This window comes from Thamnophis sirtalis, unplaced genomic scaffold (assembly GCF_051295495.1).
Source record: "Thamnophis sirtalis isolate CommonGarterSnake01/CBP01778 unplaced genomic scaffold, rThaSir2_p1.2 scaffold_3, whole genome shotgun sequence".
Taxonomy (NCBI): domain Eukaryota; kingdom Metazoa; phylum Chordata; class Lepidosauria; order Squamata; family Natricidae; genus Thamnophis; species Thamnophis sirtalis.
The window spans coordinates 131,910,902-132,199,259 of NW_028261383.1; the positions used below are offsets into that span (position 1 = coordinate 131,910,902).

Sequence of the window (288,358 nt, forward strand, 5' to 3'; positions counted from 1 at the left end):
CAGTCACTGAACTCAATGGCTATTAAGAATGCCTTAAATAAGTGGGATTTTTATATTACTATGCACAGTCAATTATTTCCATACTCTTAAGATAAAAATAATCAAACTGGTGTCCTCAAGGTGCTTCAGATGACAATACTCCTGAGTATTGAAACCTGGAGATGATAGGAGTTGTAATTTAACTCAAGAGGAAGACACAGTTTTGGGAAGCATTGCTGTAAGCTACAGCAGAACGCTATAGATATACAATTTGATGTCTGAGTAGAACTAACAATTTTTTAATTTCATCCAAATCTAAATAAATAACATATTTTTGATTTGGAACTGTTCCTGAGATGCATATTACTGTATCACTTGTTTAACAGTATATTTAATCTGTTAACATTAGAAGACTTTGCCATTCTATTTCTATTGATTTAAATATGGGGTTTATTATCCATAATATTTATTGTTGTGCTTGCCGTATTTCTATAAGAATTAAATTATAATTACTTCCTCCCCTTCCCAACCCTTAAGATAACTATCAGGACATTCTGATTTTAACATTTAATCAAACTAAACTCCATGCTCAGCTAAGAAGCAGAAAATGCATGTTGCAAATAAATTTACAGGAATGTGTGGCCATGGATTGCAACATGTTGTTTTCACGGAAGCATCCTACTCAAGAGATTTTGGCCATTGTGATCATTGTTAAATAGAAATCTCTGTGCTTACTATTCCATCCACAGATAAGGAAGCAGTGTCGATCTTTAGGTGTTGCTACAAGAACTGAGTCACCATGGCATTAATCTTTGAACTTTGGTTGTGTAATTATTTTTTCCTTCGGCTAAAACCAAGCAGCGAGGGGACTGGTTATCTCCCAATCTAAAGAGATCTTTGAATGTTACAATCAAGGTGTGTACATCTGCTGCACTTTTGGCTTGGCCCTGAGCCAAAGGGAAGAACTTGAATTGGATAAAGAAAATATCCCAGCCCGGCAGAACTAGCCCTCCCGAAAAACCAGTTTGTCAGCTGCTGCTCAAAAATCAGTTTCCCTCTAAGACATGCTGTGACAACATGCCCACAACAACGTTTAACTCTGTTGATCAACAGGAACAGGTAAGACGAGTGATGGGGGGGGGGGTCTCTTCTTTTGCTTTCAGCTTGTCCGGCCAGCGGGAAGGCTGGCCTGAAGGAGGAGGAAAGGGCTCCTAGGTCTTAAGTGAGAGGATTTGTAACTCGGTTGTTGGAAATTGAGCCCAAAGGCAAAGTGAGAATGAAGTAGCTTGTTCAAGGTTTAGAAGTACTGAGCTAGAACAGTGGTCTCCTCTGATTCCATTCAGATAACTGACCAGAAGCAAGACTTTAATAGGAGTGTCTAGAAAACCTGGGTTTTCGTTTGTACAATGTTGAATTAGGACTGAATGATCCTAGTTTAAATCTCTACTTATACAAAAGTTTATCTTTTTGGCTATCATACTTCACAGAGTTGCTGTAAGGATATCATTGGGAGAAGATTGTGTTTGTCTTCCTAACAGAATATAACTGCAATAAATACATTCATTGTACAAAGGAGGAGGCTTAAAATATTGTAACCTGCTAGATTTCACCACCTACAGTTTATCACTACTCTTGTTTTATCCAACTACAGGTAGCCCTTCACTTAGACCCATTTCTTTTTTTGAAAAGTTTTATTGTTTTAATTAAACAAACACACACAAAAAAAGAATCATCTTTCATTACATCTTGTAGAAAGCATGTCGATTGGTTACAAATCATTACATATACTTCATTCAAATTGAATTGTATATTTTAAATCAAAATTTTTAATGAATTTTACTATCACTGTATCACTATTCTCATTTAATTACAATTATTTAGATGTGCTTTTATCTAAAATCATTTGTATTTAAAGACACAACCACCTACTGGCATTCATTCACAATTCCAATAAACCTCCAATAACAGTACACCTATTATAACATATTCTGAAACAAAGTCAGTTCATAAAATATCTAAGCATTTCCCCCCTCTTCCCCACAACTCACAATTTAAAGCTTATATTCAATTTGCTTTTACTAATACAACATACACACACATATATATCATTAAACATTATCCATTAACATTTCCTTATTATTATTGTAGTTAACTAAAAATTATTTACTATTTATATCACCTTTCCTCTCATCAGGCCCAAAAGAAGTTTTACCTTTATAGCAAGCTCTAAACACGAATTTATTAATAAAATGTATAGGTCTTTTCCCTAAGTCCCAATTTACAATTTATATCCAAGTTATTTTTACCAATTAAGGTTATCATTTCATTATTATTATCATAGCTAATTATATGTTAACAAATGAACATTTAATAATAATCTAAAACAATCTACAAAATACTAACATTCCTACTTATTAATCACCAAAAATATCCATTAACATTTCCTTGTTATTATTGTGGTTAACAAAAAAAATATTTACTATTTATATCACCTCTCCTTTCTTCAGACCCAAAGTAATTATATCTTTGTAACAAGATCTAAACTAAAGTTTATTAATAACATTTATAGGTCTTTTCGCCAAGTCCCAATTTACAATTTATAACCATTATCATTTCATTATTGTTGTCATAATTAATTATACGTTAACGAATAAACATTCAATGATTACCATCATTATCATCATCACCATCTGTCATTGCCCTTGGGGTATTATCTTGGACAGCGCCCGCACAAGTCATCTCACTGAGGCACACTGGACTCTGGATGGGTGGAGGCACTTACAACGAGTGCTGAGGCCCCCAGACTTGCCAGTAACATCTACAGTCTGCTCCTTGGTCTGCTCCCTGGTATATTTGTCCAACGGAGGGAGCAACAGAAGATGGCAAAACTATAAGAGGGGATCTAATGCTCCTATTGCATCCCCCCCTCTTCCACGATCCACCACGGCCACCCCGGACTTTAGACTCTTTAGACTCTGGACCTTTTATCATACCTTTCCAAGAACAAGGTATACCATTTGCTTACCACCTGTATACCACCTGTATACCACTTTTGGTGCTCAGCCACCTCAAATTTTTAAGATCTATCTGCACAGCTATTAATCCATATGGGCACAGTGTTCCAAAATTTTTTTAGGAATGTGGTGTGAATGGTATGCCTGGCTGATGACTATACCCACTGTTTTAACTTTATTACTGTTGTATTTCTTGTGTTTTAATTGACCTATGTGGGGAATGCATGGATGAGCGGATGTATTTATGTGAGAGGATGATTGATTCGAAGGGTCTGTCGGAAAAAACGGGGCCTGTGGGGGTGGGTGGAGGGATCACGGCCACGGGAGTGGGCCGGAGCATTACGGTCTTAACAGGGAGGGGCAGATATGGCGGGGACTTTAGGGCAGGCCATTACCGGGGAAGGAGGGCTCGCTACGTCACAGAGATCCCTCCTTCCGGCCCTATGAGTCCCACTCCAAGGCCAGATGGTGTGAGTAATCAGGACCCTGGTCTCAGGCTGCTGTCGCTAAATGCCAGGTCTGTAGTTCATAAGGCTCCTCTCGTTCGGGACTTAATTTTAGACGAGAGGGCAGACCTGGCATGTATTACTGAAACCTGGCTGGGCCTGGAGGGAGGAGTCCCTCTCGTAGAGATGTGCCCAGAGGGCTTTCAGGTGCTTCATCAGCCGAGGGCTCAGAGAAGGGGTGGGGGTGTGGCCATTGTTATCCGAGAGTCTCTAGCACCTCGTAGGATCCCTGCTCCGGAGCTTGTCGGGTGTGAGTCCCTGCTGGTGATGTTGGACCTCAAGGGTCAAGTGGGTTTGCTGCTAACGTACCTGCCTCCCAACAGCATAGCAGCAGCCCTCCCCTCGCTCCTCGAGTCGGTAGCCGAGCTGGCAGTTGAGTTCCCCAGGCTTATGGTTCTGGGGAATTTCAATTTGCCTTCGCTCGGTGAACACTCTGATGGAGCGCAGGAGTTCATGGCTTCCATGACAACCATGGGCTTGACCCAAGTAATTCGGGGCCCAACCCACTTGGCGGGTCACATGCTCGACCTCGTATTTCTTTCGGAGCAGTGGAGTTGTGATCTTGGTCTGAGGGGTAGTGAGATCTTACCCCTGTCATGGTCGGACTACTACCTACTGAGGCTTGACTTTCGGAGACCAAACCCCCACTGTAGGGAGGAGGAACCGACCAGGTGGTTCCGCCCCAGGCGACTTATGGACCCCTTGGGGTTCCAGACGGAGCTTGGGGTTATTCCTGATACTCTCGCCCGCAGTCCGGCGGAGACTCTGGTTGCTGCTTGGAATTCGGCAGCGACGGAGTCTCTTAACCGGATTGCGCCTCTACGGCCGCTCCAAGGCAGTGGATCCAGGAGGGCCCCTTGGTTTACTGAGGAACTCCGGGAGATGAAGCGCCGAAAGAGACGCCTAAAGCACCAATGGAGATCCAGTAAATCCGAATCGAACCAAGCACTTTTAACATCTTGCATCAGAGAGTACATCCGGGCAATCAGGACGTCAAACAGAACTCACATTGCCTCTCTGATTGCTTCCGCTGAGTCGCACCCAGCCGCCCTGTTCAAGATAACCCGTTCCCTCCTAAATAGGAGGGATACGGGTGATCCTTTGCAGGGCAGGGCTGAGGATTACGTCCAATTACTTGCGGACAAAGTTGCTCGGTTTCGGGCGGACCTGGACTCCAATTCTGCAGAACCAGCCGAGGCACCAAGGGATAATCTGGTAGGTCATCGCTGGGTTGATTTTCAGGCTGTTACCCCTGAGGACGTGGACAAGGCCATGAGAGCTGTAGGTGCCTCCACATGCGTGCTGGACCCGTGCCCCTCCTGGCTGGTTGTCAACAGCAGGGAGGTGACACGGGGCTGGATCCAGGCGGTTGTTGCCGCCTCCTTACGGGAGGGGGTCTTTCCCCCCGCTTTAAAGGCGGCGGTGGTGAGACCCCTCCTGAAGAAACCATCTTTGGATCCAGCCGTTTTAAACAACTACCGTCCAGTCTCCAACCTCCCCTTTGTGGGGAAGGTTGTCGAGAAGGTGGTGGCCTTTCAGCTCCAGCGGTCCTTGGAGGAAGCCAGTTATCTTGATCCATTCCAGTCAGGCTTCAGGCCTGGCTACAGCACAGAAACCGCTTTGGTCGCATTGACCGATGATCTCTGGAGAGCCAGGGATAGAGGCCACGCCTCCATCCTGGTACTCCTTGACCTCTCTGCGGCTTTCGATACCATCGACCATGGTATCCTTCTGCGACGACTGCGGGAGGTGGGGGTGGGAGCACTGTTTTACGGTGGTTCTCCTCTTACCTCTCGGACAGGTCGCAGTCGGTGTTAGTCGGAGGGCAGAGATCGACCCCCAGGCCCCTAACATATGGGGTGCCGCAGGGTTCGGTCCTGTCCCCCCTTCTTTTTAATATCTACATGAAACCGCTGGGCGAGATCATTCGACGGCACGGGATAAAATACCACCAGTATGCGGATGATACACAGTTGTATCTGTCCGCCCCGTGCCAACTCAATGAAGCGATGGACGTGATGAGCCAGGGCCTTGAAGCTGTTAGAGACTGGATGGGGGTTAACAAGCTTGTACTCAATCCAGATAAGACCGAGTGGCTGTTGTGCTTCCCTCCCACTAATTGGCCAAGTGTTCCATCTCTCAGGCTGGGGGGTCAAATACTCCGCACTTTATTGCTTAAAAGATCTCTCAAATAGTCTCATTGCCCTTGAGTTGTTATTAACATTAGCTTGTCTTTGGTTGTCAAACTTATTTCTGAATAGATTTCTCTTCTTAACTCCATCATTATCACCCTTTTTTTTCTCCTGTATCTTGAAATCTGGGATAAAGCTCCAAATTGTCAAATTCACTTTTCCATCTTCCCTTCTTTCCTGTGGCGTATTGCATCTTAGGCAGACGTCTTAGCCATTAAGCCACAAGCCCTCCTCCTTATCAGCTGAAGCCAGGGAGGAAGGTATATATTTAGTGTCACAACCCCTGGTATGCCCCAATTATGGGAGGAAGCTAACTGCTTAATGTAATACACCACAGGTTCGAATCCCAGTAAGGGTATGGCTAGCTGATGAGAGCTAAATAGCTTGAAATAGATCTATACTAGTCTCCCTTTATTTATTTATCAGCACAAATATAACACAAATATAACAAAGGCAACAGTAAAATATTGGGTTTCTGTCGTGATGGACTCTTGTGACGAGCCGATTGACAGATAATGGAAGCAGTTAGCTTCCTCCCATAATTGGGGCATACCAGGGGTTGTGACACTAAATATATACCTTCCTCCCTGGCTTCAGCTGATAAGGAGGAGGGCCTGTGGCTTAATGGCTAAGAGTTCTGCCTCAGATGTAGTACACCACAGGTTCGAATCCCAGTAAGGGTATGGCTAGCTGATGAAAGCTAAATAGCTTGAAATAGATCTATACTAGTCTCCCTTTATTTATTTATCAGCACAAATATAACTAACACACACACACACACACACACACACACACATATATATATATAAGTTAACTTAAGCACAAGTTCTTTTGTTCTCTTCAAAGGAGAAGGATTCTATCTTTTTCCTCCCTTTTCCTTCTCTTGCCAAAATATTTTCCAAGAGCACCTACAAAAAAAAATTCGTGCCCTTGATTCTTTATTAGCTTTTGTAAGCAAGTTTCAAACCCTTCAGTTACAGTCAGTAAGATCAAATAGGAATGAACAAAGGATACATTGTTTCAAAGAAAAAACTTCAGACTCTGGCTTCCGAATGGCAGATTCCACTTTTTCATACTTTTTTCAATTTTATGGAAAACAAAAATCTTTAATTATCTTTGGAGGAATTTAATAACAAATAATAGGGAGAATTTGTTAAAATAAAAAAGAGAGTTTTAATTTAAGCCAAAAAATAAGGTGGTAAAAAATAAAGGAAAAAAAATCAATCCATTCACTTCAAGCAGAGAAACAGGAAACATTACGGTCACTTCAATCCACAAAATATCGTTAGAAGAAAAAACTAAAAACTTTCCAAGGCAGGCCAATAATAATTAAATTCGCCACGTTATTCTCTTACTTAAAGGACTAATTTATCTTTTTAAAAAAGTTTGTTTGGGCATTTTTTCTCAGAGTAAAAAAAACCTCACCCGATGGACTCACTTTCACTTCCTTCCTTCCGGAGCCGTCTCCGACTTCGTCAGCCTCAGGGCTACCTGTTTGCCGCCGGCTTGAAGCGCTTCCCTTGGGTCAATCAGGGACTTTGCGGTGTCCCTGAGACCAGCAAGGCTTTGTCTTCCTGATCACCATCTCTATGGGACGGTTTAGGTCCTGCCGGACCATCCAGTGGCAAAAGTGTCAACGGCGGTCTCAGACTCTCGAGATCGCACGATGTGTTGTTGTGATGTTGGCTCCTCCTCTGACTTAGACCCATTTCTTTAATGACTCTTCAAAATTACAACGGCACTGGAGAAAAGGGATTTACAACCATTTTTCATACTTATGACCTTTGCAGGATCCCAGTTCAAAATTCAGACACTTGGCAACTGACTCATATTTATGATGGTTGTAGTGTTTCTGGGTCATCTGATCACCTTTTGCAACCTTATGACAAGGACAGTCAATGGGGAAGCCACATTCATTTAATGACTATGTTACTACAGTGATTCACTTAATAACTGTGGCCAGAAAAGTTCTAAATGGGGCAAAACTCACTTAACAACTGCCTTGCTTAGCAACAGAAATTTTGGGCTCAATTGTTGCCCTTAGTCAAGGACTACAGGTCATTCTCAACTTACAACTATTCCTTTAGTGACCGTTCAAAGTTACAACGGTACTGAAAAAAGTGACTTGTGACTATTTTTCACACTTACGACAATTTTAGCAGCCCCATGATCATGTGATCAAAACTCAGATGCTTAGCGACTGATTCATACTTATGATGATTGCATTGCTCTGGGGGTCATGTGATCACTTTTTGCAACCTTCTGGCAAGCAAAGTCAATGGGGAAGCCAGGTTCACTTAGTAACCATATAACTAATTTAGCAATTACAATGATTCACTTAACAACTGAGACAAGGAAGGTCACAAAAGAGGGCAAAACACACTTAATGTCTTTTAAACCTGTTAAAACACTGAATAAATGTCTCACTTCGCAACATAAATGTTAGGCTCAATTATGGTCATAAATTGAGGCTTACCCGTATCTGTAATCTCACCTCTAAATTACTGAAGAGCTAGAATTCAAAGTTGAGGGATTGACTGAAGGCTTAATTCCCATGTTATAAACATGTTCAGTCATGTAGATCTGTAGCGAGACATTTGTCTGTCAGGGGTGCCAAACTCAAATTCATTGAGGGCCACATCAAGGTCGGGTTTGATCTCGGGGGAAGGGTGGGCATGGCCAGCTCAAATTCACTTGTGTCGGGTGTGCCTGTGGTGGACCGAGCACTCTGCCAGTGAAAACGGGCTCCCGAGCTCTGTTTTCAGCTGCAACGGCCTCTTGCCACCCTCTGCCAGTGAAAACAGAGCTTGGGAGGGCTGCCTCCCAAGCTCCATTTTCACTGGCAGAGGAACTGCGGGCTGATCCTTCACTGTTTTCAGAGCAGCTCCATGGGCCAGAACTTAGCACCTTGCGGGCCAGATCTGGCCTGTGGGCTTTGAGTTTGACACCCCTGGTCTATGTGATGTTCAGTCGAGGTCTTTAATCCTGGTTAAGCATTTTCTTCCTTAAGAGGTGTGTTTGGCCTTTCCAACCCTCTCTCATTAAAAACAAACTACTTATAGCATACATTGGAAGATCACCCGTTAAAGACTAATTAAAATATATTGACTTTTAAATAAAGGTATTTTTTTTATTTAATATTTTTAAATAAAATCTGGGAAAGGCAGCCAAGCCAAGTGCTGTCTGGAATAAAAGGGTTTCAATAGCCTTGGGAGAAGATAAATTGTGGAGTCTCAACTCATCAAACTATCCTATTCTGGCCATTTATGTTAACTGAACTCTTGACGCTGGAGACAAAGCATAAATAATTTTTGGAATATAGACTTTTGCACCAAGATTCATTTTGTTATTTTATTTTATTTATAGCTCTGACTATAGACTATGCTATTTTGAGTAATAAGTAACAGTAACATTTCAAACCGAGAGACCCCAATGTAGATCTCAACAGTTCATTTTTAGCCTTAAAGTGATCAATCAATTAAATTACTGATTAAAAGGTTTCTATAGGCATTGTATGATTATTTAAAAATAGAACAATACAATTTAAAACCAAAGCAATAGTAATACAATTCAATCTAATGTAGCAAAAATCAGTAATGACATTCAGACCAGATATAAAAAGGAGCTGAAATAATGTAATTTGGATAAAACAGCAAGATTATGGAATATTTGAATTTGAATTTTGAATTTAATAGAATTTGTATGCCGCCCACTCCCTAGGGACTCTGGGCGGCTCACAACAAATAAAAACATTTAAAATATTTAAAATACAAAATTAAAAACAATACAACATCCATTCCATCAAGTGGGGCTGGAAATTAATCAACAGCCCCAGGCCTGCCGGAACAGCCAGGTCTTGGTTGCTTTACGGAAGGACGGGAGAGTGGTGAGGGTCCGGATCTCTGGAGGAAGCTCGTTCCACAAGGCCGGTGCAGCTATAGAGAAGGCCCTCCCTCGGGGAGCCGCCAGCCGGCATTGTCCGGTCGACAGCACCTGAAGGAGGCCCAGCCTGTGTGATCTTATTGGTCGTTGGGAGGTAATATTTTCAAAGCTAAAGTGTTTTGCCATTTCCTCTAGGATTTAATTTCTGCCGTGCTTCATATCAGTGTAGAATTGGAGATAGTTTTTATGAAGTACAGTTACTCTTTCATTACTGGCTTCCAAAAACTATCAACATCTGTTATCCTTTTAGGTTTCCATTATGGGGGAGACAGGAGTAGATGATCCCAGCCTCGTTGATCAAGAACTTCGGGATATGGATGAAGATCGCTTATGGGAGATGGTGGAGGGCCATCGTTACAGAATTGTGAGGGGCGTCTCCCCCAGTCGTCTTACCCCCTACTTACGGCAGGCCAAGGTGCTGGGACAATTGGATGAGGAAGAAATCTTGCACAGCCCCCAGTTCACAAATAGAGCCATGAGAGTCGGTAAGCACCCAAGATACTATATTGGAACGTTTAAAGCAGTGTGGTGTATGGTACTGTAGCATGTGCAGAGCACAGGAAAGCTTTAGACAATGGAGAAACAGTTATAAAGACTTGTGATGTCCAGTGGGATTATATCTTGGCTCCAGCACTACTCTGTCAAAGGGCACCAAGAAGCTGATGCAAAGTAGCCAAAGCTAGCCAAATTATTTTGGGACGTGGATGGGGCAATAAATTCCTTGCCCTTGCTATTCTTCACAATATAAATATCACAAATTAAATGTTTTGCTGCTACCCAAAATCTGGTTACAGAAAGAGCCACCTCGTTCTATCCAAAGTAGCATTGGTTCTATCTGGGAGGGAGGGAGAGAGAGGGAGAAATTATTTCCTTGGATAGATATTGTTAGGTAAGCTCCCCGTTGGGAGAGCGAGTAGGTTTAGTGAAGCGTTGTGAGAGTTGTGTTGGAGAACACACAAACCAGCATACAGTGACACTGCAGTTTAAATAGGCTTTTACTTTCGTGGAAATAGAGGTATCAGAGTCCATCAAACAGTCCAAGCCATACACGGATAAGACAGTCAGTCATCAATGTTTTTCAGTTAAGGGATAATCCAAATAACATAGTCCAGTAACATATAATCAGTCCGGTACACAAAGTTTGCTAACAGTTGCAAAACTTACAATAGCTCACAGCACTTCCAGATCAGCCCAGCATCTAACAAACAGAGAGAGAGCTAACAGTCATTTTTGCTTCCTCTTATGGTCTATTGAGGAAAACAGCACCCAATCACATTTTACAATATGCTTTAAAGAAACAGGTACAACATTGTTACATGATTTATATATTGCCAACCCAACCGTTGGAATTATATTCCTAACAGGTATAATAGAACCCTATGGAATCTAGTCCATTCTATAAACTAGATTACACAACATACAAAATGTATAATGTTACAGCTCCATCACAGGTAAACGAAGAAGTGTTCCAGTTTAAGTGGCAGGCTGGTTCTTTATTTACAGGTTAAGACATACAGGGTAACACTGCATTTAAAAGATAGTGCTTTTAGTGAAACCAAAGGAGAGTTGCAAGTAAGGTTACTCAAATACTATTAAATTACAGTGTTATTTCTGGAGGAAGGGTGAACTGTATGGCACATGTCCTTCATGTTACTCTGCCTGGGTAACTATAGGTTATTGGACTTTTTAGTTCCCATCATTTTACATTACTGATCTTCCTGATCTCTTTTAGGCCATATGCTGGATCTCTTGAAATCTCGTGGGAAAAACGGGGCACTTGCTTTTCTGGAAAGCTTGAAACTTCACAACCCTGATATTTATGTGCTCATTACTGGTCTGGAGCCTTCCATAGACCACAACAATTTTAGCGGTGAGCTTTTTCCATCCTTCCTACCTCACCCATTCTTACCTGGATTGTTTTTCTAGGCAAAAGACATGACCACGGAGACATCTTCGGACAGTGCTGGCTCTTTGGCTTTTAAATGGAGATGAGCACTGCCCCCTAGAATTGGGAACAACTAACACATAAGTGCAAGGGGAACCTTTACCTTTACCTATGCACAATATATTCTTAGTGTGCAGTAAATAAAAATAATACATAGCTGAGCCTTTGATACCATTCTGCTGATTGAAGTAGAAGCTTTATGGTGTTCAGGTCTGGGTGTTGAGGGAACTCTAAGCATTTTGTCCCAAAGGTGCTTTTTCAAAAAGCAATTGGATTTTGCTTTTTCCTTGAATATGTTTTGCTGCTCATCCAAGGAGCTTCTTCAGTTCTGACTTTAGAACTGTCCTCAATTCTGAAGTCAGAACGAAAGAAGCTTCTTGGATGGAAAGCGAAATGTCTTCAAGGAAAAAAAAAACAAAGTCCATTTGCCTCTTGAAAAAGCACTTTTGGGGCAACCATAACTTGGAGGACCGAGAATCTCCATAGACCTGCCTAAGCTTTTTCTCCTTTTCTCTAGATCTGATTGAAAGTTCCCAGCTGACAGAATGCTTGGCCAAAGCAGTTAGCAGCCTGCAAGAGGAGCTAAACCAGGAGAAACGCCAGAAGGTGTCCCTGCTTCAACACTGCCGCAGACTCAAGGAAAACAATGCCCGACTGGAAGCTGAGGCCGAAAGCCTGCGGGGCATTGAAACTGAGTGTAACCGGATGAAGAGGGAACTCAGTGCTCACTTCCATGAGGCGCTCAAACTTAAAGATGAACTTTATGGGCTCTCTTTGCGCTACAGCAGTGCGCTTCAAGAGAAGGACCTGGCTATTACCCGCTGCCGGAGCATGCAGGAAGAGGTGTGAAAGAAGGGTGCATGAAGCTTTTTAGGGTTCATATTAGCAGGTCCTGGGTGCCATTGGTAGGGCGATTGCAGATGGTCTGACCTGCCGAACTTACCATGGCATTTTGCTGGTTAAGAAGAGGATAACTGTAGGCAAAATGCTTGCTAGAGCACCAGAATGGTTCTGCTTGTAACCTGCAGTCATCTGTAGCTCTCCACTTTTGTTTGGAAGTGCAATAGAATATGAGAAATGTTAGCTCACACGGACCATCTATCTCAGTATCCTGTTTCCATGGATACTGCTGCTGCTGCTGCTGAAGATGAACGATGCAGCCCAACCAACAAATGGAAAACCAACAGAGATAATCTAGCTTAATCTGAATGACAGGATTGCATGTCTAGCAGACCATAGTAGAATTGATGGACTTTTAGTTATATACCAATTGATATTGCATGATCCCAAACTATGCAGATTTAAGGTAGAAATCCTTCAAAACTGAAAAATAATACAGACTATTTTTTTAAAAAAACAATCAATCGGATGCCTGAAAATCAGAGTGGGGAGGGTTGTTCATTACAGCTGAGTCTTGGGGTATTATTGGTTGTGAGATAAGTTCAAGAAAATAGAAGAATAATTGGCTATTATGATTTCTCTAGCATTTGCTTTTTCTCCCCCTTTTCCTCTTGTGCTGCAATCAATCAGATCTTTAGTGCAATTTAACTGTGTTCGCGGGGCTATCCGTACCCTTGGGCTGTAGACAGCTTCCATTTAGCACTTAGTAATGGGATCTGCCACAAAACTGAGGATGTGGAAAACAGGAGGAAGTAGAATTATTAGGTATGTTTGCTGCTTTGAGTTACCTATAAAATAATAAAGCGGGATAAAAGCTAATAAATACATTCTTAAAGAAAGAAGCTCAGGACTGATGTGGCAGGAACTGCACAAATAATACAGGTAGTTCTCAATTTACAGCAGTTCATTTAGTGACTTCAAAGTTACGACGGCACAGAAAAAAAGTGACTTATGACCACTTTTTGCACTTATGACTGTTGTAGCATCCTCATAGTCACGTGATCAAAATTTGGATACTGGCAACTGGTTCATGTTTATGACGGTTACAGTGTCCTGGGGTCATATAATCACTTTTTACAACCTTCTGACAAGCAGAATCAATAGGAAAATCAGATTCACTTAATGACAGTGTTACTAACGTAACAACTACAGTGATTCACTTAACAACTGTGGCAAGAAAAGTGGTAAAATGGGACAAAAGTCATTTAACAAATATCTCACTTAGCAACAGAAATTTAGAGCTCAATTGCAGTTGTACGTTGAGGATTACCTGTTATTTTTTTCCAGTTCTGCTTACCTTGTTCACAGCTTCTTTCTTTCTTTCTGTGTACTTGTCCATGGCAGCTCTACCTGATGAAGCAAGAACTGCAGAGAGCCCAAGTGTCACCGTGCCATCAAAGGAAAAGTCCCTCAAGAACTTCTGGGGATACGCAGATGCAGACAGATGAGCTCTTAAAGCTGACAGAAGAGAACCAGCATCTCAAGTCACTCTTGGAGCTGGAAACCTTCAGTGTGGTAAAAGAAGCTGTCAGCTGTGCTCCTATTCATCCTTTCCTAATGATCCTAGGAATAATAGGGAGGATAAGAGATCCGTAACACATAATTATTAATAATTTCACCAGAATTCAATTTCAGGCTTCTTTGGGGCAAATGAGGGGAGGTACCTTGTGAAGAAAACCATATGAGTTTGCAGGAGGTAGCATGTCCAAAGCTTGCTTGGCCAAGGGCAGCTTCTTGCAAAGGAAGCCAAAGTCTTTTGCACAATGGGGTGAAGCCCGTTTAATCAAGATTTAGCATGCCTTTGTGTAAGTCTCCTACAAGTGCACAATGTTCTTTTTCAGGCTGCAGTTAGATGCAGTGGAGGGTTCCGTCAGTCACTACTGCTGGTTCGCTTGTGGGCGCTTTGTGCATGTGCTTGGTGGGCGTGGCATGCTAGTACAATAATAATTGTTCTGTGCATGCGCAGAAGAAAAAAACAAGATGGTGGCACCTACGGCACCACCTGGAAAACCAGTTCGGGGGCCTGGCAGGCCTGGGTCACTGTCGGTTCCAGCAAACCACTACTGGTTTGGCTGAACCAGTCTGAACTGGTAGGAACCCACCACTGGTTAGGTGGCAATAGCACAGCTTGAGACTCTCTTCCATAAGGGTACCCCTATCTGTCTCTAGGTGTGGCGTGGGACAGGGGTTGGGTTGAAAAATCTTCTCTAATGAGCCTGCCTTACCTCCCCAGGTGCAGAAAGATATTCTAGAGCAAAACTTGGATGATGCTCTGGAGGGCAAACAGGAATTGCTGAATCGACTTCACTCACTGAGAGAGCAAGCAGCACTTGCTGAGAATCAGCGAAAACAGGTGAGAATGCCATGCTACCTGAAGTTACCTGCTCCTATGCAAGAGGGAGGGAAAAAGTCTCTTTCTGTGCCTAGGAGAGGCACCTTTTATATACTTTCAGGAATTCCCACTCTCCTATGTGCCAATCCTACCCCACCGTGGATCAGGAAGTAGCTCGTGTCTTATGTATATGACAGCAGCCATGTGAAAATTAAAAGTATGGTATTTTTCGGAGTATAAGACGCACCGGAGTATAAGACGCATCAAGGTTTTGAAAAGGTAATTTTTTAAAAAAAGTAGGTAGGTAGATAGAAGGATAGAGAGGGAGAGAAAGAGAAAGAAATACAGTAGGGAGAGAGTGTGTGTGTTTAGGTAGGTAGGTAGAGGGATAGAGACAGAGAAATAGAAAGAGCTAGAGAGAAATACAATAGATAGGTAGGGAGAGAGAGAGAGAGAGTAGGTAGGTTGGTAGGTAGAGGGATAGAGAGAAAGAGAGACAGGGAGGGAGGGAGGGAGGGAGAGGAAGAGAGAAAGAGAAATACAGTAGATAGGTAGGGAGAGAGAGTAGGTAGGTAGGTAGATAGAGGGAGAGGGAGAGAGAGAGAGAAATACAGTAGGTAGGTAGGGACAGAGAGAGAGTATGTAAGTAGGCAGATGTTTCCAGGTGTATTTATCCATCTGCTGGAGAAAGAAATCGCTGACAATCTGCAGCACCTAAGACTTTGTTTGTGCTGGCACAGCACTTGATCAATGTAATTCTCATCAATCAGTTAAAGAACTTTCCAAAAGGAAAAAAAAGTGTTTGCACTTTGCAAACCTCCCAAAAACGGCCCGTTTTCCCCCAAAAAAGGCATGAATAGTTTTGGGGGGGCTTACAGAGTGCTCCAGGGGGGCAAAAATGAGCAAAAAATGGCCAATCTTTTGCAAAAACGGGCCCGTTTTTTGTCAAAAAAAATTGCATGCATAACCTTATGGAAGCTTATAGAGTGCTGCTGAGGCGGGGGAGGGGGCAAAAAACAGCTCATTTTTTGCTCATTTCTGCCCTCCCCAGCCCCTAGGAGCTCTCTAAAAGCCTCCATAAGGGTATGCACGCCCAATTTGGTGAAAGGATGGGGCTTCGGGAGGCAAAAATGCTGTATTCAGTGTATAAAACGCACCCAGATTTTCAGTCTCTTTTTAGAGGAAAAAAGGTGCGTCTTGTACTCCGAAAAATATGGTATATTAATTGCAGTAAGATCAGTCCCCCTTCAGTGCTCAAGGACAGCCTGTTTAAGAAAATGACTAAATTTGATCTGATCTAACAGGACTAAAGAAGAGTAGATATTTTGTAACGTTGGTTTTACATACAGAATTATATGCATTATAGACCTAATCAGTGATGGGATTCAAATAATTTAACAACTGGTTCTCTGCTCTAATGATTTCTTCCAACAACCAGTTCACCAAACTGCTCAGAAAGTTAACAACCGATTCCCGCGAAGTGATGCGAACTGGCTGAATCCCACCACTGACCCTAATACAGTAGCCAGTAATCTTGAGCTACTAATCCCAAAGTCTTCAACAGCGCTGTTGCCCTGTGCTTGCAAGGTGGTTATAGGCAAATTGCTTTTATTTATTTATTTATTAAATTTCTATGTCACCCATTTCCCCTGTAAGATGACTCTGGGTGGCTTACAAATTATACAAAGTTTTCATCTTGGTTTTCAGACAACAGTTCGTAATAGGAGGTTAAAGAGAATTTAGGCCACATTAGACTACTGATTTTGTAAGACTTTCCAATATTACATGTCATAAGAGCAATGGGGCCTAAATAGGAAAAAAAATGATACCGAGACTATATTCTTTCATCTTGCTGTATTTGTGTTCTTGTGCAGTGTTGGGAAGAAAAGGAAAATACTTTAATTGAATGTCAAAAGATGAAGGTGGACTGTGAGATCTACAAGGAGCAAATCAGTGCTCTTCAAGCTCAAATAGCTGATCTACAGAAAGAAAGAAATCAGGTATTAGAAAATGTGATTAGCATGGAATGAAGACTTTTCACTCAAAGTGACAAAAAGGTTGTCAAAAGATGAGAGACTGTCTTGCTGGCAGACTTCTTAACCTGATTGAACCTTGCAGTGATTGCCAAGTTAAATACCTTGATTCATGTAAAATCATGTAACTGTAAAATGATCACCACTGGTAGAACTCAGTACCTTTGGACCCCTAAAATAATTTTTTATTTGATTTTGTACTTTGCAATCTAGGCTTCATGCAGCTTTCCAGTTTTTCACTATGTCCAATGCTACCATCAATACAGGTAGTCTTTGGCTTAATGACCACAATTGGGCCCAAAAGTTCTGTTGCTAAGTGAAACATTTATTAAGTGAATTTTGTCCCATTTTATGATCATTCTTGCCACAGTTGTGAAGTGAATCATGGTAGTTGTTATTAATATGGTTGTTAAGTGAATCTGATTTTCCCATTGACTTTGCTTGTCAGAAGGTCGCAAAAGGTGATCACTCAGAACACTGCAACCGTCAAAAACATGAACCACTTGCCAAGCATCTGAATTTTGATCACATAACTATGGGGGGGAATGGTCATAAAGTGTGAAAAGTGTTCATAAGACACTTTTTTCAGTGCCATTGTAACTTTAAAATGATCACTAACCAAATTATAAGTCGAGGACTACCTGTGTTTTTAAAATTACTATAGTATTATTGGTTACTATAGTACTATAGTATGTCCCTTTCTTTGGATTGATTCTCAGCATTTCTAAGTTGATCACTAAAGCCGTTTTAATTGCTACATGAAATCTGCTTCTTGTTGCCTATAGTTTATTTCTGTCACTTTTTAAAATCTCAAAACGTTCATACTTAGTGGTCTCTATCCAGTGACGTGCGGTGAGGTTTATGGCTGGTGAGGCAGTCCTCTCCCCCGGCACCCCACTGATTAAAGTGCTTTCTTTCGCCCACAGCAGAGCTTTCAAGAGCTTTCAAGAGGCAAAAGCCGCCCTGCCGCTCCGGCGCTATGTCCGACATAGAGGCGTCCCACCTCTATGGTGGACACAGCGCTGGGGCAGCAAAAGCCCTGCTGCGATGTCCAAAAGCCCTGCCGCTATGTCCAAAAGCCCTGCCACGATGTCCAAAAGCCCTGCCGTTATGTCCAAAAGCCCTGCTGCTATGTCTGACATAAAAACAAAATGCCAGCCTGCACGCCAGCAGAGGCAGGTAGAACACACACACACACTGCTGCATATTGAGCCTTTGACCATCATGACCGGCCTTTCAGCTCTCGCTGCTGCTGCTACTACCCATGCTTACTTTGCCTTCCGACCGCCCCTGCCCCTGCCTTCGTCCTCAGGACCACCATTGTGCTGTGAGTTGGGATTTTTGGACCCACTTCCGGCCTCGCTGAGACCCAATCCTTGCAGTAAAAAGCAAGGGACGAAGAAGAAGACGTGGGCAGGGAGCCTACTCGGTGCCTCCCCCCAACTGATACTAATCTTTCAATTACTTCATACCTTTGGACCTTGCTCTCTTTACTGGACTTTGCAGAGGAGAAGACTAAGAACATTAAGACCTCCTCTCTCATATTAGTACAAGCCTTGTACGAACTTTGCACAGTTGTGCAATTTTTAACTTGTATGGTGAGTTTATGGGATATGCATGCGATTGAGTGAATGATCCCACTTTTTATTAACCTATTATCATTGTATTCTGTGTTTTTAATTACTACGTGGGGAGTGCTTGGGTGAACGAATGAGTGTGTTTGATTCGGAGGACCTGTCGAGGAACGCGGGGGCCATAGGGGTGGTTGGTGGAACTACAGACACGGGAGTGGGCCGGAGCATTACGGTCTTAACAGGGAGGGGCAGATATGGCGGGGACTTTAGGGCTGGCCATTACCAGGGAAGGAGGGCTCGCTACGTTACAGAGATCCCTCCTTCCGGCCCTATGAGTCCCACTCCAAGGCCAGATGGCACGAGTAATCAGGACCCTGGTCTCAGGCTGCTGTTGCTAAATGCCAGGTCTGTAGTTCATAAGGCTCCTCTCGTTCGGGACTTAATTTTAGACGAGAGGGCAGACCTGGCATGTATTACTGAAACCTGGCTGGGCCCGGAGGGAGGAGTCCCCCTCGTAGAGATGTGCCCAGAGGGCTTTCAGGCGCGAGCTCAGGGAAGGGGTGGGGGTGTGGCCATTGTTATCCCAGAGTCTCTAGTACCTCGTAGGATCCCTGCTCCGGAGCTTGTCGGGTGTGAGTCCCTGCTGGTGAAGTTGGACCTCAAGGGGCAAGTGGGCTTGCTGTTAACGTACCTGCCTCCCAACAGCGTTGCAGCAGCCCTCCCCTCGCTCCTCGAGTCGGTAGCCGAGCTGGCAATTGAGTTCCCCAGGCTTATGGTTCTGGGGGATTTCAATTTGCCTTCGCTCGGTGAATACTCTGATGGAGCGCAGGAGTTCATGGCTTCCATGACAGCCATGGGCTTGACTCAAGTGATCCGGGGCCCAACTCACTCAGCGGGTCACATGCTCGACCTCGTATTTCTCTCGGAGCAGTGGACTTGTGATCTTGGTCTGAGGGGTAGTGAGATCTTACCCCTGTCATGGTCAGACCACTACCTACTGAGGCTTGACTTTCGGAGACCAAACCCCCACTGTAGGGAGGAGGAACCGACCAGGTGGTTCCGCCCCAGGCAACTTATGGACCCGTCGGGTTTTCAGACGGAGCTTGGGGTCATTCCTGATACTCTCGCCCGCAGTCCGGCGGAGACTCTGGCTGCTGCTTGGAATTCAGCAGCGACAGAGGCTCTTAACTGGATTGTGCCTTTACGGCCGCTCCGAGGCAGTGGATCCAGGAGGGCCCCTTGGTTTACTGAGGAACTCCGGGAGATGAAGCGCCGAAAGAGACTCCTAGAGTACCGATGGAGATCCAGAAAATCCGAGTCGGACCGAGCACTTTTAACATCCAGCATCAGAGTCTACATCCGGGCAATTAGGACATCAAAAAGAACATACATTGCCTCTCTGATTGCTTCCGCTGAGTCGCGCCCAGCCGCCTTGTTCAGGATAACCCGTTCCCTCCTAAATAGGAGGGATACGAGCGATCCTTTGCAGGGCAGAGCTGAGGACTACGTCCAATTCCTCACGGATAAAGTTGCTCGGTTTCAGATGGACCTGGACTCCAATCCCGCAGAACCAGCTGAGGCACCAAGGGATAATCTGGTAGGACATCACTGGATTGAGTTTCAGGCTGTTACCCCTGAGGACGTGGACAAGGCCATGAGAGCTGTAAGTGCCTCCACATGTGTACTGGACCCGTGCCCCTCCTGGCTGGTTGTTAACAGCAGGGAGGTGACACGGGGCTGGATCCAGGCGGTTGTTGCTGCCTCCCTTCGGGAGGGGGTCTTTCCCCCTGCATTAAAGGCGGCGGTGGTGAGACCCCTCCTGAAGAAACCATCTTTGGATCCAGCAGTCCTAAACAACTATCGTCGAGTCTCCAACCTCCCCTTTGTGGGGAAGGTTGTTGAGAAGGTGGTGGCCTTTCAGCTCCAGCGGTCCTTGGAGGAAACTAGTTATCTGGATCCCTTCCAGTCTGGTTTCAGGCCTGGCTACAGCATGGAAACCGCTTTGGTCGCGTTGTTCGATGATCTTTGGAGAGCCAGGGATGGAGGTCATGCCTCCATCCTGGTACTCCTTGACCTCTCTGCGGCTTTCGATACCATCGACCATGGTATCCTTCTGCGACGACTGCGGGAGGTGGGGGTGGGAGGCACTGTCTTACGGTGGTTCTCCTCTTACCTCTCGCAGTCGGTGTTAGTTGGAGGGCAGAGATCGACCCCTAGGCCCCTATTGTATGGGGTGCCGCAGGGTTCGGTCCTGTCCCCCCTCCTTTTTAATATCTACATGAAACCGCTGGGTGAGATCATTCGACGGCACGGGATAAAATACCACCAGTATGCGGATGACACTCAGTTGTATCTGTCCGCCCCGTGCCAACTCAATGAAGCGATGGACGTGATGAGCCAGGGCCTCGAGGCTGTTAGGGACTGGATGGGGGTTAACAAGCTTGTACTCAATCCAGATAAGACCGAGTGGCTGTTGTGCTTCCCTCCTACTAATTGGCCAAGTGTTCCATCTCTCAGGCTGGGGGGTCAAATAGTACGCCCCTCAGATAGGGTTCGCAACTTGGGAGTCCTCCTGGACCCACAGCTGACTCTTGAACACCATTTGTCAGCTGTGACCAGGGGGGCATTTGCCCAGGTTCGCCTGGTGCACCAGTTGCGTCCCTACCTGAACCGGGAGGCTCTCACAACAGTCACTCATGCCCTTGTGACATCTAAGCTGGAGTACTGCAATGTGCTCTACATGGGGCTGCCCTTGAAGAGTATTCGGCGACTTCAGCTTGTCCAGAATGCAGCCGCGTGAGCGATCGTGGGTGTGCCTCGATTCACCCACGTAACACCTATCCTCCGCAAGCTGCACTGGGTGCCTGTTGGTCTCTGGATTCGCTTCAAGGTGCTAGTTGTCACCTACAAAGCCCTTCATGGTATTGGATCTGGATACTTGAGAGACCGCCTACTGCCAATTACCTCCACTAGACCAATAAGATCCCACAGACTAGGCCTCCTCCGAATTCCATCAGCCGCCCAATGTCGACTGGCGACTACCCGGAGGAGGGCCTTCTCTGTGGCTGCTCCAACCCTGTGGAACGAACTCCCTGTGGAGATTCGTACCCTCACCACCCTCCAGGCCTTCCGCATAGCCCTTAAGACCTGGCTGTTCCGTCAGGCCTGGGGCTAAAGACTTGCAGCCCCACTCCGAATGGTATGATTGTTGTGTTTTTTAACTGTGTATGTCTTTATATTTTGTAATTTTGTTGTTTTTCCCCTCCCTTGAATTGTGAGCCGCCCTGAGTCCCTTCAGGGAAAAGGGCGGCATACAAATAAAGTAAATTCAAATTCAAATTCAATTCACACACACACACATTCCTTACAATAATACAATTACTTACAAATTACATTAATTTTGAATTCCTCCCCCTCCCTCTGACCCACATACCTTTTCCAGCTGTTTCACAGAGGATTTCAACTCTGCTCTTGTCTGCCATGATGAAAATGTAAAAATGTAAAAGGAAAAAGGCAAGAGCTGCTGAGGTCAGGCTGGGTTAGCTGCTGCCAGAGTCCCCAATGGATGACTCTTCTTAACTGTTTAAAAAAGCCTCTAAAAAAATGCCCTCTACAGGAGGAGGCAAGAGAACCAAGTGCCTCATCTACATAAGGAATTTTTCGGCTTTTAACCCTTGCTTAACTCTGCTCGAGTGATCATAAAGATAGACTAAATGAGGCACGTGGTTCTCCCGCCTCCTCCTGTAGAGGGCGTTTTTTAGAGGCTTTTTAAACAGTTAAGCACTAAGCAGAGTCATCTCCTGTAACTCTGGCAGCAACTACCTCAGCCTTTTTCCTTTTAATTTTTCTTTTCTTTTCATGATGACAGTGGTGAGGCCCTGCCTCCCCTGACTGCACATCACTGTCTCTATCTAATTCTTGTAGGCCTACAATGCCAGGGACTCTGCTCAGTTGGAGATTTCCCAAAGCCTCCTGGAGAAAGATTCTCTTCGCCGTAAAGTCTTTGAGCTCACAAATGAAATTTGTGATGTCAGGAAAAAAGCCAGCATGGGAGATTCGGTGCTTACTGTAAGTTATGATTGTGGTTGGGCTTAGGGGAGAAAGGGATAAATCTGTGCTTTCCCAAAATGCCTCTTGCACTATCCTAATATTTAAAAGCTTGCTTCCTAAAATCCAAAATGCAGTTATTATAGAATAAATGGGATTTTATTTTGTGTTCTCAATTTCCCCATCTGATTTCTTTTTAAGTAGCTATTTCCTTCAAGACAAGGAAGACCACAAACTATAGGTACTAACATTACCTTTAGTCAGGGGTGAAATCCAGCAGGTTCCGAGAGGTTCTAGAGAACCAGTAGCGGAAATTTTGAGTAGTTCGAAGAACCGACAAATGCCATCTCTGGCTGGCCCCAGAGTAGGGAGGGAATGGGGATTTTGCGGTTTCCTTCCTCTGGAATGGGGTGGGAATGAAGATTTTGCAGTATCCTTCCCCTGCCATGCCCACTAATCCACACCCACAGAACCGGTAGTAAAAAAAAATGAATTTCACCACTGCCTTTAGTGCTAGATAACAGTAACAGAATCTTGCAAGTCTGAATGTATTTCTCCCCTCTTTTACTTCCCAGGAAACTAGGGAGAGTCCTTTCTGTTTCTGTGGGCAGCAATGTTCCCTCTAATTATTTTTCAGTGTGGGCGGAAAAGTATAGTATTTGAGCGGCACATTTTCATGCCTGAGCACCTGAATTTTTTTCACAGATGTCACCCAAGACAACAACGAAATAGGTGTTATATCAAATCAAATTAATAAAATTTAAAAATAAAATTAAATTGTAAACAAATAAATTTAGAAATATTTGTTCAAAAGCAAACTCACTACAATTATCTTTTCAAATTCATTTTGGATTAAATAAAAAAGAGCTTTGAAATGAATATATAAATGGCACTTAATACTGGTAATATTAAAATAGTAAATGTTTGATATACTTCATTTTAATGAATTTCACTTGATATACTTCATTTTAATGTATTATATGCAATTTGCTATTTTAAATGAGTAAAATGATTAAAATCCCAATGCATAAAGTCTCATTCACATCTAACAGTTTTCTTCCATCATTAATTTGTAAACTCAAGGATTTATTGCCTGTCTGTTCAACAATGCTTGCTGATTGTTTAAAAAATTGTGGCAATTTGTTCCTCCTATACAAGTGGTTTCAGTAACCTACTACTACTGAACTCTGGGAGACAATTCTGCATATAACTAGTGATAGTAACTAGTGACCCAAAATATCCAACAAAATTGCACAGCTAAACTGACAGATAGGCAGTTTAATTAGCATAAAAGCAAAACTATTCTCAATGACTTTGAAAATCTCAATGAGTTATCAAATATCATGTGAGGTCACTTGGCCGGCGGGAGACTCAAAGATAGCTGAGATTGCAGCCAGGAGAGGAAGAACAAGGAAGGCTTTCTTTGAAAGAGAGAGATGAGTGAGGAAACAGACCCTGCTTTTTGCATTTGGATTCTGTGGCACAGTCGCTCTAGGTGGGAGTTTAGGATCGCTGCCGCACCGCCCTGGATTTGCCAATGCGAGCCTCAGGTGAGTAGCCTCGAGAGAAATGGCAGCGTGGGTTGCTCTCTGCGGAGCAGCCCAAGCTCGGCTTAGTTAACTCGTTCTTGGTTCGCGACCAGCCCCCACCCCCACCCCTTGTGGGCTTTTATGTATTAATCAAGGCACGGATGATTGAGAGGAAGAGAAGCCAGCTGCTTTCACACAATACGTTTATCTCAGAGGCTGAATTAATCACGCAGGTCAGAAAGACATTCTTTCAGCGAGTTTTGGCCAATCACTCCCTCCCTCCCCACCCAATGAGACAAATTTAGCCCTCTTAAACTTGTGCGAAGGCAGCTGTGGGCAATGTTCCCTCTAAATAGTTGCTCCAGGAAGCCCGAGCCACCACAAGCCCTCAACCTAGTCACTTTGCTGCCCTGCTGCACCTCAAGACTCCTGTTTAGCTGGAGGGGGTTTCAATTGCGATTGTGCGGCCGTTCTGCAGACTGCAGTCCGTGTCCGGCAAACGACACCGGGCGGCAGTTGGAGACTGCTGCACGGTGTTTACTTTCCACGTGCGCGGCCGCACAGCCGCGCATCTTAGAGGGAACAGTGGTGGGCAGTAATATATCATTTGCATGATGGTTGTCTTACCTGCAGCTCTTCCTCTTCTCTCCTAAGATTATTCCCATCTCCACACTATTCTCCTTCTATCTTGGGTGACTCACTGAATTACACTTTTATCAGGCGGGATATTAATGCACTATTTGTATCTCCTAGTTGATTTGCAAGGTACACTGTCTTCAGGGGTGGGTTCCTGCCAGTTCTAAACTCTTCTATAGAAGAGGTTCCACAAATCTACAGTGCCATTTAGAACCAGTTCCAGCTCCCTCCCGCCACCCGACTGCACATCATCAAGATGAAGAGCAAGAGGAGGAATTCTGGGAGCTGAAGTTCACAAGTCTCAAAGCTGTCAAGTTTGAACACTCCTGGTTTTTTTTTCTAAAGGGTTAGGGGTGCAAGGGTCTTGTAACTTGACAGCTTTAAGACTTGCATGCTTTAAATGCCAGAGTTTCTGAGCCAACATTTTGGTTGCTAAGCAAGAGCGTTGTTAAGTGAATTTCACCACATTTTACAAGTTGGACACGCCCACCCAGTCACATGGCTGGTAAGCCACTCCCACTCAGTCACATGGTGGCAAGCCACTCCCACAAAGCAGGCCACACCTACAGAAGAGGTTCTAAAAATTTTTGAAATCCACCACTGACTGACTTGCAACATTTGGACTAGATTATATATTCTAACTAGGACAGAATAGCATGAACATGCTTGGGATGAAACTGGGCTTTGCACGCACCTGTGACATATTGCCCAATATGTGTTAAAACTGATACGATCTTTATTATTAGCAGGAAATACTTCATATGGCAAGGATCCACCTAAGGCCAGTGACTTAATCTACAGCAGTTTATTTAAAATTTTTAAAAAAGCTTTGCTTGAAACCCTCAGTTGATTGAAACTATTTTGAGAAGTGAAAACCAATATCTATGGGTCATCTGTTGGCAATCATGGATTATGAAAGATGGTGGTTTGGCACATTAGCTCCACAGACTCTTCACTGTCTTGTAAACCAAGATATTCTTCTATTTCCTTAGCAGGTACCAAGGAGTGGGCCTCCCATCATTGAATCCAAGAAAAAGCAGCCTCTAGTACGAATGCATGCCATCTGTCCTCGGGAGGACAGTCAGGACAGTTTGATGAGCACATCAGAGGTGTGAATTTCAATCCTCCACCTTTGTATCTTCTTTAAGTTCAAGATCTTGGGTAAGGAGGGATGGTCAGATATGGAATAGTAGGCCTGCCCTGTTCTTGAAGTTGGTCAAAGGTCTGCTATGCAAAGCTTCAGCAGAAAACTTGGGGATAGCTCTGAATGGGGACATTTGAGTTCAGTCACACTGGAAGATACTTATGGCCTGACTGTCCTTTTATTTTGTAGTCTTGGTCAAGTCACGAGCAAATGGACAGTTTCCGATCATGCAGCCCAATCCCACCTTGTAAACTTTCTCTACAGAGAAGAGCCATGCAAGACAGCTCACTTTCTTGGAGGTAACTATTTGGGGGTTTTGTGGGGAGATATCTCACATTTTGTGCTAGATTGAATTTGCAGCTGTGACAAAGAACACTTCTAGGTTTTTTTTCAAGTGCTGGGATCAAGGGTTTCACACAATGCGGAGAGGTAAAAACTGACTCCTTTAAGGTCTTTATGTTCCATTGGATTCTGTAAAATAAAATCTAGTCTCCAATAATGCAGATGTTTAGTTCTAGCAGAGTTAAATGGACCTGCTCTAATAGAAAGACCTCCTAGGTCCCTTCCAACTCCGTTATTCTGTTAACTGTTATTTATGACAGGTTAAGAACATGGTGGGTAACCTTGTACTTGTGCATGATGAATCCTACTTGTACGATTTCCAGTTTTGTTTCTGGAGGAGCCGTGGTGGAACAGTGGTTAGAATGCAGCATTGCAAGCTAGTTCTGCCCACAGCTAGGAGTTCAATCCTGACTGGCTCAAGGTTGACTCAGACATCCATCCTTCTGAGATCAGTAAAATGAGGACCCAGATTGCTGGGGGCAATATGCTGACTCTGTAAACCACGCAGAGTGTTGTAAAGCACTGTAGAGCAGGACATAAGTCTAAGTGCTATTATCATTGCTATTTTCCCCTCATCTTGGAAGGGTTTAACAGGTGAAAAATATCCTAAAGCTCATAAAATGATGCTATGTTACTTAACAGTCCATTTCACTGCAATGTAAACAAAGGTTTACATCACAGGCTTATGAAAGGTAAAAGTAAAGGTTCCCCTCACACATATGTGCTAGTTGTTCCCAACTCTAGGGGGTGGTGCTCATCTCTGTTTCAAAGCCGAAGAGCCAGCACTATCTGAAGACCTCTCCATGGTTATGTAGCTGGCATGACTAAACGGCAAAGGCGCATGGAACACTATTATCTTCCCACCCAAAGTGGTACCTATTTTTCTACTTGCAGTTTTACATGCTTTTGAACTGCTAGGTTGCAGAAGCTGGGACAAGTAACAGGAGCTCACTCCGTTACATGGTGCTAGGGATTCGAACTTCCGAACTGCCGACCATTCTGATCAACAAGCTCAGCGTCTTAGCCACTGAGCCACCATGTCCCTTTATGAGAGGTGGAGGGTCCCAAATATTGCATGCAGGACTTAAAATTTAGGATGCCCATAAATAAGAGAATGTTGAAAGTAATCATGCAAATTGAATTGCTATTTCTTACAAGCAATCTAAATAGAAACAATTATTTGACAGTCTGTTCCATTTGTAAAGCTTTTATTTATATAATACAAAATAATATGTAACATAAAATAATATATATTCAATCAAGTAAATGATACAGAGATTTGACTAAGAATTCCCCTGGCTCATGTCTGAAACAGCTATGATGATCTTTTGAACTTTAAAATATGTCTCAGGAGGCCAAACCACACCCTTTATCCTTTGAACTAGATCAGTGAGGAAAATCTCTTAGTCCTGGTATTTCAAAAATTCAGAGAATGCGTAACTTGACTCTGCTGGAGTGCCACCCACATACACATACACAAAAGAGAAACAATTCTTGACATATTCACTCATTTTTAAAAAAAACATACAGTCATGTATGGAGTTACATATTACATAAACAAATGTTCAATAATTACAAAACTGAACTACAAGTAAAACAAATTCAGACATATATATAATGATGATGATGATGATGATGATGATGATGATGATGATGATGATGATGATGAAAAAAACAGATTCATCACGTTTCTAGAAGTAATTGAGATAGGATATGGCTAGAAGGAAAGAAACAGCTGAAAGGGCCTGAATGCCTCTCCCATCATTCTACCTGATTTAGAGGAATGTCGGTCATTTAGCTATGGTGGACTTCACTTTCAATTCAACATTTTAAAAGACAATGCTTTGCTAAGAGCTTGGAAAAGGGGAAAGGAGAGCTGGTCCTTCTGAAGGTCCACACTTCTGAAGTATTCAATACAGGTAGTCCCCAACTTACAAGCATAAATGACTCCCAAATTTCTATAGCTAAGCAAGACAGTTGTTAAGTGATTTTTGCCCCATTTTATGATCTTTCTTGCCTCAGTTGTTAAATGAATCACTGCAGTTTTAAGTTAATAACATGCTTGTTAAGTGAACCTGGTTTCCCTATTGACTTCGCTGGTCAGAGGGTCGCAAAAAGTGATCACATGACCCTGGGACACTACAGCTGTCTAATGCATGCCAGTTGCCAGCATCCCAAGTTTGATCATGTGACCATAGGGATGCTGCAATGCTGTGAAAAACATTGATAAGTCACATTTTTCAGTGCCATTGTAATCATAACTTCAAACAGTCACTAAACTAATGGTTGTAAGTTGAGGACTACCTATACAATAGATTGTCAAATAAAAGGTTTTGCCGCAGGCCAGGTAACTCTCAGAATAAAATGCCCATCCAAGGCAGCTCCAAGTCACACCAGGCCTTCCCTCTGGAAGTAACTTCAGAAAATGCTCTTGAGTCTTGACTAGCCTTGCAACCTCCAAAAAGAACAGGAAAACTCTGGTGGCTTTTATTTTTTTCCCCCCATTCATATGTTGTACTTTCCCTCTCTTTTATGTCTCTTCTTGAAACAGTTCTCAGGAGTTCTTGGACGAGGAATTTTCTATCACCTCAGCTGAAGAGAAAGGGAAGGATCCCTCTTTTGAATACGACATAGGGAGAGATGGTAAGAGTTTCCCCCAGGGGAAACATTTTCTTCATATTTTCTAGCCGAGTGTCGAAAAGGGAACACTTCCCGTACTCATCTGGGCCGTGATCAGGAAGAGGAGCTGCCCAGGAGGCACGCACACCCAGATAATGTACTTCCGGTTTCCGGCATGTACATGTGCGCCAGCCAGCAAGTCTTCTGGTTACTGCCATGTATGCACACATGCCAATCAGCTGGCTGGTGGATGCCAGAAAACAGAAGACCAACTCTTCCGGTTTCCAACACTGCCGCATGCACAAAGGCCATTTGATCAGCGTGTGCGCATGCGCTCCAGAAACCCGGAAAAGGAATGGGCGATGCCGCTCATGCCAGGTGACATGGCTCCATGGGCCACTTCAGGCACACGTGCCATAGGTTTGCCATCACGGTTCTAGCTTGTGGAAGAGTAAGGAAAATATTCCCTCATTAATGTATTTGTGAACCTGCTTTTTTTTTTTTAGTTCAAGAATGATTCTAGCAGTGCCACTTGGAAAGATCTATTTGCTAAAGCCCATATAATAATGTTAAGGCAAATCCATAACATAAATAGTAGCAAGGCATTAAATTAATTTTAAGGATATTGTTACATTTTAAATCTGGATTAAAGGGGGAAAAAAAGGGAAGTTACAAATCAGCCTGGTTCTTTCCAGAGCTTCTGCATGTCTGGATACTTAGCCAAAATTAGAAATCTGGAAATAGCCTGGAAATCCTATACCTGTTTGCTTCCCTTTTTCTCCTATCATAATCCACTATAATAAGGAAAAGTTATTTCCAATTTTGCTCTTGAAAACCAATTTTCAATGTTCTTAAGGAGAAAAAAATAGGGAACTCATATCTAGTAAGGCAGGGAAAATTCAATGAGAATGTGTTAAAGGTTATTTACTAGGTATAAAGGCAATTTTGCTTGATTTCAGGGAGGCCCAGACTAGGAACCAACCACTGATTGCTTTGCTCTCATGTGTTCGAATCTATCTTTCTTACAGATGGCTCTTCCCTCTGGCTCCACGTAGACCCTTACATCTCTGAGAGGTAAATGCACAGTCCCCAGCGAAGTGGTTTTATTTTATAATGCTTTATGGCATTGACAAATCCAAAAACAAGGAACATAAAGTGAAATAATTTATAGTTATATTTTTATAGTATTTTATTTGTATTTATTTATATTGTATTCGGGATGTGGTGGCTCAGTGGCTAAGACGCTGAGCTGGTCGGTCAGAAAGGTCGGCAGTTGGTGGTTCGAATCCCTAGCGCCACGTAACAGAGTGAGCTCCAGTTACTTGTCCCAGCTTCTGCCAGCCTAGCAGTTCGAAAGCAAGTAGAAAAATAGGAACCACCTTTGTTGGGAAGGTAACAGCATTCCGTGCACCTTCAGTGTTTAGTCATGCCGGCCACATGACCATGGAGACGTCTTTGGGCAGCGCTGGCTCTTCGGCTTTGAAACGGAGATGAGCACTGTCCCCTAGAGTCGGGAACAACTGGCACATATGTGCAAGGGGAACCTTTACCTTTACCTATTTGGATTGTGGATAGGTTTTATATAGCTTTATCCATTTAATATCGTAAATAAAGGGATATTATTAATATTGTTAATAAAAGGATATAGTTTTATCCTTTTAATATTGTAAGCTGCCCAGAGTTACCTTGTGGTAAGATGGATGGTCAATACATTTAATAAATAAAAATAAATAAATAAATAATGGACAGAAGAGTTTACCTGCCAAAGTTCCCACTTGGCAATCTAGTTGGGAAAGAATCAAGAATCTAAGAGCTCTGATGAATAGAATTGACTGGAAAGATTCCAGTCAAAGATTCCAACAAGTATTATACAGTATTTTCAAATGAGACATCAATGTATAGGCAATTCAGAGAGGCAAAACTTGTGTCCCAAGTTTTTTTTCATATAGGAAGCCAGAAGCTTGCTTTTTTTCTTTTTAATCCCTTTAATAAAGGGAGGCAATCTGTATCTGTCACTGTTTTGATAACTATTACATCAGTGGTTGGATTCAAAAATTTTTTACTACTGCTTCTGTGGGCATGGCTTGGCGTGGCATGGCTTGGTGGGGGTGGCAGGGGAAGGATGCTGTAAAATCCCCATTTCCTCCCGATCAGCTGGGCCTCAGGAGGCAGAGAATAGATGTGGGTGGGGCCAATCAGAAGTGGTATTTGCTGGTTCTCCAAACTACTTAAAATTTCTGCTACTGGTTCTCCAGAACCTGCTGAATACCACCTCTGTATCACATCCATCAGTGTGAGGAGTAACTGGAGGACAAACTCTGATTGTTAGCCAAGGAATCTACAGAAAGCAAATATTAGAGAGGTATAAAATAAACTTTGATTCAGGCAAAAAAGAAAATATGTGATTCTATGGACATAATTACATGTATTTAAGAGTAATTCAGAATCATGGGTCTGCATACATATGTACAGGTAGTCCTCAACTTACAACCATTCATTTAGTGACCATTTTAATGCACTTAAAAAAAGTGACATGATCATTTTTCGCACTTACAATGGTTACAGCATCCCTGTGGCCATGTGATCAAAATTTAGACATTTGGTAACTGGTATCTCAGGGTCATGTGATCACTTTTTGCAGCCTTCCAACAAGCAAAGTCAACGGGGAAGCCAGATTCACTTAACAACCATGTTACTAACTTAATAACTGCAGTGATTCATTTAACAACTGTGGCATCACAAAAGAAACAAGAAAGAGAGGGATCTTGGAGTCCTAGTGGACAACCATTTAAATATGAGCCAGCAGTGTGCAGCAACTGCCAAAAAAGCCAACACAGTTCTAGGCTGCATAAACAGAGGGATAGAATCAAGATCACGTGAAGTGTTAATACCGCTTTATAATGCCTTGGTAAGGCCACACTTGAAATGCAGCATTCAGTTTTGGTCACCACGATGTAGAAAAGATGTGGAGACTCTAGAAAGAGCGCAGAGAAGAGCAACAAAGATGATTAGGGGACTGGAGACTAAAACATATGAAGAACGGTTGCAGGAACTGGGTATGTCTAGTTTAATGAAAAGAAGGACCAGGGGAGACATGATAGCAGTGTTCCAATATCTCAGGGGTTGCCACAAAGAAGAGGGAGTCAAACTATTCTCCAAAGCACCTGAGGGTAGAACAAGAAGCAATGGGTGGAAACTAACCAAGGAGAGAAACAACTTAGAACTGGGGAGAAATTTCCTGGCAGTGAGAATAATTAATCAGTGGAACAGCTTGCCTCAAGAAGTTGTGAATGCCCCAACACTGGAAGTCTTTAAGAAAATGTTGGATAACCATTTGCCTGAAATGGTATAGGGTTTCCTGCCTAGGCAGGGGGCTGGACTAGAAGACCTCCAAGGCCCCTTCCAACTCTGCTATTGTATTGTATTAAAGATTGCAAAATGGGACAAAATTCACTGAACAACTGTCTTGCTTAGCAACAGAAATTTTGGACTCAATTTTGGTTGTAAGTCTAGGATTACCTATATATATGCCCACAAAAGGTCTCTTTAAGGGGTAAAGTGTGAGGCCTTGGAAATGATTTTATATTCTGGTTATTTCCTCTGAGGCACCATTGCATTATTGGTGTCCTTTTATGCAGTAGTGGGATTCCAAATCTTTTCCTACCGGTCCTATGAGACAGTGCTTTGCACACGCACACACACACTTTGCGCATATGAGCAGCACTCAAAGACCGCCCTCAGTGTCAGCGCTGGTGAGTTGAGCTGTTTTTTTAGTTCAACTGAGATGCACCAATTCACTTTGCTGCGTGAATCAGCTGAGCTAAAAACCAAGGGAATATAGGACAGGGAACGACGGGGGCGGGAGGGAGGGCCCAACCAGAGGTGGTATTTGCAGGTTCTCCAAACTACTCAAAATTTCCGCTACCAGTTTATCCAAACCGGTCCGAATCTGCTGAATACATCTCTGCTTTTATATCTATTAATGTGTGGCAAATTTATTCCAAGTCTCCGGCATACCCTTTCCCATTGTGGCTACTTTCTGCAAATGAATAAGCCTGGTTTAAATAAAAGCCTGCCTGCAGGTCATTGCACTGCTCTCTTGACTGTTGCCTGTTCATGTCCAAGTAGAAATTAGAGGTGTGTTATTTGCTTTATTTATGTAGAACAGCTGCCAACAACTGCACTGTAACATTACTTAAAGCTAAAATGGGCAGCAAAATCTGGTAGCCACTAGATGGCAGGAAAATGTTTAAAGTTTTATATTTACAATTGCCAAAGCACCTTGCTTAGTTTCCCCCCCCCCTCTGCCCCATATTTTTAAAAGCTATTCAAATATTTTTAATAGGAAGATGACATCCTGCAGAATAGAGTGAAGCACTACTTTTAGCTTAAATATTGTCTCTGACCCTTTCAGCATTTTTTTTATTAAACAAATAAAAAGACAAAAGACAAATGCTGCAAATAGGCCCAGCAAAAAAGACAAGAATAAAATAGCAAGAATAAACTGGAGTGTTAGAGCCTACAGAGTAGAGAGCAACCATCTACCGCTTTGTCATAGGTAAATGGATATTTGTAATCGGCCATACTTACTATTTTATTATAGGCAACCCTCCCTATTACAGCCATTTCATGCAAATATCCATAACATATTATAAAAATTCAAATATATACATAAATCCTAAAATATTCTCTCCCACTGATTTCAAGCCCATAATGGCTTTGCTTGATCTAAATTTGTTTTAATCTTCACATTGAATAGCCACAGATAAGTGTTTCTGCTCAGTTAAGACCAGCATAGAAGCCAGTCTAAAGTTGGAGAGATGCATCAGTGGGTGGAGCCAGAACCTGTATGCACTTTATCTTGTCTGCTTTGTTCTCCTCTTAGTGTACCCATGCGCCGCCGACTTGCACAGCGCTTCCCAAGCCGTATCACAACTATTGCCTTCCAAGCCGATAACTTGTTGAAGCAGATCAGCATCATTGGGGGCAACCAGACTGGCATCTTCATTCATCGAGTCACTCCTGGATCCATTCCTGATGAGATGTCTTTGTCACCAGGCCAGCAGATTGTGCTGGTAAGATATTCCTACATCTTTGTTGCATGGCGTGTTCTACCTTCCTGCAAAATCTCTGAAGCAGCGTCCCCCAACCTTTGGGGCACCAGGGACTGGTGCCATGGAGAAAGGGTTTTCCATGGACCAGAGGGGGCATGGTTTTGTGTGTTGCCTGCATCCTGCGAATTGGGCTTTGCTTGTTTGCATGGCTCGGTTTCTGACATGGCCCAGCCCATGCTGGTCCACAGATCGGGGTTGGGGACCCCCTTTTCTAAAGGACAATAGACTCTACCAAATGATGCAGTGCTGGTACTAGAGCAACATGGCCAGCTGCTGATCACACCTGAACAGGGCTTTGCAGTTTGGGAGTATCTTGCCATTAGTGCAGTTACAACAGTTTAAATTTCAACATGTTGCTACCTTGTGCTTTAAGGAATAGTCTGGAGGGGATTTTTTTCACCCACATCACATCTTGTTGGCTTCCCTTATAGATTCTATCAAAGTTCAGAAAGGGGGTTCAAATCAGGGTGTATTTGATTTAAATCAAGACAATTTAAATCCTGATTTAAATCACTATTTAAAGCACGATTTAAATCCTGATTTAAAGCATGATTTAAATCCTGATTTAAAGCACGATTTAAATCCTGATTTAAAGCACGATTTAAATCCTGATTTAAATCACTAGTAAAAAAGGCTTGATTTAAATCAACTCGGTTTAAATCATAATTTTTAAAAAGCAACTGTTATCTCTGTCCCGCAGCAGCTCCTCCTCTGACCTGCTGTTGACTCGCTGACAATCCCAATATTGCAGAATATACAGCTTCATGCTACATAACTAAGCTCCATTTCATGCTGAATAAATGAAATTATTAATGTATCTTAAACAGAAAACTATCTTTAGATAGATTTTTACTCCAAAAGCATTTTATTAAAATAAAATTGATTTTTAAAAAAATCCAATTTAATTTTTTTTTAAAAATCTGATTTTTTTAAAGTCATCGATTTTTATCCACCCTGGTTCAAATGCAGAATTGCTAATAGGATAAGGATTAGAGGTCACAATAATGTAAGTTTGTTACTATAGTCACAGATAGTAAGTTTTTGAAGGTTTGTGATGATTTGGTTATATTTGCAATCTCCTTGTGTTTGTGCTGCTCCCCTTCAAATTACCCCTAGGATTTCCTCCAAACAATGGATAAACGTTCATTAGGAAAAGAAAAGTTCAGTATACATCAAGAAACACATGGAATTAGAAGAGGTTGCATGGCAATTATTTTATTTTCCAGTTGAGAAAAAAGGGAAAGGATTTGTTTAAGCTGTTACTTTAATGGAATTGAAGGAGGCAGGGACAAGGCATCCCATTATGGGACAGTGTGAAAGGGCAGCTAACAAACACTGATTGTGGTAGTTCTCTGTGCTCTGTTCTAAGTCAGAAAGGGACAGTGCTTACAGTGTTTGGTTGGCTGAAAAGATGTATGAATCACACTAACAGCCAGAAACAATCTCAAGTGTGTTTTAAACTAGATCAAGAAGAGTAGGGGAACAGAAAAGCTGCTCATCTGAAAAAAAAATGCTCCACAGTGTGTACATTTGTGTAAAAGATGAGATATTTCTCTCTGGATAAGTTTCTCATTCTAACGTCATCTCTGTCCCTCTCCCTGTTTAAAAGGAAATGCTCAAGATTTTATATTGACTGACATGCCATCAGTCTAGGGGTGGGATTCAGCTGGTTCGCATTGGTTCGGATGAACCGGATGTTAATTTTGCATCCGGTTCACTGAACCGGTTATTGCAAGGACCAGTTGGCCCCACCCACCTCACCCCACACTCCCAGGCAGTGGTGAAATTCAATTGTTTCAACTACCGGTTTGGTGGCCGTGGCTTGATAAACATGGCAGGGGAAGGATACTGCAAAATCCCCATTCCCACCTCACTCTGGGGCCAGCCAGAGGAGGTATTTGCTGGTTGTCTGAACTACCCAAAATTTCCGCTACCGGTTCTCCAGAACCTGTCGGAACCTGTTGAATTTCACCAGTGCTCTCAGGAGTCTCCACATGGCCTGTTCATCATGCCAGATTAGTGCAGGGCCTGCACAGAGGCTCCAGGAAGGTGAAAAACAGGACTCCTGGAAGTCTGAAAACAGAACTGTTTCCAGCCTCCGGAGGGTCTCCGGAGCCCAGGGGAGGTTGTTTTCACCCTCCCGGAGGCTCGAGAAAAGCCTCCGGAGTCTGGGGAAGGCAAAAATCCTCCCCCATGGTGTAGGAGGCCATGCCCATCCAGCAACCGGGCAGAGGTTGCTAACATTTTCCAATCCCACCCCTGCATCAGTCCATGAGAAAGAAAACAAAATAGGAAAATCAGGCATTCTAAGTGGTGCTGAAGGTACTTCCAGCAAGTCTGCAGCCTAAGCACCTAGAATGATCACGACTGCTATAAAAAATCCATAGTAGTTCTCCAGCGATTCATTAGCAGTTTTAGGGCTGGGAAAATGTGATCTATCTACTGGAAAGTCTTGTTGGTCTTTTCCAGACTGGATATCTTTCCGCTGCATAGACGTTAGTTCCCTGAATTCCCCTGCCAATCTGGCCATTTCTGAGGCAAGGAAAGATAATTTTGCTATCATTCATTGAACTACAATCACAGCGACTGAAAAGCTCAGAATCTACTCAGCCAGTCAGAGCAGTGATGGCGAAATGTTCAGGATGGCACAACACTGGAATACTTCAGGGTAAATTTTTTACAACTAGCTTGGAACCAATTAATTAATTTGAAAATAAAGTAAGCCAGAATAAGCCAGTTTATTATTAAACAGAAGCTTACTGCTTAACTGCTTTTGCATAGTTTTTTTTCCTACCATGTGAGTGGTTAAACAACCCAGGAAACCACCTCCCATAGTTTTAGTTTTTATATCTCAATGTACTCAATCAGAATAGAACTGGAAGGGACCTTGGAGGTCTTCTAGTCCAGCCCCCTGCTCAAGCAAGAGACCCTATACTATTTCAGGCAAGTGACTTTCCAGTCTTCTTAAAAACCTCCAGTGATAAAGTACCCACAACTTCTGAAAGCAAGCTGTTCCATTGGTTAATATCTGAAATGTAATGGTTGACTGTTACTTTTTTATTAAATCCAGGAGCACATAGGCCCCGAATCCCAGTTCAGATATCATACTAAGCAAACTAAAGGCAAAAAACCATAGTCTTGCTTTGCTATTTTTGCTTATATGATGATCACATGGGAATGATTGGGCAGGATACACCAGAGGTGGCTTTCTACCAGTTCGTACCAGTTCGGTAGAACCGTTCCGTCAAATCTACTGAACCGGTTAGAAGATGTTCCACCAGTGGACCCGGAAAGCAGGCCACACCTACAGATTTTTTACTAAATTTTTGAAACCCACCACACACACACACACACACAGAGAGAGAGAGAGAGAGAGAGAGAGAGACTCACACAGAGAGAGAAAGAGAAAGAGAAAGAAAGGAAGAAAGAAAAAAAGAAAAAAAGAAAGAAAAAGTGAGAAAGAGATGAAAGAAAAAAAGGAAAAAGGGACAGAGAGACAAAAGGAAGGAAAGAGAGAGAGAGAAAGAGAGAAAGAAAACACATGGATGGCAAGCCACTCCCACCAAGTCACATGGCTGGCAAGCCACTCCCACAAAGGAGGCCACACCCACAGAGTAGGTTCGGAAATTTTTTGAAACCCACCACTGGGATACACTAACATGTGCTAGAAGAAGAGAGCCAGTTTGGTGCAGTGGTGAAGGTGCTACAATTGAATTCTAGGCCTCCCTTAGGTAGGAAAGCTGGCTGGGTGGCTTTGGGCCAGTTACTCTCTCTCACCTCACAGGTTTGTTGTTTAGGGGAAAATAGAAGGCAGAAAGATTAGCTGTAGTAGCCTTGTACCATATAGTATCAACCTTGTTAATTCTCGTGTGTGTGTGTGTGTGTGTGTGTGTACAGCATATGTATACATGTAAGTGTGTATTGTGTATTTATATTTAATAAATAACATAATAGCTCACAAATTATGAAGGATTTAGATTTATTCACATTTCCAAACTGGTCTAATTTCAAGGCAGTAGTTAAACAATTACCAGAATAAGATTTTACTGAACAATGAATCATGTCCCATAATTTTGTGTCCCACGTCTCATTTTATGTCATATAAAATGACTGAAACTCCTCTCTAAGCTGCTCTGTTTCCCCCAAAACAAGACCTCCCCGGATAATAAGCCCAATTGGGATTTTGAGTCCATGCGCTAAAATAAGACCTTCCTTGAAATTAAGCCCTTCCTGAAAATATTGCAACACAGCAGCAGCCATGAGGTGACCATGCTCACCGCCTCCTGCACCTCAAAAATAATAAGACCTCCCCAAAAATAAGGCCAAGCGCTTATTTCAGGAGTCAAAAGAAAAACAAAACCCAGTCTTATTTTCGGGGAAACACAGTATGTAGTTCAGTGGCCAGTTTCATTATAACACCCCCTTCACTGTCAAGTTGCTACTATTTCTGTAAAAGTATCATTAATATGGGAAAGGTCTTTCCTGTCCCTGGAGCTGTGCTAGGTTGCAATTGTTTGACCTCCTCAAACAGTGTCTCTTTGATCAACATTTCAAGTTCTTTGAATGTACAGGTGGATTATGGAGTCATGGAACCAGGTTTCAAAGCTGTCCTAGAAGATGCAACTCTTGAAGAGGCTCTTTGGGTCCTGGAAAAAGTGAATGGATTTTGTTGCTTGTCTGTGAAGCACAACATGGAGGGTAAGGATATTTGCTTGTCTTGGAGATGGGCTACTGTCTGTCTCTCTAAAGGCTGCTGAGCTATGACTTCTATTAGACCTCATGATAAGCCAGACAGTTAATAGAAATTGGGCTTTGTTGACAACTCACATCATCTATCCCTGGTGTACATGATAGCTTCGAAGTGCAAAAGTCATAATGTAGGATCCAAGAATGCTGGTGATCAGCTATTTCTCCCTCTTAGTGGGATCCTACAATGAAGTAAGGCAAATAGTAGATTTGTGAGTACCCCTAAGAGTGGTATACTAGAAAACATGAAAGAAACTTTCCTGTATTATACCATTCGATTTAAGATTTAATCATAATTGGAATGGGGGAGTAGATTGTGTTCCATTGTAATTAGTATGAAGGAGGATCAACTTGGTGTTTCCATGCAGGAATTCCTTCCCAGCATTTATGTTTTTTTCAAAATCCTAAGAAAAATCAGTTGAGAAATCAAAAAAATGGGAAAAAGTATTACCCAGGGTAAGCACTGACAATGCTAGCCAGAAGGTGCCCTCTTCCATTCTGCTTGTGGCTTTTAGAAGGTGGGGTGGCTTTCTGATAGGTCTTAATAAATGAAGTTCTGAGAAGCCCTTTGCTTGGGGCTTCCAGCACCTACCGTAAGTGGGTACAACAGATGCCATTGACAGATCCAGTGTATGCAGGGAGTAACCAGAGCCAATTTAAGAGGTCCTCAGCTTTGGTAGCAATTGAATGGCTTTGAGAGTGCACAGTGCCTTCTGGTCACATATTATGAAAATTCCTGAAAATTCCTGGGATTTCCATTTTCCCATCCCTAAATGTGAATTGGAAATTGGACATACAGTGATTGGGCATCAAAATGTATCCCCCTGATTTAGGTATCTCACTGGACATGAATATGGAATGCAATGGATCTATAGCAATAGCAATAGCAATAGGCCTTTCAGGCCTCTCTAAGCGGTTTACAGAGAGTCAGCATATTGCCCCCAACAATCTGGGTCCTCATTTTACCCACCTCGGAAGGATGGAAGGCTGAGTCAACCCTGAGCCGGTGAGATTTGAACCGCTGAACTGCTGATCTAGCAGTAGCCTGCAGTGCTGCATTTAACCACTGTGCCACCTTGGATCTGTTTGGGAAGTACCGTAATTGTGCTCTCACATATTTATCTTCAGTCCCACTTGACCCATGCTATTGCTGTACTTTGATTCACAGTTTCCAACAAACTTCATCTTACTAGGTTACAAGAAACTATTGACTGACCTGAACTCCAAGCTGGTAACATCTGGTGACTCCTTCTATATCCGATCCAACCTATGCCTTGAGAAACAAAATCCTGGGGAACTCTCAGTTGGATGCCATAACATTCTCCATGTCACTGACACTGTCTATCAAGGCCAAACTCAGTGGAGTGCTTGCCAGGTGAATCCTTATACCATGAAAGACATGGATGCTGGTACCATCCCCAACTACTTTCAGTGAGTATGATCATCGCAATAGGTTGGAAGGGAGTACGTTCTTGTCTATCTAATGCAGAGATGCATATCTGTTTTCTTCTGCCTTACACATTTCTGTCCCCGTTTCTTTGATATAGGGCACAACAGCAACTCATTACCCACATTCAAGAATTGGCCCAAAAGAATATGGTTTCCCGGAAGGTAATGAGACAACCTTTCACTCTGCTTTAGGAAGTTAAATTTGCAAGTTGATTTAGACTGCAAACTAAATTACAAAAATGCATTTCCACCAAGCTGGATCAAGATGGACATAAGGAAGAGGAACTCCATGCCGCATTACAGTTATTTATTTATTTGTTTGTTTGTTTGTTTGTTTGTTTGTTTGTTTATATTTGTCAAACATGTAAAAGATAACGTATAAGTATAAATATAAATATGAACACAGTAAATGGGTATGAATAAATGGGGACAGTAGGACAGGGATGTTAGGCATGCTGGTGTGCTTATGCATGTCCCTTACAGACCTTTTAGGAATGGGGTGAGGTCGACAGTAGACAGTCTTAGATTAAAATTATGGGGGTTGGGGGATGTAACAACAGAGTCAGGTAGAGCATTCCAGGCGTTGACCACTCTGTTGCTGAAGTCGTATTTTCTGCAATAAAATTTGAAGTGGTTTACCTTGAGTTTGTATCTATTGTTTGCTCGTGTATTGTTGTGGTTGAAGCTGAAGTAGTCATTGACATAGGATATAGTAGCAGATAATTTTGTGTACTACACTTAGGTCAGACTGTAGGTGGCATAGTTCTGCTTACATCACTGATCTCCCTCCACACAACCTAGGAAATAGATGGGAATAGCAATTTTAAAATTATCAAAAAGTCCAAAAGAATTATTTGAATCAAGGCACTCCAACAAAGGGGCAATCAACAGATGTAGACTTAACCTTATAAAAGAAATGCAGTTAAAGACTTCACACAAATTAATTGGCACCCTGTGCAGTACTGTATTATGTCTAAATAGTAACTGACATAGTAGAAAGTTGTATACTGCACAACCTCACATCCCCCACATCTTCTGCACTGATGATATCACAGTAGTAATCGAAAATTGCAGCCCAGAGAACTCTTAACAATAGGCCAACCCCAGGTACCAGATATACTGCACTATCATAGGACTTGTTTTCCTACTAACGTGGGAGGCATCTGGGTGAGAACTGCTTGAGTCAAAGGCTTGGCATGAAAGTCCTTTGGGGACATTGTTCTAAGGCTGGGGTGTCAAACTCATGGCCCTCAGGCTGGATGCGTCACGTGCTGGCCACACCCACACCTGGCTTAGCGAAGGGGGAGAAAGTTGTGATATGTCATGTGATGACGTCATGACAATGTGAGTTTCAAACTCCTGTTCTAAGGCAACTTCCTCAAGGTGGTGATCCTAAGCTTAGCTCCTACTTAGCTAACTACTGCCATAACTCCTGGGCTGGTTCTATACCTTCTGGGTTTAATATAACGCCTTCTCCTTTGCCCGTAGAATTCCAGTTTTCAACACAAGTTGGTCCGTATTGTGAGTACAAGTAACAGGATCAATCCACTTTGGTCCACTATGCAAAATAGTTTATCAGATTCAAACAAGCCAAAAGGTAAGTTCAACTATTGGAATGTTGTTTATTGTTGCTGAAAGTTATGATTACAGCCTACAAATATTTAGGCAAATTTAAGCCTAGATGGAGCTTTTCTTTCTTTTTTTAAAAGCATACAGAACTGTTCCATAAAGCATCTACTTGGGATAACTAATTAATTTGCAAATTAAAAATGTCTCTGAGACTTTCTAGAAGTTTGGCTATTTTCTAGAAAAAACACCTTTCTGTAGTAACCAGATTATTTATCGTAGGCCCCACTGTAGCTATTATGTTTCTGGCTTTTTATATTTCTGACAGTAACTCTAAACTAAGAGTCTTTAATTGGGGCCATTTAATAAATGTCTTCAAATATACTTTCTTAAAACATAGCTAGGAATAAAAAAACAAACAGTGGCTGAAATCTACAAGCATTTATTTATCTGATTGCTTTCCTCTTTCCTTTCTAGTGAATCCCAGGAATTGTGTCAGCCTGATGCCGTACACTTTTGTCAGGCATTACAGACCTGCGCAGCCACGTCCAGTACTTGTGGTGCCAGCACTTTTGAGGAAAATCATGGCTGACAAGCTATGCCTTTCCAGGGAATTTGAAAAATGTCCATCAGGTATACAAGAGTCTTTTTGCAGGGAATTATTGTTTTAAGTCCTGGAAACTTCAGCATCTGAACTTGAGACAAAGTTAGGGAAATGTCTAGCTGAAGTAGAAGACAGCGCATTGCCTCACAGTAAACTTCACGAGTTCATGTCTGTGGAGATTCTCCGTCCAGGTCATGTTTGTCTCAAAGGTTATTTTTCAAAAGGCAATTGGATTAACATAGGCCAGCTGCCTTTTGAAAGAGCACCTTTGAGTTCACAATTCCTGTTCAAATGATTTTGTCTTGTTCCTAGAACACAGAATATTTCTTGGTACTGGATTTTCTCATTTCTCTCATGTATCCAAACATTACTTCTAACAAAACATAAGAAAAAGAGATTTAGTTTGGATTTAGAACTATGCCCTCTCATTTTTTTCCCTCCTTCCTGCTCCTGCAGATACTCAGAACACAGAATCCTTCCAAGAAAACAAAGAGTTGAATGGCAGCTCTTGTATTCCTCGATGGGATCTGGAACAGTTAAAGCAAAAGGTATTAGAGGCTGGAAGAACAGGTGTTGTACTTGGGTACAGATGCAGTTCTATTGGGTGAGGGGTTAGGGTGCATATTCCTTTAGGACTAGTACTGCAAATATTGTCCAGTGGTATCCATGCACTTATACATCTCACTGTCTCTAGGATGTGCATGCCTGGCTGGATCTGGGCCTGGAGAGTGTGCAAGAACTTCTGGCAATGGACATGTATCCCATCATTATTCTCATCACCATCAGTGAGAAAAATGCCAAGAAAATCAAGTGAGTACTGTCACTTTGATGACTTACAGTTCTCTCTGGCAGAATTGTTATCCAATTATTTTTAATCACCAAAGATGCACCGAAAATGAAAAGATTTAATGAAAAGAAGTTTCATGAAAAGAAGGACCAGGGGAGACATGATAGCAGTGTTCCAATGTCTCAGGGGTTGCCACAAAGAAGAGAGTCAAGCTATTCTCCAAAGCACCTGAGGGTAGGACAAGAAGCAATGGGTGGAAACTAATCAAGAAGAGAAGTAACCTAGAACTAAGGAGAAATTTCCTGACAGTTAGAACAATTAATCAGTGGAACAACTTGCCTCCAGAAGTTGTGAATGCTTCAACACTGGATGTTTTTAAGATGATGTTGGATAACCATTTGTCTGAAGTGCTGTAGTGTTTCCTGCTTAGGCAGGGAGTTGGACTAAAAGACCTCCAAGGTCCCTTCCAACTCTGTTATTCTATTCTATTCTAAATTCTATTCTATTCTATTCTAAAATCATTTCATCTAGCACACAATTTTGTGTTTATCTACTGTATCTTGATCTTGGCGATTCTTTCTTCTGTGGCCATCATTCTTCAGCCTTTCCTTCGCACCCACACAAACATACTTTGTGAGTAAGCTCCCAAATTCTGATTCCAATACCTAAATTGCTTGAATTTCAGGAAAGCTCTTCAGCGCCTTGGAGCAACTGAGGACCAACTTTTGGAGAGTGCCCGGAAAGATGAGGCCCAGCTGGAGACGGTGTCCTGCCTTTATCGCACCATTGCTCCCGATGCTTGGGGTGACCTTGATGCTCTCAACAGCTGTGTCCGTGTGGCTGTCGCTGATGAGCAGAAGAAGATAGTGTGGGTGGAACAAGTGCCTCACCGACCTCTTTAGATCAATAGACGGGTCTTAAGGCAATTGCTTCACCTGTGCCTAGGGAAAAATGTACTACTGTTTGTTCTAACAGGAAATAGAACATATTCCAAACCTATCAGCTGCATACTTACCATTTAGAGAGTTACCATTTCTTTTCTCATGGTCCCCATCCTTCCTCAGCCAACCTCTTTCAAACTGGTTTTATCTTCCCTCACCATCCCTTTGAATTCCTGGCAACAAATCATATGCTGGCTAAATGTGGAGAGTACCACAAACTGTTTTAGGTGGGATGTACAAGCAGAGGTTTGCTATAATGAATTTTTAAAACTCTTGGGTAGAGTTGGTACTCAAATCAGAAATGCACGGAGACTGGTCTGAACCATATGGAGCACACAGTTCCACATGAGCGCGAGCATACAGTATATGGAACGTTGAGCATGAAAATAATGGATGCATTTCATTTTTTTAAATAAAAGAATTTCTCACAGAAGACTACCCTTGCATTGTTTTTAAAAAGTTATCACACACATTATTTAGCAAACTGAGCATATTTTAAGCAAATTAACATTCCCTGCATTGTATTAGTGCACAGGTGTCAAACTCGATTGCCATGTTTTTTGCCTTTGTGGACCTGGGGTGGGGTGGGGGCCTGCACATAATGCATCTGGCCTGTGGGCTGCCAGTTTGACATCCGTGTATTAGTGTATTAAAATCCAAAATTGGACTAATAGAACTTTGCCCATGTTTCTGTCACACTGAAACTCCAAATTTAATTATGTCTGCCTTATTCCTTGACATGTAATACAGAGATTTAGCTAGCAGGCTTAGTATTAGATCAGGGTCAAATTCTCATTTGGCATTTAGTTCACTAGCTGACTTTGTGACTGTCATTTAGGGCTTTGTAAGTATAACATGGAGATGGGGAAGAAGCCAGATGTAGTCTAAAACAAGCCTACCCTTGTTTTAATGAAGGAATAAAAGCACTCACAAACAAAAAAGCTAGTTAAGAACATCATTTCATTTCTTTATTGTATAAAAGTAGGCTTTAGCCGTATAATGCATATTTTGGAGAACTAGTTTTAAATTGGAGCAACTGCTTTGCAGATCTATACCACCCCTGCAGGCAAACCAAAAGCTGTTTCTAGTCATCTCAGTATTCTGTGGTAGAATAATGAAATGTGCAGGCTACAGAATCTAAAGATAAATGTTCATCTCTACTCTTTCAACTGTTTTTAAACTTGGGCAGTTTCTATCCTTGCCCTATGTGTAACAACTGATATGGGACCAGCCCAACTGTATTTTTGTGATACCACAATTAGGGTGAGGACACTTATAGTAGTGATCAACTCATTTCTTAAACTGGGCTTCTCCAGTTATTTTAATCTGGACTACAACTCTCCATCATTTTCACAGTGTCTGGCCATTATCCATTCTTACAGGGAAGGATGGCAAGTGTGGCCTTCCATCTGGAAGATGCTTGTGGCGTTCTTATGGCAGCAAATGTTAAAAAAACTTCATTTCATTCTTGTGTGGAGGGCAAACACTTCCTTGCGTTTTACTCCAATTCTTCTCTCAGGTGCAACTTCAATATTATTTAATTCTGCAAAGTGCAATTGTTGCATCAGCACCAGCTTGAGTTGCAAATCTTTTCCTGTTGCAGACGGCTGAGTAACTGCCACCAAAACAGGAAGGCAACAAGAAAATCACAGCTCATTATGGAGTGGGCAACACCTGGGGACAGGCTTATCCTCCAAGACACCATCAGGAGCACATACCCAGGGGTCACTGGTCTCCCACTGCCACTTCAACAGCAGCCCCTGCAGCTCTTCAAGAGCGTGTGCATAGCGTGGATCAGAAGCCACATTGTGGCTTTCAGTAGGATCGGTGCTGTGATCGTACAGTTCCCAGCGATCCCGATAATAGTAGCTACGCAAGGTCTTATTCCAATGAGTAGGTTGCCCTGCTTGAGTTCTGTTCAGCAGGTCCTGGAATGTGGGTGAAACATAGAAATCCTGATCAATGGGAAAGGAGGTTCGGTTCTGTAGATTGTGAATGTAATGCAGGGAGCCATGCTGCACAGCTCGCATGGGATAGTGCATGGTCACCTCATGCAGGCTCTGACTGGCAAACACAGTTCTCCATTTTGGTTCCAGTGATAATGCCGGAAGCAGAGACTTCCCGGTGAGCTGCACTATCTGCTTCCCAAACAGGCTGTACCTGGGATATGGCACAGAAAACCAGTCCAGAATGGTGGGAGTGATATCTGCAAAGAGAGAAGGGAAAGCTGAAGCAGAAAACATGCTCTGAGGCATGCATCATGTGGCGCAGTGGTTAGAATGCAGTACTGCAGGCTACTTCTGCTGACTGCCGGCTGCCTGCAATTTGGCAGATTGAATCTCACCTGGCTCAAAAGTTGACTCAGCCTTCCATCCTTCCAAGGTGGGTAAATTGAGGACACAGATTGTTATGGGCAATAGGCTGACTCTGTAAAACCGCTTAAAGAGGGCTGTAAAAGCACTGTGAAGCGGTGTATAAGTCTAAGTGCTATTGCTATCTGATGCAGAGGGAAGAGACCAGAAGGAACTTTTGGCTGCAGGTATTATCTAGTATGGAACAATATTTCTAAGTCCTATTAAAAAAACAGCTATTTCTTCCTAAGATTTTCTAGGTTACATCAGTTAGCTCCAGTTCTATACTTTCTACAGGCATCTCCTCAATAGAATTTAGGTTCAGTAAAGATGGTAAGGTAGGAACCAATGGGTCAAACATCATATATATTCAGGAGTATATCTCTACTCAGGGGTAAATTCAACCCAACAGCAGAGGTTTCTCCAATATAATGGCTAAAGGAGTTGCTTTAATGCAGACAAGAAAGAAGTCATAACTAAGCAGCCCGCAGAAATTTCTCTCAAGGGTTTAAATCTTAAGCCTCTTTTTTCTCCCTTTTAAAGTCAGGAAACCTTTGGCTCTTCCTTGGTGATCCATGAGATTGAGAAGCGCTTGCCTAAGGTTTACGCAACCCTTCTGTCTGGTTTCAGCATTGTGGTTCCCTCCTTCAGCCCTTACACTATACTGGCTTCCCATTCTTCCACTTTGTTTCCCTTTTTTGGCCTTTGAATGAGGGAACAAGAAAAGGGAAATACGACCTAGGCTGCCTTCTGCCAACCACATGTGCATCCAATCACTTAGTAGGTGGGTTCCCATATTTGCCACGACTTATTTAACCACGGCTTGTTGAATAAACCCTATGTGGAAAGCCACCATATAAGAAATTTACAGGGTTTATTTATTCAAATCCTTTAAATAAGTATTAAATAAGTTCTGCATAACAGAACTGTTTGGAAGGGTTTGTAAAGCATAGATATTCCTGAAAATATACTTGGGAAAGAGCCGAGAAGGACATCCACTTAGATGAAACTGCCAGACACGTCAGCTGCAACCATAATTTCCTCCTCTCTCTCCAAAGAGGAAGATCTTCAGAAAAGGCTAATGCAAAGTGGAAAGTGTGTTATAGTTTCCTTTAGCACATCCCAGCCTCCTCCATGGGACAAATCCACCAGTTCATCTCTCAGCTGTTCTTACCCAGGAGGCTGATGTAGGCACTGCTGACTTGGCCCCAACGCGAAGGATGCTCAGGAGATGAGACCAGGAGGGGCTCAGCTGTGCCTGGCCAGTACAGGTTGGTTCTGCCACTGGGAAAGGGGATGCCGTTGTCTGAAGTATAGATCACAAGAGTGCTGTTGTGGAAGCCTGCATGGTGGAGTTCCTCCAGGACAAGACCAAGGCCTGCAGAAATAATATACAATAAATATTACACACACACACGTTACACTAATGGCCCCACCCAGAAATAGCCTTGACTGACATTAAGGCTCAGAGGAACACTCCTTTCTACCCTCCTCCTTGTTCAGACATAGCATATACATCGCCCAGATCTCAGGTTTCTCCAGGCACCACACAGCAGGTATTAAAAGATTATTCAGTGTTAATTGATCATCTCGCTCCCATTAAGTCCCACCCAGTTAACATAACTATGCATATTTTGCTAAGGATGGATGGATGGATGACTTTTGCTTTGCTTCCTCATCACTAAAACGTATTGCCACAAGACCAGTTCAGCATAGTGGTGAAGGTGAGGGCCGAGAAACTGGAAGACTGAATCCTAGGCCTCTCTCCAGCATGAAAGCTGGCCGGGAGACTTTGGCCGGTCATTCTTGCTCAGCCCAAATAACCTCATGGAGTTGTTGTTGTGGAGAACATAGGAAATGGGAGCATTAAGTATGCTACCTTCAGTTATATAAAAGATGCAAATAAAAGCTACTAGATAGTAGTATCAAAGCTACTATATATAAGAGCTAGAAAGAGTTCTTAGAAATACCTCTTAGAGTCCACACAGTGAAATGCACAGGTTTCTAAAAACTAGAGATGTATTCTTTTTTTAATAAACAGAAGATGGTTACCATCTGCTCTCTCAGAACTACAATAATATTTATGCCTTTATGTGCATAAAGCAAAATCAGACTGACTCTCGTATACAGAAATGCACCATCAATAGTTAATCATAAATTAAAGGTCTTGATCCCTTTCAGAAGTACCAAGCCTTTTGTCCCATTCCTGTAGGCAGAACTACCTGGTTCAGTAATCATGTACCTTGATCCATGCGCCCAATAGTTGTGTATTGAGCTGCCAAATCCTCACGAGCAGCTGGGGTGTCTTGTACAAAATAAGGGACCTGAAGGCCAAAAGGAGATACAGGACATGAAGCTAGAAGCTACCCTAGGAAAGACCTTTAGGTAACAAAGGTGAATTATTATGACAAATCCTGGAGGAAGTATTGCCACTTGCAGGTATTGCTGGAACCCAGGTGGAGAAGAAAATCCTAGACCTCACCTGCACTTGATCTGGATGGTAGAACTCAGGTTTCCAATCTGGGATCCAGCCCATTCCAGGCTCCCCATTGCCAAATTTCTCACAGAAGACTCCATACTGTGGCTGGGAATGACCACAACGATGGGGATCATGGAAAGCCACATAAAGGAAAAAAGGTCTACAGGTTGGGGGGGAAAAGGGCAAAAACACAGTTAAGGGTTCTTGATAATGCTGTAGCAGTGCTTCCTCTGCACTATTCAAAGCAAAACTTTGGATGCTTCTAGCTTTGCTAAGTTCCATTTTCACCTTCTCCATAACAACCCCCCCCCCCAGTTTGGATTCTCCTTGATTTTGATCCTTTATCTCGATATACAGAACCATTTTATTTCCCAAAACGTTCTCTTGGGGTCTCTGGTGGGTCTGCCAAATATGAGTGAAAGACGGGTCCAAAAGGCCTGGTCCTGGATATTCCATGGAGACTTAAGGAAGGGGGGGGGGGCACCTGGATCATTCCAGTACTGGATCTTACTTTTCATCCACACTCTGGAGGAATTTCCGAACAAGCAATTTGATTCGGGTGATGTTTCTGCCCACTTGCAGGACAGAACTGTTTTCCTCAGTGTAGGCAAAGTCAAAGGGATATACAGCCTCTGGCCCAACGTGCTTCTTGCCAATGATTCCTGAAAGAGACAAGGAGCCAGAGTCAGTCAAAAAAGGATAGTAATATTAACCTGTCAGTTAGGATAGTGCCCACATTACATGTACAAAATAGACACAACCTTGGTTATTTACAGGGGTAAAGAGGGATGGAAGGATTCTACGCTACTTACGTTCTTTCATAAAGCTTAACAGAATGATGGGTATGTAAAAAAAAATGACAATCTAGCTTCAGAAACTAAAGCGGTGCAATTTATAATGTGCTATGAAATTTATTTATTTGTATCCCACCTTTATTATTTTTACAAATAACTCAAGGTGACAAATATATCTACCATATTTTTCGGAGTATAAGTCGTGTCGTTTTTGCCCCCCCCCCCAGGAGCACTCTGCAAGCCGCCCCCCAAGGCTATTCATGCCCTTTAAAAAAAAAACAGGGCCGTTTTCGCAAAAAACGGGCCGTTTTGGGGAGGTTTGCAGAGTGCAAAAACTCCCCCCCCCTTTCGGAAAGCTGTTTAATTAGAGTGGTTGATGAGAATTACATTGATCAAGTGCTGTCCTAGCAGAAACAAAGTTTTAGGTGCTACAGGTTGTCAGCTATTTCCTTATCCAGCACATGGATAAATACATCTGGAAACATCTACCTACCTTCCTACTCCTCTCTCTCTCTCTCCCCCTACCTACCTATTGTATTTCTCTCTCTCCCCCCCTCTATTTACCTATATACCTACCTACCTACTCTCTCTCCCCCCCCATGTACTGTATTTCTCTCTCTTCATTTTCCTCTCTCTATCCCTCTACCTACCTACCTACTCTCTCTCTCTCCCTACCTATGTACTGTATTTCTCTCTCTTTATTTTTCTCTCTCTATCCCTCTACCTACCTACTCTCTCTCTCTCTCCCTACCTATGTACTGTATTTTTCTCTCTCTATCTCTCTCTATTTCTCTCTCTATATCCTTCTACTACCTATCTACACACACACACTCTCTCTCCGTCCTTCCCTCCCTACTGTATTTCTTTCTTTCTTTCTTTCTTTCTTTATCTATCTATCATCTATCTATCTATCTATCTATCTATCTATCTATCTATCTATCTATCTATCTATCTATCATCTATCTATCTATCTATCTATCATCTATCTATCTATCTATCTATCTATCTATCTATCTATCATCTATCTATCTCTATCTATCTATCTATCTATCTATCTATCTATCTATCTATCTATCTATCTAATCTATATCTATCTATCTAATCTCTATCTATCTATCTATCTATCTATATCTATATCTATATCTATATCTATATCTCTATCTATCTATCTATCTATCTATCTATCTATCTATCTATCTATCTATCTATCTATCTATCTATCTATTTAAAGTCACAACCCCTGGTATGCCCAAACATGGGAGGAAGTCCACTGCTTCCATTCTCTGTCCATCGGCTTGTCACAAGAGACCATCCAGACAGAAACCCAATATTTTTACTGTTGCCTTTGTTACATTTGTGTTGTATTTGTGCTGATAAATAAATAAAGGGAGAGTAGTATAGATCTATTTCAAGCTATTTAGCTCTCATCAGCTAGCCAATGGACAGAGAATACACACACACACACACACACATACACATCTACCTACCTACCTACCTACCTACTCTCCCTCCCGCCCTCCCTCCCTACTGTATTACTCTTTCTTTCTCTCCCTCTCTATCCCTCTATCTACCTGCCTACTTTTTTTAAAAAAAATTGCCTCTTCAAAACCTAGGTGCATCTTATACTCCGCTGCGTCTTATACTTCGAAAAATACGGTAATACTCCTTCCTCCTCCTATTTTTCTACTACAACAACCCTGTGAGGGGGGTTGGGCAGAGACAGAATGACTGGCCCAAGGTCACTCAGTTGATTTTCATGTCTAAGGTGCCCATGAAATTTGAACTCATAGTCTCCTAGTTTCTAGCCTGGTGCCTTAACTACTAGACCAAAGTGACTCTCAGAAATATTTTTCTCTGTTGCAGTTGGACTAAATGAGGCAAAAGCATAACTGAGGGAGGCAATTCAAAAGACAACCTTTTCCCCCCAAGTTTTTTTTTTTTTTTACAAATATATCAAATCTATGTGTGAACAATGTGGAACCTGTAGTGGGTGTCATACATTCTGATACAAGTAAAACTGATACAGTTAATCATAATTATTACATTCAATCAACTTATGTTTATCTAATAATAATTCACCTTTATATTAGGTTACAATCTATCGTTATTCAATTATTCCATGTTTTCTCTTGTTGTTACTTTTATTTTATTATGTAAAATGTATACACTAATATCCCCCCTTATTTCTATCACTTATTCTAGCTTTAGTCCTGTCACCCTTTATTATGACAACCTTTTTCTAATGGCCTTATCAGCACTGACAAAAAAAAATGGAAATAAAGCATTAAATAAATTGAGCAGTTAAATCAAGTGTCTATTCTGCTTTCCACAGCAACAACCAGCTGCCTCAGAATTAATATATGCAACATCTCTTTTTAAAATAACATTTATCATTGCTAGCATTTACATATTGGGCTGCAAAGGAGGGAGGGAGGGAGGGAGGGAGGGAGGGAGGGAGGGAGGGAGGGAGGGAGAGACTAAGTCTTTCTTAAACTTGCAGGCTGTCTCAACCAAGCCCCAAACAGAAAGAGTTCCAGCTGATCTGAGGAAGTGAAAGGAGGAGCTCTGCTCTCCTCTGCTTACCTGTCCGTATCCCAGCCTGGTTAAGCAATAAGGGGAGGCTCCGGACACTATCAAAAGAGTTGAAGTGGTGCACATCTTGATGCAATCCGTACATCCCATTCTGATGCTGCGGTTGGACAGAAATCATTTGCAATAAGGTAGGATCCACAATTTGGTGGCAATTGTAACTTTCAAAGGAAAGGGCAGAATCACGCCATGGCATGCCCTCTGCTTCCATCTGGGGTGTGTTACCTGAGGCAGGCCCGTCAAGAGGCTGGCCCTGCTGGGGGAGCAGCTGCTGACAGAAGTGAAGGCATTCTGGAAGATCAAGCTCCGCTGGGCCAAAGCATCTAGGTTTTGGGTCTTTATGACTGTATTGTTATACACACCACTCTCAAAACCACCATCGTCCGCTGCCACGGGAAGGAAGAGCACAAGTCAAGGGGTGAGATCTGTATTCTATTCCTGTTCCCTATTAACATTTGCTACAAACTTCTGGGATAGTGATCCACAAAATTATTGCATTTGTGGATGGAAAACATCTGGAGGTTGCTGGAACATTTAAAACCGTTGTCTTAGCTGGGGCAGTGAAGTTTTGTAACACAGACTTAAGGAGATTTCAGCCTCTGACATTCTAAAGTGTTGTGCTCCACAACAGACTCAAGTCATTTATCCAACCAATGCTATTTTGAACACAGAGCTTTTTTATCCCCCGTTAATGTTAACATCTAATGTTTAAAAAGCTTTTACCCACCATGGATACGATTGATGCAATATCTTTATGATTCCCGTGTGGATACATAAATTTGAGGGGTAACTGGCAACCACTGATTGAAAACCTTAACCCTGATCCATTGAGGGGGGGAGTGTAACTCTGTGAAAATAGAATATAACGTGTGCAAAACCCAGTGAACAGTGAGAAAAAAAGGAACAAGAGCCCTATATTGCATTTCAACCCAGGAAGTCTGCAATCACAGCTGAAAAGGGAGAATTTTGGATCCTGAGCCATGTTATGGTTCTGCAAACACAGAGGTCCCACTAATTTAGCTAAATGCACACAGCACAAGCTACAAAATTATGTGGAAATACACCACAGTCCTGTTCATTCTGTCACATCTTTTCAAAAGTCGCCTGAGACGGACTCTTATATTTCAACAATATTTGGTTCTTCATTCTTTCACAAGCAATAGTTGAGACCTGGCACCATAACCAAATTGTTCAATGCCCATTATTATGTCATTTAGGGTTCATATGTAAGCTGTTCTTATTTCTGGCAGAATTTGTGGCAGACTCCCCATCATAGCTCAAAAAGTCTGCACCTGTTGAATGTTTGCCTGTCCTACGGAAATTTACCAACCACAGGGAGCTCAGTGTGGAGAATATGTGGAAAACAAGAGTCCATATTTGGAACCTCTCTTCCTGCCAACCCAAACCAAGAGGGGTGTGACTGTGGCCCAGAAGACTGTATATTACTCTCCTGTAGAACAGAGAGGGGAACACTGGCCATCCCATCTTCTGAAAAAGTAGAGGTTCTCTATTCAGTTGAGTTTATCTCATCAACATAGTCGTGAAGCGGTCACACAACAATACTAGAACGCTTTGTCCATGCCTTCTTCTTCCCTTCTCCTTTTTCGACTTCCCTATAGCTCTGGGGTTTCCCGATTGCCTTCCATCCAAATATTCCATCCAAATATTCAAGCCCGACTTTTAACTTGCTTCAGAACCACCCGAAGATTGCTTAGGCCAGGGGTGTCCAAACTTCAACTCCACAAGTCTTAAAGTTCCCAAGTTTGGACCTCCCTAGCTTAGGTGATCCCACCTTCTTAAAGCTGCTCCCCACGAAAGCCAAAAGTGGGCCAAGCACATCGCGCCAGGGATCCCAACGCAGAAGGGTCTGAAGTGCCCCCCAGGATTGGTTTGCTCACCTACAATCAGCAGGACATTACGGGGCCTGGTGGGGCCCCCCTTCCTAGCGTTACAGAGCCCCAGAAGGAGGAGAGCCACCACGCACCTCTGTACGGGCGGCTGCATGGCAAACTCGCCTCGCCCGGGCCTGCGCCGGGCAGACGGTTCCCGAACCGAGCAACTCTCGCATTCACCGCAGCTGGAGACTAAGGAAGGAGATTAATCACTGCCTGGCTCCGCCTCCGCTTCCACGGAAAGGCCGGATCACGTGAGCCGAGAAGAGTCGGGACTCGGCCGCTCGGAATCTGGGGTTAATTTGAGTTTTGTTTGCCGGTCGATCAGCTTGAATTGAGGCATTCGAGGAATTAGACATCGACCGGCCAACATGCAGGCGCCCTCCGGAAGGGGCCGCTCGGTGTCTTTGGAGAGCTGATCAGATGGTGCCTGATAATATTCCACAATCACCTTTCATCGCGACCCAGGACCTCTTAATGTAAGTTTTCCCTGGTCTTGATGACTACTAACTCCTCCTCCCCCGCCTAGCCTTGCTCCTCCACTTGGGAGTCTCCTAAATTACTTTTGATCTCCTAATTTTAACTCGATTGCCCGATTTGAGCGGTCTTTGCCCTGTTTTTCATGCCAGCTCTGTCAAGTGCAGGAGTGCCCAACCATTAACGGTACAGCAACAGTTGGGTCGTAAATATCTAAATACAAAATATGCATAGGTCCATGTCCTCTACGGAAATTAGAAGATGATGTTGCAATTGTTTACTGTTAAGGGAGGGACAATATTATTTTAAGGCGGGATCCTCTGTTCCTATACAAAATGGAGAATTGGTAGTGTCGCCTAATTGCTATCCTATTCCTTTTCCAGGGATACCTATGGACGTGTACTGCTAGTTTGCTACCTACTCCATTTGCTATGACAGCTGTGTTTGCCTGTGACTTTGCCTGATAGTGCTTTGAGGAGGAGGAGTTTGAGATGGTGGATCCCAAGTGAATCCGTCTGAACCACAAAGCGTCCAGCCATGTCGGAAAGAAACCAGGAGCGTTGGGAGCAATGTTGCAGAGCAACTGCAAAGAGATTGCCGGTGCTAACTTGGCTTCCCAAGTATTCTCTGCAATGGCTACAGCTGGATCTTATGGCCGGGCTGACTGTGGGGATGACAGTCGTGCCACAAGCTCTTGCTTATGCTGTGGTGGCTGGTCTCCCCGTGCAGGTGAGGTTATTCATGCAGCAGTGGCTATACTTAACATAACCCCAGATTTTTACAACTCCAAAGTACACCTAAGTCAATATTCCCATTAGCAGTCGGACTGGCCTTATTGCAGAAAAGATGCCTCATCTAAGTGAAGAGGAAAAGGACTGAAACTGAGTTCAAACTCACTTCCTTTTTTTTAAAGGAACGCTTGGTCTGACAATACCATTTGATGGTTGCTTGAGGGAAGGAAAGATTAGACTATTTTTACTGCATGCCACCGAGGGTAAGGTCAGGTGGCTGAAGGAATGGATGTTTGTGAAAGAATGGCTATCTTTTGTGTTTTAAGCTTTAGCCTGGGAGCTGATCATTAATTAGATAGCGTCTTCATTTATTCATACAAGTGTATGATGCTTCATATTTGGTACTCTCAGAGATAAAGAAAATCCACATGTGTTATATCCAGATGCTTTTATTTTCTCACCTATCCTAGCCAAATGAGAAATTGCAAGTGGGCTGGAACAGGAACATGGCAAAAGGTGATAGTTGCTGTATAAAATATCAAAGTCAAAATATTATTCCAGATGTGGGCAATGTGCTGCACATTACCATCTGCCTGGTTATCCCATTTATTTTTTTTAAAAAAAGATTATAGGTAATTCTCGACATGACCACAATTGAGCCCAAAATTTCTGTTGCTAAGCAGAACATTCATTGTGAGTTTTGCCCCACTTTATGATCTTTTTGGCCAGAGTTTTTAAGTGAATCACTGCAGTTGTTAAGTTGGTAACATGGTTGTTAAATGAATCAGGCTTCCTCATTGATGTTGCTTGCCCGACGGTCACATAAGGTGATCACGTGACCCCAGGACACTGCAACTGTCATAAATATGAGTCATTGCCAAGCATCTGAATTTTGATCACATGACCACGGGGATGCTGCAATGGTCATAAGTATGAAAAATTGTCATAAGTCATTTTTCAGTGCTTTTGTAACTTCAAATGGTCACTAAATGAACTGTTGTAAGTCAAGGACTACCTGTATTTAAAAATATTAATTGAGAAGCTGGTACATTCCTTCTTTATTTTCTACAATGCCTTTATGCCCTTGTATATGTACAGTTGAGTTGAGTTTGAGTTTATTAGACTTGTATGCCGCCCTATTCCCAGAGGGACTCATGGTTGTTGTTTCTCTGGAAAGGCAGTGCTTACACAGAAAGATAAAGATAAACCTAAGCAGTAGTAGTAGATTTCTAGAGCTATAAAAGGAACAACTTCTATAGTTTTCCTTCCGGTAAATGAGTATTTTGTATCTGGCCAAGGCCATTGTGGCAGCCATTTTGTGGATGCCCACATTCCATGGGGAGTTATTTTGAGATAGTGACTTTTTCTCACAGACAAAACCCTACATACATCTACCAGCCTAAAAAAGATTGCTTGCCCTAGTTATCCTCTGGCAGATATTTGTTTTCTCTGTGTTCATTTTCTAAAGTGAAACTGCAACTATGTTTATAATTTGACTTCAGCTTTCTTTTGCTTTGCAAACCTGTGAAGGTAATAAATGTGTAGGTGTGTTATTAAATTGTTGACTGTTCCCTAAATAAGACAATTGCTATTTAAAAATAATTCAGCAAATTTTCTGTTAAATGCAATTTGTATTTTGTAGGCCTTTCATAACCTTTGTGGTCTTATTGGCTTACAGTTCTTCAAGTACCATGACTAGTCTCTGATGTTGCTTTCCCCTCTCCTTTGCAGTATGGCCTCTATTCTTCCTTCATGGGTTGTTTCATCTACTGCTTTTTGGGTACCTCCAAAGATGTAACACTTGGCCCAACAGCCATCATGTCCCTCTTGGTTTCTTCCTACGCATTTCATGATCCCTCCTTGGCCATTCTCCTCAGCTTTCTTTCAGGTTGCATCCAGTTAGCTATGGGACTCCTCCATCTTGGTAAGACTTGGTTGCTTTTATATTGGTTTTCTAAGTCCACTGCCCTGTTACTATTATTGGCCAAAGAAGATAATTGGGAGTCAAATGTGACCAAAAAGTAGAAATGAGTTCCCCTGTTTTTTGTATCCTTCACTTTCTATAAATTGCAGGACATTTTTCCAAATATCTGTGCAAAAGTACATCTCCTTGAGTTCATTGGGGTATCTGCCAGATAAGTTAGTACAGGATTACAGGCTCATTCAAACTCTTTTTATTAAGGTGATTTATGAATTATTCTTCACCTTCTGGTAGACTCTGATATTGTCTGCCTATATATATTTTGAACTGGCTGTCCATGTGTAATTATGAAGAGAGATTCACAGATGCTTCAATTAAATGCCAGGTGTACTCTATTTAAAGTACTTTGGGATGGCAATGCTTAATGAGATGAACTCCATGGTAAAAGAACAACTCCATAGATTATGAATTCATATCATCTTGTTCTTCCTAATCTAGTTTTGCATTTACAGATAAATGGACAGGTTTCCTCCTAAAATAGGACTTGATGCATACAAGACTCCTTATTTTAAGTAATAGCTGGAAATAATCTCTCTCTCTCTAGACCTCAGCTTTATCTAGCTAGTTGTCAGGTGGTTTTCTGCTTTATAAAGGAAGGCTAGAGATCCTACAAGGGAAAGAGAAGAGGACATGATGGGAAATGTCTGAGGAATGGATAAGAAATCCAGCTGGTTTAACTCCCAGGGTGAAATAAAAGACTAAGGGATTTTTTTTCTTCATTCCTGGCAGGTTTCATTTTGGACTTTATTTCGTATCCTGTCATTAAAGGGTTTACTTCAGCTGCTGCAGTCACCATTGGCTTCAACCAAGTTAAGGTAAGCTATCTCTGTCTGCCCTTGGCCATTACATTACAATTTTAGGTGAAGGAGCTTCTGTAGCAGTGGTGGTTTCCAGGCGGTACGCCCCGGTCCGGGTGTACCGGTGGCTGCTGGGAGCAGTGGCCACTGTACCAGAACGGTGTTTTGGAGGGCCTGCCAGCCTGCTCACGTTCCTTACCTGTATTTAAGCCAAACAGGCCATTTGTGCACGTGCGCGCAGCATATGGCCCTGCGAGACCTCCGCTAAGCAGCTGGAGCATTGCAGGGCAATGGGTGGGCCCTGTTGCAGTGTACTGGTTACGACAGGATCCGGAACCCACCACTGTTCTGTAGGAATAGGATGGAGGCCAGACCAGCCTATTAAGTAAAGGCGCTTGTGAGGGAATGTAGTGAGGAGGTAGATGTGTGTGTGCGCATACATGTGTTCGCGTGTTCCAGAGGAGTAAGACCAATTTGGTCCATATGTGTGAGAGAAAGAGGGTGAAAACAATCCCTCCCTAATAGTTCACAGAGTATATTGTAGATGGATATGGTAGAGTAGAATCTTGCTCAGTCTAGCAAGATTTTGTCTGTAGAGGTGAAACAATAAAGAAATCAGCTTGGAAGAATTGCCATATGTCATTCTTGGTTTGGGGCCTGACAGTCACACTGACCTCTGATAGTTGGAAAGTTTATAGAAGATTTTAATCATGAGAGAAAGAGAGAGAAGGGGTGTGTGTGTTACATTCCAACATTTCTTCAAACTACTTCTTTAAAACTATTGAAAACTGCCCTTAACTTTGTTCTGTTTTCATTTCCTACTTCTTAGTTTCAAAAGCAAAGAGCATGATTTCTTGAGCTTTCCAAAATTCTTAAATTTATATAATTGTAGAGCTCTACAGCTTCCTTTACCTCACACCCTTTTTCTCTAAGCGTTGCCGAAGATTGTGCACCATTGAATTCTAGGTCCCTTATAACATCAATATTTCCTCTGTGGTTGACCACAGTCAACTATTTGCAAGAGGCTGAGATGATAGCAATCACAGATACAGTTTTTGTGCTTGTGAGCATCCAAAAAGAAGCCTTTTTGTATAGAAGGTTTTGCTTCAGTTCACGAAAAACATTTTCTGGATTATTACATTACCAAAATATTGGTGGAAACTGTCTAGGCCGTCCCTTTAGATTCATCACGGTTATTAGACCCTAATACAGTTTTTAAGAATATCAAAAACAAAAAGTGGGGAATGAAAGAACCAATTAGAGCTGTATACTGTTTTAAAATTTACAGATAGGCTGTTATGACTATATATTATATTTTTATGCCAAAAAAGGATCAAACATTTCACATGTATAAAAATACCATCTTTGTACTTGCACAAACTTTAATATATATGCTAAAAATGGTTTGTAATTAAGTTGAAAGATTTACTAATGTGTACAGTACCACAAACCCGTGTTTCTTGAGAAGCTACCTAAGTTGTTCTCTGATACAGTATCAAAGACTAACTTGTTTCAAATGCCTTCTGGATTCATTTTATTCATGTAGTATACCCTCCATAATGTGTGTGTGTGTGTGTGTGTGCCTGTGTGTGTGTGCCTGTGTGTGTGTGCCTGTGTGTGTGTGTGTGTTTGTGTCTGTATATCTGTCTGTCTGTCTGTCTGTCTGTCTGTGTGTTTGTTTTACCTGTTCATTTCTTGTCTATGTTTAATTTTCCATAGACACTTCTGGGTCTGCAGCATATTCCAAAGCAATTCATCCTACAAGTGTATTATACCTTTTACAGAATAAGTGAGACAAGGTAAAAAAAAAGTGTTTATCTCTTTTTTTTACAAAAAAAAAGAATTTTTTTTTTTACAAAAAATGAAAATTAGTGTCTTCCTGTTTACAAAAAATGAAAATTAGTGTCTTCCTGTTTACAAAAAATGAAAATTAGTGCAAAAATAGTATGTAGAATTAGAATCTGGGAATTATAAACATTTTGGAGTGTTACATTTCAAGATCTTTAAGCATTCGTAAACCCGGAAATTGTGCAAGCTCAAATATTGCATGGGGAATCTTAGAATGAAGCTAAAACCTGGAATGCTGACGAGTTTGGGGCATATCTGTTTTTTTCATCACACCTTAGGGCCAAATATTTTTTTCAATGAGGTCAAAGAATACATGAACTTAAAACTGTAGAAATCGGAAAACAGCCTGACAAACACCCATCTGATCTTTTATGCTTAACTGGGTCATTTTTGAGTGGATCATGTTTACTTTGAGGTTAACATTATTGTTCTTATAAAAGTTAAACTATAATGCTTACAGGATATGTTGTATGAACGAATGAAATCTGAGCTTATGTTTGTCAGACTTTTAAATCTCACACTTCATATTTCCTTTAGTTTATTAAAAATCTAATTCACCAGCAGGAAAGCATGTATGTTACTTCATTATAAAAAAAAATACAGGTATCTTGCTGGCTGAATAGAGCGATGCACAAATTGGAGAAGGGTCCATGCTTTAAAAAGCAAATAGGATGGAGGTCTTTTATCTGTATAGAGTTGTTGCAGACCAATGTCATGATTATCTGCAGGGCTGGAGATGCCATCCTTGGGGTCTGCTGCCTAATAGTCCTTATGGTCCTGCAACAAATGAAAAAAAGCATCCCCAGGGCCCATCTGATGGAAACCTTACCTGTCAGAATCAGTCGGTATATAATTTGGACAACAGCTACAGGTTTGTCTGTCTTGTCCTCTAAGCAAGTGTTTAATTTTCTTCTTGGAAGTGTTTTTGTAAGATCGTGTCATGATTATGGAATCCATGCCTATGGTTTGACTATGCAGAACTTTATTTAAGACTCTTTTCCTTACAGCCCGTAATGCTTTTGTGGTTCTCTCGGCTGGTCTTGTGGCCTATTCTTTCCAAGTGACTGGCTCCCAGCCTTTCAGCCTGACAGGAACGATTCCCCAGGGACTCCCTCTGTTCCAGCCACCACCGTTCTCCATCATCACACCCAATCAGACTGTTGATTTTAAGGAAATGGTGGAGGTGCGTATTTCTTTTCTTTTTTTAATGTTTTTGTTCAGCATTTTCCAAACATTAAAATCACAATTACACTTTTTCAGCTTTCTGTTATCGGTATTTCTTTTTTCTAATTTCGGGTTTTCCATTTTACAAGATAACATTTTACAATGTTATCTTATGCGTATTCCTCTTTGTTTCATAATTTCTCATTTTTACAATATATACGTGTATATACAATATTTACATCTCTATTACTTTCTAAATATATACCATCTCCTTTTATTGTATTTTCTATGTGTTCATTATGCATTGATTTTGCATCTCTTTTCAAGCCAATTATACCACGTCTTGGTAGTACTCTGTTTCCTCTCTGTTAGCGTATTTCTTTTTTATTGGTTCAATGTCTGCCTCTCTATTTATTTCAGCCCTTCTAGATAGATCAGACTTAAGAAACCAGTGCCATGTAGTTCAGGACTACTTTTATTGTAACAGAATCTGAATGCACTCTCCCTACCTCTTTATCTCTGTGTAAACTAGGGAAGGTCTTGTTTGAGAAGTTTCCTCACTTTATTTTCTTAGCCTGGGCTTCAGGCCCCTTTTATCTGACCACTGCTTTGGAAGCAACGCTGCCTCCTGTCCTTCAAGGCCATTCCTTATGCATTCTATAGTTTGATCACAACTTCACAAATAAATACAGTTAAACTTACAGCAAATTTGGTTTTAGTCCCTCTCAAAAATGTAGCAGTAGAGTTTAAACTTATTCATCAATATTCATCAATACCTGTTACAAAGGTCTTTCCTTTTTTAAAAAAAATAGTTCTCATTAAATTGGTCTGATTTTTTTAAAATATATACTGAAATAAAGTGTTGTTTGCACTGTGAGCTCTAATCCACATAGAATTATTTTTCAGGTAAGTTTTTTTTTAGTAATCAGGTAGTTTAAACAGCCTTAAAAGCTTTGACACTTGCATCTTAGTGCTTTTGTACTGATGGAACTTGTTAGAATGGAGAATGTCATAATTTTACAGGAAAAGTAAGGTTTCTACTCTTCACTAGAACTCCAGACTTATATAAGGTATATTATGGAAGAATTTATTTGAAGGATGCATAGAAATATTTTCAATAAGGCACATATTTTCTGCTGTTTATGTGTATGTGATGTGCTACTTATGCTAGTTGGCTTAAAGCACAAATTATTGGTTAATCTGAGAGCCAGTTTGGTTTAGTGATAACGTTTCCAGAACACCAGCAGGGTAAGCTACTGTGTATAAAAAGAGAACAAGCCCCATACTTAATAGCATTGATGATATTACCTCATTGGGTTATGAAATGTCTGCAAGAAAACAATCAGAGAGCAGCAGGGACTCCACAATTCAACCCTGAACTTCATTTATTTTCTTCCATTGTATTTGTGTAATTTGATTAATGATAAGATACTGAAATGGATTTCTTCTTAGGGTTGTGGAAAGAACTGAGTTCAAAGCCCAAAATGTATCCAGGTTGTATGGGGACTGCCCAGATAGGACCTCTTAGGAGCACCTTAAAAACCACGTTTTCTCCTGATCTAGGGTGGTTGCCCTCCACATTTGATGCACCATATTGAAAAAAAACCACATTTGATTTAAGATATTCTTTCCCAGTCCCATAATGTCTTTTGAATCCATATCTCTGCACAGCTCTAAGATTTACTCTATCTCTCTGTTACATTTCCCCCCTTGGTATGGGACATTCCTTTTGTGGCAGTAGTTCCCTCTTCTTGATCAAAATTGCAGTGAAATACAGCTTCCCTCTTGCACCCCTGCAGGCCATTGGACCTGGCTTGGCGGTGGTGCCCCTCATGGGACTGCTGGAGACAGTTGCTATTGCCAAAGCATTTGGTAAGATCATTATCTTGTTTGCGCCCTGAAGTGTAGGGAGGGAGGGAAGGAAGGCAGGACTATATTTCCATGCACACCTGACACCTGAAATGAAGTTTTACTTCTATTTGAAGATAGTGGCCTCTGATCACAAATCACAGTAAGCCATAATCTGTTTCACAGTAGATTATTGAATAAGTCACATTAGCTGGAAATGGGATATGGTTGACGGGCCCTACCCATACTTGGTTATAAGATGGATGGCTACATAAATGTTTTAAATAATGTAAATAAATAAATAATGTGCACAATATAACAAAATCACAGCGATGTGTGTGTGTGTGTGTGTGTGTGTGTTGAAACTATAGTTAAGAGCAGAAATGGTGCATTTGTGGCTCTCCTTATATTGGGGAATCATAGCTTCCAATCCCTGCTAGCATAGTCAGAGATGACATAGCTTGGACGTGTCAGCAACATCAGAAGGAAGCAGACAATATACCCTTGGACTTAAACGTGAGAAATTTCTTAGACTAATAGTAATTCAGTGTAAGAGATAGCTGTTTTCTTGTCTCTTCCTGCTTTGAAGGGATAGAAACTGTCAGTGGAAGGATTAGGTAAAGAAACTGAATACCTGAAATTGTGAGTGATTTTTTTTTAGTCAGTATTACTCTGCAATGTAAATTTCAAAGTCCCTAACTAGCTTAGTTAGGATGATGGGTAGTTATATCAGTTATACTGCTTTAGGGAAGTACCATTTTCTAGGATCCTCTACTCCGCATTATGGTATTTATATTAGCTTCACTTATCCTTGCCTATAGTACCTTGCAAACTTCTTTTCTGTGGAAAATGCTGTAATAAATTATTCTCTGTCAGATCTGTATGTAACGTTGCCTCTTTTTTTTCTTACTAGCCTCTCAAAATAACTACCAGATTGATTCCAACCAGGAGCTGCTAGCCATGGGTAAGGATTTTGCACAAATGGCTTGGTTGCATTTGACTGGATGAGGAGAAGCTAAGCGGGGGGGGGGGGGGATTCTGGGAAATGTAGTTGTCAGGTGCAGTTATTAGGGGGTAAGCAGAAAGAATCCTTGGAACTTCATTGGTGAAACCACAGCTTTAGAATTTTGGGTTCACAGAGTTAGAAGGCATGTTGTGGACTAATCCATGCTCAATGTAGGAAATCTGGGGGAATTGGGGAGAGTGATCCTAAGGCCTCTAAGAGCCCAGGAGAGAAGACAGCGTCTTGCAATCTCCCTGATTCTGTTCCTGCTTTTCTTTCCTGATACACTCTAGGGTTTACCAACCTGCTGGGATCTTTTGTCTCATCCTATCCAGTCACAGGAAGTTTTGGCCGGTGAGGAAAACACTTCCTTTTCTCCCTCCTCCCTCCCCCCTTCCCTCCGTCTCTGCATGCAGAACTTTAGAAAGGTTGCATTTTATTATAAAGTTATTTTTTCCTTATTATTCAGATAGGCATAGCCATTCGAGGAACCCAGCTGAAGCTGGATATACATTTTAATGTTCAAAAATGGTTGTAAGTTAATTAACAAGGTGAGAAAAAGGTGATGCTTGAGGCCAATTTGGGAAGCTTCCTATAACTTTTTTTTTTTTTAGGAACAAGAGGAAGGATGATTTACCAGACAAAAAGTGTCTTGTCTTGGAGTTGCACTTTGGACTGAAAACATTTTTCCATAAGTGTTCACAGTCTGGGTGTGTGATCTAACTCTGTTTGGCAGATTATTGACACTGAGGAATTTTTTTTTTTGCCAAAAATCACAACCTTGAGTAATATAAAGGATAAATATATAAGTGAAGCAGTGGAGAAATGTGGCTGTGGACACAGCAAAATGAAAGCCACATTTTAATTAGAATCTCTTCATTTTTTATTTTTAAAAAGTTGCTTTTTTTTTCTTTAGCCTCTTCCAGTTAATTTAGTCTTAAATCATAACTTGCAAACTGATAATTGAAGAATGTGAGGAGAAAAATAAGGGAAACATAGCCAACCTTGTGGAAAGGGCAATAGGTTGCATGTCTTTGATACCTCTAGGCTTAAAATAAGGTTAATCCTTTTGCTTATAATGGCATTGTTCACATTGCAGGACGGCAGTGAATGCTCAGACTGGTGTATGTACTCCTGCTGGAGGACTAATCACAGGTAGGAAAAAGAATAATGCCTTTGTTGGAGGAGAATAAATTGGAAGCAGAAGATTATAAACGACAAATGTGCCAAGAGAAATGTTACTTCTGTAGCTCTCCTTTTTTTTAGTAAGCCTGTCCAAAGAGCCCCTGAAGACATGTAAATACTCCAGCTAAAATGCATCAAATGTTATGTCTATGGAGATTCTCAGTCACCCAGTCATGGTTGTCCCAAAGGTGCTTTTTCAAGAGGCAACTGGACTTTCTAGTTTTTCTTTGAATTTTCTTGGATGAGCAGCGAAAGATCTTCAAAGAAAAACCCAGACAGTCCAGTTGCCTCTTGAAAAAGCACCTTTGGAATATCAAATGTTATGTACAAATATAGATCCTTGAAACATCTTAAAGGCTAATATATTCATTAAGGCAAGATTTTCCTGGTTCATGGTTTGCTTCATTAGATGCCTGGAGGAAAAAGCAAACACACACACACAAACACACAAACAAACACACACACGGTTTTCAAGTGAGTGGATAATAATACAACAGAAAAAGAAATCTAAGTACAAGTAATTATGGTGATAATTACTCATTTATGCTGGATGTTCTTAACACATTCACACTGTTGTTGGGACTTAATAGATATAGTCTTGCATTGGTGAGCCCATGAACACATGTAGCTATTTTAGTTTATGGAACATAATGTCAAATCTCATAATGAGTTGCAAGCATTTGGGATTCACTGATTAAATTTATATGCCACTAAATGTTTCAAGATTCTCAGCAGTTTGCTAGTATAGAAAGCACACAGTAAGAATTCAAACACCTGCGGTAAGCCCCTAAGTAACCCACCCAAAACAGTAACAGCAGGCAAACTAAATTAAATAAACCAAGATTGTTAATAGGGCAGTGGTGTTCATCTCCCAAGTCACTTAGAATAGTATGGTTTTTCACCACTTTCTGGATGGCTGCCACAAGTTCATTTCTGACTCTTAGTTAGTTGTTCTTATCACTTCACTTCATGGAAAACCTGTAGCATATTAATGCGTCCAACCCTACTCTTCCACCCAATTTAGTTGGAGCTTATTGTAAACTTTCCATTTTATCTCATAATATGGATGTCTCTTTTCTTTTATAGGGGCCTTAGTACTCTTATCCCTAGCGTACCTTACGTCTCTTTTTTACTACATTCCCAAGGCAGCACTGGCAGCAGTCATCATCTGTGCTGTGGCTCCAATGTTCGATGCCAGGATCTTTCGCACATTATGGCAGGTTAAAAGTATGAGCATGGATATCTTTTGTTCTTCCCAAACATGGTCAGTTAGAAAATATTTAATACTTCCCTATAGACACTAAAGATGGTTAGAATTCAAACCTGAAGGATATTCCCAAAGTGATTTGGGAAAAGGAGTGGGAGAGGCAGAATGGAAAGTTCCTCCTTTTCTGTAGCTCTTCTTAGTGCTGACTTGGTATTGACTTTCTGAATTGGATTACTGTATTTTTCGGAGTATAAGACACACCGGAGTATAAGACGCACCAAGATTTTGAAGAGGTAAATTAAAAAAAAAAGTTTTTGCACTCTGCAGCCTCCCAAACCATCTGCACACATCATTTTCATCAAAAACGGGCTATGCATAGCTTTTAGGAGGCTTGTAGAGTGCTACTGGGGGGAAGGGGGGGAGAACGAGCAAAAAATGGCCCGTTTATTGCCAAAACACAGGGCATGCATAGCTTTTAGGAGGCTTGTAGAGTGCTCCTGGTGGCTGGGGGTGGTGGTGGTGCAAAAGCAAGCAAAAATAGCCCATTTTCCACTCATTTTTGCCCTCCCCAGCCCCCAGGAGTACTTTGCAGGCCTCCCAAATCCTCTGCACGTCCATTTTTGTGAAGGAGGCAGGATTTTGGGAGGCCAAAAATGCTATATTCAGTATATAAGATGCACCCAGATTTTCACCCTCTTTTTTGTGGGGAAAAAGGTGTGTCTTATAGTCCAAAAAATTAGGTAATCCACTATTTCTTTATGAGGAAAGAAGGAGTTGACTTAGGGCTTTGGTAAATGCAGATGCTTTTCATTGTTATACAGACTCTTAAACATTTTAGGATGCAGCCTGAGGCTATTGGAACTGCATCTTGGAAGCCCATGGAGTCCAGTCTTTTCTAAGAGCACATATATTGGATGGGGGTGAAAGATCTGCTGGGTCATAAGACCTTGCAGCTTTGTGTTATAGCCAGTGACCTAGAGTATTTAAGTTAGATCTAGAACTGGTTTGAATTGTAAACTTCTTGTTTGTCCTAATGCAAGGGACAGCACACTGTTTCTTAAAAACAGGAAAGCATGATATCCTTTAAAAAAAAAAACCTCCTTAACCTTTCCCCAGACCATTGCAAAGACAACATCAGATCATTTTTTGTCACTTTGTCAACATTAATTTCCTACCTCTGCCAGCAGTTGTGGGCTGTGCAGTCTTCTGCTAATCTACATTTCCTTGTCTAATGTTGAGCTTAGAAAAGGTAGAGTGGGAACCAGTGAGTTATGTACAAGTTGTCTTTTGAGCTTTAGTTAAAATCACTTTCTTGCACAACTTACGTCTACACTCTTAAAACATCGGTACATAAGCCTAGAGCTAGTTTTCTTTGGAATGGCATGCTTGTTTTGTCCACTTTTGCTGATGGAGTGGACATGTCCTTGATTTAATTCTCTGTTCTTTTTTCACAGGGCTAGATCTGGTGCCTCTTTGTGTTACGTTCTTTGTTTGTTTCTGGGAAGTGCAATATGGCATCATAGCAGGGGTGACAGTTTCTGGAATCCTCCTGCTCTACCCTCTCGCCAGGCCTCGGATAAAGGTTAATTTTTAATTCACTGAGTCACACAGAGTTTGGAGAAGGCTATTTCCTTGGGCCAAAAAACAATACATGGTAGCCATACATGGCTGATTGTAAACAAATTCTGTTTTGTTTCTATCTGCTCTGATTGATTGGGATCTACTTAGGGGGAAACAGATAATGATTCACTTAGGCAATGTTATTAGATAATAATGTCAGCATTTATATATAACATAGGAATATGTATAAATTTGAATCTCTTTATTCCTGTCCAATTTTCAATTCTACTGAGACTTTGTCTCTAAGAGATACTATTTAACCATTGAGACAATAAATGATTTCATAAGTACTGGTACATCAAGTAACATTGTGATGACTCTGAACTTACTCACCTCCCTTTGGATTCCTTCTCACGATATCTTCGTCCACCTTTTTCTCCAGATTGTGAGGGACAAGGCAATAGTCGTAAAGCCTGAGAATGGCCTTCAATTCCCTGCAATTGATTTCCTCCGGGATACTGTACACAAGCAAGCTCTATCAGGTAAATTGTGTGTGCAAACTTCCTGAAATGAAGTTGAGTGCTTCTTGAGTGCTTCTGGAAAAATAATTGCTCTATGAGGTTACCTCCATGTCTTTCAACAAAGAGTATATAAGATTTCAAGAATGTTTCAGTATATCGGTATGCCTTTTGAGGAAATGACCATAGTACGTAGATATTAGGACCAAATGAGAAGGGTTTCCAGTTAACAGTTCTTGAGCTGAACAGATGGAACCACAGAATAGATATTTAAACAAACAAACATAGCAGAATCAAGATTTTAATCTTAACAAAATGAACTATGTCCTTCATTGGTGAGAAAAGCACATAGCCTGGCCAGATTCTCTTGCAAAGACCTTGTATGTATGCTAGCTCTTTGACTGATCTCTTTCTTGTGTTCTTGTTTTCTGACTTCTTTTCTTTGAAGGACAGGGTGATGTGTTGGTGTTGGTGGTTCTGGGCAATGTGAGAAGGCTCATTTGCCCCACATTTACCAAGAGATGGAAGTGGCCTGAGGAAGAAAGTTGCAGCAACTTATTCCTGCCTCTTTCAATGGTCTTCCTAAATCTCCAAGTGCTAGAAAAAGTAGGATATGTGGCCTGCGAGGAATGCTGCGGGAGGATGTCCTCTTCCCCATCATGGCCTTTTATGAAACAGTCTGTCTTCTCCCAAACTGCACTCTGAAATGTCTTGGACCTCCCACAGGTCGTAGACAGTCAGTTCAACCAAGCATGCTGCCATTAAGGAGGATTATAGTTCCAAAGTGCCAGGAAAGGCGGGGAAAGCCATAATACATGTGATGGCAGCCTGATCCAGGAACCTATGTAGCTCCCCCAACTATCAACCTGACTACAAAAAGAGAAAACTGAATGATTTTGATATTTCTCCTCCCTCCTTTTCTATTTAGGAAGAGACCAGCACACTCTCTTGCAATTTTGTTTTATTATTTTTTCCGGAAACATACCAAATTCTGATGACGATAAATCAGGACCTCATGGTGATTTACAGAAGATCATCTTGATTTGTAAACTGTGTACAGTGTCCTGTTTATGTATGGATGTTATTGTGCTTTGCTCTTGGTTTTCAGTAGCTAATTGCGTTTGTCCCTTGGCACCCAGTTCTCCTCAAGGTTCTTGTCAAAAACACAACACAACAAACACGAAGCACAAAGACTGATATTTCTACAATAATATACAAGGTTCTTAGTCTTTTCCTCTGTCCAATTTTTCTTGGAACTGCAATGTGAGTAGATTAGACTAAGATGTGTGGCCTGCTCTATACCAGTGATGGCTGTGGAGGGAGTTGAATCTGTGTCTCTATACAGATCCAAATTATAAGTTTTCACAGCTTCATGCCCTCAAATAATCGAACTTCTACTTTTTGAATTGCTAATCAGCATTGATTGGTGGTATGACTCCTGAGAGTTGGAATCTAGCACATTGTGGAGGCAAAGATGAGCCTATGTAATTTTATAATTTAGTCCATATTGTTCAACTTACATTTCTATACATTTATTGATATTAGTTCAATAAATTATATTACTTGAGTCTCTGAAAGTATTTTTTTCTTCTCATTTCCAATTTTAATTGTTATAACTTCCTTCTATGGCATCAGGGATGCGGTGGCTCAGTGGCTAAGATGCTGAGCTTGTTGATCACAAAGGTGGGCAGTTAGGCGGTTCAAATCTCTAGCGCCGCATAACGGAGTGAACTCCGTTACTTGTCCCAGCTTCTGCCAACCTAGCAGTTCGAAAGCAAAATGCAAGTAGAAAAACTTGCCCACTTTGGTGGGAATGTAATAGCATTCCGTGTGCCTTCAGCATTTAGTCATGCCGGCAACATGACCACGGAGATGTCTTTGGACAATGCTGGCTCTTCGGCTTTGAAACAGAAATGAGCACCGCCCCCTAAAGTCGGGAACAACTAGCACATATGTGTGAGGGGATCCTTTACCTTTTACCTTCTATGTCAGATCAAGCTTATATTGGAAAAAACTCTGCTAAAGATAGCTAATTTTATATTAAATAATAAAAGCAGGATGATTTGAATTTTAAAAGGTTCTTTAATTTACATTAAAAATTATGTAATTCGGGGGAGATGGATGCAAAACTTCCAAAAGTTGTGAACCTAAAAGATTTATAAAATGTTCTTCCATTGTTTTATTTTTTCAAATCTGGACGATCAAAATATCAATCTGTTAATACAGCTAAGAGTCGGTCTGCATAAGGCTTTCATTCTTTCTGCACACATAATGTTATCTTCCTTCAGAGCCTCAGCAACGCAGTGTCATCCTGGACTGCAGCCACATCAACAACATTGACTATACTGTAGTATTGGGTCTGTCGGAACTTCTGCAGGAATTCCAGCTCCGGGAACTTTGCTTGATCTTCATTGGCTTGCAGGTGGGAGTGTGTCTGGGAGTTGGGGGTGGGAGCAAATGTAATTTGCAGCTGGATAATTTAACTTTAAAAAGGCTTAGAGCCTAACAATTTTTATTTTGTAAAAAGACAATATTGTTTAGTGACAAAGTATATACTTTTCATGTAGAAGATTTTAACCCTTGGGGATAAGGAGAATGAATACAGAATAGTCCTTGACTTACAACCACAATTGAGCCCCAAATTTCTGCTGCTAAATGAGATATTTTACAACCTTCCTTGCCACAGTTAAGTGAATCACTGCAATTAATAATTTATTAACACAGATGTTAAGTGAATCTAGCTTCCCTCTTGACTTTGCTTGTCAGAAGGCCGCATCATATGACCCTAGGACACTGCAACTGTCATAAATATGAGTCAGTTGCCAAACATCCGAATTTTGATCATGTGAACATGGGGATGCTGCCTTTTTTCTTAAGTGTGAAAAATGGTCATAACTCTTTTTTCAGTGCTATTGTAACTTCAAACAGTCACTAAATGAATTGTTGTAAATCGAGGACTGCTTGTATAACAAACTAAGCTCTTGAAGAAATGCTCTCAATTAGCATCCCCTCTAGCTTTTACTAAGTAACATCCTGCTGGCTAGGAATATTGATATGTGCAACCCTAATGTATCTACATAGTAGAATGATGGATTTAGTTGTAGTGTTGTTTCCTATATAGTCTGATATAAAATAGCCATATATATTCATAAACATACCAACAGTGAAGTTTCTGAAACACAAAATTCTCAGTGTCTCTCTAGAATATAGTCTGCATGTTCAAGTTATATAAGCTGTTTTGTAACTCAGCCCACTGAGTTAACTAGCACTGTATTATTTCCTTTGACCCAGAAATTTGTCTAATCCTATCTTTTAGCCAGAGAAACAAAGGGTGCAACTTGAAAATTTAGATAAGCAAGGGATCTGTTTTGCCCTTGAACCCTCCCTTCCTCTTCGAAAAGCTCTTATGAAAAAAAATAACTGATAATAATTCTCCCATTGTCCTTCATGCCCACAGGCTCATGTGCTTGAAATCTTCCAGGCTGCTGACTTGAAGGGTTTCCGTAATTTTTCCACCCTAAATGATGCAGGTAATTTGTTTAGATATTGATTATTCAGGATTGTGGTCCTTTGCCATATAATCTGACATTCTTATTTTCAGAAAAAAAATTATTTCCCAAACTGTACTCTTATCAATTGAAAAGCCAGTATAGATAGTCCTTGTTTAACAACTACAATTGGGACCAACAATTCTGTCATTAAGCCTTGTAGTTGTTGAGCAAGACATCAGGTGATGGCAACTTACAATTTTACCGCAGCTTCTCCATTGACTCAGCTTGTCGGAAGCTGGCTGGAAAGTGTGCAAATAGCATTTGTGATGACTAGGATTAGTTGAAAGTTATTTTTTCAGCATGGTCCTAATTTTGAATGATTGCTAAACAGGGTAGTTGTTAAATTGAAGACTATCTATATAAACTCTCGGAAGAAGATGCATACTGTGAGGTGTAGTCTAACCCTCAGTCTCAACAATGAAACAGAACAAAAAGAAACATGAGGGGAGCAGAATGCAGCCAGAAGTTGTAAATTATAAACAGATTGTTAATTGGGGCTGGCCTAGATTTACTGGTTTCTTGCTAGGCAGAAAGTGATTCAGCTACCTAGAGCCTCTTAAATGACTTGCTATGCCAGAGTCCAGCATTATTTTTTCCTTGCTTTTGCAGTTCTTAAGATAAAGGAAGATCAGAATAGAAGTATTTTCTTAAAGGAGAAGAAATAAGATCTACATTAAATGAAAGGATAACAATGTTTGAATTAACAGAGGCAATTAAGAGACAGAAAGATAAATGTGATGATCCCAAGAGGGAACTTGGAGTTTTGAGGAATTTCTTACTTACACTTAAGATAATTCAGATCCAAAAGCAACAAGAAGCTTGATTAAATGTCCTATATTATTGGTTGACTTTAATGGTTTTTAACTCATCTGATTTTAATTTTTGTGCATGTGGCTTGGACATAACAGATCTCTTATAAACACAGTACAAATGAATTCTATTTTTATATATTATTTATGTGTTCTCTTGGCTTTTAATCCTTAGATTGTCTAAAACGGGGTAGTCGACCTTTTTATACCTACCGCCCACTTTTGTATCTCTGTTAGTAGTAAAATTTTCTAACCCCCCACCGGTTCCACAGTAATGGTGATTTATAAAGTAGGGAAGTAACTTTACTTTATAAAATTTATAAAGCAGAGTTACAGCAAACCGCTACCGCCCAGCATGAAAGCTGGAACGCCCACTAGTGGGCGGTAGGGACCAGGTGGACTACCACTGGTCTAAAACAAGCAAGATTTGAGTTATGGAAATTACAGTGTATCAGATTCATAGCATAATGTATATTTTCTGTTGTAGAAAGAAGTCTTGGAGAATTGTACGTTGCCACTGAAGACATGCTAAGTGACAACAGCAGCACACTGACTACAACTGGGATCATCCAGTGAAGGAAATGAGCTCAATAAAGCCTGTGTGTGTCCAATAGGAGAACTTCAGACTGGAGGATGAAGCTTTGGTTCCATAGAATGGTTTAATAGACTCTTAGCAGAGTCTGCAGCCACTCTATGATTTATGGGCATAAATACACATCTCAGTCAGAATTCATGGGCACTTTGGAATTTTTTAAATAGGAAAAATGAGGAACTTCAACTCAACAAATAAAGATTCAAATAAAGAGTTAAAAATCATTTCAGGGATCTAGGAAAAACTTGTGAAATCAGTGTGGATTAAACACTTCTATGACTGTAGCTTATCACATGGGTGCTTTTAACATTTCTGAAATTAATGATATTATTAATGGAACACTATTCTTCAGAATTGCACTGTCCATGGCACGTGGTTTCCAGCTATATGCTGTAATCTCTAATATTCATTTCAGTAAAAACGGAAATGTTAGATGCCTTTCTTTTATGAAGTTTTTATTAAGCCAGGTTACCTGCCCATGTACAGATCGATCTAGGTTATCTGCTATATTTGAACCACTTTGCCACTTGCCATCCCATTTTTTTGTATAGTCGCTATATCGACTTGTGGCATTCTGATGTGTCTTGGTTATTTATCTGGCTGCTCAGTTGTCAAAAACCTTCATACACCAGCAAGGCATTGATTAGGTATCATTAAGTAAGTGTTTATTCTTGGTAATCCATGCAGACAAACTTTATCCAAGATTTGCCTTCAACCTGGCCTTTTATGTCTCCTAATGGTGCATTCATTGCTGCTATAATCGAGTCCATTCACCTTGCTGTTATTTGTCCTTTTTTCCTTTGTTGTCATTCCCCCCCCCCCCAAGCATCATGAACTTTTCAAGGGAGCTGATTCTTAGCATAAATCTATCCAAAATACTATCAGTTGACTCTGATCATTTGTACATTGAGTGAGAACCCTGGATTAATATTTGTTTTCTTGACTAGCCATCCATGGTATTCTTAGAAGTCCTTTTAAGCATCAAAAGCATAAATGTTCTATTTTGCTTTTTTAAAATCCAACCTTCATATCCGTAGAGTATCACATGGAAACTCAAGACTTGTACAGTTCAGATATAGACATAACAAGGCATTTAAGCATTTTTTCCAAGGCCTTAACTACCATCCTATTGGTATGAGACTTATTTCTTGACTGCTGGTTCGTTTACTGTTGATATTGTTAAAAGGCAGACACTATCCACTATTTCAGCACTGTCAGTCCTAAGATAGGTTATTGTATCTGTTGTCATTAGCTTTTCTTTATATTTAATTATCCCAATTTTTCTTCACTGTGCTCGATTTTCATTACTATAGCTTGCAGATCACTTGTATTTTTTTGCTATCAGGATAGTATCACCAGCATACCACAGATCACTGATGTTTGTTCCTCCAGCTTTAAAGCCATCCTCATCTAGCAGCCTGGCTTACCCCTATAGATAACAGATATATAATCAGCATATAGGTTGAATAAAAAAGTAGTATTATCTCAATTTGCTGAACTGGAACCAATCTGGTTCATAATGTTTCACCTTGCCTATGACTTCCTAATCTGTTACAGATTTAATATGAGGACAATGAGGTGTTCTGAGATTCCCTTTTCCTAAGGACATTTCACAACTTAACATGGTTAACATACTCAAAGGCCTTTCTAGAGTCAATGAAGCATATACTGACTTCTTTTTGCCTTTCTCAATTATCTAGTATGCATTGGCAATAATGTATTGTGTGCCTTGTTTTTTCTAGTCAGTTTGAACATCTGGCATCTTTTTTTCCATGTAGAGCTCCAATTTGCTTTGAATGATCCTAAGAACTATTTTAGTAGCATTTAATATTGAGAATATTGTGCAATAATTTGCACACTTGGTTAAGTCTCCTTTCTTTGATACTGATATGCAGAATGATCTCTTCCTATCTATTGTCCACTATAGCATGTTGATTCATTTAATCTTGTTGTGCTGAACTAATAGTAAGCCACAGGTGGAAAAGGTCATTGCTCCCATAAGCAAAGAAGTTGAGGGAGAGAAGACTACATAAAAGTGTAGTTTGTGAAAAAAAAATGATACAAGTTTATAGGAGAGACCATAGTTACTTGCAGGTTGCACAAAAAAACGGGGGGAGGGGGGGGTTGTGTTTCCAAAATGGTGTTGGGAGCCACGGTGCCATATTGGAGCTTTCACGCAAACCTCACTCCAATAAATTTAAGTTTTTAATTACAGCAACAAATTATCATTGTTTTCTAATAATTTGTTTCTATTCTTCATTTTTCACAAATATTGCAAAACTATTGGAGAAATGAAAGTAATTTGCTATACCAGTTTCTATTTCCCTTTTCAATGTACAGGACTGTTTCTCAGCCATGCTTCTTATTGCAATTTTTAAAAGTTGATCTTTTGTTCAATAAAATGGTGCTTCTTTATACCTCTGTGGCAGTCTAAAGGGAAAGTTACTGTGAGTGTTTTGGTTACTATTTGACCAGAGTCCATGCATGTGAGATCAGATATAAATCTGATCAGTATGCTTACCATGGAGGAAGTGGTATCTCAACACATAGGACCCAAATATCTATTCCCCCATACTCTAAATTCAAATTTATTTAGGAGGGGAAAGACATGTATTGTCCCCATTGTTAACAGCCAAGTCTTCAGCAACCTATTGTAAAAAACAGTGATACCTGTTTGCAGATATAAATCTAATATGCAAAAGAAAATAGTTGTATTTCATGTTCAGGAGCTTATTTCTGTGAACAAAATATTTCTGTGAACAAAAATGTATGTTGAATGTTTTTTATAGCAACCTCTGAACAATATTATTGTTGGTTAAATCTTTACATGTTTTTGTACAATTACTGCAGTGGATATTGTAAGGATGGTATACATCCAAGAAGACAATGAGGATAAAAATAGTTTTTTGATTTCCAGATCACATCCAGTAAACTGAACTCTTCTTTCTTCGTGTCCTCTGTTAGTGAATCAGGAAAAAAAAAAACAAGTCATCAACCATAAATGAAAGTGATACCAAGATTAGCATGTTACATTTTCTTAAAGCTGATTTCCTTGCTTTTATCTCCTCCTCCGAATTAGAAGTCCATCTATTATTTCACCCCTTGATAGAAACGGCTGTAGCTGCATTTTACTAAAGTTGAAACCATGCAGCTAACACCCATATTATTGTTGTGGGAAAACAACAACAGTTTAGATGAATGGGACCAATTAAATCAAGTTGATATATAGAGATAAAAGGCCATGTTATCTTAGAACCATCCCAAAGGTTTGTAAGGGGAGATGTTTTCCTTTTGGCATCAGGTATTCTTAAACTGCCTCCTCCTCTTGATTTATAGGGGGATGATTTACACACACACACACACACACACACACACACACACACACACACACACACACTCTGCTCTTATTTTTTTGCTTCATTGGTCTCTCTAGGTTTCTGAGAATAAGCAAGCAGCAGGAAATAACATAAGCTCTTATAGCCTATAAACCTAAAAATCATTACCTATGAATATGTATGTTTATGCCATGCATTGCTTATGAATTAGTTTCTGCCTCCTTCGTGAGATGTATATAAGTGCATCGCTTTGTGGAGTGAGGTCTCTCACTATTCTTTGGAGCGACTTCCATCAGCACATTTAATGCTTAATATGGTCTTTGACTTGTTACCACAATTTCTGCTGTTAAGCCAGGTGATTGTTCGGTGAGTCACCCCCACTTTTACAACCTTTTTTTTTTTTTGCCATGGTTAAGCGAATCAGTAAAGTTGCTAAGTAAATTATGTGATCAAGTATCTTATGATTCTTGATGAATGTATTCTATTTTATTTTTCTTTATGTACACTGAGAGTAGTAGGTTTTTTTTCAAAGCATGAGCGTGGGACACATGTTCTTGGAAAAGATTAAAAATTGAGCAGATCAGGGAGACTCGATGAGTGCTTTTAATTTTTTTGATGCAGAGGCAGCAGGAGGAGGATTCCTTCAGTGGCTCCCAAAAGGAAAGCTTTCAACCATGAAGGTCTAGCAGCCAGGACAAAACTTCTGGAAAGAAATTTACAGTATCCAATTTTCTATGCCAATTAATTTCAGATGTCACTTTCTGTGAGCTTGCAGGCAGGTTTCAAGCAAGCATAAGCCCCAAAATTCTTCACAGCCATGGTTTTGCCTTTAAATAACTACAGGCTGCCCATTTCCAAGAGATGGTTCTTGAACCATTGTGAGTCCAAATTTAGGTTAACCAGTTTGCAATCCAGGCTGCTTAATATTTTTAAAACACAATGAGCCCTGGAACTCATGAGACCCCCCAGTGCAACGTATTCTGCTTTACTGGGCAGAATCATTTGTGAGTCGCAATCATGGCTTGGGTTTTGGAGATCTTTTCTCCTAGCTCTTTCAAGTGGGGGAATTTCCTGAGGGGGATGCCCCTCCCCCTTGGAATTATCAGGGAGTAACCGCTTAGGCCTTAATGTACCACAGAGCACAAATCAACATAGGACAGTGATGGCAAATCTTTTTCACCTTGGGCGCCGAAAAAACGTGCATGTGTGCTATCTCACATACTCACATGCCCACCCCCATAATTTAATGCCCCCCGTGCCATATCACCTGCACATGCATGCATTACTGCTGCCCCTCGCATGTGCACATGGCTTCCTTGAAGACTGGGGATTGTGAAAATGGCCTCCCCCCCCCCCCCCGAGACTCTTTGGAGGCCAGAAACAGTCCATTTTCAGACTTCTGATGGGTCCGTTTTTCACCCTCCCTTGGCTGCAGAGGCTTCTAGGAGCTTGGGGAGGGTGAAAAATGGCCCAACATGCAAACTGGAAGTCCATTCTCTGAACTTCCAGTTTGCGCATTGGGCAGTTTTTCACCCTCTAAAGGCTTCAGCAGGCTTCCCTGAAGCCTCCGGACAGTGAAAAACAGCCCAACGCGCAAACTGGAAGTCCGTTCCCGAACCTCCGGTTTGCATGTTGTGCTGTTTTTCGCCCACCGGAGGTTTCAGGGAAACTTCTGGAGGGCAAAAAATGGCTGAAAATCAAGGCCGAAAATTAGCTGGCCAGCACGCACATGCGCACAGGAGCTGACAGGGCAATGCCTCACGTACCCTCAGAAATGCCTCCCGTTTACAATATAGATGTGTTGGAAGAAATGTCCTTCTGGGTTTGGCTCCAAGTGGGGAAAAAGACACTGGAGACATGGAGGCTGCTTGGAAAGATGGTTTTAATGGTGGACAGAACCACATGGCTTGAGTCCTGAACAGAAAAGGTGATCACATGCTTCAATGTTGGTGGAGAAGAGAAGAGAAGCTGAGTCCCTGGTTTTATGCCCTCTCTGGCCTTTGATCTTGAGCTTGTATTCTGATTGGTTGTCAGACTCCCATGGGCCCATGCAAGGGCAACTCTCTAGGCTGCGTTTTGAATCAAGGTTTGGTTGAGTTCTCAGATGCCATATGGCGGAGTTGGGTAAAGGGCCAATATTATCAAGCCTTAATCCCATCACTCTGGAGCTGAAGGAGAGTACTCTTTATTATGTGAAGTGGACTAGCTCAGGCTTTAGTGGCTCATTGACAAAGGAGGATGGGCAGGAAGCTGCAGGCAGCTATTCTGTCTTTTAAAACATGTTTCTTCCTTTTCACATCCAGAGAAATATTCTGCCTTTTCAATATTTCCTAGGATATTTCATTTTTTCTGGGAGAGGGCTGTGTGATAACTTCCTACATATGGGACAAGAAAGAAACCTTACAATGAATTTCTGTGAATGAAACAGTGGTGGGTTTCAAAAATTGTTCGAACCTACTCTGTGGGTGTGGCCTCCCTTGTGGGAGTGGCTTGCTGCCCATGTGACCGGATGGGAGTGGCTTGCCGCCCATGTGACCAGATATGGTCCACTGGTGGAATCTCTTCTAACCGGTTCAGTAGATTTGACGAACCGGTTCTACCGAATAGGTGCGAACTGGTAGGACCCACCTCTGGAATGAAACGAAAAAAGAAAACCTTACAATCCATTTCCAGCCTCCCCCATAGTCTTTACAGCTATCTTCTGGGGATTGAAAAGAGTCTTTTAGTCTTTACTTCTCCATCTCAGGGTCCTTTCTTTCATGTCTACCAGGTGCCATGCTTGGTGTTAAGGTTTGCCAGTCAGGCTTTGCAAGGTCTGCTCCGCTCTGGTTACTGTGATGACTTTCTAGTGGAGGCTGGATCCGAACCCAATGTCTAGCTCAATGTATGGTGTTTCCTCTGGAGGCAGCACCTGGATCCATGTGCTCTGCTTTCACAGGTTGGAGTCATCTGTGCAGGCCTGAAAGACATAAGAAAAAGGTCCCCTCCCCCCTTTGCTGGTAATTTCACCAGGAAGGGCATTGTTGGAGGATTAGAGAAGGGTGAGTGGGGGAGTAGATAGCTTGCAGGCAGAGTTTGTAAAGAAACAACACATCAGTATTACAGTTAAACAGATAAACTGGTAACAATATGGGGATGAGAAAAAGGGAGCTGGATTCACATGCTTTAGGAAAGAGATGAACAGGTAAAATTATTTAAACACACAGTAAATTTCAGGAATGATTTTTTTAATAAATGAACTTAAAACATTTCCTCACAAATTTGGGCTTTTTTTAAAAGCACAGAGAAGAAAGTTGAACTCTATTCTTCACCCCGTCTTAGTTGGCCAGACCAAACTGGCAAATACATTTTCTTTTCTTTTCAGTGCTTTTAATTCTTTTCTGACAATTTAAAATTTTAAAGAATCAGAGACACTCGACAGCTGTAATTACCTCAAGGGCACACAAAGACTTAGACACACACAGACACACACAAGGACAAAGAGGAGATAACAGAACTGAGATTTACACACACGCTAGTCATTCCTGCCATAAATCTCAGTTAAATTAGGGACGGCACTGATGAAATAAATGTCCTTCTGGGTTCGGCTCCAAGTGGGGAAAAGGACACTGGAGACATGGAGGCTGCTTGGAAAGATGGTTTATTGGTGGACAGGACCACGTGGCTTGAGCCCTGAACAGAAAAGGTGATCACATGCTTCAATGTTGGTGGACAAAAGAGAAGGAAGGGCTGAGATGCTGAGTCCCTGGTTTCTATGCCCTCTCTGGCCTTTGATCTTGTATTCTGATTGGTTGTCAGACTCCCATGGGGCCATGCAGGGGCAACTCTGTAGGCTGTCCTTTGAATTCAGGTTTGGTTGAGTTCTTAGATGCCATGTGGGGAGTTGGGTAAAGGGCCAATATTATCATGCCTTAATCCCATCTCCCTGGAGCTGAAGTGGAGAACTCTTTATTATGTAAAGGGACTAGCTTGGTCTTCTTAATGACCCATTGACAAAGTGGGGATGGGCAAAAAGCTACAAGCAGCTATTCTGTCTTTTAAAACATGTTTCTTTCTTTTCACATCCAGAGAAATATTCTGCCTTTTCAATATTTCCTAGGATATTTCATTTTTCTGGGAGAGGACTGGGTGATAACTTTCTACACTTGCAAGCACATACCGGTAGTCCTTGACTTATGACCAGTGGTTGCATAGAAGACAGAGAAAGAGACCAACAAAAACCCCAACATTTTCCCTTTTCTTTTAAGTACCTTTATTTGGCCAAATTGGTTTTCCTGTGTCATCCCTCAGCAAAGCCCATTTTTTACATATTCTTTTTGCTTTCTTCTCATTCATACATGCTAGGATAGGCATCTCCCTCTTGTCCTAAGCCTCAAGCAAGTCTCCTAAAGGGTTTTTTTAAAACCTCCCTTGAACTGTCACGTCCCATGTTTTTTCCCCTCTCCGATGTGGGGTTTAACACTTTGGTTCAGCCCGGTTAGTACCACATCAATTTTCAGACAAAAAGGTCTGGAGAGGACTTTGGCTCCCAACCTGAAGTATGTGTACCTCTTCTTTTAGGGAACTCTGCTTCCAGGTTTCAGACTCCTCTAAAAAACGAGACTCTGAGAGGACCTGCTGCCCCCAACACAGATGAGTATGAACATCTCTTACAACTTCATGTCTTGCTTAATGACCTAAAAAATCCTGGAGTTTGCTTTTGGGATTTTCACAGGACAGAAACAACAACAACAAAATTTCCTTTCCCATCCTTCAATCACAGCCTGCTTGGCTTTCCCTCTTATATACAGAAGATCCCACATTCTGATGGCCCCCCTTGCTTTCCCAAACCTGCTGGTCACTGCTCTTTCGAACTAACAGCAGGTTGAGGGGGCGGGGGTGGCTAGAGACCAGAGAAATAAAATCCAGCTGCTGCCCAAGGGTGAAACCACACACACACTTCCCAGGCTTTTCCATGCTTTAAAATTAAAATTTAGAGACACTCACCCTCTTTCCAAGCAGCCTTTGAGCTCAAAACCCCTTTAAAACCCTATTCCAAATGGCCAAGGTCCAAGAAAAACATACCAACAGACTCAATGGGTCTGTTGCTAACAAGGGAAGCTTACTTGGGCAAGGTCCATTGGTTAGGTTAGCTTGGAGTCCCATCTGGGATGCCACATTGTTGGAAGGAATGTCCTTCTGGGGTCAGTTCTAAGTGGGGGAAAAGACACTGGAAACATGGAGGTTGTTTGAAAAGATGGTTTTAATGGTGGACAGGACCGCATGGCTTGAAGTCCTAGGCAAAAAGGGGATCACATGCTTCAAAGATGTTGAGTGAAGAAAAAGAAGGAAAAAAAGAGTCTTGCTGAGAGTCCCTGAGTTTTTATACCCTCTGTTTGGCCCCATCCCAAAGCTTCCGGTTCCTGTGCAAGAAATGCATCCAGATTGGGTGTCAGGGGGGGGGGGGGGTCTTAGCTAACTTTGTAGGATGTCTGTCTTTTGAGTCCCAAGCTTGGTTGAATTCCCAGATGCCATGTGGTGAGTTACCGTTGCAGTTGGGTCTGCCTGAAGAAGGTAGATCTTTGTTATGTAGAATAGAGTAGCTCAGACCTTTAATGGTAACTGTGGTTTAAACTAGACAGGGCAGTGCTTTTTGTACTGCCCCTGTGTTCAGCATCACCTTCCTTTTCTTATCCTTCCTTCCTGTTTCTTCTTTCAAACTGTGACTTCTCCTACCACAGCTTTTTGTTTGAGACATAAGCTGGTAGCCTCTAGCCATAGTTAGTGGGGGTAAAACTAGACTCCAGTTCTTGCAAGGAGACAAATAAATTCATGGGAAAGCTGTACATAGAGCTGTAATCTGGAAAAGGCTCAGTAGTCCATCATCCGAGAGAAACTGAAGTCTCAACAAGACAGCTGCATGCCTGGATCTTCTACAAATGCATATGCAGGTTTGGGTAATGTTTTTTTTCAGATTCTCCAGCTGGGCCTGTGATGATAAGCCATTTATATCTGAGCATCATTTTGCAGCAAAAACTACTCTTGAATTGCTGAGACAGCAGAAAATGGGGAAATGAAAACAAAAGAGATATATTTCTAAATAGGCTGTGCTAGAAGAATTTACTTGGTCTGATTTTCTGAGGTGGGTCACATATAATATGCAATAAACACAAATGGATAGCTGCTAGAAATGAAGTTTATTCATTCAACCACTTACAAAGGTTGAAGGTAGGTTACCTCATTAGTGATTTACCAGTAGATATATAGCAAGCAGGCTTTGAGGTTTAAATATGCAGATTGAGGTGCTCCTGCCCTCAGCTTTAATCCTGAGATGAATTGCCCTGAGAATGTGTGAAATTCTGGAAGGTCGGTCCTCCCTAGATGTAGATTTTTATGAGGGGATCTGGCGTCTTCCCTTATTTTGAGGGGATTCTTTGATAGAGCTAGTGATGAGGTATTAGTCTAGTATTAGGATTGTATGTTTCTGGAAGTTCAAAGGACTGCTAAAAGGGGGGTCGGGGCAAATTAAAGACTTCCTATATTTAAGACAGAATTTCTGTCTTAAATTCTATTTTTCTATTTAAATTCTATTTTTCTATTTAAATTCTGTTTTTCTATTTAAATTCTATTTTTCTATTTAAATTCTATTCTAGTTTAAATTCTTACAACTGCAAGATGTTTCATTCCACACTATGCAACCTTATAGTTTCATTATTTCTTCAAGTAGGTCTTGTATCTCACTTGTTTTGAAAAGAAAAATAACACCTACAGTATTATTATCATCAGCGCTAATCCCATCAGGGATGAATATAACATAATGAGCACAGATACACTGGCATTTTTACAAGGCTATATACACGATTTATTGCTTTATTTTTGGTTTTTGTTACCTGATGTACAATTTTCACTTGTTACAACTGATTACTTGAATGGGCACAATGATTTTGAAATATTTTTATGTCTGTTCTTTTTGCAATATATCATGAACATTGTTAAAAAAAACAACTGACCAGTTGGATATGACCGCTGCTTGCATTCCACTTTGCTGAAGTGAGATAGGAATGAAGAAATACATAAACCAATGTGAGTGATTAACTGTACTTGCAAAGTTAGAATGCTGGGAGTAATAACAAGTTATAGTATTCATTGGGGTTAGGTGTCAAACTCGCATCTTCATGGCATTGTCATGTGAAAGATCACAACTTTCCCCCATTTGCTAAACCAGGCATGGCCAGCGCATGACACATCTGGGCTGCGGGGCCATGAGTTTGACAGCTCTGGGTAAGGTATTGGTGTGTTTTACAAGGTGAAGCTGTGGATTAAAAATTAGTATTACAAAGTGATATCACATATCACATTCTTTGATTTCTAACTCTGAAATGCCTATTTTTAAGGCTTAAGCTATAGTGGAGGGTGAGCTACTAAGTTAATGAACTAAAAAACTTTTATTTGCACAAAGTTGTTTCAACAGTCTGAAAATCAGACCAAAGGTATAAATTTAGATAAGATAGGATAAGGATGAGGGTAAGGAGCCTGGGAAGAAGAAATGAATAAAGAGAGAGGGGGAGGGAAGCAATAGAGAAAGAGAGAAATAAAAAGAAAGAAAGAATCTATGAATTTTATCATGTCATATTACATATTCCAAGGTATAATGACAACCTGAAATTCATCTGCTCTGAATAAAATTAATTTAAAAAATTAACTAAATAAAATTATTAAAAGAGGCAAATCACAACATCAGCACAGAGAGATGGATCCCAAAGGCAATATTTTTCCAAACATGCTACACTGATTTAGGAAAGGCAGAAAAATGTGCTCGAGAGAGGATTTTTTTTTTGCTTTGTTTAAACATCTCTCTTTCTGATGAACCTAGGAACGATAGGACACCTGTGGAGATTACAAAGAATATCATCCTCTTTTTTTCCCATCCCCTCTGGAAATGTTTTGTTAAACAGTCAGCTTTCAAGCCTGTTCAAGCATTGCAGGTGTTAAAAATAAACAGCATAAGTGGCCTGAGAAACTTACTTAAATAAAGCAAAACAGAAAATTATCAGTTCTGTCAAGGACAAAATTAGACAAGATTCTCATGAAATGAGTTTCTTAGTTCAGTCATACTCATGAAGTGAACAGAAGGAAAATGCAGAAGATGGAGGTTTTATTAACTCCTTTGTGACTCTTCCACAGAATAAATTGTGATCATACATTGGTAATATGATAGAATAGAGTAGAATAGAACAACAGAGTTGGAAGGGATCTTGGAGGTCTTCTAGTCCAACCCCCTACTTAGGCAGGAAACTCATTTCAGACAAATGGTTATCCAATCTCTTCTTAAAAACTTCCAGTGTTGAAGAATAACTTGCTTTGTCTTTGTATTTTAAATTTTTTAGTATTTTTAAATTGTTTTTATGTAAGCTGCCCAGAGTCCTTCAGGATTGGGCGGCATACAAATTCATTAAAACTTGAATCTTGAATTCATAATTTCTGGAGGAGGCAAGTTTTTCCACTGATTAATTGTTCTAGCTGTCATAAAGTTTCTCCTTAGTTCTGGGTTGCTTCTCTCCTTGATTAGTTTCCATCCATTGCTTCTTGTCCTACCCTCAGGTGCTTTGGAACATAAGCTTAACTCCCTCTTCCTTGTGGCAGCCCCTGAGATATTGGAACACTGCTATCATGTTACCCCTAGTCCTTATTTTCGTTAAATTACACATACCCAATTCAAGCAACCATTCTTTATGTGTTTTAGCCTCCAGTCCCCTAATCATCTTTGTTGCTCTTCTTTGCACTCTTTCTAGAGTTGCAACATCTTTTTTACATCATGGCAACCAAAACTGGACGCAGTATTCCAAGTATAATGCTTTCACGTGATCTTGATTCTATCCCTGTTTGCTGTACAGTTAAATTGCTGATTGCATTGACTGATAACAGATTAGAAATAATTGGGACACTTCACTTTTGCCTTAGCCACAAGCTAAGCAAGTGGATTCTGGAAGCTGCTTTGATGTGGGGGGAAAACTATTTACCCCCAAAATAAGATATCCCCTGATAATAAGCCCAATCGAGCTTTTGAGCACATGCACTAAAATAAGCCCTCCCTAGAAAATAGACACTCCCTGAAAATACTGCAACACAGCAGCAGTCATGAGGTGACCACGCTCACTGCCTCCTGCACCTCAAAAATTAGACCTCCCCGAAAATAAGGCCAAGTGCTTATTTTGGGGGTCAAAAGAAAATAAGACTCTGTCTTATTTTTGGGAAACACAGTACATTTGCTTGCAAACAGCGAGGTGGCACATCGGTTCAAGACAGAAGAATCTTATCAATGCCATAGAGTATAAGGCAAAGGCCAACAATGTGACTGACCTGCAGACCCCTCAGCCAATGGAAATTAATTCATGGGGCAAGAATCCTTTTCCATATTAACTTCAATCCTGAGCAGGACAGTGCAAATCAAACTGAGGACCCACTGGGCCTTCAACTCCAAAGTTCTATCTAACACCAAGGGCTTCCATCAAAGCATCTTTGTAGAAATTTATATAACTTGCATGAAAATACAGTAATAGAGGAACCTATTAGATGATACCCATTAGATGAAAGAGAGGTTTAACCACCTGAAAATTGAGAATGAAGTTCTTGACCTAAGTCCAACAGAGCAACAAACCAACCACATTGCTTTTGCTCCCTTAGATGAAGCATTTGCACTCAAATTGTAGAAATCAATTCTCTGGATTCAAATGAGCATCTTCTTCAAAGGAAAAGCAGAAGAAATGGCAGTGCTGGATGAGCAGGGGTGGAATCATCCCACTCAGAAAAAGCAAAAATGTGTTCTGGTGCCGCAGTGGTTAGAAAGCTAATTCTGCTGATTGCTGGCTGCCTGCAATTTGGCAGATTGAATCTCACCAGGTTCAAAGGTTGACTCAAACTTCCATCCTCCTGAGTGGGTAAAATGAGGACCCAGATTGTTGGGGCCAATATGCTGATTCTTAAACTGTTTAGAGCGGGCTGTAAAGCACTGTGAAGTGGTACGTAAGTCTAAGTGGTATTGCTATTGTTATTATTTTAGGCTGAAATATAATCATTTCTACTGCTACTTGTTTCCAATTCTTTGAAGTTTTAATAGCGCCTGCTATATGGAAGAGTGAAAAGCAAGATATTTAAAGTTTAGTAGAGAACAAGAACCAAAGAAATTAGGTAATATTGGAAGATTAGCCACTTATGAGATTATCCAGTCAAAGGTTTGGAGAAAACCATTATTGCTGAATTCACACAACATGGAAAACCAAAATAAAGTACAGTATATTACAATATAGTATGCTCTATGCTGTCTTGGATAAAACAAAAATCTGCTTTTCAGAAGAAAATTCATCTGAACTCTTCCAGCAGGCTGTAGAAACTGACTCTGCCTGCAACTATCTTTGATATGAGAAAGGGAGCAAAGTCACACTTTCAAGGTTCAGTTACTATAGCCTATATCAATAGAATTCCAATGTTTCTTGTGAAGTCTGACTAGTTTGGAAAATCATATTGATCCGTAGTATTCCACTAATGAGTTGTCATACAGCAATGATTCTGAGCCTTAACAGTTTTAAGATGTGTGGACTTGGCTGGGGAATTCTGGGACCTTAAAGTTGCTGAGGTTGAACAACACTATTAGACTGTAAACTGTATTTAATTTTTGATCAAGAAACCTGATATAATTGTTTTGTATACTGATGCTCTCTGTGTTGATTATGCCCACTAGGTACAAAGATCTAGGGAGGGTAAAACTGTTGTATATATTCATGCTCCCAAGACTGCAAAGAAGCAATAATCAAACAAAAGATATTCTCATTCAGTCTTATAATCTAATTTTAATTGTTCTTCCAATTAGTTCATTTCATTTTCATTATTTGTTCTACTGCCAAGAAGTATAAATCTGATCTCTAAGTGCTTTTCTCCATACAACAGTCTGACTTGTGATGAAAGAAAGTGGACAGGACCACATGGCTTGAGTCCTGAACAGAAAAGGTGATCACATGCTTCAATGTTGGTGGAGAAAAGAGAAGGAAAGGCTGAGATGCTGAGTCCCTGGTTTTATGCCCTCTCTGGCCTTTGATTTTGAGCTTGTATTCTGATTGGTTGTCAGACTCCCATGGGTAAGGTGACCAGATTTTAAAATTGGTAAAGCAGGACACCATTGATGGGGGGACGGGTGGTGGTGGTGTGTTCTTGATTAAAAAATTTGCCGCCTGGCGCTGCAGCTGAGGTGAAGCTGCCAAAGCTCCCGCTGGTGCCCTCGCCCGTGGCAGCGGTGGTGCTGCCTCCCCCTCCGCTTGGAGCACCTGAGCTGGGCACCACGTTACCCCTGCTGCCGCTGCCTCTTCCTCCGCCATGCTTTTGAGAAGCCATGGGGCCATTTGTTTCCTGCTCCCGCCCCCTCCACCGCCTTCCTACTGGCTCCCGCAGCCTCATGGTTCCTCAAAAGCACGGCGAAGGAGGAGGGGGCAGGGGTAATGCAGTGCCCAGCTCAGTTGCTCCGAGTGGAGGGGGAGTCGCCGCTGCCATGGGCAGGGGTGTCGGGGGGAGCTTGGCGGCTTCACCTTTCAATGTTTTTATTGCAGAGATCCTCTGAAATCCTCTGCATTGGGCTTTTCCATCCTCAGTTTCTGCGGAGACTCCAAGCCCTAACAGCGGAGACTCCTGCCTTTCTCCCACCGCTCCTCTGCAAGCCAGAGACACTTACAGAGTATGCCCGCAAAAGTTGACATCAGCTTGAGGAAAGGGTTCCTGTATTTGGTGGTCTTGCACCGGGGGCAACCTTGGTTATCCTCCAACTCATCTGTTAAATGCTTCCGCCTACTTCGCTTCGCTGGCATTCTGCATGCCTTAAAACGCCGGGAGGGAGGATGATGGGACCGATGACAGGGACCGGAGCAGACGGAGGGATCCGAGGAAAAGAAGGAATGTGAAACTCCACCAAAGAGGCGACAAACTGGAGAGCCAAAACTCTCAAACCTTTGAATCCTCTCAGACCCTCGTGCACCAGTCAAGGGGGAAGTGCCGTGGAAGGGAGGTCGGGGATATTGGGGGTCCGGGGCTCGTGGGAAGGAAGCCGCCTCGGAGTTTAGCAACCTCAGACTTCAACTCCTGGAATTCCCAGCCAGCAGGTGACACATCCCGGATCCTGGGACTTGCAGTCTGCAGCCATGGAAAGTGGTGGAGCTGCATAAAACCGAGCGACAGAACCGGATATCTGCAGACATGGAGAAATCCCTCCACAAAGCCCGCAGGGAAGGCGGGTCACAAAGGCTGCCAGGGAGGATTCCTGCCTTCTGATCGGGGCATGGGGAGAGCGGCACAGGGTCGCCAGGTGGCCCAGCGAAGGCAGCGGATCCCGGGGGGCCTCTGAGGCCGTCGTGCCGGTGAGGATGGCCCAGCTCGCCAGCATTCAGACCCAGGCAGCCCTGCAGTGACCCTCGCAGGCGGCTCCCGACGGGCTCCGCAAGCTGGGCTGCAACCGCTGCACTTCTGGCTGGGAAGCAGCGCCCTCCCACCTGTGGCTGAAGGGGATCCGGGGGTGGGGGTAGGGGGGAGTGCAGCACCTGTGGCCAGCCTGGTGGCACCTCCTGAGGGAGGTCGGGAGCCAAGGGGCGCCGGCGGAAGGCTCCCTTCCTGCAGGGCTGCAGTTGCCGTTCATGGCCGCCGCCGGGTGGAAGCCATGCCGAGAATCTTCCTACTAAATTTGCTGCTGGAGCTGCCATCACCCTCACTCCAGAAACACGGCGTCCGCCCTTTAAAAGCGTCCATCTGGCTCTCCGGTGAGGGGAAGGATCTTTCCGCTGTGCAACATGGAAAAACGCCCTGCGCCCTTTGCTAATTACTTTATGTGTGCTTTGAAAAGAGGAGAGCGGATGAAAAGCGGGACTTTTTTGAAACGCCGCAGGACACGGGACAAATTATTAATAATCGGGACTGTCCCACCAAAAGCGGGACATCTGGTCACCTTACCCATATGGCAATGCAGGGGCAACTCTCTAGGCAGTGTTTTGAATCCAGGTTTGGTTGAGTCCTCAGATGCCATGTGGTGAGTTGGGTAAAGTGCCAATATTATCATGCCTTAATCCCATCCCCCTGGAGCTGAAGGGGACAGCTCTTTATTATGTAAAGTAGACTAGCTTGGCCTTCCTAATGGCCCATTGACAAAGTGGGGATGGGCAGGAAGCTACAGGGAGCTATTCTGTTTTTTAAAACATGTTTCTTCCTTTTCACATCCAAAGAAATATTCTGCCTTTTCAATATTTCCTAAGATATTTCATTTTTCTGGGAGAGGGCTGGGTGATAACTTTCTACACTTGCAAGCACATACCGGTAGTCCTTGACTTATGACCACAATTGGGACTGGAATCTTGATCATTGAACAAAGCAGTCAATAAGTGATATGGCAAAGGTTAAACTCCAAGATGTTCAAATGGCTATTTAAAAGTTTCAGGGGGCTAATGATGGTAACTAAGTCTCTAATATGGAATGTTAAGCAATTGCATCAATTTAGCAGGAAATGGAGTGCTCAGTATTGAACGGTATGATTTGGTATATGGCTGCTTGTTTGCTGTATAATAAAGAGGTGGATGAGAACTTTAAAGGTCATGCTCTGGGGAATGCCTTGCTACGGGTTGGGAAAAAACATCAATATTAATTAAATGACATGGTAGATTTATAAAAAGGTTAAGGTATTCTGGATAAAAATATGATGGATTATGCAAAATGTTCTAAAAAAAAGGGATAAAGTTTACCTCCCACCTATTTTTTGTTATGTATAATTACTGACTGTACAGCAGTAGAGATTAACTTGACTTTGCATTTGATAACTGCAGCTAGATTGTTGGTGGCGCAATACTGGAAGAAGGAAGATTTGTTTACTATCTAGGAATGAACATTGAAAATCACAAACTTAGCAGAGATGGCTAAAATATTTGCATATCTCAAGGATAATTCAAACGAGAGATATAAACGAGACTGGGAAAAATGGATTGACTATATTCAAAATAAATATGGGTCTAGAAAATTTCAGATAGCTTATGATTAAGATCAGAAATGATACAAATTGTTTATAGTTAGCCTAGCAAGGAGGAGCTAAGCTCAATTCAAACATGTTATTAACTTTCTATGTTTTCTTAAAGTATATCTTAAACTGTTTTTGCTAAAAATTTATACCTTGTATTGGTTCTGGGAAGTCAGGGTGGGGGAAGGTTGGGGGGTTTGGGGGGGAGGGGGGGAGGGAGTGGAAAACATCAATATTATGATTGTACATGTATACTGCTATTTTTTCTTTTTTATGTATATTGAAATGGAATTATAAATATCATCAACACAAAAGGGAGTTTGCTCAGAAGCTGAAATACACCAAGTGAATTAGAGGAAGAGTGGGAAGCAAAGGAAAGAAGAAAGATAGGAAGAGAGGGATAGGAGAGAGGGTGAAGATGAGGTGTATAAGGAGGAGTGGTAAGGGGAGAGAGAAGAAGGAGAAAGGAAGGGGAATTAGTGTAGAAAATGATGGAGGGAAGGCAGGATGTAGAAGAGTGGGAAGCAGAGGAGAGAAAAAAGATAGGAAGAGAGGGAGAGGAGAGAGGGGGAAGGGGGAAGATGAGCTGCATAGGGAGGAGTGGTAAGGGGAGAGAGTAGAAGGAGAAAGGAAGGGGAAGTAGAGTAGAAAATGATGGAGGGAAGACAGAATGTAGAAAGGGGGAGGAGAGAAGGGGAAGAAAGTGTCGGATAAGGTATAAATATGGTGTATGGAGTGCAGAAGAGCCAATAACTGGGTTTTTCTTTCTTTCTTTTTTTCTTTGGTGGTTGATGGTAAGATGAATTGATGTAAGTACTTAATAATACAACTTGATATTGACTATGTAATAGTATACATGTGATTATATGCTATGAAAATGGAAAATAAAAACTTTTTATGACAAAAAAAATAAGACGACAAAAAAAAAAAAGAATATAAAATTAGGTACAAGAAGGTACATAAAGCACAACATTATTTATTGCTAGGGCTATCGACCAGAACTTCAATAGACATTCATGTGGCAACTGGCAGGTATAAGAGAGAATGTTACATTAAAATATTTGTTATCTAATAAGTGATATGCCCATATGCTCAATGTTGGCAATCCCAAATTGTGGTTGTTAAGCAATTTCCTATGTCATTAAGAGGGCAGAAGGAAAAAAAATCTGCCTGCCAGAACTGAGATCCACGTGAGAGGGGAAGGTCTCCACTCAGCTGCAGAAACAGAGCTTTGACCTCCAAGGTCTGAGGCCTATTTCTGCAGCCTGGCAGCTGGACGGAGTTTCTCTCCATGCACGGAAAATGCCTCTGCCGTGCTGCAGAAACAGAGTTCAGATCTCTGTGATCCAACTCTTTTTTCCTTCAGCACAGGAAGTTCAGTTCTTATCAGGCAACTTTATCAGTTCACGCCCTCTCCCCAGACAAGAGGGAAACTTCTCAGCAGGAGGGAGCATCTTGCAACCTTCAGGTCTGGCTTCCCCATTGGCCTTCTTGGGGAAGCTGGCAGAAAAGATTGCAAACAGTGATCACAGGGCAATCGATCGTAAGGCCAAACAAATATCCCAAATGTGGTCATGCGGTCCGCTGACCTTCTTTTGGACTCTAAGAGGGGTGAGACTGACCGGTTGCTACTTGTGAACACCAGACTTTCATGCCTTACCCTTTCCCATGTACGGCTGCCTTGTACACTATTGACTTTTGGCCTGGTAGCTGTGGACGTCTCTCCGGGACATAGAGGAGAGAGAGGAGCGGAGTAGTTCTCTCTCCACTTTTACATCATTGTTTGATGGCACACAATCACAGTGCTCCATGCATTTTAACATATGGTGAGTGCTTGAGGTGTGACTGTGATGTATGTATGTACCCACTTTTATTATATAGCTGTATTTGTGTTTTTAAAATTGTCATGGGGGAGTGTTTGTTTGGATGAGTGAGTATGTTTGAGAAGGCTGGGACTACAACCGGGTACCTCCTACACTGAGTGCTTTGCAGAAGTGTTAGGGGGGCCTGGTTTAACCCCCAGCCTTAGAATGTATGGTTCAAAGGGCTTGCCAGGGATGTCGATAGCCCTGGGGGAGGGTGGGGAGCCTATGGACACGGGAGTGGGCCGGAGCATTACGGTCTTAACTGGGAGGGGCAGATATGGCGGGGACTTTAGGGCAAGCCATTACCTGGGAAAGAGGGTTCGCTATGTTACAGAGATCCCTCTTTCTGGCCCTATTAGTCCCACTCCAAAGCCAGATGGTGCGAGTAGTCAGGGCCCTGGTCTCAGGCTGCTGTTGCTAAATGCCAGGTCTGTCGTTCACAAGGCTCCCCTCGTCCGGGACTTAATTTTAGACGAGGGGGCAGACCTGGCATGTATTACTGAAACCTGGCTGGGCCCGGAGGGAGGAGTCCCCCTCACCGAGATGTGCCCAGATAGTTTTCAGGTGCTTCACCAGCCACGACCCCAGCGAAGGGGTGGAGGAATGGCCGTTGTTATCCGAGAGTCATTAGTTCCTCGTAGGATCCCTGCTCCGGAGCTTGTCGAGTGTGAGTCCTTGCTGGTGAGGTTGGACCCTGGGGGTCAAGTGAGCTTGCTGCTAACGTACCTGCCTCCCACACCGTTGCAGCAGCTCTCCCCTCGCTCCTCGAGTCAGTAGCCGAGCTGGTAGTTGAGTTCCCCAGACTTATGGTGCTGGGGGACTTCAACTTGCCTTTGCTTGGCGAGCACTCTGATGGGGCACAGGAGTTCATGGCTTCCACGACAGCCATGGGCTTGACCCAGGTAATTCGGGATCCAACTCACTTGGCAGGTCACACACTTGACCTCATATTCCTCTCGGAGCAGTGGAGTTGTGATCTTGGTCTGAGGGGTATTGAGATCTTGCCCCTGTCGTGGTCAGACCACTGCCTACTGAGGCTTGACTTTCGGAGGCCGATCCCCCACTGTAGGGAGGAGGAACCGATTAGGTGGTTCCACCCCAGGCGCCTTATGGACCCTATGGGCTTTCAGACGGCGCTTGGTGTTATACCTGATACTCTCGCCCGCGATTCGGTTGGGACGCTGGTCGCTGCTTGGAACTCGGCGGTGGCAGGGGCCCTCAAACGGATTGCGCCTTTACGGCCGATCTGAAGCAGTGGATCCAGGAGGGCTCCTTGGTTTACTGAGGAACTCTGGGAGATGAAGCGCCAAAAGAGACGCCTAGAGCGCTGCTGGAGATCCAGTAAGTCTGAGTCAGACCGGGCACTGTTAAAATCCTGCATCAGAGCCTACCTCCGGACGTCAAAAAGAACTCACATTGCCGCTCTGATAGCTTCCGCTGAGTCACGCCCAGCCGCCTTGTTTAGGATAGCCCGTTCCCTCCTTAAAGGGAGGGATGTGGGCACTTCTTTACAAGGTAAGGCTGAGGAGTTCGTCTAATTTCTCGCGGATAAAGTGGCTCGGCTTCGGGCAAACCTGGACTCCAATTGCGCAGAGCCAGCCGAGGTACCGGGGGAGAGTCTTGAACGACACCGTTGGATTGATTTCGAGGCTGTTACTCCTGAGGAAGTGGACAAGGCCATCGGAGCAGTGAGTGCCTCCACATGTGTACTGGACCCGTGTCCCTCCTGGCTGGTCGCGAATAGCAGGGAGGTGACACGGGGCTGGATCCAGGTGATAGTGACCGCGTCTCTCCAGGAAGGGTCCTTTCCCCCCCTTTAAAGGAGGCGGTGGTGAGACCCCTACTGAAGAGACCGTCCTTGGATCCAGCCATTTTAAATAACTACCGTCCAGTCTCCAGCCTCCCCTTTGTTGGGAAGGTTGTTGAGAAAGTGGTGGCCTCCCAGCTCCGGTGGTCCTTGGAAGAAGCCGATTATCTAGACGCCTTCCAATCTGGTTTCAGGCCTGGCTACAGCACGGAAACTGCTTTGGTCACACTGACCGATGATCTCTGGAGAGCCAGAGACGGGGGCCAGGCCTCCGTTCTGGTGCTCCTGGACCTCTCAGCAGCCTTCGATACCATCGACCATGGTATCCTTCTGCGGCGGTTGCGAGAGCTGGGGGTGGAAGGCACCGTTTTTCAGTGGTTCTCCTCCTACCTCTCGGGCAGGTCGCAGTCGGTGTTGGTTGGAGGACAGAGATTGCCCCCTAGGCCCCTTAACTATGGGGTGCTGCAGGGGTCAGTCCTGTCCCCCCTCCTGTTTAACATTTACCTGAAGCCGCTGGGAGAGATCATCCGACGTGACCCGTCAAAAGCGCGGACGGCAAAAGCGCGATCGACAAAATCGCGCCTTTGACGTCATCACAGCGCGACGAAAAAGATCGAAAAATTCAAATAAAAATTAATAAAAATTAAATTAAAGCAAGCCGATTCACATAAAGGTAAGGGTTAGGGTTAGGGTTAGGGTTAGGGTTAGGGTTAGGTTAAGGGTTAGGGTTAGCTTTAGAGCGTTAGCGTTAGCGTTAGGGTTAGGATAAGGGTTAGCGTTACGTTTTTCGTTACTTTAACGGTTAGGTTTAGGGTTAGGTTTAGGGTTAGGTTAAGAGTTAGGTTTAGGGTTAGGTTTAGGGTTAGGTTTGGGGGGGTTAGGGGAAGGTTTTAGCTTTATTTTTACATTTTTTCGATCTTTTTCGTCGCGCTGTGATGACGTCACAGCGCGCTTTTGTCGAGTGCGATTTTGTCCTACGCGCTTTTGTGGTGGAACCATCATCCGATGGCATGGGATAAAATACCACCAGTATGCGGACGATACTCAATTGTATCTGTCCACCCTGTGCCAGGTCAGTGAAGCAGTTGACGTGATGTGTCAGTGCCTGGAGGATGTGAGGGTCTGGATGGGGGTTAACAAGCTTGTACTCAATCCGGATAAGACCGAGTGGCTTGTGTTCTTTCCTCCCACAAATTGGCAAGGTATTCCATCTCTCAGGCTGGGGGGTGAAATTATACGCCCCTCAGACAGGGTTCGCAATTTGGGAGTTCTCCTGGACACACAGCTGACCTTAGATCACCATTTGTCGGCTGTGACCAGGGGGGCATTTGCCCAGGTTCGCCTGGTGCACTAATTGCGTCCCTACCTGAACCGGGAGGATCTTACAACAGTTACTCATGCCCTTGTGACCTCAAGACTGGACTACTGCAATGCGCTCTACATGGGGCAGCCCTTGAAGAGTGTTCGGAGACTTCAGCTGGTCCAGAATGCAGCCGCACGAGCAATTGTGGGTGCGCCACGGTACACCCACGTTACATCTATCCTCCGCGAGCTGCACTGGCTGCCTATTGATCTCCGGACTCGCTTCAAGGTGCTAGTTATCACTTATAAAGCCCTACATGGTATTGGACCTGGGTACTTGAGAGACTGCCTCCTGCAAATTACCTCCCATAGACCCATTAGATCCCACAGATTAGGCCTCCTCCGAATTCCATCTGCCGGACCCTCGCCACCCTTCAAGCCTTCCGGACAGCCGTTAAGACCTGGCTGTCCCAGCAAGCCTGGGGTTGAGTTCCCCCCCTACTCGAATTTGCTGTGCTTGTTGTGTTTTTTAAATTGTTGTATCACTGTACTGTTTGTCTTACTTTCTGTATTTGTTCCCCTTCCCCTGGTTTTTGTTCAGCCGCCCAGAGTCCCTTCGGGGAATAGGGCGGCTTACAAATCGAATAAATACCAAATCCAATACCAAATGTGACTCCAGTGTGACATTTCACAAGGATCAGAAAGACTTTGTGGGCCCTTTCCAAGGTTATCCTAATTTCTGAACTGTCATTAAACAACCGGTCAAGGATTCTCTGTACAGCCTGAGGGATCTCTTCACGAAATGCAACAAAACCTGTACTGTAATCAGCTGCCCCGATCGATTCTTTGGCAGTGGAGGAGTTTCAGCTTCGACAGAGAGGCCAATCTTAACAGTTCACTAATCTTCTTTCCAAGTGCTTCTTCACATTCACCACCGGAGCAGCTCACCGCAAAAAGCGGCGGGGACATTTTTCAGCCGCCTGTCTTGGGGGAAGGGTAAGGGGGAGGGTAAGGGAGCAAATTCAGCCGGCTGAATCGAGTCCAGCTGGGTTGGCCTTCCCCGCTGTTAGCTCGGGCAACGCTCAAATCTCCTCCTCCTCGCAAGCGCTTTCTGGAATTCCCCGCCTACAAATCAGGCTCTGGTCCTACAGCAGCCTGCAAAGTAAACAGAGAGGTGGGACGCCAGTGTGACGTTTGGAAAGCGATACTTTGCGCGTTCCCTAATAAAAGGGGCAGGCAGCCGCGGAAAACGAAACTTTGCGGAGAAGAAGAGTTTTGAGGGGAAAGCGGTTCTTTCACTGCGCGGCACTGCTCTGGACTTGCTGCCTTCTTTTTTTTTATATATCTCGGCTGAGGTGAGTAACGCGCTCCGGAGATGCGTCCCTGCAGATAATTCCGCTCGCTTCACGGGTGGAGCCCCGTGAGCTCCTTTACAGCCGAGGAGCTCGGCTTAAACAAGGATGGAGTTACGACGACCATCTCTTCCGGTTGGGATGTGAAGGGATAATTTGGGCTAAATGGCGCTGGGGGTGCGGGGGGGGGGGAACCAGTCTGACTTTTTGTAACTCGTAGCGTCGCGGTAGATCGGGAATTTCGGTCCGTTGGTCGCTATGGGAAAATGGAGAGGCGGCTCTGCCTCTTGCACCGGAAAAAACCTAGGGACTGTGGCCCAAAGAGAAACACGGGGACCGCCCTCCTTGCAAGATCTTTTTCCTTATGGCTAATAACTTCCCAAGGTTGGGTGGTTTGTGCATTTGCAGCCCCTCGTGGGTGTGGCGCCGGTGATCCGAAGTGAAGGACGGTTGGGGAAGATGGCAGAGGGCTCGATCCGTCCATGGTTTCGTTTTTGGTGAAACGCTACTTATGCTATCCTCCCTCCCTCCCGCCCTCTTCTGGGATCTGGCACTGTTCTACATTACGCCCTAAGGAGTGTCAGACAAGGAGCGTAATACAGTAGTAGGTGCTTGCTTTTCAAAACCGAAAGTGATATTTTCACGCAACAAAATATATTTTGTTTTCGTGGTTGCGATCCTTTGGGGGGGAAATAGTGGCTTGGGATCCTTTAAGTGGGATGTAGTCCTAGGTGTTAAAAGAGTAACTTGAGCTTCTGCAGCTTTCCTTGTTGCCATTGGGGAGACTGGGCGCAGGTGACTGGAGAGGAAAACGAAAGTAATCTACCCTCAATTTGCATAGCGGGCGTTGATTGGACGCTGCCGCGGCGGCGGCAACAGCAGAGTTGCGCCTATCGTACAGTACCGAAAACGTTTCCTTTCTCTCGCTACTTTCTTTTTGCCGCGGCTGCACAGCTATCCGTCCTACTAGTATGAGTAACTCTCCTCCCGTTTGTTTTTCTGCTTCCGGACAGGCTGTAAAAAAAACCCTCACCCTGGGTCGCCGGTCACGCAAGAAGGGCATTAAATGCCCTAAATGTCACTACACTCAAGATGCATCCCACAAATTCTGTAGTAACTGTGGAAATCACTTGACTCCTCAGCCTGGCAGTGTGCAAAGTAAGTTTGTCGCAGTCTCAGCCATGAATCGGTCGATCAGATGCAACTGGTTTTTTTTTAAAGTAAGAACTGAAATAGTAATTAAAAAAATCAAAATATGGTCTGTAAAAAAAACGATAAATGGAATTTATATAGGCTGTCTTTGCTCTGTCATGTCCTGAATGTGGTAGAGCAGTGGTTCTCAACCTTTTCTTCACCACGGACCTCATTGAAATATGTTTTGTTGCCATGAACCATGGCCAAGGCCCCCAAAACTTAATTCAAGATTTAAATCACAACATTTCTATGAGTCTTCTTGGACCCCTTGGGATGACATGCGCCCCAACTGTCAGAGGACCACAGGTTGAGAACCACTGTGGTAGAGTGTCCTACCAAGATTGTTTATTGTAAATGTACTACTAATCTGACATTGAACTTTTTAAAAAAAGCTTTAAAATAATAAAATTATGTATGTTGCCTTTCTCTCTCCCCTAACCTTTCTCTCTTCCTTTTAAAAAAAAATCTCATTTCAGAATAAATGATGTTTTTTTAAAAGAACTGATTTCCTGTCACGAAGTACATTAACTTAGAGTAGGGTACCCAACATAGAGTAATTTAGTTTATGGAATTAGATTGATATTTAATTCAGCAAATCTTTTAAAGTAATGAAATTAATCTAAAAATCTTCCTTAAAATATGTACCAGTCCTATAGTAACAGTCCCATAAGACTCATTTTATATTTATAGATTTATAGACTCATGGATATATTACGTTGTGTCCCAATTAATATGTTCCCCTCCAATTGAATGAGTGCTGCTACCAGATAAAATAGATAGAATTTCAGATATACATCAGATGGCAAACCTATGGCATGTGTGCCAGAGGTGGCAGGCAGAGACCTCTCTGTGTTCCGGTACACACATGCGCTATCCTGCTGGTTTTTGTGGGCACCAGGACACCAGAAAATAGCCTAAAAACGCCCTGAAAAATGGCCCCCAAACCAGCCTGAAAACAGCCCCCCAAAAACCAGGAATGCATGTGCCGGCCAGCTGGTCTTTGGGTTTCTGGCATGCACAAAAACCAGCTGGCTGGTGCACATGTGTGTGCCGAAAACCCAAAGACCAGCTGGCCGGCATGCTCACAGCCAGCTGGTTTTTGGGTTTGCAGTGCTCTGGTGCGCGCACACGCACACATGTTCCAGTTTGGGCATTCTGTGCCAAAAAGGTTCGTCATTACTATCCTATGAGGTTATGTGCATAGTTGTTTTAAAATGGGAGAGTAGCTGCGTGCATTTCAATTTAAGCACCGAACGGTTGATGTTCCCTGTAGTGCATGCCTGGGAATGTAAATACACTTTGCAATAAAAAGGCCCTGTAGAAAACTGATAGTTTCAGTAGCTTAAGCAAATTGTTTTTCTTCCTTTGTCCCTGAGATTCGCATTGCAGCCTCTCAGTTGAGTTCAGATTGCTGTTTAATTGACTTTCAAAAAGCATCCTATTTTAGTTGCAGAGCAGAGGGATGCAGAAAAGACGTCAATGACAGAGATGGAATCTGAGGGAGAATGGAAGATGGAGAGCTCCCTTTCGTCAGGATCATTTGTGGATGAACAGCCCTCTAGTGAACAAACACATGGGGCATCTGAAGAGTCTCCATCAGGAAGCCTTGAGAAGGTCACCTCGGCCTCCCAAAAGCGAGTAAGTAGAATTAGTGTATTTGTATACAAGTTGTGCTCTTATCGAAAAGTTGTCGCTTTTTGCAATGAGAGAATTTTCAATTACTCCATCTTCCTAGTCTTCTGTTTTTTCGCTTTTGCTGCATTTACTTGTTTATTTGTTGATACATAACTACATTAAAAACTAACATTTATATTTTGCCCCCAAATAATAAGTTCTCTGAAAGCAAGGCTGTTTTTCAACAGGCAATAAAAACTATGAATGTTGATGACTGGAATATGTTGGATGAAAATGATAATCCTCCTTCCAGAAAAAAACGAAGGGAGAACCCATGTCTAAAGGAGGGCGGTAAACTATGCCCAATTTCTCAGCAGGTAGCTTTTCTAGTACGTGGTTGATCTTATTGTCATGAGTTGTCGGATTGCTTGGACGCAAGTCTAATTATTCTGAGATTTGGGACTTTGTTGTTCTGAATATGAATGTGTGATTTTGAAACAGAATTGAAAGGTCAAAGTGGTTCCCTCTAGGGGAGTCTATTGATACAAAAAGTTGAAAAGAAGGACATTCCTGGTGATGGAAATACGAATTTGATGCTGAAGGATGTCCCTCCCTCTCCTAAGCTCTAGTCCAACATATAGAAGTACTCAACTTGCGACCGTTTGTTCAGCAACCATACAAAAATTATGATGCTGAACAAGAGAGACTTACAACTGGTGCTTGATGTTAATGGCCACTGCAGTGCTCCTATGGCCACATGATTGCCACCTCGGCTCTTGGCAACCCATTTGCATTTATGATGGGTTGACCAGCCCTCCTTGATCACCATTTGCAGTCTTCCCTGCCAGCTTCTTTAGAAAGTAAATGGGGAAGCCAAGAGGGAAAGTTGCAGGCTCCTGTAGGACTCCCTCTGGTTCCTGGAGTCTGCCTGAAAAAGATCCGTCAGGATCCATTTTGGGAATGACTTTTTCAGCCAACCTCTTTAAGAGCAGAAGGGCTGCCTGCCAGGTTGACTTTGCCCCACATGCACGGCAGAGTCCCACCTCCAAGCAGCCCTCTCAAAGACGTTGGCTGGAAAAGTCCATGACAAAAGCCAAGTGGGATTTTATCCTGGGCTGCTGGTAGCCTGGATGGAGGGGGGCTTCAAGGGCTCCTGTGCTAAAATCCTCCTTAGCAGTTGCAGCGTCTTGGACTTTTTCAAGCAGCATTTTTGAGAATGATAGTCAAATGGATTTCGCCCTTCCGTGGGACAGTATTCCAAGCAACTCTGTTGCTCTTAAAGATTCTGGCTGAAAAAAAGCCTTTCTATTCTTCAGAAAGAGAAAAATTTTCTGGAGGTAAAAAAGACTTCTTCCAGCCCATCACTCTTTAGAACAGGGGTGTCAAACCCATGTCACAGCAGCGCCATGTGATGTATCAAGTTTTTTCCCCTTCACTAAACCGGGTGTGGCCAGCACGTGATGCATCTGACCTGTGGGCCGGGAGATTTTTTTTGACAGCCCTGCTTTAGAAAGTTCTTGTTTGCTGGCTTTTGAGAAAAACAGAAAGTTCAGGATTCATTTCTCCGGCCCAGCATATGCCAGTTGTCTTTCACAATTGGAAGGGAGGAAAATGCCTATGATGAGCCACAGGAACAAAGCTCTGATCTTTGGGATTCCAGGTTTGTTTTTCTGGTCCAATGCAGGAATTGCATTCGGTGCACAAGCAGCCGTTTCAGCAGGCAGCTCTTTCGTCTTTTCTTACTGAGCGCATCAAAGTGAAAGTTGTGAGTCTCCATGAGACGTTGTTACTTGGGCTAGATAATAAGTGTCTGTTTAAATAAATATTACTTTTGTAATATGTGTTTTTTTTAATGTTGTACGCCGCCCTGAGTCCTTTGGGAGTAGGGCGGCATATAAATCCAATAAACAAACAAACAAACATATTTTTGGGTGTGTTGCTATAAAATCCATTTGCATGAGCAGTTCAGCTTGAACTTTTGTATTATCTGCCGGTTCTATTTTTTTTTAAAAAAATCCCAAATCCCAGACTTTGCAGTATATTTAAAAAATATACAACACTTCTTTTAGTACTTATTTTTTTCTTGGCCTTTCTATTTCCAATAAGGAGTGGTTTTCATGTGATGTATCATACTAAAATAAGGGTATATTTTATTACGTGTGAAACGTTAATGCATTAACTTAAGTTTCTCTAACAATACAAGTCCTGGAGAAAATGGTTGTTTCTCTTTCTCCTTATTAATGTGGTATATTTTTTACAATATTTTCTTTAAGTATACAGGTAATTCGTGACTTGAAATAGTTCATTTAGTGACTGTTCAAATTTACAATGTCACCGAAAAAAATGATTTATTATTGTTTTTCACACATGGCGATTACAGGATCCCAAGGTCACAGCGTCAAAATTCAGGTGCTTCATTCAGACTGACTCACATTTATGAAGGTTGTAGTGTCCGGGGGGGGGGGGGTCATGTGATCAACTTTTGCAACCTTCTGACAAGCAAAGTCAGTGGGGAAGCCAGCTTCTCTTAACAACCATATCACTAATTTAACTGTAGTGAGTCAATAGAAGTCAATAGAATAACAGAGTTGGAAGGGACCTTGGCGGTCTTCTAGTCCAAACCCCTGCTCAGGCTGGAAACCCTAATACCATTTCAGATAAATGATTATCCAATCTTTTCTTAAAAGTTTCCAGTGTTGGAGCAGCTACAACTTCATTTAACAACGATGGCATAAAATGTGGAGAAACTCACTTGGCAACTGTGGTCATAAAACAAGGATTACCTGTATACTATTCTTCAATACTGAGAGTTGCATGCCAGATGGATTCCATGAAACACTCCAATTCACTATCAACTAGAAAACATTTTGGAGTTCTGCTTTTTCCCTTTTTTGTAAAAGCTGCTCAGCAGTTTCTGTTGTGTGGAGTCAGAGGCTTTTAATGGGCAACATGCACTAACCCTTGTGGAGGCTTAACGCATCTGTTTTGCTAGTCCATGTGAAATTGTTTTCCAGTGAAAATTTGTGATTTTGGGTGTGTTGGTTCTCCCCTGTCTTTATATTTAAGCAAGTCACCTTTGCTTACAGTGAAAATGAAAATGGATTCATTGGGTTGGGTCCATTGGGTTGCTGGAGAGAGAATCCAAACAGCAAGTCTAAGAAATGAGGAACATTTAAAGGGATTTCTTTACCCAAAATGAAATAAATTACAAGATGTAAAAATCCTATTTTACAGTTTACACTGCTTTTTTTCAGCAGCGTTGAGTGTATTCTTTAGGTTTCTATCCTTCTTTAAATATTATACAATACTTGATATTGTTGTGATTTTTTTTTTTGCTTAAAATAAAAAACGGCCCAGCACCACAAATGATGCAATTCATGGAGGAAAACCTAAAGAATTTAAAAAGAAAATATGTCCAATGTTCAAATTAAGAAGGTATTATTTAATCTCTTTCCATGGAAGACCTGCTGTTTTCATGGGAGGAAATCCAGACTGGTTTAAAATATGAATGAAAAGAATAATAATAATGAGAAAGCATTTATTGTCTTGTGCTTTCACAGTAAGGTAAAAAGAAATCGGGTTATAGTTTTTATAATTGTTTACAATATAATGAAGAAGGGATTGCTATTGGACATCTTGAGCATTTTAATCTAGAACAATGTCATTAAATTTCTCATTTTCCCTCATTTAACTGAGATATAGCTTCCATGAGGGCTCTAGTATTTCATTTATTTCAAATTATTATGAAGAAAGCATTAACTCTGGAGTCTGCTGCTGGTTGAATTCGGAATATAAGCAATCAAATTAGAACATTATTATAGGTAGTCCTCAACTTACAATCATTTGTTTAATGACTGTTTGAAGTTACAACAGCACTGAAAAAGTGACTTATGATGCTTGTCATAGTTATGACTGTTTCAGCATTTTTTTATAGCAATAGCAGTAGACTTATATACCGCTTCATAGGCCTTTCAGGCCTCTCTAAGCGGTTTACAGAGAGTCAGCATATTGCCCCCAACAATCTGGGTCCTCATTTTACCCACCTCGGAAGGATGGAAGGCTGAGTCAACCCTGAGCCGGTGAGATTTGAACCGCTGACCTGCTGATCTAGCAGTAGCCTGCAGTGCTGCATTTAACCACTGCGCCACCTTGGCGCCCATATTCATGTGATCAAAATGCTGATGCTTAGCAAATAGCATGTATTTATGATACTTGCACTGTCCTGGGGTCATGTGATCACTATTTGTAAACTTCCCACTGGTTTCCAACAAGCAAAGTCAACCAGGGAAGCCAACTTTGCTTAATGACCACATGATTCACTTAACACGTGTAGTGATTTGCTTGACAACTGTGGCAAAAGGCAGGAGGGTGGGGCTGCAGTGCCCTAACGGTTAAGATGCCGGATGGTTGGCAGTTTGATATCCAAGTACCGCATGATGGGGTGAGCTCCCGTTCTTGCTCCTGCCAAGCTAATAGTTTGAAAGCATGCAAATGCAAATAAATAAATAGGTACCACTTTGGTGAGAAGGTAACCGTGTACTGTGGACCTCGACATACAGTCATGCTGGCCTCATGACCATGGAAGCATATTTGGATAATGCTGGCTCCCTTGACTAGAAAATGGAGATGAACACCGCGCTCTAGAGTTGACATGAGTGGGCAGGGGAAACCTTTATGGCAAAAGAGGTCGTAAAATCAGGCAAAATTCAGCTAAACAAGTATATCACTTAGCAACAAAACCTTTTGGGCACAATTGTGGTCATAAGTTGAGGGCTACCTGTAACTGGTCTGTTGAGTCTTTTAATCAATATTTTCTTTTTCTGTGCTCCTGATTACATTTCTTCCATTTTTCCTCCCAGTTTGTTTGTCTTTGCTACTCTTTTATTGCATGGCTTGCTTGGAATAGAATGCGGTTAAATTTAGTTTGTAACAAACTGTTGTGGCCCAGCAGGATCTGCTGGATCTGCTGAGGGACTCAGATAGTGATGAGCCTTATGAGTCGGCTATGGAAGAGATGGAGGACCCTGGGCAGACTTCAGACTCAGAGCAGGTATCAGAGAGGCTGGTTGGCCACCAGGAGGTGCCTGAGGCATGGAGCAGTGGAGAAGAATTAATTTGTCCCTGACGCAAGATTACGACGGGCACAGATGCAACGGCAACAGCTGCGTCAGAGACAAACTCCTCAGAGATAATTAAGCCAGGTGGTTGTGGCTTGGCTCCTCCCAAGAGCTTATTTAAGGAGAGCTTTTGGGGAGGATACTTCTTGTAGGACACAACCGTTTAAAGTAATCTGGTCTGAACTGTTTGTGAAAAAACGCTGGAGAAGCTGTTATCTGTATCTGTCGGAGTCTGGGTTGCTGCCAAGGTTCTTTATCTGTTCGTTTGTGTTTGGGTTTTCAGCCACCAAGATTTATAGTCCTGCCAATAAAGTGTTGTGGCATTCCAGCTAAGCTTGTCTCGGCATTCGTTACTGGACAGAGGGGAGGAGGGGTCAGAACACAAACTAAGCAAACTAGCAAAGTTTGCAGTCATTTGAAGTATCACAGGAAGAGAGCAAGATTTGATAATCTAGTCTCTCTTTATTTTAATTTCAAAAGACCAACATAAAAATATAGCTAATAGTATGATGAAGTGCTGAAAATCTGGAAGTTTCTATTATATTTAATGAGGAAAGGATAACTTTAGTTATTTGAATTATCTGTAATGCATTAAAATACGAATTTCCATTTTAAGCACCCTCCTGTTTTTCTTTCCTCCTTGTAGAAGAACAGGAAAAGGAACAAGAAGAAGACTTCTCCAGATAGTGAATTGCATAGTTCCTTCTCAAGCTTAAGTTCAGCTCCACCCAGTCTTGATTGTTCACTTACCCCAGATGTGGCTGATGTGAAAACCCCAGTAGAAGAAAGTCAACACTCAGAAGCTAAGTCGACTGACTTAATGCCATCCACCAATGACAGTAGTGGCCAGATTAGAAATACCTCCTTCCATGCAGATCAGGACCAAGAATGTGTGAACAGAGCAGAAATCCAGAGTCAGTCAGAGCAAAATAAGAAAAATGATACAGAAAGTCAACCTGCTGTTACTGTTGTCACAGGAGAGAAGATGGAGGAGGATAGTTCCAGAAAAATTGATATAGTTGGTGAACAGAAAGATCCTAGCAAGAAACAATGTGCCACTAGTTCAATTGAGTCTGGTCAACTATCACAGAATACATCTAGTATATCAGATGGAAGTGTTATGCAACCTGTTTCTAAGGGAGACACAGATAGCAGATCTTCAGATCTCAGTGTTAATCTTACATCTACTGAGGAAAAAGGATCAAGATTGAGCACTGAACATCAAAACTCTGGAACAAAGAGGTGTTTCCCTGAATCTGAAGTGAAAAATAGCAATTCAAAAGTAGCAACAGAAGAGGCCAAGCAACAGAAGAGTTCTGATTCAAAAGTAAATTCCTCAATTTATTTGTGGTAGCATATATCTCAATCCCTTTTTTGTTAGTGTAATAATATGTGGGAATGACCAGGGAAGAGCCATGGCTAAGGGAATGGTTGGATAAGAGGCAGACGAGCCTGCAGAAGGAATGTGGGTATGGCAAATGTCTCAGAAGAGACCCTCCCTAGTTTCTTAGATTGTAAAAGTAACGGGGGGGAGGGAGGGAATTGACTTTCAGGCTTTTAATACTATTAATCTTATAATAAAGTGGAATTCATTCAACTGGGAGTGCTTCCTGTCTGGATTACCGTGCAAGATTGATAGTTGGCCACCTTGAATGGCCTTTATAGGAGGAAAGCCCCTGCATAAGCTAAATAATAAATCACATAGAAGGTTATTTTTTGTGAAGTAATAAATGTATCTTGTCCCGTAATTAAATATTTGCTGTATCTCTGGGATTCGAAGCATTTGTACATCCTTAGAGATAATTAGTTTTACATATGAAAAGTGTGACAACTTGAGGTGGGATTATCTGTCACCCCTGCAGAGCATCTGAGGATAAAATTTTTACTAGACTATCAATTTTTGAAGTATTTTTAAAAGTAATTTTGAAGCTTCAACAATTGATTTACCTGCTGCACCCTTGCAGACACCAGCATTTACTTTGGGAACCGTTGTTGTAGGGAATTCCATAGTTCTAGTATAAGGGAAAGGAACATAATATCTGAAAACTTAACAGATCTAGATTTCAAAGTCTATTGAAACCAACTGCTTTTGATTTTAAATGAATACAGCGTTTCATCTACACCCACAGTCTTAGCCAGCTAAATATTATGTTGGAAGGCTATGTAGGGTACTCCAGCAATTTTATCAGCATCTAGTTTGTGCTAGAGAGCTGACCTACAATCTTCTATAAAATATAATGAACCTTATAAACCTCATAGGAATAATTCTTCTGAATATTTCTTGTTTTCCATCATTAAAAAAGTTGTAAGAACAGAATTGTGAACTTGGGAAGACTTGACTACTGTTTGGATTTCTACCTGGCTTATTTGATGGCTGTCCAAAACAAGAAGACATGGTGTGGTTTGAGGAGAATATTGCAAAGAAGGAAAAAGCCACATGTTAATATGATGGTGCAATTTCCTGTTATTCTTAGCATATTCCTGCAATTTATCTTATCTTCACATGGTTTAATCGACATTTTACCCGAGACTTCTGAACCTTGAAGATAGGCAGTTGTTTATTGTTAACATAATTAATATCTGTGTACCTTGAGAAAGCCCAAACCTCAGTGCTGTGTGGTGAGAAATAGGAGCTATCAGTGACTGAGAATTAAACCTCCCAGGCTCATATAACTAAGGCTTATAGCAGTCTCCAGAAAGAGAATAATGAAAAATTTCTACCGGGACTTCACATGCTCCAAATTATTAACTTCATTTTCTTCTACTAGTTTAAATTGAACGAACTCGTGGACAAACACTTGCCAATGTTAACGTTCTTTGTTGCATAAGTTATATTTGGTGACCTCTTGATAGGGAAACTTTTGTGTAAAGCAAGAGCACCTTCCTGGCAACCAGATAGTAAACATCATACAAATGAGCAATTCCTTTTTTTTGTTTTGTTATCCTAATTGTGGCACAGCAGATTAGCAAAAACTCTTCTAGGCTATTCAAGGATTTATTTACATGGAGACTTTTTAACGCTTGCTTTTGTGTATCTGATACGCCTTTATTACAGAAAGCAAAGCTAAATGCGGCCAAGCAGAAGAATGTCTCTGAAAAGGGACATAAAATATGCACTCCAGTGGAAGAGTCTGGGCAGGAAAGGAGGGATTCTGCTGATGCTGGAAATCAGGGGCCACAGACAACAAACAAGAAGCCCAGTGCTGAAGAAAGCAACCATGAAATCCCTGCTGCCAAACCAAAGTATGGTGTGATATTTGCCACTGACATATTCTACATGCATACATATAGTACATAAGTTGACATTTAATATAATGGTCTAATAATTGTAACACAATTCCACAAAAGCCCATTTTCTTTTTTATCCTTATCCAAATGAATTGGAAGTTTCAGATTCAGTAGAACTGTAACCTTACAATCCTCCTTCCTTCATAGGCTTCTCTAATATGCAACAGTGGAAACTACACAGCTTCTAGCAGGCTTGATCAAAAGTATCCTCCTATTTGAAAATAATTCCAGTATGCTTAACATTTATTTGATTGCTTAATTTTTATTTAGTGTGTTTGTGTGTAAACTTAGTGCTTTTCTTTCTCCCCTTCCATTATAAGGATATCATGAATGCTGCTAAACATGCATGTCTACCTTTCTTTCTGATTTGAGCTCTTATTAAACACAGGTACGCTCTTGACAGTGTAGGTGAGGCTATTCTGTTGCAATTCTCCCAAGGGGAAATATCAGTCTTTCTTAACCTGGTGTCTTCCAGAGGAGTTGGGCTTCCAACCATGCCTGTCTGGTCTGGTGGCAGTCCAACATCTTGAAGACATGGAAGAATTCCAGTAGGTACAAGAGATCATTTGATTTTGCTTTCATTTAGAAACTCTGTTTGGGATAGCTTGCAAATGAAGTCTCGTTTTCTTTTCATCGACATTCTGCTTTTGAATGCTTTGATTTGTTTGAAATCGGAAGCCGAATCAAACAGTTGGGAATGGTACCATCTGATTATTGAAGAAAAATGCTTTATGCTGATAATTGAAATTTTAAAGTGCCATCGATTGCATTTGGCTTCAGACAGAACATTTTGACTCCTGATGATGGACTTGCATGAGTGCACTTTCTGCTGGCAGATACAGCAACCTCTCAACATTTCCCTTTTTTGATTAAAAAGCTTTCTGTGGAAATAATAGATTCTTCTCCTCACAACAACCAAGAGCTAAAGGTCCACATGGATCTCTGATTTCCATTCAGTGATGTACATGAGAGTAAAATGTCTTTTGAATGAAGCCAGCTTCTAGTGGTCATCGGGACAATCCATGAGGTTTTCTTTTGGCAAAACTATAAGAGTGACTCGCTGCTTCCATTGTCTGTATCAATTTTCAATTTTCTAGTATAACTTCTAGTCCTGGGATTGCCTTGTAGTCTCCCATTCAAATTCTAAGCAGGACTAAAGCTACTATGGGACAAGATACAATGGTCACTGATTTTTTTTAAAATGTCAGAAATGTTTGTTTGTACATTTTGAGTTGTTTATTATTCTCACTTTAACAGATGCAAATAAACAATTGAGACGAGCAAATTTTTGTTTTCCATTTATTGCATAATAATTCTGCACACTAATAGTTGCCCAATAATTATGCGCACAGTCTCCTAAGACAGACAAAACCTCATTTTTTTTCTTTCTTAAATATTCAGATTTGAGATTTATTAACTTTTTGGATTGACTTAGAGAACTGTAGTTCAATAAGAAAATTAATCCTGAAAAATACTACATGACTAACAATTGTGCCCACAGTGTAAATACTGTACCAATTTTATTACAAGCTAGGTGCATGCTAAAGATAATTTTATTAACTTCAGTGTTGGAGAGCTCACAATACTATCACTATCAAGCTACTGCTTTAATTTGTTACAGTATTTTGATAGTGTGTTTATTTTACTATATTTTTAGCAGTACTGAAAATTTGTGCACCCTTTGAAGAGGTATTCCATTTGAGGTAGTATATATATGTAATTTAAATCAATGTGTGTTATGTATCATAATTAAGTAGTATTAATATGGAAATCATCTTTCTTTTTATTCTGTCTTGCAGTCAGTCACCTATGGAGACTATTACGGTTTATTTCCATGCTATTCTGTCTAAGGACTTCAAGATAAATCTTGACAAGCATAAAGTGATAATTATGGCAGGGGGACTTTCTGGTTATGTTGACTGGGAAGATACTGTATGTGAGCTGACCTGTACCAAGTAAGTATATGTTGACATGATATAGCATATTCTTAGATTTATTTGCTATATCGTGTGATTTATGCTCTTGTCATTAGCACTTCATACATACAAGAGGAAACTTGCTCCTAATGCAGATAGTTCTTGACTTACGGCCACAATTGAATCTGGAATTTATGTTGCTAAGCAAGAAATTCATTAAGTGAGTTTTGTCCCATTTTAACACTTTTCATGCCACAGTTGTTAAGTAAATCACTGCGGTTATTAACCTGGTTGTTAAGTGAATCTGGCTTGCCGATTGATTTTGCTTGTCAGAAGTTTGCAAAAGGTAATCACATGACCCTGGGATTCTGCAACGGTCATAAATATGAATCAGTTGCCAAGCATCTGAATTTTAATCACGGGGATGCTGAAAAGGTTGTAAATGTGAACACGGTCATTAGTCACTTTTTTCAGTGCTGTTGTAACTTTGAACAGTCACTAAATGAACTGTTGTAAGTTGAGGACTACTTGTATTTCAGTAGGGAGAAATGGGCATTACATCTAATTTAATAATGAGCACAAGAAGATGCTGGATCCCAGAGGGCTGCACTTATGTGATTTGCAAAGAATGGCAATCGGTCCTAGTTTATTGTCATTTTTTAAAAATTGTGGCAGATCCACAGCCATTATTACACTTATTGATGGAGATTTATAAAGGCCTGTTTCTTTTGCAAGTGAAAAGGAAGATATAGTGCAGGTAGTCCTTGATTTATGGCCACAATTGAGATTAGAATTTTGGTTGTTGAGTGAGGTGGTTGTTAAGTGAGTCACACCCAATTTTATGCCCTTTTTGCCACGGTCAAGTGAATCACTGCAGCTGTTAAAAAAATCGTGGTCATTAAGTATACGTCTTTTCCCCTTGACTTTGTTTACCGGGAGTTGGCTGGGAAGGTTATAAATAGTGATCATATGACCTACTACATGCTGATTGCCAAGCACCCAAATTTTGTGACATGAATGTGGGAATGCTGTATTGGTTGTAAGTGCGAAGACCATTCATATGAATGATTGTAAGTCAAGGACTACCTGTATTGCATTTCACTTTTACTGCGAGTGTATATAATAAGAAATGTAAGACCGCTCCGGTTTCAGGAACTGGGCTTGGCTAGTCTAGTGAAGAGAAGGACCAGGGGAGACATGATAGCAGTGTTCCAATATTTGACGGGCTGCCACAGAGATGAGGGGGTCAAGCTATTTTCCAAAGCATCTGAAGGCCAGACAAGGAATAGTGGATGGAGTCTGACCAAGGAGAGATTCAACCTAGAAATAAGGAGAAATTTCATGATAGTGAGGGCAATCAACCAATGGAAAAGCTTGCCTTCAGAAGTTATGGGTGCTTCATCACTGGAGGCTTCAGAGATTCTGAAAAGCCACCTGTCAAAAATGGCATAGGGGTCTTCTACTAGTTGGATTCGACCTACAATATCCCTTCCAACTCTGTTGTTCTGCATTCTATTCTAAGATTTTAGAATAAAATCTAAAATTTTATTTCAACAAGAAATTGCTTCCTTGCCTTTGCTTTGTTGCTAAAATACAACTTTTTAAATTCTAGAGATCTTGGAAATCATGGACATCTGGTTGAAGGCTGCACCAAAATTTCTAAGGAAAACCTGGATAAAGCAATTTCTTATAAATACATTGTTAAAAGTGACAAATTGTCATATGAATTCATTTACAAACAAGTTAAAAATGGATCAAATCTAAATCGCTCCTTGTTTTTATCATCAGAATTGATAGATGGTACAGGTAAGAAACTGCTCCTTATGTTACCATCTTCCCAGTGTTATATTTCTCCATCAACTCAGGAGGTTTAGACTGCCCCAGGAGCTGTTGGTAACAGTTTTACAGGGGAATTATTGAGTCTGTCATTTGTACTTCTATAACTGTCTAGTTTGATACAGCAACCAAACAGGACAGGTACAGGTACAGACTCAATGAATAATTAAGATTGCAGAAAGAACAATTGCAATCAATCTGCTTTCCATGAAGACTTATATATTGTGTGGGACAGAATGGGCCCCGAGACGATCTATACAAACACCTCACATCCTGGACATAAAACTGTTTCAGTTCCTACCTTTCGGATGATACTACAGGGCATTGCATGCCTAAACAACAAGACACAGAGACAGACTTTTCCCCCCTCATGTCATCAAATGTGCTGAACACCGAATTCTAACAGTGCTGCCGAATGTCTGTGTATATTTACCCAGATACAGTGGGACCTCGGGTGCCAACCATAATCCATTCCAGGACTTTGTTTTTTTTATTAAAAATTTAAAAAGCTTTTACAAATATTTACCTCCCCCACTCAAACCCATCTCCCCCCTCCCAGCCTTCCCCTCCAATCTCCCAGAGCAAATACAGGGTATAAATCTTTAACAATCATATTCTAAAGTAAACTAACAGATTTTAGCATCATCCTTCACTTGTACTTTAACTCCTCTTTTGTTGAGCTAACTCTAAACAAATTATATCATTCCTTGCTTCATCAGTCATAGGCTATCTGGAGTTTCTTAGTCCCATATTTATTTTGAATATAATCAATCCATCTTCTCCACTCCAGCTTATATTTCTCGTCTGAATGATCCTTGAGATATGCTGATAATTTAGCCATCTCTGCTAAGTTTGTTACTTTTAATGTCCATTGAATAGTCAGCAAATCTTCCTTCTTCCAGTATTGCGCCACCAACAGTCTTGCTGCCGTTGTTAGGTTCAGAATCAAATTAGTCTCTATAACAGTACAATCAGTAGTTATACCTAACAAGAATAACTGAGGGTTAAACTTTATCATCTTTTAAAAAATATTTTGCATAATCCACCATATTTTTATCCAAAATGCTTTAACCTTTTTGAAGTCCACCATATATGATAATACGTAGCATCAGCACAATCGCATCTCCAGCATTTAGGTTCCAGGACTTTGGTCGGCACCTGATTTGGTCGTTACTAGAAGCAAGACTGACTACGCGCACACACAAAAATCATGCGGAAGGGAAAATTGTGTGGCTGTGTTTATTGGGCACCCAAGGATGTGTTTTTGACTGTGTGAAACATTAAGTGAATTTTTGGGTCGGTACCAGAATTGTTCATTCGTCTGGGCCGTTCGGGACCCGAGGTCCCACTGTAGTATGGCTGTAGTAGTATCACTTACCTTCTTATTACTTTCTTCACTCTGCCATTTTACTGGTATTGTTATTGTTGATCATTGCGGTCAGCCAGATGTTCAGACTGGGTTTGGCATTTTTGTCTACCTATTGAGTCCTTACCAAGTTCAGAATGGATTTCCGGTTTGCGCGTTGGATGGTTTTTCGCTCTCAGGAGGCACACGTGCCATAGGTTCGCCACCACAGGTCTATGGTGTTCAAGTGGTGCTCCAGTTGTTTTGGGATTGCACCCAAGAGGCCTATTACTATTGGCATTACCCTTGCTTGCCTTTGCCACAAGTCGTTCTATTTCTATTTCTATGTCTTGGTATTTTGTTATCTTCTGCAGCTCTTTCTCTTCTCTTCTGCAGTCTCCAGGCATTGCCACAATCCACTATCCACCCCCTTTTTTGTCTTTCTTATCGACAACAATGATATTTCTTGCAGATCTTCCAATGCACCATTGTTGTTATTTTGTCATGCTGCTGCTTCTAGTCAGTCTGCAATTTTCTTTTTTTTAAATAAATTTAATTTTTTAAAAATTTAAAACAAATACAACATCCTTGTTTACATGCTATAGAAAGTCTATCAGTTAGTTACAAAAAGACTTGTGCATCTCTTCCAAAGTCAACAAACATAATTCATATTAACTTAAGTATTTTAACTCAAATATTCATACTTGTCACCATCATATCTCCATTTTCATTTGACTATAATTGTTTAAGCGTCCATCATAAAATATACCAAAATTTAATACATAACCACATACTGGCCTTTCAATTACTATTTCTAAAATCCTCCACTAACACTAAATCCTTATGTCCTATTCTAGCTAAACATTCATAATATTTAATAACAAAGTTTTCTAATCCCCTTTCCAAATCACTATTTAAAGTTTACATCCAGTTTCCTTGTTATACCCATATCTATATATATGTTGTTATTCTTATCCCTCTTTTTTTGACTATATCCTATATCATAACATTTTCCCCCTAATAATCAAAACTTTAATTGTATCTAATTAGTTCTTCCTCCTCCTCCTCCTCCTCCTCCTCCTCCTCCTCCTCCTCTTCTTCTTCTTCTTCTTCTTCTTCTTCATTATTATTATCATTATCATTATCCTTTATGTATAATCCAAAGGGATTTCTAATCTTCCTTACATGGATACCATTCAATATTCATATCCAATTATACTCATCATAACACTACACGTATACATTAGTAACATTATCATTTATTTAAGCTATATCTATTGTCAATAAATTTCACTAAGTTTAACTAGTTTTAAATTATATCCTTCCATCTATCAACCTGTATCTTTCCAATAGCAAAACATCTCATATCTTCTGCCATATGTGGTGTCAGTCCTCTAATCATCTTCTTGATCAGCTTTGTATAGACTCCTCTTAACAACTCCTTGCTTATAACATCTCTCATATAATCTTGATGCCTTCTTTCTGTTTCCTTATTCAGCTTATCTTTGATTGTCATCAGTGTTATCAATGCTTTTGCTAATAAAATTTCTCTCTTTAAATCTATAGATTCTTTGGTTTTTTCTTTTTCTGTAACTTGCTGTCTGGAATAAATTTCCTCTCCATTTAATTCCTCTTTCAGTATTCCATTCTTTCCATTTTCAGAGACAAAGCAATCACCATAAATATCAGCAGATTTAATCTTTATAATCATTTGCCACTTTGATTTTTTGAGTTTTAACCACCCCATTTTGCATTTGATAAACTTCCTCAATTTTTTCATCATATTTTGTTGTTATATGCTCTAAATCTTCCAGATTTTTCTCTATCCTTTCATATGTATTTGATAATTTCTGTATTTCTGAAAGTATCTTTTGCAAACTTGAGATTTCTGTTTTCTTTTGAAATTGTACCATTCTAACAAACACAGCTGCTCTAGCTTGGAAGGTTAATAAAATTAAAACATAGATTCACAAAGAACATTTGTTTTCACTTTTCTCTGATTAAAAATATACTTCAAAGGGACATCTGTGTGCTTCCCTTCTTATCACTCTTTGTAGCCAAGCAGTGAAACCTTGTAGTGCCAAGTCAAAACAATCAGTGGAGAAAAAAAAGTGTTCCATTTTCAATACACAAACCCTTCCAGCTTCTGAGCAGCAGTAATACTGTTGCAAATCTAATTTCTTTTGTATCTTTTTTGTATCTCAAGTTAGAAAAAAGAGTCCAATCTTTAAATGAGTTAGAAAAATACCCACAGCAATGAAAGAGGAAAACTTTAGTCCATAGGTTACAGAGAACAATAAAAGAAAAAATAGAAGAAAACTTAATCCATCTGTTTCAAAAGGCTTGCATAAATTCCATCCATGAAGATAGCATTTAAAAAGTAAGATAACCACTGTCCAAAACCATTCCAAATTTAATTCCGCTGCTTGATTCTTTTGTTCTCCAATTTAGATTAATTTTAAGTTTTTATAGGCAGTCTCTTTTTAAAACACTAAAAGTTCCTCACCAGCTGGAAACATTTTCTCTTTCCATATCCTTCCGTTTTGGAGCAGCCCCGACTTCGTCAGCCTTGGCTGGATTTTTTGTCGCTGGCTGGAGAACTTCTCTTGCTTCTTTCAGGGACTTTGCGATGTCCCTGAGGTCAGTAAGACGTATTCTTCCTGTTCACCATCTCTTCGGGACGACGGTTTAGGTCCGATTGGACCACCCAGCGGCAAAAGTATTGGCTGCGGTCTCGGAGCATCGAGACCTGCACGTCCATATCGTTGCAACATTGGCTTCTCCTCTAGTAAGTCTGCGATTTTCTTGCAGCAGCTTACCAGGTGGTCCACTGTTTCTTCAGCTTCCTGCGTGGGTGGCACTTACTGTCTGTTGCTGCCTTCTCAATTCTGTCTTTCTATGCATTTGCCCTTAAGGCTTGGTCTTGTGCACCCAGAATTAGTCCCTTGGTCACTTTCTTTAACTTTCCTGCTCTTAGCCATTGCCAGGTCTCCTCCCCCTCCCCCTATTCCTTCATGTAATCATTTGTCCTCTGACAAGCAAAGATCAATGGGGAAAGCTAGATTTTCTTAACAACCCAATGATTCGCTTAACACATGCAATGATTTGCTTAACAAATATGGCAAAAATGTCATAAAATGGGATGTGACTCACTGAAAAAATGCCTTGTGTAGGAGCGGAAATGTTTGGCTTAGTTGTGGTTGTAAGTAAAGAACTACCTGTATTAAGAAGCTGATAGTCACTAAAGCTCTTCTTTGAATTAAGCAATTTAGTCCTTTAGTCCAGGTAGCCCTTAACCACAATTGAACCCAAAATGTATGTTGCTAAATGGAACATTTGTTTAGTGAGTTTGCCCCACTTTACGATTTTTCTTGCTAGAGTTGTTAAGAGAATGACTGCATTTGTTAAGTTAGTAAAATGTTTGTTAAATGAATCTGGATTACCCATTGACTTTGTAGAAAGTTGCAAAAGGGAGTCACATGCCCCCAGGACATCGCAATAGTTATAAGTATGAGCCAATTGCCAAGAGTCTGAATTTTGATCATGTGACTATGGGGATGCCACAATGGTCGTAAGTGTGAAAAATGGTCATAAGTGCCTTTTTTCAGTGCCGTTGTAACTTTGAACAGTCAATTAATGAATTGTTGTAAGTCAAGGACCACCTATGTTTGCTAAAGGTAGGAATTGCACATTTATTTCTCATTGTGTAGCACTATTTCATAACACATCCTAGCGTAAACAATATAAAATGAATAAGGATGGAATATAGCTCAAAAATACCTACAGAGATGGAAAGAAAATGACTGTTTCTGTGTGTCTGCATGGTTTGACTATGGAAGGAAACAATAACGAAGCAGGGTGTGCAAGAAAATTGAATTAAGTGGTTGCATTTAGCACGCAAAGCTAGTAGGGCTGTATCTTGCACTTCAGAACTTTAACAATATTTTATTTAACAGATTGGCATCAATATGATGATATAATATGCGTTAAACCCGAGGAGAATTGGTGGAAGAAAATGAAGAATCATTTTCCATTTTGGAAAGATAAGGAAAAGGATGTTGTGAATGGGAAACTGATAGCAGCAAGAATAATGCTGGACAGCCTCTTCAGTATACTTAAACCATGGAGTCAGATTAACATCAAAAGCTTTTTCCAGCAGTTCTACCAATTTTACTCTGTAAATAAAACGATAATGATACATGAAGGATGTCGGAAGGAATGGAAAGAGCTACAATTTAAAGAACAGCAGGTATTACATTCTCTTTATTATACATCCAAGAAGAACCTTGTAGCCAAATGTCTATAAGGTTTGTAGCATCTTGACTGTGCAGCGCAAAGTGCTAATTGTTACAATGTCCTTGGAATAAAATGATACAGCCAAGTTATTAAACTGGGCTGAATATTGAGTTCAAGATGCACAAAAAAGACAAAATATGGAGTTAAGTCACTGCAGAAATCTAGATCCATTGGACACTTGAGTCTGATAATTTTTTGATCCAGCACCTCTGTACAATCACTATTTGAGAAACAGCAGTTGTAGAACCTAACATATTTATAGTTTAACTTAAACCCATTTCTTAGCCTTCTAAAGTGTTATCTATAATGTGTATTCGTTGGTTTTGATTCAGAAAAATGTATGCACCTAGATGTTTTGTTTTTTAGCTATAGTTTATGCCTTAATATGATGTATGTTTAAACATGCAATTTTTTTTCTCTCCTCCCTCCCTCTCTTTTAAAGTTGCAAGATATGATTGTGGAATACTTGATGGAACAATCAAGTAACATCCTCAAACAGGACACTTCAATGTGGGATCAACTAGGCCTAGCATTGGTCACGTTTACATTAATAATAGATTACAATCTTTCACTGTCCAAAAAGGGAATGGAACAGTTATTCATGTTTCTTTGTCCGAAGAAATTACCAGCAGATGTAAATGAAATCAAGCACTTCAGAGAGACATTTTCAGAGTGTCCAGGGTATGTAATTTGACTTTGGGGCATATAGAATGTAGGGTTGAGTCAGGATACTGAAGGTTAAGGTAGAAAAATGGTGGGTTCGGTTGGGAGGAAGGGAATTGGGTGTATTAAACACGTTGGATGCTTGCTTTGCTGTTTTTGGTACTAATAGTTTTGAATGTGACAGATTTCTGAAAAGATCAGCATATATTTAGTGATTTGACATGAATTGCTACTAATAGTTACTTGTCTATAAATTTATCAGTTTTCCCTATGAAGTAGGTGATTGGAGAGATGGACTAGCCCAAAATCACCTAGAGAGCTTCCGTGGCTGAGGATCTGCTTGAACCTTGGTCTTCTTGGTGCTAATTGAGCATCTAAATCTCTGCACCATGCTAGCTGTCATGTGACAGATATAAATATTTGTTTCTGCTAATGTGACAGATATAAATATTCATATCTGCTAAAAGCCACACTTCAAAAACGGGAAGAGCCAGGCCAAAATGAAATATTAATTGAATTGGTAACTGCGAATTACATTTTTTTATAAAGCAAATTATGTGTGTAAAATTACCTTATTTTCATGCTCTCTCTTACAGATGAAAATACATGGAGGGAGGGAGAGAGGTGGGGGGAAATCTGTTCCCTTCTCTCAGAATGTTTGTCCTCAAGCACAAACACCATAGAAGGCAATAATTTTCTGGCTGGGGAATTCTGGGAGTTGAGGTCTGCCAGGCTTTAAGTTGCCAAGGTTGGAGACCCCTGCACTAGAATATTCATCACACTGTTGATTAAATGATCAGTACTGATCTAATGATCAGTATTCATTATGATCATTAGAAAAGGTTGCTTGTTGGGCAAGCCTTCAAAGTTATTACTTCTGATCAAAGATGGACACTCCGTAATTGACCAGGTCATTGGTTTCTGTATATCCAAAGCACAACGCATTCTGTATATTATTCCCGGAAGACATTCCCCTCCTTTCCACAGAAAAAGTAAGAATAAACAACAACAACAACAGGGTGTAGTTGGGAGGAAGAGAAAGTGCAGATTTACAGTGCATTCAAAAAGTATTCAGATCCCCTTCACTTTTGTCAATTTTTTTATGCTGCAGACTGATTCTACATTTAATCTACACTCAGTACCCCATAATGACGAAGTGAAATCAGAATTGTAGAAATATCCATAAATGTATTAAAAGGAAAAAAACTGAAATATCACATTGGTATAAGTAATTGTAAACCAATGTATGTTGAGCCTTCACTCAGTACTTTGTTGAAGCACTTTTGGCAGCAATTTTAGCTTTGAGTCTTTCTGAGTATGACACAACAAGCTTTGCACACATGGATTGAGGGATTTTTTGCCCCTTTTTCTTGCAAATCCTGTGAAGCCCATTCAGGTTGGATGGCGACTGTTGGTGGACAGCCATTTTCAGGTCCCTCCAGATATGTTCAATAGCATTTTAAGTCAGGGCTGTGGCTGGGCCACTCTAGGACAGTGTTTCCCAAAGTGTGGTACGCGTACCCCCAGGGGTACGGGAAGAGTTTGGTGGGGGTACGCGTTGCACTGGAGTTTGATGGGGATCACGTGGGAATATCACTGCACCGTGCTTAGCTGCGCCCACAGAACAAGGAAAGAAATAGGCGCGTATCACAGTTTTTACATGGGAACTGGAGCCATCATCGTATCGCAACTCATTATGGCGGGAACTTCTGCGCATCCTTCGCGCAGCTCGGGTTCGGCCATTTTTAAACTGTGGGAACATTAACAGTTGACGTTGAGCCGCGGAGCTGTTTAAACGCCGGAGAATTGCAGTGTTATCTAACGGTTAGACAGTCTTGTGAGGCGTGACACGGCGTGAATATACTGCACTTCGTTACAGAGACAACTTACTTCTTTAATAGTTAGTTCCGGGCGCCTGTTATCGTGCTTTAGTAAGTTCCACTGATTTTGATTATTTTTAATAGACACTTAATAGAACTTCAATGCTTTCTTAATGATAGATTTGAGTTGAGAAATTGTTTACAGGACTGGAAATGGCTTTGTAAACTAGCATACTTAGCAGATATATTCTCTGTTTTAAATTGCCTCAACTAATCGTTACAAGGCAAAGAAATTTCATTGTTTCACGTTCAAGATAAAGTGAACGCTACCATCGCAAAACTAAATTTATGGCAAAAGAGAGTTGGGAATGGAGAAGTAGACTCGTTTCCCTCTCTTCATGAGTTTATAACATGTTCGGCTACTAAAATTGAGGCTAATACTCTGAAATGCATAATACAGCATTTGGAGAGTTTGCAAGTTGGCTTGAAAAACTATTTCCCTGATTTAAACAAAAATATTGAATGGATAAGATATCCGTTCAACATTAACACAACATCCATGCCAGAAGGCTTGTCGCATGCGGAAGAAGAGCAATTGTTGGAGTTAGCTTCGGACGGATTCTTGAGAAATAAATATAAGGAGTGTACTTTAACATCATTCTGGTTACAAATGCAACATGTGTATCTGGTTTTAACAGAAAAAGTCCTGAAATACATCTTGCCTTTTCCAACTTCATATTTATGCGAAGTTGCTTTTTCTGCATTTGTAGACATTAAGTCGAAAAAAAGGAACAGACTATTGGACGTGGAACCGCATCTCAGATTAAAATTAACAACCAGGGAACCAAATTATGATGATCTATCATCTCAACATAAACAAATTCATCCTTCTCATTGAATCAAATAAATGTTCTTTATAATATAACTTTCGTTTATTTTGCGTATGTACAAAAAAAAGAATAAATATATTTTGATTTTTATTAAAGCATATGTTTTTATGAGGGGTACTCAGCATTACGAAAATTATAGAAGGGGTACACATATGTCAAAAGTTTGGGAAACACTGCTCTAGGACATTCACAGAATTGTCCTAAATCACTCCCATGTTATCTAGGCTGTGTGCTCAAGATTGTTGTCATGTTGGAAAGTAAACCTTTGGCCCAGTCTGAGGTCCTGAGCGCCGTTGAACAGGTTTTCATGGAGGAGATCCCTGTACTTTGCTCCATTCAGCTTTCCCTCAACTCTGGCCAGCTTCTCTGTCCCTGTTGCTGAATAGTATCTCCCACAGCCAGCACCATGCTTCACTGTTGGGATGATATTAGGCAGGTAGTGAGTGGTGCTTGGTTTGAGAAGAGGCTTCTGTCTAGCCACTCTGCCATAAAGCCCAGATTGGTGGAGGCTGCAGTGATGGTTGTCCTTCTGGAACTCTATCCCATCTCCACACAGGATCTCTGGAGTTTAGTCAGAATGATCATTGGGTTCTTCCTCTCTTACTAAGGCCCTTTTCCACGATTGCTCAATTTGACTGGGCGACCTGCTCTTGAAAGAGTCCTGGTTGTGCTTCCATTTGAGACTTATGGAGGCCACTGTGCTCTTAGGAACCTTCAGTGCAGCAGAAATTTGATTGCAGCCTTCCCCAGATCTGTGCCTTGCGATAATCCTGTTTCTGAACTCTGAACGCAGTTCCTGTGATCTCATGACTTTTGCTTTGCTACAGTATGCATTGTCAGCTTAGGCCTTCTATAGAGAGGTGTGTGCTTTTCCAAATCATGTCCAGTCCATTTAATTTACCACAGATCAAGTCCAAGGTATAGGAACATGTCACCAACAATCAAGAGAAATCGAGAGCAATGGATCTAAATTTCAAGTATTATTGCAAAGGGTCTGAATACTTATGCCCGTGTGATATTTCAGTTTTTTCTCTTTAATAAATTTACAGACATTTCTAAAATTCTGTTTTCATAAGTCCCAATTATGTGAATCCTCTCAAGTAAAGAACAACCAAGGATCGTTCACTATTTGAAGACAGATCCCATTTGCTATTGATAAAGGAGGTAGCTTGATCTCTAGATCAGGGATGGCAAACGTTTTTCTGCTCGGGTGCCAAAAGGGTGCGCACCCATACCCATAATGCAATGTCCTCCCCCCGGTGCATGCGCACACAACCTCCCCCCACAGGTTCAAAGGCCTCACTGAAGTCTCCGGACTTTCGGTAGGTCCATTGGGGCCATTTTCCACCCTCCCCAGGCTTCAGGAAAGCCTCCTGAAGCCTGGGGAAGGTAAAAATGGCCTTCCCCCGCCTTCCAAAAGGCTGAAAATCAGCTGGGCAATACATGCTGGAGCTGACATAGGGCAACACCTCGCGTGCCCTCAGATACGTCTCTGTGTGCCACAGGTAGCATGAGTGCCATAGATTCACCAACATGGCTCTAGATCATTAAAGACAATCTCAGTGGTTGTTCTTTCACAGCAGCTATTTTGCAAATGTGATTCCTCTTATCTTAAGGCAGGCATTTTCTCTAGCCTACACTATGTTCTCTATGTATTTATTAGTGTCAAAATGTTGGGGGGCAGTAGTACAGAATAGTGGAAAAAACAAAGTTATGTTATTTTGTTATAAATCTAAATGACTGTATTTTTGTTGGAAGTAAGAAAGGCAAGTTACTTTTACAGAGGTATTCTGATAAACATTATTTTAGTAGATCTTAATTTCTTCTATCTCTTTCAGTATGGTGGATAAGTTGATGATGTCCTATGATTACTGTATTGAAGAAGAGATTCCCCAGTGGTTGTGGACACTCCCAATTCTTTATCTATTTACTGCGAATGATTTTGAATATAAAACTAGGACTTGCCTTGAATCAGAAGAGAAATGGGCAAGGTTGGAAGGTATTCGGTATTTGGAATTCAGAAATAAAAACAGATACTTAAACAAGTAAGTTTTTCAGCCTAGTATTGTTATCCCTGAAATGATTTCTGATTTTTTAGAAGTTAATTTGAGCTAAGACATGGATTTTCACTATTTATACAGATAGTCCTCAATTTACAATTATTTATTTAGTGACTCTTTTAAATTATAACAGCACTGAAAAAATGACTTATGACTGTTTTCCCCATGTTTTTACAACCATTGCTGCATCCCACATGGTCACGTGATCAGAATTTGGCCGCTTGGCATCTGATTCATATTTATGACAGTTGCAGTGTCCCAGGGTCATGTGATCTTTGCCAACCTCCTGACAAGCAAAGTCAATGGAGAAGCCAAATTCACTTAACCATGTTACCAACTTAACAGCTGTGATGATTCACTTAACAACTGTGACTAGAAACTTTGTAAAAAGGAGCAAAACTCACTTCACCATTGTCTTGCTTGGCAACAGTAATTTTGGACTCCATTGTGGTTATAGGTTGAGGACTACCTTAGGCTGTAAAACTGTACTCCAAGAAATAGAAATAGTGGCATTTGGTGATGTGATCTTCCAAGATAGTAAGTGTTTGTGACCTTCACAAACGATACGGAAGTTAATAAAAATAATAAGTTATTGTTGCATGAATAATTAAACTTTCTCCACTGGTGCAGGTCTTTTTGCTTGATGAGTCCATAAAATGACTGAATAAATTATTCAGGTCTGTGCAAGAGTTTCAAGAAAGAATTCAGAATATTATGAAACAATAATATTGTGATATAAGAGACCAATATGCAACTTAGGAAGTACTTCTGAGGTGGTAACTAGAATTTAGGTTGGGTCATATTTTGGTACTTTATGTCAGGGTTCTAAATAGCATCCAAAATTAAATCAGAGTCTGAGGTAAATCACTCCTCAAAGTTCCAATTTATTAAGAGAGCACATTTGGGAAAACCTGAATCTGAAAACTTCCCAGTCCCCCCCCAGTTGAAAGTTCAAGATCTTACCCCCACACCCACAAGTCCATCACATGGTCCAATCTTCCACTGCCTTGTTGGCAGCTTCCACCCATCCAGTTCCAGGTAGGTGCCGAGGTGCAAAGACAAAGGATGACCTTGGCTTTCTAGAAAGAATTTTGTTATGGCTACATATCCATACAATCTCTCCTCCCATTTTCCCACAATAGAAAATGCATAGTAGAATAATAGAAAGTGTAGCAGGATAAAGATCCAAAAGAAAAGATGGCTGCAGGCCTGACACTTTATTCTGATGATCAATATTAAACAAGTAATATAACTGGACTATTGCAATATGCTGTACATGGGGCTACTCCTGAAAAGTATCCAGAAGCTTCATCTGGTGCAGAACACGGCCATCTGGGCAATTTTAGGGGCCCAAGAAGGCTGCATGTAACACCTTTGCTTTGTGAGCTGCATTGGGTATCAGTTTGCTGTACCATATTGCTCAATTGCTTTCAACCATGGCAGAGCTTCTAATGTACTTTAAAGTCTTTAAAATTCAGGGAGATATTACTTGCCTTTAAAGTAGCCCATATTGAAGTATATAACACAATCAATTATCAAGAGCTGACCACAGGAAGTATTTTATGAAATTTTGTATTATGTCATTGTTTTATGATAATTTTATGTTATTTGCATTGTCATTGCTTGCCCTCAGAGGTGAGGAAGGCCCCCAATCTCTTGGCCTTCTGCAAAGGGGTCAAAATTTGACTATGTAGTCTTGCGTGGGGGACACAGGAACCTACATAACCATGGGACTGGTTGAACCCATAAGAAATCCCCCTCCCAGCCTGTACCAATAGCTACTAATCTCCTATCTTGGCATTCTTCATCTTTTGAAATTTTATAAGGTCATGTTATCATTTTAACATTTTAATCCTAAATTATTCAGGATTTTTTTGAATTTTTATTTTATTTTAATTGAACAAAAGCACAAAAAAAGAATCATCCTTCATTACATCTTGTAAAAAGTGTGTCAATTGGTTACAGATAACTTTCATGCATTTCTTCCACAGTCATTACTTATAGTTCATATTAGATTTGACTTTAAGTCAAAAATCTTTGTATATCTTACTATCAATGTACCACAATTCTCATTTGACTACAATTATTTGAACATGCTTTTACCTCAAATCATTCATATTTAAAGACACAACCACATAATGGCATTCATTAGCTATTTCAAAAAATCCTCCAATAACATTACACCTTTATGACATCTTTTAAGTAAAAGTCAATTAATAAAGTTTTTAAGCCTTTCCCCCCCTTTTTTCCAACTCACTGATTAAAATTTATGTCCAAGTTACTTTTGCCAATACCATAGCATATATATATTGTTAAATAATGGCCATTAACATTTCCTTGTTATTCCTTGGCTAAAAATGGTTTACTATTTATGTCCCATCTCCTCTCATCAGAGTCCCCCCCAAAAGAAAAAACGGCACGCCTTTATAACAATATCTAAATAAAAAATTCTTAATAAAATTTTATAGGTCTTTTTCCCAAGTCACAATTTGCAATTTATATCCATTTTTTTGCTAGATAACCATACATGTATATATCATTAGGCTATATCCATTATCATTTCCTTATTGTTATTATAGTTAATTAATTGTTAGTGAATAAACATTTGATAACAATCTAAAACAATCCAAGAGTTACAGAATTCCTACTTATTAGTTACCAAAATCAACTGACTTTTTTATTATCAACTTTCATTATCAACATATATCTTTCCAGTAACAAAAAATCTTCTCTCTTTTGCCAATTGTGGTGTAAGTCTTCTTTTTATCTCCATTATAAGGTTTTTATAGACTTCTCTCCACACTTTAAACTCACTGTTTAGGATTTATATCCAAGTTACTCTTGCCAATACCATAGCATGTATATTTTGTTAAACAATATCCATTAACATTTCCTTGTTGTTATTATAATTGGCTAAAAATCATTTACTATTTATGCCCCATCTCCTCTCATCAGCCCCCCACCAAAAACCTTACACCTTTATAACAAGATCTAAATGAAAATTTGTTAATAAAATGTATAGGTCTTTTTCCCAAGTCACAATTTACAATTTATATCCAAATTTCTTTTACTAAATTGCCAATACATGTATATATCATTACGCTGTATCCATTATCATTTCATTATTATTATTTTGGTTAATTAATTGTTAGCGAGTAAACATTTAAAAACAATCTAAAACAATCTAAGAGTTACAAAATTCCTACTTATTAATCACCAATAATAAAAAACTAATTTTTTATTATCAACTTTCATTGTCAACAAAACCGTCTTATCTCTCTTGCCAATTGTGGAGTCAGTCTTCTTTTTATCTCCTTTATAGGGTTTTTATAGGCTTCTCTCCGCACTTTGTTGGTTGAAGGGTTTCTCAAATAATCTCGTTGCCCACCAGTTGCTACTAAAGTTAACTTGTCTTTGGTTGTCAATCTTGCTTCTGAAAAAAATTCTCTTCTTATGTCTATCATCATTAGTATTTTTTTTCTTTGTCCTGGAATCTGGGGTAGAGCTCCAATTCGTCGAATTCCCTTTTCCATATTCCCTTCTTTCCATTTTCACCCACATTTGCTCCATTAATAAATTCATCTGTTGTCTTAACTTTATCTTCTATATCTTCATTCTCCCCTTTAATTTTTGGGGCTCCAACCCCATCATCTTTTGCTGTGAGGAAGACTAGTCTTTCCAACTTCTTCTCAATTCTCTCATATCCTTCCAATAGATTTTGAATTCCAGCCAAGATATTTTGGAATTTTAAGGTTTCCTCATCTAAGTATTGATCCATGTTTCCAAAACAGAAGATAGAGAAGAAAAAAAACTAATAGCGACTGCCACTCTAGTCTTCCAGGCCTCTCTTACTTTTATTTTAAATTGACTTGAACACAAGTTCTTTTATACTCTTCAAAGGGGAAGGTTTCTGTTTTCCCCTTCCTTCCTTCCTTCCTTCCTTCCTTCCTTCCTTCCTTCCTTCCTTCCTTCCTTCCTTCCTTCCTTCTCTCTCTCTCTCTCTCTCTCCCTTCCTTCCTTCCTTCCTTCCTTCCTTCCTTCCTTCCTTCCTTTTTTTCCCTGTCAAAATAATTCTCAGAGGCACCTGTGAAAATAGTTCGTGCCCTTGGTTCTTTATCAGCTTCTGTAAACAAGTTGCAAACCCTTCAGCTGCAAAGTTAGTGAAGTCAAATAAGAAGAGAGATACGTTGTTTCAAAACCCCCAGCTGCTGATCTCTGAGTGGCAGTTAATTTTCACCTTCTATAGGAAACAAAGTTCTTTAGATTTCTTTTAGTGTGATTTAATAACAAGTAGTAGGAAGAATTGTTAAAATAAAAAGGAATGTTTTAATCTAGAAGTCAAAAAATAAAGCAACAAGAAGCAGAAGAAAAAAAATCAATCCATTCACTTTAAGAGGAGAGATGAAGAACATTATGAGCATTTCAATCCACAAAAAATAGTTACAAAGAAAAAAAACTTTCCACAGTGATAAGGATCTAATTTGGCTTTAAAGAAACATTTCTTTGGGCAGTCTTTAGCAAAATAAAAAAAATACCTCACCAGAAGGACTCACTTTCTCTTTTCACTTCCTTCCTTCCGGAGCGTCCTGATTTCATCAGCGTAGGGGCTGCCTGTTTACTGCTGGCTTGAAGCACTTCCTTTGGGTTGATCAGGGATTTTGCGATATCCCTGAGACCAGCAAGGCTTTGTCTTCCTGATCACCATCTCTATGGGATGGTTTAGGTCTCAATGGCCCTCCAGCGGCAAAAGTGTAAACGGCGGTCTCAGAGTATCGAGACTGCATGTTGTAACATCACAACGTGGCTCCTCCTTCCCCCTAAATTATTCAGTTTTTAATTGTTTAATTTTATTGATTAAATTGCACACTGCCCAGAGCAACTCTCTGAAGGAGATGGGCAGTTAAGAAGTATGAAATATAAATAGATAAATACCTTCGCAGTCAATAAACCCAGTTCTTTTAGATAACAGCAACTGCAATATGTAAACCAATTTGAAATTTCTTAATTTCTGGATTCACAGTTCCTCACATTCTGTATAATTTTGAAATTGAAGCTCTTACAAAACATACTCAGAGAATATACATTGTGCCCTGTTTTTATTCAAATTTCTATGTAACTGTCATGCTTTTTTTATGTTGAAAAGGAATATAGTAATGGAAAAGAAGCATTTGCTAAAAGGAAACCGAACATTATTCAGATCCTGGTTCAGCTTGTTACCACTATATCATCTGGTGGATTTTATCTCTGAACCTTATGCTGATCCATTCGACTGTCTTGTGGGAACCTTTCATAGACTGAACAGCTTGAGAATTGACCTTAAAAACTATCAGGTTTGTTCTGATTTCTAATTAACAGTTTTAATTATCTTTGTCTGATGATGGCAAGGGACAAATATCAGAGGCTCATCTTACATTCGGCCCATAAGTTTGTCATTACTCCTTATGTGAAGTATGCACCAGCAAGTATGAGAACTTGATTTGTCTAACCTATTCTAGTAAATTGGTCCATTAAGACCTGACTTAAAGATCTGGTGTCAATTTGACATACCAAATTGCTACTTTTGGCTTCAGGGTAGAATAACCAACCTCGATCAAAACATACAGTTTGCCTTTGATATCTTGGGCTCACAATACAGGTAGTCCTTGACTTACAACAATTCATTTAGTGACCATTCAAAGTTACAACAGAACTGAAAAAAGTGACTTACAACCATTTTTCACACCGTTGCAGCATCCTAATGGTCACCTGATCAAAATTCAGATGCTTATCATCTAATTCATATTTATGACCCTTGCAGTGTCCTGGGGGTCACGTGATCTCCTTTTGTGGCCGTCTGACAATCAATGGGGAAGCCAAATTCACTTAACAGCCATGTTATTAACTTCTGAATGATTCCCTTCACAACTGTGGCAAGAAGAGGCATAAAATGGGGCAAACTCACTTAACAAATGTTTTAACAATATAAATTTTGGGCTCAATTGTAGTTGTAACCTGAGGACTACCTGTATGCATCACTCACATCTGGAAGGGCCCCATATTAACAGTAGGTTGCAAGGGGCTTTATTCTTATCAGGGTAGTACTGCATGTCCTGGCATATGTCATAGAATTTCATTTATGTGGATCCTTCCTCCCCAGTGGAAGGAATAGTCATTCACTTGGGTAGTAATCAGTCAGATTTGGCAGTCGCAGGCAAAAGTAGGTAAGCATCATGAGCTGATAATAAGATACCCTGTACCCTTAAGGAGATACACAGCACAGAATTCTCTTTTTGAAACATGGTGGTTCCCAATATTTCTTGAGGGTTATTACCCCACTAGGCAGAACAGACGAAGCATTCAGCTCCAGGAAGGCTAAAACTACCTTAATTGGTATAAAAGCAGAATCTTGGAAGTTTGACTGTGCTGTACTTTTCCCCTCTGATGCTTCAATGAATTAAGGGGGTATCTGCCTGAGCCACTTCCAAATATTCATCCATCCATCCAATTTTTAGAAACCCCCCCATCTCAAACAAGTGACACTAGGCGGTGAATAACCCAGTAAGAGAAACTCTTTAAGTTTGCTGTTTTATCTGTCCTAGATACCAGTCAGTTGCCAAGTCTCTGAATTTTGATCACGGTGCTATGGGGCTGATGCTACAGTCATAAGTGTGAAAAATGATTAAAAGTCCCTTTCTTTCAGTGCCATTGTAACTTTGAACTGTCACAAAATGAATGGTTCGAAGCTGAAGACTACCTGTATCCACTTTCAAATAAACTTTCCAACCAAGAGAAAAGAAGGGGAAAAATCATATTTGTTGAGGTTCTCAATGGAAACATTTTGTTTCCATTGCTGCTTTCCCTAGTGCATGCTTGCAGAATGATGAGCAGAGTTGTGGTAGCTGGTCATCTGTGACTCTCTCAAGAGGGTTCCCTAAGTCTTTCCTCTATAATCCCAATTGTTGCAACCTCCATTGCCACCATTCTGTACAGAGAAATGCCCTCTCTACATCTTTCTCTCAGAAAGAGGTGGTATGTTAGGAGCACTAGTTTCTCCTCTTGCCCATTGGTAGATAATAGTGCGTTGTAAGCTCCATTCTCTGGCAAAATGAGTGCATGGGTTTCAGAAGGAAGATGCAAGTGGTTACATAGATTAAGTTTAGGTAGCTAATGGAGAATTACTCGCAGGTAAATGAGAGCAGAGGAAAGTCTCATTACTACATATACTTGCAGATAAGCCCTTCCACGGGTAAGCCAAATATTTTTTTTGTCGGTGTTTTACAACTAAAATTCTTGATTTATCCAACGTTTATAAATGTGCAGTATTTATGTTTAGATCCATTAATTGTCCAAGTCTTCTCTAGGACAGGATGTACTTCTTACAAATGGAGGTATTCAGATGCACGACAACACACACAAGCGCACAAAACCATACACACACACACCAACCAATCACTTTAGGCAATAAACTGTACAAAGTCGGTTGACTGGGAGATGTTTGTCTAAAATATTGATTCTTTTTAATTGGATCTTTTTTCTCTGTTTTAGGATGTAGAAAAGCTGTTAAAAAAATTGTTGCACATCCTGTCAGAAAAAAATATGTAAGTAAAATGTGCATGTACTTTTTTTTAAGCATTAATTTAGAACATGCCTCACTGAAGTAAACAATAGAAAAATTGTTAGTGAATCACTTATGTAGCTTTGTTTTGTCGAGCTGAAAATGGTAACCCATGATTTGGGGTCCTCAGGTATTTGAGGAGATACTTGATTTAATCGGGTATTGGAAAAGTAGCTGATGTTTGTGCAGTTTCTAGAGAGAGCATGCTCAGAAGCCACCATTTGCAAAGCTGACCTGCTGATCAATTGTGGCCTAGCCTTAGAAGGCAAAATGGCCTATGTGGCCCTTGCTGTCGGAAGGAAATATGATGCCTCTGTACACGATAAAGTGCTCCATCAGATGGATTGCTCATGATCCCCAAGCTAGTCATAAAAGATTACATGCTATTTTAATAATCATAAACATTAATGTATAAAAACACTTTAAGAGAAGTTAGAAAGATTAATTTGTTTTGTTTACTAATATTTGTAAGCCATTTTTGTGTGTGACAGTGCCATGATTAGCATTTCATGTTTGGGATATTTCTACTAGAAAAGGAGAATTGGAGACCATTAGAACAAAGTAGGAAGTGATTTTGAGGAAAGGAAAAAGGAAAAAAAATGACCTCACTCTTCCTTCCTATAGAGCAGGGCTATCAAACTCCCAGCCCATGGGCTGGATATGTTACGTGCTGGCTACGCCCAGTTTAGCGAAGGGGAAAAAAGTCCTGATACGTCACGCTGCTATTATGACATGAGTTTGACACCCCTGCTATAGAGGAATCCCACTATAGAGTATGATATTGCATGGACACCCCGCTCCCTGCCCCCATTTTTTGACATCTGCCTGCTGCCATTGCTGGCTCTCTATTGAGGAATATCGAGTCATTCAGGGAGGAGGAATCAGGCAGGGGATTAATCTTGAATTGTTGCACAACTGCAAGAGACCCAGACACCACCTCCCCCAAGTTCCATGGAACCATTCCTGTCTCTTCCCAAGGGAAGACAAGCAGTCTGGGGAAATTCCTGTACAGTAGGTAAAATGCAATACCAACTTGAACCTTTCACAGGTGGCTCTATTGCTTGAGCTTGACACCTTCCCCTGCTTTCCAGCGCCCATCCTTGCCAGCCCAACTGATACCCTTGCTGGCCCTCCATGCTGCCTTTGTCAGCTCCCCCACGGTCCTTGCCAGTCCTTCCATGCTTCCCAGCGCTTGCCCACAGCATCTCCCCAATTTGCTGCACTCCTTATCTGGGGCTCCTGCCTCTTTCTCCTTAATGACCCACCCAGTCCTAGGGTTATGCTGGCATACAGGACTACTGTCACTAAGTGATGCAATCACTTTATGCTATGCTTTACGTTTGTATCCCTTATCCATGGCAATTGCTTTTATTTCAATTATAATTGACCCAATTGCTGTAGTAATCCCAAGACTACCAGTATTTTGTTAGGGCTCCCCTTAACTTTGATAGTAGGCCACTGTTCCAGGTGAGGCACACCTTTGGAAAATTATGAATGAATGGTGTTCATATTCACAAAATGACTTCTATAGAAGACTTCCTAATTCAAAGAATCAACTATGGGGATGTGTATGACTGGTTATGAAGATGAAGAGATGTATTTTACCTTCCTGTAAGCTTAGTTTTCATTGCAATATCATTTTGAACTCTTGAATCTATTTTGTTACGCATACTTTTAATGTGCATTGGTGGTGTCTCTTGATTGCAAAAAATATATAAACTTTCTGCAATTCAGTACAATTCAGAAAGAAGATTGGAGATGCTCTGCTTCTGCCTGTCTAAAAGTTCATGGGATATGCAGCAATCAGATTCAAGAAATATCACAATACAAGTTATTAGCTACAGCAGTTGAGATTGTTTCAACAATTCTTGCACTCGTACCATCAGAGGTAAGCTTCTCCCTCTTGCCCTTTGATAATTCGTTAAGACAAGTGTGGAAAAGGCTTTCTTGATCCCCCTGAAACTGACTAGAAAAACAGAATAACAGAGTTGGAAGGGTTCTTGGAGGTCTTCTAGTCCCACCCCTGGTCAAGCAGTAGACCCTATCCATTCCACACCTAGGGGGAATTCATTGGAACAAATAGCTTCGGTGATGTAGTTATATGAAAACATCACTGTTTTTGAGTACTTCTGGCAGATAAAAGTCCTTGACTTACAACAGTTTGTTTAGTGACTTTTCAAAGTTAACAGCAGCACTGAAAACAGTGACTTATGATCAATTTTCACACTTAACCACCACTGCAGCATTTTCAGGGTCACGTGATCACAATTCAGACGCTTGGCCATTGAGTCATATTTATGACGTTTGCAGTGTCCTGGGGTCATGTGATCACCTTTTGTTATCTTCTGACAAGCAAAGTCAATGAAGAAACCAGATTCATTTAACAATGTGTTACTACCTTAACAACTGCAATGATTCACTTAACAACTATGGCAAGAGAAATTGGGCAAAATTCACTTAACCGCTATCTCATTTAGCAACAGAAATTTTTGGACTCAGTTGTGGTTGTAGGTTGATGACTTCCTGTAAAGTATTTTAAACTTCACAAAGTAATTTGGCTTGAAATTCACATCCCTAATGTGATGATAACAGTTGGACTATTATCAAACCTGGCATAGATTTGATACAGATTAGGGGTATACTGAATCTAACCTAACTTTCCCCCCCCCTTGTCTGTATTTCCCTCCCTTTGAATTGTGAGCCGCCCTGAGTCCCTCCGGGAATAGGGTGGCATATAAATGCAATAAGTTCAATTCAATTCATAATGTATTATTCCCCGCTTTGATGTTCAGAAGATACTGTATAACCATAGAGATTATGGTTTTCCTTTCCATGGTCAAATTTCACAGATCTCAGTAGGCTGCACAGTGGATCATTCTGTGATGCCTGAGATACCCTGCCAAGCATTTTAGGATTATAGCTGAAATAGTAGAGAGTCCCATTGGCAAGCTTAATCATAGGGGACCTAGGAAGTATGCCTTCTCCCTTGTGCCCCTATCCTATGGAACAGCATCCCCACCTGTGATAGAGGAACCTCTTTCCCCGGAAATTTCAAAAAGCTCTTCAAATCTAGGCTTTGATCCTAGGCTTAGTGTTAATGTGTTGGTTGGTGCCATTGTGCTGAATTGGGCTGCATTTTAAAGATTGTTTTGGTCCGAGTTATTTTATGCTTTTAATTATTTTAATTTAGTACTATATTTTGTAAGCCACCCAAAGTTAACTTGAATGGGTATCTATAAAAGTAATCCATGATTTATGGCTGTTCTGCAGCATCCCATGGTCACATAATCACATTTTATCATATTTTGCTGAAAATTGGCATTTACTGTAGGCGTTTGGCAAAACTGGTCCATAGTAAAAAATTGGTTTGCTTAGTATCTATGGTGTTCACTTAATGACTGAAGCAGTCAATTTATTGACTTTGATGTCTGCAAAAAAGTTTGTAAAAATCAGGTCAATCACATGAGTGACCCATTCTATGACCATAATGGGAAGGCTCCATTACAGTTGTAGTTTGAAGACTACCTATATTAAATCTACTTTTATTATTACAGTTCATCTCAAAGTCAGCCAGATACTTAGATTTGATTTGGCCTTTTAGGTGTCCATCAAGTCCTTCCCAAGGACCTGAGATAGACAAATGTGTTTGGTGTTGTTGCTATTAGTGGAGATGGGTAACTGCCTCTAAGTGGATTTTCCTCTCTTAAAATGTTACTTGTGCTCATTCAAGAAACGGGTTTCCCTTCTCATTCAACAAATTATATTTTCCTTTTCATATGACAGGTTTCTGAGTTTGCCACAGTATTCAACAGTGTTTATAAAACTACTAGCAATTGGTTTTATAATTCTCTTCCAAAATCTCTGCTGGAAAAAGGACGAATTGTGTTTTCTTCGAAAAAGGAACTTGAGGTTTGTGTTTTGGAATTGCACTATATCTACATTTTATATAGAACATTGTGATTTACAGCTTTCTTTTTATTTTAACAGTAGTTCTAATTTTCTTTTCCTAGTCATTTTTATATCAGCAATCCTTACTGAAAAGATGCATAATTAAACATGCATTTAATGCATGAATTTTTGCAGTGTACATTGTGAAGTGATTCAGCATCTCTGTTGAACATCTAGCGGCTAGATTCTAGCCTATCAGAGAGGCATCTGTCACCCACCAGTTGCAATACTTTTCTCTGTTCTTTACAAGTCTGCAGAGTGTTACCTCAGAAAAATTAGAGGGCACAGAAAAGACGAGACCAAAGTTGAAAACTAATCTAATTTATCCTAGAAATTATGAACATTGTTTTCATAATTACTTCCCTGAAGTCATAATAGGATCTCAAATTGTAGTTTCCTTCAGGTTTGAAGATGGAATTTAACCTAACATTACATCTTTAGGTTTAGGTTTCCAATTGTTTCTCCTTTTATTATAGCTAACTGATGATTCATACCTTAAAAAGCATGTATTCTTTTCTAATAGATGATGAAGTATTCTAGCATTAAACTTACATGTTTCCATTTGAGCGAAATAAATACTCTCATTCCTACTTCTGCTTTAAACATTTTTTCATTTGTGGCTTTAAAATGTAAAATAATGTTTTCTTTGTAGGCATGGGATCACTTTTTGAAAATAAAGTTTCCTAATAGCAGTACTTCGGAATATTGGAAAGAATCTTTGATTTCAATTTTGAAAATGAGAATTAAACAGGTATGTAGATATATAGTGTTATATGAACGAGATATTAATTTGCTTTTACTAATTAATTGAGATGTAGATGGGCATAACCTATTTGAAGTGTATGGAAAGCTTTTATATAATAGTTTTGTGACATGTGTCTTCATTTATTGTCATTAAACCAAGTTAGTCTGATCACTATCATATCTGGCAAAACCGCTTGGAGTTTCTAGCATCAACAAAATACGGTTTGGGACAAGAATGAATCACTACAGTAATATAAACTTACCATTTGTTTTGAGCTGATGTGTGGTTGTACAGGTTGTTGCTCAATCTGTTCAGCAATAAATGGTTAAAGTATGTCTTGGCACAACTACACAATTCAAATCAGTAGTTGGCTTTGCTTCTACAATCCATCTTTCTTAACCTGGTTTCCTCCAGATGTCTGATGACTATAATTCTCAGGCATTACTGGGCTCTTTAATAGTTAATATGTCTGTAAGAGTCTCTAAATTACCTCAACCAAATCTCTTATTACACTCTTTCTTGTCTAAGACGTGTTTTGGGAAGAAAATGCATTTTTGGTATGCTTTATTGAGATCTGATGAGAGTGCTGCATTCCTGGGTTTCAGGTTCTTCCCCAGCAGGATAAAGGATATCAAATCTTGGAGAGATTTTGCCTGTTGCTAAGGGCACTGTACCAGAGATAATGGGATATAAATACCTCTACGTAAAATTGGTTGAGGGGACAACTTGAGTATCTTTCTACTGCCATGATGATGAACCTCTGGCACATGTGCCACGGGTGGCATGCGGAGTCCTCTCTGCAGGCATGCAAGCCGTTGCCCAGCACACGGGCCTCCTGCTGACCAGCTGATTTTTGGGTTTCCCCTGCAGGCGAGAGAGGCACACGCATACCTTTCTCCTCACTTTCTGCAGCCTGTGCCTTCCCAGATCATGGGAAGTCTCCAATACCACTCTGAGAACAAATCAAGGAGTTCACAGAGGACATCTGTCATGATGGTTGATGCACTAGAACAGTGATGGCTAACCTTTCTTTCCTTGGGTGCTGAAAGCACACGCGCATAGGCGCTGTCACGCACAGTCGCGTGCCCACACCCGTAATGCAATGCTCCTCACACACGCCCCACCCCCTGCACATCCACCTGTGACAATCCCCACACACATGCTCCCTTTACCCCACACGCATGTGTGCGCAACCACCACCCCCACTCACCCTGCAGAATGGCCTGCAACATCCCCCCTTTTGGGGGGAACAGTGCAGCGGTGAGGGAAAGCCTCCCATCCCAAAACAGTACTGGGGAGGGGGAAAAAGCCTCCCATCCCAAAACAGTGGTGAGAGGGGGGAAAGCCTCCCCTTTCCTCCTCTCAGTGCTGTTTTGCAAAGGGAGGATTTTCCCCCTCCCCAGTGCTGTTCTGCAAAGGGAGACTTCTCAAAAAAATGCTGAGAGGGGGGGAAAAGCCTCCCTTCAACAGTGCTGAGAGGGGAAAATGCCTTGCAACTCAAAACAGTGCTGCGGGGAATCTCCGGAGTTTTAGCGACTTCAATCTCCATACTCTCTGGATTGGTTGAAATAGGCTCAGAAGTTCATGGTCTCTGTGGCAATCATGTACATGTCGCAAATAGCCTCTGGTACAACACATATAAGTGGCAAGTTTAGATCTCAGTTTCATATCTGAGCAGATAGTTGGTGACTTGTCTATGCAGAACATCTGGTTTCAGTTCGAATGAAGCAGCTGACATAAACAAGCATGGCATTTCTTCCAAACAACTACCGTATTTTTTGGAGTGTAAGACACACCCTTTTCCCTCAAAAAAGAGGGTGAAAATCTGGGTGCATCTTATACACTGAATACAGCATTTTTGGCCTCCCGAAACCCCACCCCCTTTGCAAAAATGGCCATGCATAGCTTTTAGGAGGCTTCCAGAGTGCTCCTGGGGGTTGGGGAGGGCAGAAATGAGTGAGAAATGGGCCGGCTTTTGTTCATTTGTGCCCCCCAGCCCCGAGGAGCACTCTATAAGCCTCCTAAAGGTTAGGCATGCCCCTTTTTGACCCCTTTTTTGTGTGAAAAACGGGCAGTTTTTGGGAGGCCTGCAGAGTGCAAAAACTTTCTAAAATTTGCCTCTTCAAAATCTTATACTATGCGTCTTATACTTATATGGTAATTTCCTCTCCCTTTCCATGAGCTTAGGCAATGGAGGTCTACAAATGTAGACAAATGCAAATGCAGCACCTCCTTGCCCCCTTGAAACCCAGTCAGTTCATACCTTCTATAGCAATAGCAATAGCAGCTAGACATATACCGCTTCATAGGGCTTTCAGCCCTCTCTAAGCGGTTTACAGAGTCAGCATATTGCCCCCAACAACAATCCGGGTCCTCATTTTACCCACCTCGGAAGGATGGAAGGCTGAGTCAACCCTGAGCCGGTGAGATTTGAACAGCCGAACTGCAGTCAGCTGAAGTAGCCTGCAGTGCTGCATTTAACCCCTGTGCCACCTCAGCTCTTCTAGGCTTTAAGGAATTATTAAACATTAAATTGTTAAGAGGATGAGATTTAAAGATGTTACCATCTATTTTATTTCTTTTAAAAAATAATTTTATTTGTGGCTTAATGTTTGAGAACTGCTTAATTATTGTATAATATTAATTGTATGATGGACATTTTGTGTGTGTATGTGATTGTAACCCTCTGAGATTCTCTCAAGTATGCCGTTTAAAAAATGAATATATTAAGTGACTATAAATGCCCAATTATTGTAGGAAGACTATTGCAAAAAATAATAGTACATGGTGCCCTATGTTCTATTTCCATCCTGAACAAGAACAACATTTTATATATTTTGAAAAAAAATATTTATTATGTTTAGGTCTTATTGCCATAATCACAAATTCTTCTTTTCTATGTCTCCACTTTGGAGACTATAAATATTTTGTAATACCAAATTATGCTTTGCTTTGATGTTTTCTAATTAGGAAGGACCAATCGAACAAATTAAAATCTACTGTAGTCACTATGAAGAAATTCAAAAATTCAATCCTGTGATTTTGCAAGTATTTGAAAGTTGTGCCCTTGAGGCTATTGATTCAGCATACCAGGTAATTTTTTTTGTAATACCAGGTAATTTATGTAATATCTGTCTAATCTTTCAGTAAGTAGCAATGGTTGTTATGCTTCAGTTAGTCACAGATTAAAGCAATGTAACTTCCAGACATATGCCATCCTCTCCTTCCAAGTCGGCTGATAAGTGCATTGTCTATACTAGTGATAGTGAACCTTTTTTGCCTCGGGTGCCAAAAGCATGCGTGCGTGCTATCACTTGTGTGCCCACCCCCATAATTTAATTCCCCCCATGCCATGACCCCCGCGCATGCACGTGTGACCCCTTGGCTGCCCCGTGCATGCATCCATTGCTTTTTTGGAGTCTGGGGAGAGTGAAAACACCCCCCACCCCCCCGGAGGCCCTCCAGAGGCTGGAAACAGCCTGTTTTCCGACTTCTGGTAGGCCTGGTAGGTTTTTGGCCATTCCTGGGCTCCAGAGGCTTTCTAGGAGCCTGGGGAGGGCGAAAAACGGCCCAACATGGAAACCGGAACTTCAGGAATGAACTTCTGGTTTGCGCATTGGGCAGTTTTTCGCCTTCAGGAGGCTTCCCTCAAGGGAGGGCAAAAAACAGCCCAATGTGCAAACCGGAAGTCCATTCCCGAACGTCTGGTTTGCTCATTGGGAGTTTTTTGCCCTCCGGAGGCTTCAGGGAAGCCGCCGGAGGGTGAAAAACGGCCAATAATCAAGGCCAAAAATCAGCTTGTCAGTGTGCACATGCATGCTTGAGTTGATAGGGCCATGCCTCGCATGCCCTCAGAAATGGCTCTGCATGTCACAGGTTAGACATCTATACATTTTAGCAGGCAGGACACAAAGAGCAGTATGTTGCCTTGCAAGAGCACCTCAAGATTGTAGCTGAGCGTTCCTCATACTTCTGCGTACAGCCCAAAATACATCAAAACCTTTATCCTTCTTTTTCCGTTCATTAAATTAGGTTTTTTTTTAGTATATATTACCTCTATTTATAGATAATATATACTAAACTGCTGATTTATTCTGCTGATTGAGTTTTTTAATATTTCCCGTTGAGCATGGATGGCCCTTGTCGCATACTGTTTTTTGTTCCAGAAGTTGATTCTCACTCTTATTACGAATAGGAACTTACATTCACATAATGTGTGTTCTCAGTCCATTTCTAACAGCTATTCAAGGTCATTCTGCTTTTATAAATGAAGATTGGTTAACTTGGAGTAACAGGAACAGTGTCTTTGCTTAGGTTTACCTAGGACTAAGGATTGCTGTTTAGTCTTTAGTTTATAGATACAGTATAGAAAAGTTAGATGAAATCCTGCCCATGAACCATGTTCCTGTGTACAAGTAGTTCTCAAATTACGACCACAATTGAGCCCAAAATTTATGTTGCTAAGCAAGACATTGTTAAGTGAATTTGTTAAGTGAAGACCCCATTGTACAACCTTTTTGCTACAATTGTTAAGTGAATCTTTGAAGTTGTTAAATTAGTAACATGGTTGTTAAGTGAATCTGGCTTCCCAATTGACTTTGCTTGCCAGAAAGTCGCAAAAGGTTAAGATCCTGGGATACCGGGCTTCATAAATATGAGTCAGTTGCCAAGCATCTGAATTTTGAACACATGACCATAGGGATGCTGCAACTGTCATAAGTGTGGAAAACGATCATGTCAGGTTTTTCTCAGTGCCTTTGTAACTTCAAATGGTCACTAAACAAAACATTGCAAATCAAGGACTAGCTGTATAAGCCTGCATTTCCATGGACTGGGAATTATCCCTATTGTAAGAGCAGTATCTATCTCAGCAAGTAGAAGAAAAAAATCATATGGAAGGAAAATACATTCCCCTGTGCTTGGAGAATCCAAGCATGGGTTAACTTTGTCCGTTTTCCCAGAGACTGAGGTAAAAAGGACCACGCCACCTCTGCTTGACAGAGCTCACTTTTTTAACTAAGTCCAGCCTTGAGAGCTGCAAATAATTTTTCTCCAGCTCAGTCTAAACAAATGTTATCCATAGCTTATATTCTCCAGTTTTTATTATTTTATATTAATTTGTTCTCAGTTCAAAACCTTTGGCTTCAGGTCTTTCAAATACTTTCCTTGGCTGCAGGTGAATGCACTAGTTTCCCCCGGCCCACCAGTTAGAACCGCCACCACCAAATAGATTTTAAAAGAAAGTTTTTAGTTTTTCTTTAGGGCCAAGGAACTCAGCAGCCCGGAGATAGTACCCGATCACCCGGGCTAGCTTCCCAAAGCCACATTTTTTTCTTTTCAGCGCTTGGAGAGCCGGTATACTGCTCTTGCACCATTTTTAGGCACTTCAAAAGTCGCAGCGGTTTATTTTGGGCACCAGGAGAGCCGGTACACTGCTCTCACACCATTTTAATCATTTGAAGCTTGTGCTTTCCTTTTTCGGCACCAGGAGAGCTGGTTCTCTGCTCTCGCATCATTTTGGATAATTTGAAAGTTACAATGGTTATTTTTGGTGCCAGGCGGGGCAGTACGCTGCTATCACACCAGTTTGGAGTTTGCTTAGCTGCAGTGAGGTTGGAAAGCCGGGAGTTCGTCGCCGGGGTGTTTGCAGTGCTCTGGTCACTCGATCATGTTTCAGGCCAGAATATTTGCTGTGGCTTCGGCTCCTTTGAGGTTTTTTGGATTTCTTGCAGCCCTGCCGGAAACACCTGCCCATTTGTGCCTTGCTGAGGGGCGCCATCGCAGTGAGTGCATGGACCTTCTGCACTTCAGAGGCCTGTTTCTTTACCCCTCGTTCTCAAGCCTACTTTGGGGTTTCTTACCCAATAGACAAGCAGGCTTCATTCTATCATTCTATCTCTGGCAGCAGCACTGGGACAGATCTCTCCCCCAGGCTACAACCACCCCTAGAGGCATCTAGTGCCAGGGTGAGCAGACCCACCATGAGGGGCATTTCTTGCAGATCTAGGGCCAACAGCTCCGTGGTTCAGTCCACATCTGCAGCTGCTGACAGAGATGCCAAGATGAGACAGAGGGCATTGGAGAAACCATTTTTCAAGGCTACCAGGAGTGCAGAGGCCAACAGATCCCCACCAGCATTGGCATTGGAGACTCTCTCCTCATTCACAGCCTGGTTCTCCTGCCATTCTAGAGGCGACCCAAACCTGGCCCATGACATTACCCTTCTGTAGGGCCTTTCAGCAAAGGAAGTTGGAATGGGGTCCACCCTCCCATCTTACTTATCAGTGGTAGGCCTAGCACCCGGCCCAGTGACCAGGTGCTCAGCATCATTCCGACAGCAGTGGGGCTTCGCCCTGAGGAGGGCCAACCTCTGAGTCTTCCTCTGGAGGTTTGTGCATTAATTTCTGCAGCTATCTCCCAATGGGCTGAATCGGAATTACAGTGAAGGGGTCAATCTTCTATGCCACTAGCCATGGCCAGGGCCTTTTCAGTACATATACAGTATCCTTCCCCACCATTTCCCTCCCTCCACAGCGAGGATTCACTTGCGGGAGAAGACAATCTAGGTGAACAGGAATTGTTGGAAGATCAGGGGCTCATGCCTGATAGACCTGTTTTCTCTGGACTCTTCTGGCCCACCTTGTTTAAGTCTTTTTTATACAAGGCCAAGACCGTGGCCAATATGGGAGGTCCCAGCTGAGACTTCATTGGGTTTGGATCTGACAGAATGCCTCTTTTCAGAACAAGTCCCTGAACAGGAGGTTATACCATTCCCAAAGCTGTTCCTGGACATCATCCAGAGATAGTGGACCCAGCCTGTTTCCATCCATCCCCCTAGCAATGGCTGACTGGAAACTTTACAGGTCCAGACCTGGAAGGACTCCTGCAGATACTGACTGTAGATCCTCAAGTAGCCTCCCTGGCTTCATCTGCTATTGTACCATCTGATGTATCGGAGGGGCTAAAGGCGGAAGACCACAAGACAGAGATGACACTCTGCAAGACACATCAGGCGGCCTTCTTGGCACTTAGAGTGGCTACAGTTGCGTCCTTTTTTAATAGGACTTCCCTGGTTTGGCTTAGACCAGTGATGGCGAACCTTTTTCTTATGGCATGCCAAAATTGTGTGTGCAGCAGAGACTGCAAATCAGTTGGCATGCACAGTGGAGCTGAGCTGAGCCTCATGGACACCGAGATCCAACATCTCTTGGACATTCTCACTATTGAGCCAGTTCCATCTGGGCAGGAGGGACTAGAATTTTATTCAATCCTCTCTCTGGTCCTGAAAAGCTCGGGGGTAGGGTGGGGTGGAGAGCCATTCTAGCTTTTAAAAAGCTCAACATCCATTTGGCATACAAGCACTTCAAAATGTAATCTATCCTGGGCTGCATCTGTCAAGGTGACCTGCTGAGATCGTGCATCAAAGAGGCTTACCTTCATGTACCCATCCATCCGTCTCACAGAAGATTCCTGAGATTTCACTTTACAGGGTGCCACTTCCAGTACATGGCTCTGCAAGTCAAGATCTTTACATCACAATACAAGTCCTTCAGCAACATGGATTTCCTGCAAAAGAGCCATTTGCAGCTCTCCACCAGTCTACTGCACCTGGGGGTGCAGGGCCTGCAATGTTTACTTCTCCCAGGAGCAATGCTACAGTGTCTGGTCATTGGTAAGTCAACTTCAATCCCTTGGTGGTCCTTTCCCAGCTCTTGGGGAAAATGACTTCCTGTTTAGACATTGTTCCCTGGGCTCGACTGCTCGCACGGACCCGCAATGGTTTCTCCTTCCATACCAGAGGGCCGGCAGCAGCAGCTCCAACACCAGAGTTTGGGTATCCAAAGGTGCTCCAATCATTGCTCTGGTGGAGATCTCCTGCTCTTCAAAAGGGATGTCTGTTCAGGGAGTCAGACCGCATCATAGTGACATCCGATGCCAGTCTCTTTGGGTGGGGCATCCATACCCAGAGTCAGGTGGCTCAGGGACACTGGAGCCCATAGGAGCTATTGAACAACATAAACTGGTTGGAGCTCCGGGCCACCCACTTAACCCTTTTGACATTTTCAGGAACTGGTGACTGGGTGCTACGTCTTGATCTTCACTGAAAATGTGGCCACAAAGGCTCATATCAACTGCCAGGGGGGCATCCACTCCAGGTCCCTCATGCTAGAGGCAGAACAACTAGGCAGAGTTGCACACCCTCTCCGTCAGGGCAAAGCACATCTCTGGAATTGCAAATGTGCAGGCAGGTTGATTGAGCAGAGCCACAGTGGACTATGTAGAGTGGCATCTCCACCCAGATCTGTTCCAGGAGCTGTCCCACAGGTTTGGATATCCGCCTGTAGACTTGTTCGCTCATCCGACCAACATTCATCTCCCAAGGTTCTTCACCAGGTTTCCGGTATTGGAGGCAGAAGGGGTCAATGGTCTCCGCAGCCCTTGGCCTCAGTGGCTGCTATACACCTTTCTGCCCCTTCCCCCTCATCCCGAGGGTCATCCGGAAGGTGGTTGTGGAGAGAACGAAAGTCCTGCTCATCGCTCCCCCTGGCCCAGACACCCCTGGTACACCGACCTGATCAACCTCTCAGTATCCAGGCCCTCGAGAATTCTGGATGACAAGATATCCCTCAGCTGGGGGGGGGGGGCTGCTCCGTTTGGAGCCCCAGTGGCTTCAATTAGCCATCTGGCACTTGAAAGGGATATCTTAACGTGTGACAACTTCTACAAGAGGGCCATCCAAACAATTCAGGCCTTTTACCGCACTTATATACAATGTCACCTGGACTACCTTTTGCAGATGGTGCCGCATTGGACTCTGCTTCCATGACTGCTTTGATTCCACAATGTTTGGACTTTCTGCAGAACGGGTTGGACAGGGGCCTGACTCCCAATGCCCTTTGTCGACAGGTGGCCACTTTATCAATGGTTCTTTCGGGCGGAGATGGCAATACCCTTGCTCATCATCATCCAAGGGTACATAGCTTCCTGAAAGGGGCATCGAACCTCAGGCCACCCGTGGTGCATTGCTACCCATTTGGGACCTATCCATCGTGCTGCAAGCTCTCACTTCCACCCCATTCGAGCCATTACGTACCATCAACCTTCGACTACTGACTCTTTACGTTGCCTTCCTTGTGGCCATTACCTCAGTCAGGAGGATCTCGGAGCTAGCAGCCCTCTCAGTCCATGGAGACCACTGCATTTTACATCCTGACAGAGTTGTGCTACGGTTAGACCCCTCTTTTTTACCTAAAGTTAACTCATGACTTCTTAGGGCCCAGGAGATTATTCTCCTGGATTTCTGTCCATGACCCACACATCATCTAGAGAGGAAGTGGCACCGTCTCGAGGTAAGGAGGGCTCTCTGTAAGTACGTCAAATGAATAGCTTCCTTCAGGGAGATGGAATCCCTGTTCGTTTCTTTTCAACCAGCATCCATGGGACAGAAAGTGACTCCTGCCACCATGGGTTGATGGTTGAAGGCTTGCATAGCCAAGGCCTACAAAATCCAGGCCAGATCATTGCCCAGGTGTATCATGACCCACTCCATCAGGAGTGCTGCCACAACCACTGCTTGGGTGATGCAAGCTTCAGTTGAAAAAATTTGCAGGATGGCAACATGGTCATCCCTGTTGCCCTTCGTCAGGCATTATAAATTGGACATTTTTGCCTCGGCCGAGGCATCCTTCGGGCGGCGGGTGCTGCAGAGGGTTCATTCCGACTCCGGGACCCTGGACCAATTTACTTCCCGCTCTTGAGACACTAAGGTTGGGCATATCCCATGCTTGGATTATCCAAGCAGCGCATAGGAGAAAGACCGTTGGCTTACCTGAACTTTGTGCGCTACGGGAGAATCCAACCCCACCCTTGTGACCAGTCGGGTCCAGGGTCAGAACACAACTTACCATCAGTTTCCATCTCAACAGGATTTACCTTCATATTTCCATCTCTTGGACTGGCTGCGCCTTTGTTTAAAAAAACTGAACTCTGTCGAGCAGAGGAGGCGTGGTCAAGACCTTTTTTTTCCTAACTCAGTCTCTGGGCAAATGGACAAAGTTAACCTATGCTTGAATTCTCCCACAGCGCACATAGATCGACCATTCAGGTAAGCCAACAGTGTTTTTTGGCGGGGAAATCCCATTACATGATAAACTGAATTTTGTGACAATCTTGATAGAGCTGCAGAATCATTGTATGATACATTGAATTTATTACTGCCTAATACTACATTCTTTTTTTCTACGCCTTTTCTAGAAACAACAGAATCTGCTTGAGTTGATATCTAAATATGATCTGAAGAAGCTGGGTAAAATTACATCTGCTGCCGTTATAAAATCCTGGCCAAAGGATGATACAGGGACACCTTCGAAAGATTCTCAAAGTATACTAAAACACATGTTGGAATGTCGGGAGAGCAACTATATATTCACTTTCAATCGTATGTAAATCATTTACAAAGTCATTTTTATAGTCCGAGGGAATAGTTAAACGGTCAAAGTAGCTACACAACAGGAAATAGCTACATAATATGGAATAATGCAGGAGTTGTATTGGATATTTCATACATTTGGATATTTGATACATGTATATTGTATGAAATCATGAGAAAATAGCAATCTGCTTCATGAATGTTCATTGATATTTTGATTGAAAGAAAACATACTATTTTTTTAAAAAAAAATTCCCCTTTGGCAAAATAATAGAGTTACATCTGTGTACGGGGCTAAAAAATGAGAAATAGGAATGTAAGTGAGATAGGAAAGTAAGAATTCTTGACTTTATGGCTGTAATTGAGCCCAAAATCATAGTCATATACTGAGGTGGTTGTAATGTGCCTTTCTACATGACCTAACCCAGCCTAATGACTGCACCCTGGCTTTTCCAGGTGTGATTGTTGTGCACAGTGGGAGGCTGACACTTTCCCTCCATGCACAGAAGGGAACTACAGCGTTGGACTGTGGAAAAGCATTCAGATCTTGGTGATCCGAGCTTTTTCTCCAGCCCAGGGGCTTCATTCTCCTCCTGCCTGCTGGAAGACACTTCACCCCACGTGGGGCAAAATCAATCTTGTCAGGCAGCATTTTTGTTGTTAAAGAGATTGGGTGAAAATGGATGGGTTTTTTTCTTCTTCTTTGGTATCTCCCTTTCTTTGCTCAAAAGAGGAGCAAAAAAACTGCTTGCCAGTGAGACTCAACTCTCTACAGCAAGCAGCATTTTTGCTGCCCCTTTAAGAGCAAAACTCCTCCTGACAGAGAAATTTGAATGTTTTTGCTGTCAAGGAGGCTGGCTGAAAAACAGTCCTTTTTTTCAGCAAGCCCCTCGAAAAGAGTACAGGCACAGGGTTTCCAGGGGTTGCTAGCAGGGAAGCCTGCAAATGGTGATCACACTTGCAGGGTGCTTGGCGACTTGTCATAAGCTCCCAGATTGCAACCATGTGACCATTATTGTAGTCATGTGATCATGGGGCCTTCATTGGCTGTAAGTTTGGACACAGATCGTAAGTCCTTTTAGCGCTGTTATAATTTCAAATAGTTGCTGAACTAATTATCGTAAGTCAAGGACTACCTGTAAGTCATTTTGCATGGAATTGTTTTCAGGTGACAAGAAGAAAGCTAACTTGAGCAATTTAATTCCCCCAAATCTTATATATATATATATATATATATATATTATTTTAATATATTTAATAGGTGCAGGAGTAAGCCAATTTACTGATGAAGCTCAATCGTTAATGACCCTTGCTGAAAATATGTTTGAAACTGCTGTTGAAGAACTTGTAACAGGCCATATTCTGATTAAGCATTTGGACCTAATTATAAAACATAAGAAACAATTCATAAGTAAGTGTCTTTTACTTATACAAATGGAGAGAGGGATAAATTGTATAAATGTAGTTTAATTACGTACTTATTTGGGTGTTATGAATCATAGATAATCAGGACAATAAAGAAATATATAGTTTGTTTTTACTGTCATCTTAGAGTAGACAGTACTGCATTTTAACCTCTGCACCATGGTGGTGGAGTGGTTAGAATGCAGTACTGCAGGCTACTTTTGCTGACTACCAATTGCTAGCATTTTTGCAGTTTGGCCGTGATCGGCTCAAAGTTGACTCAGCCTTCCATCCTTCCAAAGTCGGTAAAATGAGGACTCAGATTGTTGGGGGCAATATGCTGACTTTGTAAACTACTCAGAGGGTGCTGGAGAGCACTGTGAAGCAGTATCTACCGTATTTTTCGGAGTATAATACATACCTTCCCCCCGCCTTAAAAGAGTGTGACAATGTTGGTGCGTCTTATACACCGAATACAGCCCTTTTTGGCCTCCCGAAGCCCCACCCCCACATCCAATTTTCGCGAAAAATGGGTGAAAAATTGAGGCGTTTTTGCCTTCCCCCAGCCCCCAAGCAGCACTCTGCAGGCTTCAGCAGGGCTGGGGGAAGGCAAAAATGCCTCCATTTTTTCTTCAGCTGAAGGAAGCTTCTTGGATGAGAAGCAAAACTTCTTCAAGGAAGAACCAAAAGACTCCAGTTGCCTCTTGAAAAAGCACCTTTGGGACAACCACGTCCTGAACGCCGGAGAAGCTCCATAGGCATTTTGTTAAGTGAATTTTGCTCCATTTTATGACCTTCCTTGACACAAATTTTAAGTGAATCACTGCCGATGTTAAGTTAGTAACACGGTTGTTAAGTGAATCTGACTTCCCTGTTGACTTTGCTTGTCAGAAGATCATAAAAGGGGATCACATGACCCTGTGACAGTGCAACTGTCATAAATATGAGTTGCCAAGTGCCTGAATTTTAATCATATGACCATGGGGATGTTGCAATGATTGTAAATGTGAAAAATGGTCATGATTACCTTTTTTCAATGCCATTGTAACTGAAGAGTCACTAAATGAACTGTAAGTCAAGGACTACTTGTAGTTTGTTTATTTGTAACTTCAGCTCAGGCTACAAAATGGAGTTGGGAGGATTCACTTTGTTCTTTCAGACTTCTGTCTAATCCTCCCTCCCTCCCTCCCTCCCTCTGAGGAGAGTGACTGATTAGCTATATTAGATACTGAGCCATGGATGCACAGTGGTTAGAATGCAGTACTGCAAGCTACTTCTGCTGACTGCCGGCTGCCTGCAGTTTGATTCTTACCGGTTCAAGGTTGATTCAACCTTCCATCCTTCTGTGTTTTGTAAAATGAGAACTCGGATCATTGGGGGCAATATTCTGACTCTAAACTGCTTAGACAGGGCTGTAAAATACTGTGAAGCGATATATAAGTCTAAGTGCTATTGCTATTATATATTAGTGTGTTATATTAGAGTGGCTTTTCTCTCATTTCAGAAATATTATTCTTGTACCCCTTACTATACTGTATGTATGTTCTGCTCCTTGGGGCCTCTAGTTGATTCCCATTTTTTAAAAAATTATGAAAACACTGAATGTATGGGAAAATTGGAACAGGAAATGGTCTAGGTATGAAATGGCCACAGATTGACCTATTCTAGAAAAAAAAGACATATTACTCGAATGCCCCATAGAATCTCCTTCCAAAGAATACTAAACTTTACACATTGTGAGCATTTTGGCATTTTAGAGTTTCAGGATTATTGCTATCGTGATTTTATGATACACCTGTTTATCTGTTGCCTAAATGGGTTTAATGTTTTATATTGTTTAAAGATTTTTGACTATGCACTGTCTGATGAATCCTTTAATCTTCTAGTGCTATGTATGTATGTATATATAAAATTCCTATTTTTGATTACAGAATGCACGGAACAATCACTCCCAAAGGAATTACTGGAAGGACTAAAATTAGAAGAAGTTGTAGATCTGAGACTAAAGGAAGTATTGCATATCAAGAGGGAGCAAAAATATTTGGGAGTCCTCTTGGATATGCTCAGGAAGGTTCAGTGCTACTTAAAAGGTATATTTTTAAAAATGACAATCATTTTAAAATCAGTGTTTATAGTTTCTTCTGCAAATTGTTATCTGATACTTCTTTGCCATTATTGTTAATATCCTCCTAAAATAGAGCTTGAATATATAGAAGTTTGAATGGGAAAGCAACTGAAAACGTGAGAGAAATGGAATAATACTGCAGATATGAAAACATAAACTCTTTAGATTGGTGCTCTAAAATAAATCTTTGGGCAGGTTATATCAAATGCTTAAATGAACTGAAAATTAATATGGTCCAATCTATATTTTTCCCTCTTTTTAAAGTGGATTTAACTGAAGTGGAACAAAAGCACAGCAAAAATCTGGCAGAGAAAACTTTGGATGATGTTGTGAAAGTGAGAGGACACACTTCATGCAATGATGATAGAATAGAGACCCATCTCCATTTGAGTGAAGGACTGAAATCTGTATCTAAAGTTTTCTGTAATTATAATGCTAGCCACATTTTCTCGCATTGCTGGGAGGAAGCAGCCAAGATGCTGAGGGAAAACATGGAGGATTCAGGCACAGAAGAAACTCTAGCTATAGAGGATGTGTTTGATTGCGTATTTGATCCTTGTTTCAAGGAGTTCAAAAGGATTTATGACAGCTTGAAATTGGGAGACCTCACATTTGCTGAAGTGAACGTTCTCTCCAAAGATTTTAAGAATGATTATAAAGAACTCAGAAGTGATTTCAAAATTATGTGCAGACTGAAGGATGGAGATAATGGAGAATGGATAGATGAACGGATCCAGCAGATCCAACAGTACCATGAACTGGGTTTGGCACTGGATTCTGCTAAAGTTATTGACAAAGTCAAGGACGTTTTGAAACTTTCTGGTGATTTCAGTGTCCTGCAACTATTGCTGAACTTAGTAAGTACATCTCTTTAACTTGCCGTTCAAAAGACAGTCCAGTAACTTAAGAAATTTTGCGTAGTTTCAGTCTCATCAAATTATAAAAGTGTGGTATAAATAGTGGCTACATATTCTTACTATTGGAACTACTATTGAGCTATTGGAAATTACAAACCTCTGCTGTATTCCTACATTTCCTAAAAGGAGTGATATTTAGGTGGGAGGTCAGTTCTGTGAATCTCTTAACACCAGAGGGACAAAAAGAAAAAAAAAAGAAATTTGTGGAACAAAGGGAGGGGAATTTGGGTGTTCTGTGGGCTGCTTGGGGAATCCAAGCATGGGTTAACTTTGTCCATTAGCCTAGAGACTGAGTTATGTAATTGTTGAACACGCCTCCTCTGACTAGGATAGTTCAGTTTTTTAACTCAGTCCAGCCTTAAAGAGACTAGGATAATAGACAAAATTAGCTCATTGGACTCAGATTTTCATTTTATTGTGGAACACAATGTGATTGTGGATTGTTGGAATTTGTTCATGTTTGACATTAAAGACCTTGCGGTTCCTTGTGGTTCTAGCGGCCGAAGGAACGTTCGTCAGGAGGATTGCCTATCAGGTGCTTGAACGGGTCTAATTAATAGAGGGTTGGTTCGCCACTCTCATTCCTGATCAGTGGCCGTGGTGAGAGTCGGTTTGCCGCTCTCAAGTCGGTGCGGGGGTGAACAACCCACTTGTTACCGCCTCCCATCCTCTCTGTTTGCCGCAGAGAGAGGCAGCACGCCATTTTCTCCAGCGGGCGCGTTTATCATACGTCGGATGGCCGTTTCCTAGCATTTCAGAGCCTTGCCTCTGCCACACGGTCCTGGGTGATTTAGTGACACCATTTTGGCAGCTGATGCCCTTCCTTCCAGACAGAGGAGGATGGCGGCCATTTTGGTGCTAGTTTGAATTTTGTGCCGAAATAGTTGCTAGCGCCGGCCATTTTGGGCTGTTAGTAGCTTCGTGCCAAAGAGCAATAGGAAGGGGCGGAGTTTGCCTTTTGCGCTCAAACTGCGGTGGAGTACAGAGAGAGCCGTTGTGCTGCAGAGGTCGGTTCGCCGCCATTCTTTAACACCGTATTGCATCATCGGTCTAACGGAGCCAGCTTGCCACTTTGATAAGAGGTTTGCCTTGTTTTCAGATGTGAGCTTTTGCCTCTCAACTCTCTCCCGTCCCCTTCATACCTGCTATGGCTGATCATTCTGTTTCCAGAGGCAGCGATGGAACTTCCAGCTCTTTCCTGCTGCACTCTGAGGCCGCTGGGCCCAGCACCAGGGTGGGTAGGTCTACTACTAGGGCCTCTAGACATAAGGCGCGTGCACCATCAGCAGCCCCAGATAGAGCTGCCAAGTGCAAGAATAAGGCCAAGTCATCAGCCAAGGCCCCTGGGCCCATTAATAGGTCCCCTCCTCCTTCCTCCAGCGGGGATCCAGGGCTGGTCTCCCGATCTTCCCACACCCCTGGGAATAGGTGTGGATGAAGGGGGCTTAGGGTCCTGATCTACCCCAGATTTTCCTGCGGTCGGCCTGACCACGATTCAGGCATCCCCGCGATCAGAGCCCGTGGCCACATTCATGCCCACGGCTGCAGGCCTCAGGCCTGAGGATGGGGCCAAATTTAACTTGCCTCCAAAACTTCATAACATGATTTCTGCAGCCATTTCCCAGGGGGTGGATGCAGAATTGCAGCGCAGGGCCCAGCGCCCTGTTCCTATCAGCATTGCTAGAGATCTATCTATTTCCTAGGCTGATCGTCCATCACCACCACCTTCAGCTTACAGCGAAGGTTCTGTCTTAGGAGAGGAGGAGGATGTTGCTGCCCTGGAGTTGTTGGAAGACGATGGTCTGGTGCAAGACACACCAGCCTTCTCTGGCCTGTTCTAGCCTGCCTTATTTAAATCACTTTTGCATAAAGCTAAGGTAACTACCAAAATGGGAGGTGCCACCACTCAAGCTAGTACGGCTGTGGGCTTTGATTCCACAGACCATTTTTTTGCGGAACAGGTACAGGACGTCATACCCTTACTGAAGCTGTTTCTGGACGTTGTTCAGAAACAGTGGTCCCAACTGACTGCTGTTGTAGTAATGGTGACAGGAAACTCTACGCTTCCATACCTGAATTGGATGAGCTCCTTCGGTTCCCTACTGTGGATCTCCCTGTAGCAGCTTTGGCCTCCCTGGCCTTGATTCCTTCTGATATTTCAGAGGTTCTCAAAGCCGAGGATCGTAAGGCCAAACTGGTCATCCGCAAAACGCACCAGGCGGCTACCTGGGCGTTACGGGCGGCCACAGCAGCATCGTTCCTTAATAGGATTTCGTTAGTTTGGTTACAGCAGTGCAGGCTAGGCTTGCCCCCAATGACCTCTGCCTACACCAGGATGTAAATAAGCTGGTGGCGGTGCTGGAGTTTTCCTCAGATGCTACACACAACACGGCCAAGTTCGTGTCTCGTGCAGTAGCGTCTAACGTAGCATCCCACCGCCTTCTCTGGCTTCGCCATTGGCAAGCAGGCTATACTCTCAAAATGGCACCTAGCTTCTATCCCCTTCAAGGGCGGCCCTCTTTTTGGGGCCGCATTGGATCCTATTTTAATTGAAAATAGGGACAAGCGTAAAGTGCTTCCTTCATCCAGCCACAGGACAGGGCTCAGGACCGCTCCGTTGCCAGGGACAGGGGTCAGCAACAGAAGCCATTTTGTGGCAATGCAGGCCTCAGTGGACGACATATGTAGGCGGTGACCTGGTCATCAACGTCACCCTTCATCTGACATTATAAAGTGGACATGTATGCCTTGGCGGAGGCTTCCTTTGGGTGGCGTGTCTTACAGAGGGTTGTACCATCATCCACGGCCCCTGACCAGCCTATGTCCTGCCCTTGAAGCTCATTGCTTTGGCATGTTCCATGCTTGGATTCCCCAAGCAGCGCACAGGAGAACGACTGTTGACTTACCAGAACGGTCCTTCTATGTGCGCTGTGAGGGGAATCCAAACCCACCCTTGGCTGTGGCTGGTCTGGGCATTGGCATTGACTTCACACTCACACGCACGCAACGCGTCTACTTACCTACTTACCTTCTTGTATGCTGATTCATTTGCTTCTCTTGGATCAGCTGAGCCTTCTTACAAAACTGAACTATCCCAGTCAGAGGAGGCGTGGTCAACAATTACATAATTCAGTCTCTAGGCTAATGGACAAAGTTAACCAATGCTTGGATTCCCCTCGTAGCGCACATAGAAGGACCATTCAGGTAAGTCAACGGTCATTCTTAACATGCAATATTTTTATTCCATGTAATTTATTCTTCAGACAACTGAATTCCAGGCCTTCCAAGAAGAAAAGCTTTCTTCTATGAGCCCTTCATTGATGGTTGCTAAAAAACTGCTGCAAGATATTACTAAAGAACGTCGCCTGTGCCTCGAAGAGCTGGCAATTTGGAAGGAGTTTGTTAACTGGGTCAAAGAGGCTTTGGAAGGTAGAACTAATATATCTCTGTTGTTTCCCCAAGGAAAGCTTTAACTGTACTTTATGTTGGATCGAGCTGTTGTATTCTCCACTCTTATTTATCAAATTGGAATCTGCAGGAAGACACGTGGACAGAGAAAACATACAATTTAATGAAAGCTTTATTTATCTTTTCGAATATTTTCGTTCTCTTTTCTCCGTCTGACATTATGTTACTTCTAGGCTTTCCCTCCCTTGGATTCTTTATTTGCATGTACAAGGAGGAACATCTTCTTGAATGTGTATTTCCTTTGCCTATTGTCTATCCAGAGCTAAAGTATGAATTAAACCTTGATAAATAGAACATCTAAATGCATCAGGGGTGGGTTTCAGTACGGGCGTACGGTTGGTGAAATTTAGCGTGCCTTCCCGTACCCCTTCTTCCAGAGGCCCTGTACCGGAACGCTCCTTCCCCTATCCTATCCACCACCCCCGCTCGTTCCCCCACCCGCCCGGTCGCCACTTGCCCTGCCCATCCAGACAATGCTTGCCCCACCCACCCACTTCGTTTGCCCGCCCAGCCGAGGCTGCAGGCGGCCGGGGGGGGGGAATGCTGCCCATTTGCCTGCCCCCTCCAGAAGAAACCGGGCGGGCCCTGGGACGGTCAGCAGCCCACGTGCCACTGCCATGTGACCGCTCTCCTTCAGGCAGGCAGAAAGTGAAAGGAGGTGTGCGTAGCTGAGGGAAAAGGAGCCTGCCGTTTGCTTCCTTCATGTGTTCGGGCAGTGGGGCTGCTTTCTTGCACGTCTTTTTTCTTTCTCCGAAGGCAAAAGGTGAACAAGGTGAAAATGGAGAACAAGAAGCCATAAGTGATGACGGCAGCAGCAACAACATCAGAAAGATCAATGTTGGGAGTGGGGCACATAGACATTAAATGATGTGGTGATGATAGGATTATTACAGGAGCCAGCAGATTAAAATTGGGTGGTAGCTACTGGATAAGGGGAACGTTGATGATGTAGACAGCTGAGGAAACTGAGAAGATGCCAATATGAGCTCAAGATATTGGCATCCAGGACGGGTAAAGCACCAGCCATTGGAGCCTGAGATGTTGTGAGATATCCCAGAGAATCCCAGGGTGCTGCTAACAGCCAGAGGCCAGTAGGTATGATGTAGTAACCTAGGGAGAAAGTCTGCCCACATTTCAAAACTTGTACCCAGCCACAAAGCCAAGAACCTGCTCTCAACCCAAAGCCCAATTGCGGTAATACAATACTAACTGGGCATACAGAGAACTGTGTTGAGTTGGCTGATAATGGAATAAAGACAATGGAAGAATAAGGTATACCAAAGACTTTGTAAGAAAGATGGAACTAAGACATAGGATAAACCAAGATAAAGGTCATAATTACATGAATACTGGGAAATAGTATAGGTAGTTCTCGACTTACAACAGTTTGCTTAGTGATGTTTCGAAAGTTACAATGGCGGTGAAAAAAGTGACTTATGACCATTTTTTATATTTATGACCATTGCAGCATCCCCATAGTCATGTGATTTATATTCGGATGCTTGACAACTGACTCATATTTATGATGGTTGCAATCCCCTTTTGTAACTTTCTGACAAGCAAAGTCAATGGGGAAACCAGATTCACTTAACAGTCAAGTTACTAACTTAACAACTGCACTGATTCACTTAACAAATGTGGCAAGAAAAAAATCATAAAATGGGGCAAAACTCACTTAACAAATTTCTCACTTGGCAACATACATTTTGGGCTTGAGGACTACTTGTAATTCTGAATCAAAGGCTATATAGCTGTAGCTTGTCTGTAAAAAGATAATAATAAAAATACCCTATTCATGGGATCTACTGAATATTGCCTGAGGGCCCACATCCCCAGATTTAACCTACAACATATGGGAAAGTGGCTAATGAATATTTGGGGCTGATTGTGGAGGAAAGTTAGAAAAATGAGTAGTAATAGCAGCATCATAATATGGCTGGCACCAAGTGAGACTTAATATTGTAGGATAACAAGAGACTGAGTAACTGCAACAGTTCGTACTAGTCATCTCCATGGAACTAGTATGCAGGTAAGATCACTCCACATCACTCTTAAGGATCTCTTGGTAATAGAAGAATTTGTGTGCAAGTGGACAACCGGCTGCTGCTCCTGTACATTGATAAATAAAGACTTTGAGGGGGCCGGTCTGTTTTCTACTTTAGGATTTCAGTCATAGCTGCAAGGGCTATTTTGTGGGATCAACAGGAAGCTCCCAGGAATTACTACTCAGGGTGGTTTTGTTTTGGAGGCGTGTAGAAGAGCTTGACTTTGTTAAGCATGGAAGAAAGGAGTGACAGAAATAGGCTACTCCTTGCCAGTCTAATACACCACATCATGACCCTCCGCTGGTGCTTTAGGCAGCCACATCCTGGATGGCAATATCTAGAGCTCATGTTGGCATCTGACCCTCCCTTCAGCTGGTAATGGATGCACTCTAGCTTTAGGCCAACTCAACACTGATTTGTTCTCCTTCAGTGGGTGAAGAAGTGGTCAAGTATTTTTGATCTTTCTGACTTCTCTATATTCTAAAACTATTTCTCAGAATTAATTAAGCAGTAAAGTGTTCCTACAGTATATTTAACATAACTGAAAACACAGTATTGAGAGGCCTTTTTCAGTAGTTGATCTTGTCAATTTTCATGCTTGTAAAGAATTAAGGAAGGTGACCTGAGATGAGCTTGTTCTCTGTCGTGCTGGCTCTTCATGTATCCTTGTATTCGTGCAGAGACCAAAGCAAAATAGTTTGTGCTTTGCCTTAGAAATAGAGAGGAAGAGGCAAGGTTCAGTTTGATTCCCTTAAGAAAATTCCCAAGGAAGAAGTAGAAGCTGCAGATGGGCTAGTATCAGTATCAGACCACTTTACTACTATAGTGATGGGTTAAGAAGCCATCAGAGAGGATACTGGGGAAAAGAATTTGAATAATGGAGGAGCTGGCTGGCAGGTAAAAGATGCTATGATGATTAAAATGGCTATTGAACTGTCATTTATTGGCTTTAGGTTGGTTAATAAGCTTGAAATGGACTGAGGGAGATGGGGAATGTGCTAGGCGACCCTGGGGTGTGCCTCAGAATGAAGATAAATGAAATAAAATGATACCTGCTAGGGAATAACCTGCCAGTCATCTGTCATTTCATCAGCCTGGAAGTGAATGGGACATAGTAATCCCATGGAACTTGTGCCTGCTAATCAATTTAGGAAGACCTTTTCTTGAACCTAGAGGGGTATAAAAGAGTAGAAATGAGTAATCATAAGCTGGGTGAGGTAGATGTTCATCACCCTCAAGTTTCCTATGAAAGTGAGGAGCAGCTATCTATATAAGTGTATTGCTATCTTCTAATTTTTTTTAATATGGCAGAAAAGTAGTTATTTATAAGGCTGTAATGGTGCTCCAATTGAAATGTATTCAATTCAGTTCAGTTAAATGTAAATTTAAGACATAAATAATGATTCAAAATAAGAGCAGAGAAAAAAACCAAACCCCTACATTAATTCAACTCAAATTGCAATCACACTTGTTTTCTATTACTTTTTTATTTAAATCCGAAACTTGCTATTTTATCTAATTTAATCATCATAATAATAAAACTTCAGGATCATTTGCCTTGCTTTACGTGGGAAAAAAATCTAATGTTTTAGGGAACTTTGGAATGTTCTATTTCTCCTCTACAATGCCCCAACAATTTTATACTGCCATATTTTTCAGAGTATAAGATGCACCCTTTTCCCTCAAAAAAGAGGGTAAAAATCTGGGTGCGTCTTATACACTGAATGCAGCATTTGTTGCTTCCCGAAAACCTGCCTCCTTCACCAAAATGGCTGTGCAGAGCCTGTAGGAGGCTTTCAGAGAGCTCCTGGGGGCTGGAGAGGGCAGAAATGAGAAAAAACAGACCTTTTTTGCTCAATTTTGCCCCAGCCCCCAGGAGCACTCTACAAGCCTCCTAAAGGCTATTTATGCCCTTTTCTGAAAAGGCCCATTTTTGCAAAAAAATGGGCTGTTTTGGGGAAGTTTGCAGAGCGCAATAACTTTTTAAAAAAATTTGCCTCTTCAAAATCTTGGTGCATCTTATACTCTGTTACGTCTTATACTCCAAAAAATGTGGTAGTTAATTATCTTTTTGGAAGCAAAACCATTTAAAGTTCAGAGAACTAATTTCTGAAAATTGTTAAATCACATCTGGAACAAAGTAGCCAGTGTAGAATGGAAGGTTTCCAGTATTTTTCAGAATGCCGTGTTTTCACATCTCTATTTATCATGATTGCACTGCATGAATTTTTGTATTTTTTTTTTAAAAAATCAATTATTCTGTAAGCCATCCTAGAAAGCCCTGCAATATATCCAGGGAAGCCTTTCATAGAACATAAATTTCCTTTTACCTCACAGAGTGCTTTCTTCCTTTCCATTAGACAAAAATGAGCTGAAAGTGTTTGTGGAGCTGGCTTCAATATCTGCAGGAGAGAATGACATGGATGTGGACCGTGTAGCTTGTTTTCATGATGCTGTGTTTGGCTACTCCTCCCTGCTGTATGATTTAAAGCGAGGGGCAGGATTTAAGGAATTCATGAAGTGTTTGAAGAACATATGGAAAGCTCTGGAAAGTGATTGTAACCTCCCCACGAAGCTGGTAATTACTGCAGCAGCCTTGTATCTTTCCATTACTCCCCTTTAAATGACTATGCATTTGGTAAAGATGCTTTATGCTTATAGCATATTAATTCATTAAAGATATATTAAAAATGTTCTTTGAACCTGAATGTCTACAGGCGCTCTGTATTCAAAGAGAAACTTGGAGCTATGCTTTGCCACACGAAGTACAATTTGCATACAGTATTATGTCAATTGGTGATTTTTAACATGGGTAAAATGTGTTTGAAAGCCCAGAAGACAGTGGGGTAGAAATTTTAGAATGTCCTGCATGACTTAGGAAAGATACAGGCTAATGGGAATATTCCTTGTCATATCTTCTCCCTGCAGCGTGATTCTGCAAGATACTTGGCTTGGTTAAAAACTATTAAAGAGAGTCATGGCTCTGTGGAGTTGTCATCTATATCCCTAGCAACCAGCATCAATGAGAAAGGAATTTATAGAATTGAGGCCCCAGAAGAAGGACAGAAGGTGAGACATTGCTTAAAAATGATTCCCAAGCATGTGTATTTTTTCTTCTTTTCTGCTAATTTCTACAAAACCAATTTTAAATGTTCTTTATGCATTTAATTTGTTTGCCTCTACTGCTGAACCAACTCTTGGTAGTGTAAAATAAAATAAGGATTAAACACTGAAATACAGTAAAGTACGAAAAGGATATTATTGTATTAATAGCCTGCTTGTAATGAAAAGGCGTTAGCAAAAAAAAAGTGGTAGTCATGCAATTTCAACCACCACTAACATTTAAAATTGCATTCCAACTATATTACAATCACTTTTAATGATACTTGCTAATAAATTGCTTTCTTTATGAATGTCTGATGTTTACTGAATTAATACTGATTTAAATGGGCAGTCTTCATTATGTATATATATTTATGTTTTGTTGTAAGGTTTGCCTGGACACTGTTCTGAATCTGACAATCCAAGAAAGTCATGGGGACCAAGAGAAGACTCGGCACTATTCTCTGGAAGAGCTTCAAGAACTGATGAATAAGTTGATGCTGATGTCCGGAAAAGAAGAACAAAGTGCGCAAGTGGAGAAATTTTCTGAAGTAAGCTTCCTGTTGTTTTTTCCTCCATATTTCAAATTATTGTAATTGAAATACATGTGAGAGGGAGAGGAATGGACATCTGGCTCCTGCTTTTTTCTTGGTGCTATTTCTAGATTGTATTGATAATCCTCCATTTTGAGGAAAGCATCTATAGCCAGCCAAAGTCCATAATTAAATACATGTCTTGCTAAATCAGTAAATTTTGTATTTTGGTATTTTTGTGTCTTTATTGAGAGTCAGTGAGATTTTAACACTCTTCAGAATAAAGTTATTGAAACCTGTTGTAGTTTGATGATTTAAACCATTTTTATTCTTCAATTTTTATGTCTGTGACATTGTACCAGATAATATAAGAACCTTGAACAGAATGCCAAGTCCTGTAGTCTTAACAGTCTGATATTGATTAAGAGGAATTGATTATTTTAGATTAGCATTTAGCATTTAAAATAGATACATTTTGTATATGTTTAAAGATTATTGCTCAATTGTAACAGCTATTACAATAGTGGCAATTATAATGCTCAGGGTGTTTCTTTGGGGAAAATGGGATTATTTCCTCTCTATCACACACACACACACACACACACACAAACACACACACATCATAGTATATCAAACTTTTGGATGGGCACCTAGACACCCAATTTATAATCATTTCTAGCAATAGTAAAATTGTTTCATTGCAACAAAAGTGATTTAATATTGTAATATCAAAATGATCCCACTGTCATAGTGAGACATGGGCCTATATCTTATTTTTCTGGCCCTTTCCTGGATCTCTCATGTTTCCACAGTTCTATACTCTTTCCCATCTACTCACATATCTTTTCCCCATTAATAGCAGAAAATATACTTTTACATAAGTATAAACCAATGGGGACCAATGCGTCATGCACTGGCCACGGCCACCGATTTAGCAAAAGGGGAAAAAGTTGTGATATGTCACGTGATGACGACGTGAGTTTGACACCCCTGGGTTGGAGCATAGAATGGGCAGGACTTGGGAGCTGCATAGAAAATGCCTATGGATTGCATATCTGTATTCTAAATAATCAAAAGTTGATTGATTATATACATTAGGCATTTGCCAGGATACATAGATTGTATAGGCTGTTTAATAATGATTTGGATTCAATATAATAATTGTGTTTTTGTGTGTATTCTTCACTCAGGTGTTTTCTAGCGTTCAGAGATTCGCATTGTCCTTTATGAACCTTTATTCTGCTGGAAACATGCTTTTCCGAAACTGGATTGCTGACATATATTGCTCACCTGAGAGTCCGTTTTGCATTAATATAAACTTTAATTTAAATTCTATCCATAACCTTTGTGGAACTGGAGATGTGGCAGAACTTCTGCCAGGCATGTGCAGGAAGATGGAGAGTTTTCTGGAGAGGTGGAATCAGTTCATGTCTGAGAAGCGATCCCAGTATTTATATTTGAATTATTACATGGCTGACCAGCTTGTATATTTATGCAAGGAGCTTGGGTCACGGAAACCCAGTGAGTCTTCCTTAATGATGCTGTCCTTCATAAAGCACAACTGCAGTAGACAAGATATTGAAGAAGTCTCTAAACTAGTGATACCTGAAATATCAAATAGTGTTGATGTAATGTATAAACTTCCGGCAAGTGGAAGAGAGTTGACTGAACACCTGGAGGAAATGTGGGAGTCCTACATGGAGAACATGGGCTTATTTCTTCCAGATTGCTTTGATATTGAAACTCTTGGTGGATTCCTATCTAATTTGGCAGATTTGGCGAAAAGGTCTGTTGTGCGAGTATTACCACAAGGACTTCATAGTAGGCAGCCCAACCTCATTCTCTGCCCTCGCTCTGAAATTTTGGTTTCCACAATTTCCATCTATATGAACAGTCCAGAAGAGATGCTACCCTCTTACGATGAAGTTTTATTGTGCACACCACAAACTAGCTACGAGCAAGTGGAATTGTTTATGAGGCGATGCCTTACTCCAAACTCTAGAGAGGAGAAGATTTATGCCTTACTCTTTGCAGATGAGTTGAGTTACGATGTTAGCTATAAGTTAGAGGAACTATACCAAAACCTTCATTTAAAACATAGCAGTGACTTCCGTTTAGTGATGTTCTGTAACTGTGAGAGAGAACACTGCTATATCCCCTCTGTTTTTAGTAATTTCATCATTCACATGACCCCTCTTCGGCCCCTAAAAGACATTCAAAGTTACCTTGGGAAGCATTACAAAGCCACTCAGCTTGGAAATCCATCAACTTCCATCTTCAAGAATAACATGTGTGTTGGAATTGTATCTTCTGAAAGAGCTGGAATGGGTGAGAAAACCAAGTTCAAATAATCTCCCGTCTTGGAAATATAATCATAGTTTAGCAAGCAAAGAATGACCCACATTAGAGTAATAGTTAATAATTAATATTAATCAGAGTTCTTTATAAGAAATCAATTTCAAAACATGTTAGTGATGTGCTATGTTAGTAGTACAGTACTAGCAGTTAATGCTATAGTTAATTAAAATTGTCATTTTAATTAACATGTAATGTTCTAAACTTCTTGTTCACTACACTGGAAAATTAGAGGAAAAGAGAACTATGTAAAAGTGATGTCAGGGATCCAAATAGCATCCAAAAGTAAACCAGAGTCCAAGGCAAAGTATTGCTCAAAGTTCCAATTTATTAAGAGAGACATGTTGGCACATCTGGGAAAACCCGAATCTGAAAGTTTCCCGGTTTTCCCCACCTAGTTGAAAGTTCAAGATCTTGCCCCCACTCCCACAAGTTCATCACATGGTCCAATCTCCGACTGCCATGCTGGCAGTTCCATCCATCCAGTTCTAGTCAGGTGCAGAGGTGCAAAGACAAAGAATGACCTTAGCTTTCTAGAAAGAATTTTGTTATGGCTACATAGCATCTAACTCCATACAATTCCCCCTTCCACTTCCCCACAATAGAAAATGCATAGTAGAATAATAGAAAGTGTGACAGGCCAACGATCTAAAAGAAAAGATGGCTGCAGGCCTGACAAGTGACAGATTAGAACTTATTTACATTATTAATTTATTGATCTGAATTTATTACAGCTGCCCAAATCAAAAGCTGAGAAAAGAAATCAGAATCTCCAGGTTCAATTCCCCCTAGCAGTATTTTTCTGCCCACCACAGTTTATTCTGAATTTTATTTTTAACAGGATTAGTTATCTTTGATGTTCCTTATATTTTCTATAGTAGTTGCTAGGCATTTGTATAGACTATGTGGGTTCTCGGTCCCAAATGAAGTAGGTATTTTATTTTTGTTTTTTCTGTCAAAACCTTAAATGTTTTTTTAAACTCTAGGAAAATCTCTCTATATAAAGAGAATGCATCAGAAAATGAAAGCACAATTGCAAGAACAGAGTGTTCATTTAAAAACTATTCGGCTGATTGATCCCCATGTGAATGAAAGAAAAATCCTGACCTCTTTGTTTCCACTCCTGAACCAAAAGTACCAGAACCGGCCCATCATGGTGCATTTTGATATTACTTCTTCTGTAAGTATGTCACAGTTTTGATTGAGGAGATTTTCTTTTTCTTCCAATACATCCTTTTGTGACAAGATATACTGTATTTTTTCGGAGTATAAGCCGCACCAAGATTTTGAAGAGGCAAATTTTTAAAAAAAGTTTTTGCAGTCTGCAGACCTCCCAAAAACAGCCCATTTTTAATGAAAATGGGCCTTTTCCCCGCTCCCAAAAATGGCATGAATAGCCTTTAGGAGGCTTGTAGAATGTACTGCAGCAAAAGCAGCCCGTTTTTCATTAAAACAGGCCCGTTTTTTTAAAAATGGCATGCATAGCCTTTAGTTGGCATAGAGTATTCCTGGGGGCTGGGGGGGGGGAATTGAGCAAAAAACGGCCCATTTTGCACTCATTTCTGCCCTCCTCAACCCCCAGGAGCACTCTGAAAGCCTCCTAAAAGCTATGCACAGCCATTTTGGTGAAGGGAGCTTGGTTTCTGGAGGCAAAAATGCTGTATTCAGTGTATAAGATGCACCCAGATTTTCAATATCTTTTTTTTGTCTTATACTCGAAAAAATACGGTACTTATATCTAGAGGAGGAGCATCCCTGTTTATTGGCGTGGTCCTTATGTTTCTGTATTCTTCCAGGTTCAGACTGGAATTTCAGAATTTTTGTTCAAGCTGTTCATCTTACGGTATCTGGAAGATGCAGATGGGAAAATCTGGCTTCGGAAACAGTGCCACCTCTATGTTGCAGAAATTCTGCAACCACCCCACTCACCAAAAAAACAAAGAGGATCTGTAAGTACAGCCAGAGGCACAGAATATATATTTGCTGTGTTTTTAGTATTTTAGAGTAGAATTTTGAAACTGGTTTGTGGAATCCTAAAAGTCTCTAAAACAGTGGAAAAAATAGGGATTTAGTTGTGCCTATGGAGTGACTTAAGGAAAAAACCTTACAAGGGACAGGAAGAAAAACATCTCCCTACAAGGGATTAAAGTGAAACTCTCTACAAGGGACTGAACCTTTTTTCTCTCCATGGATTCTTAAAGAGATTTTTTCATAATCTCTTGCAGCAAAGCAGTAATTCTATTCGTAGTAATTACAATTCTGCAGTATTGACAACCCTTTTCCATAGTACAAAATTAAAACAAAGTGGAAAACCCTGGAGCTTGTGAAAAGGAAAATATTTTTTTTTAAAAAAAAACCTTTTGCTTGTATTATAACTCCTTCCTTTTCTCCCTCTGGTTTATTTTCAGAAATTTCCAGGATTGAACTACAGTTTCCTTGATGTATTCCCCCAAATAACTTGCAGATCTCCTAAAGAAGTACTATGCAACGGTATTCAGGAGAATTTATTTCATGACAGCAGTGATCCTGGAGTAGATCAAGGAATGTTCTGCAGTGAAGCTTTTCAGAGACCATTCCAGTATTTGTTACGAGAACACAGACGTGAAAATCTTGATGCGTTCAAGTATAGAAAAGGCTCAGTGGAAGGGACTCCAGGAGAATGTCTACAATTGCTCTTGATGTATTGTGGAGTGATTGATCCTTCTTGGTCGGAACTTAGAAACTTTGCTTGGTTTCTTAACCTTCAGCTGAAAAATTGTGAAACCTCTGTTTTCTGTAATGCTGCTTTTGTCCAGGACACTTTGCAGGGCTTTAAAAATTTTGTGGTCAAATTTATGATTTTAATGGCAAAGGATTTTGCAACTCCTTCCCTTAACATTTCTGATGAAAGCCCTGGAATGCAAGTTTTCGAAGACGTTACTGAGGAAGCCCTTGCTCCATTTCTGCTCCGGAAAAAGTGGGAATCTGAACCCCATCCATACATATTCTTTAATGAGGACTGTGTATCTATGACTTTCATCGGCTTTCATCTCCAGCACAATAACAACGGCAGCATTGATGCCATCAATCCTTTGAATGGCAATATTATCAAGAGAAATGTCATGACCCTTCAATTGTACATGGGATTAGCTCTTCAGAGAGTTCCATTCAATATTGATTTTGATGCACTGACTAGAGCTGAGAAAATTGAGAAACTTTGCATGGTCTTGGGGATCCAGTGGCCAACTGATCCTGATGAAACGTACGAACTTACAACAGACAATATCCTGAAAATGCTTGCCATTGAAATGAGATTTAGGTGTGGAATTCCTGTTGTCCTGATGGGAGAAACCGGCTGTGGGAAAACCAGACTTATAAAATACCTGTGTGAACTGCGTAAGAGTGGTGCAGATGCTGATAATATGAAGCTTGTCAAAGTTCATGGAGGTACCACAGCAGATGCAATCTATGATAAAGTGAGGGAAGCTGAAGATATGGCACAACGCAATAGGTTGAATTATAAGTTTGACACAATTTTATTTTTTGACGAAGCCAACACCACAGACGCGGTCAGCAGCATCAAGGAAGTGTTATGTGACCACACAATAGAAGGACAGCCTTTACTGCCCAACACGGGTTTACAGATCATAGCTGCATGCAATCCTTACCGCAAACACACACCAAAAATGATCCAACGCTTGGAGTCAGCTGGACTGGGTTATCGTGTCAAAGCAGAGGACACCAGCGAAAAGCTTGGTTCCATCCCCCTTAGGCAGCTTGTTTACCGTGTTCATGCACTCCCACCAAGCATGATACCTTTGGTGTGGGATTTTGGGCAATTGAACAATATCACTGAAAAACTGTACATAGAACAGATTGTGCAAAAACTTGCCAAGTCGATCACAATATCTGCTACTGAGGTCCAAATGATTACTGAGGTGCTTTTTAAGTCACAGACCTACATGAGACAGCGGAAAGACGAATGCAGCTTTATCAGCCTGAGAGATGTTGAGCGTTGTGTAGAGGTCTTCAAATGGTTTCACGGCCACAGTGAACGTCTTATTGAACATCTGGAGAGGTCTCTGGAAAGTAATCCTCCTAAAAGTGCAATCCAGAGAGACAGAATAATGTGGTCTTTGATTCTTTCTGTTGGTGTTTGCTACCATGCTTCCCTGGAAAAGAAAGAGGCCTACTGGAGAATTATCTGCAAAATATTTCCAGAACCATATGATAATGAAAAAGTCGTTCTTGAAGAAATTAGCTTGATTCAGGATCTTTTTTTGAGTGGTGTGCCTGATAGGCAAAGTATAGCAAAAAACATGGCTTTGAAGGAAAATGTGTTCATGATGGTAATCTGCATTGAACTTAAAATCCCTTTGTTTCTTATTGGGAAGCCGGGCAGCTCAAAATCTCTTGCCAAGACCATTGTGGCTGATGCCATGCAGGGTCCAGCAGCCTATTCGGACCTTTATAAGGAACTTAAGCAGATCCATTTGGTGTCTTTTCAGTGCAGCCCACATTCAACCCCTGAGGGGATCATAAATACATTCAAGCATTGTGCTCGTTTCCAGGAAGGGAAAAACCTCGGCGAATATGTCTCTGTGGTTGTATTAGATGAAATTGGATTGGCAGAAGACTCTCCCAAAATGCCTCTGAAGACTCTTCACCCTCTATTAGAAGATGGATGCATTGATGATGATCCACTTCCTCACAAGAAGGTTGGCTTTGTTGGGATATCTAACTGGGCCCTAGATCCAGCTAAAATGAATCGAGGCATCTTTGTATCTCGTGGAAACCTGAATAAAAATGAACTCATAAAAAGTGCAAAAGGTATTTGCTCTTCAGAACCTTTGTTGCTACAGAAAATTGAGTGTTTCTTTCCTATCTTTGCGAATGCATATGAAGAAATTTGCAAGAGTCAAACTAAGGATTTTTTTGGATTGCGTGACTATTACAGTCTTGTCAAAATGTTATTTGCTTTGACAAAAAATTCTAAAAGCATACCAGGTCCCCATGAAATAGCAGAGGTGGTTCTCCGAAATTTCAGCGGCAAAGAAGGCGTTGAAGTCTTGGATACTTTTATGTCTAAGATTCCAGAAGGAGGAGATGAAAATTATAAGGATATCAATACAATTGATTTAGTTGAGCAAAACATTTGTAGCAATTACCAGGAGGGTGAATGCCGATATCTGTTAGTATTAACAGAAAATTATGCAGCGCTTCAAATTCTCCAACAGCGTTTCTTTCGAGATACTCAACCAGAAATTATTTTTGGTTCCAGCTTTCCCAAAGATCAAGAATACACTCAGATTTGTAGAAACATAAACCGAGTCAAAATTTGCATGGAGACTGGGAAGATGGTGGTTCTTCTCAACCTACAAAACCTTTATGAGAGCCTCTATGACGCCCTCAATCAGTATTATGTCCAACTTGCTGGTCAAAAATACATTGACTTGGGCTTGGGGACCCATCGAGTGAAATGCAGAGTGCATCCCAAATTTCGACTGATTGTCATCGAGGAGAAAAAGGTGGTGTACGAACAGTTCCCCATTCCATTGATTAACCGGCTTGAAAAACACTATCTGGATATTAATACTGTACTGAACAAGTGGCAAAAGACCATTGTGGAAGTCTTGAAGAAATGGGTGGATGACTTTGTAACAGTTAAAACTGAGAAATATTTTATGGGTCAACAAACATACAAACCTTCTGATGTTTTTATTGGCTACCATTCAGACTCTTGTGCTTCAGTTGTCCTGCAGGTGACAGAAAATCTGAAAGAGTCTCTTCCTCCTGCACAGCTAAGCCAGAAAGTCCAAGAGCAGTCCGAGATGGTCCTCTTGAACTGTGCCACCCCAGATTCTGTTATCCGTCTCGGAGATTCTAAACTGGACTTTTTAAGCGATAGCTTGGCTAAGATATACTTTCAGCAACAGCAGCATACTTCCTTTGCCGAATTTTTGCACAGATGCCTTCGGTCAGACTCTGGAGGCCTTACAGTGTTTATTGAGGTAAACGGCAATTAAATGTTTCTTCCTATTATCCTCCCCTCCCCCTCCCATTCCCCTTTTTCTCATATTCATAAAGATGGTGAGTTCTGATATGTGGCAAGATGGCTAGAAATCAGAAGCCAAAACAGAAAATAGGGAATATAAATATATGGTGATACAAATAATGAATATTATTAAAAGTCTTAATAGGACAAGGTCAAAGCAATAGGAAGGCAATGCAGAAGGGAGAACTATAAAAGCTAGGCAGGAAAGCCGATATAGAAAGCTGTAAAATTACTGTATATTGTTATATATGTTCTGTGTTTTTTTTTTCTTGTGTCTTCTTTACTGTTTTTAAAGCTTAAAGACAATTTTAAAATGCTCCAAATTAGAATGCATTTCTATTATTCTTAAGAGTCAGGGCTGGTTGCTTTATATTTTGTTTTGGGGATCATCGATAGAAACAGCTTTTAAGATTTAGGTCTATTTTGAGACACTTTTAGATGGATAAAAATAACATTAACATGGGAAAAAATAATAGTTTTTACCAAGTCCAGGCTGTTGAGATGATCATTAATATGATCAGCTATACTTGCAAAGCAAACTTGGTTGCTTAATAGGTTGTAGAAAATGGCTTGTTCTGATGTAATCACAACTATTCCAACAATATAGAAATGTATATACAATGTAGAAAGCTTGTGTGCTTAAGTGAGGGAAGAATATACTTATGGGGCTACTTATGATCTGGTTTTAAACTTCCAATGGTCTTCCCCCTGCCCCCATACATGGCAGAACTTTGGGTACTCGGAAACACAGAAGTATTTATGGCTAGTTGGTTATGTGGCCACCTGTTATGAAGATTTTACCCCAATCCGGCATTTTTCAGAAAAACAGTGCCCATAGCGAATCATTGATTTGGTTAATGACTATTGCATTCGCTTAATCACAGATTCTCTTAAAGACTGCCTCAAAAGCATTGTAGAATTTGTTATGATCATCAAGAATAGAGTAAGCAGAGCAGAGCAGAGCAGAGCAGAGCAGAATAACAGAGTTGGTTGGAAGGGACCTTGAAGGTTTTCTAATCTAACCCCCTGTTCAGGCAGGAAACCCTATTCATTTCAGACAAATGGTTGTCCAATCTCTTCTTTAAAATTTCCAATGTTGGAGCATTCAAAATTTCTGAAGGCAATTTGTTACACTGATTAATTGTTCTACTGTCAGGAAATTTCTTCTGATTATGATGGGCAGGCTCCATTACGGTTGTAACTTTAGGACTACCTGTACCAAAGCTTGCTATGGTTTCTTCTTATATTAGTGAATTGTTATTTTCAAGAAATTTGGATGTCTGCTGTTCTATTATATGCTTTGGATTTACCCTGAATACTAAAAGTCTTGAAATGAAAAATACATGCAGGAGATATTTATGATATAGAAATGCACTTTCTTGTCAGAATCCCAAGATTCAAGAAAACTCTAGCTGAGAAAATTGAAAAAAGGTTTCTCTTCAGAATGTTTTTTTTAGCATCTCCATCTCTGGCAGAAAGGTTGAGAAATCAGTGTTCTTTTTTTCAGTGTAAGAGTCTGGAATGATTGAAGTAGGGCATAACTTTCTTTGGAACAAACAAAGGACTACTTCAGTACTATTTCTGAGTAATAGAAGAAAGGAACTTGCTGATGCAAATTTAGATAATAAATAAATAAAATGTTAATGAATAAAATGATTCTAAAATGATTAGAAATTACCTGATCTTTTTGTAACCAGCTAATTGATAGCGTTACCCAAAATTTATATGGGTAGCCATTGTTTAATGACTGCCTCATTTAATGGTCATTTGTAGTTATGATGGTGATGAAGAATATTCATGTTTATGATTTTCATAGGTGTGTAAAGCAAATGAAAGCTGAAATAAGCTCATAAGCACAGTCAAGGTTTCACTTAGCAACTGCTTGATGACCAAGTTGCTGTTGCCAATTGTGGTTGCTAAACGAGAGTTACCTATATGTGTGGGGTAATGGAAGGGAAAAATATTTCCACTTGGATAATAAAAAAACAAGAGATTGCAGGGCCACCCTGTGAAAAAAATATTAATATTTGACAAAAAAAAACTTCTGTCTTCACTCTTACAGATGACAACCTTCTCCAGGCTCCTGACTACAGCAGACACAGAGATTTTGGAAGCAGAATTGCAGCATAATTCAGACAGCCTGAAAGTTTTGTTCTTACAACAATTTGACACAGAGTACTCATTTTTGAAGGACATTCGGTGAGTTTTCCTCAACCACAATGATTACAGAATAATGCAGATTTGTATGTTCCTTTATATCGTCTCCGAGGTGGGGTGTGGGAGGAGTCACTGATAGGGTATTGTTACGGCCCAATTGCCTGGAGACTGAGGTAAATCTGAGGACACTCCCTCTGCTCCTCCTTCTGACTCCCCAGATTAACCTCAGTCTTCGGCCTAACAGGAGCTATTTAGTGACTCTCCGGATTCTTTTCTTTTCACTTCCTATTCTTCTTAATCTCCTACCTCGTGCTTTTGCGGCCCTTTTACCTGCCTAAGCAGGTAGTTGCGCTCACTGCAACTTTGCAGGCCCTGAGCCACTGGTACCGGGGGGGGGGGACCCAGACCTTGCGCACCACAGCCATACTCACCAGGATCCATTGAAGACAGCAGGATTCCCCAGTCAAGGCATCGTGGCGAGGGATTAGCAGCTCAGTCAGAGCTGCCTCAGGCTATTGGACCGCGTGGTTGGCGATCGCCATTTTGGAACCAAGGGCGCATGTGCGAAGCGAGGAGGTGCACTGATCGCAGTCACTGCAGCGTTTCAGCACCACATTTGCCGAGAGGACTCGTCGGGTCTGTGCTCCGCCGGTAATCCGGGGAGGGCCCAGGTGGTAGCGGTGCACCGGTTTCATTTCGACCCGCAGATCGGCAGGTGGCTGAGAAGAGCACACATCCGAAGGAGCGCCGAATCCACGCGATAAAAGAGGGACCAGACGTTTTTGTGAGAGGAGGTAGAGAGAGTCTATGAACCGTGAGTACTGCAATGGCGGAAACCACTAGGAGCAGAGGAGCGGCTGCTCCAAGCTCTCAGGGGGCTCAGACCCATGCGAGGGAATGTCTTGGGAGTTAGGCCCTGCGTCTAGGGGGAGATCCCTTCCCAGGAAGTGCTCCTCCAAGTCTTCCAGGAGGGGAGGGGCTCAGGCAAGAGGCTCCCCTAACTAGAGCGGCTGGAAGGAGGGCCAGGGACAACATCAGCCCTTCCCCAGCCAGATCATGTTCCCCTCGCAGGCCTTCTCCCTTAGCTGAGGATCCTGGGTCTCCAGGCCCAGTGAGAGACCCTGGGGGGACAGCCCCATATTCCCTCCCTTATCGCGCTCTAACTCCTTGAGAGCGAGGAGTGATCCCTTTGGCCACAGGGCAACAAATTCCCCCCAGGCAATGTTTGGCCCCTCAATCTCCTGGCATCAGAGATAACAGGGAGCCCCCAAGCCTCTCTCCTGCCTACCCAGAACTTTCTGAGAGCTTCCAAAACGTGTTAGCCAGAGCTATTGCAGATGGCATTGCCTCTGGCATACAGCACCAATTCTAGGGAGCCAGGCACAGGTCTACTCATGGGGCTCCATGAGATCAAACAGTCCAGCCCGAGCCCTCAGTCCCCAGGGACTTCAGAGCCTTCTCACCCTCCACTGCTACAAGGGCTCGGAATCAGAGGGGGTGGAGCAGAAGGATATTGGGTTCTCAGAGGACAAGGATGTCATAGCCCAAGAGGCCCCAACCATCATGGGTTTATTCCCTCCTGCCTTATTCAGTTACTTGCTACGCAAGGCCAAGGCTGACTTGGACCCTACTCCAACTGCAAACCAGAACTCCAGAACTCCACTACTCCCAGTACTAGCGGGGGGAATAAGAAAGAACTCCACTACTCCCAGTACTAGCGGGGGGAATAATAAAAGGTGGAGAAGGAGGAGATTCCCATCCCAGACCTCTTTTTGGAGGTCCTCAAGTCCCAGTGGTCCAAGCCCGGTTCCTTTCCCACCCCACAGAGCAATGATCACAGATTTTATAACTTGAATTCTTCTTTCACCCAAGCCTCACAGATTCCTCCCGTAGATGCCCCAGTAGCAGCCTTGGCTTCCTCCTCTGCCGTGGTGACAGGGGATATATCTAACTGCCTGAAGGCAGAGTACAGGAGAGCGGAGCTGGTCATGTGCAAGACCTTCCAGGCTGTCTCATGGGTGATCAGGGCGGCAGCAGCCACCTCTTTTTTCAACAGGTCCACCCTTTTATGGCTGGAGCAGATCTGGGACAGGACACCCACATCAGACGTGAGATTTCTACAGGACATTACGAAGTTGATAGCGGCTACCCAGTTCTCGGTGGACGCTACCCTGGATGTAGTAAAGTATTCTTCCAGGGCCTTGTCATCCTCAGTGGCATCCAGAAGTCTCCTATGGCTTCGCCACTGGCAGGCCGAGTTCCGGGCGAAGTGGCATCTTGCAGAAGCAGAGTACACAGGAGACAAGATTTCTGGCCCTTCCTTGTCAAGAACAAGAACAAGAGGAAAGTCTTCCCGTCCACTTCTCCTGTGCGCTGCTTGGGGGAATCCAAGCATGGGTTAACTTTGTCCATTAGCCTAGAGACTGAGTTATGCAAATGTTGACCACACCTCCTCTGACTGGATGGGTCAGTTTTTTAACTCAGTCCAGCCTGAAGAGACGTATACCAATTTTCTCTTGACTAATCGACAAATTACTCAGGATTCCTGGTTTTATTTCTGCGCCGCCTGACATTGGGGATGACCCGTTCTAACCGGCAGGGTCTACTCTCCCCTTTTGGCCCTCGCTATGGTCTGCCGAGCTGCCGAAATTGCCGCGAGTCCGCCGCGACGCTGGCAGAGCCGCTGAGCAGCTGGATGCAGTGGCAATTCAAACGGCACATTTTAAAAAGCCCGCCGGATTGGCAGCCGCCATTTTGGATGGCCTGATTGCGCGCGCGCGGGTGTCTGCTGCATGGAGCGTGTCCTCACTTTCACGTCCAGCCGGTGACGTCCCAACGGCTCTTCCCTTCGCTCCTTTCTTGCCTGGTCATTCAACGAGCAGGTTGTGAGTTACTGTTCCTCAGTAGCACGTGGCCTTGCGAGCGGAGCGCACTTGCCTTTTTGAGCCAGTAGAGATTGAGCCTGTTGATATCCTTCCATATACTACCATGGCTGATCTTCCTATCTCCGGAGGTATTGTGGAGCCCAATATTGCCCCCCAGTCCCCAACTCAGGTCGAAGCTACCCCAAGGGCCAGCAGGACCACCACTAGGGCCTCGGCCCACAAGCCCCGGGCTTTGTCTGCAGCCCTGGATAAGGCCCATAAGCGCAAAGACAAATCGAAGGCCTTGGACAAGGCCTCTAGCTTCGCTAGCGTTTTCCCCCCCATGCTTGTTCTCTCCCGTTTCCCCCCCCCCCCCGCGTCCTCTTGGGAACCAAAGCTGGTCCCCTGATCTTCATTTGCCCCCGGCCTTGGAGGAGGAGGGATTGGGGCCCCAATCCCCTCTGGCCCTCCCAGATTTGCATTTGGCCGCGTGCTGGGCCTTCAGCCACCTTTGGGCCTACTGCTGTAGGCCTGAGGCCTGCAGAGGGCCAGGATCTGGGCCTTCCCCCAGAGTTATACCAAATGCTCTCTGCAGCGATTTCCAAGGGGGTAGATGCAGAGCTACAAAGCAGGGTTCAGGCCCCCAGGCCTGCTGCTGCTGCTGCTGCTGCTGCTGCTGCTGCTGCAGCTGAACCTGCTGATTTAACTAGTGTTCAGGCAGATCCATCTTTGCCTCCCCCCTCGCTCTATAGTGAGGAGTCGGCCTTGGTGGAAGAAGGGGAAATATTAGAAATTGATTTTTCAAACGATGAAGGGATGGCTCAAGACCAGTCTACTTCCTCTGGCTTATTCCGGCCTACATTATTTAAATCTCTATTGTATAAGGTGAAAACCACAACTAACATGGGTGGGGCCACCACACAGGCTAGCACTGCAGTCGGTCTAGATGCAACAGAACGTTTATTTGCTGAACAAGTTTCAGAACAGGACGTCATTCCCTTCCCCAAATTGTTTCTGGATATTGTTCAAAAGCAGTGGGTGCAGCCAACTGCGGTTACCCCCCCTAGCAATGGAGATAAGAAATTATATACTTCCACTCCAGAATTGGAGGGCATCCTTCAATTTCCCACAGTGGATCCTCCCATTGCCGCCCTTGCCTCACCAGCTTTGATCCCATTGGAGATCTCCGAGGGGTTGAAGGCGGAGGACTGAAAGGCTGAGTTGGTCATCCGGAAAACTCACCAGGCTGCTGCCTGGGCCTTACGCGCTGCTACTGCGGCGTCCTTCTTTAATAGAACATCATTGGTTTGGTTCAGACAATTGCAGGGCAGGCTTGGCCCGGAAGACATGCGTCTTCAACAAGATATTACCAAACTGATAGCAGCCTTGTAATTCTCTGCGGACACTACTCTGAATGCAGCAAAATTCGCATCCATGGCAGTGGTTTCCAATGTGGCCTCCTGACGATTGCTGTGGCTCTGCCATTGGCAAGTGGACATTCGCTCCAAATGACGATTGGCTTCCACCCCATTCAAGGGTGGGGCCTTGTTTGGCCCAGCTCTTGATCCAATTCTCATTGAAACTAGGGGTAAGCGTAAGGTGCTCCCATCCACAGGCAGACGCACCGACAGGAGGCAACAACCTTATAATAGGCGCCAGTCCTTTCGGGCGGGGGATTCGGGGTTCACTACTGCTCCATATGCCCAGGGGTCAGCAACAACACCAGGCACAACCTCAGGGCAAGGCGGCCATTTCGTGGAGCCGGTAACCAGTCCTTTCGGAGGTACTGGTCACTCTCAAGGGGAGTGGCCTATTGGGCGTCTCTTGGAATTCGCCCGCCAGTGGGCGGAAACCACGTCCGACGCTTGGGCCCTCCAGGTAGTGAGGCTGGGCCTCACTCTAGAATTTCTTTCCATCCCCCCGAAGCGGTTCATCAAGTGCCCTTGCCCAGGTGCCAAGTAAGGAGGCATCTGATGGACACCGAAATACAACGCCTCTTATCCATCAATGCCATAGAGCAGGTTCCAAAGGGGCAAGAGGGACTAGGTTTCTATTCCATCTTATTCCTAGTGCCCAAGAGCTTGGGGGGATGGCGGGCCATTCTAGATTTGAAAAGGCTCAATCTGTACATAAAGTATCAAAGGTTCAAGATGCAATCCCTCAAGAGCATCTTGGCATCCATTCGCCATGGCGACATGATGACATCAGTTGACATCAAGGAACCGTACCTCCATGTGCCCATCCATCTGGAACACTGGAGGTTCCTCGGCTTCCAGTTTGCTGGCTGCCATTTTCAGTATTGGGCCCTACCCTTCGGCCAGTCAGAGGAGGCGTGGTCAACATTTGCATAACTCAGTCTTTAGGCTAATGGACAAAGTTAACCCATGCTTGGATTCTCCTTGCAGCGCACATAGAAGGACCGTTCAAGTAAGTCAATGGTCAGTCTAGACACGCAGACCACTGGCCATGTCCAGATGTAAGTCTTACTCCAGGTGACCCTTCTATCGTCTTCCTGAGCAGGACCTCCAACAGCAGAGGTACTCTGCTCCCAGGTATCCCAGACAGGGGGATAGGCAATTTTCCAGGGATAGATATAGGTTGCAGCAGCCCGGCAAGCAGCCCTTTCGAGGGGGTGGGCGGCCGCCCCTTCCGCAGAGCTAAGTGATTCGGGATCGTGTAACCCCATTGGCGGTCGCCTTTCCTTCTTCACAGACCGCTGGGAGGGTATCACCACGGATGCCTGGGTCCTCCAGACAATCAGGTCGGTGCTCCATCTGGAGTTCCATTCCCAACTCCCCAATAGATTCCGCACCTTTCCCTCTCCAAGAATCCGGTCAAGCGTGCTTTCATGCACAAGGCCATTTATCATCTTCTGGAGATTAATGCAGTAGAACCAGTTCTGGAGGGGGAGAAAGAGTCAGGGTTCTATTCCCACCTGTTCCTAGTCCCCAAGAGCTTGGAGGGTTGGGTAGGTGAGGGATGGAGGGCCATCCTTGATCTCAAGCTATTAAATTCCAGGATTGTATACCATAAATTTAAAATGGCTTCCCTCAAGTCCATCCTGGAGGGGATCGGACAAGGGGACTTCCTAGCCTCCATTGATCTCACGGAGGAGTATCTCCACATCATGATTGCCCTGATCACCGCAAGTTCCTCAGGTTCTCGTACCGGGGTTCTCATTACTAGTACAGGGCTTTTCCCTTCAGGTTGGCCTCTGCTCCCAGGACCTTTACCATGGTGCTGGCCGCGGCTGCCGCCCACTTTCATTCCTTCCCGGTTCGCTTACACTGTTACCTTGATGACATCCTCATACTAGCCCCCTCGGCTGTTTGTGCAGAGGGGGATTTCAGTACCACCATTAGCACCCTAAGGTCCCTTGGGTTCTCGATTAACCTCAAGAAAGGCCATCTAGTCCCCTCCACTAGACTTCAGCATCTGGGAACCATTATTGATTCGGTGGAGGGCGAGGTGTTCCTATCCCAAGAGCGTAGGGACAACATTGTTGAATTGATTCAAGAGATTCGCAGGATTCGATCTGTTCACGTAGCTCTACTCTCCAGGCTTCTCGGGAAATTCATCTCCTGCATCGGGATCGTTCCCTAGGCTCGTCTTCATGCCAGAGAGTTGCAGTGGTTCCTCCTTCCCTACCAGAGGAATGGGACAAGCGATGCAAGCTTCAAGGTCCTAGTAACACCCCAGGTACTTCTCTCCTTCCGCTGGTGGATGTCCCTGGCTCTGGCCAAAGGTTCCCTATTCAGGGAGCCAGATAGGCTGGTCCTAAGAACAGATGTAAGTCTGTTCGGCTGAGAGGCTCATCTGCAGTCCCAGTTGGCCCAGGGCCGGTGGACATCGACGGACTTGCGGAGGAACATAAACTGGCTGGAACTCAGAGCGATCCACCTAGCTCTTCGACGGTTCAAGCAGACAGTCACCGGGAATAATATTCTGGTGCTGACAGACAGCGTGGCAGCCAAGGCCCATGTAAACAAGCAGGGAGGCACTCACTCTGTGACTCTACGCAACGAGGCAAGACGTCTGGGATGCTGGGCGGAGCGGAACCTCCTATCAATCCGGGCAGAACACATCTCTGGAGTGGAGAATCAGCAGGCGACTGACTCAGCAGGGAGACAGTAGACCACGGGGAGTGGCAACTTCACCCCAACATCTTCAATCAGATCTGCCAGAGGTTCGGTTGCCCGACTGTGGATCTCTTCGCCTCACTGTCGAATGCCCAAATTCCGAGATTCATCTCACGGGTTCCAATGCAGGGGGCGATTGACTCCCTATGCTGCAGATGGCCGGCAGGCCTTCTGTACTTCTTTCCTCCCCTTCCCCTCGTTCCCGGGGTCTTGGGAAAGTTAGTGGTAGAGAGGGCAGAGATCATCGTAGTGGCCCCTCATTGGCCACGGCATCCCTGGCTCGCGGATCTGGTTGAGTTGTCGATTCTGCCCCATTGGAGAATCCTACAGGGGGAGGTGACCCTGCACCAGGTGAGTCTGGTGCATCCAGATCCAGAGTGGCTCCAGCTGACCACATGGTGCTTGAGTGGGAGCAACTGAGGGATGCCCAGATCTCCTTGAGAGTCATCAGGACCATTAAGGCCTCTAGGAGGAGATCCACCACCGTAACAATACCCTATCAGTGACTCCTCCCATGCCACCCTCGAGACATGCAGTTCAGGTAAGACCAACTGACTTTTTTTTTAAAGTGGCATAAAAGTGCTTGTAATGAAATAAACAATAGAATAAATTTCATAAGATAGGAGTTTTGCAATTTAATTGAAAAACATAAATTGCAGGATTGCAATAATGTTACTGTTCAAACTGCTGGAGTGTTTGGAGAGATCTCATTGTTTTAAATAAAGGTCTGGATGTGAATGATCTATTCTTTCTGCAATAAAGCCCATTTAAACATTTCTGTATTTTCTCAGGAATTTTTTTGCTGTGAGGACAGATGGGAGTAAAATCCTCATTATTCAGACTGACTTTGAAAATGGATCACTTAGTGCCCAGCTCATTGCCTCAGCCAGGTAAGTCACCACTTAGATAAGACTATTCGATAAGCAATACCAAGCATATAATCAATTAATAGTTGAGGTGTTTAACGATATTTATAAGCCAGCCAAGTTCTTAGATTTTTACATAGTCCGATAAATACTCCAGGCCAATATTCTAATTTCACAGAGAACCATGTGGATCTATTCCTCATCTTAGTACCATATATCAGAATGAGGTGGAGGAATAAACTTTGTGCTGAAATAAAGGGAGCTGTTGGGCAGGGGAATGCTTTAACTTCACAAAAGAATGGCACCTGTTTCTCTTCCCTTACAGGTATTCAGCTGTTAATGAAGTCAACAAAATACAGGAGAATCAAGCCAGGGTATTTATAATTTTCATCACTAAGCTGTCACGAATCGAAGGAGGAAGTTCCTACATAGGATTTCATGGAGGTAGGTTGGCTTATGTGCAAGAGTTACAGAACAAGGTGGCTGGAGGTCTATTTAAAGGTGGTTGGAGGTCTATTTAAAGGGGCTGCTATGGCATCAAGATTGCTTCCTGCTTTCTCTCACAAATGGTCCTAGCAATGCAAGTTACAGATTACTGCAGTGTAGAAAGAAATGTGCTTCTAACACAAGGCTACAAATAAGATGAAAAATGTAATATGTCATATTTCCTAAGTTGTATTTGGACGACAAATCTTTTTGTGATCCACAGTGCACATTCTGAAGAGATCACAAAACAAAACTTTGGTGACAAAAATTGCTGAAAATCAGTAATGTGATTTCTTGCCATATTTAGTTAGGAAACATGAAAACTATATGTTGTTAAATAGGTTTAACACGGTTAATGTTACCCCTCCAGTTCTGAGTCTCTTGAAGTACAAAAGAAAAAGAAAATTCCCTTTGCCATTATTGGACCTCAGTCCAATAAAAAATTAAGGTATGGAGCTCAGGCGGTATCCTATATGTGGCATGTAATATATAGGGAAACATTCTTGCTTAAATTTAGTCAAACTCCTGATCTGGATATATACTGTTAATTTTACTGCTAGTGAATATTCCTCAAGTTTGCTTAGCCATTCATATTTACATATTTAGATATCCATTATGCTATTCCCTTTTGTGATGAATGAATTTATGCAAAATGCAAGAAACAAATAAAACAAGGCTTAAAGGAAAACCAACTCAAATCAATTTTTAATGGCCAAAGGGCCATCAAAAAAGTCAAAGGAAATATAACATACAAAAAAAAAGGAAGTGTAAGTAAATACATGTATATGATATGTATATGTATATGTATTCTAGGCGGGACTAGAATTCACGGTTTCCCATTTTTTTGCCTCATGTCTTAACCACTAGACCAAACTGGCTCTCTGAAAAAAGCATCTCTTAATTTTGGAGGGTTTTTCTAATTCATGTTGCTATAAATGCAAAATCTATTTTTCAATTTCTTTTTCTTAATAGAAATGCAAATGTATACAGGTAGTCCTCAACTTACAACCACAATTGAGCCCAGAATTTATGTTGCTAAGTGACAAATTTGTTAAGTGAGTTATCTCCATTTTACGACTTTCCTTGCCACATTTGTTAGGTGAATGACTGCAGTTGTTAAATTAGTGACATGGTTGTTAAATGAATCTGGCACCCCATTGGCTTGTCAAAACATGGCAAAAGATGATCATATGACCCTGGGAGATTGCAACTGTCATAAATACATTCCAGTTTCAAATGTAAATCTGAATGTAAATCACATGACCATGGGATGCTGCAACAGTTATAACTGTGAAAAATGGTCATAAGTTTTTTTTTCCATTGCCGCTGTAACTTTGGATGGTCACTAAATGAATTGTTGTAAGTCAAGGACTACCTGTAATAAAAATAGTATACCCCTTCAGCAGTGGTGAAATTCACTTTTTTTTAACTACTGGTTCTGTGGGTGTGGCTTGGTGGGCATGGCAGGGAAAGGATACTGCAAAATCCGCATTCCCTTCCCACTCTGGGGCAAGCCAAAGATTGTATTTGCCAGTTCTCCAAACTACTCAAAGTTTCCGCTACTGGTTCTCCAGAATCTGTCATCATCATCATCATCATCATCATCATCATATTAATTATTATAATTATAATTATAATTATAATTATTATACAATTGTATCACAGCGGCCAGTTGTTTTGCCGGATTTGGCATTGGTTACTAGTCGGGCCCCACCCAGGGGCCTAGGACGTCGTAACGTATTTTCGCAATATGCGTGCAGATCCAAGCAGTGCGGCTTTTTGCATTTGACTGATGGTGATTTTGTCAATTTTTAACTGTTTTAAATGTAATTCCAGTGCTTTTGGAATAGCACCCAGTGTGCCAATTACCACTGGAATTACCACTGCTGGTTTGTGCCATAGTCGTTGGATTTCGATTTTTAAGTCCTGGTATCTTGCGATTTTTTCATGTTCCTTCTCGGCGACCCTGCTATCACCTGGTATTGCGATGTCTATGATTGTGACCTTATTTTTCTCAACCAGTGTGATGTCTGGTGTATTATGCGCCAGTATTTTGTCGGTTTGTATACGGAAATCCCACAAGATCTTGACCATCTGATTTTTGGTGACTTTTTCAGGCTGATGTTCCCACCAGTTTGTTGCTGTTTTAATATTATAATTTTTGCACAAATTCCAATGGATCATTTGTGCCACTGAATTGTGCCGCAATTTATAATCAGTCTGCGCGATTTTTTTACAGCAGCTGAGTATGTGATCAACAGTTTCATCAGCTTCTTTGCAAAGTCTGCATTTGGCATCATCAGAGGATTTTTCGATTTTGGCCTTAATAGCATTTGTGCGGATAGCTTGTTCTTGCGCAGCCAGGATTAGTGACTCTGTTTCTTTCTTTAATGTACCTGTTTTTAACCATAACCAAGTTTGTTCACTGTCCACTTTATCTTTTATTTTTTCCAGAAATTGACCATGCAGTGTTTTGTTCTGCCAACTCTCCATTCTTGATTTTATCACATCTTTTCTGTATTCTTGTTTTGTCTGTTGGGCCTTCAGTAGATTTTTGTTCTTTACTTCGATTAATAGATGTTCTTGAGTGTCTTTTAAATAATCAGCCAGTGCATGTTTTTCTTCTTCAACTGTTTGCTTCACTTGTAATAATCCTCTGCCACCTGATTTTCGGGGCAGATATAGTCTATCAGTATCACCACGTGGATGTAAACTGTAGTGCATTGTCATTAGTTTCCTGGTTTTTCGGTCCAAAAGGTCCAAATCAGCTTGTGTCCAGTTAACTATGCCAGCTGTGTATCTTATAACTGGTATTGCCCAGGTATTTATGGCCTTGATTGTATTTCCACCGTTCAATTTAGATTTCAAAATTTTCCTAACTCTGTTGGTGTACTCTCGCCTGACAATAGTTTTTACTTCTCCATGCTTGATGTTATCCAACTGCAGAATGCCTAAGTATTTGTAGGCTTCATTTTCTTTGCATTTAATTAGTTGGCCATTGGGCATTTCAATTCCCTCAGATGCAGTGATTTTGCCCCTTTTTATGGATACAGTGGCGCATTTTTCAATGCCAAACTGCATTGAAATATCGGTGCTGAATACTCGGACTGTATTTGTCAATGATTGGATTTCTATTTCTGACTTTCCATAGAGTTTCAAATCATCCATATATAGTAAATGCGAAATTTTTTCAGCTTTTTTGGCTGTTTGGTAGCCTAATTTCATTTTTTTTAAGATTACTGATAGTGGGATCATTGCGATGATGAAGAGAAGAGGTGAAAGTGAATCACCCTGGAAAATTCCTCGCTTGATATTAACCATTCCGTAGCTCTCATTATTATTATTATTATTATTATTATTATTATTATTATTATTATTATTATTATTATTATTAATTTAATTTGTATGCCGCCCACTCTCAAAGAGACTCAGGGTGGCTTACAGTAAAAAAAAAGGGGAAGGAAGGACATACAAAACCAAGACAACATTAAAAGATCACAACATTCACAACTGAGGATGCGGCTGGACAAATTCAACAGCCCCAGGCCTGCCGGAATAGCCAGGCAGAATCTGCTGAATTCAACAGCCCCAGGCCTGCCCTTCAGACTTTTGTAATATGTTTCCCCTAACTTTTCCATGATTTGTTTGGAGGCTAACATATTTGTTGGTTTCCCATAATCCTGTCCTTGCCACCCCCTTCCCTGAGACATTTGATTGGCCAAACTGAAAGGAAGCATTTAACTTCAATATTTAGTACAATATCTGCAAATTAATTTAATGAAGGCACTTGCTGTTATATGGTAAAAGATACATTATTGTATTATCCTACCCTTCCCTCTGTTAGATTAAGTGGTTTTCCTCAGAAATGATTAATGGAAATGTAGGTAATAGCTGTGAAATATCATCTGTTGTTTTTAGGGCTGTGGCAGTCTGTGCATATTGATGATCTAAGAACCTCCAAGGATATGATCTCTGATATAACAGCCCTCAGAAACATCACCATCAGCCAGCTGTTTTCTGAAAATATGGGAGAGTCTGCAGAGAATCCTGAAAGTAAGTCCAACTATATGTTTATGTAGTGCTTATTTCCAACAGTTCGTAGTAATTCCCATCATCATCTTTAGAGTCAGGCTGCATTCCGATATGAGACTTTCTTTATCATTGTAGCTGCAGGGATGAAAGAAGAAGAAGAAACAGAAGAGAAGATGGAGGTGGAGGTGTCACCAATATCTGAACCAGAAATATTTGTAAGTCTTAATATGCCTCACTAATCTAGTTTGATTGTTTCCCTTTGATCTAAGAGCAAATTATGTTCTTCTTTGTAGCAACTTGCTTTTTTTGTTCAGTGGAATTGATTATAGAAATAACACAACACATGTTTCACATATTTGTATCTAGATATTTATGATTAGCTATCTCTTCTAGCCTTGGGATGGTCCACATATTTTGCTCTATTAGAGTTACATGCGTAATCTGGTATAATTAGAGTAGGATTCCTATTTGTGATCATGCCATAGGGATCACTATTTGTGATCTTTATGATAGCTCCATTAGCTACAGTTTTAGAAGATTATATAGATGGACAATAATGTATGACCTTTCAGTAATGCAAAGGTCTTCTTTTGTGTCTGTTTTCTCTAGAAATAGAAGTTTCTGTAGATGGGTGTCTACCTCCCTAGTTGCTAGTGCTGCATTGTTTTTATTTTACTAAGGTGTTTATCCAAGCAGAATCTTTTTCTTTCTGGATACCTGGATGATTGTTTCTCCCTCTGCTCCCAGGGAGAATCTAGAAGTGAGCATCTTAGAGCCCCAGAGCCTTATCTAGCCCTCAACTTCTTTTGGTTTTTTGGGGGGGTGGGTGGGTGGGGGCTGAAGTTGATGAAAAAAGGCTGACATAATTTCCTCCTGTTGTATAGTAGAAAACAGTAGAGCTTTGTAAAACAATTGAAATAATTGTTCTGATCCCAGGTGGGTGTGATGAAATGCTAGTCTGACCACAAGACAAATGTCCTGGACACCAAATGGCTCTGTTTCAAGCTTTCAATTTGAAAAGGCTGTTTTGCACTTAGAACTTTTCCATTAATAGACAGCACTGTTCTGACAATCTTGGGAAAACCTATTTCAAATTTAGAAGTATTTCATATTATTTTGCACTGCTAGTGAAAAAAAAAAGTGACACGCAAGCCCTAGTAAAGTACAGCATAGTTAAAACAATAAACAAAGTAACAAATACCAAAGAAAATTTCTAGAAACCCTCCTGCATGGAAGGGAAGCATAATGGTCCTGGACACTTGCATTATTATCTCATACTTTTGAAGTGTGAGACTCAACTATCAAAAAGCTGTCCAGCTCAGTTTAATCAGATGCTCATTCACATCTGATAGCCATAGAGAAAATTATTGTACATTGTCTCAGGATATACTAAAAAAAAAATTTTTTTTCCCCTCCTGTGCCTGGAAACTCTAAGATTTTGGATACTACCATTCTCTTGAGGAGTTGTGTTCAAAGTGCTGTCGGCATGCTGAGAGACCACAATGAGGATGCCGGTCGTAGCGCTGAGAGAATTGCAATTCTTCTTAAACTCCTGTCTGAGGAAGATACCCCGCAAGGTATATAATATACGTATGTCCAGAAGGAGTATGATCTTTTGTTAAAGTGAAATATATTGTAATACAAGTTCCTCTTGCTAGAATGCTCAGGTTACTGACTATACAATAAAAAACTGAAATAAAGGATCGGTTTCTGTTTTATACTTTTGAGAATGTATTTGCTCTGTCAGTGATTGTGTTTGACTAGACCCCATAGAAAATCAAAAGATGAGAGCTTGCCTTTTTCCTACAGTTCTTTGGAAGTGTCGTGTGTGTTTGTGTTTGTGTGTGTGTGTGTGTTTTGAGAGAAAGTGAATGTGTAGGAATTCTATAGAGTAGAGGAATCCTGCAAATGTAGAAGGGTTCAATTTTATTCACAGCTGCATAATGACTCTTCTTCCTCATTTCTAGTATTTATTTATAGCACACCTTTACCCTCACCATTAGTAGTGGTGAGTTAAATGGCATTGCTAAGTAGTTAATACATAACAGAAAAGGAATAAACTGATATTTCTCACAATGGGTGGGTAGACTTGCAAATAATTCTTAAATAATCTCAAATTATTGAAGGTAATGACCAAGGTTTGTAAGTCATATAGCTCTTCTTAGGGAAGCAAATATACAATTTTATGTAAGATCATCAAACAAAAGACTAGGAAATGTTAATTTTGATTCAAAAACTGAATTATCCATCAGTACCTTCTTTCATCTTCTTTGAAATATAATTCTAAAAAGTGGCTATACAAATTTTATACAAATAAAAATTAGGCTGTCCTTTTTTTTCTCTCCCCCAGGCAACTTCCTGAAGATTACAAAGAGCCGTCTTACTTACCTTTTGAAAAATCAGGAAGAGAATTATCTCATTATGAAAGAGTGGATGTTGCGGGAGGCCTCCAACCTTAATGCCCTCCAGGAAGGAGGAACATTTAGGTATAGTGTATAGCAGGGGTGTCAAACTCGATTTCATTGAGGACCTCTTGACAAACAGGGTTGTCAAGAGCGTGGGGGCTGAGTGGATGAGGCCGGGGTGGGCATGATTAGCTTGATGTCACTCATGTCGGGGGCCTGTGGTGGCCAGAGTGCTCTGCCAGAGAAAACAGGCTCCCAATCTCTCTTTTTGGCTGCGACAGCCTCCTGCAACCTCTGCCAGTGAAAATGGAGCTTGTGAAGGCCGCACACGGCAGAGGCACCCTTGGGCCAGTCATATTTCTAGGGTGGCCCTGTGGACCAAATCTAAGCATCCCACAGGCTGGGTCCAGCCCCTGGGCCTTGAGTTTGACACTTCTAGTGTATAGATTAAGCATTTAATTCACTTTCTGGAGCCACTTTCCCCCCCCCTCCAAACTGGTTGCTCAGGTTGAAATACTGCCTTTAATCCAAATATGGCAGCTTCTGGGACTCTTAGTTTAATTGCAATTTGACAAATTTTACTGGTTAAGACTTCACTCATTGAAGTTTTAATCTTTTTCAATAATAAAATATGCATTTGGGGGTTTAAAAATTTTCTCTGAAGTATCTTTAATGTACTAGCATGCCGATGGCCAACCTTTTTTGGCTCGCGTGCCATAAGGGGGGAGCGCAGGGGGGGGTTGTGCGTGGGCGTGCCACACCCATAATGCAACATGCGACACCCCCCCCCAGTGTACATGAAAGGCGCTCCAACTCATTTTTTGCATGCTTTTTTTGCCCTCCCCAGGCTCCAGAGGCTTTATATGAGCCTAGGGAGGTAGAAAACAGCCTCCCCCCCCCGGAGGCCCTCTGGAGGCTTCAGGGACTTTCAGGAGGCTTCCCTGAAGCCTCCGGAAGACTAAAAACGACCCTATGAGCAAACTGGCCCTATGGGCAAACCGGAAGTGCGGGAATGGAGTTCTGGTTTGCTCATAGGGGTGTTCTCTTGTGCGCTGCTTGGGGAATCCAAAAATGGGTTAACTTTCTCCATTAGCCTTGAGACTGAGTTATGCAAATTGCTGGCCATGCCTCCTCTGACTGGAGTGGTTCAGTTTTTTAACTCAGTCCAGCCTAAAGAGACGCAAAATTATTCTCTCTCGGTTACTAGACAAATTCATCATTATTATTAATCAGCTTGGATTCCCTTCACCAGCTTGAGCTCCTTTCACGGAGCGGTAAATATCTCTACAAATAGGTTCGTTTTCTCTTTGTTTAAAGTGGTAATTGGATTTTAGCGTTCCCGGAGCCTTTGGGGCCAGGGAACCTCTTTCTTGGAGGAGAGGGCATGCTGTTGTTCATTGTGGGAAGATCTGTTTGCTGCCTTCGTTTTGTGTTGCCGCGGCTGGAGATTGTTTTGCTGCACCGCCTGCTCTAGCCGCTGTCCGTCACCCCCTCCTTCCCCCCGAGGTTGCCTGGTGATGCGCGGAGCCCGGATACCCCCATTGCCATATGGCTGGGCTCCCTGTATTACCTCGACCTCGAGAGCCTCTGGAAGCCATGGCTGCAGTTGCTGGCAAGATACGAGGCAGGCGTTCTCCATTCTGGCGGCAGCCTTTGTACCTCGCCGATTTGAATCTCCTGTCCCTGCTGTTGGTTGCGGGGGCCATTTTGGAGCCCTTTTCGCGCCAACAAACAGTCTGGCAGGATGTGGCTTCATTTTCCCACCCGCAGTGATGTAAAATCACCAGATTCATTGCTCCACGGAGGTCAGTTCGCCACCATTCTACTGGAGCACGAGTTTGATCTCTCACGGCCTCCTGCTTCGATTGCGATCGGCATTTGGTATTTCAGTGAATGTGAGCTTGAGCCCTTTCAACCTAGCTTACATGGCGGATAATTCTATTACCGGGGGCAGCGCTCGGGCTTCCACTTCTCCTCAGTTGTCCTCCGATGCCACTGAGGCCTCATCTAGAGTGGGTAGGACCACCATCAGGGCCGCCAGCCACAGTTCCCGCGCCACCCCAGCGGCTTCTGCCAGGGCTGCTAAGCACACCATTAAGACCAAGAACGGGTCTAGGGATCTCTCAGCCCCCAGGCCACCTCACATCCTGCTGCCTGAAGGGCCTTCTACCTCTGGCCTAACTGGAATTCAAGGTTGGTCCCGAGACCTCCCTCTCCCTCAGAATCTCACAACTGCAGGACCTGACTCAGGCCTTCAGGGTTCATCTGATCCTTCTGAGCCCAGTCCAGGCCCGGCCCCCTTCCGTTCAGAGGCCTCAGCCACCTTTATACTCCCACGGCTGCTGGCAGCAGACCAGAGGATACTTCAGAATTTGACCTCTCCCCTGGGCTCAGGGACATGATTGCCACTGTCATATCTAGGGGAATGGAGGCAGAAGTACAGTGTAGGAGTCAACGCTCTAGGAATTTGATTTTTGCCAGAGATTTAGCTACCTCTCAGGCTGATTCCCCTTCTCCCTTACCTTCCATCTACAGTGAGGGAAGGAAGGTGAGATTTTGGATTTAGAGTTATCAGATGATGAAGGTCTGATTCAGGCTAAAGTTCCTTTTTCGGGCCTCTTCAGCCCTATTTAAATCTCTACTTTATAAAGCCAAGGCCATCTCCAATTTGGGGGGAGCAACCACCCCGGCCAGTACTGAGGTGGGCCTTGATCCCACAGAATGCTTGTTTGCTGAACAGGTACAAGAACAAGAGACTATTCCATCACCCAAATTGTTTCTGGATGTAATCCAAAAACAATGGTCCCAGTCCACCGCAGTCTCACCCCCCCTAGCAATGGTGATAGAAAGCTTTATGCTTCCACTCCAGAATTGGACACCATTTTGCAGTTTTCCACTGTTGACCCGCTGATAGCATCCTTGGCTTTCCCGGCCCTCATTCTATCCAAGATTTCGAAGGGGTTGAAGGCTGAGGACCGCAAGGCGGAGCTTGTTATTCACAAACCATACCAGGCGGCTGCCTGGGCATTGCGTGCTGCTACAGCGGCCTCGTTCTTCAATAGAACTTCCTTAGTTTCTTTAGTCAGCCACTGGTTGAAGGCGTGTATTGCCCTAGCCTACAACTGTCAGTCCCGACTGGTTCCCAGTCGCATCACTCTCCATTCTACCAGGAGTGCGACCATGATGGCAGCCTGGGCAACGCAGGCCTCGGTGGAGGACATCTGCAGGGCAGCAACCTGGTCATCGCCATCACCCTTTATCTGTCACTACAAGGTGCACATTTATGCCTCGGCTGAGGCATCCTTTGGATGGCGCATGCTGCAAAGGTTAGCTTCTTCGGCTACGACACCAGACCAGCCTCGCTCCCACTCCTGAAGTCTATAGCTTTGGCATGTCCCATGCTTGGATTCCCCAAGCAGCGCACAGGAGAATGACCGTTGACTTACCTGAACGGTCCTTCTATGTGCGCTGCGAGGGGATTCTCCTGTGTGCTGCTTAGGGAATCCAATCATGGGTTAACTTTGTCCATTAGCCTAGAGACTGAGTATGCAAATCTTGACCATGCCTCCTCTGACTGGATCGGATCAGTTTTTTTACTCAGTCCAGCCTAATGAGACGCATCTCAATTTTCTGTCTAGACTAATCGACAAATTTCACCTTTTTTCCTTGGATTCAGCAGCAGATTGCGACTTTACTTGCTATATGTGTTTGGAGGTGGAGGTGGCAGTTCGCTGCCAGCCCAGATCCTCATCTCCTCTCTCTCTCTCTCTCTCTCTCTCCCCCTCCCTCCCTCCCTCCCTCCCTCTCTTGCCTGGGATCAGAGGCTGCGAGGCCGTCGGCTCATCGCGCCGGACGGCAGTGGTATTTTCAAGCGGTGATTGGCATTGCTCTCCTCACCTTGCGTTTGGCGCGTCCTGGGCTGGTGCGCCGCCCTGCGCCGTTTCGAGCCAGGAGCGACCCGCCTGCGCGGCGCAGTTCAACCCAGGCGTTTCCATTGCCTTGTGGCATTTCCTTGATAGCAGTGGCGGTGTTTTCGCCAGAGAGCCAGCGGTCTGCAGGATCCCTGGGCTTGGCGGTTTGAATTTTCACGCCCTCCAAGGTGGCCGCCATTTTGGATCCGGCCCTGCGCATGCGCCGGAATCGGCCGGAGGAGGCAGGGTGCGTGATTTCGCCACCAGGCATCGATGCCGCCCAGACGCCCCTCCTCTTTCCCTCACTTGCAGAGAGCTGAGTCACTGAGGAGGTTGTTTCCCAATCGGCTACTGATTTCACGTGGCGCTTTGTGCGGAGGAGAAATTTGTGGCATTCACTCATAAACGAGGTTGAGCCTTTCCAAATATCTTTCTATCTTTGCAGTGGCTGATCAGTCTGTGCCCAAAGGTGCTGTGGAGCCCTCTTGTGAGCCCCACTCCCCTGGCGAGGGGGGGGGGCTAGCCCAAGGCCCAGCAGGGCCACTTCTGGGGCCACTAGTCATAGGCCTCGGGCCTCATCCGCCATTACGGACAGGTCCCATAAACGTAAGGATAAATCCAAGGTTGCTAAGGCCTCTGGGGCACCCAGCAGCTCACCCCCGGTTCTGATTCCGCAACAGGCTTCCCCAGCGCATCCTACGGAGCAGGGTTGGTCCCCAGATATTCAGTTGCTCCAGGCTCCTGTGGCAGCAGAAGGGGGTTTGGGGTCCCACTCCCCCCTCCTATTTCTGAGATGAGTATGGCTTCGGCCCACTCACCCCCACGTGCGGGGCCCTCTGCGACTTTCACTCCTGCTGCAGGCCTCAGACCACTGGAAGGCCAGGATTTGGGCCTTCCCCCTGATTGGTACCAAATGATTTCTACTGCTATTTCTAAAGAGGTGGATGCGGAACTACTCCATAGGGCCCAGGCTCCCGGGGCCACTGTGACCCGGACGGGCCTTGATTCCCAGACAGTGCAAGGGGATTCATCTATTCCTCTAACAGAGCCTCCCTCGCCTCAACCCTCAGTCTACAGTGAGGAGTCAGCCTTGGTGTAGGAAGGTGAGGTCATAGATAGGGAATTTTCCGATGATGAAGGGCTTCCACTGGATCAACCTACTGCACCGGGTTTGTTCCCCCATTCCCTCTTTAAATCATTGCTGTATAAGGCTAAGACCACCACCCACATGGGGGAGGCGGCCTCTAAGGATAGTACAGCTGTGGGATTAGATGCGACTGAGCGCCTCTTTGCTGAGCAAGTGGCCTTGCAGGTTGTTATTCCCTCACCCAAGCTCGTTCTGGATCTGATTCAGAAGCAGTGGGATAGGAAAGTGTTTCCCACTGTAGATGCTCCCTCGCCTCTCTGGCATTAATTCCATCAGAAATTTCGGAGGGCTTGAAGGCAGAGGATTGTAAGGCCGAGACAGTCATCCGCAAGACCCTTCAGGCTGTGGCCTGGGCCTTACGCTCGGCTACGGCAGCGTCCTTCTTTAATAGGACTTCCTTGGTCTGGCTTAAGCAATTGCAGAGTAGGCTTGCCCCAGAGGAAATGCGCCTTCACCAAGACATTACCAAATTGATGGCGGGCTTGGAACACAATGAATGTTGTGCTCTATTTTTTAACATTATGTATTGTCTTATGCTTTTTGTCTTTGTACCCCCTTTCCCGTGTTTTTGTAAGCCGCCCTGAGTCCCCTCAGGGAAAAGGGCGGCCTATAAATTATAATAAATCTACAAATCTCTGCGGATGCCACTCTTAGTGCAGCAAAATTCGCTTCTTGGGCTGTAGTCTCTAACGTAGCATCCCCACGCCTGCTGTGGCTCCGCCATTGGCAAGCTGATGTCAAGTCCAAATGGCACCTTGCATCCATGCCCTTCAAGGGTGGGGCCTTGTTTGGGTCGGTTCTCGACCCCATCCTCATTGAGACCAGAGATAAGTGTAAGGTTCTCCCTTCCACCAGTGGCCTGGCCAATAGGAGACAGCAACCTTATCAGAGACGACAGCCCTTTCGGGCCGGGGACTCTGGATTCGCCCCTGCTCCCTATGTTCCCCATTACAACAGGGTTTCTCCCAGTTCCAGGATCGTGGCCAGGACCACGTAGGCGCCATGGATAGGGCGCCAGCAGCCCCAGGCGCAGCCCCAGGCAAGGAGGTCCTTTCGTGGAGCTGGAAACCGGTCCTTTCGGAGGTACCGGTGACTCACAAGGGGACGGACCCATCGGAGGGCGTCTCCTGGCCTTCGCTCATCAGTGGGCGGAGTTCACGTCTGACGTCTCACTCTAGAATTTCTCTCCATTCCCCCAAGGTGGTTCATCCAGTGTCCTGTTCCCAGATGCCCGACAAAAGGCGCCTCATGGACGCCGAGATACATCACCTTCTCACCATCAGGGCAGTAGAACAGGTACCGAAAGGCCAGGAAGGGCTAGGGTTCTACTCCATCTTGTTTCTGGTGCCCAAGAATTCGGGGGGATGGCGGGCCATCCTAGATTTGAAAAGGCTCAATCGATATATCAAATGCCAAAAATTCAAAATGCAATCGCTCAAAAGCATATTGGCCTCCATCCGCCAGGGCGACATGATGACATCAGTAGACATCAAGGAGGCGTACCGCCATGTGCCCATACACCCGACTTTTTACAATCGGGACTTAATAAGGGCCTCGCGCCCAACACGCTTCGTCGGCAGGTCACAGCATTATCCATGGTAGTTGGAGGCGGTCAGAGCCGTTCCTTGTCCCAGCACTCATGGGTCAAGGCCTTCCTGAAGGGTGCGACAAATTTGAGGCCTCCGACAATCCACCGTTATCCTACCTGGGACTTGACCTTGGTGCTCAGAGCACTCACGTCTACTCCATTCGAGCCCATCCAATCCATCAGCCTTCGGCTACTGATGCTTAAGACTGTGTTCCTGGTGGCCATTACATCAGCCAGGAGGGTTTCGGAGTTGGCTGTGCTATCTGTTCGTGCTGACCTCTGCATATTCCATCCTAACAGAGTAGTACTCCATTTGGACCCTTCCTCCCGAAGGTCAACACTTTGTTTCACAGAGCTCAGGAGCTCATCCTTCCAGACTTTTGTCCGCATCCTTCCCATCCTCAGGAGCGCCAGTGGCATCATTTGGATGTTCATAGAACCCTCCGACGTTATGTAAAGCGCACGGCCTCGTTCAGAAGATCGGAGGCGCTATTTGTTTCCTTCCAGCCGTTGTCCATGGGACAGAAAGTGTCCTTCCACACTATTGGCCGATGGTTGAAGGCGTGCATCGCTTTGGCGTACGACAGTCACTCCCGGCCAGTTCCCAGACGTATTACTCCTCATTCTACCAGAAGTGCGGCTACCACAGCGGCCTGGGCTACACAAGCCTCGATGGAAGAGATCTGCAGGGTGGCTACTTGGTCATTGCCCTTGCCATTTATTAGACACTACAAGGTTGATGTACACGCCTCGGCTGAGGCCTCCTTTGGGTGGAGAGTGTTGCAAAGGGTTCTTTCTTCTGCGGGGGATCCTGACCAGCCTAGCTCCCGCCCTGGGACTTAATTGCTTTGGCATGTCCCATGCTTGGATTCCCCAAGCAGCGCACAGGAGAACGACCGTTGACTTACCTGAACGGTCCTTCTATGTGTGCTGCGAGGGGAATCCAAACCCGCCTGCAGTTTCGGCTGGCCAGGGCTTCACCTTGACTATGACTTATGACTAACCTTGCCTCTTTTTTCCTGACTGGACTTTTTCTGGACGTTACTTGATGCCTGTTTGGCTATGGCCATGAGTGACATTGGCATGCATCTTTCAACGGCTGACTTCGTGCAAAACTGATCCGGTCCAGTCAGAGGAGGCATGGTCAAGATTTCCATACTCAGTCTCTAGGCTAATGGACAAAGTTAACCCATGATTGGATTCCCCTCGCAGCACACATAGAAGGATCGTTCAGGTAAGTCAACGATCGATCTAAAACCACCCTCGGCTTCAGCTGTTCTGGGCCTGGACTTCCTTTTTTCCTATGACAATCTGACTTGCCTTGACTTCTAGACTTATTTTGCTTCTCTCAAGCCGGCTGATCCTTCGTTTAAAACTGGACCAGTCCAGTGAGGAGGCGTGGCCAGAAATTTGCATAACTCAGTCTTTGGGCTAATGGACAAAGTTAACCTATGCTTGGATTCCCCTCGCAGGGCACATAGAAGGACCGTTCAGGTAAGTCAACGGTCATTTTTAGTCCTCCGGAGGTTTCAGGGAAGCCGCCTGAAGGTCCCTGAAGCCTCCGGAGGGCTTAAACTGACCCTACAAGCAAATCGGAAGTCCTTTCCAAAACTTCCGGTTTGACCATAGGGCCAGTTTTTTGCACTCCAGAGGCTTCAGGGAGATGTGAGGGAGGCTCTTTTCGCCCTCCCCAGGCTCCTATAAAGCTCTGGAGCCTGGGGAGGGCGAAAAATGGCTTTAGAAAAGGCTGAACTTAGCATGTGCATGCGCCCTGGCCAGCTGACCTGACAAATGGCTCCACGTGCCACCTGTGGCACGCGTGCCATAGGTTTGCTATCCCGGCACTAGCAAGTTAAACAGATCAGCTGAAACACAAAGATGACCTTTGGGTCTGGGTTCTTTAGAATTTGAGATGCCATGTTATGTGCTTTTCCTCTCTTGTTTAATATAGACGCACTCTGTGGAAACGGATCCAGAGTATGGTGACCCCACTTCTGGCCTACATGGTATCTATTTTGGACAGAGATTATAATCTGAATTTGCTGGTCAAACCAACAACAGAAGATTGTGTGAAAGACTTGTGGTTATTCATCTTCAATGAACTAAAACTTCTAGACATCCCTTATGTCATGGGTCAGAGCAGGTAAGCTGTGGGAAGAAAGTGGGGACGAGGTTAAGAAACACATTTATTGATCACAGAAGTAAATTGAATTTGAAGTAAATATGAAAGAATAATGTGGTATATAGCTATGATGTGCAATTCTGGTTTAGCTGTTAATTTTTCAGTGAGCATGACTTATTTTAAAAAAATGGTTCATGAAAAGTTTATCCCAGTTACCACCACTGTTGAACATAGCTAAAAGATGTGGGGGGAGAAATCTCTCCAATCACTAACATTTTAGTAAAAGTGAGGTAAGCAAAGAGAGAGTTTCAGTAGAACAAATTGAAACAGATTTATTTTATGCTATGTTATTTCCCTTATTCAATTTATAGGAAATGCTGTGGATTAAATACATCCACCATATAATCATCAATCCATTCAGTATCGGTCTTTAAACTGATCACATTTTTATGTGTAATAAGTTAAAATGCATCTCATATCCTGCTTGGCCTTTTTTTTACATGAATACATTCAAAATATATTGAAAAACCATCTGTTCATATGAAATTTACTTTATCTTCCTTAGTGCTCAAACAAAACCAATCCAGGTGCAGAATGAAATGGAAGTCTCTACAGGGGCTGGCAATAAAATGCCTTTCAGCTGGAGGATAAAGGATTATTTGGAAGATCTTCGGGTTCAAGCACAACATGTCTCTAAGAATGAAGGTGAGAATAGCGAGGAAATTAAAAAGAGGCCCCTTTGTTTGAAAAACATGGGCAAATTTGGCTCAAAACAGTACCTATCATTTGTTTTTGTTTTTTTAAAAAACTTTTTTCTTAGTTTACCAATACAATATACAAATGCAAAGGGAAAAACACATGGAAAAGTAAGAAGAGGGAGGTGGAAAGAACGGGATATAGTGTAATGGAAGAAAAAAAGAAAGAAAAACTGACTTCCGATTCTCTTTAGCACAGTTGAAGGTAGCATTACAACCACAACTTTTTGCTTTTACGCAACAGAGTATGTACAAGCCATTTCTATAACAAAATAAGCCTGTCTAGTTTACAAAAACAGAATCAAAGTTTCATTTCTTTTCCTGTTGTAAACACAAAATCTGGAAGCAATTTCGGAATAGAGAGAAATTAAATATCATCTCATTTGGATAAAAGAATCAGTTTAACCATCTCAGCTTCTCTTTGCTGTGGGGAATAATATACATTCTCATATTTTCAAATCTAGTCCATAATATTTAACAAACTTTGGAATATTATTCAGCATTGCTTAAAGAACTGGCAGACATGTGTATACATACATACTCATTTTATACAAACAAAAGTAACTTAAACCTTTCAATCAGTACTCATATCATTCTTTTAAAAAAAAATCCATTCTAATTAAATAGCACCTTATCATTTGTAAAACTGCCCAAAGTCACATAAGTGTGATTGGCAGAATAAAAATCTGATAAATTAAGTAAGACATAAAATCAAGAAAATTATATTTTTCATACTGAATTTGTTTTATGTGTTAAAGGAGGACTGATTGACTTTATTTCTGGAGGGGGGATGCAAAGCAATTTAAATCCCATTTTGTTTTCCAGCCCATGGAGAGAAGTTTCTAGACATCTTTCAGCAGACACCACTGGGGCAACAGCTTGCTCGCTACACAGAGGAAGAGAAGACCATCTTTTTTTATTATTATGCCAGAGACTTTATTATCCTGGCAATGGGTGTGACTTCAGAGAGGGAACTAAATGTGCGTATTTCTAGATGGCTAGATCAATGGTGGGATTTAAATTTTTTTACTACTGGTTCTGTGGGTGTTGCTTGGTGGATGTGGCAGGGGAAGAATACTGTAAAATCTCCATCCCCCCCCCACTCCAGGGGAAGGTTACTGCAAAATCCCCATTCCCTCCCGATCAGCTGGGACCCGGGAGGCAAAGAATAGATGGGGGCGGGGCCAGTCAGAGGTAGTATTTACTGGTTCTCTGAACTACTCAAAATTTCCGCTACCGGTTCTCCAGAATTGGTCAGAACCTGCTGAATGCCACCTCTGGGCTATATACTGGAGTCAAAAGCTTGCTTCATGATCCCGCAAAGCAGTGTGCCAGTAAGTGGGTAGACTTACCACTTTATGACACGCAAATAAGCATTTCCTGTGTATTTGAAAGTCTACTTAAATCCTTACAATTCCTCAGGAGATTGTGAAAAGAATTTCCTTTAAATACACTGCTGTATATTTTCAGATGCTGCAAGTGGCCCTCTTGTCCTCTATTGAAGAAATGAAGGCCACCTCTTCCAGTGCAGAAGCAGGAGTGCCCTCCCTTCCTTGGGTCCACCTTGCTTATCATCAGTTTAGGAGTCGTCTGCAGAACTTTTCCCGCATTCTTGCTGTTTACCCTGAAGTGCTTTGTACCCTTGAACAAAGAGAAAACAAAGGAAGCTGCATGTCGCAAAGCCAAATGGTAGGTGTAACATTTAACTTTACTAGGAAAACATGACACCTGGAAGTGGGGGGAACTGGGATTCTCCATATTCTTAGAAAGGAGAAATTAGTCTGTCTGCAAAGCAGGAATTCCAGGCATGTCTTTTTGCGGGCTGTTTGTATTTGCTTTGTAATGAGAATTCATGGAGGATCTCCCAACCAGGGTCAAATAATAGCAATGGTAATAACACTTAAATTTATATACAGCTTCAGAATGCTTTACAGTCCTAAGTGGTTTTACAGAGTCAGCATATCCCCCCCCCCCCAACAATCTGGATCCTCATTTTACCCACCTCAAAAGGATAGACGGCTGAGTCAACTTGAGCCTGGTGAGATTTGAACTGTCAAATTGCTGGCAGCCGGCAAGCAGCAAAAGTAGCCTGCAGTACGGCATTCTAACCACTGCACCACCATAGCTCTTAATAGAATTGCTTTTGCCTCCCACTGTGCCTGAAGAGAATTTTTTTTTTTATCAGTGTGTGCTAAGTGCTATAACATATGCCAGTAAAACATGGAGACTAACCTCACAATCGATAAAAAAGCTACTAGTGGTGCAGAGAACCATGGAAAGGTAGATGCTTAGCATTATAAGACAGGATTATAATGCTCGGAGTTATAAGATTGCACATGGATTAGAGAATGAAAGAAAGTATAGGATATCATCAAGAGAGTAAAATAATTGAAATGAAAATGGGCTGGTCACATAGCAAGAAGAACTGATGGCAGGTGGACCATGGCAGTCATGGAATGGATTCCACACGATAAAAAGCATCCACGAAAGAGACCTAAAACAAGATGGATTTCCAAGGTGGGGTGTGGGAGGAGTCACTGAATGTGTATTGTTACGGACCAATTGCCTGGAGACTGAGGTAAATCTGAGGACACTCCCTCTGTTCCTCCTGGTGACTCCCCAGATTAACTTCAGTCTTTGGCCTAACAGGAGCTATTCAGTGACTCTCCAGTGAATAGTATTTTTTTCCCCTTTCTAGTTTTTACAGGAATTTTTTTCTAGCTACCTTTTATTTTTGCCTCTTCTGCCTCGGTTTCGCGCCTTTCAATACCGTATTGGTTGGAAACATGCAGAAGAGCCTTCATCCTGCAGTGGGTAGACAATGGCTAAAATGATGATGATGATGATATATTTACTCTCCCATAAATAAAATTTGAATTTAAATAAGATGTGGGTAATTGGTTTTAATAAATCATGATAAAATTATGAAAGTTTTCATTAAACAAATAAAGAAGTAAATAAAGAAAACAAGTGTAAAGTTGAAATGAAAAAAAATGGGATTTTAAAAGGAAGACAATGGAAATGTAAGTCAAAATCAAAAAGTTAAACAGAAATCAAAAGGATGTGAAATGGGCCATTAGAACTGATGGATGGGATAGACAGGAAGAAAGCCACTTATAATCACTAATTATATTCCAGAAGGGAACCTCAGGTAGTCCTCATTTAGTGACTGCTATTGGGACTGGCAATTTAGTTATTAAGCTTACAAAACTGTCTTTAAATCATGACTGTCATTATGATCTTAACTCCAGCTTTCCTTTGCTTTATAGACCTGCAAAGATTGTGAATAGCAGGGATTGATAATAAAATTGCTTTTCCGTAACCATCATAACTGTGAAAGGTTGCTAAACAAGGCAGTTGCTAAATGAGAACTACTTGTATTTATTTAGGGAACCATTTATGTATTTGATTTTTATACCACCACACTAGTCAGATGATTTAACAAAGTACAAAGCCATAAACACAAGGCACAATGATGGAGTGAGAGCATCAAAATCCAAGCTGGTTTTCTTATTCTAGTTTACCAAAGGATGCCTAGATTCGATAATGTAATTTTCAGTGAAGGGTGAAGTGTTATATTCTTTATGCCTGTTTGCCATAGGTGCTAGATGTGTTTGCTGCGCTGGCCTGTACTGAAATGTTATCCTCCGCAGTCCTGAAACGGAATGCTCGTGCGTGGCTCCAGCAGGTGAAGAACCTTCAAATGCCCATTGAACTTGTGTGCGCAGCAAACTGCAGCCAAGGCAGTAGAAGCCAATGCAGCCAAATGCTCCAAGAGGTCAAGTAAGTAACAAGTTCAGAAATGTAGAAATGTTAATTTGTGTTTACTTTCTGTTGTGATAAAGATCATTTTATAGTTGCTTCCCCCCCCCTCCCTATTGTTGATAAGTTGCTGGCTTTTTTTTGGCCAACTTCATAAGTTGACTTCCTATGGCAATGGTACACTGTAAATATATTTAGTTCCTTTTGTCTAAATCCTAACATAAATTGGATTAGAATCTGTAAAGTGGCAAGCATGTTGGGGAATGCTATGTTTGAGGACCTGTACACTGCACAAGTCAAAAAGAGGGCAGTGAAAATATTTACAGACCCCTCGCATCCTGGACATAAATTGTTTCAACTCCTACCTTCAAAACGACGCTATGGAGCATTGGACACAAGAACAGTTTTTTCCAAATGCCATCACTCTGCTAAACAAATAATTTCCTCACCACTGTGAAACCATTCATTAAGGCTGCATTACTATCACTGTTAGTCTTCTTATTGTTCCTATCACCCATCTCCTCCTACTTATGACTGCAGGACTGTAACTTTCTTGCTTGTATCCTTACGATTTTATATTGATATTGATTGTTTCCTGATTGCTTATTTGTACCCTACGACTATCATTAAGGGACCTTATGATTCTTGACGAGTGTATCTTGTCTTTTTATGTACCCTGATAGCATATGCACTAAAACAAATCCCTTGTGTGTCCAATCACACTTGGCCAATAAAGAAGAAAGGGGGGGGGGGGAGAAAGAAAGACAGTTGTGATTTTTTTGAAGCTAGACTGGTTCAAAAGAACCAATGTGTACCTTAAGCTGTCTTTTGCCAAGAGACTTCTGCAAAACATTTGTTCCTCTGCCCTGTTACACTTGATCCCGTCTTAACCCCAGTTTCAAAATGACCTGGGTCAATTGTTAATTCCCAAATTAACCCTTTTATTCCACTTGCAGTTGTGTTTGCAAGTGAGTTCATGGTTTATCTGCTTTCATAAAAGGCTGATCTTTTTATTATGCAGAGTCCATTGTTTTTCAGTGTAGCTTTTTGATAGCATGCTTTTTTCTTTTTAATAAATTAAGCTTTTTCCCCCAATAGGAACCAATGGAATGTAATTTTCTCAATGTCCCTCTTTGTGGAGCATGTGCTGCTTGGAACAGAAATGCTGATTCCAGAACTGAAGGACCTGGTGAAGAAGCATATCATTCAACTTAAAAATGTAAGAATGGTAGTCTGACCTGATTGGAAATATCACTTTAAGCATTCATTTGTTTAGGTGGTTTTCAACAATAAAAGCACTCCTTATTAATTTTTTAAAAAGTCATTTTCTATCCAATCATGCATTTATGACCAAATTTCTTACGTCTGGTAACAAAAGCTTTCATGTGAAACTGATTAAAGATTTGGTCAGTTTCAGGTAACAGATTCATCTGAAGGGAGGATTCCAATCCACTTAATTAAAACCTGGGCTTTTTAATTTGTGGTTAGCACTTTTTGGGAAAAAATTTGGAGAAAAACAACTCAGTAAGAGATACTTGTTTATGTAACCTCTGCTCTGAAGTAGCAAAAAAAGGGGAAATGAACAAAATAATGGGTCAGACACAGGACACTGTATGTGAGAACTTCATCTAAAAAAGATGGCAACAACCAGTGCTTTTTACAGTGTCTTTTCCATTTCTTTCTTTCATATGTTCTCTTAATGACTATTTTGTTTCTAACTTAAGGGCTGAATTGTGGTTCCTAAATGAGGAAAGGGTATATGGACACTATTTAAATGTTTAGGTCAAACTTGATTGTGTATTGTGATGTATCACAACATTTTTTTCCCTTTCACTGGATTGATTTTCAAGCTGTTACCCCTGAGGACGTGGACAAGGCCATGGGAGCCATAAGTGCCTCCACATGTGTACTGGACCCGTGCCCCTCCTGGCTGGTTGCTAACAGCAGGGAGGTGACATGGGGCTGGATCCAGGCGGTTGTTACCGCCTCCCTTCGGGAGGGGTTCTTTCCCCCCGCTTTAAAGACAGCGGTGGTGAGACCCTCCTGAAGAAGCCATCTTTGGATCCAGCCGTTTTAAATAACTATTGTCCAGTCTCCAACCTCCCCTTTGTGGGGAAGGTTGTTGAGAAAGTGGTGGCCTTTCAGCTCCGGCGGTCCTTGGAGGAAACCGATTATCTAGATCCCTACCAGTCGGGATTTAGGCCTGGCTACAGCACGGAAACCGCTTTGGTCGCGCTGACCGATGACCTCTGGAGAGCCAGGGATGGAGGTTATGCCTCCGTCCTAGTGCTCCTTGACCTCTCAGCCGCCTTCGATACCATCGACCATGGTATCCTTCTGTGACGACTGTGGGAGGTGGGGGTGGGAGGCACTGTTCTACGGTGGTTCTCCTCTTACCTCTCGGACAGGTCGCAGTCGGTGTTGGTCAGAGGGCAGAGATAGACCCCTAGGCCCCTGACTTATGTCATGCCGCAGGGTTCGGTCCTGTCCCCCCTCCTGTTTAATATCTACATGAAGCCGCTGGGTGAGATCATTCGATGGCACGGGATAAAATACCATCAGTATGCGGACGATACACAATTGTATCTGTCCGCCCCGTGCCAACTCAGTGAAGCGGCTGACGTGATGTGCCAGTGCCTCGAGGCTGTTAGGGCCTGGATGGGGATTAACAAGCTTGTACTCAATCCGGATAAGACCGAGTGGCTGGTGTGTTTCCCTCCTACTAATTGGCCAAGTATTCCATCTCTCAGGCTGGGGGGTCAAACAGTACGCCCCTCAGACAGGGTTCGCAATTTGGGAGTCCTCCTGGATCCACAACTGACTTTCGAACACCATTTGTCGGCTGTGACCAGGGGGGCATTTGCCCAGGTTCGCCTGGTGCACCAGTTGCGTCCCTACCTGAACCGGGAGGCCCTCACAACAGTCACTCGTGCCCTTGTGACCTCTAGACTGGACTACTGCAACGTGCTCTACATGGGGCAGCCCTTGAAGAGCATTTGGAGACTTCAGCTTGTCCAGAATGCAGCCGCGCGAGCGATCGTGGGTGCACCTCGGTTCACCCACGTAACACCTATCCTCCGCGAGCTGCACTGGCTGCCTATTGGTCTTCGGATACGCTTCAAGGCGCTAGTCGTCACTTATAAAGCCCTTCATGGTATTGGACCTGGGTACTTGAGAGACCGCCTGCTGCCAATTACCTCCAATAGACCGATCCCACAGATTAGGCCTCCTCCGCATTCCATCTGCCGGCCAATGCCGACTGGTGACTACCCGGAGGAGAGCCTTCTCTGTGGCTGCTCCGACCCTCTGGAACGAGCTCCCCGTGGAGATTCGAACCATCACCACCCTCCAGGCCTTCCGCAAAGCCCTTAAAACCTGGCTGTTCCAACAGGCCTGGGGCTAAAGAGCTGCTGTCCCCCGCCTCGAATGGTATGATTGCTGTGTTTTTTAAATTATGTATTGTTACATTCTGTCTTTTTATTTCTTCCCTGTATCCCCCTCCCTTGATTTGAATTGTGAGCCGCCCTGAGTCCCCTTGGGGAAAAGGGCGGCATATAAATGTAATAAAATCAAATCAAATCAAATTTTGCAATCAGTTCTTTTTGATCTTCCGTCCTCGTGTTTTTTTTTCCTTAATTTAAAATTAAAACTGTTTTCAAAAGGTTTGATATTTAGGCACTTTAAATATTTTTTAAATGGTAAATGAGAGAATGTGTCTTGGAAATTGAATGATGGCATTTTTCTCCCCATTCTCATCTCCTAGTGTTTTCAATTGAATTCTGACATCAAAACAATAGAAACATTCACTGCAGTGATGAGAATGCTATGTCAATGCAAGGAAGAAGCCAGTCAATCATTTTGCAGGTAATGCTTTAGGAATGGAATGATCCAATCTGTATTGTAAGGAAGTCTTCAAAAATATCACAAATATTTTCTTTTCTGTTGGAACTCAACCTGGGATTTAACAAAAAGGCCAAGACCTATAGTCTCAACCTGGCTCCCAAAACTATCTTTGTAGGTGGAGGTAGCATAAGTAAGAACCCTTATGAATGAATGTGTTCTTTCTGCCTTTATAGGTTTGTGTTTTCATCTTCTATGTCAGGGGTGTCAAACTCAAAGCCAGGGGGCCAGATCCGGCCTGTGGGGTACTTAGATCTGGAAACAGCAAAGGACCGGTCTGTTTGTGGCCCTCCCAAGGTCCGTTTTCACTGGCAGAGTGTTGCAGGAGGCTATGGCAGCCGAAAACGGAGCTCGGGAGCCCATTTTCAATGGCAGAGTGCTCGGGCTACCTCAGACATCCCGACAGGAATGATGTTGAGCTGGCCACATCCACCATGGCGCCCCCCAAGGTCAAACACAACCCTGATGTGGCCCTCCATGAAATTTGAGTTTGACACCCCTGTTCTATGCTATCTCATCCTTCCCCATGCAGGTGGAAAAAGAGAAATGGAAGAAATACTTATACAAGGTCATAGACAGGTTCAGAATATACACCAACATCAAATTTATTTCAACATTCATCAACATGTTAGTCCTTTTTCTCGATGCTTATTATCTCACTGTCACATAACACAGAAATCTAAATAAAATTAAAGAATTGATTTTTATCCCCAAATTAATTTAAACAACCAGACTATAATACAGTGGACTGGCATACAATGGGAACATTTACAAGTTGTTCATATGTGAATAGTAGAGAAAAAAGGCCATTTTATTTTTTTTTAATAAAATTCTTGCCTAGAAAGTAAATCTAAGTCAATTGGTAGCAGTAAAGATCTTAGGGAATCACTAGCAAAAGAGACAGAACTTCAAATTATTTTAATCTTTGGTATACTGAATAAAACTACTGCTATGTCTGCTGATTCTCAGGACTAGATTTCTGGATTCAGCAGAAATGTCTCTGAATGTGATTCCATGGTTCTTAAAATCAGGATTATAGTTTGGGGTTCCTACCCTTAATCAGCCATAAATGATGAGGACTTTTTAAAACTTCGCCTATAAATCAGTTGCATCATTACATGGAGGGGAAAAAATCAATTTATGTTGACTCATATGTTGGCAACTTCAAAATCAAATTATTACAGTGTGCTTTGTCTGCGGCTTTCCTTAAAGATGGTCCAGAAATTGTAGCCAAATCAAAATGTAGCAGAACCTCCCAAAGGTCTGGCATAACCTCCATGCGGAAATAATTTTTCTAGTTGTTGGTGGCTTTGTGGTTTCAGTACAAGGGGATCACAATGATCTTGGTTTATGACAAGTTTAATTGAGGATTGCTTCCTCTGACAGAGTATGCCCCACGCTTTGAGGTCACTGCTGAAACACTATTGGTGAGGTTTTGCCTAGATTCATTAGACAGCTGTGATTAACCCTACTTTTCCTATGAGTGAAGTTGTACGAGGGAAGAAGCCACTGACACTGAGGTAAAAGCAAATCCCTCCTTTTTATTTTATTTTATTTAGTTAGTTAGCTTGTCAGTCTTGTACAAGATAACAAGAATAAGAATAAACATGAATAAGAATACAGGAAATGGGTACAAATAAATAGGGAAAATAGGACAGGGACATTAGACATGTGCCTTCTTAGATTATTACAGACCTCTTAGAAATCCTTTTTAACTTTTGTAATATGTGGTTTTTTTAATGTTGTACACCGCCCTGAGTCCTTTGGGAGAAGGGCAGCATATAAATCCAATAAACAAACAAACAAATGGGGTGAGGTCAATAGTAGACAGTCTTAAGATTGAAGATGTAACAACGGAAATCAGGTAGTGCATTCCAGGCATTGATCATTCTGTTGCTGAAGTTGTATTTTCTGCAATTGAGCTTGGTGTGGTTTACCTTGAGTTTGTATCTATTGTGTGCTCATGTATTATTGCAGTTGAAGCTGAAGTAGTTGCTGACAGGTAGGACATTGTAGCAGATAATTTTGTGTACTGAGCTTAGGTCAGACCGTAGGCGGCATAGTTCTAGGTTGTCCAAGCCCAAAATTTCAGATCTCACAGATTAGGCCTCCTCCGAGTGCCATCTGCCAGCCAGTGCTGGCTGGCAACTACGCGGAGGAGAGCCTTTTCAGCAGCAGCTCCGACCCTCTGGAACGATCTCCCCGTGGAGATTCGTACCCTCACCACCCTTCAGACCTTCCACACAGCCCTCAAGATCTGGCTATCCCGTCAGGCCTGGGGGTAAAGAGTATAATCCGCCCCCACCCGAATGTTGAATGAATGTTGCTCGATTTTAATTATACATTGTGTTATATGTCATTGTATGTTCCCCCTCCCATATAAGTTGTTAGCCGCCCTGAGTCCCCTCAGGGAAAAGGGCGGCCTATAAATAAACTTATTCAATTCAATTCAATTCAATTCAATTCAATTCAACCCTGGTGGTATATAAGGTAAAATCCCTGCTTTTGAAGTGAGGGCTTAAGGCAAACCTATTTGGCACAGCATTTTAATTGTAATTTTGCTGCTTTTATTGTATTTCTGGAAGCAGCCCTGGACCATGTTAGGAACAGGCAGCATACAAATACTCTAAATAAGTAAAAACAAATGTCAAGGTTAGAACAGTGCTTATCTATGGTACTACTTCATTGTGAACTCTGTAATTAACTACATATTGCTATTTACATGTTTTTCTCTTGGTTTCACAGGTTTGGTTTAAGCTCATGCCCAATATGTTTGGGCGATCCTAGAGATCCAGTAAACCTTCCTTGTGATCACGTATATTGTTATGATTGTATCAAACAATGGCTGGGGCCAGGACAGATGAGTTGCCCACTTTGCTTGGTCGATCTACCAGATGATTACAATCCCACAGTGTCTGAAAAGCACAGGTGAGCCTTGTTCTTCTTATCCAGCAGATAGTTTTTTCTGAGGACTTTCAATTCCTGCATTGGCTCTGCATTTCTTGGTAGTTTACTAGAGAAATAATAACTTACATTTTCTCCACAGCATTGCCATAAAGAAAAATGCCCAGTTCCGTAAATTATGCAACAGTTTTTTTGTAGACCTGGTTTCTACAATGTGTTTCAAAGGCAATGATCCTCCAGAGAAATCTGTGATTGTAGAACTATTGAAGCTGATGTTTGTCAACAAATCAGTTTTGAGAGGTATGATCATAAACATCTATTGAGATTGCTCTAACCTAAAGGGAGTGATGGTACTGTATCTCCAAACTGATTTGCATTATATCCTTAGGCATTGGATGCTTATATACCAAATCTTTGTCCCCCTTTGATGATGTGGTGGATAAAACTCCTGTAATCCGTTCTGCAGTGTTAAAATTGCTTCTGAAATACAGGTAAGATTTTCAACTGGGATACATAAATTGGGGCAGAACATTCTACTTCAGAGTGAACATCTCTGTTGCATGAACTATTTTCCTTGTAGGCATCATTATGGTTCAGACATCACTTTTTAAAACTTAATTGATTCTTCTCCCCACTCCATGTTGTAGAACTGTAGAAATGCATCCTTATGACCCTACGTGCATCTTTGTTATTTTGTGAATATTATTAAAAATAATTTTAAAAATCCCTACATTATTTGTGGATAAATGGAGGTTTCTCTTTTCATAGCTTCAGCAATGTGAAAGTCCATGTACAAAAGCATTTATCAGAAGTGGAAGCAAATCACATGATAGACAAGGAAGATAAAATAGAGCTGTACATGCTATTCATCAGTTGCTTTGAGGTAACGTGCCCCCCTCCCCAGATTTCTGTTAGAGGGAAACATGGCCAGTGGGACAGCAGGTTGATGAGGAAGAGTAATATATTTGCATGAAAAAAGTCTGTGTTGTTCTCCTTAAAGGAAAAGGAAAAGGAAAGGGAGAAAAATTGTTCCTAAAGAATCTGTAGTTGTCCCATTTCTGCTATGTTTTATGGCTCCGGTACACTTTGGTTTTCTCAAAAAAAAAAAGTACATTGTGTTTAGGTCAAACTGTTGTTATGCTATTGTATCAGAATAGTGGAGATTCACAACCCCAAAGTTCAACTGTCATCATATTAAAGCATACAGAAAGGAAACTAGTATTCCAGCTTAAGAGTCAGCATTGTCCCTTGGCTTTATAGGTGCTTTAGGGGAGTGAGTAGGTTTTAGATCTAGTAGATTTACCAATTCCAATCTGCCCAAGCATGCCTCAAGCTTTATACTTGTAACTTAGGTACAATCAAGATTTTTGCACTTACAGTATAATCAAAGTTTATGGGAGAAACTGTGTGTGCAGTCAGAACTGGAATGGGCTTAATTTAAAGATTTCTTATGTGATAATTCCAGATGAAAGTAGAACTTTCAGAAAAAGAAGGGCTACAGGGAGACCTAGTATTAAGAACTAACATACATACATTACATACATATATCATTTTACTTGTTAAAATCAGGAACATGGTGAAAATATCTACTTAGTAAAATCAGTGAAGTATGTACATTTGCAATGATATATTCTACAACATTATTTAAGTTGATATTAATACAAGTTGACACGGCATAGTCTATGAAAAACTTTTACAGTTCTAGATTCAGCAACTGGTAACTTAGTAAATGTAAATAAATTGGAAAATGAGAAGGAATGACTAAAGACATTGATTCCTTTTGTGTTTTAAATTTTCAGTCATTTCCAATTGAATTTCTTTGTAAAAGTCAGTTAAGAACCCAAGCTGACAACAATGCAGCAGATTCTATTCCCTGCATCCAAAGAGTACACCAAATTATTTATTTTGTTGAAAATATTCTAGGGATGGCATATTTAATCTGGAAGCTTTAACTAGTATAAAAAATGTGGAAAATAATTGGAAAAGAACAAATTGCAAAATATTGTCTTTATTTTCAGGATTCATTGTGTGAGAAAACAGGAAATTTTCCCAAAGAAACCAAAATACATTGCTTGGCAAAGGATGTGCATTTTCTGAGGGAAAACATTCATCTGTACAACAGCAGCCATCCAGTCTCCCAAAAAATTACCATTGAGTATTTGCAGGGAATTGCCAGCCTACGTCTATGCTTGGATAGAGCTGCAGAGGTGATCTTTGAACTCCATGAAACTTCAGGCAAGTGGATTATGAAAAAAGAACAACACCTTGTTTCTGTAGCTGCTTACGTGAGAAGATACCCTTTTCTTGTAAATATAGAGCTTTGCAAGAAAATTCTTTTTGCAAGATAGGTTGTCCCATCTTCTTAGAACTGCTGTGGTATGGCTGTGAATTAAATACCAACTTCTCTTCTTTCTGCAGCCAGTAGTGAAGAAAAAGAAAAGAAAATCCAATTGGAAAATGTGAGGCAGTTCTTCCATCTTACTCAAAATAACTGGCATAACATTTACCTTGTGCGAACGCTTACTAGCCAGTACGGTTTGGAATTCACACAGAAGCTTTTGAATAACCACCAGTATCACTGGATATTTCCATCAGAAATAATTGAAGAGCAAAAGGTAATTCTGATCTTTTACCAAATTATAATTTTTTTCTGGTATAGCAATAGCTTCACAGTGCTTTACAACCCTCACTAAATGATTTACAGAGTCAGCATCTTGCCTCCAACATACTGGTCCTCATTTACCAACCTCAGAAGGATGGAAGGCTGAGTCAACTTTGAACCGGTCAGGATCAAACTCCTGGGGGTGGTATGCAGAGGTAGCCTGTAATACTGCATTTTAACCACTGCGCCACCACGGCTCTCCCAAAGACAGCTTTGAACAGGAAGGGGTAAATGAATGGGTGTTGGAAGGAATTTTTTGAAAGGATCTTATCTTGCTGTGAGATACTAGTGTTAAAATAGAATAGTTTGGAGTGGCAACTATCTAAGATTAAACTGTCAGGCAGTTCTGACAGTTGGATGAAAGTTTTAACTTTCAGAAGCTTCTAATTGCCCGACTTTCTAAAGGAAGTCTGAAAATCCCATTGACTATGGTAGGGACAAGTTAAATGAATGAGTGAGTTAGTACATACAGTATGCCTTTAAGAAGTTTGTTTATGTTGTGGTTTGTGGCCTCAGGCATTCCAACCTGGTCGCATTGATCATTTCCTGGTTTGTGGCAAGGACTACAAAGCCATACGCGATGCTGTGGAGAAAGCATTGATAACATGTGAGACAGAAGTCATTGCAGCAGCCCTGAAGGTAACCTCTTTCTTTCTGAGCAGCTTAGCTCTTCTTGGTTAGCAGGTTAGCTTGGTTAGCATTTGGTAATAAGCACAAAGTACAAAAGGATTTAAAGGATCCATTCATTTCTATTTCTATTAGCTGTGCTGGCCAAAAAAGAGATTTTTGTTGATACGTTTTTGAAGAGACAAATGGTGCTCTGATATATTTTTTTTTCTTCAGTTTTTCTAGAGAGTGTTAAGATACCCGGAATTTTGGAAGGAAGTTTTACTGTAATTGTTTATAATGAAAAACTATTCTTCCATCAGAAAATAGCTCATAGCCTGTTTGAGCCAGTGAGCTCCTTTGGAATTTAATTCTCATGGCAGCCATGGGAAAATGTACTCATCCCCAATCTTTCTCATCCCTCAGATCCTCTCAAGATTACATTATTTTTGTTTTCTGGGTATTTTTTCAGGAGGGGAGGAGTTCCCCCCCCCAAACAAAGCACTATACCTGTGATGGTGAACCTGTGGCACTCATGCCAGAGATGGCACGCAGAGCCCTCTCTTTGGGCACATGTGCCATTGCCAGCTGCTCTTCTGGTTTCTGGCACGCACATGTGTGTTGGCCAGCTGGTCTTCGCGGGTGCCGGGCGCCGGGAAATGGCCTCAAAAAACAGGACGGCTTAGTGGTTAAGACGCTGAGAACTTGTTGATCAGAAAGGTCAGCAGTTCGGCAGTTCAAATCCCTAGTGCTAGGTAACGGAGTGAGCTCCCATTAATTGTCCCAGTTTCTGCCAAACTAACAAGTTCGAAAGCATGTAAAAATGCAAGTAGAAAAATAGGAATCATCTTTGGTGGGAAGGTAACAGCGTTCCGTGCACCTCCAAAGTCTAATCAGGCCAGCCACATGACTACGGACAGTGCTGACTCTTCGGCTTTGAAACGGAGATGAGCACCGTCCCCTAGAGTTGCGAATGACTAGCACATAATGTGTGAGGGGAACCTTTACCTTTACCTAGATCTGTCTAGGAGGATTTCAACTACTACATATAATTTAACACCTCTTTGGGGTTTGGAGTGTAAGGCTCTGTTCTTATTACTGCAGGTTTTAGTCTGTTTTCTTAATCATTCTGTTACCAGCCACAGATGGAAACTTGACTCCTGATTATTTTACGTTTAATAGTTTGGGTTATTTGTATCCTTCTCTTCAGGTGTATAAGGGCTCCAATTCTGCACTGCCAGTTCATTTTCTTTTGACTGTCTTCAGAGAGCTCACATCACTGTATGGATGCAGTGGCCCAAATGGTCGCCCTAAGCAGAAGGTGAATTAGTTTTTCTTGTGATCTGCAAATAATTAGTTTTTCTTGTGATCTGCATAATGATCTGTGTTATTTTAGATAGAAAGATCCTGCTAATCATAGAAATGACTGGGGCAAACTAAATATAGGTAGTCCTTGACTTACAACAGTTCACTTAGTGACCGTTTGAAGTTACAACGGCACTGAAAAATGTGACTTACGACCATTTTTCACAATTATAACCGTTGCAGCATTCCCACGGTCACGATTTACATTCAGATGGTTGACAACTGACTCACATTTATGACGGTTGCAGGGTCCCGGAGTCATGTGGTCCCCTTTTGCGTCCTTCTGACCAGCAAAGTCAGTGAGAGAACCAGATTCACTGCAGTTCTTAAATTAGAAACATGGTTATTAAAATTAATAACCATGTTTCTAATTTAAGAACTGCAATGATTCACTTCACAAATCTTCAGAAAAAAGTTGTAAAATGACGCAAAATTCACTTTACAAATTTCTCACTTAGCAACATACATTTTGGGTTCAATTGTGGTCGTAAGTTGAGGACTACTTTTATAGGTTGGTTGTGCATGAAACCAAATGTTCTGTGTTTTCTCCTCGGGACACTCACAACAGCAGTTTTGAGACCAGAACATTTCAGGGTCAAACATTTTGCGCATCCTGAATGGGTTGTGGTTTCTCTCAGCTATTTCCATTTAAAAAATCTGTTGACAAGATTGTACCTATAAACCAGATCTGGGCATTTTAAGGCCCATGGATCACATCTGGCCCGTGGATGGTCCCAATCCATCCCATGATGGTATCGATGACAGGGCTTCTGGCAGTGACAATGCAGTGGTGGCAGGGGGCAGAGAGACCGCCACAACAGACTCAATTTCTCATGTGGTTCCTTGAGAAAATTAATTGCCCTCCCCTGCTGTAAACCAAACAGGATTTCTGTATACCTGTTGCAATTTTCTGTGCTGTTACTTGTGCTTTATGTTAGTGAATTCATACCTTGTCCAGACTCTTGGTATTACTATATTGTAAGTTTCCTAGAGTCACTTAAGCAGGCAGCAAACAATTGCTGATAACAAAATGAAATAATATTAAATGAATGAGTGTGTAAATAAGTAAATAATTAATCATTGTTATGTCGCAGATTAGGTCTTTTGAACTTGTGAGAAAATCTTATTTACTCCCCCCCTCTTTTTTTCAGCAATGTGATATACTTAAAGAATTTATCCAGAACTCCAGGGTTCTTCCATCTGCAAACCTGAAGTCATTTGCTGCATCTCTGGTGTCTAATCAGCTCCCCTTGTTGACCCTGGCTCCTCTGTCTTTCGGCCACAACAGGATGGTGATTGAAATGGCAGTTCATACTGCAGTTGTTTTGCTTTGTGGCCAGAATCGAATCCTTGATCCTCTAAGGAATCTCGCATTCTCGCCTAATACAATGCTGGTAAGGAAGTTCATGCTGGACCTAAGTTTTTTTTTTTAACTTAAAGCCTTATTTTTTTTAAAAAACACAAATGTATCATGCCTCTTTGTTAATTTGAATATTCAAGAAGGTTAACAACTACTATAATATCTAATGCAGATTTTTTTAAAAAAATACAGAAATGAACAATGATCAAATTAATGACCAAGAAATCAAGGTCTAGAGAAAGTAGTTCTAGAGCGGAGAGAGTGGGTATCAAACACTCCCTAGCTTGGGAATCTTCTGTGGCAAGAGCCTCTTTTACATGTTTTAACAACCGGATGGATCCATCATGGGAATGGCTGTCTTTCAAAGAATCACACTGGAGACCATTTAAAGAAGTTGACACAGCGTATCTCAACCTTGGCAACTTTAAGATGGGTGGACTTCAGCTCCCAGAATTCCTCTGGCTGGCTGGAGATTTCTGGGAGTTGAAGTCTGTCCAAGCACCAAGGTTGAGAAACACTAATCTAAAGCATTAAATATAAATACCAACTGCTTAAATTACGCTCATGAAACATTTGATATAGGTACAATGGAATTTCAGGATCTTTTACTGGTTAATAAATTGCAAACCATGCCAGTTAAACCTTTCAGACTCTCTTCAGAGGTAATGCTGGAAAATAGCAATAGCACTTAGATTTATATACTGCTTCATTGTGCTTTGCAGCCCCCTCTAGGTGGTACAGAGATGGCATTTTACACCCCCCCCCCCCAACAATCTGGGTCCTTGTTTTACTGACCTCAGAAGGATGGAAAGCTGAGTCAACCTTGAGACAGTCAGGATCGAACCTCTTGCAATGAGGACAATATACTACATTCTAACCACTGTGCCACCATGGCAAACTACATGGCATACTACATTGGGACCTCAGATCCCAAATGGCTCAGACCACGGACAATTCGGATGCCGACTGAAACATCCGCTAAATGTTTCACTCACGTCACGAACACATCCTCGGGTGCCAAATAAACACAGTCGCGGTGATTTCCCTGCTGCAGTGATTTCACCTTCCACACCATTTTTTGTGTGCGCACGCATGCACAGTCAGTCTTGCTTCTGGTCACAACCACATCAGGTGCCAACCGAAGTCCTGGAACAGATTACAGTCAGCACCCTAGGTCCCACTGTAGCTTGTTTCTTAGTTTCCCCTTCTGTTTATTTATACCTTTACAATTTGAGATGATTGTCAGTGTTTACTTTTTAATGAAAAAATGAGTTTGGATTAGTTAGATCAGGCAGTCCTAAAGAAACTGATCACTGTGTATTATTTTTCCATCACAATTTTTCCATCTGTCCTTTCACCAGAACGCTTTTCTGCCAACCATGCCAGAAGACATGTTGGCTCAAGCTATGACGTGGAAATTAAAGGGAAACGTTCATTGGTATAGTGAGTATCAACCTTTGGAGGTATATGATGGGAAAGTCATGACGGATTTCTCCAGAGTATAGGTCTGAATAAACGTTGCTATTTTCCAGGAACATATTTTCATAAGTTATAGTAATTTCCATTTTTGTGAGGGTCTTCAAATGTCTTAGCTTTGTGACTTACATGATGATCTTTAAGAAAATGTCATAGGAATTTTGGGCATGGAGGAGAGAACTATGGACAAATTCACAGCCACAAAGAGAATGGGTAGTCATAAAAGACCATTTCATACAAGGGCAAGCTAAAGCATGTAAAATGGAAATTAAGCCTAAATGCAAGATAAAGGCATTACTGAGCTCCAAAACACAAACCTGCTCCGTTGAAACCAATTGTTTTCTGATCCTACATATCAACGCCATGTAAAAGATACAGTGATAATCTGCAAAATTGGTGCAATCCATCTCTGAAAGCAGCCAGCAAAATGTATTTTTAAAAGTAGTTTTCATCATGCAATATATAGAGTTGGTTGTTAAAGTATTATTTTGCTTAGATGCAATTTTAATTGGAGAAAAATAGAAAAAATGCTTTCAGTCTTGCTGCTGTATTGATGTACAAAACATTTATCAGTTGCACTTGGTTTCTACAGAACAAGTATATACATTTCCCTGAATAGTTCTCCTATTTCTTCCTAAGAAATAAATGCTAAAGATTAATATGCAGCTTTCATATTTACTGTACTTCCATTTCATATGACATTGCTGTTTTTGAAGATTCAAAAAACAGACTATTCTATAATGATTGTCTCATTTAAGAGACTGTGGGTCATAATAAAACAATAAACACACACGAATAAAAGCATAGATTAAAAAGATTAAAGTACAAGGTTAAAAGGTACAAGTTAAAAGTAGAAACCAAAGTTAAAAAAATATTAATCTTGAAGATTTCACAGGCAATCTTTCTGGTAATTAGCTAAGAAAAGTATGGCATGTTATCTGCATCTTGAATGTCTTTTTTCCCTTTTGTTTTATATACCTTTTTTTACAATGTCATTAGCTTTTTGAAGTCTGATTATAATTATAAATCCTGAGAATAATTTAGAATTACTGACAGTATTTACTGATTTACTTTTTGCTTTCTTTATACAACCAGAATGTCCAAATGGTCATCCCTGTGTTATTGGAGAGGTAAGAAATGGAGAGGGAGGGGGAGATTGTTCTGCATTTATAATTGGCTTAGCTCTTATGTTTTCTTCAATATTATATATGTCTTAAGGCAACAGCCAATTAAGTCAAAATCATTACCATGATTAATAATTTAAAAAGGATATTCTAATCACATACTAGTTGGACTTAACTGAAATAGTGAAGAACTATTTTCATTCTCTGTTTTATAATATTTGCTTCCCCCCCCCCCCCAGTGTGGTCAACCTATGGAACGTAGTCGTTGTGCTGATTGTGGTGTTCCAATTGGAGGTGATAACCACAGGGCAGTGGCAAACTTCCAAAGAGCAAGGTTTGAATTTCAACTTCTTGGAATTTTATTTGTAAATGCTGATGAAAAGATCTTTCATTTATTGATCTTTTGTGTACACATATAATTTTCCTGCCTGGCAAAATGACATTGAATATCATCTATGGACTCCTAATGTCAGTTTTCATTCTGAGTAGCTCTAGCTAATTGTGATCCTACTATACCTAATCTCCTAGTTTCTTTTTCGTCTGAAGTCAGTTCACCAGCATTTATAATGTGATGAAAAGGAATCACCCAAAGGGATAGATATAAATAGAGCCTTGAGTTCTTGGTGCTCTCTGAGCTTGGCTGTTGTCTTGCAGATATTTCATTACCCAAACTAGGTAACAACTGCAAAAAAATGTCTACAAGAAACCATCTGCAAGACAACGATCAAGGTCAGAGAACATCAAGGATGCCTCATTTCAACCCTGATCTACAAATATTGGAAAGGTTTTGAGTTCGTCGTTTTGAGGGTAGAAGTTGAAACAATTTATGTCCAGGATGTGAGGGGTCTGTAGATATTTACACAGCCCTCTTTTTGACTTGTGCAGTATACAGGTCCTCAGTGGAAGGCAGGTTGGTAGCAATGTTTTTTTTCCCCCTGCCGTTCTAATAATCTGTTGAAGTCTGTGCTTGTCTTGTTTGGTTGCAGAGCCAAACCAGACAGTTATAGAGGTGCAGATGACATACTTATTAATTCCACTGTAGAACTGAATCAGAAGCTCTTTGGACAGTTTGAGCTATCTGAGTTGGCGCAGAAAGAAATCTTGAAATCTCCTCACTAGTTTCTTTCTCAAGGGGAACATGTTGCCTTGTGTACCCCATAAATTGGGTGCTTTCAGCCCAGATAGACTTTCATTCTCTAATGATGCATTGTGATGCCCTATCCTGTTTCTGTTCTTGGGGAAACATCATCATCCTGTAAATCCAGTCTGCATTCTGGTGGAGAACTATTGCATAAAATATAGGAAGTTGTACTTTTATTTTCTGAAGCCTTCATTATCTGAAATTCCAACAGTCTTTATCTGCATAGTTTTGAGTGTTATCTTAATGTTATCCCTATTGTTATAAAATGACAAAGGACTGGTTTGTGTTATTATACTCTTTGTATGAATACATAGGAAATCTGATTACTGTGGAGGCTATCAGAAATCTTTCTCCTGTAGTATCCATTTCCTTAGCAAAATCTATTTATTTCACTTGAGTACTTCCTGCATTATTATTCCCCATCTTACTGTCTTCTTCTGTAACCCCCTTTTATTTTTTTCCTTGTGAAAAAATGGTTACCCTGTTTTTTCTTGGCTTGCTTTTACTTCTCCAATTCCAAAATCTATGGAAAACTTCCCTGAGAACTCACGCTTTCTCTCTTCTGGAAGTCAGACGTTGCTCCCCCACCCCACCCCTTTTGTAGTTTTTAACCATCACACAGATATTGACATATTTAAAGAAGAATGCTCAAACAATTAAACAACAACAGCTCCCCAAATCATTCAGAATCAGCAACCTTGTCATAATACGGGTATCCTTGACCCACGACCATTCATTCAGTGACCATTCAAAGTTAAAGCAGCACTGAAAAAAATGACATGACCATTTTTCACATTTACGATGGTTGCAGCCATCCCCATGGTCATGTGATCAAAATCCGGACGCTTGGCAACTGGCTCATATTTATGATGGTTGTTGTGTCCCGGGATTATATGGTTCCCTTTCACCATTTTCTGACAAGCAAAAGTCAATGGGGGAGCCAGATTCACTTAACAACCATGTTGCTAACTTAACAACTGTGATTCATTTAACAACTTTGGCAATTCATTTAACAACTGTGGCAAGAAAGATCGTAAAATGGTGCAAAACTCAGCAACAGAAATCTTGGGCTCAAGTGTGGTCATTAAATCATGGATTATCTATATCACATGTCTAGTTAAGTTTAAGGAGCTGGCGTTACTCTTTAAAGCCCTAAGGGGTGAAATGCTACCAGTTTGGGCCGGTAGTAAAAAATGCTATTGGCTCATAGAATTGGTAGTAAAAAATACAAAAAAAAGGGGGGGGTGCTAAGAAAGAAAGAAAGAAAGGAGGGAAAAAGAGAAAGAAAGAGGGAGGGAGGGAAAAAGGAGGGGAAGGAAGGACTACAAACCTGGCACTAGAAGCAGCTTCAGAGGAGAATCCAGGGCTGGAAGGGACCTGGAGGTCATCTAGTCCAACCCTACTCCAGCAGGACATTGTGAGTTTCTGCCTTTTGATCCCCCAGTTACATCACTATATAGCCATGCCCACCCAGTCACATGACCTCACCAAGCCACGGCCAAAGAACCGGTAGTAAAAAAAATAGATTTCACCACTGCCTAAGACAGTGGTTTTCAACCTTCCTTATGCCGCAATCCTTTAATACAGTTCCTCCTGTTGTGGTGACCCCCAAGCATAAAATGTCTTCTTCTTCCCCTCTCTTTCCTCCCCTCCTCCTCTGTTCTCCTCCCTCTTACCCTCTCTCCTACTCTTGATTCCCCTCCTTTACTCCCTCTGCTTTACCCTTTCTTCCTTTCCCTCCTCATCTTTCCTCCTTTCTCTTGTTGCCCTTGCTTATTTACTTTCTCTGATGGGTTCTCGGGATGGCATTTCAGGAAACCCAACTTTATATTTTCATACATATCATTTTCTCTGTTACATTTGATTTCTAATAATAATTCCACTTGTATCATTTTTTAAATTGTTTACTTGCATTGCATTTTGTTTTTTTTTCTCTTTTCCTTTGTGCGTGGTTTATGGTACTTTTAGTAAGCAGGTGTTCATTGTGTGAATGGGGCCAATTCGGGCTCCTGAGCTTGCCTGTTGATGACAGGTCTGGTTGTGGATTTAGATATAGTTAAAAGTACCTGGGAGCAGTGTGGAAAACATAGCCGTGCGCACGCCCCGTGCAGTTACAGCCCGGAGCAGGACCTAAGCCCCTTCCTCCCTCGCGGGATCACTTTCCTGCCATTACAAAGTCTCTGAGGCTAATTGTACGGGGTGTGCACGCGCACCTATGTTTTTTACAGCGTGGAGCTGCAGCAACGCCCATCCGCGGGGATTTCAAGGAACGCAAGGTGGAGTCTAAACTTTAGAGTTGCACTGGTCTCAGCGACCCCTGTGAAACAGTCGTTCGACCCCAAAAGGGGTCGCGACCCACAGATTGAGAACCGCTGGCCTAAGAGATTGATAGGCAGACAGTCTAAGGCTGGGTGAGTACCTGTTGAGGATATGGGGATGAATCTTAGCCTCCTGGCTTTCCAGGAGTAGAAACAGGTTTTGTACTGATATGGTGATGCCGATGGAAAGGACAGAAATGCATTCTTTTTTGTTCTGCTTTTGTTATTTTTTCCCAGGGTTTTAAAAATAAGAATGGGAGTAGGAGAATTTAGGGGCTAAATCACTTCTATTTTCCCCAGGGAAACAGGATAATTCGATTGCCAAATTCAACAGTGCATGAATTTGGACAGAAGGTATAAAAGGGAGCAGGGCTTCATGTAGACCACAGGTTGCTCATTCCTGCTGCAACCAGTCTCCATTGGCATCCATTACCAAAGGATCATTTTTCTGGCATGCGAGCGAGATCCTTTTCTTGCAGTCTTTCCAGGCTCTAAAATACCTCCTCTCCAAAGCTGGATTTGCTTTTCACTCTCTTGGCATTAAGCCAATCAGAACATGCTCGTCTCTTTTGACAGGCTTTCTATTGTTAATGAATTTAACATTAATTTTAGGAGTAATATTTTTTACTATTTAGTTTCTGGGGTTTTTTTAAATAAAAAACCCCCACCTGCCTTAAATTCTTGAACAAAAATATGGAATACAAAGCTAATGAACTGCTATAAAATATAAAATGATTCTGGGATTCTATGGAAAATGTTATTATTTTTTTGTGAATTTTTGCAAGATTTTGGCCTTTTCTAGTTTACTAAATGTTCTAATTGTTAATGTAATTTTGGGGGCTCTGTACGTTGAGGAGCAACAGTTGAAAGTATTTTTGATATCCTCCAAAATGCCTTTTCTTATATGAAATGGGAAGCAACACTTAAGACACTTGATTCCCCCACCCCCACTGTTTTATTGTGGTAGAAGCAACCATTCCTTACAACTTACAGTTCTTGGATGAGATTGCAGTGAATTAGTAGGACTTCAGAACTGTAGATTTCTGCAGAGACGATTGCTGCTCAGTCCAATCTGAGATAAAAGGTGGAGAGATTTTTTCCCCTGTAAATTTATTTGCTTACAGCATTTTTTTTTCCAGATTATTTTCTGTCTCTGTGCTTCACCATGGGATGGAATTGGGGAAAATAGCTGAAATTGGTTATCACAATTGCTACATTCTTGGTCATATGACCCACACTTTCCTGTCATATAGGAGAATATGTGTTTTTTTTTGTACACCCAAAACAAGGTGAAATACCAAATGCTCCATTTTTAGTTTTATTAATCATTTTTGAATCTTCTTGCCTAACACCAAGTTTGTTGCCTTCATCACATTTTTAGGGTACAAGAAAAAAAATGTTTTGAGGGCCTTTACTAATTTTTATTTTTGCATCTAAATTATTTACCTGCAGGCTTCTTAATAATAATTACGGCAACCAACTACTTGTGCATTTCTTCTGTGCACACACGTCATTTAGATGCTTCTGGAAGTCTGCACAGAGTAGTCAACCGTATTTCTGCCTTTTTCTGCTCTACTAACTAGGCCAACCTGGGATAATGCAGCAATCACTGCTTTCAGATGGTATTTGATACTTTTTTCTTTCCATGAATCAGGACTATAGGAACAAAATCAAAAGGAGGGAAGTGGAGAAATCTTTTCTTTCTCGGCCAATTGAAAAGAACCCCATGGTTTTTTCATAATTTCGTACTACGTTTGAGGAAGCTTAGGCATTCTGAAGCAAGTTCCCCTAAAATTGGTATCAAAGCTATCTGTTTAAACAGTTTGGAAAGTTTTAAAATTACAACAACAAAGAAAACTGTTGGGCTGTTAGGATAGAAAAAAATAGAAATAGGTAGGTGCATCCAAGATATTAATGAAGTTTCTGGGAGTCAACTTTGACAGAAACTATGGAATGTATTTTAAGTGGACACTAAAGAAAATCAAACCCTCATGTAATTGTCTCTGGTTACTCACTACAGCTAAAAATGTCTGTTAGCCCAATTTATTCCTGAGTCCTTGAAGAAATTACAATGTGCTCCAAGAGGGAGTCAAAAGAACAAAAGTCTCCATTAAACTCCTGATTTGCTATGTAACATCAAGAGTGGCCAATCATTGCTTTCTAGAGATCTGAAAGTTTAGTTTACTAGTCATTGTGGATGCTTTTCTCTCTAACTGGAATATTTAGAATTCATAGTTAGAGGTACCTGTCACACCTCATTATGAATTCAACAATATTAACATGAAGATCAGAAGATAATCTTGACTGATTAGGAGTTTCTATTGTGTCCCCTTTCTCCTGACATTTCTCTGTATCAGTGTATTCTATTCCCTCATGAACTATCCCATCTCATCCCTAAACAAAACGAACAAAATGTTTAAGATACTTGCTAGGATTACGTCAGCAGTTGTAAAATGTATTAATTTTGTTTGCAGGTTCTTTAGAGAAAGTAAATATTGCTACAACTTTGTGTGTATTGCATAATATAAAGATAGTCCTCACTTAAAACCACAATTGAGTCCAAAATTATTGTTGTTAAGCAAGACAGTTAAGTGAGTTTTGCCCCACGTTACAACTTTTTTTGCCACAGTTGTTAAGTGAATCATTACAGTTAGTAACAAAGTTGTTAAGTGAATTTGGTTTCCCATTGACTTCACTAGCCAAAATGTCACTAAAAGTGATCACATGACCCTGAGACATTGCAACCATAATAAATAGAAACCAGTTGCCAAGCGTCCGAATTTTGATAATGTAATCATGAAAATGCTGCAGTGGTCGTAAGTGTGGAAATGGTCATAAGTCGCTTTTTTCCACCTTATGTTGTAACTTATGCTTGACTTATGCTGTTGTAACTTCGAATAGTCACTAAATGAATGGTGATAAGTTGAGGACTACCTTTATCTACCCAATTTTGGATGACAAATATTTAGTTATAATTCTCATTATCTGGAAATCATTGTAAAATAATTTTAAAATGTGCAAATTTCCATGATATCTTTGCAGCAATAGTGAGGACAAGACACAGACTGGCCACATACTTGGAGATCCTAGGAAAAGGGATCCAGTGATCACATCGGAGAGGGAGTTGTCTCCTGCTGTCCTAATTCTGATTCGCTTGCTTACTCATTTAGCATTGCTTCTGGGAGCCTCAAATGATGCCCAGGTATTTTGTTTTGCACAAAAATTACAACTTACCTGCTTCTTTCTGAAATGCATTATACATGAAGAGACAATGACTTATCTAAAATGAATGATGTGAAAAATCAGATTTTCTCAATATTATGAAAAGAAGTAATTATAGGTGCTAAGAATACAAGGCCATTATTCTGTATTTTCCCCAAAATAAGACCCAGCTGGAAAATAAGCCCTAGCACGATTTGTCAGGACACTCATAATATAAGCCCTGCCCCAGTGGTGGGTTCTGGATCCCATTCAAACCAGTACAGTTGGAACGGGCCTGGCATAGTCTTACTGCTTCCGCGAGCCTCTGCAACACTCCAGCTGCTCAGCAAAGCACCGAAGACTTAAAAGACTGGTAAGGAGCTCAGGCGGGTGGGCCTTCCGGAGCACCATACCGGAACAGTATCCAGTGCTCCGGGCAGGCTCTGGTAAGCCCATACTGGGGTGTACCACCTGCAACCCACCACTGCCCTGCTCCCAAAATAAGACCCAATTGAGATTGACAGCCAAACAGTTGCACTTAATACTGTATTTCCCCCAAAATAAAACCTAACTGGAAAACAAGGCCTAATGTGTCTTTTGGAGCAAAAATTAATATAAGACACAGTCTTTTTTTCTGGGAAACATGGGCAGTAGTCATGTTATAGTAATATAGTACTAATTATAAAGGAGAAACTTCATTAAACATAACTACAATTAGGTGTTTAATGATCATGGAGCGTAAGACACCCTGGGTATTGCCACTGGTCCATGAATGCTTCAAAGTTGCCATGAAGCGAAATGGAGATCATGATCTTCTAGGGCAGACTTTAAACTTGGCAACTTTAAGATGTGTACATCCAGAATTCTCCAGCATGTTTAGAGTTGCCAAGTTTGAAAAACCACTGCTCTGGATGAAGTCTTACAGTTTCCTTTCCCTCAGATACTTGTGCTTTACCTCTTCCACATTCATCTTATTTTCAAAAGCGGCCTGCATATTTCCATCTTATACCAGAATTAACTGCAAATGTGATTTGCTTAATCAAATCTGAAGTTAGCTATTCTCTGTAATTAGAAGCTGTAGGTAGCTATTATCCGACTTGCATTCTTGGCAAAAAGTATGCAATCTGAAATGTCTGGAGTGTTTTTTGCTTTTGGTATGAGTGCTCATTGCCCGTAGAGAAATATTTTATGTCTTTAATAACATGTTGAAAATAAAGTAATTTGCATTTCAGAACTCAGTGAAAAATGTGATCGTGAAGCATGTTCAGAATTATGTTTTTCATTCAATTCTAAAATACAGATTACTTTTGTTTCAGTGTGCTACTAAAAAAATATCAGTAATACTTCTCTGTGGGCAATGAGCACTAGCATAAAAAAAAAGGCATATTAGGTTGCATACTCTTTGCCAAGAATGCAAGTCAGAGAACCAAGATGTTACACTGGCACTGGAAAACTCCATCTCCAGCTTAAATCCATCTCCAGCCATAGAGTTCGCTAGGTGATTCTCTATCAACCTATTTTTCAGTGTAGTTATTACAGGACAAAATGGAAGAGGGAGCCCTGTTCTATGACATTTTAAACTGTTCGGTAGAAAGATGGAATAGAAATCTTAACAAATCAAGAGGTTATCAAAAAAAGTAGTGCTTGATTGTGGTAGAAGAAAATTAAAGTCAAGAGAATCGTGGGTTCCCCGTATATAATAGTGATTTATTCATTTATTTTTAAGTTAAAGGGATATTATTAAAATATTTGCTTATGTGCCTAGCTTTGTGATTAAATGCTCATTCACAAGTCATGTAGACAAGAATTCTGAATAGTAGGTTCTGTTGTTCAGTCTCTCTTGCAGATCATAAAACCACAGGTTCAGGATCCAGTAAACTTCTTGCTGCAGCATATTAATAAAGACATTGAGCAGCTGATGAATACTCTTGGGAAGAGTGCTGATGAAACCACTAACGTCATCCATCTCATTCTATGTGACCTTTCCAAGGACCAACAGGCAGGACAATGTAAGGACAGCAGTTTGCTGAATATTGTTTATGTTTAAAGACTTACAATTGCAGAACATTTTTAATAATATACTTCAAAGGAACTGGGAGGACCAGTGACCAAGAGTGATTAAATGTTATACCCATGAGAAATCACTGCCAGTGAGTGGTTGCCCTACTTGGCTTTTAACCTGATTTCCTAGTCACACTCATTTCATTAAGGAATTTAGATGTGTTAGATAATTTAATATCTGTCCAAAAAGTCTCTGATTATATGTCTGCATAATCTGTGTGATAATGGTTGTGATAATAAACAACGGTTAGCAGGGGGAAATAATGGTGTATTAAACTCGCCCCCTAACATTTTTTTTACAACCCGGTAACTTGCATTCTTTGTTTTAAATCTTGAGTTCACTGAATTCCCATGTGGTTTCTTGTATAAGTTTGGAGAAATCACTTGCATCTGTAATTCAACTGGACATTGAAGTGTTTCACTGTAGAAAGAATGTGTAGTCCATACAGAACTCTTTGTAATATTCTCTTCTCACAATAGCAATATAAAGAAGAAAACAGGTTAATTTTATTTCAGAAAAATCTAGGAGTTTTTTCCCCCCTGAATCTAAGAAGCTAAATAACTGGCTAGTTGGGGACCAAATAAATGCAATAAATTTTTTGCAGGGCCAGTACGTTTTAACAGCCAGCTTTCCAACAAAGAGCACAGAAACAAATGGGAAAAAAGTGTTGCATGCATCATTCAACTTAAATTAAAGGTAAAAAAAAAATGCTTGTGCCTCTGTCTGTCTGTCTCTGTCTCTCTACATATATACACACACACACTCACGAATTTAAAAGTAGGTTTTATATGCTCTGGAACGTATAAACAGGCTGAATTTAAAATTAAAGTAGATTTTATATGCTCTGGAACATATAAACAATGACGCTGGGCAAAATGTAAGTTAGACATAAGAAAAACTGTTTTTTCTTGGTGCTGTAGACACAAAGTCAGTTGGCAATACTATCTTGAGTCTATACATCATATTAATGGTATAATAAGGCTAGTAGTTGGGCCTCTATTGTCTATTAGCAATCTGTAACATCAATTGCTAGAAAACAAGAAATTGCTGCTATCTTATTTTCCCCAATTATCTGAAAGAAGCAAGGTATTAATTAGTTCTGTTTAATGAATTAAGTATGCTTGTGAGGTTTTGCTCATTGGTTTTTGAGTATACTTCCTGCCAAAGGGAGAGGGCTGACATATCCATCATTTTAACCTTCCCCCAATCCTATACTTAAGAACTAATATATACAGCCTTGCATAGAGGCAAATTCAACATCCCCATGGTAACTCTAGTGCTTGGGGTGAACTCCAGAAATTGTCTAGAGCTGGGTTCCAGATCACAAATAGACATGGAAGATAGTGTGACAGGTTCCCAAGAACCAAGATCAGCATATGGAGTTAATTCCGAGTAGTTTCCTTTATTGTTCTTCACCTATAGACAGAATTTTGCTAGACTAAAGCAACTATCTCCATAACTACAGATATTCTATATATCTGTAGAATACTCCCTATACCAGGAAGGAGGTTTTTTTTACCCATCTTCCTGCCAACTAAACTTTACAATCTCTGCTACCTGTTTGCCCTTTGGAAAACAGCCCCATGCTACGTTCCCCCAGATATTGAAACATTTTTTGTGTATCTACCTTATCATGGTTTTAGTTTCTTGGCTCGATCCAGAATTGTGGAAAAGCTGACTTTTCATATAGCTCTTATCAAAACAGAGACCTATGAGACGCATTTCAAAACCACACTTTTGAACTGTAGCTTTTAAGAAATTACCATTCAGCTTTTGAAAACTCAGTATATTTGAATTAAGAAAATAACCAAGGTCAGTCAATCAGGTGTTCATTACAGCTGTACAGATTCCTGGGCAGTGGTGAAATGCATTTTTTTTACTACCCGTTCTGTGGGCGTGGCTTGGTGGTGGGGTCCTATGACTGAGTGGGCATGGCCAACTTGATGTCACTCATGGCCACGCCTTCTCAGTCACATGCCTCCACCACCGCCAAGCTATGCCTACAGAACCTGGTAGGAAAAAGTGTGTATGAGTCCATTCACAGCAGAGCTGCTGCTCCCTTTATGGTCTCCCCCGGCCCCTCCCTCCCGGGGACTATCTTAAAGGGACAGGCTGCAGCAGCTCTGCTGTGAACAGAGGAAGAAACGTTTGGATTGTCTCTGCTGCGTTTAACGTTGAATTCTGTGGCAGAGACAATCTGAATGTTTCTTCCTCTGTTCACAGCAGAACTGCTCCTCCCTTTATGGTTGCCCCAGCCCCCTCCCTCCCTGGGTCTACCTTAAAGGGACAGGCTGCAGCAGCTCTGCTGTGAATGGAGGGAGAAATGTCCAGATTGGGTGGGCGGGTTGAGCGGTCGGAAGAGGTGAGCGGCGACAGGCGGGCATGGGCAGGGCCATCAGGGATTTTTGCTACCAGTTTGGAGAACTGATGTCAATTGTCCCTGCTGGTTTGGCCAAACCAGGAGGATTTCACCCCTGTTCCTGAGTGAATGCTATGATTCTAATAATTGCTATTAAAAAGTTAGCAATAGCAATAGCAGTTAGACTTATATACCACTTCATAGGGCTTTCAGCCCTCTCTAAGCAGTTTACAGAGTCAGCATATCGCCCCCACAGTCTGGGTCCTCATTTCACCCACCTCGGAAGGATGGAAGGCTGAGTCAACCTTGAGCCGGTGAGATTAGCAGATAACAGTCAGCTGAAGTGGCCTGCAGTACTGCACCCTAACCACTGCGCCACCTCGGCTCTATGACTCTATAAAGTTATTTTTATGCACTCTGTTTTTATGATGCCTCTCACTCACGTGCCATGTTTTCTAAGCAGGCTTTGGATGAAGCACTTCAGGACTTGAATAAACAAATCAGTGAAGATGAAAGACTTTCTTCCAACCCTGTAGTGAAAATTATTTACGGGGACCCTGCAGTCTTCCTGTCCCATCTTCCTAAGGACAGTGCTATACACTCCTCTCGGATATGGAGTTTCAAGAAGAGGATCTCAGTCGAGCACCTGGCTCATATTGTCCAACAGAAAGGTGGCAAGGATGTTGTACCCATCTTGCAGAAATTTTTGCAAAAGGTGAGCATGCCAATATCTTTGCCAATGGTCATGTCCTGGGATTTGTGAAACAGAAGATATGCAGTGCTGAAACCTAGTTGTCAAGCTGCTTGTCCTAATTAATTGTCCAACACAAAAATTTGTGTCTGACTTCTCTTTTTGCTTGAGTTTTATTAATGTAACCACTTTGATCTAGGAGCAGAAATTCTTTTGTCAGCTGCTTGTCAAAAGCTGAGCTACATCAAACCGCGCAGAAACTTTGAAATATTAACATCACAGCTGGAACATAAGGAACCTCTGTGCTGGTGTTTCTATAGCGCTGTCATCCAGAGACCCAAATCTGTTCTAAACTTTAAAAGTGCCGAGTCCTGTCAGATTTAAATCAGGCTAGTTTTTTTTAAGTGCATGCTTGCACATGTGAAATTAATAATGAAACTTAATGGTGGGGCAAATACATGGTTGCTTGATCATTTAGTTGCTAATCTAGTTGCTTTCTGGATCCTTTGGATCATGTGCTTACTGCACATAAATCAGTTGCTTTGTCCTTGTAGCAGGAATGGGCAGGAATAAACTAAATCACAGAATTATTTCTTGTAACAAATGTGGTGGGAGAAATTATTGTTGCTTTGTTTTCTATTAGGAGGGGAAATGACATGTTAATTGCATGTGAATCTCTGTTGTGTGCCTCAAGCGTACAGTTGAAAATAAATCAGCAGTCTTGGGTACTATCTTTTAGTAGAAAGAAAAGAAAAGAAAAAAGAAAGGTGGAAGGAAGGAAGAAAGAAAAAAAGAAAGAAAGAAAGAAAGCTCTTTCTTGAGAGGGGGGATCAACATCAGAATAATATTGCATTATTAAAGTCAAATCAATATAAAAATTACTGCTGAGGAGATTTATTCATAAACATTGCAAATTCTCCAGTGCCCATCTTAATGCTGTCCAAACCCATGCAGAGTTGCTTGAACATGGGGTTGGACTAGAGGACCTCTACATTTCCTTCCAGCCCTGTTATTCTATGTTCAGAAGGTTTTTAAATTCACTTGTTCTCAACTACATTAAAGTGCAATGTGCATCTTCTGGCTAAAAAAAAATTCCAATCTGAAAGGAAGGGTTGAGTGCTGGGTTGCCAGTTGACTGCTTTCCCAAAAGTAGAATAAGGATAGAAAGAGGAACAATCAGTATTTGTTTTGATGAAGTGTAAAAGCGAACAATTTTATGTCTGAAATACTACATTTGTTGATGATGCAGTAGCTAGATTGTTTATAATTGGGTAATGGTCAACAGTACTACTTTTCCAGCTTCATGGGTAAGTTTTTTCAGAACAGAAAGTGAATATCTATTTATATTGATTTAATATAATGCTGATGCAATCTTATCCATGTGCAAAATGAGGAGCACATGCCTCCCAATATTGTCCTACTTTTGAGAGAACCAGATTTCATGTATGTTTATGTGTGAGTATGTAAACTAAATGTATACAAACTGAATATATAAAGCATATATGGTGTTCTTTCAAGGACAGTTGCCTTGTATTCATTCTTAAAGACTCAGCTTCTGCTTTCTGAATTGACCTTTTCTGCTCCATTTTTAGGAAGCTGAATTGAGGCAGGTGAAATTTCTGCCAGAAATTCTTGCTCTGCAGAAAGACTTGGTGAAGAGATTTCAGAACATCTCAGAAATTGAGCATCGTACAATTGAAGATTTTCTCAGCAGTTTTTCCTCGGGTGAGATTCTCCCTTTCTCTCTGGTTAGATAGCAAAGCATAAGAGCATTAAAGTATTTACTTAACTACCAAGCAAATTTAGAAAACAAAGGTGTTTAGCTAATTGTATTAATCTGTGCAAAGTCTGTGCTTGGTAAACATTTGCAAGCCTCAGTGAGGAAAGGAAAGGAAGATGGGATCAATCACACCCTCTTTCTTAATGAATTTCATTGTATACATGATGTACAATGACAATAAAGGCTTTTATTATTATTTCAACATGCAAAAAAGCCAATTGTTCTGAGCTTCCTTCTTTTTGGAGAAAAGGAATGTTTTGATATGGATACAATAGCAGTAGCACTTATATACCGCTTCAAAGTGCTTTACAGCCCTCTCTAAGTGGTTTACAGAGTCAGCCTTTTGCCCCCAACAATCTGGGTCCTCATTTTACCCACCTCGGAAGGATGGAAGGCTGAGTCAATCTTGAGCGTCCCCTTCTTCCTTCTACATGGAAGACAGTTCTTGAGGGCCTCCGGGAGCTGGAATCACAAAAAGAGCTGCCCCTGCCAGAAGCCTCCCTGCTGACCCCAACTGCCCTTTTGAGGGTTTAAGGAAGGAAACAGTCTGGCTTTTGGGCCAATGATGCCCTGTATTTTTTTTTTATCAACTTGATTCCTGGCACAAATCATTTAAATTTGCCTTTTCTTCATTTCCTTGTTCTGTGATACTACATCACCAGGACTGATGCAATCTAGATCTAACAAAATTAGTATTTTGAAAATTCTCATCCAGTGTGGGGACTAGGTGCATAAATCTCTCCTCTCCATTTGGCAGTACTTCCCTTTTAGAACTAGATATTTAATGAGAGCCGAAGGGCTGCCGGCTGAGAGGAGTGGAACTCCTCTGTTGGGCTCCAAAACTGGAGCACAGATCCTGAAGGTCTTAACCTCCACTTCTGCAGTTCTTTGGAGAAGTTCTCTTCCCTGCATGGAAGGGAAGGGAACTCTTCTAAAGGGCTGCAGAAACAGGTCAGATCTCAAAGGTCTGTAGCTCCTTGAAGAAGTTCTCTGTGCATAGAAGGGAGGGTGACTCCTCCAAAGAGCTATCAAAACAGAGGTTATCTATTGAGGATCTCAAACGAGTTCCTCTTTGCACACAGAGGCAACCCCAAACTCTGGCAGGGTGGAGAAATGAAGCTCAGATCCTGAAGATCCCAATTCTGTTCCTGCAGCCAGCCAGAGCAGTTCTCTTCTGCACATGGAAGGAAAATGAATTCCTCCAGCAGACTGCAGAAATGAAGCTTGGATTTTCGGGATCCAAGCTTTGTTTCTGCAGTCCACCACAGAGGTTTCTTTCTGCCCAGAAGTGGTGGTGGGAGGAATCCTGTGGCAGTCTGTATAAATGAAGGTTGGATCCTGCAAATCCAAGCTTTGTTTCTGCAGATTACAGCGAGAGTTCTTTTCCACTCATGGAGGGAAATTGCTTGCCCTCCTTCAGCAGGCAGATCTAGCATTCTGTCCTCTTAACAACTTGCATAGTTGCCTAATGACTGCAACGGGGAGCTGGGATTGCAGTCATTGAAGGAAAGGTCACTTAATGACCACTTTGTTCAGTGACAAAGATTCTGGTCCCAATTGTGGTTGTAAATCAAGAGCTACCAGTAGATCATGCCTAGGGATAATGACTTCTTTAGATTTCACTTCATCCTATTGTGATGGTTAGGCATCTTCCAAGATCATAGAACTCTTTCTGAAAAATATACTAACTAAATTAAACCTTTGAGTTAGATGCCTCAGAGTTACTAGGGTCATTGGGGTTGTTGGGGATTAAATAATAAGTATGACTGATAGCCACAAGGAATGGTGCGGTATCTTGTGCTGGATAGAACTTAGCCTGCTGCAGCAAAGTTCCTTTTATTATCTCATTTTTTAAAAATCAGAAAGCAATAAGTTTTGGCTATATTCTAGCTATTTTTACTATGTTTCTCGCATCCTCTAGGTGTCGGGTTAAAAATGAAAAGCCGAGTGGAAAAATTTCTGGATGTGTGGAACAAACTCCGATTATCCATAGAAACAAATGGTGAGACTCAAGCTTACTTTATCAGTCAAACCAAATGGCAGCAATGAGGAGTTCCTCAATACTACCAAAAGAAAAAAAACAAGTTGTATTATCTTTGGCTGGCCTTCAGAGTCTAGCCCACAAAGCAGAAGCTGTAGCTCTCTAGAATTTGCTGACCTCATGCATCCCTGATCATTGGCCATGCAGTTAGGGAGTTGGGGGTGGGGGTAGAGCTGAAGGAATTGTACTTCAGCAATAGGGGGGGGGGCACAATTGATGGCAACAAATCATTATATAAGCCAGAAGTTATCCAAAACTAAAATGGCGTATTCAACAGTAAGATGGTGCCTCTGGCTTCCTTCTCCCCTGCAGGTGAAATTAAGCTTCCTAAAGATTATTGCAGTATGGACCGCACTGTGAAAGATCCATTTGAAATCCTTTTGCCTCGCCGGAGAGATCTAGGCCTTTGTGCCACCTCCTTGGTCAGCTACCTCATTCAGTTGCACAATTATTTCATCAACACCATAGCAAAGGATTCAGCGGATGCCAATAGGTACCCAGTTCTCCCTGCAGCTGACAGATACCGCTGAATAAACAGCACGGTTGATTTTCTCTACTTTTCCCTTCTTACTTCTCAACAGATACTCTGTCAGCCCTGCTGAAGTGGCCGATCTGCATGTGATCAGTTATGAAGTCGAAAAGGATTTGATCCCAATCATCCTATCCAACTGCCAGTATAGCGTGCAGAAAGGAGGAGAGGCCCTGCAGGAGTTTGACCTGGAAAAAATTGAGCAGCAAGTTGTCAGTAGATTCCTACAAGGGAAGCCCACAATCACATTGCAGGTACGTGCAACGTGAACATACACTCTATTGCCAAAAGTATTCGCTCACCCATCCACATAATCGGAATCAGTTGTGAGCGAATACTTTTGGCAATATAGTGTATTTTCTTGGGGGGAAAATACAGGACAAACCTGAAAGAGGGACATCAGGATTAAAAAAGATTATTGTATACATTTATAATTTTGCTTTAGGGAAGAAAATTCAAGAGCAAAACCAAGAAAACAAAAACAAAAATTCTCCTGTGCGCTGCTTGGGGAATCCAAGCATGGGTTAACTTTGTCCATTAGCCTAGAGACTGAGTTACGTAATTGTTGACCATGCCTCCTCTGACTGGATGGCTCAGTTTTTTAACTCAGTCCAGCCTGAAGAGACGTACACCCATTTTCTCTAGACTAATCGACAAATTTCTCATGTTTTGGATTCAGCCATTGTTAGATCTAAAGGAGAGCTTTCTGAAATACAAGAGTATCCTTTTTAATAAAGGACATAGGGGGACTGTCAATATGTATCATAGAAACTTGCTATAACTAGTTAATACTCTGGAGTTTGTGAGATCAAACTGCTAGTCCAGAAGCTACTCTTACAAAGAACTGCTGACCAAGCTTCTGCTTTGTTCCATTTCTTAATAGGGCATACCCACACTGAAACACAGATATGACCAAAATTTTGAGCATCTGTTCAGCAATATCAAGACAAAGCTGAAAACTCAGGTGAGTTTTCGAAAAGAGGAAAAGACAAACAAATCTCACTATAATTCCATCTGGTGTCTATTTTCTTGATTGTAAACCATGGGGTACTCAATACGCATTGCTTATAGGAAGGTGAACGTTTAGTGTTCAGTTGAAGTGATTTTATCTATCCAGTGTTACAGATTCCTGGGAGTTTTAGTTATTATTTTGTAGAGGGGGGAAAATTTGGTATAGAGATTGAGCAATGGTGAAAGCAGCAGCTTGCTTGAATATGTGTGCAGTTGCTTGCAGGCCCTGAAGAGGTGCCAGATGGCATAAATGCCTTTTCTTTATAGAAAAATGTGCCAGGAAGAATGCTGGTTGATCTTATCTCCTTATGTTACAGAGCTCCCTTTCAAATTCTAAAATGGGCATGATCAGAGGAGACCTGGTATCGTATAGTGACATCTGTGAGGCACTCTCGGTCACTGAAATTATTTTAGGATTCCTGGCTACAACTGGAGGTGACTCACATATGACTTTGACTGATTACACGAAAAATGTCCTGCAGATGAGCAATCAGATAAGTCTTCCAGTGATGAAGGTGAGTGCAGGGGATCAGAGGCTCAATTTTCACCTCTGCAAGATGAAAGAGAAAAGCCAGTGAGGATGAGGGTATATATACTGTATGCATAGCTCAGTTGAGAAAAAGCAGCTGACATTTTCCTCACTTAGTTCTGATCTCTACTGTTTTAATCACAGAAGAAAGTTTCTAAGCATGTTTGTGAGTGGTAAATATCAGTCTTTTTGAGATTACAGTACAGAATTATCCTTTTAATTGGACTGTGCTTTGGTAGTATTTGGGTGGAAAGGAAAAGCGTATCAAAACTGATGAGAGACTAAAAAGATCCCTGATGGATCAAGTAAGTGCATTTCAAACAGGTTATTTACTTAAAAGCAGTTTATAAGTAAAGCAAATACATTCCACTGTTTCTACTGGCAGCCAATGGCCATCACGGCATCTTATAGTAGGACTTTCTAGGATTATTAGGCAAATTTATAAGTTGACCAATTATAACAACTATAAGCGGTTTAACGTATCTGGACATAAAATAAAGACTAAAACCCAAAAGATGTATCATCAGAGGAAACAGTAGAGATAAAAGCCCTCCCCCAACAGAAGACAAAAACCAACACTTCCTTTCGCCAAGCACCCTAACCTAATGCCTTGGAGGAAGAGCCATGTTTTTAATGCTCTTTTAAACGTTGTCAAGGTGGGCAGTCACATCTCTGGGGATGTTGAAACAGAGGATGCTGTTTCAGAGGATGGTGTCCTGACAAAGAAGGCTTACTTCTCAAGTGTTGCTAGATGAATTTGTTTAACTGGCAGACCCAGGAATGAGCCAACTGTCGTAGGAGACAGAAAGCTCCTCAGATAACTGGGCCCCATGCCATGTAGGATTTTAAGGTGACAACCAACATCTTAAATTGCACCTGGAAGCCAAGTGGTGGCCAGTGCAGTTGACAAAGCATGGGTGTTACATGGGCATAGCATACTTGCCCATCACTATTTATCTCATTGCAGTCAGGACCAGATATAGCTTACAATCAGAGTACCGCTTCATGTAGAGACATTGCAATATTCCATCTATGAGGTGACCAAGGTATGGTTATAAGATCATACAGCTATGCCTTACAAACTTTGTAACTAAAGTATGGTTGTAAGAAGGGCCCTCCTAGTCCATGAAGAGATATATCAAGTGCCCAAGATGAACCTGTGGGAAAGGCCCTCCTGGCCATCTGCTCCTCCAGGAGGAGCTGTGAGACCAGGAACCCCAAATTATGCACCAGACCAAGACAGCTTGTGCAGTCCCGTTCTTGGCAGAAAACACCGTTTCACAATTGAAAGTTTCAGATTTCAAGATAGAACACATCACTAAATTAATAGTTGAAATATTTCAAACCAAAACATTTTGTGTACCCTGGCCTCTAATTTTTTTATTATATATATTTCTGCTCCACTATTTTAATTACTCCTACTTTTTAAAAAGTCTACTTCTTTGTCCCTAGAAAACTACTGCCTGTTAGCAGCTGGAATATTGTTATAGTCACTTAGAAAAACCCCTTTCCTTTGTTGTAATTACCTAGAAAAATCCCCTTCCCCGAATAGCCCTAGACTGGACCAAGATACTGTGGTGCCATAGATGTAATCCAAAATGTACAATCTAGGTTCTCTTGAATTATAAGGTGTTGAGAGGCAATTGTTAGTGCAGAATGTGTACTGCCCTTTACCGTTAATTATCTCCATACAATAATTGAGTTTGATGTTGTGCTGCACAGAATTTACATGAAAAATGTTGGCAAGCGCTCTTCTCATTATTAAAAGATTTCTAAAATAAATTTATCAGAAAAGTTTATATTAATATTTTATTTAATTACCTAAATAGCCTTCCGTGAATGCCATTTGGAATTAAAGTTTGCTTTATCATTTGCAAAAAAAAAAAAAACTTTTATATTTGTGTGTTTGTGTGTATGTATGTTCCTTTTAGGCACTGAGCCGATGTCAGATAAAGCATGCCATTTCATTGTGGCAGCTCCTTTCTAGTCATAAATCAGAACAGCTGCTGCATTTGAAAAAGGTAGGACGTGGGATTACAGATGTGCTCACTAGACACTTCTTGCCACCGTTTTCTCTCTCCTCCCCACATAACCATTTCTGTCCAATTCTTCCTCATAATGTTTTATCCAGGATCCGTTTGGAGAGATCAGTGCAGCCTATAAAGAAGAACTCACAGAAAAGAGCACCGATCTTCTCAAAGCTTTCCTCACCCAGACAGGGCTGGAGCCCTTCCTTCAAGAGTTGCATGAAATGATAATGCTGAAATTGAAACACGCCAAAGTTGGAGAAGAGTACAATCCTACATGGGGGTAAGAGTGCGAGCAGCCCAATCCTTTGAAATACATCCTGTTCTGCAGAGTATCTTACTGTTTTCGGTTTATTGTTTCTCCTTTTTTTTTCCAGCCTGAAAGAAGTACTTATTCCATATCTTGAAGGAAAAGGTAGCAGTGAGCTTCAGGACTTGGATGATCTGTTCCCAGACGATATCCTGGTTTCCCAGTGTATCGCTGCCTGGAAAGTAACTGCTACTCTTAAACGAAGTGGATGCGGTCCAGGAAATTAATCCAGACCCTTTCCTATCACCCTCTATTCACTGATGAGTGGAGCAGTGTATTTAATTGCCAGATTTTCTTTATACTTGTAAAAAAAGAAATGAAGGAGATAACAAGCTTTTGCATTTAAGGTGATCCCAAATTAAAGGATCATGGTGCTAAATGTGAATAAATAGTAATGCACAAACACAAAGGAATTGTTGCTTTAGATAATGAAGGATTTCTAGTGTAAAATACAAGTTGCATAAGGACACTGCATTCAAAGGAAAGTATTTTCATTGTTAGAGATTTCTAAAAGGACCATGTAACGTCTATAACTTTGGCTTTATAGACTTCATTATAAACTTCCCTCTTTAATCTGTTTAGAATTGGCAAGGGGCAGAGAAGCAATCTTCTTTCCCTCAACTGGATTTTCTAAATGCTACCAATATTATCTTTTTTTTAAAAAAATCAGGGACCAGAATTTCTCATACATTGAATTGTCTACTTCTCTGAGACCTAGGTATCTGAGCAACTAGTTAGAATCAAGCAAGAATGTAAGTGAACCATTCCAACCATGTTTACTGATAGTATGAGGTTGCACTTCCTTTGATTTACTGATTTTTTTTTCTAAGAAGCTGTGGATATTAATATTTTCCCTGTTTAAATATGATCTTGTGAGATAGACCAGTATCTACGACCATGTTATGCATTAAGCATTGTCATTCCAACCCTCTCTAGAACTTGAAATGGAGCTTGTGCTCTTCCTTCAATTGTGCCAGGGTGATGTCTTAATACAGGTTGCTGTACTGCCAGAGTATGCCTTGAACTTTTTTTTTCCAATATTCAAAAATTGCAATGTATAAAAATTACTTTCTAGTCTTTTTTTTCTTCTAATAAAAAATCTTTGTTACAAAAGTGTTCAGACTGTGTCCCTTATTCCTTCTATAGCACCTTGCAAGTATATCACCTTTCTTGAGCTGGAGAACATGACAATTTGTTTTTACTACTTGTCATTTAGTTAATTGACATTTAGCAATTCACCAAGCTAAAACCATTAACAATGTTACCACATGGAGCTTTACACCACATCTTGTGGGTGCTATGTGAATGTAATCCATGAAGATAAGATACTTTATTTGTATGCCGCCCTTTTCCCTGGGGGGACTCAGGGCGGCTCACAGTTCAGGGGGTGGGGAGGACAAACCAAGTTACATATAAGACAATACATCATTAAAAGCACAACATTCATACTATTCGGGCAGGGTTAAGGTCTTTAGCCCCAGGCCTGTCGGGACAGCCAGGTTTTAAGGGCTATGCGGAAGGTCTGGAGGGTGGTGAGGGTACGAATCTCCACGGGGAGTTCGTTCCATAGGGTCGGAGCTGCCACAGAGAAGGCTCTCCTCCACGTGGTTGCCAGTCGACATTGACTGGCTGATGGAACTCGGAGGAGGCCTAATCTGTGGGATCTAATTGGTCGAGTGTAGGTGATTGGTAGTAGGCGGTCTCTCAAGTACCCAGATCCAATACCATGAAGGGCTTTGTAGGTGACAACTAGCACCTTGAAGCATATGTGGAGACCAACAGGTAGCCAATGCAGCTCGCGGAGGATAGGTGTTATGTGGGTGAAACGAGGCGCACCCACGATCGCTCGCGCGGCCGCATTCTGGACTAGCTGAAGTCGCCAAATACTCTTCAAGGGCAGCCCCATGTAGAGCACATTGCAGTACTCCAGCCTAGAGGTCACAAGTGACTGTTGTGAGAGCCTCCCGGTTCAGGTAGGGACGCAACTGGTGCACAAGGCGAACCTGGGCAAATGCCCCCCTGGTCACAGCTGACAAATGGTGTTCAAAAGTCAGCTGTGGGTCCAGGAGGACTCCCAAGTTGCGGACCCTGTCTGAGGGGCGTAGTATTTGACCCCCCAGCCTGAGAGATGGAACACTTGGCCAATTAGTGGGAGGGAAGCACAGCAGCCACTCGGTCTTATCCGGATTGAGCACAAGCTTGTTAACCCCCATCCAGTCTCGTAACAGCCTCAAGGCCCTGGCTCATCATGTCCATCGCTTCATTGAGTTGGCACGTGGCGGACAGATACAACTGTGTATCGTCCGCATACTGGTGGTATTTTATCCCGTGCCGTCGAATGATCTCGCCCAGCGGTTTCATGTAGATATTAAAAAGTAGGGGGGACAGGACCGAACCCTGTGGCACCCCATATGTTAGGGGCCTAGGGGTCGATCTCTGCCCTCCGACTAACACCGACTGCGACCTGTCCGAGAGGTAAGAGGAGAACCACCGTAGAACAGTGCCTCCCACCCCCACCTCCTGCAGTCGTCGCAGAAGGATACCATGGTCGATGGTATCGAAAGCCGCAGGGAGGTCCAGGAGTACCAGGATAGAGGCATGGCCTCCATCCCTGGCTCCCCAGAGATCATCGGTCAATGCGACCAAAGCGGTTTCTGTGCTGTAGCCAGGCCTGAAGCCAGACTGGAATGGATCAAGATAACTAAGCTTCCTCCAAGGACCGCTGGAGCTGAAAGGCCACCACCTTCTCAACAACCTTCCCCACAAAGGGGAGGTTGGAGACTGGACGATAGTTGTTTAGAACGGCTGGATCCAAAGATGGTTTCTTCAAGAGGGGTCTCAACACCGCCGCCTTAAGAGCGGGGGGAAAGACCCCCTCACGAAGGGAGGCGGTAACAACCGCCTGGATCCAGCCCCGTGTCACCTCCCTGCTGTTAACAACCAGCCAGGAGGGGCACGGGTCCAGCACGCATGTGGAGGCACCTACAGCTCTCATGGCCTTGTCCACGTCCTCAGGGGCAACAGCCTGAAACTCAATCCAGCGATGACCTACCAGATTATCCCCTAGTGCCTCAGCTGGTTCTGCAGGGTTGGAGTCCAAGTCCGCCCGAAACAGAGCAACTTTATCCGCGAGAAACTGGACGTAGTCCTCAGCCCTGCCCTGCAAAGGATCACCCGTATCCCTCCTATTTATGAAGAGACAGGAATCTTCTTGAATCTTCTGTAAGAATTAGGATATCAAACACACACGTTCTAATCATCAGTGCAAAAGAAAAGTCACCCAACCTGCCCACCTGTAAGGAAAATTGGGAAGATACTGCTCTTCATATATTCTAATGGCAATTTCTCCTTTCATTTTAGTTAATGAGAGGGGAATCTTCATTCTCCATTCGATGTTATTTTTTTCCTGGTTTATAATATGTCCAATAAAGTCACCCCCTTTCCCTCATGAATTTCCCTTAATTGGATTTTTTTTAACCCAGTTTCCTGGATTTGCTTGTACTCTGGAAGATTAAACATTCGGAGCGGCAAAAAGGTTTTCTATTTCGAATTAGGAAACGGTTAATTTGTTTCCTCAACAAACTTTAACTACCCGTAGCTATCACTTGTTATTTCTGGATTTATTCACAAGCGCCGGGTTATTGATTGCAAAGCCACCGATTGGCATCCAAAACACTCTCTCCCCTGTTGTCAATCTAATCGTGCGGATTTTTGCCGCCCAGATCTGGCAGCCTTAGCTAAGCGCGTAATACGACGGGAGCGGGGCTATGGACACTCCCAGTCGAAAACGCTGAGGATCGTAGCTGCCGCTATGGAGGGAGCAGAGCCAGCCCGGTAGCTCGCGCCTCCGCCCTTCGGTGCAAACAGGAAGCCGAAGGGACGGACGGAGCGCCGGGTGCAGCGAACCCTGCGGAAGGAACCCCAGGAAGTAGGGCGCGGGCGGACGCCATGGCGGACGGGACGGGAAGCAGAGAGGAAGAAAGAGAGACTTTGCGGCGCTGGGAGCGGTAAAACGCCAGCCAGGCGGGGGCAACCAGGGCTAAAGAAGGGCTCGGGGAGGTCTTCCTGCCAGAGGGGAACCTGGGATTTGTATTTCTTTTGAGCTGCTGGGTTCTTGGCCCCGCCTCCTGGGTCCCTCGTGGCTGCAGAGGGATGGAAGGGCGCCTGCCTCCAAGGGCGCCCCCTGCCTGGCAGGTTGAGGGCGGAAAGGAAGCGTTGGGCTCTCGCGGAGCGTGAATCGCGATAACTTAAAAGCCCCCGAGCCTGGAAGGGAGGCTGCTGTGAGGGCCACGGGCTGGGGATCCCTGCCCTATGCTGAAGAGGTCTCGCTTCTAGACGAGAATGCCAGCAGCCCAGAGGCTGCAGATGAGGCACTGCGGTGCCTCCTTCCCAGAATTGGGGACTGTGGGTCTAGAGATGTCAGCTGCATTTCCCTGGTTTCTCTACTTAGGGCAGGGGGTCTCCAACTGTGTCAACTTTAAGACTTGAGGACTTCAACTCCCAGAATTCCTCAGCTAGCATGGCTGGCAGGGGGATTCTGGGAATTGAAGTCCACAAGTCTTAAAGTTGCCAAGATTAGAGACCCCTATGGGTCTCTAATGATCTTGATTTGAAAGGTAAAAAAGGGAAGAGGAGCCTGGTCGGTGGAGGCCCTCATGTCACAGGAGCGCATCTTTTCCTGTTTTTCCTCCCTTTGGAGTACAGATCACCACATAGCCCTGCTTTCAATTTAATGACATTAATCCACCAGTTGAAAAAGGTTCATCAATCTTATCAACATTCTCCATCAACATGAAAGCACAAGTCAGCAAAAGTCAAAAGCTGGGGCAGACCTGTTTGGAGAAAAATGCAGTGCAAGTAGAATCTTTCAGCATAGAACAAAGAGTAGAGAAACAAAGGCTCACAGGATAGCAACATAAATCTGTTACACAGTTAGTGAAGCGGAGAGGTTTTGCTCTCTGTTGCACAGTCCTGGAAGCTCAGATGACTCCATGAATGCTAGAGAAGACAGAAAATGTTAGAAAACACTGTAGGGTACTTAAAACAAGATCTTGGATACTGAGCTTTCCCATTCCTGTTAGTCTCATAAGTAGGCTGAAGGTCAGCAGCTGTCCATATCCCCTAATCTATGTTTATGAATTGATTAGTGGGATTATTGCCACCAGGACATTGTAGATATGTCAGCCCCAGTATAAAAGGGAATATTCTTCCACATACCAGTTACTGGACAACTTGAGTGGGATATTAGGTTCATTTCTTGCTTGTGGAGTCTCCACATCTGGACAGCCATACTGGGATCTGAATATTGTATTTGACAAACTGCCAGATTCGTGTGGCTTTTTTAATGTTCTTAAGTGGATTAGTGGTGGAGGTATTGAATAGGGTCATTTCAAGTTCTTTGAAACCAATAAACATTCATGATTATCCATTTGAGAAAAAAATCTTTTTCAAAAATGTTGAAATAGTTCAACATTTGATTCTGGAAGCATCATTTGGTTTACATGCATATCTCTCCCTTTTTCAGTTGCTACCATTTTTTATATCGCCCAGAGTGCTTTTTACCTTAAATGATGCTAGGAACTGGCAGGTTTCATCTAGTCCTATTGTTTTTTGTAGTCAACAAATCCAGATGAAAGAAGATGTGATTGAACAAGACACAGAGGAATGGCAGAGCAATTTCTCCTTTACTGGACTGGAAAGAATTGGAGGAATGGATTTGTCTTATCTCAAAGAAGATGCCACATGTGCCTGTGCTTCACTGGTGGTGCTCAGCTACCCAGAACTTGAGGTAACAAAGATAAATGCTAAAGACATAACAAGGAATTTTTTAACTTCTAGGATTAATATATTAAGAAGACTAAAACTCCAAGTTTCCAAAAGTTTGACTATGCCTTAATAACTTCAATTTAGTTGTCTCGGTGGATTCCAGGTGAGATATTTGTTTCCATAGCAGAATTGAGAATAAACTATTGGAAGCAATTCAAGTATCAGTGGTGAATTCTGGGACTGTTGTCAAATTTAGGGGTATTCCAGCTGTTGTCAATTTAACTTGTCACTTTTCAAACTATGATCTCCCAGTCTTGATTCTCAAGTTGGCAAATGCTGAGGGCCATCAACCCAATGAGAAGATTATATAGCATTTTCAAAGTTTTGTAAATCTTTTGCCAGTTTTGCTGTCTCAGAATCAGGTTAGTGGAGTTAGAATTTTGCTTCTTATCAAAATTCCCATATGCATCATAGTTGCCTAGAAGAGCACCTCTTCAGAGGATGGTTACTTTAGAGAAACTCAGAAACCACAAGATCTGATAAATGAATGGATGGATATGAATGTTTTCCACTGTTTCAGCCATTCCTTAAAAAGATTTTCAGGCATATTTTTGATGTCTCCATGGAATATTATGTGTGAAAATATATATGTTTTACCTTCTTGCAAGCATTTTTAAACATTTAAACTGTTTTAGCTGTAAGAGACCACAAATGTGATTGTCTGCCCGCTACATTGAGCAATCAAAATATTCCTCACCTTGGCTGCCAAATACAAAATTTCAGAGTAGTCGAGGGAAAGAGAACTGGCAGGAGATAAGCTCCCTCCCCCCCGCCCCCCCCCCCCCCCAGCTCTGAGAATTGACGAAAGAGACAATCTCAACAGTTTGGTAGACAAAGAAAAGGGATGTGATGCATCTTTTGTTTTAGTCTACATCAGAAGTAGGGAATTCTTTTTCTTAGCTGAGTTTTTATTTCTTTCTTACTTCATATTTTCAGGAAATACTTAAATGAATCTTTACTTATCATTTTAAAGCACTCTCTAGAACTGGAGGGAGCAATCTGGTATTGCAATGATGGTAGATGCTTGCACAGCCTTGTATCAGTTCTCACCTTACATTTGCAAACACGTGAGAAGGTTAAATTTGATCCACCTTGCTGATTTGCTTGGGGCATGCCAAATGGGAACTGGGAGCTCCCTTCAGTTCAAGGGTTGTGGCTGACCACTTCTGACCTAAATGACCTTGAAAATATTAGTCTTGCTGCTTAGCAAAAATGTCACTTGTTCTTCTGTCATCACAGGTCCTCTATGAAGACTGCTACGTGGTGGCTGTGAATGCCCCCTATGTGGCAGGATTCCTGGCTTTCCGAGAAGTCCCTTTTCTGCTGGAGGCTGTACAACGGCTGGAGACACAGAAGCCTGGCCTTAAACCCCAGGTGGGATAGTCTGTGTTAATGAAAGGAGTGCTGCTGCTTTATGCCAAGGATATATTTCATCCAGTATTCCCCTCCTTCAAAGAATTAATAGCCAGGGATTCAAGACTTCTGGCCCCTAGTATTTCTTGGCTTAGTCCCTATGGATATGGATGTTCCCTGTTTTCTCTTATTTGAAGGCCAGAAATCCCATCTCTATGATCTCTCTAGGAGGACTAGGCCCAAAGCCAACCTCTTTAAGCTGTGCTGAAAGCTCAGTGGTGAAATTCAATTTTTTTTACTAACGGTTCTGTTGGCGTGGCTTGGTGGGCATGGCAGGGGAAGGATACTGCAAAATCCCCATTCCCTCCACACTCCAGGGCAAGGATATTGCGAAATCTCCATTCCCACCCCACTCTAGGGCCAGCCAGAGTTGATATTTGGCGGTTCTCCAAACTACTCAAAATTTTCACTACCTGTTCTCTACAACCTGTCAGAACCTGCTGGATTTCACCCCTGGGACAGCTGCTCAAACCTAGTTTAAAAGCCTCTTTTGAGTCATCCAGTCAGAATAAAAAGCATCGTTCCTAAAACAGCCAGAGAGGCTTCATTTTTAGGAAACTGTGGAAGGCCCTAGCTCACCAAGACAGCCCAATTGGAGTCCCTCAGCAGCTTTTCTCTCATAAAACAGATGCAAAAAGGGATTCTTGGAACTAAAGCACCTAGCAAATGACAAGTCCCATAATTCCCAGTCTGCAAAGCCATTCCTTGCATTCACTTGAGAATGATAATATTTATAAACCTATACACCTGAAGAACACCAGCTGGGGTGGGATCTCAATTAAAAAATGTGCATGAATTTGGACGTGTCACTTTTTAATATATATCTGATCTCGAGGGAGGACAAACAATGCACTTGCTGTATTTCAGACTCAATAATGTTTTAGTGACAGATTTTGTGGCTAGATGTCGCTTCTTTCTTCCTTGGGTAAAATAGGGAAGGTGGCCACCAAGGGTATTTGCCTGCTTTTTTTTGATACTTTGTGTATGCAAAGCAACACACTGACATCTCCATTACTGGAGAAAGCTTCCCACTGTATTATTGAGGTGCTCCTTTGTGGGTTTTCTTTTTTTTCTAGGTACTTCTTGTAGATGGAAACGGCATCTTGCATCACAGAGGTAAGTTTCCTGGCCCATCTTTGCCAGTAAATCCTTTAGATTTACTGTACTGTAAATTTGCATGTAGATTTAAAGTAAATCCTCGAGATTTACTTTCCATCTCTGAGATGTTTAGAGCATGCCTTGAATATGCCAACATGGGGAGTCACTGGTTGATTTCTCATTACTGTAGTGTTTGCAGAGCTCGTGGGGAGGAAATTATTCGTGTTCACTCTCTTGGCAGTCACCAGAGAGGAAGGAGGGGCAGACAAAAGAATTCCATCTCCTCTATGTAGGCTGTACTAGCCTGATTGCTGACAGTAAGTGGAAAAGCTGTCCTCCCCCACGCCTAAAAGGAACAGCAGAGTAACTAGAAGGCATTTTGGTGAACATCAAGAAAAGCATTGCAAGGTTGACAGCAGCCTTATGTCCTTCATGGCTTGGCCTTCCTTTGGGAGCTTGTTCAAACTCATGTCCTCACAAAGTGGTGCCAGATTTTCTCTTCTCAACAAAATTGAAACTTCTCTCACTTGTTTTTTCTCCAACATCTCCTCTTTCTGCATTACATTCAACAGGTTTTGGCATCGCCTGCCATCTTGGTGTTCTCACAGGTCTTCCCTGCATTGGTGTAGCCAAAAATCTCTTGCAGGTTGAAGGTTTGGCCAATGATGAGTTTCACAAGAAACAAGTAAGTGTTGAAAGGTGTGAATTACATTTTACATTCTTAATTCCAAACAGTAGGGGATGGGGGGATGTTAGAAGAACATCTTGTGAAAATTGGAGAAGCTGCTATGTACAAATAGCTGTTCTGGCTGGGTTTTTTTTTCATTTAAAGTAGGAAAATGATGGAGTTAACCTTCAAGATGAAATATGTTCAGACTGATGTACAATTAATTATGTAGTGACCAAGATGTACTGCCCACTGTGTGTTTAAAAAAAATACAGTTAACTATGCCTTCGTGGTGTGTGTGTGTGTGTGTGTGTGTGTGTGTGTTGCATGGTCTTGACACATGAAAATAATTGCAGAGGAAGCCACTTATTTCTATGCAGAGTAAAACCTTTAAAGGAGAATTTCAGCCAAGCTATTTTGGTTTCAGACTTTTATTCAGAGATTTCTGTATAGCATTGCCCCCAACCTTTTGGACACCAAGGACTGGTTCCACAGAGAAAGGTTTTTCCGCAGACCGGAGGGGATATGGTTTTGCATGCTGCCTGCATCTTGTCAAAATGTGGATGGGGCTTCGCTTGTTTGCACGGCCTGGTTGCGGATATGCTACAGACTGGTGCTGGTTCACAGACTGGGGGTTGGGGACCCCTGCTGTACAGAACAGCAATGGAGGAGAAACATTGATACTTGACTAGCACAACTCCCTTTTTTGTTTTTGTTTTTGCAGAAAAGGCTACAGTTTAGGATTTAATCTTGAATTGATCCAATTACGCCATCCGTCCCAACGTTTCCTCTGTAGTTAATTTCTTTCTCCACATTCCAGATCCAAGATCTTCAGGCAGGAGGAGATACATTCCCACTGAAAAGTACCTCTGGGAAAATCTTGGGTATGGTAAGTATTTTTGGAAAGGGGTGTCTGTCTATTGGAAGTAGCAATAGCAGTTAGACTTATATACCGCTTCATAGGGCTTTCAGCCCTCTCTAAGTGGTTTACAGAGTCAGCATATTGCCCCCAACAACAATCTGGGTCCTCATTTCACCCACCTCGGAAGGATGGAAGGCTGAGTCAACCCTGAGCCGGTGAGATTAGAACAGCCGAACTGCAGAACTGCAGTCAGCTGAAGTAGCCTGCAGTGCTGCATTTAACCACTGCGCCACCTCGGCTCTTGGAAAGAGTCTGAAGAAATGAGTGCAATAAAAAAGAAAGATCGATTTATCCTCAGTCACTGAAGCAGTGTTTACTTTCCAACATGAACATTGCCTTAAGTATCAGACTTTGTCTGGGTGCTCATATAAAGTTGATTAATAAAATGAGAGTGAGTGAGTGAATGAATGAATGAATGAATGCTGCATATTCACTTTTTTCTTTCTTCCATTTCAAAATCCAGCTTCTCTTTCCATAAAGATATAGGTTCCCCTTGCACCTATGTGTTACTCATTCCCGACTCTAGGGGGCGGTGCTCATCACTGTTTCAAAGCCAAAGAGCCAGCGCTGTCCGAAGACCTCTCCGTGGTCATGTGGCCAGCATGACTAAAGCCAAAGGCGCACGGAATGCTGTTACCTTTCCATTAGCTAGCTAGAATTTTCCACAGAGCTGTTTTGTTAAATAGAAGAGCAGGGAAAAAGAAAAGGAAAAACAGAACTCAGTGTTTTCCTGGTGGTACAAAGTGTACCATATGCACATGCACACTGTAGTGTTGCCTGCGTAAAGTCCCAAAGGTGTTTTTTCAAAAGGCAACTGGACTTTGTTTTTCCTTGAAGACATTTGGCTTCTCCTCCAAGGAGCTTCTTAAGTTCTGACTGAATGGTGGAAGATGGAAGGATTTATGTTCTCTGCAGTCATCTGGTCATTAGCACTCTTTCTGAGAATTGTTGAGGCCACTTGGAGGTTTAACCGTGCCCTCGGGGTCACCTGAATAGTGCAAATGGATGTGGAACCTTCTTGAAACTGCTGAAAGGACTGAAGAAACAGAACTGAAGAAACTTCTTGGATGAGAAGTGAAACATCTTCAAGGAAAAGCAGAGTCCAGTTGCCTTTTGAAAAAGCACCTTTGGGACAACGAGGATGTGGATGACTGAGAATCTCTATAGATATTTTGCCTACTTAAGGGTTTCAAGGAATATATGAGTCTGATGTTACATGGTACCTACCCCATTTTGCTTGTTCATTCATGTTCCTTGGTGGTTGCATGTTTGCATGTTTCTAGCAGTATCTCTTGTTTCTTATCTGACCAGGCTTTGCGTAGCTGTGCCAAGAGTACAAAACCTGTGTATATCTCAGTAGGCCACAAGATAAGTCTACTGTCGGCTGTGCGCCTGGTCCATTCTTGTTGCAAGTATCGGATTCCTGAGCCCATCCGGCAGGTATGAGCAGAATGTGCATTTAGAATGCTGATACCAGCAACCTCAAGCTAAGCTAAGCTAAGCTAAACTGGTCAATGTTCTGAATGTTTGGACTTCAGTTCCCAGAGTTCCTAATGACCATTGCTAGGAATTCTGGGAGCAGAGGTTCATTCATCTAGAGGACACCCTGGTTAGAAGAGGCTAGGAAGCTAGGTGTGGGCTAGCTCAGGGGTGTCAAACTGGATTTCTTCGAGGGCTGGATCAGCATTGTAGTTCTCCACAGGCTGGTGGAGGGGGGCGGAGATGGGATGGATGCCTCCTGCAGCACCCTGCTGTGTGAGGATCCCCTCCTCCCCCCTCCCCCCCATTTTGGGTTGGACGGTCTCCTGCAGTACCTTGCCGGCCAAAATGGGGCACAGGGTGGGGTGGAGCTTTCCCACACCCTGTTTTGGCTGGCAGAGGCTGGTCCTTTGCTATTTCCAGGCCAGATTTAAGCACCCCGTGGGCTGGATGTGGCCCATGGGCCTTGAGTTTGACACCCCTGGGCTAGGTGAGCTGAGCTCTGCTCTATGAGACCATTTGGCACTTCATTTATTTTACTATAATACTTTACCAAATACTTCTGGAAAGTCATAAATAAGGTGCAAAGTTGACAGCAATCCTATTGTTTAATTTCAACATTCTGTCTCCTGAAAATGTGCAAATAAATCATTTTAGGGCTTGATTTAGAAATTTTAAAAATGATATCATTCAATTGGGACTACTTAAGCAATTATACAGTTTCACTGAGGTCCTGAATCAGAAACAAAATATAGTAATTTCAACCCTTAGGTTTCCTGTTAATTGAAAACCAACAATAGGTTGAACATTTTTAATTTTAAATAAATTTATATGAAATTTACATTTATCACCATACTCTTCCAAAGAGTTGAAACTTACCCAGCATCAGAAAAATTGAAACAGGAATTTTAAATTTTAGGTTTTAAAAAGAAACATTTTATTTTTAAAACCTAAAATTTACCCCGGATTTGCAGAATTGGTATCTGCTCCATTTTTGGGGATCCAGATAATTCCTTTTTAAAAAATCTCTAAAGTTAAGAATCCGAGATGTATTCTCTGTGAATAAGCACCCCATATTTAAACAGAAAACTCTACATAACTAATTCCCAGATTACATCACTTGCACAGTGAATAGGATCTGCTGGGCCAACTGTACTGCTGATCCTCCCAGGAGTCTGCAGGCTGCAGAGATTGCTGAGCCAGAATGCAGCCAGTGGATGGCAGTGCTTGATCACCATTTATATATCTTGAGGCAAAGTTTGAGCAAGGATAGATTTTAGCACAAAATGTGTGGGCCACAGACTTGCCAAGAGCTAGCCTTGAAATTTTCAACCATGCCTTCAATACATGGACCTGTGACAAAGAAAAGCTCAAGCAGAGCAGTTTCTCACCTCTTGACAGTGAAGTTCTGATAGAAGGTATTATTCCTAGTGTTAGAGTGCTCAGATTTATGAGCCAATAATAAGCCACTGTACCCATGTCGGCATCTTTCTAAATGCTAGCTTCGTTCTAAGCTCCAAAGAAAGAATCTATTTGAACCCCTTATAGCAGGACTTCCCAATCCTCGGTCCTTGGACCGGCACTGGTCCACGGCATGCCAGAAACCGGTGCGCACAAACAATCGAAACCGCATCTGCAGGATGCAGGCAGCACATGAAATCACACCCCTTCCTGTCCACAGAAAAACCTCTTTCTACGGAATCGGTCCCAAAAGATTGGGGCCCACTGCCTTATAGGTCTCAGCATGAAATAATTTTGGGGAAACAGCCAAATCAGCATGTTGAGATGTTCTTCTCTTGAGCTGAAGCATATTTTAGATGTGCAAAACATCAAGTAATCTAGTTGTAGAAGAAAGACAGAATACAATACGCCACAAGATGACAGCAAAAAGTTAAGATTTTCTGCATCTTTTTGCTTCCATTATTTTTGCAACTCAGATCTGGTTGTATTGTGTTTGATCAGCCCATGACCACTGCTTGCACTTTTGTTCATGATGCTGTCTTTAAGGGTGTGGCTCAATGGTAGATGACTGGATGATTTATGCTTGGCATACCGAAGTGTCAGCTTCATTCCCTACCATCCTCAGATAAAGTCAGTAAAATGCATGCAGGAAACCCTTGAGAGCCTCAGTCAGGCAGTGTTAATAGTACCAAGCTGAGAAACCAGCGGATTGATTCATAAGAAGTCCTGAACAAATAACTCAATAACCTAGCGCCGAAATTAGGGTCTATGCTCTGTGAATGATGGTGATTAGAAGCAGCAGATGTTCCTTCTTCTAGTTACTAGTATGTAGGAAGTTATACATGGTTCTTGATTGTCAATGCCTCCAGCACTGGCACAGAAGCCGTAAGTATTCAAGAGAGTCAGTGTTTGCATGCCTTTTTATGAAAGAAACATTTCATGTGACAAAACTGACTTTAGTCACCCAGGAATATTCCTTCTGATGTGAATATCTCCACTGTAACACAGGCACAACACTCTGCCCTGCTTGCTCCCATCCTCTCTTCCTTTGTTGCAGTCGATCTTGCATTTCACAGCCCATTAGCCTCTCTATGCTGCCACTCCCACTTTCCTCTCTGGAGAAAATCAGGCTGCAGCCCAAAAGTGTGGGAAAAAGCTTAAAGCAAGAAGAGGTGTCTCCCAGGCCTGGGTTTAATAGCAGTAACTCATGGTAGAAGTAATAAGTCTGCCATCTTTTTGCAACAAAAGCACTTGCACAGTCTTGGGCATCTGACCAGCCTGATGTTTTCTATTTTTTTTTATACTCCTGGCATAATCCCCAGTCTCTAATGCCACTGCTGGCCTACTCCAAAAATAGACGAGATCTTGAGGGATTATTAAGGCAACATGACCCACCTTATTGATTAACCTCTTGGGTTAATAAGCTAGATTAAGCGGTTTTAGCACAATGTTAGGAGTGAAATGATGCTACAGTTTAAGAGGACACTTTGCTCTTCCCTTTCCCTGCCATGGCAGCAAAATGAGGGTAGCTCTGGATGCTGAAGGTGGCATTAATAATCTTTGATGAAGAAGCTGGAAAATGAAACAAGGCATTTTATTGAAAAGGTGCCAGAATGTTCAGTATTGTGATTCCTTGGATATTGAATCAATTGAATACTTAGCCATTGCAATTTCTGAGCCACAAACATTCATGACTGAGAACCCAGTTTTTGGTCAAACAAGAATAGTTATTTGCCAACTAGTTTTGGTTTTTTTTAAAATCACTTATGGGAGAGAGATTTTCCTCTAATGTAAGAGTCTGATCTTGAGCCATATTTATTTTCATCCAAAACTTTTGTTTTTAATTATCTCAAATATAATTTTATTAAGAATTTTATTTACAATAGAGGTTGCCAGACTATTGTAGCAAAATATTTTAACCTTGATCAAATAAAGCAACTATATATTTCTTCATTTTACTTCTAACAATCTTAATCTTTAATTCAATCCAAAATTGTCAAAGGATTCCACCATCAGCCCCAATTCTTCTTTCTCCCATCTTACATATTTCTAGGTTTTAACAAGCCTCTTTTCTAAATCCAATATGAAAATATTTTCCATGTCATTTTCTTGGTGAATCATTTGTATTTTCCTTTCAATTTTTAAAACTTTGGCCAGTTTCTATTGTATATCCAGTAATACATCATTTTCCAAATCATTAATTTAGCCTATCATTTATATTCCATATTCTATACATTATTTTATCACATAAAATTTGTCCCACATCTTTCATTCCTCCATTAATATGTTTTAGTCTATCCACAGAAGCATATCATTATTGACAGGGTTGATATTGTAATTATTAACTTCTGACTCCATTCGTCAAAGATTTCCCTTAATATTAACATTTGTTATAATGTTTTGTATCATTCTGTAAATGTCAGAATGAACTGACATCAGCCTTTTCTATTTTTTTCTGCTTAAAATGTTTATTTTCCTCAAATGTCTGGTTTCTAAAACCATCACTTATTTTTTGTTATGGCTTGCCATTGCCAGGATAACCAAAATATGCCTGTTTTCTACAAGAAGTTATTTATTTTTTATAGATAAATTTGAAATCTTATTTTCCAACATTGTAAATTTATCTGGATCCTTAATCCATTCATAACTATCTTAGATTCAAATCTTATTTAGCATTTCACTTTTTTATTTCAAATGCTTTAAGTTCTAAAGGTTGTAAATATTTTTTATTTTGTTCAGCATTGAAGATTAATTCATCCGATGGAAGATTTTTCAAATCTATCTCTAGATCTATTACTAAAGTAATTAATAAGGAATTTATGAAAGTGATTAGAAAGTGAGGTTTGCAAACTTAGTGTCCTTTAAAAGTCTCCACCTCGGTTGGCATCGGGAGGGCTACTTCCATTGTCTTCTGGTGCTCCAACTCATGAAAAACGGCTGTCCTATGGGCTCCTTGCCAGGAGCAGCCATCTGGAGCCAATATGGACGATACTCTTTTTTTATCATAGAGGTTCCAAGGAATTGGCATGCTCACCAGTTCTTGGTCTTTGGTGCAGATGTCATCTCTGCTTTTGCAGAGCCATCTTCCGTTTTTAATTATCTAAAATTCTAGTTCCAATTTTCGGGTTATTAAAATGTTTCGCAGGTGCTTTTAAAGTAGAAAAGTAGGCTAAAATATGTACTAGAGAAACAAAACGGCTAAATGGCATTTAATTATGTTGGAGATGACTGGCTTTTAGCTTCTGTTATTGCCAGTAATTATTGGCTCGAGCCATTTATATTCAACAGTTCTTGCCTTGTAGAATTTGTTGGTATGGAGCCAAATGATGTAAAATAATTTTGTTTAGCAGATCTAAAACAAATTAATTTGTCATAACAAATGTATCTAAATGTTCAAACCCCCATTCCTTTCACAAAAGGTGGGCATGCAAAATAGCCAAGGTGATCTTTTGTGTCTCTGGCCCCAGTACATGACATATTGGAAGCTTTTATGCTACAGAAAGTTATTCATCTGCTCCCTAACCTGGAAGCTTGAATCATTATGTACCAATAGTGGATTATTCCTATCTGTTCTTTCATATAGTATGCCATTCTAGACCTTATAATATTGCAGTTCCCATCAACCATTGGCAGTCTAGAAGGTCCATTGATTCAGTGTCCCTCAATTAAAGGATTTACCGTATTTTTCCAAGTATAAGACACACCAGAGTATAAGATGCACCAAGATTTTGAAAAGGCAAATTAAAAAAAAAAGGTTTTGCACTCTGCAGAGCTCCCAAAAAGTCCCATTTTTCACGCAAACGGGTCTATTTTTTGTCAAAAAAAGGGCATGCAAAGCCTTTAGGATGCTTGTAGAGTGCTCCTGGGGGCTGCCCCCCCAAACAAGCAAAAACTGCCCTGTTTTTTGCTCATTTATGCCCTCCCCAGCCTCCAGGAGGACTCTGGAAGCCTCCTAAAGGCTATGCACAGCCATTTTTGCAAAGGGGGCAGGGTTTCGGGAGGCCAAAAATGCTGCATTCTGTGTATAACCCAGATTTTCACCCTCTTTTTTGAGGGAAAAAGGCGTGTCTTATACTCCGAAAAATTCCCTCCATTGTTCCCCATTTTGTGATATATCAGATGGCAGCCTGAAATTCATATTCTCTGCTGAGTACTTGTAAACTGCCCTGGTTCTTAGGAAAGTGAAATAAAGGTCTGGCTGAGAAGACATACATTAAATAGACCCAAAGAATTTCGTTCAACAAGTAAAAGGCAATAAAGTTGTAAGAAGTTTGGATCCATTTGAAAAGAAAGTTTTTAGGTGATTTGGAGCTAGTCTAGGAATACTAGGTCTGGGCTGAAAACAACAACAACCAACCAACCTCTCCATACTACTAAAGGGATCACCTTTGCTACAATCTAGTGGTTGTCCAGATGGTTATTGCAGTCCAGATTTGGTAGTCCTAGGATAGTTATTTTCTTTCAGCCTGGTCACTCTTACATATTTGTTATAATAATATCTGTGGAATGAAGATTATGAACCTTGAAAAAGAAAGATGAATGACATCTAAACTTAAAAGAAATTTAAAGTTTATCAAAGGAAGGGCTATTAGTGCTGTGGTTCATGGAAAGCTGCTTTGGAACATTACACATGACCACTGGCTATCTGTCCATCCATCCCACAAAAAGTAGAGAAAAGAGAAATCAGGAATTACGAATGAAGAATATGAAAACGGTAGGTAAGAGTAGCGGAAGATAGAATGTACAGTGGAATTGAAGAAAGCAGTGCCTGCAAAGGACTGCTCACATAAGTAGTTAAGTCAATGAGATAGAAGAGGAGTGATCAAAGATGAAGGTCAATACATCTGGACCTCCGTGATTTTGTACATCAGTTTAATTTCATACCTATGTATTCCTTGCTGCTACTCCAATGAAATCAGCTTGAGGAAGAAGGTTCTCAATTCAATCCTGTTCTGAGGCTATGGCAGGCTTGAGAAACCTGACTGCTGTGAACGTTTTGTTCTCTTTTCCTTCTGTTTGTTGCGCCAGAGCAGCTCGGTGTTTCTAGATCACCCTCCCTCTTTTAAGGCATAATGACAAAAATCAGAAGGACTCACAACTTTTATTAAAAGGCTTTGGTGACGGCGAAGTGATGACATGACATGCAACTCACAAAAGCTGATGCCTTTTAATATAATGTGTTAATCTGAGAAGGTACTACTAGACGACCTGGTTTTGTGGTCTTTCCCATCCAGCCACTTGCCAGGTGCCTGGTACTTCAATTCCTGTTGCCAGAAGACTGAGGTGTCTGGGAACTCTAGTTCATTTGGAAAATATGTGCAGACCTGTTATGGCCCATTGAGGTGAATCATTCTAAATTCAGACATCCGTCGGATTTCTTGAACCTTCTCATCCCTTACCAGTTCCACTGCAAGTTTAATTGTACCAGATGCCAAAGCTGTCACCCAATTTGGTTGTGTTCCAGAATTTGGCAGCAATTCTATAGAGAAATGTATTGAGAGACCCAATCTTAGAAAAGAAAGCATGGTGTCCATTAACACATTTATTTCCTTTGCTGTGAAGAATGTAGGTAGCCTTTGGAAGCCCGTATCAAACGGCTCAGTTTGTGTTGAATGGGATAAAATATAAATTGTTTGAAAGAGGCAGCTTGGCATTCTCTTGAGTCTTCTTTCTCTCTCAAAAAGAAGCACAGTGGAACTGGTTCGGATTGAGATTGTAATGTGGCATGTATAAGAAGCTATCAGTTGTAAGACTTTCTCACCTTGGTGCAGTCCCAGCCTAGTTCTCAGCCTCTTAAATGAAAAGCTGCTATTTAGTGGATCTTTTTAGCAATGTAAATTGGAGACACTAAAGTTAAAATAAATGAAAACTACCCTCATCTTGAGGCTGGTAGTTTTATTTCAGTCAAATGAACTCCCTTTTAGGTAAGGAAAAGGAGTGTGGTTGCTAACCATATTTTAAAAGTATTATATACAGTAGTTTGACTCATAGCCCGACTCAGAATAAACTCCTTTACATTTCCATGACCACAGCTGAAAAATAATATTAGCCAGGTGAGCCGTTGTCTGATCAAACATGGGTTTTCATATAAATTATTTGCAAGATTTCAACTGCTGGTGAGCAGAACGGGCTCATTTTCTTCTCAGTCCAAAAATATATCATGAGAGATAACCCTCAATTCTCTTTGGGATAGAAGCTGCATTGTGATTGGCTGAAATCTGACTAGGACTGAGATTTGTGAGATGATTTTCCCCCCTCCAGGTACAGTAATGTCAGAGCCCAGCAGCCCTGTCCTTTCCTCCCGTTCTCCTGGAATCCTTGCACCAGTCAACCTAATTAATTTCTTATTATTATTTTCCTCTTGGCCCTGATTATAGGCTGATATAAGATCCAGAGAATATATCCGGAAACATATGGAGGTCAACATTCCTGTGTCCCCTCCACCACCAGAGAAGTAGGTTATATATGTGGCTAGAAAGCTATACATGCTCCCCCCACCCCCAAACCAATCTGCTTTTTTAATGGTTTTGGGGAATGGCATTAAAGTGGCCAGCTATTTCTGGCAGAGCCTAATACGTCTTTGCAAATTACATGGTTTCCCAAAATCAGATTTGCTACAACCTTGAGATGATCACAAAACATATTCATATCTTGGAGCAAAGGTGCTGTTTTGGCAGCAAAGATATCGAGGTGATACCGTGTTTCCCCGAAATTACGACATATCCTGATAATAAGACTATGCCATATTTTTCCTGTGAGCAAAAATATACGCCTTCCCCCAATAATAAGCCCCTGGACAACCTCCCCTCCAGCCAGGCAGAGCGCCACTCACCAACCTAGCGATATCCTGAAGGGACAAAGCCGCAGGAGCCGGCGGGGGAGGGGGCAAATAGCAATAGCAATAGCAGTTAGACTTATATACCGCTTCATAGGGCTTTCAGCCCTCTCTAAGTGGTTTACAGAGTCAGCATATCGCCTCCACAGTCTGAGTCCTCATTTCACCCACCTCGGAAGGATGGAAGGCTGAGTCAACCTTGAGCCGGTGAGATTAGAACCGCCGAACTGCAGATAACAGTCAGCTGAAGTGGACCGCAGTACTGCACCCTAACCACTGCGCCACTCACATTGCTTGACGCCTTTGGGATACCACTAGGTTGGTGGGTAGCGCTGTGTCCAGCTGGAGTGGGGGGTTGCTGGGCAGCTTCTCTCATGAGCAGCCACCCGGCAATGCCCCTTTCCAGCCAGGCAGAGCGCCACTCACCAACCCAGTAATATCCCAAAGGCGCTAAGCTGTGTGGCGCTCTGCCCGGCTGAAAAGAAAGGTTGTGTGAGCACTTGTTCTGCCTGCAGCTTGCGTGCCTCCCAGCCTCACCATGGCGGGACAGAGGTCTTTCCGCAGCCAGCCCACAACCATAGAGTGTAGTCCCAGAGCGGCCGCTGCCGGAAGCCTCGGCAGTGGATCTCCAGAGTTTGGAAGCTGGTTATGCTCAGAGCATGGCGGCGGCAGTGGCAGTGGGACAGCGGCAGTGGGGCCACGGCAGTGCTGCTGCCCTGGCTCAGCCCTGCAGGGAGAGCTGGGCATGGTGAGGCTGGGAGGCACGCGAGCTGGAGGCAGAACAAGTCCTCGTGCACTCTCTTTCCAGCCGGGCAGAGCACCACACGGCTTAGCGCCTTTGGGATATTACTGGGTCGGTGAGTGGCGCTCTGCCCGGCTAGAAAGGGGGGTTGCCAGGCAGCTGCTCATGAGCATGGTCACCTCATGGCGGCTTTGTTGCACTGCTGCAACAGCGCAACACAGCTGTTTGCCCGTGAGGCTGTGCCCGGCTCTTCAGGCACCTGCTCGCAAGAGAGCAGCCACCCGGCAACCCCAAACCAATAAGCCCCCCCGATAATAAGGCCCAAGCAAAATTTGGGGGGGGTCAAAAGCAAATAAGACCTTGTCTTATTTTCAGGGAAACACAGTATACATGTCTTAGAAGAATTGCATGTCACCTTTGTTGTGATACATCCAGAGTTATTCCAGTTATTCCTGGATGTAATTCTGGATGTATTCTTAGAAAACAGTCTTCCAATGAGTAGCATTAACTTACAAGGAAGGAAAGTAAAAAAAAGAAGTGGAATTTAAGACCCAGCCTCTACAGATGGATTGGGATAACATACTTTACCTTAATATAATTACATCCCAACATCTAATGCTAGTGCCTAGATCTTTGTCATGACACATGTTTGATCACTTGCTTCCTTCTTTAGAGGCCAAGATCTGGAAAGTGCCAGATTGGGGGAAGCTGACAAAGATGAAGGCAAGCACTGAGGTATGACTGTTCCAGAGTGGGTGCTTAAGTTGGGACAAATTCCCATTCCAAACCTTATACTCTTTCAGATTCTTTTTTCATCTTAGTTTGACCCTGTCCTGTTTTGTACCCTTCTTTCCTAGAGCTAATCACAAAGATGAGCTTTCATCGCCAAGGCCATCATCTTGGGGAAGAGAATGTGGCAATTTCCATCTATACAACAAAACACTACCCAGGGGTCAAATGCAATCACGACAGCTCTTTCAAGAGTACTTTCATCCAGGGATGTGCCAACTGCATTTTGGAGCAAGACATATTGTCCTAACAGAATGGGCCTGGTCTTTAGGTGAATACAAAAGGCAAACACAATGACCCGGATGAGTAGTGATCTAAGGCAGTGACGGTGGTCGGCAGGTTGCCCTGTGTAGCTGACAGATTACTTTCCTGCAGGGTAGAGTATCTTGGGCGAATTCCTCAGGGAGGACTTTTATTTTTGTCTGCCATCTGCTCCATTCCTTATCCTGAAGTTTCCTTTCAGGACAGTGAAAATCCTGAAACCTAGGATAGCTTCCCCAATTTTGGTCCTTTCCAGGTGTGCTGCCTGGGAATTCTGGCAGTTGAGGGCCAACGTATTCCGGAAGGGAATAAATCATTATGTTCCAGTTTAATGGTCATAGGCTCGGATTGATCCCTGTAAGCAGAAAATACATTTCCTAACACTGCATTACATATTGACTGAAGATCTGAATGCTGACTGTGGTATGGTATTTTGTTTTTAATGATTGCGAAATGCTGTTTTTAGCTTAGTTCATTTATGCTATTTGTACACTGCACACTCCTAGCAAAGATACCTTGTGGCAGTGTATGTGCATCTATGATGATAGGGAGTATATATTGGTTTTTATAGGTTGAGTAGCGTAAATTGTTCACAACAATTTGCTCAATTTTCCTGCCATGAAACATGCTGGTTAAAAACCTGTTACTGAGGTAGAAAAGAGGTATCCGTGAAATCACACATGCCTTATATATATATATATATATATATATATATATATATATATATATATATATATATATATATATATATATATATGTGTGTGTGTGTGTGTGTGTGTGTGTGTGTGTGTGTGTGTGTGTGTGTGTGTGTGTGTGTGTGTGTGTGTGTGTGTGTGTGTGTGTATTATATATACACACACGTGTGTGTGTGTGTGTGTGTGTGTGTGTGTACTGTGTATGTGTGTATATATATATGTATATGTGTATATGTTGTATTTGTGCTGATAAATAAATAAAGGGAGACTAGTATAGATCTATTTCAAGCTATTTAGCTCTCATCAGCTAGCCATACCCTTACTGGGATTTGAAAGTTGATGAGAGCTAAATAGCTTGAAATAGATCTATACTAGTCTCCCTTTATTTATTTATCAGCACAAATACAGCACAAATGTAACAAAGGCAACAGTAAAAATATTGGCTTTCTGTCTGGATGGTCTTTTGTGATGAGCCGATAGACGGAGAAAGGAAGCAGTATGCCTCCTCCCATATTTGGGCATACCAGGGGTTGTGACACTAAATACATATGTGTATATGTACACACGTACACACGTACACACACACACACACACACACACATATAACACGAAATCTCCATGAAATTTGGCACATATGTTCCTCTTGGCTTCTAGGTGCTTGCTAAGAAAGGATTTTTCTAAATGACTATCAGATCATTAGTATTTGCTATATTATTATTAACACGCTTTGATGCTAAGGAACTAGACGTTCTGCTCCCCCTCTCTACCTGAAAAGAACTCTGTTCCAACTACCACTTGGGCATGGGCATGGCCACCACGTGACTCATCCGGCCTGCAGGCTGGGAGTTTAGAAATTTTACTCCCCCTCCCCACCTGAAAAACGCTCTGATGCTAAGGAGTTAGGCATTCCACTTCCCCTCCTGAAAGGGAGAGAAGGGGATAACATAGGAGAGGCTTCTGTGGAAGAAGCCTGAGGGAGAGAAGGGGAGAGGAGAGGATCAATGGGACCAGCTTGAGGGAGAGAAGGGGAGAGGAGAGGAGAAGCTTCTATGGGACCAGCCTGAGGGAGAGAAGGGGAGAGGAGAGGCCGATCGTAACTACTCATTAATGTTCAAGCTTTAACTGTCAAGCCCAATATCAAGCCCAATCACATAATTCCGTAGTGAAGCATGGGTATCCAACCGAGTAGTACTCTTTATATTCCTTTTTCCCCATTCTAGCCAAAGTGATGTCTGAAAAAGGTCTGTGACAATTCACTGCAGCCAACTTGCCACGGCCAACTCAACACAGCCAACTTACCAGAAGACAAGTGTTACACTAATCTCAGAGAAACGGTGGAATAGTATCAATAAAGAAAAGAGGCAAAAGGAGGGACAGATTGAAATGTGAATGATAAAAATGACCATTTTAAAAATGTATTTTAAATAATCAAATTGAATGGATAAAATGTCCCGCAGTGAGTTGTTTGGTGGCAAGTTGGCCGGGGCAGGTTGCCTTGCAACGAGTTGACCATGGTGAAATGATTTTGAGAAGCTGACCACAGTGAGTTTGCTGCTTCATACTGAAGAGGCACAGTAATTGTCCTGATGCCTCACTGTCCATCCTTGTGTTGTCCCTCTCTGCCTGGAATGGTATTGAGATTTTGGAAAGACTACGGATACAGTGATAGAGCTGGACATCTGCTAGTTCTCAGATCTGTCTCATCTGCCCACTTCTTGTCTCTCTTCCACGAGAGCAGGTACTCATCAGTGCCATAAATAAGTAGCTTGTTTCTAGGTTACGCACTCCAAGAGTTCTAATTTCAGAGAAGGAGTATGTTGTTTCACAGGGCTTCTGTTCTCTAGTGCTATATTACTGTGTTGCATCAACTGTGCAACAACTTCACAATAGAGAAGAGTGAGTCTAGATTAGCACAGCTTTGCTCAGGCTAGTGATAAGGCTAGCGAAGGAATCAAACCTGTTTACTAAGAGGGAAGTCCTGAGTTCAGTGGCACTTATTAGAAAGTCAGCAGGCTGCAGCTTCTGTTCCCCAAGGTATTCTGACTTCCACCTAGAAGTGCAGAAACCTGTAGAAACACTTTCTGTCGATAAACAATCTCTGAAAACTGCTTTCCTGGAGATACTGAAAACATTGCTCAATTAATTAATTAGCTACCAGAGAGTCTGTTAATGAGCTTTTCAAATGTTGGCAGCTCTAAAGGTTTTTATCCTCCTGCCCCTCTCCAGGATAAATGAAAACAGTCTCTGAACATTAATGGGGCATCAAAAATGTGGTTCAATACATTTTTTCCAAGTTATAATTCAGTGTAAATGTTAATCCTTTACTCCACATATTCTCCCATCGATCAAGCATTATGTACAAGTTTCCCCCCACTTACAGTGCATTCAGAAAGTATTCAGACCCCCTTCATTTTTGTCGATTTTGTTACGCTGCAGCCTGATTCTACAGTTGTTGAAATTCATTTTTCTCTCTCATTAATCAACACTCAGTATCCCATAATGACAGTGAAAACAGAATTTTAGAAATGTCTGTAAATTTATTAAAAAGAACAAACTGAAATATTGCATTGGCATATGTATTCAAACCCTTTGCAACAACACTTGAAATTTAGCTGGTGCCTCCCATTTCTCTTGATTGTTGCTGACATGTTTCTATACCTTGATTGGAGTCCACCTGTGGTAAATTAAATGGATTGGACATGATTTGGAAAGGCACATATCTCTCTATGGAAGACCTCACAGCTGACAGTGCATATAGTAGCACAGCAAAAGCCATGAAATCAAAAGAACTGCCTGCAGAGCTCAGAGACAGAATTATTGCAAGGCATAGAACTGGGGAAGGCTGCAATAAAATTTCTGCTGCACTGAATTTCTGCTGCATTGAAGATTCCTAAGAGCACAGTGGCCTCCATAATTCTCAAATGGCACAACCAGTACTCTTCCAAGAACTGGTCACCCAGTCAAACTGAGCAATCGGTGGAGAAGGGCGTTAATAAGAGAGGTGACCAAGAACCCAAAAATCACTGGCTGAGCTCCAGAGATCCTGGGGAGATGGGATAGAGTTGCAAAGAATAACCATCACTGTAGCTCTCCACAATCTGGGCTTTATGACAGAGTGGCTAGACAGAAGCCTCTCAGTGGAATACTCATGAAAGCTTGCTTGGAGTTTGCGAAAAAGCATCTGAAGGACTCTCAGACTGAGGAACAAGATTGTCCTCAATTCTACATTATGTCTGGAGGAAACCAAGAACTGCTCATTGCCTGCCCAATATCCTCCCAACAGTGAAGCATGGTGATGGCAGCATCATGCTTTGGGGGATGCTTTTCAGCAGCAGGGACTGATAGACTGGTCAGAGTTGAGGGAAAACTGAATGGATCAAAGTGCAGGGATATCCTCCATGAAAACCTGTCCCATAGCACTCGGGACCTCAGATTGGGCCAAAGATTTACTTTCCAACATGACAACGATTCTAAACACACAGCCAAGACAATACAGAAGTGGCTTAGGGACAACTCTGTGAATGTCCTAGAGAGGCCCACCCAGAGCCCTGACTTGAACTCTTGAACGTGTCTGGAAGGACCTGAAAATGGCTGTCCACTGACAGTCGCCATTCAATCTGACTGAATATGCCAATGTAATATTTCAGTTTTTTATACCAGATTTATAGAATTTTTATAAGATGATGTACTGTTGGTATTTAGCAGCTAATAAATTGTCAAAATAGTATAAGGCATCTGAAGATACATCTTATGTTTGGTGGACATGTAAAAAAAGCTCAAATTATTGGGTTGAGATATGTACCTTTATTTTGAGAATTCTTGGAATAAATGTGCAATTGAAAGAAAAGATTTTTCTTTTAGGTTTGAAAGATTGGAAAAAAAGTGGGACTTTATATGATCACTACAGCAAGACTTATATGCACAGAGATGGAAGGATTTACAGATTCCCACAATGGACGAATGGATGGTGAAATTAATGGAGTTGGCAAAATTGGTAACTTTGATTAAAGAAAGACTTTAGCTTTGTTGCTACCTGGACACCACTTTTGGATTGTTTACTTTAAATTGAAAGAAATGAAACTTTAATTGTGGGATTTGATTATTAGAACCGTTTATATTTATCAAAATATTATATCCTTATATTTGTATAGGTACCAAAGAAAATTGGAAATTTTATTTTTTATTTTTTCCTATTGTTCCTTTTCTACACTCTAATATTATTTCCATCTTGATCTTTTCCCCCTATTTCTTTATTTTTCTTTTTTATTCTTTGTTGAAACAATAAAATTTTATAAATGAAGAACGTGGCTCTATGTCCCTATATAAACTATGAACAAGATTCGTAGGTTATCTGCTGATCCTGGTAACCATACTTTGTTGAAATGCAGTGATTGCACACAAGAAACACTGCTGGGAGCCATTTGAAGGATGGATCCTTCATTGTACCAATTTTCAGTCACCTCTCAATGCCATTTCCCTCACTTTGTGACAGAAAACTGGTCTTTGTCAGCATAAATGGAAGACCAGCTGACAAGTGATATGGTTTATGTGGAAATAGACCACCCCAAGGATGTGCCCACCACTTGGAATGTTGGCCGTGAGGTGGAAGGAGTTGTTCCTGAAATCAAAATCCACTCTTTATTCTGAAACTGCTCTTTCAGAGGAAGCCCTAATTGACATCTAGGGAGGGTTTGATTCAGGGGTGGGTTCTGGCTTCTGTTACTGCCAGTTCACTCAGGGACGCACTTGATGTGTTCTACTTGCACATGCACAGTCATAAAAAAATTGCTTCTGCGCATGGGCAGAAGCAAAAAACAAGATGATGACACCTATGATGCTGCCGATAGAACCAGTTTGGGGACGTGGCCGGCCGAGTTACTACCTACTCGGCCGAACTGGTAGGAACCCAACTCTGGTTTTATTAGGGAGAGAGATTTGGGGTGTAAATAGCAAGATCTTTTTCTTCAGATTAATGAAAGGAAAGAGAGTGAGACTAGGCATTTCCCCCTTCTACAAGACACGTTATGCTATGAGTTTTTATTTGGTATTTAGCTGGAAACTCTGAAACACGCTCTCCAGTGAGCCTATCCGGATAATGCCAGTGGGTATGTGCTTCCATAGACAGAGTCAACATTTGGGGAGAACATTTTGCACGTGGCATATCTAAGGATGGTTCATACTCGGCTAAAATGAAGAGAAGCTGAGTCGCCCTCATGGTGTGGAAATCGTGGTCTCAGTGTGGAAAAACATCTTGTGGGGTTTTTTTTTCTTTTTTTGTCTTCGGTGCAGCGATACGCAAAGCATCACATCTTGGTTTGTAATAGCTTAACGACAATTTAGAATGAGATCATCTAAATTTAGGCGATTTTTGAAACAAAGTTGATTTAAAAGTGAAATGCTGAAAATAAATCTTGACGGGTAATTGGGTAAATGATGGGTATGGGTATCATGCGTGTTATTGGATAAGAACAAGGTAGCGAAAATGTGCTCGCTGGCATCTGTTGGTGCTCGTATTGTTTTTTTTTTTAAAAAAAGGTTGAAGGGCTATTGGGGAAATAAGGGAAGATATTGAGATTCTTAATAAGGAATGTTCTTATATGCAGCATGTTACTTAAGCACAAGAGTTGTCATCATTTAGCTGGTGTAATGTGTGTCTGCCTTTTGCTTGAGGGTGTCCCCCCCCCCCCCGCGCTATCAAGTCATTCCAATGTCTGACTTGTCCTCCCTCTCTCTTCTTGTCTGCGTGATTGTGATTGCTGCTGTCACTTTCACACCTCCCTGGGGAACAGATGCTGAATTCCCAGCTCCCTATGGTCCCAGCAGATGGGTGGAGAGAGGACTTTGTGTATTGGGTGGGTGTGTAGCTTGCGGAAGCCAACCATCTGCTCCCTTGTTTTGTAGGAGGCTCCAAGGCCGGGGTTAAAACAGAGGCTTATGAGGAGATTTAAATCTTCCCTGCCAGATCCGTTGTGCCACCTGCAGCCTGCAGACAGTCATATTTGGCCTCCAGCAGTCGACGCTGTAGTGGCCAGCATGGTGGTTGGCAGGATTGAATAACTCACCCTGAAGCTGACAGGAAAGAGGATTTGGTTGTATTGCTTACACAGAGATGTGGCAGAAATCGGTCTGCAGATCCCTGAGAAATGTGCCGTCTATCTTGTCAGCAAAAGCTTAAGCTGACCAGTTAGAGCTCATATTCCTCTACCTCTGTTTATTTCTGACTTGAGTTCAGCCCCGGGTTATCTGACTCAGGATCAATCCTGACATCCATTATCCTTGGCCTATGACTGCATCCACAAGATCTCCTCAATTCAATTCTATCCTGCTGGTTATCAAAATCTCCCTCCCTCCCTCCCTTTCTGATTAACTCCTTTTAGTTTTGACACGCAACTCTGGTTTTGCTTCTGGCAAAGTTCCACGGGTCTCATCCGGCATCCTGACTTCATCCCAAGTAGTAGCTCTTCTCCACCTTTGCTTGGTCGTGATCTGCCATTTTGGCTCCATCGCTCACTCCCTTCTTAAATCCAATCTGTGTTGCCATCTTGTTAGATCTTTGCGCAACTGTACTGCATTTCTGACATTGAACTTTGACGCTAGGCCAAAGTTCCTTACCCTACTGCACGGGTCAAACTCGCCGTGTCATGTTGTTGTCATGTGATGTTTCACAACGTTTCTCCCATTCGTGGAGCTGGGGTGGGCGTGACTTGCATGTGACGTACCTGGCCTATGAGCCACCAGTTTGACACCCCTGTGCTGCCTACTGAATTTCTCAGACTTGCAATAGCAGGGTTGTCTAAGGCAGGCCAGCAGACTTTTACGAGCCCCGTTTGCTGAGTTAATTGGCACAGTAGCCCAGAGCTACCCCAGCCATTGCAGCTGGCGTTTCTTTGAACACAACCACAGCTTGTTGCTACTGGCAGATAAGATGCTCAGTTGTCAACCAAAGGGGTGGAAACAGAGGGTCTGTTAAGCATCGTGCAATTCAGCTATTTTGCTACCGCAAAGGGTCCTTGGTGAACAGCGTCTGCAAAGGCAAATACAATCTGGCTGAAAGCAGTGGTGCCATCTGCCCACAGCTGTGAAGGTATCAGAGCCTGAATCTCCAGGCCACCTGCCAGATGGTTTCATCCATCATTCTAATGCTTCACTTGTTCCTCAGATGCAGGAGCTGGAAGCAGCACTTACTGTGGTCCTGCAGGGCCGTTTGGAAGGCGGCCTGCCACCTGTCAGTGGGAGAAAAAAAGAGGGGAGGAAGCAGAGAGTCTCCTGCCTCCTCTGTTTCCTTGGCAAAGTAGAAGAACCTGAGCAAGAGCTTGAAGATCGCTTGGCGGAGGCAAGGGGGCTGTGGAAGCCAGTGGATTTGGAAAACCACAGAATGCGATGACATCATCAGCCTCTTTCTAATGATTTCTGTTCCTGTGTACATGTTGGGCACAGGAAGGAGCCTTTGGAAGTGTCAACAGGAGCCCCACAGCACCTCCACATCCTAGAAAGTTCATCATCATCATCATCTGTCAGGGTTCCAAATAGCATCCAAAATTAAATCAGAGTCCAAGGCAAAGCATTCCTCAAAGTTCCAATTTATTAAGAGAGCCATGTTGGCACATCTGGGAAAACCCGAATCTGAAAGCTTCCTGGTTTTCCCCATCTAGTTGAAAGTTCAAGCTCTTGCCCCCACACCCACAAGTCCATCACAGGGTCCAATCTCCCACTGCCATGCTGGCAGTTCCACCCATCCAGTTCCAGTCAGGTACAGAAGTGCAAAAACAAAGGATGACCTTGGCTTTCTAGAAAGAATTTTGTTATGGCTACATATCATCTAACTCTGTACAATCCCCCTCTCCATTTTCCCACAATAGAAAATGCCTAGTAGAATAATAGAAAGTGTGGCAGGCCAAAGATCCACAAGAAGAGATGGCTGCAGGCCTGACATCCTCAGCATCAGCACCAGCATGTTCCTTTTCAGAATGGATGTCTGTCTCCTAATTTTTCACTTGCAGTCCCTGATTGGTAGCTGGTGTTGGATCCACTCCTGTTTTCAGTTGTGCCTTCTCACCCTATATATCGGGAGCTCAGTCATTGAATATTCTTCAAGGACTGACAGTGGAAAGAAATTGGAGGTTTTCAACCCAAGTATTAATTTTGTTTTATTTTTAAAATCAAAATGGTTCGCACATTACTCTTATGTCAGGGGATGGGGAACGATGGCCCCTTTATGATTTGTGGACTACAATTCCCAGAATTCCTGAGCCCTGTCATGCCCTGTCATGCTGGCTCAGTAATTCTGGGAGTTGAAGTCCCCAAGTCATAAAGGGGCCATCATTCCCACCTCCACTCCATGTCATAATGAGGTTTGGGGGTCATGGCATAACATCTTTTGTGAACCCAGGGAATTGTGGTTTATCTGACCTATTTGACAAGCCATGGCTAAATCAAGCAGTAGCTGAGGAGGATGAGTAAATCCAGAAAAGCTGTGGAACTTCCTACTCCAGAAATTACAAAAGCACTCCGATCAAAGCTAGAATGTCAGTGGAGACTATTTTTTAAAACTTTTTATGGTAAAAAAAAGAACTGTTATTTATTCTGAATGTATACAAAGGGTACAGGTAGTTCTCAATTTACAAACAGTTCATTAAGTGACTGTTCAAAGTTACAATGGCATTGAAAAAAGTGACAATTTTTGCAGCATCCCCATGGTCACAAAATCAAAATTCAGATGCATAGCAACTGACTCATATTTATGACGGTCTCAATGTCCTGGGGTCATGTGATCATCTTTTGTGACATTCTGACAAGCAAAGTTAATGGGGAATCCAGATTCACTTAATACTAATACTAATTTAATACTAATACTTAATACTTTACTGATACTAATTTAACAACTGCAGTGATTCACTTAACAATGGTGGCAAGAAAACACATAAAATGGGGCAAAACACACTTAATAAATTTCTCACTTAGCAATATAAATTCTGGGCTCAATTGTGAGTTTGAATTGCAGTCGTAAGTCGAGGACTACCTGTAATCAGGGACAACTGGGTCATTGGAGAGTGCTGTTCCAGAGAGAAGGGGAGCAATGACTAAGAAAGCTCATCCCAGAGTTCTTGCAGGTGAGATTCCTAAGAATGGGACCTGGAAGAAATCTTCTCCTCCAGATTCCAAGCGATGGGCAGAGAAGGTAGCCCCACAAATATTCAGGACAGTGGTGGGCTGCCAATTTTTTTACTACCGGTTCGGGCATGCTCATGCGCACGTGAGACACTCCTGCGCATGTGCAGAAACGTCCGGGCAGGTGGGCGGAGCCTCCTGTCACCGCTACTACTGGTTTGCCCAATCCAGACCGAACTGGGAGCCACCCACCTCTGATTCAGGACCTTTATAAGTGACCATTGTGAGTTTGAATTGCAGCCTGCCCATGTAATGCCCGTATATCAGGTAGGGTGTTTAAGGGATTAGGGAGCTAGAACAGGGAATGTTAGTAGCTCAAAGTTGATGTGGTGATTTGAAGTTTCCCAGCTCTTTCATTCAGGAATTTGAATTTGGCATCCTTACAGATGACAGCAGGAGGCAACCACCTCTGGTGGTAAGTGCTGGAGAAGGAGATAGCCAGGGCAACTTCCTGGCTGTTGATGCTTGATTTTCCTGATGTTTTGTCTGTTGCAGCTCACTCCCCACAGCCTTCCCTGCGAACCCCCTTAAACCAGTTGGCTGTCTCAGGACTTGCAGAGGAACATTTTTTTAAAAAACTAACTAAATGGATGAGTTTACAGAATAGAGTAGAGTAGAGTAGAGTAGAATAGAATAGAATAGAATAGAATAATAGAATGGAATGAAATGAAATGGAATGGAAGAATGGAATGGAATAAAATAATGGAATGGAATAAAATAATTGGAGTGGAATGGAATGGAATAGAATAGAATAGAATAATAGAATAGAATAGAATGGAATGGAATGGAATGGAAGAATGGAATGGAATAAAATAATGGAATGGAATAAAATAACGAGTGGAATGGAATAGAATAGAATAGTGGGGTGGGGTGGAGTGGAGTGGAGTGGAGTGGAATAGAATAGAATAGAATAGAATAGAATAGAATAGAATTCTTTATTGGTCAAGTGTGACTGGACACACAAGGAATTTGTCTTCGGTGCATAAGCTCTCATGACAGGTCAAGTCACAAAGAGCTAAAGGTTTCCTCCAATTGGGCCTTTGCCTGATCTCATTAGGCATCTGGCAGAACACAGCCACCATGTGAGATAATTCTTGTCCAGTAAATTCAAAGCCCTTCAGAAGGTAATTCAATCAGGAATCTTCTCTCAATTAATTGAGATAAGTAAAAAACGGGCAGGTGGTGTTTTTTTTCCTTTCTTTTTCTTTCTAGTGGACTTTAGTGAAAATCTCCACTAGTAACAATCTGGCTCTTGAAAGCTGCAGAGAAAAAGTCCATTGAGATGGTGACATCACCAGGGATGAATGGAAGTAATGCTTAGTCATTTTTTAAAAGGTTTTGGTGGGGTTAAAGGATCCAAATAGATGCATCAAGCTTTGGGATGATTTAACCTTTAAAGGATTAAAAACAGGCAAAATGTCAGTGTCGCATAAAGTACTGCTGCCAATTTTCAGTGGGGGGCAGGGAATGCTTTCAGAACAGGAAAAGACGTGCTGGGAGGAATATACGCAACCTGTAAGTGACAGGTTTCCTGTCACAAGGCTAAGTTTTTATCTCTAAGGTGTACATTTGCCACCTTGAGTTATTTATAAAAAATAAAATAAAGGCAGGATATTAGTTAAATAATCCTGTACAAAGTGCCTTTCTTCCCAATGTTAAAGCAGCCGCATCTTTTCAGACCGGCCTGGAGTTTTTCCCAGTTATCTCCACCTGCGTGTACACACACAGCTGCTTCACTTAGCATTTTTCCCAACAAAGCAGAGTGACTAGGCATACCTACACTTCGGGGAGATAATGAGAGCAGTTTACAGAGCACAGTATGAGTGTGTGTGTGGGGGGAATGCAGCTGCTTTAATGATTTGAAGAGGAACGTTTTCTATGGATCCCCACAACTTGTAATGTGCTACTTTCTAAGGATTTGCACAGTCCTAAAACTGAGCACATCTGCTCTCTTCTTTAAGGTGTTTTTAAGCCCCTGCCTTTCAGACTTTGTCCTTCTATACATGATCCGACCGAAGTTAATGGAAGCATTTCCTAATCCAGCACAAAAGTGACAAGCAGAGTAATTAGATCTTGGCCAACAATGTTAAGCACACATTGACTCTCTGGCATACATATACAGTCACTTCATCCTCGTTGCTGGCTCTGTAAAGACGGTGACAGATTAGCTGGGTCCTTTATCAGTTTAGAAATAAGAAACAAGGAAACCTTTTTCAACATAGGGGAAACCTTAATCTTCATTGAGGGATATGTGGAGTGGCATTTGCTCACTTTTTTTTTTCTTTAGACTGTTGAAATTTCTGTTCGCCAAGCACCTTTCTCAGCCAAGTTGTATTGCATTATGTCTATAGATTGTTAACAGCAAGCTGGTATCCCTAACATCTGGAGGGTTTGTGTTTTCTGAATACAATTTGGGCAGCATTTCTTTCACTGCATTAAGGATACAATATGCTTAAGTAGAGATTTTTTGCAGGATTACTCACCAAACTATGTGCCCTACTTGATTCTTTGTTCTGTGCAGAACAGAACAATATCAAGCCAAGCCCTCTGTCTGGATTTCTATGTATTCATTTTCAACAATCCACATTTTATCATTGCTTGTAGCCAGAATTACCAACCTGCAATTCAACAGCAGTTCCTGGACAGCAAAAGAGGAAACAGATTGAATATTCTTTGTCCATCAATAAATAGGAAGGATCTCTCCCTCTCTCCCTCTCCCTCTCCCTCTCCCTCTCCCTCTCCCTCTCCCTCTCCCTCTCTCTCTCTCTCTCTCTCTCTCTCTCTCTCTCTCACACACACACACACACACACACACACACAACACGTACACTCAGACATTTCCATTGTGTTTTCTATTCTGAAATAAAGCATGTTGTATTTCCACGGTTTTAAATTAATTGTACTTTCTTTTCTTTTTTTTCTTTAACGCTGTTAGCACTTTCAGTGTATTAATAATATAACATGCCCAGGAAATTTAGATCCCTTGGTGACCTACACATTCTGCAGCTAAGAACAATCAAGTGAATATTAACTCCTATTTTATAATCTAAAGAGAAGTGTTGCTAGCTTGAATCAAGTACTATTTTGTTTCCAAACCAAGAAATCCGACATGACTCGGTCTCTCTGGACTCTGGCATTGGGGACCCCTTTATTTGGATGTTCCCCAACTTCCCCCTTCAGCTCTCTGTTCTTAGAAGGACCCAAAACCTCCTGGCCAGTCCTCACTTGCTGTCCCCTTGACCTCTGAGCAGGCTGGCCGAATGTGCCAATTCCCTATCAGTGTATTGCTAAAAAGCTCTTGTGGTTTCCCAGAGCCACTGCTGGACAGAGGATGGGCTCTTTCCAGCTAGGAAACAGGGCATTAAAGGAGAGAAGAAGGTAATGGGATGCGCTGCGTGGTAGGAGACGAGGCCCAGGATTCTGGGAGCCACCGTGCTCCTATTTGAAGGATTAGCTGTACCAAAAGGACCTCTCAAGCCTCTTTGCCTTGGCTGTCTGCAAAATCTTACAGAATTAAGGTGAGTAGAGATGCCAGACTTTATTAATGTAAAACTAAAACCCTCTCCATCTGCATAGGCTTTACAGGGTATATAAGGGAAAGGCCTGTGTTGCAGGTAGCTTCTAATTGGTAAAAACTGGGGGAAGAAACCAAACTAGGAAATGGGGGGGGAGATGTAGCCAGGTGGAACTAACACTGATCCCACCTACTCTCATCCCACCAAGAAAGACCCTGGGAAACACTTTGCAAGGCTGTAGATAATATACCAGTTCCAGAAAGCCCTGTGAGCTCCTCAAAAATGTGGTGGGTGAGTAGGTGAGCAACACTTTCAGCCAGGCTATTCTGACTCTGTAAATTGTCCAGAGTCATGGTAGTGAAATGGGCCACTACATTATTTTAACCATTAATAAATATAGAATAGAATAGAATTCTTTATTGGCCAAGTGTGATGGGACACACAAGGAATTTGTCTTTGGTGCAGATGCTCTCAGAGTACATAAAAAGACAAGATACATTCGTCAAGAATCATAAGGTACAGCACTTTGTTGGAAGAAATGTCCTTCTGGGTTCAGTTCCAAGTGGTGAAAAAGACACTGGAAACATGGAGGCTCTTGAAAAGATGGTTTAATGGTGGTCAGGACCACATGGCTTAAGGTCCTGAACAGAAAGGGGTGGGTGGGTCACATGCTTCCAGATGTTGGGTAGAGAAGAAAAGAGAAAGAAGGGCTGAAAGTTCCTGGATTTATACTCTCTGTTCGGCCCCACCTCTCTGTTTCCTGTTCCTGTGTAAGAAAATGTATTCTGATTGGTTGTCAAACTCCCATGGGGCCACACAGGGGCAACTCTTTAGGTTGTGCTTTGAGTCCAAGTTTGGTTGAACATTGCTTCTTCCCAGGTGCCCTGTGGTGAGATGGGAAAAGGGCTAATACTATATCATGCCTTAATCCCATCACACTGGAGCTGTAGGGGGAACTCTTTGTTATGTAGAATAGGCTGGCTGGGCCATTTTAATGGCCCATTCAGGAAAGTTTGGGCTATTCTGAGTGAGTCTGTTTCCTGCCTAAAAACATGTTTCTCCATTTCTGATCCAGGGAAATATAATATTCTGCCTTTTCAATATTTCCCCAGGATATTTCATTTTTTACTAGGAGAGGGGTGGTGCTAACTTCCTACAACTTTATGATAGTCATAGGGTACAAATAAGCAATCAGGAAACAGTATAACAATATTTATATAACAATATAAATTGGAAGGATACAAGCAACAGTTATAGTCATACAGTCATAAGAGGATGGAGATGGGTGATAGGAACGATGAGAAGATTAATAATAATGCAGACTTATACAGTGATTTGTCATCAAAATAGATTCCCGAACTCAAGATGTGTTCCATCTAGTGCTGTTGTGCCTCACATGAAGACTATCCTGTTAAAAATCAAAGCATATTATTGAATATTATACAGCGAAGCAGTAGAAGTGATGTGCCAGTGCCTGGAGGCTGTTAGGATCTGGATGGGAGCAAACAAGTTGGCACTCAATCCAGACAAGACCGAGTGGCTTCTGATGTTCCTTCCCAAAGATTGTCCAACTATTCCATGTCTCAGGCTGGGGGGTGAAATTATACGCCCCTCAGAGAGGGTTCGCAATTTGGGAGTCCTCCTGGATCCCCAGCTGACTTTAGAACACCATCTGTCGGCTGTGACCAGGGGGACCTTTGCCCAGGTTCGCCTGGTGCACCAATTGCGACTCTGCCTGGATCGGGAGGCTCTTCAGACAGTCACTCACGCCCTTGTGACCTCAAGACTGGATTATTGTAACGCGCTCTACATGGGGCTGCCCTTGAAGAGTGTTCGAAGACTTCAGTTAGTCCAGAATGCAGCCGCGCGAGCGATTGTGGGTGCACCTAGATACACCCACGTCACACCTATCCTCCGCGAGCTGCACTGGCTACCCATTAGTCTCCAAATCCGCTTCAAGGTGCTGGTCGCTACCTATAAAGCCCTACATGGCATCGGACCTGGGTACCTGAGAGACCGCCTCCTGCCGATTACCTCCCTCAGACCGATAAGATCTCACAGGTTAGGTCTCCTCTGGATTCCATCTGCCAGCCAATGTCGGCTGGCGACTCCCCGGGGGAGAGCCTTCTCTGTTGCAGCTCCAGCTCTCTGGAATGACCTCCCCATGGAGATCCGGACCCTTACTACTTTCCGCAAAGCCACCAAGTCCTGGCTGCTCCAGCAGGCCGGGGGGCTTGTGAAACACCCAGCCCCACGGAAATTGTGAATGTTGCGCCTTTTTTTTAAAGTGTTGTCTTGTCTATTTATCCCCTTTCCCTTGTCTGTTGTGAGCCGCCCGGAGTCCTCCGGGAGTGGGCGGCATACAAGGCAAATAAAATGAAATGAAATGAAAATATTTGAATTTAGCAGGAACCTTTGCTGCACCTGAGCTTATGCAGAGTGCTAAAGAATACCAAGGAATTAAGCACTCCAATTCAAAATGAAAATTGCTTGTAATATGGGCTGTAGACCCTGGGCTTAGCCCAGCTGTCAGTGAATATCGGCATTCATTATAAAGAAATACATGATATTCCTTCTATCTAAACTATCACTTGAAGACAGAGGGTTGGGGAGGGGGAAGAGTGGCTAGTCTTTTAAAAGCAGAGGCAACCCTCCGCCTCCCCCCATTCCCCTCCCCCCGTCTTTCTAATAAGAGACCAGATAAGGGATAATGTGGAAACCCTCCTCCTTTTCCTTCTCGCTCCATTTGTCCCAGTAGTCAAAAGCCTTGCAGGTGGAAAGGAACAATGCAGTCTCCGGCACATATCCCATTCAATAAAAGAATTGTCTGCTCATCCAAGAAGATCACAGCAGCACTGTGTTGTTCTCATCCCTTCGGTAATTGCTTTGGTCCATCTAGCGAGTACTTCAGCAAAGGCCGACCAAATGCTTCGGGGAAGTGCAAAGTAGGTCACAGCGATGAAAACATGCAATCATCAAAGAGCTAAATGAATGTGGTGCTCTATTTTGCTCTAATGCTTAGTAGAATAAACATCCAGGCCTTTGTGAAACTCACCGGAATCCTAACCTAGTTCAGGCAGCAGAAGAGATGAGTGGGAGAGGTTTAAGATGGCAGAATGGGCTGCATTTTTCCAGACCCATGAGAGCACTGTTTAAAACAACAACAACCAAAAAAACCTTAGGGCTATTTTAAGGAAAGGGGGAGAGAAATCATACTCCTCTTGGTTTCACTCCTTGCCATTCATGTTCTCATTCATTGCTCTGTCATGTCCTTTCCCATCCTCCATAGGGGTAGGCTGCTGGGCATTCGCAGGGGTTCGGGAGAACCTCTAGCTAAGATTCTGTGCAGTTCAAAGAACCCCCAAATCCCATTCCTAGCTGGCCCTGTCCCCCCACCCCACTCCTCCAAGGAGCCCCAAACAGCCAATTTTGGATGCATGTAAGTGCAGGGCACATGCGGAGGCTCGGGGAGGGTGAAAAACGGACCTAACAGAAGTTCAGGAAGGCCTCCGGAGCCTGGGGAGGTCATTTTCGCCCTCCTGAAGGCTCAAGGAAAGCCTCTGGACCATGGGGAGGGCAAAAATGCAACCCCCCCCAATTGCTAGAGGCCAACTAGGCCACATCCACCATGGCCAGGCCCACCTAGCAACCGGGCAGAGAACCCCTTTCTAAAATTTTTGAAGCCCACCCCTGCTTCTATACTGTGTTCTGAACTGCAAAAACCCTAACCACTGCAGCTTTTCTTCACAGGAATTGAATACAGCAACCACTACATCATTTTAAACAAGAGAATGAATGCCCAAGCTCTGCCTACAAGAGTCCAGTCCTTGATAAATAAGTTATTTAATTGCGAAGCAATTTTTTTTCAGAATAGAGGCAAACCTTGGATGAAGCTTATATTATGCAACTGTATGAAAAATGCCGACTGTGACCTTCTACTTTGAACATTTTGTTTGCTTGATAGTAATGAATCACTGTCAGACTATTATGAAGCAATCAGGAATTAAACGACAGAGGGTTGTGGTTTCGTTTCTGGAATAACTTTTGATGCCAGGAATTTGACTCCAAGAAACAAAGTTTGGATGCCATGGCTCAATAAATCATAACAATATTATTCCTGGACAGTTATCCATGCAAATAAATAAATAAAAAAATACCAGAGGAAAGTGGAAGAATGGTGTTTGGGCAAGCAAGTAAGAAATCAGCTTTTCAAGGAAGAAATCTGTCATATATAAATCATTATCATAGTTCCAGTCTAGCTTTTGACAGCTGTGAGCTTGGTCTTTTGGAAGAAACCATAAAAGATGGAATTAAGGTCGTCACATTCTTTGTTTCAATAGCAATCTTGTTCCAAGGATGTTCGGCTCCATAGAATATGATGCCCTTAATCTTATTGAATGTATATCTTATCTCTTCTAAAGGTCTCTCTCTCCTCTCTCCTTCCCTCTCCCTCCCCCCCTCTCTCCCCATCCCTCTCCCTCTCTCCCCCTCTCTCCCTCCCTCCCTCTCCCTCCATCTCTCTCTCCCCTCTCTCCCTTTCCCTCCCTCCCTCTTTGAGGGAGGGGGAGAGAGAAAGGGATTCAGACATCTGTGTTCCTGCTCATTGTAGAGATTTTACACATTTCTGCAGATTGAAGATAACCAGCCATTATTACCCAAGACAGAAAAAGCACAGCCTCAGAAGTTTCCTTCAATCTCATATATACTATATTGCCAAAAGTATTCTCTTACCTGCCTTTACTTGTATATGAACTTACTGTAAGTGACATCCCATTCCTAATCCATAGGGTTCAATATGATGTCGGTCCACCCTTTGCAGCTATAACAGCTTCAACTCTTCTGGGAAGGCTGTCCACAAAGTTTAGGAGTGTGTTTATGGGAATTTTTGACCATTCTTCCAGAAGCGCATTTGTGAAGTCACACACTGATGTTGGATGAGTTTATGTGGCCTACCATTTCGTGGCTGAGTTGCTGTCATTCCCAAACACTTCCACGTTCTTACAATACAGCTGACAGTTGACTGTGGAATATTTCGGAGCGATGAAATTTCATGACTGGATTTGTTGCACAGGTGGCATCCTATCACAGTTCCACACTGGAATTCACTGAGCTCCTGAGAGTGACCCATTCTTTCACAAATGTTTGTAAAAACAGTCTGCATGCCTAGGTACTTGATTTTATACACCTGTGGCCATGGAAGTGATTGGAACTCCTGATTCTGATTATTTGGATGGGTGAGTGAATACTTTTGGCAATATAGTGTATTATGAAATTGGAGAAATGCCAAAGTTGATGTGCTTTTGGTCCTAGGCTTTCATTTAGTTACTCATAGCTGGTTGGTATAGTAATGGCAGAGCATAATCAGACTCTGGACTTCCTCTGAGCTTTATGAAAGTTTGTTGCTCTATGGTAGTAGATATTTTCTATTACAATTGTTGCATGATTTTTTCCCCTAGTACAACAGAGAGTTATGAACTTTGGAAATGAGATGCAATTTTTGGGAAAACTCCCAACTAAAAATCCAAAGAAAGGTTTCATTGTTAAGTACCAAACTAGTGTATTTCATCTTGGACTGATCAGAGATAATGGACTGGGATGATCTGTGCTAAATAGGAAGCCATGTAGATTTTCTACAAGTAAATTACAATATCAGACTTAACAGAGAGCTCTGAACTTTAACCTGCCTATTGTCTAAGCTGTTAATTATTTTTTTGTTTCATATATTTAATATATGACAGGACATTTGGATTGCAAATAGATGTAGAAATTTATAACTTTTGGACATGCAAAAAAAAATGGAGAGAAGGGGAACTGGAGCATTCTGACTTAGCAAATGCTGTAAACTCTACCTTCTGTATCCAGAGGCCAAAATCAAGTAATCCAGGATGAGATCAAACAGTCTAAGTGAAGGTTCACACAATCAAATATCAGCATTGATACAAACTGCAGTCTTTGAGCATTAAATATGTGACTGTATATGAATGAACACAGCCACCATTTATATGGAGCAACTGTTGGGACTGAATGTATTCATGCATTATGAATGAGAGCCGTAAAATGTTACTTATTTTCTAAATTTATTATTGATATTTCTAGCTCTACTCCAAAATGCTCAAGTGGCGAAACATTTTAAAGGCAGCTATGTTTGATTTGGTGGAAGGATGCGATGAAAGCAAGGTTGATATGCAGGAACAGAAATAGAGACACTACAGAGAGGTATAGTGAGTAGTACAGCTTAGTGGTTCTCAATCTTTTCTTCACCCCGGACTCCCTTTAAATACCTTTTGTGACCATAGACCACCAAGACGTAAGATTTAAACCAGAACATTTCTTCAAGCTTTCACAGATCCCTTGTGGTGACATTGTAGCCCCTTCCCCCAGGAGTCCGCAGGCCACAGGTTGAGAACCACTGATGGTTCAGCTATAAGCAGATAAGCTTATTCATCTTATGCCTTAAATTTGTTCTCTAATTCTTAGTTCTTTTCTGCATCCTGCATAACATTCATAACATTTCTGGGGTCTATGTATGCATGTATATACAGCTTAAAAATCAGATTTTTGCTAAGCCATAAATCATTGTTCGCAAAGAAGGGCAAGGGCAAATTGGCTGGGTTCACATCATCCATAGTGTCAAAATCAAATGTCATGGTTCCAAATAGCATCCGAAAGTAAATTAGAGTCCAAGGCAAAGGTTTCCTCAAAGTTCCAATTTATTAAGAGAGCCATATTGGCACATCTGGGAAAACCCAAATCTGAAGGCTTCCTGGTTTTCCCACCCAGTTGAATGTTTAAGATCTTGCTCACACACCCACAAGTCCATCACATCCAATCTTCTACTGCCATGCTGGCAGCTTCCACCCATCCAGTTCTGGTCAGGTGCAGAGGTGCAAAGACAAAGGATGACCTTGGCTTTCTAGAAAGGATTTTGTTATGGCTACATATCATCTAACTCCATACAATCCCCACTCCCATTTTCCCACAATAGAAAATTTCATGATAGAATAATAGAAAGTGTGGCAGGCCAAAAATCCAAACAACAAGATGGCTGCAGGCCTGACACCAAACCAATTACATCTATCATTTAGCACAACTGGTAAACTCAATCTCTCTGTGAGTTGATGGATGTTTATAAGAAAGCTGGAGAAAGGGGCAAGGAACTCATTCTTTATGCTGCAGATTCTGGGTAACTCTACTCAAACGTCACTATCAATGTCCATGCCTTGTAAACTGCCCTGGAGAATATATTAGGAAGTCTTGAGCAGTAAGGTTTTAAAATAACATTCATCCCACAGGGGAGAGGTATATTCAGTCAGCAATTTTTAGTTACAGAGCCAGTTGCTTTATCCCATGGACAAAAGCAATTTTGCTCATGGTTAATAGTGTTTTAATTGGGAGTCCCCCGATTTAAAGATGAGCAAGGCTGACCAATTGGAGGTTAAATTTGTAGCCCACTGAAATGTTTACATTTTTTCCAACATTGTAAAAATAATTCTTAGATTTTGCTTGGGATTGCCCAACCTTTGAGGCTGAAAGATGATTGCCTTATTTGTGGCATAACCTGTGGCACAAGCCAAACATTTGGATTAAGTCAGTGAGGCATTACTACTTAGTTCTAGGTAGTCTTTCTTGGAAACATTTCTGCATGAAGCTGCTGCCTCCTCTCTCGATCCTACTTTTCGTTGTTTGTTTTCATGTCTTAAAACTTTCAAGCGCTCCTAATATACAACACTCCCATATCAGACTGGATCTCCTATTTTCTGACCCATAGAGATGGCACCAGGGAATTGGTAGAAGAGGAAGAAGTGGATGTTGTGAAACTTTGGAGAATAGAGAAAATAGAAAATAGATAGTGGTGGTCATGAAGGGAAGAATGAGAACAGAGATTTTTCAGCTAAGGAGGTACCGCCCATCCTGTTAGTACAGCCTGGACTTATGTTGAAGAGATCTAAGCAATTAGCGATGCCAGAAAGTGCTAGACTGAAGACACAGTGTCCAGAAGAGAGGGGAAGAGTATTTGAGTATTGAGGCTGATTGGTTTTAGTATGGGCTGCTCCAAATGGTGCCATGTTTCTGCAGGTCTTTATGGATGATGGGAGCGTAGTTAAATGCCTCATTAGCCAAGTCCTATGGCTGCTGTAGCATGGCATGTCTATCAGACCAATCCTTATGTGGTCAACAGTGACCTCCAGATGATGAGACATTGGAAAGATTGCTTTAAGTTGTCTGTGACTGGCTCTGGGGTAGAGGAAAAAAATATTCACCTCTTGAGATGTAGAAGCAGCAGAGGTATTGGACCAAATTGCACCTGGCAATTGCACCTGGCTTTCCCTTTTGCTGACCCAAGGAAGCTCGCTGCCAAACGTTAAGAGCTCAAGCAAAACTACAAAGAAAATGTCTAGAGGGCAATTGACAAAAGACTGTTGACCTCAGATTCAAGCCTATAGCCCTGCCCAGCATGATGGTAAGAACTAAGACAGGGCAGCATTTCTTTGCTCTTCATGAAGAAAAATCCACTCTTATTGCTCAAGATGTTATATTATCCAAAGCAATTTACAAGGCCCAGGACATTGAAGATGGCATTTGAATGGGGTTACCCAGAACCTGAGTCATAAAGAAGAATGAGTTCCTTGCCCTCCTCCCCCCTCATGAAGGACATGCTATCTCATCTGGCCAAGGGAAAAGTCTTCACCAAACTAGAGAAGCATACTACTGAGTACGTATCAGAGAGGGAGATGAGTGGAAAACAGCGTTCAACTGCCCCCTAGGGAGCTTTCAATTCAAAGTGATGCCTTTCAGACTGCAGGGGGGGCAGCAGTATTCATTAAGTTAATAAACGAGGTGTTGCACGAGCACCTCTACAAGGGGGTCCTTATCTACCTAGATGACATCCTTATCTACACTGAGACCATGCATGATCACGTACCCTTGTCTGCCAAGTACTGGAAAAACCTCTGGCAGCTAACCTGTACGTCAAGATATCAAAATGTGAATTCCACCATGCACGGTTAGACTACCTGGGTTACCGAGTGTCAAATGAGGGAATAGAGAAGTGCAAGCTGTCTTAGGCTGGCAACACCCTCGCACCCGCAGACAACTACAAAGTTTCCTAGGTTTCGCGAACTTCTACAGGCAATTCATCCCCTCCTTTGTGAAAATTGTCAAACCCCTAACAGACCTCCTGAAGACAGGGAGCCCAGGAATGAAACCCCGTCTGGGACAACCCCTACAGTGGGACCTAACCTGCCAAGAGGCATTCGAAACACTAAAAGAAATGTTTGCAAAGGAGCTGGTGCTGAAGCATCCTGACTTTGAGCAACCTTTCGTGATCCAGGCAGACGCCAGCAACATGGCAGTGGGACCAGTGCTACTCCAAAGAAACAACCAAGGAAACTTACAACCCTGTGCCTACACCTCCCGCAAGCTCACAGACACAGAGAGATGATGGAACACTTGGGAAAAGGAGGCTTTCACAGTGAGATGGGTACTGCTAACCTTGAGACACCTGTTGGAAGGGGGGTAGAAACCATTTGAAGTCTGCACCGACCACAAAAATCTGGAGGCGTTTAGAACCCCACGGAAACTCTAACCCAAACAAGTCTGATGGGCTCAATACTTCAACTATTTGATTTTGTTTTAAAGCACATTCCAGGGGGGGGAGGAACTTTCTAGCTGATGCCCTCTCCCGCATGCCTCAGTACAAATGCGAATGGGAGCACGTAGTGGATGCCATCATTCCCTCTACCCAAACCGCTGTCCAAGTGACCACCAGATGGCAACGCTGTGACCGGCAAGACCAACTTGCAAGCGACCTAACCATGAGGCTCAAAACTGTACTGCTAGCAGTTCCAAAACAACCAACACATCTTGACAAAGAGAGATGACCTTGCATGGAAGGGGACAAAACTCTACGTCCCAGAATCCCTACGTACCCTAATTCTCCAGAGGAGTCATGATGCCAAACCAGCAGGCCACTTTGGATTCCTAAAGACTTTACACTTAGCCCGGAGGCAATTCTGGTGGCCTGGTATGAAGAAAGATGTAGATAGTTACGTGAAAAGTCGTATCATCTGCGCCACAATGAAGAGACGACCAGGAAAATCTACTGGACTACTGCAAACAGTAGCAGAGCCAACGAGGCCATGGGAGGAGATCGCAATGGACTTTATAGTAGAGTTGCCAAAAAGTGGGGGAAACACGGTGATTTGGACTGTAATAGACCTGTTCTCCAAACAGGCACACTTCATATCCTGTAGTGGACTACCCTCGGCTCACAAGTTGGCTAAACTGTTCGTGAAGCATATCTACCGACTGCATGGAGCACCTCGAAGAATTATCTCAGGACTCATGCCATTCAAAATAGTGAGCGGTATGGACTTCGTCCCAGTGCCTGAGTATCCAAGGAATCCCCCCTCCTCAGTCAGCTTGGCTGACTGGATGTTGATGCTGAAAGCAACCTGGGAAAATGTCAAAAAGGCACTGGCTAAAGCGGCACAGACCTATAAGAAATGGGCAGACAAACACCAGGCTCCACAACGGCCATTCCGGGTGGGAGAGAAAGTTTACCTCTCCACAAAATATTTGAGATTAAAACTGCCTAGCAAGAAACTGGGGCCGAAGTTTATGGAACCATTCCCCATAGTAAAGATAATCAACCCAGTCACAGTGCAATTGAAACTGCCTCGATTGTTGGGGAAGATACACCCAGCATTTCATAGCAGCCTCTTAAAACCCGTGATTGGATCCACTCTGAGACCACTATCCTGGGAGCCCCTGGATACTATGGTCATAGGGAGCCAAACCCATTATGAAGTTCAGCGTATCCTTGATTCAAGGTGACACAGGAGACAACTCCAATACTTAATCAAGTGGAAGGGCTACCCCTCATCAGAGGCATCTTGGGTGAAAAGTAGAAATATCCAGGCTGATCGCCTTATAGCAAAATTCCACGCAGAAAATCCAAGCAAGCCTGGGGGAGGGACACATCCCTAAGTTATACATCTGTACTCAAATTGCTTTGTTTTACACAGGTCGCTTTCAGGAAGTGAGGGGAGCTGGATGTCAACGTCTAAAGCGTTTCCATGACTACTATCAACTTGAGAAGGAGGGGAAAATGCCATGCATACTTTTGGCCAGAGTAAAAGTCTCATATTTCTGTACTGGGATGTGAATGTGCATGTCCATAACCCTGCCATAATGTCCTGTTGGAGAATGTGATTGATGACCTCAGCCAGAAGGGAGGGGACACAGGGGTAAAATTCAGATGCCATTAAGTGGGATTTAGTTTCGGCTCCACCGAAGTCCATGCCAAGATGTTAGTCCTAATAAATGAATGGGTTTTCTTTGAACTTTGTCTGGAGGCTCGTAAATTAATTAGGTCAGCTCTTGGAAACTTCACAGTTTTCTTCTTCCTCCTCAAGGAAAAAAAACACTTTTGCCTTTTGAAGAAAAAGAGGACCTTTGAGATCCTAGGGGGAAGTAACTGTACCATTTCCATCTGAGTTCAGGCTCAAATATGCAACATATGCAAAATATAAACGAATATGTCTATATTTTTATTTTTGTAGATGATCTGAGGTAAGACAAGGATAATGGAAATGTGACTTTCCCAGTCCTGGTTGATCTCTCAGCCGCCTTTGATGCCATCAGTCTTGTATCCTTCTGAATCAATTCTGAGATTTACAAGGTGGAACACTCTTTTTCTAGCCAAAAATAATCGTGTTCTGTTCCAAGAATTTGCACTCAGTAGAAAGCAACTTTATTTACACATTACATTTCTACACCACCCATCTCGCATAAGTGACTCTGGGAGGTTTACAACAACATAAGCTGTAAAGTTGTTAACAAAGTTACTTTGCAAGGAGATGAAAAAAAAACACAATTTACAGGTAACCTTAGGAGAGGGAAACTGGGTGTCTAGGTCCTTCCTGTAACTAAATAATCAAGTAGAATAAAGAATTTCAGAATAGATGCCTTCACGTTTGTGTGCTTGGTATTAAAGCTAATGAAAAGCAGAGGAGCAAAATCTTCTTTCCTCACTTGGTACCCCCAGCATCGCTACAGCTACCCCGTTTTGCTTCCTTTCCTTCATCAAGCCCTGACTCAATGAAATGAATTGGTTTCCTGCACAGAGTTAATTAGCTCCTGTCCTGACTTTGCAGTTTTTAACCATAAGAGGGAAAAATAGTACCTTTCAGTGTGCTTTGTCTCTTTTACGGCTGCGTTTGAATCATCTCGTTGCACGTTTGCTTCCCACAAATCCCCAGTGGAAGGAGAGATTTATGCAACCACTTTCTGGAACGGGGTTCCTAAAATGTTTCCTCCATTGTCCATGTGCTCATGCTCTACCACTGGTTCTCTTGGCTATTGGCAATGCTTGGCACTTGTATTTTATAAAATAAATGGGGAAGGAGAGGCTGCAGTGAGCACTTAGTGGCTAGGGCCATTGTCACTATTCTACCATCCTGTTTTCCTTCCTCATCTTCCTTGTCTTTTAACTGTAGCCTCTTGACATAGAACGATGGTTCTCAACCTTTGGTTCCACCATCCCCTTGGGGTTGAGATGTCACCACAGGGAATCTGCGAAGGCTTGGAGAAATGTTATGATTTAAATCTTGAGTTATGTCTTGGTGGTCTGTGGCCATGGCTTGTGGCCACAAAAGGTATTTTAAAGGTGGCACATGATGAAGAAAAATTTGAGAACCACTGAAATAGAGAACACAACTCTCAGAGAAAAGGGCGGCCTATAAATCCTAATAAAATACTAAAAAAAAAAAAAATACAACTGACATTATCATCCATGTGAGATGGGTGACTATAACACCTGTTGGAAGAAATGTCCATCTGGGTTCAGTTCCAAGGTGGGGGAAAAACACTGGAAACATGGAGACTGCTTGGAAAGATGGTTTAATGGTGGACAGGATCACATGGTTTAAGGTCCTGGGCAAAAAAGAGCACGAGTGTGTGTGTGTGAGAGAGATTTATACCCTCTGTTGGGCTTTGAACTTGCTTCCTGTTCCTGTGGCAAGAAATATATTCTGATTGGTTGTCAGACTCCCAAGGGGCCATGCAGGGGTAACTTTGTAGGTTGTCTTGAGTTCCAGGCTTGGCTGACTCTTGCTGGGTGATGGTAATGAAGGGGATTTGGGAAATTCCTATTATGGCTTAATGGCTTTGTCCTGGTTTGGATCTTGAGTGAGGGTTAATCCTATCACCCTGGAACTGAAGGTCTTTTGTCTTGTAGATAAGGTGGCCAGTCTTTCTGGAGCTGTTCACAAAGGTGGTGGCTGCTTTCCAAGAGCATGTTTCTCTTTTTCTCATTCAGGGAGGTTTAATATTCTGCCTTTTTAATATTTCCTAGAATATTTCATTCTTCTGGGGGAGGGGGTGAGTGCTAACTTCCTACACACCCAAATAAGTTGTTATTGTTATTCTCTAAGGCAGCATTTCTTAGAGTGAGGTCCTAGGACTCCTGGGAGGTCTCCAAGATTTTCTGGGGGTGGTGGTGGTGTCCATAAAGACCACAAATTATTTGTCAGTCCATGTTGAGAAATAACGCATTATTAAAAGTCCCATCAAACAAACATGAATAGTGGTAATAGCAGCGAATGTATCAATTAAATTTTTCATACAGTAACATAAACATAAAAATGAAACCTCTTTTGGGATTCTCCCTCATTTTTAAAAAATGGAAGGAGTCCTGAAAAAAATTAAGAAACTCTGCTCTTGGGAGATGTCAGTCCAGGTTTTTAATTTGGCATATTACTTCCTGATGGCGGATAAAATCTGGGAGTCTTATTTTAAGGACTCGTGAATAAAGAGAAATATGATGCATGCCTTTGACCTCCAAATTAATTGGGAATGAGTGAGGTAATGTTGAGAGGTGCCATGAGGATGATGGAAGAATCTGTCCTATCCTGCAGAGATGAGGTTAGTCAGTGAGATCAGTTTCTAAGAAAAACTTATCTCATACAGAAGCTCAGTAAAGTTTTCCTTTATTGTCTGTGACCAAGCAGGGAAAGCTGAAGAGGTTGTGAAAGGCCACATTATTTTGCCCTTTAAAGATAACAGTTTGCCTTATTATGAAGACTTTTCAAGGTGAGGTAAAGGTTCCCCTTGCACATATGTGCTAGTCGTTCCTGACTCTAGGGGGTGGGTGCTCATCTCCGTTTCAAAGCCAAAGAGCCAGTGCTGTCTGAAGACATTTCCATGGGCATGTGGCCGGCATGACATAATGCCGAAGGCACACGCAATACTGTTACCTTCCCACCAAAGGTGGTTCCTATTTTTCTACTTGCATTTTTACATGCTTTCGAACTAGGTTGGCAGAAGCTGGGACAAGTAACGGGAGCTCACTTGGTTACACGGTGCTAGGGATTCATACTGCTTAAGTGCTGAACTGCCGAACTGCCGACCTTTCTGATCGACAAGCTCAGCATCTTAGCCACTGAGCCACTGGGGTCCATTCTTTTTAGGGTATCCACTCTCAATTATATAATCTGTTTCATATTATAATATTCTTAACACAGTTTGTGACATTGACAGAAGAGACTTTGCTTATGATATATTCCAGACAAAAATGTTTTGGAGAGGAAAATGTTTATTTGTTTTTTTTACCTCTCAAAGGCAAGGGGAGATGAATAGATAGTCATTGATGTTACTACACTGTAGCTCCTAGCATCTTTCACCATTGGCCATAATGGCTTGGATTACTAGGAAGAGCAATGTCTGAAGACCTGTGTGACAGTGGTGAAATCTAATTTCCCCCCCGCACAGGTTCTGTGGGCATGGCTTGGTGGTGGTGGGGGTATCATGTGACTGGGTGGGTGTGGCCAACTTTTTTTCACTTTCAGCTATATTTTTAGCTTTTTAAAGCATTTTTCTCTGCCGGTTTGGGTGAACCAAGAGGGAAAAAATGCTTTAAAAAGCAGGGGGAAAGCTGACCCATGCAATCGTCAGAAGCTTTTTTTTTACTGTCGGTTCACCGAACCAAGGACAATCGTCCCTACCGATTCAGCCAAACTGGGCTGAACCGGGAGGATTTCACCCCTGCTGTGTGAACACTACATAGGTAATTAGCCAGAGCTCTTTTAATTGGGCCAATTGAAAGGGTGCTCTTAACAGAAAATAAAGTGGTTCGGCTTCAGTAGCACTCCAGGGATCGTACTCTTTCCTTCTTATTAATACGATGCATCCAGAGAAAACTCTAAACAAGGGTTCCCCAAAGTGATCAGTATTGACCCGCAAGAGGAGATGAGGCTATTCGTAGTACAGATAGTCCTCAACGTACAACACAATTAAGCCCAAAATTTCTGTTGCTAACCAAGGTAGTTCTTAAGAGAGTTTTGCCCCACTTTATGAACTTTCTTAGTTGTTAAGTCAGTAACACAGTTATTAAATGAATCTGGCTTCCCCATTGACTTCGCTTGTCAGAAGGTCACAAAAAGAGATCACAGGGCTCTGGGACACTATAACCGTCATAAATATGAGTCAGTTGCCAAGTGTCTGAATTTTGACCACGTGACCATTGGGAAGCTGGAAAAATGGTCATACTGTAAGTCACTTTTTTCAGTGCTGTTGTAAAATCGGTCACTAAATGAATGATTACAAGTCGAGGACTATCTGTACCATTAGTTAAAGAAGTATTTATTAAATTATTTTCATATAATAGATGTTTGATTGTTGATGAACAACCTGAAACTCTGGTAAGTTCAGGAAGGGGTTTGGGGATACCTGCTCTAAACATGCAGTGGACCTGCCTCAGAATGACACTCTACATCAGGAGTGTCAAACTCAAGGCCCGGGGGCCGGATCCTGCAGGGTACTTAAATCTGGCCCGCGGAGCTGCTCTAGAAACAGCAAAGGAACCACCTGTGGTGCATCTGCCAGTGAAAATGGGCTCCTGAGCTCCATTCTCGGGTGCCATGGCCTCCTGCAACCCTCTGCCGGTGAAAACGGAGCTCGGGAAGGCTGCCCTCCTGACCTCTGTTTTCACTGGCAGAGAGTTGCAGGAGGCCGTGAAGCCAAAAACGGACCTCGGAGCCTGTTTTCGTTGGCAGAGCACTCAGGCCATCACAGGCGCCCCTGACAGGAATGACATTGAGCTGGCCATGCTCACCCTGACCCCCCCAAGGTCAAACATAACCCTGATGTGGCCCTCAATGAAATCGAGTTTGACACCCCTGCTCTACATAGAAGCCAGAGGAAGCTGTTGTCCTGGATTACTTCCCTGTTTTCTTTGTGGAAACATGAAGACCACACTGAGGCCTCCTTATTCACTTTCCTGGGTTGCCCAACACAATCATAAACTAGCCATACTGCCTGGATCCACACAACAGATTGAGTCTCAAGCTAGCCAACCCCCTTCTCATCTACCATGTTGTGTAATCCATGCTGCAATTCCGAAGCATCTGTAATAGCCCTCACTCGAAGAAATGCCTGGGGTCAGTCAAGAAGCTGTGGCGCTGCTTGTGTTTCTAAAGGGGCGAGCGTCTGCAGATGTCGAGAGAGAAAATAGCCCCCTCTGCTAATCAATATGTGGCTCCATTACTGCTCTCTTGCCAAGTATGTAGCAGCTGTTTTCCTGGCTGTAGGCAATCACTCTGTTTTTTCCAAGGGAGCTGGAAACAGCAGCCTTGGCTCACCTTGTGGAGATGAAAGTTGACATGTATTAAACACTGTGTAAACGGGAACAGGCACAGACTGAAATGAAAGAGATGAAAAAGAAGAATGTTGCTTAGCAGATTAGCAAAACTTATCTCCTTGATATTGGAGAAAAGTCCACTTTGGAGTAAGACTCACAATGGCCATCTCATTTGTCATTTTGTCATTTATTAAAATTTATAGGCCGCCCTTTTCCCTGAGGGGACTCAGGGCGGCTTACAATCACGAGGGAGGGGGGTGCAGTATCAAAAAACAAAACAAAATGTGAACAAAGAAAAATAATAAAACACAACTTTCGTTCAGCAATCAACACTCGGGCGGGTGAATTGGGAACCTATCCCCAGGCCTGCTGGGAGAGCCAGATCTTGAGGGCTGCGCGGAAGGTCTGGATGGTGGTGAGGGTACGGATCTCAATGGGGAGATCGTTCCACAGGGTCGGAGCTGCAACAGAAAAGGCTCTCCTCCGTGTAGTCGCCAGTCGGCATTGACTGGCAGATGGGATTCGGAGGAGGCCCAGTCTGTGCGATCTAATTGGTCGAAGGGAGGTAATCGGCAGAAGGCGGTCTCTCAAGTACCCAGATCTCATTTTGCCTTGGTTTGATACTTGTGAATGAAAGGAGCAGGAGGAGAGTGCTCGTATTTCACAGCTCCTCCATGATCCCTGGATGGAATATCAAACAAGAATCTTCCTTTTCCAGCAAATAAGGTTCCCATATCTACTCCTGACAAGTTTGCAGCTTTCCTTTTCACGTTCTTAAAAACATGTCTTTCTTGGGATTCGCTCAGCTACTGGCCCTTCTACAAGTTGGATGTCAGCGTTCCGAGTAATGCATCTGCTAAAATCAGAACTCTGAGGCAGGTAGATTCATCAAAGAACATGTTTATTGGATACATCATATCGGCACTGCTAGTGAAAACCAACTCTAAAAATTCCCACGGTTTTTCCCTAGTTAAAAGAACAAATATTTCCCTTCCCAGATGTCACTGGCCCTATTGTCCAATGTGAATAGCTGGCAGGGTGCTTGGACACTCCTCCCCTCCCTCAACTGCCACCTGTTGGGATGACCTTGGTTCCCACAAGAATACTTTTTGTTTTGACTATAGGAAGCCTATCTATTTTCCCCTTCCGTTCTGCCTCTCAGAGTTTGTGGCAACTATGAGGCAGCACAAGAGGGCTTCAGCCAGATTTGCTTCAGAGTTGACATCTGACATCTTAACCAAATGGCTTATGGCCTCAGTTTGCAGAAGTAGACTGCCCAAGTGCTAACGTCTACACAGGGGGTAGTGTACAGCCATTTCTGGATTGATTTTGGAAAAAAAAGAGGAACAAGATGCGGCCTGATTAATTCTTGGATGGACCAATGCAAGGAAATCCTAGAGCTATAGGCTAAGGTATCCTAGGCTCTAGCATCCTGGAAAAAGACATAATAAAAGTACATTTATATAGTTGCCGAGAAAACCACAAGGACATATTGGGCATGTGATAAGGAAAAAATTAAAACGAAAACAGATATGCCTAAATAACTAAAAAGCTTGGGTAAGCAGAAAAGTAATCCCAAATGTATTGTGGGATAAGGTGAATGACAGGAAAACAGCAAGCCCAGCTGATTCATATTAAGAAAAAAAAGAAGCTGCTAGTGAAATATTGCTTGTAAAATATGTAGTAGACATTAATCTATGTACATGGACATATACCGTATTTTTCGGAGTATAAGACACACCTCCCCCCCCACAAAAAAGACGGTGAAATTCTGGGTGAGTCTTATACACTGAATATAGCATTTTTGGCCTCCCGAAATTCCACCCCTTCACCAAAATGGATGTGCAGAAGGTTTGGGAGGCCTGCAACGTGCTCCTGGGGGCTGGCGAAGGCAAAAACGTGTAAAAAACGGATCATTTTTGCTCGTTTTTGCCCCCCGTCCCCGTCCCCAGGAGCATTCTACAAGCCTCCTAAAAGCTATGCATGCTCTTTTTTTGGGCAAAAACAGGCCTGTTTTTGTGAAAAATTGCCATTTTTTGCTCGTTTTTGCCCCCAGCCCCCAGGAGCACTTTGCAGGTCTCTCAAATTCTCTGCATGCCCTGTTTTTCACAATGTTAAATCTGAATGGCAAGACCAGCTTGTCCCAATGCAAGTACTGTGTTTCCCTGAAAATAAGACCTCCCCAGATAATAAGCCCAATTGGACTTTTGAATGCATGTGCTAAAATAAGCCCTCCCCAAAAATATTGCAACACAGCAGCAGCCATGAGGTGACCAGGCTTGCCTCCTGCACCTCAAAAATAATAAGACCTCCCTGAAAATAAGGCAAAGCACTTATTTCGGGGGTCAAAAGAAAATAAGACCCTGTCTTATTTTCAGGGAAACGGTACATATCCTACCCCTCCAATCAGTTCACTAGTTGCTGCTTGCCCACAAATCACATCCTTACAGATAACTACAAAACATCAGGTATGGAAAGCTGCCGGAGAACAGCAGGTGCCTCAACCGGAGAGAAGGCAGCTGCGTTATTTGTGATTCTGCTCTGAGCCAGGAAAGGGCTCAGCATTATCCAAAGGGAGTAAGAAACTGCTTAGATGCCTGCCTCTGTCAGCAATCAGTTCCTTTGAAGATATCCTTGTCTGACCTACAGTGAAAACCCTGGTTTCTTTTAATGAGAGAAGGAGAATAGGAAGCTGAGAAACCAACCCAGTTTGGAGGAAAGTGGACTGCTGGACATTGTTTTTTTAACCCAAAGCAAAAATATTTGTCTACAATCCGCTGTGTTTAGGCACTATTCCTGTTTTCTTAAATCTCAGGAGGATGGAGAGCCCTAATTTACTTATTCTGGGTATTTTTTTAAAAAATGACATCGTTGGCCTTACTTTGACTTGGACTGTGGCTGCACCGGCAGCTGGGCTTCTGCGATATACCCATCTTCACAGCAGACTGTGCCTCCCTTGAACTGATCTGCGGCCTTGTATTGTTTCTTATCTGCATTCACAGCCAACAGTATCACTAAGAGCTGAAGGTGTGCTGGGAGAGATAGGAAGCCTGACGCAGGCAGTCCTGGGACCACTTGAGCAGGAGATAGTAGGCCTCTTCGGCTGCTGACATTTCCCTCTCATTTCCCTCCAGCATTTAGAAAACGGGGATAGGTTTTGAATGGAATAGCTCTTTGTTTTAAAAATGCAGCACCTTTTCAGGCTGGGCACAAGGAGTAGGCTAACCTCTGAGGTGACCACATTTTGCTGTCTTAGCTGAGAATGAATCTTGTTGACCTGGATCAGGCTGAGCTGACATATTTGAGATCAGAAAGCAAATGAGGGAAAATTAGACCAGCTTGGTTTGCAATCAATGGTTAGAATTTTCAGGAGCTATTCATTCTTTTTGTGATCCTGCTTCACAACCAGTGGTGAAATTCAATTTTTTTTTTTAGTGCTTGGTGGGCATGGTGTGGCTTGGTGGGCATGGCTTGATGGGCGTGGTTGG

General features: G+C 42.0%; 5 protein-coding genes across 12 annotated transcripts; 4 read left to right on the forward strand and 1 right to left on the reverse strand.

Annotated features, from left to right (window-relative positions):
* Positions 1–861: 861 nt before the first annotated feature.
* CARD14 (caspase recruitment domain family member 14) lies at positions 862–44,374 on the forward strand. Of its 5 annotated transcripts, none has more exons than XM_087710131.1 (21): positions 869–1,098; positions 9,884–10,118; positions 11,366–11,503; positions 12,096–12,421; positions 13,823–13,993; positions 14,712–14,831; positions 16,685–16,810; positions 22,342–22,485; positions 25,625–25,738; positions 25,963–26,072; positions 28,667–28,758; positions 29,763–29,808; positions 33,620–33,809; positions 38,420–38,546; positions 39,788–40,025; positions 40,142–40,205; positions 41,532–41,640; positions 42,087–42,241; positions 42,660–42,761; positions 42,908–43,023; positions 43,686–44,374. In XM_087710131.1, the coding sequence occupies exons 1-21, from the start codon at positions 1,057–1,059 to the stop codon at positions 43,900–43,902; spliced, it is 2,982 nt and encodes a 993-aa protein (XP_087566257.1). In that variant the 5' UTR covers positions 869–1,056; the 3' UTR covers positions 43,903–44,374. The 5 variants fall into 5 exon arrangements, with proteins under 5 accessions (XP_087566260.1, XP_087566257.1, XP_087566258.1 ...); XM_087710132.1 differs by having other exon boundaries at positions 870–1,098; positions 25,622–25,738; positions 42,087–42,242; positions 42,670–42,761; XM_087710130.1 differs by having other exon boundaries at positions 870–1,098; positions 25,622–25,738.
* A 512-nt stretch (positions 44,375–44,886) lies between these two features.
* On the reverse strand, positions 44,887–54,240 carry SGSH (N-sulfoglucosamine sulfohydrolase). Its single transcript, XM_087710137.1, has 8 exons — positions 54,053–54,240; positions 52,380–52,540; positions 52,149–52,254; positions 49,283–49,433; positions 48,775–48,931; positions 48,535–48,616; positions 47,467–47,670; positions 44,887–46,147 (listed from the first exon to the last, which is right to left on the reverse strand). Exons 1-8 carry the CDS (start codon positions 54,156–54,158, stop codon positions 45,588–45,590), a joined length of 1,527 nt encoding a protein of 508 aa, XP_087566263.1. The 5' UTR covers positions 54,159–54,240; the 3' UTR covers positions 44,887–45,587.
* Positions 54,241–54,313: 73 nt separating this feature from the next.
* SLC26A11 (solute carrier family 26 member 11) lies at positions 54,314–76,507 on the forward strand. 2 transcript variants are annotated; one of them, XM_087710136.1, is made up of 17 exons: positions 54,314–54,525; positions 54,907–55,252; positions 56,986–57,178; positions 57,965–58,050; positions 59,752–59,831; positions 60,609–60,751; positions 60,888–61,063; positions 62,844–62,916; positions 63,806–63,856; positions 64,189–64,249; positions 64,995–65,050; positions 66,226–66,300; positions 67,742–67,869; positions 68,290–68,389; positions 70,654–70,787; positions 71,823–71,895; positions 73,213–76,507. In XM_087710136.1, exons 2-17 carry the CDS (start codon positions 55,061–55,063, stop codon positions 73,299–73,301), a joined length of 1,710 nt encoding a protein of 569 aa, XP_087566262.1. In that variant the 5' UTR covers positions 54,314–54,525; positions 54,907–55,060; the 3' UTR covers positions 73,302–76,507. The 2 variants fall into 2 exon arrangements, with proteins under 2 accessions (XP_087566262.1, XP_013912072.2); XM_014056597.2 differs by having other exon boundaries at positions 66,167–66,307; positions 73,213–76,249.
* A 20,345-nt stretch (positions 76,508–96,852) lies between these two features.
* RNF213 (ring finger protein 213) lies at positions 96,853–234,476 on the forward strand. The gene is made up of 68 exons (XM_087710140.1): positions 96,853–96,995; positions 98,006–98,150; positions 99,634–99,824; positions 100,049–100,177; positions 105,564–106,244; positions 107,973–108,160; positions 110,005–110,160; positions 111,734–111,927; positions 117,259–117,551; positions 118,041–118,279; positions 122,810–123,016; positions 128,175–128,361; positions 130,556–130,608; positions 132,360–132,513; positions 134,409–134,534; positions 135,226–135,324; positions 138,289–138,411; positions 145,573–145,756; positions 147,009–147,158; positions 149,083–149,241; positions 149,541–150,133; positions 153,457–153,622; positions 158,067–158,284; positions 158,635–158,775; positions 159,198–159,359; positions 160,532–161,669; positions 162,683–162,876; positions 163,493–163,645; positions 164,105–167,686; positions 169,793–169,929; positions 177,682–177,780; positions 178,082–178,200; positions 182,161–182,295; positions 182,410–182,489; positions 183,710–183,851; positions 184,625–184,760; positions 193,277–193,468; positions 194,013–194,152; positions 195,028–195,182; positions 195,673–195,891; positions 197,804–197,985; positions 199,063–199,183; positions 201,728–201,828; positions 204,610–204,792; positions 204,911–205,068; positions 205,157–205,259; positions 205,537–205,651; positions 206,787–207,007; positions 207,191–207,383; positions 207,947–208,069; positions 209,247–209,357; positions 210,553–210,795; positions 212,123–212,204; positions 213,333–213,367; positions 213,601–213,695; positions 219,863–220,022; positions 221,856–222,030; positions 222,688–222,779; positions 224,906–225,157; positions 226,726–226,858; positions 228,835–228,915; positions 229,267–229,447; positions 229,536–229,737; positions 230,367–230,447; positions 230,812–231,009; positions 232,955–233,044; positions 233,155–233,333; positions 233,428–234,476. The coding sequence occupies exons 3-68, from the start codon at positions 99,666–99,668 to the stop codon at positions 233,585–233,587; spliced, it is 15,432 nt and encodes a 5,143-aa protein (XP_087566266.1). The 5' UTR covers positions 96,853–96,995; positions 98,006–98,150; positions 99,634–99,665; the 3' UTR covers positions 233,588–234,476.
* A 2,612-nt stretch (positions 234,477–237,088) lies between these two features.
* ENDOV (endonuclease V) lies at positions 237,089–259,851 on the forward strand. 3 transcript variants are annotated; one of them, XR_015696014.1, is made up of 11 exons: positions 237,090–237,367; positions 238,977–239,148; positions 240,426–240,560; positions 241,676–241,715; positions 242,270–242,382; positions 243,185–243,253; positions 244,598–244,726; positions 252,604–252,680; positions 254,477–254,538; positions 254,661–254,863; positions 259,410–259,851. XR_015696014.1 is itself a non-coding variant. In XM_087710138.1 (10 exons), exons 1-9 carry the CDS (start codon positions 237,309–237,311, stop codon positions 254,535–254,537), a joined length of 855 nt encoding a protein of 284 aa, XP_087566264.1. In that variant the 5' UTR covers positions 237,089–237,308; the 3' UTR covers position 254,538; positions 259,410–259,851. The 3 variants fall into 3 exon arrangements, 2 of the variants coding, with proteins under 2 accessions (XP_087566264.1, XP_087566265.1); XM_087710138.1 differs by lacking the exon at positions 254,661–254,863 and having other exon boundaries at positions 237,089–237,367; XM_087710139.1 differs by lacking the exons at positions 252,604–252,680; positions 254,477–254,538; positions 254,661–254,863.
* The last annotated feature ends 28,507 nt before the right edge of the window (positions 259,852–288,358 follow it).

What these genes read in the sequence shown, in the direction of transcription:
- CARD14 (XM_087710130.1), top strand. Translation starts at nt 1,057, where the DNA reads ATGCCCACAACAACGTTTAACTCTGTTGATCAACAGGAACAG. An exon ending in AAATAGAGCCATGAGAGTCG is followed by an intron (nt 10,119 to 11,365) that starts GTAAGCACCCAA and finishes GATCTCTTTTAG; the next exon opens with GCCATATGCTGGATCTCTTG. An exon ending in AGACCACAACAATTTTAGCG is followed by an intron (nt 11,504 to 12,095) that starts GTGAGCTTTTTC and finishes CCTTTTCTCTAG; the next exon opens with ATCTGATTGAAAGTTCCCAG.
- SGSH (XM_087710137.1), bottom strand. Translation starts at nt 54,158, where the DNA reads ATGCAGCCGCCCGTACAGAGGTGCGTGGTGGCTCTCCTCCTTCTGGGG. An exon ending in CCAGGCTGGGATACGGACAG is followed by an intron (nt 49,434 to 52,148) that starts GTAAGCAGAGGA and finishes TGTCTCTTTCAG; the next exon opens with GAATCATTGGCAAGAAGCAC. An exon ending in TATTGGGCGCATGGATCAAG is followed by an intron (nt 47,671 to 48,534) that starts GTACATGATTAC and finishes TTATTTCTGCAG; the next exon opens with GCCTTGGTCTTGTCCTGGAG.
- SLC26A11 (XM_014056597.2), top strand. Translation starts at nt 55,061, where the DNA reads ATGTCGGAAAGAAACCAGGAGCGTTGGGAGCAATGTTGCAGAGCAACT. An exon ending in AATTTGGACAACAGCTACAG is followed by an intron (nt 60,752 to 60,887) that starts GTTTGTCTGTCT and finishes TTTTCCTTACAG; the next exon opens with CCCGTAATGCTTTTGTGGTT. An exon ending in ACACAAGCAAGCTCTATCAG is followed by an intron (nt 68,390 to 70,653) that starts GTAAATTGTGTG and finishes ATCTTCCTTCAG; the next exon opens with AGCCTCAGCAACGCAGTGTC.
- RNF213 (XM_087710140.1), top strand. Translation starts at nt 99,666, where the DNA reads ATGACAGAGATGGAATCTGAGGGAGAATGGAAGATGGAGAGCTCCCTT. An exon ending in CTACATAGGATTTCATGGAG is followed by an intron (nt 178,201 to 182,160) that starts GTAGGTTGGCTT and finishes TGTTGTTTTTAG; the next exon opens with GGCTGTGGCAGTCTGTGCAT. An exon ending in ACATGTCTCTAAGAATGAAG is followed by an intron (nt 194,153 to 195,027) that starts GTGAGAATAGCG and finishes TTTGTTTTCCAG; the next exon opens with CCCATGGAGAGAAGTTTCTA.
- ENDOV (XM_087710138.1), top strand. Translation starts at nt 237,309, where the DNA reads ATGGCGGACGGGACGGGAAGCAGAGAGGAAGAAAGAGAGACTTTGCGG. An exon ending in ATGAGTTTCACAAGAAACAA is followed by an intron (nt 242,383 to 243,184) that starts GTAAGTGTTGAA and finishes TCCACATTCCAG; the next exon opens with ATCCAAGATCTTCAGGCAGG. An exon ending in TTCCTGAGCCCATCCGGCAG is followed by an intron (nt 244,727 to 252,603) that starts GTATGAGCAGAA and finishes CCCTGATTATAG; the next exon opens with GCTGATATAAGATCCAGAGA.